This window comes from Fringilla coelebs, assembly GCF_963513975.1.
Source record: "Fringilla coelebs genome assembly, chromosome: 5".
Taxonomy (NCBI): domain Eukaryota; kingdom Metazoa; phylum Chordata; class Aves; order Passeriformes; family Fringillidae; genus Fringilla; species Fringilla coelebs.
The window spans coordinates 19,576,026-19,819,818 of NC_140033.1; the positions used below are offsets into that span (position 1 = coordinate 19,576,026).

The window sequence follows — 243,793 nt, forward strand, 5'->3', positions numbered from 1 at the left end:
AGGTGTAATGGCTTGAAGGTGACTGAATTAAGCCTTTGACATAATATTCTCTTTGTCCACTTAAATTCATGGAAAGTCTAATAGTTCAATTTTATAGTTCAGTAGTTTTAAATTAAAATATACTTCAGGCTTTTGTTCAATAACATTAACATAAAATCCTGGCAGCACTGCAAAATTAGCATCCACAGTAATTGGCAGCTTAAACCAACTAGTTAGAATGCCTCTACACAGCATTACTGCTTCCTCCACATAAGATTATATTTTGAAGATTCTTTACATGAAAAAAGCATGGCAGTCCCACTATCATCTTGCTTCGGTAGCAATGTTATTTCAAATACATTGTCAATACTTTCTTCTCAAGAGAGAAACTGGAACTAATTGTAGTACTGAACCCAGTCGTAAATATCAAATGACCAAACCTGAAGACATTTCTTGGCATTTTGTAAGTACCTATTTTTGAAACTAAATAAAACCCCAAGTATTTGTGGTTAAAAATAATTGATTACTGTTAAACTGTTGACACATTTTCATATTCAGCTGGTAATTTCCATAGGAAGTTTTAATTACATTGGGCAACTTAATAGTTCTAGTTGATTTTGTAAGTCAAATCAGTGAGAATAGGTTTTGCTAATGCTACATGAAAAAGTCCAGAATAAAGGCGACTTCCCCATAGCTTTTACTTTTTATATCCATAAATATTATCTGTCCAGAGGGAAGGGAGGTGTCGCTGGGCCTGGGATTTGTGTCTGTAGTTCTTTTTCCTGAGGGCAATAGATAGGAAGAGATTAACTTCCACAAGTAATTATTGGAGTGCAAAGGATTGTGAGAGCTAAATTTTCATCTTATGACAAGGTCTAGCCTTTTCTCTCTTTAGATTGGAGTTCCACAAGAATTGTGGAATTCATTAATTATCTGAGATGTTTTTAAAAAAGCATAAAAGATTCTTCTAAGTTAAAATTCTTTACAATTTTCACTAAAGAACCTGTAGAAGCACACATGCACACATAAAACAAACAAACAAAACACCTACAGACTGAAAGATCTACACCAAGATTCCTGAAGGTTTTTCAGCCAAGGTCTGCCATAAAGAACATTTTCTTGGTCATGCTAGGATCAACTATAGCTCAACTAGACAGCTGAACTATGGTTTTAAAAGGCTTTAACTGAACTGAGGATGATCCAGACAGAAATAATTTCTGCTCATTAACAATTATATCCATAAATACTTACCTAGGACATAACGCTGGTGGAATCTAATTGTGTGGTTGATATAGACTCTTTCTGGCAAGAGAGTGACAGGAAATGAGAATAGGATCATTTGATGTTATGCAACAAAGTTTCATTGCTGTTCTTAGCAATGAAATGTTCTTAGCAGTTAACAAGAAGTTAATGGTTCCATATGACATGGGTTCAGTTCCCAAGTAAAAAGATGTCATTCCATATCAGAAAGTCCACATCAGCTACAGTCTTGTTAGTTGTATCTCACATATTTTGTTACTCTTTCACACTTTCCATAAGACACAAAAATGACTGGTTTTACTCATAATTCTGTCTCAGCTCTCTTGGTTTATTAGATGTCAGCCTTTATTGTTAAAAGTGTGCTGCAATTGTCACAGAGTCAGCCCAGCATTTCTCAGAGCTGGATGGGAAACATTCATCCTTTCCAGCTCCCAGCTCTGTGGCGGAATGCCAATACAACAGGGTCAGAGAAAGTCAGATGTATAAATCTGTGAGAAATGCTGCCTGGTTCCCTAAAATAGTTCTGAAAAAGCTCTAGAATTTCAAAACTGATTGGCTGCAAAAAAATTCAGGGCTTGGCATGTCAGATTTAGGTCTTAAAGCAATTCTTAAATATAGATGTGTGTGAAAACATCAGTTTCACTTTCCAGGGAGAGCTGCTATATCTTGCTCACTGCTATTGCTCCTACCTGAGGTCAAGGAACTAACAAGCTGCTGTCTAGAAAAATTGCTAGTGTAGTTGAGGCAATATCAATAGAAGAGATATTGAAAAAATTATTGGATCATGCCAATCTGTTAGTATGTGGAAGAAAACCAAAGCTGGACTTAGTCCCACATGACAAACATACCTTCAAAATTCCCTACATTTGGGTCAGAAAAGCACATCACATCTGCTGTGGGCTGATTAGTCTGTGAATTAGAACTTCCAGTAGTGTGTTAGATGCACAAATGTTAGGAGTGAACAGGCAAATGAAAACAAACCCCTATTTTATTTCAGTGAGGGCACAATTCTTTAGGAGATAGTTCACGTGAGAACACAATTGGAGAAACCATGAGCTATGTGTTCTGGTGGCAACCACAAATTATTTCATTTCAGCCAAATTCAGTAGCATCATTAAAGCACTGATTCCAGGCATGAATTACTGCTTTTCATAAAACTGTTGAGATACAATTTACCATGAATTTTAAGGATCATGGCTGCATGCACAAGGAAAAGTATCTCCCTCTGCAAATCTTAGCTGCTCTTTCTTTTCATGGACTCTTCACAAATTCATGAATTTTATCTTTCGTAGCATTTAATTATATTTTACCATCTTTGTGCAACTATAAGTACAGGTTATTTATGAGGCATCGTGGTTTGACATACTCCTGTGTGGCGACTCCACACTTCTTATATATTCCTCCAGAATATGTAAGCTGTTTAAAATGGAAAAGAGATTTTAACTCTTAGGAGTGAGCAATGCAATGCTATGCCAGAAAGGGCCAGGTGGTAATCCATCACCAAAAAGCATAACACATCATTATGCTTTGCTCAAGTAAAGCAATATATTATTCTGAAAATCAAAGGGGAGCTGGTTTCATTTAATATTTGCATCAGCAGGGCTACAAAGGTACAAAGGAATACACAGGTTTAAGGAATACATCTAAACTCTATGTAGAAAACACAGATGTTAAATGTGTGTGCCTGAAAAGACAACATCAAAATGGTTTGGCTTTAAATACACACTGTATGATGTTCTTTGATTAGCCTAAATTTAACTTGAGGAAGCTTTATATTTCTCATCATTTTCTTGCATTAATTTTCTTAAGACAGTGACAGTATTTAATTGTAAGAAACTCAACATTAAAACAAACCCTAAACTATTTGCTGCCTGCCAAAAGTGTTAATGTTTACCTACCTCTTGAGCTTCTATCTAAAATCTGTTCTGGGACTGGTTATGAGTAAATATATTCTATGCTTGCACGAGTGGGGAAAATAGATTGCTTGATCTCTGACTTCTGTGATTAATTGATTCCTTTAGGGAAAGTAAATATATTTATCACCTTTAGACTGCAATACTCCTACAAGAAATTGTCATACCATTATAATGGATCAGAGGATGTACACTTAGTACTCTGTGCTCTGATGTCAAAAAACATCAGGACAAAGCAAGGGAGGGAAGATTAATCTAAGACTATCAGGTAAAGGAAGATGAGCAGCTAGAAATACAGCACACCTACCTGCTCACCTTAGTGGCACACTCTCACCATTCCCTTTTCCCCACAATATTTAGGAGGTTGTACTCTCCACCATTTGGATACCAACAGTGACAGCAAAAAAATCCTCATCTTTTCCAAAATATTTCAGGAAAAATATGAAAATCTAACACAAAAATCTTTGTGTTTTAATAGGAGTTAAATTATAACTGACCAGAAGACAATCTTTCTATATATACTCTTAATTAATGCAGTTAATTTATAGAAATTTCCAGTATTTGGAATTTTACCAACATTTAATATTCAAAAAACACCAAGGAAGAGAAAGCCAGACAGATGTTTCACATACTTATTTAATAAAAAATAATTCCCTTACTTCAACATTGCTAAGCTAATGACCATGTCATGTGCTTGATGTGTGAATGTACATATTGCACAAGTACTCCTCTGACCCTTTTTAGATATCTCAGGAGTGGGTGTCTAAATGCATCACCTTATACCTTGCAATTTCCAGAAAAAAAAAAAAAGTTAAATGTCCCCCACCTCCCCAGGGCAATTTATTACATCTAAAATATTTATCTAAAACAAGTCAGGTGAGTCATCCTCCAAGGATATCCCCATCTCTCCCTTGGTTACAAGAGGAGTGTAGGATGACCCATTAAGGCTTTTCACAGAGCTTTCAACAACGAAAGCCGGCTGAGGTGAAATCCACTCTCAAAGATTTGTACTGTAGACATTTTCCTTACAGCACTGCAGATCTGAGAACAGCCATGCAATGGAATGCATCTACCACGTGCCTGGCAGCCACGCTTCCAGATCTACTTTCCCTGGTCCTGCTCAGCTTCACACAACCAAGCATTTTAACTGCTGAATGGAAAACTGTTAAACTGTTATTTAGTGGAACAGGCTGTGATATAATGTGATCATAAAATGCTTTGCAGAAGGAAAATTCCTTATTTGTCTCTTGAATTTAAACAAATTAAAGAAACACGCAAAACTAATCCTTTGAATTCCATTCGGTATAACGTCCCTATTTGAGAGAATATTTAAACAGATGTTTAATATTAGGTCTGTGCCTAAATCCCATTGAGATCAATGGGGTACAAATGCATGCTTAAATTTAGTCTTGTGCATACAGTCTTCCTGAATAGAAATTGATTCAGCATGTAGTGAAGAGCTTCCCTGAACTGTAGCCTGAGAGATTAACTTAAATATGTTTTCAGCTGCCCAGCTACAGGCACCCTACTGGGAAAATTTAGTCAGAAGCTTTATCTTGGTATAGCTTAATGCATATTGCTTATCACCTTACTGGTCTCACACTGTTCTTCTGGAACTTTATTTTGGGGATCTGCTGGGGTTTATGCTTTCTTTTTAATAACCGTGGTCACTTTTTGCCTTCAGCCAAAGTATAAAAGGAATGACATTTATTCCAAGTGAGGGAAAACTCAACCATTTTCCCAATCACCAGCTTTCCTATTTCACCCAGCTTTCCTATTCTGAATAGAAAACCCTTGCTTTGCTTTTCTCATGCACACTCTGAGGAGGAACACTAACTTTCTCTAGGTAATCTAAGTTACTATTTTGACATGTAGGTTATTAATTTTTTTATTTGATTGTTATCTTATGCATACCACCAGCATTCAATTATTAGCCAATCTGTTGCTATTAATTGCTTGCCCACTTTGCATTCATCATCATGACAAACTCAAAAAATAAGTGTACCTCACCATTTTTGTGTTTTACCCCCTGGATCAAGGACCCTAAATTGTGACATTATTAAAACAGAGCAAAAGAATAGGAAATACACAATTTTCCTATGAGACATATTCCTCCATAAAGAGCAATGCTCTGTCGTCTACAACAACTTTTTCTATTTCAGATACATTTTCTAGAAATCCAGTGAGTTGGGGTTTTTAAATGTTCAATATTGAGAAATAAGCCAGCTTCTGAAATTTGCTGAAAAGAAGACATAAGTACTGTTAGTGTTGTTCTCATCTTAAAAAAATTATTTAAAAAAATGTTAAACATAACATTCTCTATTAAATGAGGATCCTTGGGAGTATTCTGTCACATTTAACTACTTCAGTGACAAGTCTATTTTTTCATCCTAGTTATTCCCATAAGTGACAGTGAAGTACAACCAAACTTATTGCCAAGCAGCATAACCACAACTGCTTACTAAACTTAGAAGACCAGTCAAATTAAATCTATGCCAATTCTTCAAAAGCTTGAGGCTTTGGACATTAACCAATGGTAGCAGAATCTAATTGCAAATATTTATTGAAGATGCCATAGAGTATCACTTGGGATAACTGTGAGTTGTGGTTTAATTTTGGAAAATAAGTTCAGCAAGTGCTTGAATCCAATATAAATTCCTATGATCTGATATAACCCTTTTAAGGATACATTTGAAATATTTTCATTTCTTTGTATCAGAACCTTGGAATTGGATTCAAAGCCAGTCAAGAGCCCTTCCATCCTGGTCTCTGAAGTTTGAATCAGAAATTCAGACTGTGACTTCTAATGGTACTAAACTCTCTAGCATAGTAAAAATCCTGAAAAAATTGAGTATTCAGAAAGGGCTTCACAATTTAAGCTAAGTGCAAGAGGTAGAATCACAGTCTTCATGGAATGATTATGAATCTAGTGAAATAATATATCTCAAGGTTAAGCAGTTTTATTTATAGAGTAATTATCATTTTCAAAGCATCCTGAACCCCCAGGTTGATGCTACACCTTTGAGTAGTCAGTTCATGGTATTTTGCTAGCCTTACTACAGCAGTATGTCCTCTTGCTGCCCTGCTAAAACCCTGGTGTTCAGCAGATCCTTTACATTTTAATTAATATTATAAAAACACTCTATAATATGTCTTCTGAATTATTAACTGGGAATACTGCAATATGCAGGGATCTTAAGTCTTTTAATTGCAATGAAAAAAGAAAATAATATGAAAACACTACAACTATATTTTCCCAGAATATTTCTAGGGCAGGCATAGATGAGGTTTTGTTGTACAGTAATTTAAGTAAATATTACAAGTTAGATATGAAAATTAGTGATATTCCAAGACAACATTACATAGCTAAACTACTAACATATGACTGTCATTTTCATTGCATTTTATGAGCAAAGATTACATCTCTTTTCCTAATCCTTTATGCTGAAAACCTTTACAGAAGTGAAAGAGTGACTGAATTCATGCAGAACATATAGTATCAAGGTGAAGCATAAGATAAAGATACGTGAGCCACATTTTCACTTGATGAGTAGATAGGATTCATGTAATGCAAAATTTAAACTGGTAAAAATCCAGTAATGTAACCGCTGAAGATGATGGAGTTGAAAGCCTGTTCCTTCAGTGACATTTAAACCAAAGCTAAGATGATATAATTCTGCATATTTATCAGGCTACCTGGTATATTTTAAATTTATATCATGCACTGTATTTTTTAAAAAGCAACTGTGAGCAAATCCAAACATAATCTTTTTCTACAAAAATCAAACCAGAAAAAAAAAATTCAAAAATTATTCTATATTCTAATTGCATTGTTCTCAGCAATCATCTTAAATTTCTTCCTGCACAGTTAAAACAAATTAAAACATTATTACCCTCACGGCCTTCTGAGGTGCACTTCTGCTTTTAATTAAGTATGGACAGATAAAGTCTTTTGTTCTTTTTCTGATATGTTTGACACCTGCTGTCTTTGTAATCAGGGAAATTAGTCAGGAAGTTCCAGCAGAGAGGCTTTTAGTCAGAAGCAACACCTGGGTCCCTATCTATGCCTTCATGTCACGTAACATCGTCCTGCATCCCCAGCACAAGAGACAAAAAGCTGAACAAGTGGTGACCTTTCAGCTTCAGATACAAAACAGGCTCAATGAACTTCTGTAGAAATCAATGGTAAAACAAAAGCCATATGCTAACCCCTTCTTTTCCTAAAATGAAGGGAAGACTACCTTCCTTTTATTTCCTCCTTATTTATTTTAGGATGATTTATGAGAGAATGCTTTTGCTATCCAGTTCAAGCAAGAAGGTAGGGCCAAATTTACCAGTTGTTATAGCCAGGTATGTCATCATTCCTTCCAGTGTGATCCTGGACAAAATCACATTTTCTGTGGACTGCCATCACTTCAAAGTTATCTTGAGTTAGTAGTAGTAGTTCCTGTGTCAAGTTCTCTCCATGCAGAAAATGCCTTAGCTCGGTGAGTTCAACATAAGCTCACTCTTCACTGAGGGTATGGGCTAAAACTCATGCAAACATGCCAGATCTTAAAGAGGTTATTTCTGCTTGATTGGTTTTTAGTGAAACCCTACACCCACCATGCAAATTCGGGCTGGCAGCACAAGCCAGTGCCACAGGGCTTGAGGAAATAACCTGTACAGCAAAACAGCATATGGCATCTGAAAAAAAAAGCTGTGGGATTCACCCTGCAGATCTCAGAGGCTACACATACTAGTGCCTGTAGTCCCACTATGAAGGCTGCTGCTATTTCACAATGACACTGTTTTCACTCAGACTGATTTTATTTGAGAGAAATTATTCATTTGTATGCAAATTCAAGCTAACTACAGCAAAGGTGCACCTCACAACTACACTGAATTCCTGCACAAATAAGTGAAAGGGTGATGGTGAGGACAGAGTCCCTTCCAGAATCAGTGACTTTTGTTAGACTTCCATCACGCTTCTGGAAAATTTTGCATTTGTTCACTTTTCCTTTTATTCCTGTCCACCTTGCCTGTACCATGTAAGTAAGTAAGAATTGTCATCATTCTCTCTCACAGAGAGACTGCAGATCTGAGGCTGCAGTAGGCCCTACACTTGTGATAAGGTATCACAAGCTCAAATTAGCCCTCTACCTTTAGCCTCCATCTCAGTTATTCCCATTTTCAGTTCAATCCCACTCCTCCGTAGTGGTCTTTTCCCAGCTTTCAGAGGCTGGCAACAAAGATTTCCTCATCCTCCAGGTGACATCATCTAGCAGCTGGGCAGTTAGTTAGGAGAGTAACAGTAGGCTGAGCTGCTCAGAACTGCTGAGCTCTTTCTAGAAGTGCCTGCCAACATGTTCCTTTTTTCTCTGCAATTGCTACCTGGTTCTGGGCATCCCCAATCAGCTGCTCAGCCGCCAAGAAGCAGACAGGTCATGCAGACAGCAGATCAGAGGACAGGTAGGACTGGAGCTGAGCAGCAGAGATAAAGTTTCTTCACTTATCAAGACCCTGTGTAAAATCCCACAGCTCAGAAAATCTCTATGAGGTGGCACCCATGGCTTCTTCTCACAGGATGGCTGAGGTTTAATTACTGCTTAGAAGGCATTCAGTTCAAATTGTCCTAGGAAAGACACCACTCCACCCAAATGGAGACAGCAGTGCCTAGCCCATGGGTTGCTGTGCTGCCTCCCTGGGTTTGAACCCATGAGTAGTCTCAGACCTTAAAAAACAGTTTTCTCTTGAAAACCAAGTTTTGAGATTTGTGGTATGCTTTCATTCTTATCAGGGCAAAAGAACAGTAAAAAAGACAGGCTGGTGGTGAGATTAAAGAGTCACAGGTCTGCAGTGAGCAGAATGGGGGCTGAGTGCTGCCCTCCAGGAATGTCACCAACCACATACAAGTACTGAGGGACCAGAAAGCAGCTGGTTTGGAGAATGGGTTAACAGTGCTTCCCTTGCAACCCTTATTTGTGAACAACATGATAAATTATTGTTAGCACACAACACTTTCCAACATGTTTGACAGACATTAACTAATCAGTACTTTCAGTATTGAAAGCATTGCAGCACTTTACTTCAGAACTGGAGAGAATGAAGCTGAGGAGGTTAATAACTTGTAGGAAATGACAGTGAAATAATCTGGTAGAATTGCATTTAGAATTATGATGTTTCTACTTCATGCTTCTGTGCCACAATCTACATATCATGATTTTCCTGGTTAAAAAGAAAAAGAAAAAAAAAAGGAAAGAAAAATATTAGTTAGATATAATAAAATTATATTCTTTCTCTTATTTATCTTTTCAGATTTAATGCATTTTTAGACATAAGCCAATGTAATTCCCTTCCTTTTTCCTAAAATTTCTCTCCCAGCCAATATTGCATAAACTTTTCTAAATACTAAGGATCTCCATTAAGAAATTAAGTATTACTGCCTGCTTGGATTTTTCTGCACATTGATTACTCTTTAGATATAACATTTTTTTTATTATTATTATTGGTGATCATTCTTTAAACTTAAATTTTATTCATTATTTTTAGTGATTAAAAGAACCCTTGTCTTATGCATCCTCTTTCAGCTCTAGATGCACATGCATCATTTTTAGAGTGAATTCCACTTTAAAATATATTCTCTGCTTTTCATAGTTTTCTGGATTACCCTGACTGAAATTATGACAACTTTGGAAAACTGCTGTAATGCTACAATGCCACCATCTGGTTACAGTCAAGGATCTGATCTTGCAGGTGCTAAAGGCACGGAACCTCAATGAATTCAGTAAGATACCACCAACAATATAGGCTGAATATTGAACAGATGCATGCACAGAACTGGTCTTGTTTATTGCGGGATTTTGATCAGACAGAGATGGAGAGAGTTTAAAGAGTGAGTGATGCATCTGCTCTTTCTTTCTCTTCATTTGCAGTTCTGCCTAAGAGGCTCTGAATCCTTAATAAATTGTACAGATGATATGTGTCATTGCATGTAGCATGTGATGAGCAGTTTGCATCCCTCTGATGCCCCAAAGTCTTCCTCTGGGAGCCCTGGGGAGCTGGACTGGAGAAGGCTGGGGGCTTTCACCCTTGGTCCTCCCTGCCCATCCCAAGGGCAGAGCCGCATCTGGGCAGGGCAAGCAGAGCCAGCCACAAGCTCCCAAAATACACACCAAAAGCTAAAAACCTTTACTGAGGAAATTCCAAATATTTTAGCAATTCCTTTTGAATTATATCGTGGGAAGCAATGCCACTCTTCTTGGAGCAAACTACACTGCTTTCTTGCTTTCGAAACACCTGAAGAAGTGGGAAAGAGCAGAAGTTGGCATGGGAGCACAAAGTGAAAGAAAACCAAGATAAACACAAAACCACATAATCTCTGAATATCAGTCACAGCCAAAAGAGGTGTCTTTTTCAGTGTCTAAACCTGACTAGACAGAATCTGATTTTACATATGTTGACTGTAAAGCAGCACCATAACATCTTGCTCCATTGTAAAGTGCTACTTGGTGAGGAATGCCAAGAAGACACCTTTTACTTCTTGCAGCAGAGAAAAAAGGCATTCATCTGGTTTGGAAACATGTATTATAACTTGCTTCTGTGCTGATATTCTACATGCTGGCAAAACCATTTGTGGCTGCTGGACTGATTTCTGTTGAATGTAAGTAAAATGTGAAAGAAAATGGAATTAGCAGCAGGAGCAAGTTATAAGTCAAATGGGAACCTCTCTTATTGCAACCTGTTTTCATGGGCTAAATGAAACAGAACAGTAATATTAAGGGTATAAATAGTAATTAAAGTTAACAGTGGTGTCTCAGAAAAATATATTTCTAAAAGTATATTTTGGAAAATTAAGTCATAAAAATATCTGCTCTTCAGAAGCATCAAGGCAGAACTGTTTTCCATGTTATTACTGGAGGCAGAGTCAGTCTAACGACCTGAGTTTGCAGGGCCTGGCATGTGGCATACAGGACCAGGAAATTACATCAAAGGGGAAGGTAAAAGCAGTAGATAAAGGGGGAAGGGGGAAAGAGAGCCTATTTTTCTGTTAAAGTTACCAAAGGACATAGAAGAAGCTTGTTCATGTTCATATCTTAAAAAAACAAAAAACAAACAAATACAAAAGCAAAACAAAAAAACACAACCATTCCACCCCACCCCCCACCAAAAAAAATAAAAACAACAAGAAAATAAAAAAAACCCACACCACTTAGTATTCCTGGGATGTCAGTGAACTTGCTATGATTTGGTGTATAATAAAAAATCAGCAAAATGTAAATTCACAAAGGAAATATTAAACAGCAGATGGCAAATTTGTCCCAGGACCTTTGCTATGTGCACTAGGATTGCAGCAATTGCTAAAATCCTGTACTTAACATAAAGATAGCAGGAAACCCCGCAGTAACCCAGAAGAAAGCATAAAACTGTAGATAGGGATGTTCTTCCGCATGAATTTGAGCAGAACTAATGTTCTAAGCAGAAATAATGTTCTAAGAGTGCAATAATCATTGCTTTGGATCTTATGCAAACATGAGCTGGTTTGTACTGTGTAGATGACAGTACTTGGCCAACAAACTTGGCCATGTCCAAACAGATGTGTTGGACTCCTGTTTGATGCCTTTCCAACAAGTAATCTGTTCAGCTTTTTGACTATTGCAGAGACCATGGTGTTCCCAGTCCATCACAATGGAACCTGCTGTTGTGGGGGCTGTAGATCCAGTGGTTTGCAAGACCACTGGGGAGGTGGTACATCAGCTCAACAGAAATATTTTTGTTTTGGGAAGAAGATCAGCTGGGAAAGAGGTCATCAATTAGCCCTGAAGTCTTTTCTCAATATCCCATTTCTTCTGGGCACTTTGAGAATGGACCCCAATGAAGTGCTCTGGTAAGAGCCCAACTTGGACCTCCCTTTTGACATTGTTTCACCAAATGACCTACACGCTTCCATATACACCTCCAGACCAACACAAGGAATTTAGGTCTCCTGCAGGTCTTATGTGTTAGTGTGTGAATTTGCATTAAGAAACATTTTAATTTTGTTTGAAGAAATATTGTTAGCTTGATTGCTTCCAAATTCAGCATTTCTGACTTACAAATTAGTTATTAGTTACCCCACACAGACACACTGCACCATATAAGATACTGCAACTGCCTTTTCAGAGGGGCACAAGTGTCCCAGAGGTGTTAAATGCATCCAGTCAGCTCCATGGGACTAAGTCATGCTATCTTAATTAGAAACCTATCTTTAGACAATTGAATAAAGCCCTGAATATTTCAGAACAAAAAATCCCCAGTGTTCGACCACAGGCAGGTAATGTATTAGGAAGAGAGAATGGCCTAATTGCTGGGACTTGAATTTTAAAAATAAATAAATAAATAAATTCATCCCAACTAACATTTTTAAGCTGTACTGCATTTTTAGGTTTGGGGAGTTTAATTCTTTTCATGAAGCTTTAATTGGGACAAGAAGCCAAACTGCTGGAGTAGAAGATTCCTTTCACACCCTTCTTGAACCAAATGCAAACGTAGAACAGAAAGAGACAACATCCAACTACTAGCAATAATTGCAAGTGATTACTATTTACAGAGTATTCATCAGCATACACTTCATCAAGACTGTTACCAGAGCTTTCTCTTGGAATAAGAGATTGAATTGTGGTATTTCTTATGACACAAATCCAGTTATGAATCTTTTTCGTGCTGCAAACAAATGCCTTATTTCCTTTTCTACATTCTGCTAAATATATGTTTTATAGGCTAGTTTCTCCTCACATTCATTCAGTCCCACACTATACAGTTCTTCTATATTTCTAGTATCTTTTTCTGCAGATTTCTGCAGATTTCTGCAGGTGTCTCTATTACCTAGATGACACTAGTGTTTGTAATACCTCTCTGGCTGTTACTTTAAGAGTTTTACTGCCAAAACATTTTTTTATCCTGCTTTTATCATTAGCATTTTTCTTAGACAACAGCCTGGATGCAAAAATCCTTCCCAAAAATAATCCTTAAGTGAAGTCTACTATATGCCTACTAAAATCAACTATATGATTAAAAACTCCATGGAGAAACTACATTCTCATTAGACAAAATACCTAGTGCTGACAGCATCTTATCCACTAGACATTCTCCCATCATAAGTCATTGCCATTAATCATTACACACTTTACTTTAAAAAGCTTGAAATAATAAGTAATGTGAAGATGTTCAAATCTCTCTTGATTTCTATTAATGTCGGAAGCAGTGTTTTATGAGATCTTAAATGATTCACTGGAGCCTAAATAATGCAGTTATATTTTTAAATCTAATAAGTCTGTATACTTCCACAAATATTGTGGTACATGTGTTAATGTACTGGTAGTCCTGTCATCCTTCCCAAATAGGATAGGTAGGACTGAGGCACTATTCTAGGGTGTGTTTGCTGAACCAGGGAAAAAATAGCAAACCAGATTTTTCAGCAGAAAAAGCATGTGATTGAGTGTGAGATAGACTCTAGCTACAGTCTGTAATTAGGAAAAAGTAGTCTCAGGAACAATCATTGGAAAGGGAAGCAGGCAGCCAGTAGCTGAATGCAGAACCAATAAAAGTGGAGGTTGAACAGCAAACTTTGGGAAGAGCAAGCAGAGGAAAGTGGCAAATAACACTTATTCGAGGGCTTTTCCAGGCAAAAGGGCCAGGTAAGAGCAGGAGGCCAGAACTGACACTGAGAAGCGGCTGAGTGGTACCTTGAAAATGCCTGATCCCTTTGAGCAGTGACCCTCTTCATGCCTTCCGGGAGCTGTTCTGTGTGGAAGGGCTAAGACAAAAGAAACTGAGATCACCAGATATTCATCTAGCCAGCTCACCCATTAAAGGCTTTACAAAAGTGGTCCAAGAGCAGGAATGAGAAGCCACATGGTTATTGATACTCTTCTGTGCCAGTTCATAAGCTGCCCTCTGTTGTTGAGCTGCTCTCTGATTTTTGATTCTCTTTTTCAGCTCCCCCGTGAAGAGCCTTTCTATACTTCTTCATCTATCTAAGGCAGCTTTTCTCAATTTATAGTTTGCAAACTTAGTTTTCAGGGAGATAGAATAGAAGTCCACAAACAACTAAACTTACTCAGATACCAAGATCATAGGCATGGAAAAATGTAAGTGCACACAGAAACAGAAATCAAATAAAGAAATTATATTTCAAGGCTTAGCCAACTGTTATTTGATAGCAAATGAAAACATCCACAGTAAGTGATTCTGCCTGGGCAATCTACATGTCCTAAAAGTCAACTGAAAAATATTAATCCTTTATAGAAAAAATTAAAGAAAACAGTGCTTCCATTTTGGGTATTGCCCCAAAGAAAAGTTACTAATTTCTTCCTCCTATTTTGAAAGGCTAACTTCTGAAATTGATTATATTTTTATTTTATAAAAAAATGTAAAGATATATTTATTCAAATGTTCTATCCCTGGACAAAGTTCTTATTTATTTATTCAACTATTTTCAGACTGAGCCCCAATTCTTTATTTTGTTTTGTCATGTTAGGCCTCTGCATCACTGCTGAGTAGCATGAATTATTAGTGTCTTATTTGGAGCAAACTTCTCTTCTTCTGTAAAGTCAGAGCAATCTTTTTTTTAAAAAAAAAAAGGACTGTATTGTGGAATAAAAAAATCTTCCAATGCCGTTTAACTACAGCTACATTTTTCCTATTCTGGGAGCACATACTGCTACAGTAGTTAACAGAATTTCTGTCCACTACAATACAATAAAGATAGCAGATGTGGAGTCACAAGACCCAGAGACCTCTACCAATTAAAGGTCAAAATCTGTCTCACTTCACAGAATGCAGCATTTGAGCATGAGGTCTTGTGTATATTTGTCATCTTGTTCAGTCAGAAAGATATGACAACAAATAGCTGGTCAAAAGCTGTCAGGGTCAAACTAAGCTTGATAGAGTGCCCTAGGTCACCTCTGTGATTCCAACAGCAGGAATTGCCCTGCTGTCAGTTTGTATTTTAGTCAAATAGTACGTGGCACACAGTAGAACTGTATTCCACCACTAATTGCTTCTTTGACCTTCTTGTTAACCAAACATTTTGATCAGGAATATGTACCATGTCATCATGTTCCATGGCAATGTAACAGCTGCCTCTTAACAGATCTCTAGTATTGAATGTGCTCTCATCTCACACCCAGAGGATTCACAATTAAGGTAGTATTACAGCTTTTGTTTGAATGAGGTAAAAATGCAAGAAGACAATAAAACATTTCATATAAAGGAGTGCACACTTTGTGTGCACAAAGCTTCACATTGTGTGTCCTTTTGGTGAAACAGGCGCAGAATTATTTTTTGTTATAGTTTTCAAGCTTTCTTGGTTTTGGGGTGTTTTTACACTGATTTGGCCTGATTTGGAAGCTAGGCAAGAACAAAGAGGGATGATCAAGCAAATGTTTCTAGCCAAATTATTATTTCTCATTTCTACAAAAAACTGAAATTCCCCTACACAATTCTCAGCATATGCATAGAAATGAATATTGAATAAAGAAGTCACTTGTACTGCTTTCGAATTCAGAGATGCAATTTATTATTACAATAAGCACGATTCCAGGGAAAGCTTGGACTGATAAAATGTTCTCAACTTATCCAAACAGGCTCAGTAAGCCTAAAAAGGGACCAAAAAACACTAAGTCCTGATCTCCAGCAGACTGGTTCCACAGCAAGTTAGAAACAATCAAAGCTTTCATGCAACTCTATTCCAAATTTTCTGCGTAACAAATCTTTCTTTGTCTCAATTTCTACACACACATCCCATTTACTTTCTTTTTTTTTTCCACTTAATATTTTCTTTTTTTTTCTTTTTATATATCTTTTATCTAAAGCAGAAGCAGACTTCTTTTCATACAATTTATAAGTTTCCATCAACCCATCTCATTGCTTTTGCATTCCCCAGAAAAGCATTAGTCTACTTATAGTATAATAATTTTAAATTAATGACAATTCATTTCTACACTTTTTTTAAACAGGAAAATAAGCCTTTCTCTTTCTGTGCATGCAACAGCAGGCACATGTTGATGCAGAAAACTTTCTTAAAATTTTGTCTTTACTCAACCACTACAAAAAAAAAGAAAAACCAGAAAACATAAATGTTGCAATAATTTCATTAGCAGTTGTGTAAGATTTTCAATTTAAATCAGCTTTTAAATTTCTTCACTTATTAGAGACTGTACTAACAAGAAATAGATTTGAGCAATTGCAATTTGTCACATTCATGCTGTGGAAGCTTTGACAGCCACCAAGTAGAACTAAAGCTCTATTACCCTGAAACATCTCATATTTTTCACATCTTCTTCTGTTATTCCACAGTTTCTCTTTAACATTTATTACCAGATGCATTTGGTGGAGGTGGTCCTATTTTGCTGCACTGTTGTGTATAGTTTCAAAATCAGCTGTTCAAGAGAATATTTCATTTTGTATGTAAAAGAATAATGGGAGAAAATATATTTACACATGGAGTGACAGAAGTAAGAAGCCTGACAGAGATTTTTTCACCTTCAGCCTACATGCAAGTAATGCATTTGGCCTCAGAGATGTAAACCTCCAGCAGTGCATTCCCATGGAAGGATTCTCCAAGTTCCTGTGGTTATAACTATGGCAGAACCCTCATGGGAAAGACTTGGGCCAAGGGCCAGTGGTTCTGCAGACCACCTATCCCCGGGAAGAGGGGAAAAAAGCTCTTAGATGTTGCTGGAAGCAGAACTATTGTGCCATTGTGGTCCAAATGTGCAAGTCTCTGTTTCTATGATGACCCCATTATCCCATGCACAGCAAGGAAAATATTTTAGCAACCCCATTTCAGAACCACTGAACATTTTATTAATTTCCTCTGTGTAAAATGTTTATCTCTGTGCTTTCACCAATTGCTTTCCTGGCCGCAGAAACTTTTGCAATTTTATTGAAGGAGTTCTTTCTATCTATCTATCTATCTATCTATCTATCTATCTATCTATCTATCTATCTATCTATCATCTGTCTATCTTCTTGCATTGTCTTTTTGAAGATCCCAAAGCACAAAAATTAAAAACAGTATAAAAACTCTGATTATTTCCCTTTGCAAAAATGCTTCTGCTATTGCAATGTTCTTTTGATTGTGGTTTTAAAAATTACAAATACTGAAAGTCCAGCTTTGGAAAAGAGCCCTTGCTAAGAGTCCCTGTATATGGGCATGACTCTCATTTTCATAATCCTTATGCTATGACAGGAAAAGATAAAAATTATTTAAATTAAAAAACAAAAACTTGGAGCCAGGCTTTGATTCTGAAAATAGACTTTCAGACCTATTTAACATTACATATCTAATTCATCCCAGAGTAAAATCACACTGAAAGCATTAATTTGGTATAAATATAAATCTGATGTACCTCAATACCATCTCATTGTAGTAAAATAAGCACAAAATCAATCATCTACACTTCTTTTACTTGAGCCTTCTTATTAGATACAAATTATTTCAGCATTTCAGAAATGATGAGTGCAAATAAAAACACTTAGAGCTGTATAAATTTTGTATTGAGTGGGAAAAAATATATAGGTCAATTAGAAAGTAAATTGGCAAATGGAAGAAGGGATTTTCCAGGCCTTCCTTCAACACTAACATGATGAGGTGTGTCCATATACTAAGAATAAGTCTCCCCCTAGGGCACTTCTCAACTTCCACACTGTGAATAAGTAATAGCAATGATTCTAGTGAAGGGAGCACAGGGCAAGAGGGAGCTGGAGGTTCAGGAGCACATACAGGCAAGATCCACTGTGATTAATGAAGGTACATGAAGGCACACAGAAGTGCAGTTAAACTGTAGGCAGCAATCCCAGAGTGGTTTACAGAGGGGAATGGTGATCTAAAGATCTCCTTTGGGTCTCCCAGTCTGCCTGAGCTTGATCCAGAGTAACCAGGCACCCAGGGCCATGTTCTGCATGTGCTGCTTATTCAGCTGACACCGGAATGAATGTAAGGAAAGATGAAGTCACCCGGCCATATGACGACAACACTAGCTGGAAAGATCAATGAGAACTTGGAATATTTGTAGTGTGAGGGTTACCCAGGATTAAAAGATATTTTTATCAATTCAACAGAACCTGGAATCATTATACTGCAAGGTAGATAAGCTCTATGTGGGTTATTTTAACCCTTGCCCAATAACTTTTAGTAACCTGTGATTACTCAAGATAAAATATTAGTGCTAATGTGCCTAAAATTTAAGCAGAGTCATTTGTGCAAATTGCTGGTGAAATTTTACCAAGTTCCTTAATTGGTACTTTTTTACTTCAAAGTTTACTTTTATTTTATTAAAGAAAAGTCACAGAACCTGTCTTGACTAAAGGTCAAGTCTTCTTCATATGAAAAGCATGCAAAAATATTAGATGTAAGAGAGTTCTTTCCTAATGTTGACATGTTATATTGTATTTCAATTCAATTATCAGGATAACTTATATTTTACAACTTGCTGAACTTGAAAAGTTAAAGTCTATTTACAAAAGTAATGTCCTGGAGAAATCACTGTGTCTAAAATTACCACCAGAGGAGATCCAGAGTTGTCTTATTAATACTAAAATGCATTGTGGTGAGAATGATACACTGACAAGTCATTGTTTTAATAGTCTTTAATCCTGTCCATTTGTCAATACCCTGAAATTACTTAATGAACTGTCTTTTTTGAAATACCATTCCAATACAAAATGAACATGCTGTGCATAAAATGAAATTCACTCTTATGTAAATCAAAATAAAATGGACATAACCTTTGACATGCAGCTTGTTAAGAAATTACAGCCCAAAACATGAAATCTCTGAGTTTGCACCATCTTGTTTAAGATAGTGTGGTTTGTAAAAGGTATGTCTGAGAGAACAATAGGATAAGGGAGAGTATCTATTACTCTACAGTGAAATCAAGGATTATCTACGCAAAGCCATTTTGCACATGATTTCTAAGGAATTGAAAAGTATCTTCCCCAGTATTCTTAAAACAGATTAATTCTTGTTCTCTAAAACCACCAAGTCTTTCACTTTATTTGGGTGTAAATTGTCTTAGGTAAGATTCTGCATGACTTCAAAAAGATGACAATAAATTTGCTTGCATTTTTACAATTAAAGAAATGCCTGTGACAAAATAATAAATGCCAAAATAATAATTTCTGTTAAAAACAGAGTAATTGCAACACTGAAGCTGCAATAGGAAACAGGAGGAAATAGTTTTTTATTTGATAATGTTGGCTTCTCAGCCATATTTCCCTGTTCAGTTGTTATTCTCCATTTGCTCTTGTTTTCTAACATCAGTCACGATCCACCGTTTTGCTCCCCAAATAATTTATTCACCATAGTTCTACCATCTCTTTCTCACCTTTCTATACTGGTAGCTGTGCCTGACTATAGACCAAACCAAACTGATGCAGCCCCTAATGCAATCTAGGCAGTAATCCAGGCATTAATAGTCAAGGTGTGTAACCACCTGACTGACTGTGTCCATCCTCTGAAAGGAGGTGTCTCTCTAGCCAGCTGATCCCAACTCAGAAATAAGATACTCATTTTGCATTAATCACATTACATCACTGGGGCATCTCAGTCGAGACAGACATTTTCCTCAATCAAAATCTGACTGCAAAACAATTTTTTTGCAATCACTAGCTTTTAGAAAAAGAATGTATTTTTGTATAGAGGCCAGGTGGTGTACGTTTCCTTAGAAGAGGCAAAAAATTTGCTTGTTAATGCTTAAATAAAATATTTTTAATTAGTTTTTACAGAAGATGAAATTTCTTACCATTATTTTCTGCTTTTATTATTGTCCACAATAATCCATATGCAATGAAGGAACTTACTGCAAGTAAAATTACAACATAAAGTTCTTCTTCCTTGATAATCTGACCAAACATGTTTTATAACAAAAGATGTTGCCCTTACTCCTCCTCATCTGGAGTCTGATGAGACAGAATGGAAACAATTTTTTAAAGGCACATTCAAGCCTGCTCCGTCCACTGCTGCCATTTATCAGATTATCAAAGCTAGAGATAACTGAACTTGAAAAATATTAAACATTGAGAATTAAGAAATTATTCACAGTTTACTAGCAGACTACAGAAGCATCTTCTGATGTACTTTTTCATTAAGAACTATTAATAGTTCACTAAGCAGAGAAACACACCTTGTCAATAAATAGTTCTGTACTGCAGATAAGCAGTGCATTTACAAGATATTTATTGCAATAAAAATAGACTCAAATAACATTCAATTAATTAGTTATTCCATCAGTTATGCTTATTTGTATTTAATGCACACACTAATAATCTGTAAATATGTTCATTCGTTAACATAAGAAACAATTTGGCTTTAATTATAGTACTGAACAGTTTGCTGCTTTACATAGTGTCATTTTATCCCTCTGAAAAATAGATGTTAATTAGTATATGAAAGTATAGGATACCATCACATGGACCTTTAATCTATTTTCAGAAATGAAGATTGGTTCAATGGCAAGATCAGCTGCAGTGAAATTCTTGTAAATCATCTAAACTTGTGAAAAATATCTGTTCATTAATCCTTCCTGACAGGTTAATTTCATTCCATTTCTAAGTTGTCAAGTTAGAACATGGAACAAATAATCAAAAGCCTTTAAATCAAATATACCAAATCAAGACTAATTGAATATGTTTCAAGTATGTCAATAATAGATTCATTTTTCAAAATTTAATAGGAAAGCTTGTTAAACTATAAAAATACATGCCTTGCTAAGTCTGGAAGGACAGGAAAAATGTTAACACAGCAAGTTTATCTTTTTGTTAACTGTATTCCCTGAATATGTGACACAGTTTTCATAAAAGAAATTGATATACATTTTCATATGCACATGTTTTAGCTATGAAAAGTATTGAAGTAAAATGCAATTGTTTCATGAATTAAGAGCTCTTAAATTTCACATTCTGTATAATTACACAGTTTCACAGAAATATGCATTTCTGCCCTGACCATTATTTCATCTAGAATTTGGAATGTCTTTCCAAGGAAATGGACTGACACTGAAGATTAATGACTATTAGTAAATTGAATAGGGCATAAATTCCCAAGTATTCTCCATTCTTAGATCTGGTGTAAAAAAATTTTTTCATCTTTAGCACTGCTGGCAAGAGAAGTTCTAAAAAATTCACTTGAGGGCATGCTAGAGACATTTGCTAAATATTCCTAGCCTTGCTTAATACTATGCCATATTGAATGGTATTGGTGATTATCTCAGTACTATTGTTGGACAGGAGTTGTCAGCCACCGCATTGGGTGGAGCAGTTTGAAATAAAGATTCCCAAAACAAAGAATCTCCACAAGCCACTGTCAGCTGAGATATGGAGCTTTATTCTGCTGCCCATAGTCCTGCAGGCAGTAACTGTGGTACTCAGCCCATACAGTGCAAGTTGCTCAGACCCTTTTAGTTACAAAGAAATCAAGTTAATACAGTTTGGACCCTGTTGTCACCACTGCAGCTCTGCTCGCAGTCTTCAGGACAGCTTCAGTGAGAGCATGGCCAGAGAAGGGTTACCTGTGGCACCTCATTTGTACCTCCTGACAGATCTGCTCTGCTTCTTTTGCTCCTCAATAGATAGTGATATAGAGATATATATACTTTAATTTCATTATTAACTTCATCCCCATAATTTAAATTGATCAGTTTGTGCTGTCAGCAGAAGTATAATTTAACCAGACCAGCACCTGCAGTGGTCCTATTTCATTTGGGCAGGCAAGAAATTCTTGGCTCCTTACAGATTGTGCTCCTTTGTTCACAAATCACATCACAAATTTGAATAGGACAAGGCACTTAGGGTACCCAACCCTGAGTAAGACCAGACCTCAGGGAATGGCAGATATGACATGGGATCTATGAAAAGCTTTCTGGAGCCTTCTGGAGTGGCAAATGGAATCCAAGATAGCCTAAGGGATCCCAACCCACTCTAAATATCCAATTATGGCAGAGAGCAATGTAGCACTTAGTTTCAGCATGACCTGAATCTCTTCTAGCCTCCCTTGATTAGCTAGCCAAAGGCTACAGTGCTCAGATATCCCGTCCCCGTGGCTGTGCCATGCAGACTTCTACTTCTTCATGCCTTCATTTGGAGAAGAGTTTTGCATCTGTTGTACTTGCATTAACACAAAGTAGGAAATACTAAAGCCAAGACAGCAGCCGTCAGTGGCTGTTCCCATTTTGCTCAAGGGGACAAAGTGGACCTGAACTGTAGTCTGTGGAGGTGGAAACCTCTTCAGTTCCATTTGTCTGCTCTCAGTCTCCAGAGACATTCTCATGTGCCCACACAACAGCATTTTAATGAGTTTAAATGAAGCTGCAGACTTTTCTTGGGCTTGATATACAAAAGTCTGTTTTGTGGTAATTAAATAATTAATCAGTGCTACTCTGCAATTAACCGAATAAAATCAGATATTACAGTAAAATTAATGAGCTCATTTCAGATTGTGTTCTCTTTCATGGCAAACTAGACAGTCACATTTTTGCTTCTGTAAGTAGTTATGTTTTTAAATCAAAATAAATTTTCTAAATTATCACTTGTCAAACTGAATTATTCCAGGAAGCTGATTAACTGACTTTTTGATATTACTTTTTTATTCATTACAACTTTAATTTTTATTTACCAAAAGAATGTATTCAATACATCCACTTTAGGCATCTACAAGAACTCTGAAATGCTTCAATGGCAAATTTATTCTTAAAAATAGGGAAACCAATCTATTTCACATAATCCTGAGACAGTGGTACTGGTAGGATGCAGACTGCTTTGATCACACTTCTGGACCTTAAACTACAGGAAAAATACTCCCTTCTAAATCCTGCTCTATAATTAATTCTTTAAAAAATAAGTGGAGTTATTTATATCATAATCTACATTTTAGAGCTGAAAAGATAATTCTGAGTTTACAGAAAAATTTAAATTTGAAATCTAAAAAGAAAAATGGTGAAGTCATTACTGGTTTTCATCTCATTTCTCTGAAAGTTTCACAACTCTATTACAGATAATTTAGTGGAACTTAAAGCATTTACATTTTTTTGTTAAATAATAGTTATCAAAACAAATTGAATGTCCTAATTCAAAAAAAAAAACTCAGTAATATAAGCTTAACACAATTGATTATAAATCTTTCAAACAGAAAATTGCCAGGAATAGTCAGCTGAAAAAGAAGTTCCATTCTTCCTCATGCATTCTTGTTTCTACTAGAAGACACCTCTTGGGGAAATTGCTGCAGTTCTCACTTCCATTTAATTAATACTTTCAGCTATTATCTGGTACCAAAAATATCTGCACATTAAAAGCTATTCTTAGTCCTTAATTCAACTCACATCTTCATAAAGTATGATGATAAAATCTTTTTCCTGAACTGAAAATTTGAGACTTTTAGTTATGATCTCTAGTCTTTAGAGCATAATTACAGCTGAAAACAGAATCATAGAATATCTATGTATCATTTTTGTCTCAAAAAATAAAAATATAAATAACAGATAATATTCCATATTTTGAGTACATAGTTAGACATGGAGCTTACAAGTTATACGTAAGTATTTCTAGGAAAAGGAACAAACAAACCAAGTATGGTTTCAAGTCAAGTCCTGGATTCCCACAATCATAGAATGGGTAAAGTTGGAAGGGACCAAGGTGGATCATCTAGTTCTAGTGTTAATATAGAGAAGTTTAAGCATCTAATAAATCTAGATGTAAAATCATTTTTAAAACTGAAGAACTCATTATACAGTCTTAATAATGTATAAAGCTTCTAATCAGTGCTAGCTAAATGACTAGTACTTGAAAATAATTTTGTACCTTTGTCTTTTAGAAGCACATAAATTTATTTGCATAGTTATGGAAATGGCAGTTGCAAATTGATTACTCGTTTTAAGAAAATGAGCAAAACAATAGCATCATATTTGAATCCTAAATCTAGGAATGCATTAATCAAGAATAGCATGGATTTTCAAGGACTTACATAAACCACATATGATATATCAGATTTCACAGTAATAAAGATACATTTGAAGTGTGCAAGCGGCTCAAGTCAATAATATCCACCTGTGGCCCTGTAAACTGTATTGCTCAAACTCTGGTGACATTCCAGTGGAAACCTGAAACAAGTTTAAAAAAATTTTCTAAAATAAACTAAAATGCCTACCTCTACCCAGTAAATACAACAGAGTTTGTATTTTCACACATGTACTTGCTCAGTGCTGGTGGGAATTCCCACACGCTGTGGGCTGCTGGGTGGGTGTAGGCTATTTCCCAGGCCATGGTGGCTGACTGGGGGCTGTCCATCACACTGGACACAGCAGGCAGCTAAGACTCAGGATGTGTCAGAGGTTTATAAAGTTCTTGTAGGCATAGGTCCTGCTCCCTCCAATGTCATAAAGATGCCTGTTTCCACCTTTCAGATATTTAGATTCCCTGCACTGAATGTCTCAATTTGAATTTCTCTTAATAGTAAGATTTCCTTCTGACATTATTACAGCTTTCTTAGAGTGTTTATACCCTAAAATTTTCAATGTATTATTGTTTTAATGTATTATTGTATTATAGTTTTCAATGAAAATTTAAGACACCTGTACAAGTTGCATCTGGAAATACAACCCACAACATATAAACAAAAAATCTACACAGAAGTGAGCATATGAATAAATGCTTAATAATGTTAGATTCTGGAAACTCCTGTTCTTCAAATGAGAGTTTATCTAACTGAACAGATTTAGGGTTAATGAGAATTCATTTTCATGGCTTCACTTCAAGAGTATCAGGTGTATTACACTACATTCCTGATGGAGTGCGTTATCTTTTCAACTTCTTGCAATTTGCACAGCACAGGGTAGCTTTTGAGTGAAAACTGCATGAAGGCATTCAAGCAAAGAATTTGTCAAATTGAATATCAAAAATGGCATTTTTTCTCCCAAAATGCATGAAGGCATATCACCTGAAATCTGCTGTTGCAGAACCTTTCTGAGTGTAGCAATTCATACTGCAGTGAAATTGAGAAAGTATTTCCCAATTTCGTCCATTCTAAATATATGTATGTACATTTATATGACAATCACCATAAAAAGTCAAAGAAAAGAAACTCACAAAGTTTAGAATTTATAATTGCTAATTAAAAATCTTTTTGATGAAAAAAATAGTTTAATGAACTCATAAGTATATGGCAGTTTTAAACACACATTTAATAGTTGTAAAGATCAGATTTATTTGCCTGAATAAAACTTATATAATTTCTTTAGAGAGAAGTTAATGCTAAATGAGCTCTCATCTCACATATATCATATTAGAAAGATAAAGTTGCCATTTACAAGGAGACAGGACATTTTCACAGTAATATGAATTTTGATATTCATATCTCTATTTTCTCTTTTAAATTTTAAAATCCTTTTGTTTCTTCACCTCTGAAATTGTTAGCCTTGAAAGAAAATGAAACATTCTAGGACCTGTTAGCTGTTTTGTCATAAAAAGGGGTGAAAACCCAAACAGGATCTGTGGATTTTGGATAATCATTTGTAGGTATCAATAGGCAAAATGCTGGAATACCTGCAATCTGCATAATTGTATGGTGTACTTGTGAAGTGATCACCTTACAAGACATCCATGCAACACCAAAGTTACAGATACTAGCACAAAGAAACCAGTTCCATCTCACTGGGCTCTGCTCTGGCTCAACTCAGACTTCAGTGGAATTACTGTTTTTCCCAGTGCTTTAAGATGCCTATACTCTGCATAGCAGTCTAAGCACTCCTGTGCCTCTAATGCAGTGAGCTCTAGTTACTTGATTTGAAAATTTTCAGTAAAACACTTCTGCAAAATCACTGTTATCAGTCCTTGACATGCTGAAGGCAATACTGCATCATAGGGAATTTTACCTGCAAGTACTCTTTAAAGCTGAGTAAACCACAAAACATAATAGGGCTGAAGCCCAACTGCAGAATTATTCCACTAGTCTCTGAGGAAGCAAAGTTTAACTTCCAGTATTTACATGTGAAAAACATAATCCATGGTCACACCACATTCTGTATTCAGAGCATAATACAGGCTGACCAATGGTCTGTAACAGACCATTATTTATAGAGTAAGGACTCATGGTGCACACCCAGAAATGTCAGAAGCAAAGAGCTTTGACAGGTTCTCAAGACACATATTTCATCATCCTGTGTCAAGGCAATGCCTCTACTAAATGGGACTTCAAATAGATCATATTTTAGTTACTAGAGTGAAGTAAGACATTCTGTATGAAAATTATTTAATTTCTAAGCATTCTTGCTTCTTTTCTCAATGAGTGACAGAAGAGAACATCTTCCTACAATATGCTCCATTGTTTGTGTAAATCAATTTTGGTATTATGGGCAAGGGAACTATTTTAAGTTAATTATTTATTCAGCTAATGAAGCTCCTTTTTTGATGAAGTAGCTGATTTTTGCATATCTGATTCACTTAAGTCTTTATACAACGTCCATTATAGTAGTATCAGAGCAAGTCACATTCTTTTAAAACACATTTATTGTCATAACATACTGGTTTAAAAAGCACTACATTTGAAGCGCCTTAATACATGATCAGTATGACTAGGATGTAGTATCCCCAGGGGTGGCCAACAATCCCTGAGCTATTCCTAGTCCTTCCTTCCACCAAACTAACTGGGTGCTAAATTCAGTTATCCAGAGGTAAGAGTATAATTCCATCTAGATGGTCTGTAATTCTTCCTGGCCTCTAGAACCACTCCACAAGAGTGCAGCTTTTCTCATGTGAAATCTGAACATGACTTAAGTGGTTCAAATGGCCACAAGCACCTGTGATCTCATCTACATGTGCTGTAATGGGAGTTTTAGCACCTTGAGAGCCGGAGAGGTCACAGAGCCTCTAAGGGGAGGTTTGTGGCATCTCAGTCATAACCCCCTGCCCAAAGTAGGTTTGGGGCACATTTCCACACACATGTCAATAGCAAATTGATGTCCTTGGTCAGGTGGTGTTTCTTCAACAGTTTTCTTGTGCTTGTTTAAGAAACTGCTGATTTTGTCCAAAAATTAAGCCGTTAAGGGAGTCTAAAAATAGAAACATCCAAAACCAAGCCTTTATGCTCTAACAATGTTATCTCTTACTGAGAAACCAGTTATCTAAGTCAGATTATTTCCACTTGAGGAAATGAAGGCTCTCCCTACTTTCCTTCTTTTCCATTTGTTAAACATATTTTTAGACTGCTAAAGAAATTTTAAAATTTTGTATTGCTGCAATTACAGATACATCTGAAATATCAACATCTGAATTTTTTTTCAATTTAAGGTAATTAGGTAAATAAGTTCTAAAACTAATAGTTTTTGAATCCTTTGCAAAGTCTAAAGTTGGAATTTTTCTCCCAAATCTGTTTTTAGCTGCCCAAGCCTGCCTGAGTGCTAGTAATCATTAGATATCATAAGTCAAATTACAGTAGTTGAAATACAAAGAGTGGAAGAAATTCAGAGGGTTGGACACATTGCAAGACAAAAAAGTAATTTGGAAGTCTCTAAAGTTTTAGGAGGCAAGTCCCACTGAAATCCATGACAAATATCTCATTTCTTCTGAGTTTTCCCTGTCTACCCAAGATTGCAGTCAATAGGCTCCATTTTTTTTTTATTCACAACGTATGCAAAAGTGCAAAATAATCAAAACAAGAAACAAATTTGAGGACTCTGAAGAATATATGTTAGAAAATAATATTCCAGTGAAACACCATGGAGTAAGGAAAACAGAGCTTGAAGTTTTAATAATGAATAACACAGACATAAGAAAATGGAAATTTTTGTATATGCAAGAATCCCGAGCAAAGCATAAGTTCACTTACACTTTTCTATGTGTTTCGATGGAGTTTATGCTTCATTCAATCAATGTTGTGCCCTGTCAACAGGAATGACCTGTCCTTTCTAACTTATTTTAGATGTGGTGATTGAGCCTTGGAAATAAATGTTTCGCCATTTGCAGGACTTGAAGAAGATGTGAGGCATACCCACTGAATCCTGCAGGCCAGAGGTTTTCAAAACCCATCTCCAAAAAAAGGAAGAAATATCTTGGGAAAAAAGTGGAGAAGAGTGTCCTAAATCAGTTTAACTTCACTTCAAAATACATATTCTTCGATTGTTGACAAACAAATCAGTCCAGAAAAGCCAGTCCACTGCTTTTTTGTAGTTAACTTCTAGATTCTATTGTGAATGGCTGTTGTGAATGTCTGCATCTTTTAGGATTTTAACCAGTGAAAAGGAAATAAGGACATTACTAGGAGATAAAATAGTAGAGAAATGTAATATCCTTTGTACAAAGATTCCACTGACAACCATTAGCATTATTATCTGTGCCAACCAGGAAATGACTATCATTTTAGATACTGTTTGACAGCTCTGATTTATTCCTGGAGAACTCAACTTCATTCTCACCAATTAACATAGCAGATCCATAACCAGCCTAAGAAATGCCATGTCTATTCACAGGGGATTAGCAATAAGCCATTTATTCCACATGTCTGTCCATTCAAAGTATCTGTATTTTCTGCAAGATTACAGCCCCTCAACATTATTCCAAAACCAGTCACCAAATACTAAAGCCATTCTCCCCTGCTGAAAACCTTGTAGAAAAGAGAACGATATCATTTATTTAGCAAATGTACCTTTCACCAGCTGCAAACATTTTCTGTACAGCAAATAGTCTCAGATCTCTTCCCTTCTCTTTTTCTCCTTCCCTCTCTGCCTCCCTCCCTCCCTCTCTCTCTCTCCTTTCTCTGTCCCCTCACTCCAGCCCCCAAAATACACACACAGTACTAGCATCCACACACACCCCAGGAGCAGCACCAAAGTAATTTATGGACAGGAACAGAAAAATGTGAACCACTACTATTAAAAATACTGATTGTTATCTACAGCATCTGTCACCCCAAAGAGGTCTATGGCACTATAAAAGTCTATGGTACTTTTTTTATATTAAAGAATTATCTCACCTAACAGGACCTGCTGTGAGATGGTTCTTGGCAGGCACATGACAGGATTCAGTGACATTATTCAACTTTTATCAGACTGAAAGTGGAGAACATGATAGTCCATATCCTTGAAACATTAAGTAGATAGATTTTACATAGTTTCACTGGCATCTGGGAAAGTAATTTTTTAGGATCAAAAGCTATCCAGTGCCCACAGTCCCTGGCTGTTGCATGATAACTCCAAAGCACCTTCAACAATGGTCCTGTACATCCTTGCCCCAGATGATATCCTGCATTGTTCCCTGCACAGCAAACAATTCCTAGCAGTTCAGTTAGAAGTGTTCCACAAAATTTGACAATATTGTTGTTCCTCTGGGCCTCCATAGTTCCTCCTTTGTGTTCATGGAGATGAGCCTTTCTTTTTTAATCACATAATGTAACATACAGGAATGGGGTAATTAATCTTGGTGGATAAAAGTAGCTTTGTTAGAGCTAAGTTTTCGTTAATTTCCAGTTACTGTTATTTTTAAGTAGACCCAAATGTCATTTCAAAGCACATTCTGGTCCTCTGACATGGGAAACCTAAATGCAGTCAGGCTAATTTGCATATACTAAACCCTTGTGGACCCAGAGCTGAGTAAAAACTCTTCATAGAATCCAAGGCAGGGCTAGCAATGATCTCTCTACGTGATTATGTGGGTCATGAACCATTTGGTTCTTCCTACATACCAGACTGTCACACTGTCGTTGCATGCACAATACAGCCAACATTTCTGCCTTGCACATTATTATCACATTATAATCACTAAAGATACACCTGTAGATGTAATATTTTGTTGCAAGGTAGCCATGGGACTCTCTCTATATTCAAATAACTCATATTCTTGCTCTGATATGCTCCTAAATGTGTCTATCATGTGTGCAGGAGGGCCATCATGTGTTTAATTACTGTTTTCACATATCAACAGAGAGTAAAAGGTTATTTACCTATCTGAATCTAATTATTCACAGTGCATTATTATTCATGAGTACATTTTTAGCATGCTACTTTCAAAGTGTGTAAAAGAAGGTGTGGAAAAGAATCACAGCCCTGAGTCCTTTCACATCCACAGGGATGATGGTAGCACACGACTACTGCAGAAAAAAAGGATAGAGGGTTGTTGAAACCATACAGACAGATGACCTCAAAAAGCTGTTTATAAAAAAAGCAAACAACTTCTCTTTGCTCTTCAAGCACTTGCTTTTCTGTTTTGTTCTACTTACTAAAAATGCACTTCTTAAAAGACTGCAGGCATGGGCTCACAGTCTACTTGAGAAATAAATGCATTTATTCCAAATCAAGCACACAAGTCCTAAAACCATCATCATATTTATTAAATGTCCCTATCTCCTTGGTTTGGGCATTTTTATGGACTTTTTTGAAAATATCTGCTTCAATTCCCTTACTGTTTGGAAATGTTAATTTTAGAGCCTATATACATCAAGCTGTTGTGATTGCATGAGATGAGCAAGGTCTGGACACGTCTTTGTTTTGGACTTGATCTGTGTGCTACCACAACATCACTTACAAACATTTTTTAATTTGCAAATGACAAAATCTGTAACCATTCACACTTTTTTCACCATCATACTTGACCACAAATCACCAGTTCACCTTAAAAATTACCTTAAAATATAATCATATGCTGACTTTAATTGCATCAATAAAATCTGTATTAAAAAAAGATTGAGCACTTAAAAAATTTCAGCTTGCAGGGCAACACAGGCACTGCAGGTACTACAGGAAGTTAAGATCGTTTAAGATTGCATCTGAGAATTCTAATTGAGCTCTACAGCTACTTTTGCCTAAATAAAATACATAATAAATCCATTAAAAAATATTTTGTCTTCCTGAAATATTTTAACCATCAATGATACAACACTATATTATAGAAATGGCAAAAGATTATTAAACAACATTGTCCAGTGAAAAATATTGAACCCTTTCTTATGATTCCTTCAAGTCACGCTCTGGAGTAAACAAAATAATCACGTTTGTTTCTAACAGTCTCAGTAAAGCATCAAAATGAAATAATCCTAGTAACCCTTCTAGAAGGAACATCTTATACTCAGCAATAGTAAAAGCTAATATTCTCAAATCATCAAAGAAAATTGTTAATATAACCCATAGAAAGACTCCTAAGTAAATCAAAATGCCGCTCGAAAGAGGAAGGCACATCAGATTGTCACATGAGTATCTCTGTTGTCTTAAATGGGACTACCCAGACACATGGTTCAGAATTACCTGCTTACTAATAATATTATATATGTTATACCTAAATTTTCAGTGACATTTTAAAAATAAATTAAAAATACATCACAAAGATTTCACCAGAATTGAAGTTTGTTCCTTAAGAACATTGATTCTCTTAAGAGTCTTAAAACTACCTTCAGTCAGAGAATTCAGATGATCCTTACAGGTATTGCTGAGGGTTCAGTAACATTCAGCTGGCTAAAATAGATTTCCCACTGCATTCCCACTTCAGGTCTTTTAGTGAATAGTATGGTACAGAGCAACTTTTGATTTGCTCACTTGCCTCTCCTGCTTTGAGTGGCTGGCAGAAAGAAAGATGTCTGTGCACTAGACATAGCCTCTGTTTGTTGTGGCTGTGTGATTAGAGATCATTAATAAGACCACTTGTGCACCAGGGAAGGGAAGAGGACTGACACAACAATGGGATGCTCCACCTATTCACAAGTAACCCTGGGTCACAGTGGAAACTGCACACCCTGACAAGCCTTGGAGCGCTCTCATATATCCCTCTGTGTATTCCAGGGCAGCATTCCTCAAAACAGCTGCCTCACTTCCTGCAGCCACTAGCAGGATTTCAAAGGTGACAGCAAAATAAGGAGTATATACAGCTATGTGGAATCACTTGCACAGAAGCTCAATGAGAACTGAAGAATCTGAGAATCTACATTTCTCTATTGTGTATCTGCATAAACCTCCACTCACAGTTACCCTCGGAGCAGTGATCTTATGAGGCACCATGGCCAAAGAGCCCATTAAAAAAAAATAAATAAAGTAGAAAAACAAAATTACAAAATTTTTTAAAATTGCAAAACTATTTTACCAGTCAGATCATCCAAACTTAAAGCTAAATCAAACATGTAATGGTCTGAAAAGTGTGAATGGAACAGCAGTTGGAGGCAAGTTTTCTGATTCCAGCTGGAGCATGTCCAAATTATGTAGGCAATGCTCCATGAAATCCACCAAAAGTGAGGTTTCATACCTGCAGGTGATGATGCCTTAAGTTTAAGCTTTCATATTTTCCAGATTCTGTACTGCATTACTGAATAACTCTAAACTTCATAAAGTAGTAAAATAAAGCATTAGCAAGTTCTCTTCACAGTTTAGTCAGACAAAACAATCCTTTTCCAGCCTGAGAACCAAGGACACCATTGCAGCTTCAGGCCCAAAAATTATAAACAGCGAACTGAGGAGAGCAAACTGGGAGAATGGGACTTCATAACCTGAAGCTGGACAATTGGACAATTAACCCCAATATGTAAATGGACCAAAACATAATAGTGTGAAAACGTTTGACCCATCATTCATCTTGGGTGGAGCCACGGCCGGGCTCTTGTACTGCCCAAGGCTAAGGCCTCTGAAGGCCTTTCCTTTAATAAATACCTTCTTTATTCCTTTAACACTGTCTAGCCTCTGTTCTAGGTAGCCTTTCAAGGCATCAGTGATATGTAAGAGCCATCATCTATAATATATAACCCAGTTTTCCTGAGTAGCCTGTAGAAATACAAACTCTGCTTTTCAGAAAAAGACCTTAGAAAGGCTTGTTTAATCTTCTGTCCAAGTTCTGACCCTGAGCTCCCTTAGCACTGACTCTATGGATGTTAGAGGAATGTGTGGTTTAGTGAAAGACAAAACTTGTTATTACTTCTTGGACTAAGAGATGTGCAATCAAAGATATAACATTTTTCGCATGGAACAGTTACATTTTGTAACCCTTTGTCGGGTAATGGCTGAAAACACAGGGAGACTCCTCATAATTGAAAAAGTCCTGAGCAGACAGTGCTACCAACTGTTACTAAGTTCAGTGTTTCAGTCTTGGTCCAAGACCCTACAGTGCTGCTGGACCAGAACCTGAGAGTCAGGGCCCCTTAGCTATATCTTATATACTTGTACAGACATTGCTGAGTATGAAAACCTGTGAAATGTTCGTACAGAAATCAAGGAGATTTTTTAAACTACTCTGGTGTCAGGTACATCTGCCTACAAAGGTTCTTCAGGAACTAAAGCTAAGAACAATTACCAAAAACAGAAAATACTGTAAGACAAAAAAAAAACCAAAAGACAGGCAAAATTTCAATTTCCGAGATTAGCATGATTAGGATTTGGTGTTCAAATGACAGAATTTGACAGAAGAGAAAGAATTTCTGGTCATAAATTTGAATTAATTTAATGAAAGAGTTCCTCCCTAAAACAAATGCATTCACAAATGATAAAATTTAACATAATCTTTGAATATAAAATAAAACATTAAGAATGCCTGAGCCAAGAAGTCTACAGCAAGCATATTATTGACTCACAGTTTGGTTAAAATTACAGTTATAATACTAAGATAAATAGAAAATTAGAATTGAGAAATCCAGCAGTAGTTTAGTCCTTGACTTAGTGAGATTGCTTAAACACCCTGCCACGTCTCAAATGCAGAAGTGCTCCAAGAACTGTGACAGCTCAATTCACTTTTCCACTTCAATACTTCACAGAGCAGTGAGAAAATATGAGTAGTATGTGCATTTTTGTAAGCCAAGAATGGCAGAACAATTTAGTGCCTCACAGCAGTCTGAAAACTCTTTCAGAAAAAAAAAATCCATACAGTGCTTATTTGATCAAGTTCTCTATTTATTTTTGCTCTATTCATTATCCACTGTGGCATAATTATACATACCCAGACTGCTTTGATTTGACACTACTGACCACTGTGCTAATAAGATGTGGCAAACAATCTGTTGACTCTCAAACCCATTTTGAGCAAGTTACAGTAATTCAATGTTATAAATCACATTGTAGTGTTCTGAATGCATAAGGCCCATGCACTCCAGAAAGCAGCTTATACTTTATCCAAGTTACAGTTGACTGGCCCAGTATTTATGAAATGGAAATGTACATCACACAGACTATATACAGGTGCATCAGTGCATCTTTTTCTGAGGGAAATACTCCAAAACATGATCACAGACATAAAGTAAATAGTCAGACCTTATAATACCCTTTGACAGGAAACAAGCTAGTTTAATTCTGGGTGGAGAGTAAAGTACACCTGTGGTTGTCTCAGGTAAACACAGACCTGCTCTTTGCAAACATTCATCTGGCTGAACAGAAAGTTTTGACCGGAACGCAAGAAAAAAAAGGAGAATTTATGACCTGTGGAAGAAGGGGCAGGCAACTCAGCCCAACTACAAAGATATGGTGAGGTTATGCAGCGAGCAAATCAAGAAGGCCAAAGTCCAGCTAGAACTTAAACTGGCCACTGCCAAAAAAGACAATAGAACTATTTCTATAAATACACCAGCAACAAAAGGAGGGCTGAGGTGAATCTCCATCCTTTGATGGACACAAGACCTCAATGACATTCTACAATTACCTGAAAGAAGGTTGTGGTGCATCTCTTCTCCCAAGAAACAAGTAATAGCACAAGAGGAAATGGTCTGAAGTTGCACTAGGGGAGAATGGTATCAGAATGGATTTTAGAAAAAATTTCCTCAGGGAAAGGTAGTATTGGAACACATTGCCCAGGGAAATAGTAGAGTCACCATCCCTGAAAGTACAAAAAGGATGTGTAGATGTGGTTTTTAGGGACCTGGTTTTGTAGATAACTTGGAAGTTCTGGGTTAATGGTTTGACTTGATGATCTTAAAGGTGTTCTGCAACATAAATGGTGCTATGATTCTAAAACTCATCAAAATACACTCATCAAAAAAGAAGGCAGCCCAGCAGAACTATTATTTTAAACTATTTAAGCTAGCCTAGTTCATTTTTTCTGGGGGAAAAAAAAAATGGGAGTGCTTATATGAGCAGCATGCAGGCAAATCTGAGGACAATAACCTTTGACAGAAAAACAAGGAGCTGAGGGCAGTAACCTTTACCACCAACAAAGCCAGATGGTTTGTTCATGCCACAAGGCTACAGAAACCTCTAGTGCTCCATGAGTGCAGACCACCTTCAATGAGAAAAAAAATTTGAGCATTCAAGAGAAAAAAAACCAAATACCACCATTGCTACTGACAAGAAGTAGACATAATTCATCCTAGCATCAAAAAGGCAGATGGTTCATCTAACAAGAAAAATCAATGGTATTTGTCATACTTAATGATGACATTTTTTAAACTTCTCTGTATTTGCAGGGCAAAGGCCAGCCAAGCTATGCATATTTCATCTGCTGGAAGAAATGTTGACCTTAATGTCTTGCCCTTTTTCAACTCTGACCTTTTAAGACTACAGGAAGGGGTAATCATCATTAAAGTGGGAATAGATATTCATATGAAGGATAACATAGTTTTTAGTCCAATTTGTTACTTAATTCTTTTGTTTAGGGAGTAGTAATATTTTTTGCTCCCGAAACAATACAGCTACAATACATAAAATACCATATTTTGTTGTATTTGGGGAGTAGAAGGGATTAAAGTCTACTGTAACAGTCCTGTACATATCACTTTGACAGTAACTAAGACCTAACTAGAGCAATGTGCATCTTGAATAGAGACAACATTCTTTGCTATGTATTTTTGCTCTATCTTCAAGCATAGAAACATTTTCTTGCAGTTTGACACAAGTAAATAATCTTGTCTCAAGGGAGTTAAAGAGCCCATTCATATGTATTTAATTTCCATCCTTCCTGTTTTAAATCATCCTAAGTTACTTTCTCTTCACTTCTTCTTTTAGAAAAAATTTCTTATCTGTCTAATCTCTGACTGGAATATGGGTAGGCTAAATCAATTATGTTCCTTTGTTAAGCAAACTAACTTGAAACAAGGAAAGCCATCTCCCTGTTAAGTAGCCTTAAGCAAAAATAAGCCACTCAAGCTGAAAATTTCCTGAAGAAAGCCCTAAAAAGGAGATGAAGACACTAATTATGTATGTAGGAAGCTAAAAGTAACACGAAACCCCCAGAAATTAAAGTGAATAATTTTGTAGGATAAGTCTGGGAAAGGGTAGAAATAAAGTGTCTCATGATTCAGAGCTGCATGTTTGACTCAGGATTTCTGACTAAAAATAATTGCTCACTCTTTATTCCTACTATCTAGCACAAAGAGCTCCATGAGCACTCTTTGTTTGGCAGCATGATTTCACTAAGAAATGCTGGACCCAGAATGTGACCATTACCTTTAAGGGTGGTGTAAAGAAGGTATCCTTGGAAGTTGATTTGCTGCTATCCAAGTGTTCTATCCAAGTGTTCTAGGCCATTATGTTCACATTACATATTGACCAGAAAAGGAGTTTGCTCCAGTCCTCAGTCCTAATTGCATGGGCAGGGAGCTAAGCACTCTGTAGAGAGCCCTACATCCATGCCTTAGTGCATGGCTTCATCTCTTTAGAAGAGAAACTGGTGGGTGTTTGACTATCACACAGTGCTAAGTATGTACACTAGTAATTACCAGATGTGCATTTCACTGCCTTCATATTCATGCTCACCCATTTCTACACGCAGATCTTATGTTGAATTGCTGCAGATTAAATTGCTGGTAGGAGACCTCACTCTATCAACTTCATATGATCAAGTATTTTCCTGTTAAAAAATCAAAAATCTGGCAGACAACCCCAGGGACACTGTGAATCTATGATTCTATAAATATGCTTTCTTACATAGGTGTGTCCTCACTTTCTGCCAGGTTACCAATGCACAGGTGTCCAGGCTGGCAGCAGGTGCTGGGGCAGACATTCTGCTGCAGCTGTGGACAAGACCATGGTGGAGCACGGGTATCCACTGTGCAGCCCATGGAGGACTACAAAGCAGAGAAGGCAGATGTTTGCTGAAGGACTGCAGCCTTTGGAGAGGACCCATGATCAAATAAGGGAAAGTGTGAAAAGGAAGGAACAGCCACAAGGAGCCACCAATTCTGTGACACTCAAGTGGGGAAACAAATTGAGGATTTGGAACAAAGGGGAGGAGTTAATCCTGGGGAAAATATCAGAGAGGGGAGGGAAGGGTTTTATTTGTCACCATCCTAATTTATTTTAAATGGCAATAAATTAAATTTCTTTTCTCCAAGTAATCTCTTTTGCTGTGAGACTGATTGGTAAATGATTTCCTGGTCTCCATTTTGACCCACAAGCTTTTCCATCTGCTTTTCTTCCTCTGTCCTTTAGAAGAAGGGAAATAAGAGGACAGGAAATGAGAGAGCAGAAGCTAGGTGGGCATCTGGCAGCCTGCCAAGGTCCAACCACTACAACCAGGCATTTTCTTAAACTAGAAAAATACCTTGAGAAACCATCTATGTAATTCAAATTAATAATCAGTCTTACACACTCCCTCATACATGAAATGACCATTTGATTTGATTAGAGGCTCCTGTTGCTTTAAATACCTTTTCCCATAAAGAACATTAATAGTTTTTTAATTAACTTAAAACAAAAACAACAAAAGCACAAAAAATATGTTTTTTAAGAACTGTTTCTTTAAGAGCTACTTTCTAAGATGTGCACTGTAATACCTTGATCCTTCCCCTGCCTTTACATATAGCTTAAAACCCCAATTTAGGCAGTAATTACTTCAAATGTCCTTTAGTAATTCTATAATGTATTTTTATAGTTCTAAAACCTTTTTTAGTAGCAGTTACTCTTATCCAATGCCTGATTTCAGAATAACAGAGTACACTTCTCACATTCTGGATACACTTGGTTTCTTAGAAAGCATGCTTCCTCTCAAAATGGACCTGCTGAAGCAGTGGTGGTACTTCAGTTATGAGGAGCAACCCTTGGAGCAAGACCTGTGACCTACTGCTCTTCACCCATACAAGACCTCACTGACAACCAAATAAAAAGCCAGGTGGTCTTTTCCAGCAGCACTCCCTTATTCTCCTGCTTGTCTTCCTGTCCCTGGAATGTTTCCTTCTTTTTTTTCAAATACTTTCTTAGCTCCAAGAAGAAATGTGGACGCTGCAAAATCTGAGAACAGATTGCAGCATGATATTTTGAGTTAATTTCTGAAAGACAGAAGACACTGTCTTTTTGTATGTTTTGAACAAATGTTTTGAACACTTTAGGGCAAAAAGATCAAATATGAGTTTCCTACTTTCTTAATGGGTATTTTGAGGACAAAGTCACTGCATACAAAAGTTCTACCCCACAAGCCATCGGTGGCAAGGTTATGAACCTAAAAAGTCAGAGTTTGGAACTGTATGATTTTTGAAAGAAAATCCTGATCAGCCAAATAACGATACTTTCTGTATATCCAGTTCTAATAAACTGCAATGGAGCAGCTCTTGGTTTTCCAAAGAATGAGGAATTGAAAATATAGAAGGAATTCTCTCTCATAGGCTCCATGGCTTATATAAATGTGCTTGTAGACTTATGCCAACACAAAACTTTGGACTCTTTACAGATGTTTCCATGGACATTTCTCTGCAGAATTACTGACATACCAAGATGCTAGACATATCAAGTACTACAAAAGCTGTTTTGATCTCTACTAATAGAATACTTACTGCTTTGTTCCACATGCCATGCCAAAGTGCAAAATCAGTAAAGCCGCAGCAATGATACTTAAAACTATGATGCCAAGTGAATTTATAACAGCCAGCAAACCACATAGCAATGCTGCTACTACAGACTGCTATATATCCTTCTGGAAAAATACCACTGACATCATTCCACTTTTGAATGCTTTAATTTCATCATGGAATCAAGGAAGTTCCAAAATTAATCTGCCTCTTTTAAAAGATATCAATTTGATGTCTTTTCCAGATTCTGCTTCAATAATGTGGACATTTCTAACCTCTGCATAAGTGAGCAGATGTGTACTGGGCTGGTGCTCAAATACCCTGCAAAGGGAGATCCAAATATATAGTTTTGAAAGCTAATTTATTACTCTTACGTTGTTTCTTTCATTAGGAATGGTACTTCTCCCCCTTCTCCCCCTTTTTCTCCCCAGCAGCAGGATGGAGAGGAGAATTGGAGACAGGCAACTACTCTGTCACTTCTGTCCAGTCCCACAAAGGACAATAAATTGGGAATTCCTTCCTTGCATGCACACACCACACTTCTGTGAATCCACATTCATCTTTCAGCTAGACTGCCACAGCAGGATGTCCAAAGGAGCCTGCAAACAGCTTGTTCTCCTTGAGAAAATCTAATCATTTCCACACAGCTCCGAGACACTTCTTCACAACATAAATTTACCCTCTCTGCCTCACCAGAAACTTGGTAATGGGGGTAAAGGCAACCAAAATATTAATTGTCTTCAGTGAGTTGCTGTTTTGGTGCCTCGGCTTGAAACAATTTATGCCACTTTGCCAGAAACAATCAAATCCTTTCTCTCCACTAGTCTCTACATAGTTTAACATTCTTTCCTCAACCAGTTAATCCATCTGGAATTTATTCAGCTGGGACAACTGGCACTGGAATTCCTCAATCCATAGAGCAGCTCCAAACAACTCAATTTCCAATGGTTGTTCATGTCTGCTCCCCAAAACAAGATCCAATCCTAGGCAGGCCCTATAAGAACAGGGAAGATTCGATATGCACCATGAAATCTAAAATAAAGGAAAACTATCAATCAACCAGAAACCTCGACTGCAGTACACCGCATGCATTTGTTGAAGAAGAAATTAAAAAAAGTGATCAACCTCTTAAAAATAACGTTGGGGTGTGGGAGGGTAGAGGATGGGTATGGGAGAGGAAGGTAGCAGGGGGTAGTTAATTTGCCAGGTACCTTTCCCTTTTACATTTTTGTCTGTTCTGAATCCACTGTATTGAGCAGAACTCATAGGTATAGAAGAATCATTCTGCTGGGTTCTCCTTCCCCCCCCTTCCTTTTCATTTTGGTGATAAAATTCAAAAGCTAATAAAATCAGACAGATTATAGCAGCATTGATGAATGGCCATGTCTGGATTTCCTGTCTGGAGACCAGAGCAGGCACTGTCTGAGAAAGAAGACAAGACAGTCACTGCATAGAAAGAAAAGGAATATCCAGCAGATGGATTATGTCTGGCTGGTCGCATTATTAATACTGATCTGTATCAGGCAGTGATGAATACATAGAAGCACTCAGAAATACTAATAGTTTCACCCTTTAAGTACTAATTTCTATCCTTCTATCCTACTTAACATTAAAAATGCTCTGTGATCTTGTCATTGATGGAAATGGTTATAATGAAGAGGCAGGTCTCTTGGGAAGACTATACCAAATTTAATGAAAAATATTAAAATCAGCTTGAAAGGTAGAGAAGTCATAAACTATAATCAGAGAATATCAGAGAAAACTCTTTCCCCCTAAACTATTTATATTCTTATTTAAATGTAATTTTAAAATCCTAAATCTAAGGATATTTTCAGTTATCAAGACTATGGATTTAATATATTCTAAGGTATTAAAAATAGAAGGAAAACAGGACATCTTAGGTAATGTGTCAACAGTAGCAATCGATTACACAGAATTCATGCTGCCTTGGAGTTAAGCTCAATGTCACAAAATCTCTAAATCTCCATTTTCCTGGATCTGTAACTCTTTCAGAAGCCTCTTCTGAGAAATTAAAGCATGTGAATGCACTGACATACAAACAGGTAAAAAAAAAATCTAAGTCCTGAAAGTGCCTAAATATCCACTAAATCAAACTAGAAACAGCAGTGGGTCACCTGTCTGGAGGAGGCAGCTAAAAAAACACCAACCAGGCTGCAGCCTCCACCAGTATGACTTATTCAGGATGAAGTAGGGGAGATCATTTGGATTGTGAGGGTTTGGATATTGGCTCTCAGACTCACAGTTCCTGTTGACTATTTTGTTGATTATCCTATTCGGAGTATTAATGTGACACAGGACAACAGGATAGGCTCTGGCCTAGCTGAACACACTTTCTTGTGAGCTGCTGCTGCTTGATGAGCAATTTTCTCTTTTGACATGAAAAGAATCAGGGTGACATTTCCTCCTGAAGCGCACCAGGACCTGTGCAATACATATTCAGGTATCAGAACAGGGTTTTAAGATCTACTTGCTGAAAAAGATTTGCTAAAAGTGACTGCAAGCTTGACTTGATGGCTAAGGAGAGTGGGGAAAATTTAAGTAATATAGGTGTTATCTATCAGCCAAGATAGTAACATGCATTAAATACCATAACTGCACAGCATAATTGAGACTGACAACAGAACACTTCCTAGTGCATGATCTGAGGATTGTAGCCACCAAGGTGGCTAAAATCTGTGGGTCTGCATTGTCACTGCCACACCAATATCTGCATCTATCAATATGTGCATTAAACAAGAAGCTTCTCCTGGGATGAACTTTCCTTATGCAATGACCCAGAGACAGATGCATAAGGGGTAATGGGAAAAGAGAGTGCTTTCCTTTGTTCTCCCTCCTCTTTTTCCTGGAAATACAGGTAAGCATTGGTCTAGATCATGCAATAAAGAGGCAGAGCAGAGACTCCCACATCTCCTCAGGTTCCTGCCTACATCACCAAGACAATGTTCCCTGGCTCCTTTTGCTGAGCCTGAGATCCTATCCCTCACCTAAGGGTGTTTATAAACATAGCTGTGGGCTAGGAGAGGACACAAAACTGTGGACGTAGATCACAACTTTATAAACACTGCCAGCTGAAACATTCCTTTCTTTCTAGCCAGCAGATAGCTCTGCTTTACCTTGACTCTTCTTGTTAAGAGAAGCAAGTATTGTCTTATAAATCTATATCTCAAATGCAGGATAATCTTCTAGGCTGCTTTATTCACAAATAGTTGTATGGACTTTTTTATTTAGAGCAAATTTCAGAACACGAGGATTGCTTTGAACACATTGTCACAAATCCAGTGTCCCAAGAAAGCCCTAAGAAAGACTACTTCAATCATAAAACATAATTTTCACATATATTTAGCCTGAAGTGAGACTTCACTCTCTTGAAATATAAACAACATTTATTTTTTCTTCATTCTGTCATTTGCCACATTTAACCTTAGATTTCAATCACACTGGAGAAGCCATGGTTTCATGCCTAAAAACAGACAAGAAATTAATAATTTTAGTTATTTCCATTACTCTGACAGTGCTTTTGTGTGCAGCCCCAGGAAAATCAGTGTCTGCTCTGCGATACTCTCATTTTTCTGTAAAGTAGAGGTACTAACAGACACTTGTGTTTTTCAATGTTTAGTTGGCAGCTTACGTTATATGAGTGTTTGTAAAATGCTTTGACATTTCTGGGAAAAGCATCAAAGTCTATAAATGCCATCTTCATAAATATAGATATTCAAATTAATAATTTTTTCCTTTATTATCTTTTACCACTAAAAATAAAAGTTTTAGTCCTGTTTTGTTAGCAAAGCTTCATTTTTAGACTGGATTCTTTATTATTACACACATGAACTGCCAGAAAAAATATTTGAGAGTTTTAAGAAATATCAAGTCCTTTCCTACAATGCACATAAAAGCTTTGTTAGTTTTCATTTTTGAGATAAAAAGAAAGATTTTCAGTAGGCCTTCAGGACACCCAAAGCTCTTTTCTGTTTTCTGAAGAACAAACATTGCAAACCTTTTTCTCATTTAACAGTCTTCAGTGATGTAAGACGTTCCATGCAATCATTGGAGAAAACTTTGATATTCTTATTAATACTGAGTAACACTTAACTAACAGGTTTCTGCAGAAAATATTAATCAACATAAGATTCTGATCAAGAAAGATTATTAGTGTCAGAACTTTTTATAAAGCCTTTCCAAGCTAATTTATCTGAAAATGTTTTTAAACCTAGACACACAAAATAAAAATCACAGCAAGGCACATCATTACTTACAGAAAAAAACCCACATCAATTCTTGGCATTACATCTCTGTTTTACTTTCTAGTGGACAGTATAATAATGCCAGTGCATACACAGTTTTTATCTTCAGCATTTCATCCTGATTTTAAAAGCACTATAGTTTATGTATCAGTCAATTTAGAACCACTGCATTAGAAAATTTGAGAAAGAAATTAAGTTTTTAAAATAACTTGAATAATTTTATAAAGGAGACCATATTTTTCAAAACATATCACAAGTCACTAGTTAACAAAAGTACTTTAAAAACAGCTCTGCCAATGTGGATGGAATTTGTTCTAATAGCCTTGAAAAGTCCATGATTTATGATCTCTGTCAAAAGACATTATGCATTTTTGCAGTTCCTATTCAAATCAGCGTATTTCTAATTTCACAATGTAGAATGGAAATTAACCTCTTGGATTTCTCCATTTTGCATTTCTATTTGCAGACCAATACATTCCTTTAGGAACACCAAGTTCCATATGTTTCTCTTTTTTATGTCAATGGTAAAGCAAAGCATGTTTGTCTAAAGCCCTTTACAGTTGTCTTCTATTACCAGATGTTACTGTACATTACATAGTCTTTGAATAATGAGGGCTCTAAATAGCTATTTCAGGTGTGTATGCCATTAAAACAATACCTATATTAAATATTCAGAAAGGTCAAGGCAAAAGCTAAACGAGCTTCTGCACAGTTTGTGAGATTCAATTACAAACCAAAATCAAACACTTAAAGGTACTTTTTTCTGCAATTTATCCGGATAGCTCAATAACATCCTTCTTGTTGTAGCTGAAAGCTAGAGCTGAAGGTCCAATTTTTTTCAGGGTAATATCAAGCCTCCTGAAAACTTTACACAGAACTGTAATTGGCAGAACCCACTAATTCCAGCATCTCGGAGAGATCTGATATTTAAATATCCCTAGAGCTAGCTAACCTAGAACAGTCACCCATATATACTTAGCAAGAAGTTTTATGAAGTCATTTTGTAGCTTCTACAAATATTTCAATTTTAGCAGATATTTGCCTGCACACAAATAGACTCACAGATAGTTTCTACAATATGGACCTGCTTATGGCAGTAACATTGGCCTACAATTCATTGCATCCAAGGAAGATCTGGAGAGTGTGTTCTTTGTAAATTGTAAATTCTCTCTGCTCTATCCAGTTGCTCTCATTACTATTTCAGCTGCTCCAATCAGATACAACTCCTGGGGTTTTTTTGAGGACTCCAATGTTTTTATCACTGCTATTGCAGAGCTCACTGCCTCCAAAAAAGCTATGTGACCAGTAGCCATTCTCATACTTCCTGAGAATGTTAAAAGCAAGGAAATAAAGCAAGTATTTTTAACCACAGTTCCTAAAAAATTATTTTAAATTCTGTAAGCTGTACTTTTAATTTCAGATCTCTCATCAAACAGGAATTCCTTGTCCAAGTTTAGAATGCCTCTGCAATACTTTTCTCTGAAAGGCAACTACCCAAGTGGTATGTGAGGAACTCTGGTTTGTCTGTGACAAGGTGAAAGAGGGGAACAAATACAACTAGAATGGAAGCTGAGATCAGAGTTGGTAGAACTGCTTGCTATGAATACCATGGATGAAGAAGGTCTATCCTCACAAGATGGTAACCTTAGCTAAGCACAATATTTACACAGGGTGATAGTGCTGCTGCCATGCTAACAATGGCAAATCCAATTACTTCTATAGAGCTCTTTTTAGGACCTAGGATAATAGAAACAAATGCATGATTTCAGTCTACTTTCACAGAGCCGAGTGTAGTTTAAGTCAGTTCATCAGCCTGAATAATTTGCATGCTCAGTGCAGTAAGCATAGTACTTACCATTTTTCTACGTGACCTTTTTCATTGTGTCAGCCCCAAAGACATCCTTGTTTCTTTCTTCCTTCTTTTCGAGTAAAAAATTCTGACCTTGTTTTTACACCATTAACTCAATTTATAAAAAGATCTTTGAAAAATTAAATTCTCTTTCAAACTCAAAAGTGAAACTCGAGGACATCCACTTAACTAAGGGTGCTGACGTTACCTGTGCCAGAAGTAACAGTGGTACCTAAAACAGCAGATAAGAATCAAGCTAAAAACAAGATGTGGTACCTCACAGCACCATTTCTACCTCAAACTGAGCTGTTCTGTGACCCACAGAAGGCAACTGCTTTTGTCTACATAGCACTTCCAGCACATGCCCACCAATGGAAGAGGTGCAGTAAACAGCTACGTTGTTCTGCTGCTTTAGGTTTTAAAAGCGAGATCACCAACAGGAACTGTGGTAAAATCAGAGAATCTATGTTAACATAACTTTCAAGATATCCTCCTAGGTTTTCATAAGCCAGGAAAAGATAACAAAAAGCTTTCTGAAAATAGTCAAACAGGCAAGCTGAGTTTCGAAGGAAATGGTGGAGAAGAGTTGGATTTCTGCATCATAGAAGCCCCTATCACCTCAGTAAAATAACAAATGCTGTCTCCAAATGGATCCCGCATTGAAAAAAAAAAAACCACAAGGAAAAGCACACTTATCAGAAGGTCAGCTCAATTAGCAGTACGACTGCAAGATAAGGGGCTCCCTGCCTTTCACACCCACAGTGGGAGAACCATACTTCTAAGGTGTAATAGTCCTCTCCCCACTCCATATTAAGTCATAGGGCTCTTCAGCTTTCTGTTGTCTGCTGCAAAGACAGTCTTGTCCCTAGAGATAAGGAACAATAAAGATATTTTTAAAGTAATAAAAAAATATCTTTGATCCATGGATTGTCACCTAGACACATATAGAAAACTTCTGCCCTTCCAAGGAAACAGAGAAGAGGCAAAAGGCAGAAGCAGTTCCAGGTGGCTAAAGGAGGGGGGACCACAATGGGGCAAATTAACAAGACTTCAAAATAAACGCTGTTAATGAAAAAAAAAAAAGATTACATATATGTACCATTACAAATAAAGTAACCATTTCTGGAAAGGGAGCCACAGTAACAGATGTTTGGGGTTGTTTTTTTTTTTCAAGCTAGGATTGCTAGTTTTCAATTAGCCAACATACCTGAAGCTGTAAAAACTTAAGAATAATACAATCATTATGACAAAATATTACCCTTCCTCCCCCCTTCTTCAACAGCTTTAGGGAAGTACAGTACACAGACATAAACAGCTCTACCTGCAGGTTTTTATATTTCATTTGTGCTACCTCTATACACTGGGCCCTTGCTTACAGGATAGTTAGACAGGTTTATTCTGATGAGGTTTTATAGGCAACATAAAATTTTAAGTCTTGCCGGTACTATAAGCCTTGTCTTGAAAATGCAATCTGCATTAACAGCATTTTAGAGTAAAAAACATCTAAATCAATCAGGTGAACTCAAAACCAGGGTTTGGGTATTCACTTTTGGGTAAGTAACTGGAGAGCATGTCAAAGCTTTTTTTGCATGCCAGCCTCTTTTATCTTCAAAGAGATCCACAAATGGATTGTTTATAGATGCAACAGCAGCCCTCTGAGTAAAGCATAAAGGGCAGAGATTACAAAAGATTGATTTCCACAGCTCAGTACTGCCATAAACTTATAGCCCAAGCAGATGCACAGGGGAGAATTCTCTTCCTAAGGTCAGCTGCTTATTTCTGGCATGTGCTTACAAATCCCTGGGGAGGACTTAAAGGACATTCATATATTAGTTTTAAAAAACCAGTAAAGAAATCCTGTTCTTCTAGTTTCCTCTAGTGTTTGCCTCCATTTCATGAATCATGTGGTTAACCCAGAGAAGAGATCCATTTCTACCTGTAAGGTATGCCACATGCGTTCTTGTCTGTGGAAGCACCACCACAAGCCTTCTCTACTGAATTCACAAGCTTGAGGCAAATCAGCAGAAGTGGGTTTCTGTTTACTGCCAATTCAGTTAGGTGAGGAAAATACAGACAGGAGTTTTTTCTTGTCTCATTTCCACCACCAGTGAAAATGTATAACATTAAACATCCATAAATCTAAAATGTAATGGAAGTGTATATGTAATGGAACACCCTTATGATTATATCCATTCAAGTCACCACTTTCATTTTGATGAATTTCTCATCTTTCCTATTTGAAACAGAGCTATAAATACACTTTTGACAAGACAAGTATTCAGTCTATCAGTTTTAATTGATTCAATTTTTCAAACAAGTTCAATTCCTCCCTTTCCCTATTTGTTCCATAGAAGTCAAGAAAGCCAAGAGTAAACAATGGTAAACTATCCTCCCAGTTGTTCATAGGATAATTCTTCTACTGTATCAAAACTAATATCATTAAGAGATCAGACACTTCTGTCAGCTGACGAAAGATATTTCCATTCTCTTTTTAAACTGAATCATTAACAGACTGCTTTGTTCTTGCATTTGCTTCAGTTCCTACAGTCTGCTCAGTTCAGCATAGATCCCAGAATGCATAAGGTACCATTTTCATTCATTGTATTCCATAGGAATAAATCAATACATTCAGGTTTCCTGCTCTGAGCATAACATGCAGTGCCCAAGTGGTACAAGCATTCTGCTACCTTCAGAACCATCACTCTGCAATGCAACAAACACCTCAAACACAACCCACTCAGCAACTTAAGCAATTAAATTGAAAGTTAGTAGATATTCTTCCATCTCCAATTTGAATACAAATCACAGCTTCTAATTTATCAGCTAGGCTCTTGAGACATAGACACAGAGGAAAAGAAAAGGGGAAAAAAGGCCACAATGGCAGCTGCTTTCATTGCCAAAACTGTGCAGCTCACGTTCCTATGGAGAACGTTAAGCCACTATCAGCAGGGCTCTTCTACTTCACACAGAGGCCAGTTCTTAGTCATAAGTGGTTTCAGAGCAAAAACAGCCAGAGTGCTTTACTGAAAATAATTATCTAAGCCCTATTGCATTTTGACCCATATTTCTCCTGCTAAGACAGCTCCTCATTATAATTTCTTGTTTTGTTAATAAAAATTTTTTCGATTCTGAGGGGTAGTAGAGACAGGAAAAGGAGCAAGGGTCTGTGATATTACTCCAGCATGTCCATATGTGACAGCTGTGAATTGAAGTCTCCTCTTAAACTACCAGTAGGCATTCAGCAGATATGGAACTTAAACTGTCCTCAGTCACTCTCTTAACCTAAGATTTCATTACAGCTGCTACAATTAGGAAACATAACTTTAGTAGTTTTATTTAATATAGTGTCTAGATGGCTTTGATCAAAGATTACTTTTTTATTTATTTCATGTGAATAATTGTACTTGGTGAGGAGAGAAACATAACCATTTTCATTTCCATGTCCATATACTAACCTACTAATACATACTAACTAGGTGAAGTTAGCTCCTGGCTGTCCCTAAAATTTAACAGCCAGTTAGTGCATAGTGACATATCAAATTGTGCTTATGGCCCAGATATTTGCAGGCTGTCTGATATTCTTTCCTCCCTGTTGCTCTCTGCTCCTGATGTGTCTTGAGACATACTACTAAAGTCACCTTGAAAAGATAAAAGGAAAAAGGACACTCAAGGCAACATGCAGCTGATCCATCCCTAAGTAATAACTGAGTCTGGAAATTCAAGATATGTACATCAGGAAAGAGACATTATTTTATAAGAAAGTTTGGAGTATCTCATACCAATAAATAGTAAGGCACTGTTCCCAAGTTCTACATCAGTGCTTTCTTTTCTGACAATCCTTATAAAGGCAATATTTTAAAAACAGCATTCTTAGTGTAAGAATTCATTGGGATGAATTGAATTGAATTGAATTGAATTGAATTGAATTGAATTGAATTGAATTGAATTGAATTGAATTGAATTGATAAAAAACACTGGGGTTTTTCTGTAAAAATACCTTCAATTTCATTATTGTAGTTACATTTGGAATTTTTTTTTAAAGGCAAAACTATTGTTAATTATGGACACTCATTTTAACAGGAACTTTTCAAAGACTACTAAATGCATAAGATGGTAAATCAAATCCCTCAAATAATTTCTTCATGCCAGACTTTCTAAATAAGCTCTTGTACAAAGATATAATGTATTTTAATTGCATATAGAAAATATCTGAAATCTAAGCACGGGTATAACATGTTATGCCAGCTTTCAGACTTGGTTTTTGTTGTACCTTGCATATAATTTTGATCACCATTTTAAGAATAAGCTGATATGCAGAAAGAGAATAATTTTTCTTTTAAATTGTTAATTAAAAGATTCATGCACACCTTCAGATCTCCCCTAAGAGCAATGTTCTAATATCTGTGCAGCTTTTAATGAGGTGAGCAAGAAAGGTCCAAAAACTCCTCTTTTCAGTAGTCGTATTTTTAGTGTTCATAATTTAGCATCCAAGTGCTTACCCTCAAAACCTGCTGCAAAGTATCACAGAGAGACTATGTTGAGATATGGAAATATCCTGTTCCAGAATTCCAGAGAAATGGCAGGAAGTCTGGGCTGCTCTGTAGGACATCTCAAGTCTCTCAGAGTAACTCCTTTTCTGAATTCTCAAGTCAGGTACAAGATTGCTACATACTGCTGCCACTCCACACCAGCCCCATATTTTACCATGGGTTTATTGATTCTACAGGGAAATTTGATTTAATATGCAAAATATCCCCTTTGTTTCAAGAGGCATTTGGAAAACCTTATAGACCAAGTATCCCAGCTCACTGCATGTGTAATTTCATATGTCCACTTTCAAAATGCCTAAGCAGCTCAGTGCTTCCAGACTGGGTATGCCAACTCAAAGAGCAATGCAAAACTTGCATCTTTTTTCTTTTTATTTGGGCTTCTCTTTTGAAATGTGTACTCATTTCACAACATCCCCAGGGTCATCTGGCTTCAGGTTGCCTTTTTAGGCATATCTGTCCATCCCTAAAGGATTTGTTGGCTTGAGCTCAGAGCATAGGAAAGCTTACCAATAGAATAAGGCAAATCAGATGTTAGCCAATAGAGAAAGACAAATAAGTTTTTAGATATATTATATTACAGCTCTTACACTCTGTTCACAACTGATACCTTTTCTCTTCACTTCTCTAAGCGGATTTTTTTTATTATTTTAAAAGACAAATTTTAAACTACAGCAAAAACAAAGAAGTCGTTGAACCTCTTTTTTTTTTTCTTTATGCATTGCAATTACAGGAAAAATATAATATCACTTTGGGTCAATCTTCTGTGCTAATTCACAGGGTATTGAATAGCCTTACTTCCCGCATACAGAATTTCAAATTGCGTAAGCAGCAGATGGGAACAAAGGGTCATTTTAACCATGCTAGTGCATGTGGTTTTAAGTGGTTTATTTCTAGTTGTGGAACCTCTAAAATTGAGGCTTTATATAAGAAATTGCATAAAATAGCAGATAGTTAAATTCCCCACAGGAATTAAATTCAAGAAATAAATATGATAATAGGATGATCTAAAACAGCCTGATTTCTTGATTGCAGTCTAAATATTGTTTAGTGCATGGAGAGAAAAGAAGTCAGGATGACAGACAGCAGCAAGCACTCCTGTTGCCTAAGGACTCAGACCACTATTAATGAGCTGTGGACAGCATCTGATTTGCCTAGTCCTGCCCTACACAAAGGAAGAGGACTTAATTTATGACAAATTATCACTTACCTGATAATGCATATGGCTTCTTGCCATACTCTGAAAATTGCTTCTATAATCTTAAACTGCTGTTACTGTTTTGAAAGGTGAGAAGTATATATTGACCAAAAACCCCACAACAAACTAAACAACAACAACCAAAAAAAAATCTTGGTTTTAACCTTATTCCATAGTAGATAACAAAAAATAGCAACACAAACAAAAAAGCTGGCAAATTTTTGTCTGAAATCAGATTTTTTTTTTTTTATTTCAGCTATAGAGACTCCCTTCTTTATGTTGTATGAAATTCTTATTCTGCCACTCAAGCAGTCTGGAGAACTACTAATTAGAGCTATTAGCCTTAAATGTCCTTTGAATTTTGTACATTCAGCCAGCACCTATCCCAAACTGTGCTTTGATCTTTGATGCAAATGTAAGAAGCATCTTCACATTCTCCCTTGAGGAACATAGTGCTGTCACTTTAACTTTATGGCTGATGCTGCCTGGGGTCAACACTGTATTGGTCTCAGACACAATAAGGGAAGGCATCACATTTTGCTGAGAAAAGAAATCAGACTCACAGTTCTTCAATCTTAAATATCTTATCTGGTATTTCAAATATTTTATTTTGCACTGTATTATTAAAAGAAAGTAATACAAATATTTTTGTTGTCCACAGGTACAATGCCATTCTGCCAGAGTCCCTTTTCCTTTAAAAACAGCTGTATGGATGACTTCTTTTTAAACGATTCCTCAGAGAACATTTTGTGAGACAACAATAGTAAATTAAAGCACAGTTATAATTTATATTGAGTCCTACTAGTCTTTTATGGTTTGCCTCTCGATTAGAGCTACTATTAGCAACTCCCTGCAGAGCCTCTTTTTGTAATCAAAATGACAACTCATATCATCACCAGTAAACATTGTCTGAAATGTAATACAACACTTCTTTGAAAGAGGCAGAGGCAATTTTAAATTTACAGCCTAAGACTAGACTGTAAAAGTAAATGGAAAAGTTCATCAAATTCAGAGGCCTTCTGATTAGGACAAGAGTCATGTAAATGAAAAAGTAAACACTTCAAGTGGCATTTTTATGCTAATAAAATCGATCAATTTCTTTGTGGATTTGCTGTGGTAGGGTGTGATCCTGTTTTCCAGTGCTGCTGATGTACCCCTTCAGTAAGTCCTTAACACAGAATGCATAGGCAACACCAGCAGCATCCCTTCTCCTCACTCTCTAACATTCCCACCAGTGTCCATGCTTAGGTTTCAACTTGTTTCTCTTCAGGGTCTCAGCTGATCATTCTGTACCCTTTGTCACAGGTGAAATTGTTCACCCTGCCAGCTTTGACTTACTTGTAGCCTGACACAGGCCATGGAATTCTTTTGTGAAGCAGAAGTCCAGGATTCATGTCTTTTTTAACAAAAGTTATTATTTTAGTCCTAGATTTTCCACTGCTGAAAAAGTACTCTAACAGTTATGCTACTCAGTGTTTCTTTACTCTAAACGGAACTCATCATCTTCAGTATATCATTCATTTGCTTGATAAATCAAGCTCTTCCAAGGACTTATGTATAGTTTACTCACACCTGTCACTATCTCTGGGACACAACAGGCCTTGATTAGGGACTGGGATTTCTGAACAGGGACCTGAGAGCAAGTGAACAGTTCACATGGCAATTTTAGCCCTTAGTTGCTTGTGGATGCCTACTTCATCTCAGTCCCTAATATATTTGCTGCAGTCTGTCTGCACAGATGCCTCTGTATATGTCACACAAGGGCAAAACTGATTAGTCCAAAGATATTGTACATTTGAATTTAATACAATGCATGTGGCTGGCAAGGCATTTTTAATTCTTCCTATAAGTAGCTCGAACACATGCATCTGCAAGAATGTCAATTCTTCCCCAGTGATCTGAAGAAAGTAGTTTCATAGCTCAGTAAAATATAGTAGTGTGCATTCAAAGAGGAAACAATTTTTTTTTAATTAAAAAAAAAGAAAAAAAGAAATAGAGAGCAACAAAGACCACGAGTAAAAAGTCTGTGTTTCTGTGGGGTTTTTTTCCTCCTTTTTTTTTTCTTTTTGAAAGGAGAAAAAAATTTTCATTTTTCTCCTTTTGGAAGTCACCCCTTATTGAACTTCACAATTCTCTTGTTCCTTACAAATAAGGACCTGCAATCAGTGTGATTTTCTTTTTCCAAAAGATAGTGCCTTCAGTTCTAAGGATGATAATTTTATGTATTTATATTGGGAGAATTATTTTAATTTGGGGAACCATTTTTTTAAACACACATTTACTAGAAATGATGAAATGGCAGTATTATTTTATATGGTATCAAGAAAAGGAATTTACTGAAAAGCATTTATACATTTTGTCTCACAATTACATAATTCTTATACTAACCCTGTTGCCTACATCTTCACATTTTCAAGAGGTGTGAATCTGACAGATCAGATGTCAGTTCAGAAAAAGTACACTAAACTTGCAAAAGGTTGGATGCCATTCTGGCTACACTGATTAAAGACTGACACATATTTGGAACATGCTAGCTTAAGACTGAAGATGACAACAAAGGAAAGTATGAAGACATGGAGGTTGTGATTGATGGGTGGTACATTATTCTAAAGTAATACTTAAACTGGGAGCTGACATAATGGAGCAAACCAAAAAATGTTGTATTTTGTCTGATATGCTGCCCTTCACAATAGAATACAGTGGAGGTTCACAGAAAAATACTATGCTGTTTATAGCAAACAGAAAATGCCATCTTAACTCTTTATAAATATCTCCTTTATAACACAAATGGAAATGCCATCTTGATTTTTATGGTTGTGTGCTACCATCTACCCTGTCAGACGCAGCCTTATGAATCTCACCACTTTAGTACCTCTCTAACCTCTGTACAGTTATCCACAACTCAGACACCCCTGTATTTCAAGGTGAAGGATGCCAAACACCAAATACTTCCTTCTCTGCTCTTACATGCATACTCCTTTCATTTAACCCCAGGGTCTCCAAATTCCCTACTAGCAATGTCTGTTCACCTTTACCTCCCAACATCCCTTTCCCCCATCCTCCTTCCTTCAGCTATTTTTAATTTTCTTTCTCCAGTGTGCTAAGACATCAGCACCGGGCTGCCTGACCCATGTTTGTCAAGCAGCTTCTGATGCAGCATTGGGGTGAGATGGGAAGACATCTGTGGGACATTTTCTCATCATCTATTTTTCCTTGCATCTTCAGATCCTTTCCAAGATTTGTTTGGTGGTCTACAACTGTGCAACATTTCTCTTGGATATCTCTCTGCTATGTTCAAGTGCCTCATAGTAGACCCACACTGAGTATCAGCAGTTGGCCATGTCTCATATGTAAAAATCAGCAGGAATCTCATTATTAGCATCTTTGTAAGTCTTTAATTTCTCTCTTTCACATCCTCACTCACTCAAAGAAACTATAAACACCTCCAGTCCCCTAGAACATTTCTATCTGGAACTTCCTGTGACATTTTAAGTTGTGGACTATATTCAGTGTCAGTGTTTTCTTTCTAAAATAGAATAGGTCTCCATAAAATAGTCTAAGGTCTCTTATTCAAGTCTTAAAGAGAAGAACCCAAGGCTTTAGCTCAGAGAATTTGTTAGGACTCATAATTCCTACATCCTGTTTCTCATCTGAGAAATGCATTCATTAGTTCATATTTTTAGACACAAAATTAGTATTAGAAGTAGGAATCAGCTTTTGAATATTAAAACCCAAGTTATGAACTCCAAAATCAGTAGTTTTAAGTTTAAAAAAAATTTTATAGTCCTTTCTCTTGTTAAACAGTCTGTTTCATCATTTCATTATCAATCCTCTTTCCAGTTTAATATCCCTAAAACTTTCAAAGAAAGGAAATACATTTGGTTTAGCCTGCCTGTACAAATGTTAATCAGAAAGCAGTGAGTAAAGTATTTTATGTCTGTTTTTACTAGTACATCACAACAGGGTCAGTGCTAAGGCTACATATTTTCAGTGGAAATACAGAATATTAAAATAACAGAACGTACGTTCTTAATGCAATGCAAAAATGTCAAGGACCCAAACACATAGAGACAGAAAATCTGGTAGACAATTTACCTGTTTTGGTAAGATCTGTTTAATATTTCACTACTATTATCATGCAGGGTAGGACTTTTATGAGGTAATAAAAAAGCAACCATTAGGATGTACTTACACTTCAATGAAGTACAATGTGGATGCCTCCACTTTTACATGTGATTGTTTGAATATCACCTAAGTCCTACAACAGTTTTGGTAATAATTAGGAAGCCAATTATTTCTCTGATGATTACATGTCTCAGAATAAAAGAAATCTGCAAAATTAAGCCACTAGCAGAAATGTAGTTCCACTCTTTGTCTTCCCTAACAGTAGATTTCCTCCTCTTCTTGCCCAAGTACTACTGTCCATGTGTCCACTGAGCCTCCCAATCCAGCTGTGAGCTAACTTCTTTTTTGTTTTTTGTCTTTATTAGTTTTGAGCTAGATTAGCAGTTTGGTTCAACTAACCATAGGCTACCAAAAGGCAATTCCAGGACAAAGGTGGAGGTGAAGGGAAAATATGTTGTCAAGGATGTGGAGGAGGGTCCTGTCACCCCTTTGCCAGATTCATGACCTGAGTATTCAAACAAAACTCATGATATTGCAGGTTAACCACAGGCACACACACAGGGTGCTTCTGGTGTCTGTAGGCACTAGGTATTAACCCCTTCATACAAGAATGTGTATAATAGGTACACTTTTTGAGAAGCTGCCAAGGGTAACAGGTTTCAAAGCCACAAAGGAAATTCCTCAGACTAGCATTCTGCCTGAAAATAAACTGTTGTAAAGCTTCTGCTTTTGGAAGCCGAGCTCTTTCCTGCAGAGTAATCATGGAATGCTGAGTATGCCAGCCCCAACATCAAAAATGGAGAGTTAAAACTCCAAGTGTAACCTGTATTTTAAGCACTGGAAAATGAAAGAATTTCCTCTGTTTGCAAATTCTTTCTTCAAGAATGGGGCATCATCAAAGCAGCTCTTTAGCCCTATAACATACACTACTATCATGGTTCCTATCTATTCTTGACCAATCATCTCACAGAATCACACCATCAGTTAGGTTGAAAAAGATCTTTGAGATCATCAAGTCCTACCCATGACCTAATACCACCTTGTCAACCAGACCATGGCACTGAGTAGCACATCAGTCTTTTCTTGAACACTTCTAGGGATGGTGACTCCACCAGCTACCTGGGCAGCCTATTCTAATGCTGAATAACCCTCTCTGTGAAGAACTTCTTCCTAATGTCCACCCTAAACCTCCCTGTGTGGAGCTTAAGATTGTGTCCTCTTGTCCTGTGACTGGTAGCCTGGGAGAAGAGACCAAGGCTCATCTGGCTACCACCTCCTTTCAGGCAGTTGTAGAGAGTGATAAGGTCTCCCCTGAGCCTCCTTTTCTGCAGGCTAAACAACCCCAGTTCTCTCAGCCATTCCTCATCAGACTTGTACTCCAGACTTGTCACCAGCCTTTTTACCTTTCTCTGATGTGCTCCATCATCTTAACATCCTTCCTAAATTGGGGGGCCCAGAATTGGACACAGTACTCAAGGTCCTGCCTAACAAGTGCTGGGTACAGAGGTAGAATCCCTTCTGTTGGCCACACTATTCCTGATACAGGCCAGGATGCCATTGGGCTTCTTGGCCTGGTGAGCACACACTGACTCATATTCAGCTGCTGTCAATCAGCACCCCCAGGTCCCTCTCTGGTCACCATCCAGTCACTCTCTCCCCAGCCCTGCAGGGGGTTGTTGTGGCCAAAGTGCACAACCCAGCACTTGGTCCTGTTAAAGCTCCTGTTGCTGGATCTGGCCCATCAATCCAGCCTGTCAAGATCCCTCTGCAGAGCCGTCCTACCCTCCAGCAGACCAACACTCCCCCCTCCCTTGGTGTTGTGCAAATTTGCTAATGGTAGACTCGATCCCCTTATCCAGATCATTGATAAAGATATTAAACAGGACTGGGCCCTACACAGATTCCTGAGGATCACCACTAGTGACTGGTCACCAAATGGATGCAGCACCATTCATCACCACTCTCTGTGCCCACCTGTCCAGCAAGTTCATATCTCAGTGGTTATAATTTAAGTAAAATCCCTGTATGTAAGACAAAGACTTTTGCAATACTTTTTTTAGTCATCTCTTCAATCTAATTCTTCCAAGATGTTTTTTCATTCTGTAAGTGACATTTACTGCAATTTTTGATAAACCCCCGAGAATTGGATTCCTTGCTCCTAGAATTGAATAAAAAATGTACACAGCCTGTCAGCAGGTCACATGTATCCTGCCAACCTACATCTAATAGATTTTTCACTTTTCATCAGTGGATTTCAAGACAGTATGTAGTCTGCCAAATTTACTAAAAAGCTTGCTACAGTATCACACTTTCAAAATGTGCAATCTGTCAAAGCCACAGCTCAAAATGTCTGCTACGATGAGAGTCTTTGAAAAATCTGCTATGGTGTTGGCATTCATTCAGAAAATAATGAGTATATCAACAGAGAAGGAGGAGAAAGGAAAAAAGTTGCTGGGGGAAGGGAAAGAAGTGGAGAGAAAAGAAGATTAATCCTAAATGTAATTTTCTGTATCCTGAAGAAACTCCAGGAATTCTTTTTGCAAGTGTAATCCAGTTTCACACAAATTCCTCCAAGATGACAGCATATTAATTGGCAAATAGTCTGAATGCTACATTTAATAACATTGATGAAAAGATAATTTAACATAAACTTGACCACAACTGTTCATAGCAAACCTCAATATTGATTCAAACACTGAATACATTTAGCAAACAGTGGAAGACAGACTTTTACTGAGTATTACATATATGAAGAATATCATAAGAGACAGGTTTGGGAGAGTAGGGATGTTTATTTATTAACTGAAATATGAAGAAAACTGAAGCAATTTCAGGAGACTTGTAAATAAAGGAAAAATTCTGTTTCAAAAGAGACAATAACACTAGCATCAAAATACTCAAGAACTATGAAATACAATTCTGAGAACCCTCCTTGTCTGCTTTCCTTCAACCTGCATTTTAGAAAATTCCCCTTTACATTCAAAGAACATAAAAAAGGGCAAAAATAGGAGGTAAACAGTAAAATATTTTCCTATTAAAAAACAACTTCTTATGCACCTTCTTGAACAACTTACAACACAGGCAAGTGTGCCTGAACATTATGCCAAGCTAGTGAAAGGACTGCAGCAAAATTTTGCATTCAAAGAGCTACAGAAGAGCTGTTTGACTCCATGCCATGTATCTCTGAAAACAGGAGGTTACAGAAAGTTCCCTGGATGTAGGAAGCCAATGCATCCTTAACACCACAGTCTGAATATCACCACTTCTAGAAGGAAGCAAAGCAATTGGTAGTAAGAACATACAGCAACAACAAAAAAAATTTAAAAAAGCAAACAAAAAGAAAAGCCACATACAGAAAAAAAAAACCAAACAAACTTAAAATTTAAAAAAAAAAAAAAGAAAGAAAAAACCCACCACACAAGCCTCTACCCTCTCCAGGGGAAAAAAAAAAAAAAACAAAACAACAAAACAAAACAAAAAAACACAGAAAAACAATAAATAAATAAACACTCTGAAGTGAAAAAAGCTTGTGCAAAGTTTGCTACAGCCAAGAGAAGGCTACTGAACTGATTAACATCAATCACACAAGCTTACAATGGACAGGAGAAAACTGGAATAAACAGGGCTTGTGAAATACCTTCAATTGCCAATTTAATTTTCTCTATTAAAAATTTAAATATTAATTTTGTAATAAAATATGGATAATTTTAAGAGCCTTAGATTTTACTTGGGAATCTCATCGAACATCTCACCTGGGATATATCAAACCAGCTCTGGAAAAGATCTTTACTGAATTCATGATTACCTTGGAATTGTACCTAATTTAGTGAATAAAAGCACTTCAATCCCTTTTTCCTGTAAAAAACCCCAAGTTATTGAATCTTTGAGATTATGGTTTTATATCTAATTGTTATGTCCCTAAAAGCACAACAAAGTGTCCCAGTTAACTCTGGCAACAGCGAAATTCTTTAGTTGTCTTTAGGAAACAAAATTCAGAAATATCTTAAGATTTTATAAAAAAATATTTCATAGAATTCAAAGTATTATGAGGGTTTTTTTAACATCTAAGATTTTGAAGCATAATTCTTTAATCTCTATTTTTCCCCGTCTCGCTTCCATGCAAATATCTTGAACAGAGAAGTCACATCCATAGATTTTGTTTGCATTAGCAAACCATGTGTGGAAAAGTCCAGCACAAACCAAGACTCTGTTCTATAGGCCTCAAGATAGTGATTTCTTCCCAAATATAAGTATGGTAACCTAAAGTAGATCATAAATTATTCTGAGTTGGAAAGGACCCATAAGCACCACCAAGTCCAACCCTGAAGTCCCATAAGTGGATTGAGCCCCTACCCTCAGCTGGATTAGCATCATGCTTTAAGGAGCAGAGCTAATCTTGGGGTCAAGTAAGTCAGCTAGAGTTTATTCTACAGACTATTAAACCAATGCAGCCAGAATACACTAAAGAAATGTATAATTTTAATGCCTTCAGTACAATGGAACATCACAGCCATGCCTCTTAAGGCTCGTACACTTTTATTTTCCAGTAGAGGTATCTATAAGGTCCATTTTCCTCACCTTTCTCCTGCAGAAAAGTTATAAAGTACGTGGCCTTCAATCTTTCATATACATTGCTGTTTTGTTTTGGCAAATTTAGAAATCATGCTTTTATTGGTTTTGCCCTGTGGGATCTTCCAAAGGCAGCTTAGAATTTTGTTAAACTGTGCTTTCAGCATATGTCAAAATTATTTAATAGAAAGAGAAAGATCACTCATCAGCTTAAGGAGATTTATAATTGCATTCCTCTTTCTCTACAGACCATCAAAAACAGTAGCTTTGATGATAGAACTTTGATGATGTCTTCTGCTCCTGGGTTTATACTTTGTTTTATGTCAAAGTTCTTTCATTAATTGCCTCCCACAGCACAATGTAGGTGGAGACTCTGGATGGCAAGTAAGATACTATAGTCTCAAGTGGTGTTCTTGCAAGTGTCAAAATGGTACAGCAGTTCACAAATGAGTCAAAGATGCAAAGACTCAAGCACCTATTGCATGTGAAAAATTGTCAGCACTTTTTGTTGACTTCATTAAGTCATGGGTGTTCACAAGGCTGCAAACAGGTTCAGCAGCTGGAACTTTATATGAGCACATAACTGTTTTAAGATTGACCAGAACAGAGCTTCAAAAGGAATTTCCTAATCATTTCCATTCATAAATCAAACCCCACTTTTAGTCATAGCACAGAGCAGTCTCAAGGTGTCTGGACTCTACCTCCACATAAAATATTTTGCCTGGAATGTTGAGATCTCATAAGCTTCCATATTGATGTGATCACTATGCTCCATCACAGCCTTTCCCACTCTTAAATTGTTTGTTCTCACTTGAGTTTCTCTACTGGTCCAAAGAGAGACTTCTCAATACACTACAAGGTGGCCAACGTGCACATAGATGTTCTTCACAAAACAACCTCTCCATGCTTTATCTATGGAACTCTTGGAAAGGAGGACCAATCTGAGAATCAACTCTTTTGTATGGATGATGGAAATACAATATGGAAAGAGAACTATAAACAATCAGAAACTGAGTAAAACAGGCTTAGGGCCTTGAGGCAACAAGCCTCAAGGAATTCTGGGCTTGCCAGAAGACTGCAGGCTAGATCTGCTCCTTTTCTTTATCCCTGGAGAATACCATTCAAATTAGCTTTTGATGATGTATAACATTATGGGAGAAAAATATACACTTAAGATTATAAAATCACCTCTCTAAAGTGCTCTTTTGTTTCACTGGCGCTCTCCTACTTTTAGTAGAACTATTTGGCTGCATACTCTGGAAGCAGAGAAATGTAGCTGAGCTGGCCCAGTTCCATAATCAGGAGTTAACAGAAGTGGGATTGTTTTTGGGTCCAGATCTGGGAGGGACAGAAGTGCTTTTGTTTCCTTTCAGTGGGATCCTGCAGGAAAGTTAAATAACAGAGGGACCCCAACAGAGAAGTGATAATTCTACATAGGCTATAAATTGTACAATGCACAAAGATATACATAAATAACATGGGAATTATTAACACTCTCCAATTTTCAGCTGCTAATTTCATGAACTGCTCTCAGAGCCATCAGGAAGAGAAAGCCCACACATGCACACACACAGAATGTTATAAGATTAATGTTATTGTATGCATTAGTCTCAACTGATAACTGCATCATTATTAATGAGATATTTCACTAGTGTATTTAGCTAAATTTCCCAAGTGCAAGTACGCTGAAAGCATCTTTGAAACACAGTTTCTGAAACTCATAGGGCAAATAAAAAAACATATTTTCCCTAATTGACTGATGCCCACAAGCAGTGTTTGAAGTAAAATTTTATTTCAGTATAAACACTTTGTCAACTGCTTCCTTTCTCACTTATGTACACAGTCATGAAGTTCATGATGCATTGGCCCATATTAAAACACACATATTTCACAAGACACATGGCCTGTATATTCCCCTAGATATCTGCTCATGGTTACAGCTCTGACACAAGTGTCCATGCAGTGGCTCCATCGGGTACTCTTGCACCCCTGTTCACATCCAGGGCTCAGTGCCAGCAGTCACAGCAAATCCCATCACAGTGAGGAGCCAGGTGGCAGCTACCAGCCCTACTTCCCTAGGGCGAATCCCACAGGACAGGAAGCAGCACCTCTCCCCAGTTCCCAACAAACACTACAAGCAACAACCTCCTTCCCAACCTACAAACCTAACTTCTAGCACTACCAGCTGGATTCACAATATTTTCCCTTCAGGGCACTTTTAGCATTAGATGTGCCAAAAATTTCATTAAAACGCAACATTGACTTAACAGCTCAAGTCTCTGGCGGTTTTCCCCAGGAAAAACTGGCAGGATCAATTCCAGACTGCTCGTCCCATTACACAACACCCCAGTGCTTCCTACACACACCACTGAGTCACAAGGATCCCTTAAACTTGCATTGCTCTTCCTACTCAAACAAGATGTTGGTTTTAACGTCTGGTAATAATACAGCAGTATTTTGATGATTCAGAGTGTGGTGGCTCACAACTCATTTTGTGCTATTGAATTTAATACATATTGCCACAGAGGACAAAAGTCTTATGAATGTGAGCTTTGGCTTGGAAGAAAAGGTCTTCTGGGAAATGTTTCACTTAAGAAAAAGCCTACTAGCTTTTTTTTTTAATTAATATGTTTTTAATAAACATTCCTATTATCCCAGCACCACAAAGGCTGGTGGGTCTTAAAGGGTCAGACACTGGGGGTGGTGAGAGCTCTCCAGGAGATCCATCTGGTCACGGCCTGTCAGCCAGTGCATGTTCCACGCCAGCCAGCAGCTGGGCAGCAGGAGCAGCCCCAGCCCTGGGCATCAGGCAGCTCTCTGGGAATGCAGAGCTGTGGGTGGGCCCTTGTCAGCAGGGCAAGGCTGTGGGGAGCTGGAGACCAGCCCTGCTCCAGAGTCACCAGCATGGGAATGATGGCCCCAGCGGGGCTGGAACAGTGCCCTGCACCATGGGCAGGGTGGTGCATGTCTGGAACTGCTCACAGGAGGAAAAAGGCTGGAAATGCCCCTTCAAAACTACATAGCTTCTCAAACTCCTTTAAGAAATAATAGTCCCACATACCTGACTGCCCAGAGTCTGCATTGTATAAATATCAGAAAACAACTACTACAGACTTTCGAAATACAATGCTACAATGCATGATACACTGAACTTGGAAGCATTGTGCTAGAACCTGTATTTTGCATGCAAAAGCAATATATGCAGATTTGGAGTGACAGTATATGTGCACACATAATTGATCCAGTAGGGGTGGGAGTGTTAGTACACTCAGCAACATTGTACCATACACATTTGTAGCAAGAGTGTCACTGTTTCAAATCACTAAAAATATTGAAGGGAGTTTCCTAATAATAGCTTTTTTCAAATACACCAGAAAGCCTGCTGTGATGGAAGACAATGTTTTCTCAGCTAAGACACATGTTTTGCAGTCTCCCAGCTCTTAGTTTTTGCTGTCTGTCCATGACAAATCCCATGTGATGACAGAAAAATTGAACACTGCCATCAATTAACATTCAGAATGGATGAGCATATGCCCTGGTAAGTACTTTAAATATGAAGAAAATCTTAAAAACAATTACTTTTATTCAGTGGGAAAACATAGATATGAATTCAGACATTTAGAGTTTTAAAGGTTATCTACATAAAAATCATTTTAATAAAAATGGAGTGGTATGTTTCAGGAAGGGTCAATTTTAAACAAAAATACTTTCCCTTCATTCAAAATTTAGTGAACGTTAATATTTATTAAATTATAAACCATAGACTGTAAACTAAAAGAGAGATAAGAAAATACACAAACAATAGGAAATAGAGACTCCTCACAGGTGAGTTTGATCCAGTATGTTATTTGCAAGCCAAATTTATCTATTTGATTTTTCAAATAATTTTCTCTGTTTACAACATAAAAGAGTCATCCTCTTTAGCTAACATCATCTTTTTTTAGTTAACATATTATCACTAGTCTAAAAATTTCCCAACGAATACAAATATTTCTGAGAAGCAGACACAAAGATTCTCTATTAGGAACATTCATTTACCCCAGGAGGGAATCTATGCAGACTAAACCTACAGTTCATCTTAAAGTATTTGGAGAAATTATTGTCAAGATATTCCACAAAATTGTCTCATTTCTTTCAATTCAATCTTCTAAGCTCAATATATATTAAATAATCCATACTAGAATGCCTTCAAAAATGCCATCAATACAAAGCATAAAGAATAAAAGACTAAGCAAATCTCAATGCTGTATTAAAGGAGAAGGAAAAAATGCACTTTCAAACATTTCAGCTTTGACATTCTGGCCTGCAGGTCATTTAGCCTCTAAAGAGTGGTTTTACCCTTCCACGGACTATTCTTTCCTTCAAAAATCAACTGATTCATTATCACAATGAAAAAAACCTATGTTCATTGGCTAGGAGTATTTTTCTTCATGGACACATCAACTTGAGGAAAAAAAGCCAGACAAGCAGACCATTGAAATCCCAAAATCCAATATAAAACTGTAACACCAATTTTAGTTGACTCAATGATGAGTTTGATCTTCAGTTGTTCCTTGATCACAGTTGTAAATACTCTCTCTCATAAAATATTTGGTGGACTTATGCAAGCCAATAGATCTTGGAAACTTCTAAGTGGCATGGCTTTGTGTTTGTACTTTATATTTTCCTTGAAGAGAGTTTAAAAAGTCCATAACCAACAAAATTAAATTATCTTTTAAACAATAAATAAATAAATAGACCAAAATTTATTTCTGTATCAGGTGGACTTCATTAATCAATACCATTTCTTTCAATTAGAAAATACTGTATCTTTAAATCTGACCTGCTGTTTTATAATATACTCAGATATTGCAGGTGGGAAGTTACACATTTATGAAGGAAAACAGATTTTCCCCCTACTACTTGTTTCAGAAATTGTTTTAGGAATCAGCTCTGGTTTTGACAACACTGGATATACAGCAGCTGGAGGAACAGTTGATCCCAGTCCTTTACATAAAATACCTAGAAACAACATAGGTGATTTTTAAAGGGATCCATATAAATATTTTCAATTTCTCAGTTCATTATATAAGATTTTAACTGTGATCAAAGTTTGACTTACTTTTAATACTTTCTTCCTCATTAAATGGTACAGCCACTATGCCAAAAGAATCCTTTCAGCAATTACTTTTTTAGGAGTTGATATATAGGCAGATGTCTCAGTTTAAAATAAGCACAACACTAATAACTGAGAACATATACAGGCAAAGAAAAATACACTAAGAGCTGGTAATTAGCCTTTTGCAAGGAAATAAGAGCAGGTTTGTAGAACTGAACTGAAATGTATGCAGCACCCATACATTCAAGCAGTGTCCCTGTTTATTAGTGACTCTCAGGATTGTGGTTTCAACACTGGACTTTCATCTGATTTGTCCATAAAAGCATCCACAGTAACACTAACTATTCTGTGCAATGAAGCAGACCTCCTCTGTGATAAGAAAGATGCCACTGTCTCCTTCTCTCTATATAAATACCTGGTGTTTATAGCAGTTCAGATGACTGAAGGTTTTGGTGTAAGATATTATAAAAATTTCATTACGAAAAGTGTTGTCAAGCAGTGGAACAGGCTGCCCAGGGAAGTGAACAAGTCACCAACCCTGGAGGTGCTTAAAATTTGTGGATGTGGATCATAGGGACACAGGTTAGTAGTGGACTCGGCAGTGCTGGGTTAGCAGTGTTTTACAACCTAAACGATTCTGTGATTTACAATAGGATGTTGGGCCACAGATGTCCCAGCATATTCTAATATTGTTATGGAACACAAAGGCTGAGGACAGCAAGCTGTATCACAGGTCAGCTAGGGCAAAACTGTGCATTTAAAAGCATTTTCTTACTCAAACCTATTTCCTTGACACTTCAGAACAGAAGCTGTTCACATTCATTCTGACTTCTTGACTGATGAGGGGTTTTCAGGACAGAAAACCTGTTCAGACAGTCTATATGAAGCTTTTTTAAATGACCTTGTGCAGGTCAGATTATTAAAAGCTAGTGAAGTAATACTGCTTAGAGAGATTGCTCTGTGTGGATGTCATCCATTGAGGATAACCAAAAACCATGAGTCAGCCTTAGAGAATGCTGAAAATAAAGAAGCTCCTGCAGGCTGGTTTTGCATTTTTATCCACTAAAGAAGGCTTTTTATAAAGAATGCATTATGATTTTTCAGACTTCTTGGTGGCCAAACAAAAGATAAGCAATAAAAATAAGCTAGAAAAGCAGCTGAGTTTCCCAAAGAACTGCAAAAATAATTTGATTTTTGGCATTTATAGAGAGGAGTGAACTTGCTTAAAAACATACATATATTTAGGTTGCTTTGCAGATGACCACTTCTTAAATCCTTTGTATAACTATGCCAGTGAAATTCTCAGTTAGTTGGATTAAAGACTGAAAACTGTACCTCGTTTAAAGACAGACTGCGCCTTGCAAGTACAGGAACATCATTGTAAACAAAACATTAGTATTTCCACTGGTTCCACACTGGAAGATGATCCTTTCTTTTGAGACCTGTAACACATAGGGTTAATGCAATTCCTGTGAGAAAGAATTTATAAAATTAGACAAAAGCTAAATGCAAACAAAAGATAGTGCCGGTTAAAATTTCCTTCACAATCTCCTCTATAAGAGTTAAGGAAACACAGCAGCAGAAAGAGACTGTTTTTCTGAAGACAGTATCAATGAGACCAGTCCCTCGACCATTTGATCAAGTCCTGAGAGGTGCTGAAATAAAAAGAAAACCCTGATTGCATTCAGCATATTGCAAAGAATTTGGCTACTGGCAAAAAGATTAAAAACTTAAATACAACAAAAAGAAGACAGAAATCAGGCTTATTCTCCCTGTCAGTAAGAGGAGTTACAGATTTTTCTAAATCAATCACTCATTGATGATTCAGAAGTTAAATTCCTTTCTGAATATGTTTGCTCAGTTGCCTTTCTTGATGGGGTCCCAAACAGCTGCCTAGAGCTAGTTCCCCATGTCTTTGTAGTCAGAGTAAAAACAACAAAAGACTCCTTTACTTGCAAAGGTGGGGCACACACTTTCAAATGCTCACTGAATATTGTTGCTCCTTCCCGATGACCACCCCAGTGTTCCATCTTCCCTTTCTCCTGGGATATTTCAAGTCCCACACCCTCTGCCTTGCTGAAGGTGCTGTTACTCCTCATGTCAATAGAAAACTCCATTTGACTTCAATGATTGTAATTCAATGAACATTGGATAGTTTCAGTCATTAAAAAAGACAAACAGTGTTCTTTTATTTGCTATAAATGTGATAGAGAATGACTGAAATCATCAATACTTTACATGTTGAAGTTACATACTTTCAACAAAGCTGGCTGAGGATGGCAATGTCATCAGAAAAAGTGACTGCATAGTTGTGTTTCCCTGGCAATTTAAAGACCAAAGTGAATCTACTTGTTACTTTCAACACTCCTCAAAATTCTACCAACTGTGCAAACAATATGTTTAATGGCACCAGACTAGCAGAGCTTGCTTGAAATAAGATATGTGCTCTGAATATCATTGGAATGCCTGTAACAAAAACTCCCCTGAAACTGCTACACGACATGCAGTATGATACGTCCCCTGCTATCTTCAGTGGAATCAGAGCACCCATGAACCCAGGTCCACAACAGCATCAGCTCCCAGGAACCTGAGCCCAGTTAATATTTTGCAAGAAGTCACAGCCTGTGAGTTAAATCATAACAGAATATCCAGGAACCCTCATTCTGGCTTTATGATATACTATTACCTGAGAGGTAATAGTTCATGTAATTAGAGTCTGAATACTTAGATAAAGACACCAGGCTGTAGAGAAACATTTATTTTCAGCAGGATTGTAACTTGGATTACATTTCTCTATGGAAAAGAAGCATTACTCAGTACTCCAAATGGACTATTTAGGGCATGAAAAGAGCACTCATTTACTCTGATAAAGCACAGATGGGGACACTCTTCATTCTTCAGGGCAGGAAAATAGTGGATTACTGGTAAGGGTAAACTTCAGACAATATGTATCTTGCAGCACTACAGAAAAATATGGAAGATAAATAAATGAGCACAGTATCTACATAAGTGAGTAGGAAAAGTTAATGAATAGGTTGCCACTTCCCCCAAAATTGGAGGGATCTTCCTTGAGCACAGCATGCATGCTGCGTGAAACTGTGTGGACAATCCAACTTTCCTAGAATTTGTATCATTCCCACAAGCAAACAGAAAAGAGCAAGTCAGTTACCCAAAAAAATGGAGCATGGCATTGCAACGGACTCAGGGTTAAAATTTTTCTCTACACTGGAGAAGAGGTGGCCACCTGAAGCTCAGCATCTCAAATTGTTTCTAATAAGATGGCATATGTTTACCAGCTGTGGCTCAGAAATCTACTTGATTGATTGACATATATTGCTGAGTGAGCTATGGTTTTTCTGTACATATCCCAAGCACAAAAACTGGATCCAAGGCATTTCTCAGATGCTTTGCTTTCCCAAGACTATCCTCAAAACCAAGCCTGGATCTACAACAAAGTGAGTAGCACACTCCAACCCTTCTGTTTGAACAGTTTTTCCATAAAGAATAGAATGCATAATTTGTAAGTCCAGAAGAGAACAAAGAGGGCCCTAACAGTACAAACCTGTTGTTTACCTTCTCTAAAAGATCATGGCCATTCCTTCCCTGCAGAGCTGCCTTTGCATGGAATGAGTGCTGGGTAAAGTTGCAGTATCAGCAGCTATCATCTATTGGCTGAGTGTTTTGGAAGGGAATAGCTTAATCACCTTTGAGCATCGGTGGGAATGTAACTGAATCACAAGCCATGAGAAACTTTCCTAATAAAGTCACTAAGGCCAGAGCAGTGCAGCACTAGAAAAGGAAAATTAGGTGCTCTGAAGTCATGGCTGGTGGCAGACATGCTAAGCAAGACATGTTTTCTAAGCAAGACCAGTGACACAGATGTCTCAGGGAAAGAAAAGACTGGAAAAAAACCCAAACTATATCATCGTCCCTTCTGTGCCTGGAGGCTCCAAGTCACTCAAACTGTCCCAGGGTCACAGGTTGAGTTAGGCTGATCTGGTTAGGCTGATCACAAAGAGCCAATGCCAGGGAACACTCTCCTACAAGGTCAGTATTGACATCAAGACACAGTGAAAGTTGTGCCTTGTTTAAAGAAAGTCCAAGGAGATTTAAGAATCCCAGTAGCACAGACTTCTGAGTCAGTTTCAAAACTTCTGAGAAAATTCTGATAAACTTACACTAGTTAGAGAAGTAAAAAAGCCAGGATTCATGATGCTCAGGATATACAGCTAGATGCTGTCATTAGAGAGCAAGTTTGAAAGAATGTAGGTCCCCCTGGTTTTTAATAAAATAATCTGTGTTCCCTAAAAAGATGTGCCTCTCAGAAGGCACACTCTTAAATCTGGCAATAAATCTGTCTTCTCAAAGTAAAACACAAACCATGAGGTTTTATCCATCGTTTAAAATGCCACATAGTTCCAATGATATGCACCCAAAAGAATGAAAACAGCCATGATCACCCATGGTAAAAAGTTCAGTAGGTTAATTATAGGCTCTCTTTCCAACAAGGAATATATTTGGTTATATTGGGCTAAATTTTGAAATGCTTAACATGCTTCTCCAAATATGAAATTCACATTTGCCCATGCTGTGCCTTGGATCTCTATTTGAAAGAGAGAGACAAGAAATATTTACCATGTGCATGTTGTTCCAAAACCTGCAAGGCGAACAAAGAGATTACTCTGAAATTAGATGCACTGCCCTAATCAGTGAGCAAAATAAGTCTGAGAATAATTTCTTTCAGTCTTCTCCTGCCTTTTCAGTTGTTTAAAAATAAGCATTATCTTTCATGATGTCTGCATTTTTAAACTAAAATTTAGTTTAAAAAATTTACACAGCTAAATAACATTCATCTGAGCTGATGTGGAAGAATACTTGCATTTGGGAACTGCCATCATTGTGTTAATAATAACTGAAAACACTGAAGAAGTTGTTCTGCAAGACATAAATCTTTAATCAACCAATTAATAGCTTTCTATACATTAATTCATACTGAAAACAGCATTCCCATGTCAGAACCTCACAAACACAGGAGTACCACCACATGGAAACCATCTGCATATAATCCAAGTTAGAGGTTCCACTTCAACATGCAAGAGCTGCTTCTTTTAATCACGTCCCAGTTCTGTCAGACTGACTTTTTGACATTAAAAAAAAAAGGAACAAGCCTGTGCAGCATAGCTCTTCCAGAATTTTAGACAAAACACTGTGTAAAAGTTATTGTTAAACACACCTGCCCATTCCATTTGCCTATATGCCAGTGCACAGTAAGTCTTTACAGAGCTCCTATTTTGCAAAGCAACTTCAGCACAAGGCATTTTTTGACTAAAAGATTCTGTTTCACATGAAGTTGATAAGATGATAAAGGTAAATGCGTCTTTCCTTTAAGGAAGGCTTGTAGCTACTAAAGCAATGAACAAAGACAATACTTGGTCTGAATTTGCTCAAGATCACATACTGGGTGATAAATAACTGCAAGTCACATTCATGTACAAATGCCCCCATTATTCTTTGTAAGTTTTGAGGTTGTGTTTTTTTCTTTTTTTCCATTTCTCCATTATAATTACTTATCATTCAAAACAGTAAGTATTACTGTCAACTTCACTTGATCTCTCATCAGTCCCTGATGTGAGGGTGCTTCTGACATGCCTGCAGGACCTGTTAAGGCTGAGTGAAATATTACTTTACAACAGCTTGTTCACTCCTGCTTGGTTGATACTACAAGGCTGCGATGGGCAGTTGTGTCTGTTCCCTAAAGGCCTTAGTAGGTGCAGTCTTACATCTTTCAAAATGAGGTTTTACATCTTCCACTCTGGGTCTCTCATAGGTGGACAACCTTGAAAGAAACAAAGAAAGTATTTTGTACTTGCAATAAAAGAGGATGCAGATTCAAGGAAATAAATATTCACCTCTTCCTTATATCACACACACTAACAGTGCAGCTTTAAAGTATTTGACAAATACAGGATATCTGTGTACGGGGATACAATATAAGAAATTAAAGGTAGTATAGAACGTAATCTTATCCCTAAAGAGTTGCAGCTGAGCCAATTATTAGCGATTAGGAACAGGCCAGACTTTAACAGGCCTCAGCTGTAGCCAATAAGAAGAAGAGTGTTATAAAAGAGTGGATTGGTTAGTTGAAAGGCAACTGTAGTTAGTTGGCTACTGCAAGAGGAAGGAAGAGTCAGTGCTTAGAGGAGCTGCCTGTGAGAAACATCAGGGCAGTATGAAACTCTAGCAATATAGAACCTTTGCAATATAATAACAACCTATCTGTTGTTAAGATTATTTGGAAGGATATACGACCCCTCCACCTCCCAGAATCAGACTCACATCCCACCTCCCAGGGAGAGACTAAACTACTTTAAGGTATACTTGTGTGCTGTTCTTAATCACTCCTATTGCAATAGGTCTACTTTACATGAAATAGCTGCCAGGGTAAAGTCAGAAAAATAGGCAAGACAGCAAACTCCCTATCCTTTCCCCACAAAGATTTTAGTATTCTGTGCAATGCTGAACAACGTTAGAAAGAGTACTTGAGAGCAATCCACTCTGGAGTAACACATCCAGTACTGGCTGGTGATCTCTGTTGTGAGATAATGGGTTCAAAATCCTCTTGAATTGCAGAGAGAATTGAATCTGGGTTTCTCACATCTTCCAAAATTACAGTCCAGAATGACTGGGTAGGAAGAAGTAAGAAAAGAGTAGTTTTTATGTCTGGCTCTTTAGTGAACAATGTTTGTCACTTCTCGCTTTTACCACAAATTTGCAAAAATACAGTTGTCAAAGCTTGTCTTTTTCTTTTAGACACAATGTTTTAGTGAATTTAGGACTAAATTTGCTGAGAGTTTTGACAACTAAAATAAAACCCCAAACTTCTTCTGGTTTCATTTATAGCTTAAAAAACCCAGAGCATGCAAGAATTAGAAATCACAAGTTTTACTTCTGTGAAAATATGTGTGAAGGAAACTGAAGCTATGCATTCAAAAAGACTCTCAGCTTGACTCCCCCTCCAGTTCTCCTTGCATCTCTTTCTTACTTTGTGTCTCATGGTTTGGGACCTATTTCACTAGTCACTTTTTTCAAAGACATCCTGCAACACCATAGTGTCCACATGAGTATTTATCCACCCCCAATCTGCTTCATCTCAATGACAAAGCTAAGAGTCATTTTCTAACCCATCACAAGGCAGAGACAGCCTCAGAATGAGTTTATTATGCATAAAGCAGGCTCCAGAGATCCCATAATTTCTCTTTCTGTAAATAGAGTGTGCCCCACCTATCAAGCCCAAATCTAAATAGACTTCACAATAAACAGCTGGGTGCTACCCATCACTGAAGAACAGTTATGGGAAGGAGGAGGACTTTCTTTCAGAATATATTTTATTAACATGTGAAGATTTCCTCTTTCATCAATCAAACTATTACATTCTACAACTTGTTTTTAGTTTGCAGAGTGTTCCCTGCAAGGCACCAAAGTGAAAATTTCTCATGGTGGGCTGAAATTCAACCTCAGTGAGACAACAGTGTCTGTCATCATGATGATCCAGATAAAATCCAGGTCACTTTCCAGAATTCCTTTGCCTTCACTGTCTGGGGATGGGATGGGCTGGGTAGGGAAGGATCCCACACCCAGATCCCCCCACCATGTGCTGGAAAATCAGCCTGTTGGCAAGTACACAAAAACTGACCAGATACTGCTGCCTCTAAGCTCAGGGGGAAATCAATGAAACAGGTTCAGACACTCATTTGCTCTCTTACAGCTCCTTCTGCTGTGTCAGTGGTGCAGGGACCATCCCCACAGACTCACAGAAAGTACTGCAGCCAAGAGATGCAGAGAGGTAGCCTATCTCTTTATACTTAGGAACAGAACAAAGACTGGCACTGAATTGAGAACAAAAAAGTTCATTTTTCTCATGCTTCTCTCTTAAGATTGATGGCAAGCATTTGAGGAGGGAATCACTAGATATAAATAAGTTGCAACTTTGTTAATAATGCTAGAAAACTAAACATAAAAATAGGTAAATATATGACCAAACACAGGGAAAAGCTCCATTGTTTACCTCCATACTAAGCACTCATAACAGATCACAAAATGGTTGTTCTATAATTTTTTTAAGTGTGGATCACTTCAAATCTAGTTGACTGCTAACCATCTTTTTGTTCTGCATGGTAGCCAGAGATATCTTGAGCTTTTATACTCAATAATGTAATATTATGTATAAAATCTGTTCTCCTATTTTGCGTTTCTTTTTTTTCAAGGCAGTGAAAAGGAGACTGCAATAAGATTTAGTACTTATTGTGAGTACTACATGCACTGTGTCAAAAAAACAGGTCTAGCCTGGATTTGTGACTTTCATAATTTCATTTAATTGTTGTTGTCTTTACCAAGTCCCCAAAACAACATAATTTGATTTCATATAATTCAAATTACTTCAAGTGTTACATGGTTGGTACAGATGAACAGTGTCTGAGGAAAAAAATAAGACCAGATTCATGTAAACATAAAGATGATTCATTCTTGGAGTAATTTTGTGTCAATGGAAAATACACCAGGTATAAATTTGGCCCCATGACGCAGAGCTTCCAGGAAACATGAAGCTATTGTAACTAGAGATCTCGGCTGACGTATGAATTGAAAAGCAAAATAGAAATGAGGCAAATTCAGCATGGGCATAAAGGGAGTGACATCAGCCCTATTAATTACTGAACTGAAAGAAAATAAAAGCCTGGATCAAAATAACCTTAAGTACAGAGAGAAAAGGATGAAAACATGAGGCAAGAAGAACAGCATGATGACAGATTTGAGAAGCAGCACATAGCAAATACAATGACTAAAATGGAAAGTGTTTTCCATGACATTCAGCTCAGAAAACAAATCCTTGGCTTCTGAGAAACACAGTTCAGAGAGTGCTCAATGAACTATACACCTTTCGATAAACATCCTTTACGCCCATTAATAACCAGAGTAATAGAGCTTCTGCTAACGCCACACTCATGCATAAAATTGTGAAGAGCTGGCTTTTGATCTGATGAAATTAGGGTAAAGGTAATCTGTTCCTACATAATTGGTATTGACATTTTCATCACTTCACAATGAGCACAAGTACTGGTTTTTCTCAGGAGATGCCCCACACTTTCAACATAAACTCTCACTAGTGTAAAATGTAGGCGGCAGAGTAGGGTGCAAAAGAGAAAAGGTTAATATGTATTTTATTACAAATAAACCTACTGGCACATATTTTTCCTAAATCTGAGAAGAGAATGTCAGAATCACCATTAACCCTGCTGTTCCAATCTTCTGTCTTGGAGGAGCTATGGCAACATTAAATCCTTCTCCCTCCCTGCCTGGGTTTTCTGCCTATGGAGGATGAGGGAAGGGGGCCACCTACAACTTACGCCAGTGTGGTCAGACACAATGAAGACATGCACTTGGTGTCCAGGACTGCCCGCAGCAATCATCCAGTAATGTGCACAGATTCTACTGTGCAAAGAGATAATTCAGGCCAGAGAAGAGTGGAGAAATTTTTCTTGCAGTTCTTTTAAGGAAACTGGCGTATTTTATTACACTAAGGTCCCTCCCAAAGCAGGTAACTTCTTAATGGTGTCACCAAATATACTATAAATCCATATCTGTCCCATGGCAGCTGTGACAAGTCAAACTGTAGATCTGTTTTTCTGATAGCTTACTAAATACAAGACATGGATCATAAAAACTCAGGTTGACAAGTTCTCCAAGAGCAATGAGGAGAGGTTAGGCTCACTTCCAGTCACCTTATTTTTTCTCCTGAGAATTAACCAACAAAAAGGGATGGGAGAATGACAAAGAAAAATAAACCTCAATGGCCTCTCTCATCCTTGTGACAAAGTATATAATTATGGATTGAGAATTTACCTTTGTTAGAACATGAATGTATTCTTTTTGCTGAAAGCTGAGGGAATACAAATGACCTCACTAAGCTGTATCCCTAATAAACTGTACCATGTGATCATGAGTATAACCACTGTATGAACGTCATAAGCACAAAAAGAAATTTCCATGTACAGACAATCCCAAAATGCAACCTAGATGCAATCTGGTTTCTCCATGTTCTCCAGCATGGGACTTACACATCCCATTCTTGATTAATGAGCTTATTACAGTTGTGTTATTTAAATAGTGTCATCAGAGGGAACTTGGTGACACCCCCTGTATCAGACTTATAATAGACATATTTGAGGGGATTTTGCAATGGTAAACTTATTTTTTTTCCAAGTACTTTTTTTCAAAGTACTAGAATTGCAATTACTGTGAGTTAGTTTATAGAGCTGACTTGACAGATAATAGACTTTCTAAAAGATAATGAAAACAGATATACAGAAATGTCTTGCTGCAAGTTACATCATTTCCAACTAAATGTAACTAAATGTTACTAAATGTAACTAAAGTTACAACTATTTCCAACTAAAACAATTAATATTGTTCTTTCTTGGCTTTATTGTCATGACTTATTTATCTGTTATGATAGTCTGAACAACAAAAGAGATTTCTGTGTTTAAGAAATAATGTTTATCTTCTCCTTATCCATTATCACACTAATATTACTTAGTTGTTAAAATACTATTAAGTAAGGAAAAGAATATATTATTCTTGTAAGTCAATCCAAAACCAAGACACTTTTGTTCAACAGGAAAACATGTCTATGTTATTATCTTGGTTGATTTGCTCTCTGTCATGTTTTTTAAGGAAGACTTGTAAACAGGCAGGGATTTAGTAAAAGCCATTTTCTAAATAAATAAAAGTAAATTATTTCTCTGCAGCAACCACCCTGAAGATTACTAAGAGAATCCTACCTAGTTTGATGCTTCTTTTTACATGATAAATTATGACCAGCTGTGTAGGCTACTGAGCACAGATTCTCTTACAAAGTAAGGCAAGGTCAGAAGTTTATGCATCTATCTTTACATGTCTGAGTTGGGAAACAGCACTCTCAATGTTTTACAAGTGCATCCCTGACCCAAAGTGAAAAATTTGGTGCAGGTGATGCTACTTACTTGAATAATATAAGCCAATTTCTCTAACTATTACTTGATCCCGACGTCTATCTTCAAAATTGCCAATGAGATACTTGCCAAGATCTGAACTATTAACTTCAGCAGCAAAGAATTTACACATTGCCCTTGTAAGGATTTCTATGATAGATATGACTAATTAACCTATCCAGGAACTGGACAGGAAAAGAGTTGAGTGACTGAATGATAGACATAAAGTGATAACTTCAGGACAAGAAGGAGTTAGAGAAGCAGTACAGGCACATGTTATCAGAACAGGAAGCAGAGAGAGGAAAGGAATTTCCCATCAACCTCCCTAATCTTACTTCCCTTGTTTGCTTTCCCATTATCATAGAAGAAAGAAGGAGAAGAAGTTTGGAAGAAAAGCTAAGCAGAAGAGAAAGGGGAAAATGGGTTTTTAGTTCCTTCCTATCCATGACAAGCAATACCATAGAAACAATAACTAAAACAGCAGGTGCAAAGGATCGAAGTGGTCTAGAAGAATCAGGAGGGAGGTGTCATGTAGATATGGGAATCACCACATCCCTTGTTATTGGTACACCTTAAGAAACTCCATAGCAACCCAGTCTGCATATGAACATAGGCTCATCCAGGGCAATAACTCCAGCTTCACCACTTCTCCTTACTCAGGGAATTCTAAAAGTACAGACATAATCTTGTTGTTGTTGGCTTGGGGTTGGAGTTTTTTTACACATAACTTGGAGTACAGTGAATTAAACTGTGGTTTTCTCAACTTGCTATGTGGCCATGATCAGAGAAAAATGTCTTATATGATTTGGGTAAAATCCTCTACAGCAAAAAATAAAACCTGATATTTTCTTTTAACAGTTTTATCAGCTTCTGCTATGGATATCAATTAGTCCATTTTATTGATAAGGGCTTGAAGTAGTCAGAGCTGATTGAGAGTCCAGAGGTCTGATTTACCAAAGTAAATCTGCACGGCCTCCTTGTATACTCTCTTCCCCCCCCATCCTCACTCCAACTCACTGTCATTGCTGTATATGTTGAAGGCATTTGCCATGTTCCATGCAGAGAAAATAATTCCTTCCACCATGTCTCACCCACGTCTTAAGCTCAATAATTTTAAATTACATAACTGGGCTATGCTGATCATAGCTGGATCAGAAGGAACAAGAGGATCTGATGAACTATTGCTCTGATTCTAAATAGCACTCTTCATACAGCACTGAACCCTCAGGGATTTGGTGTGCGGTCTCCTTGCTTAGTTACCACATCAAATAACCAAGGACCTCTTGTTCCGGATTAGAGCATGCACCTACAACACAAGATTACAATGGAAACATCTGTCCTACACTATTTACATACCTGACACCTAGCAAAGGTTTCATAGACCACTTGCTCTCTATTATCTAGCTACAACTGCTATGCTACTGTACAGAGGATGTGCTTTCAGAGGCAAAATGCACAGTGAGCAAAAGGTAAGAGAATGGTCACATTAAAATTAATAACAGAAGCACCTCCTAATTATAAAGCAAAAATATCTTCAAACAATTTTATCTCTATTAAAAGTAACTATCAGTCTGTGTAATCAGTATATGAGTAGTATTGCAGATGAAGTTACACAAAGAGCTATTTTTTCTGTATCTTAACTAGTTTATTTTGCCAACAACTAATATTTTTAGTGTATTATTCTGCCAGCATCTGTGGTTTTGTCATCTAAAGAAATGCATGCTACACTAGTTACCTCACCATGGAAAACATAACACACAGAAACTGAGGGAGAAAAGTCAAGGAAAATGTGATGAGAAAGAGTAGGGGTATTGGTAAAAATCACAAAAATTTAAGGATTATTTTCCTTAGAAAGCAGGTTAATACGAGACAATGGGATTTAAAAGTACAAAGAACAAGATTTATTCATTTTCTCTGTGTCAAACCACAGAAGTAAAGATATTCAATCAAAATACAGCATCATCTCACGTGATCTTTACTCAAACTCTGGAACTGCATTTCCAGATGTCACAAGCATCAGGGCAGCAGCATGCTTGAAAAGATTACAAATTCAGAGGTGGCAGCTGAAAATATGGAACAGAGCTAACAGCATTTCTGAGCAGATTAATCTTCATATTTTAGGGTGTAGTGAAAAACTTTTCTGAGGTTTCTGAGCTGACCACTTTCACAGTAAGACTGAATGTCTGATAGGGCCACCAACTAAACTACTATGTTACATTACCTCCCAGACTAGTCTTCACCTGCAGAGTGGAAATATTGAGACTGAGCTAAATTGTCCTTTTTTCCTGTAAAAATCTAGGCATAACCTAAAAATGCATTTGTTTTTCCACCCCAGTGTAGTATCTGCCCACTACCCATACAGTGAAAGATTGCTTTTGACAGATCAAAATCACATGTGTACACATGCAGAAAGAAGACACCTACCCTCACCTTCTGAAATTGGATTCATGTTGTATTCATAACTGCTGTAGGAATCCAAAAAGAGCTACATATGCAAGATATGGGACATAAAATGCAGTGCTGTTCATCTAGATCCATTTAGCCTAAATCACCTATGTCTCACAAAGAGCTGGAGGGACATCTAGTGGACTTGTTGACAAGCAGGAAGGCCTCTGTGCTATCATTTTACTGCACTGCTGCTCCACGTGAGAGGCGTCAATGTTGGTCTTCCCACTAAATAAGTATCTGAAATACCAGAGCAGTACTAAAATGCCTGCCATGCAAAATAGGAAGCCAACTATAAAAACTGTTATCAACTCTAAATCTAGCTCAATACTCATATCCAAACCAAAATACATATCAAAGCAAATCTACAGTTTGCTGTACTTACTATAAGATCAGAACTTGTTCAAAATACAGACCTGAGGCATTTTAACTATAAATATGTAAAGGGCACATTGCACCAGCCTTCAAAAGGTGTATATGGCTTAACACCTACAAAAATTCCTTTACAGGCTGCAAGCAAGAGGTAATTCTAATTTTTTTTAATCTTCTATAAAAGTAAAAGAAAACTATCTTCCAGCTTTACTGCAATCCTATCGGCTTCATTGGAAAGCAGAATGAAACATTCAGCAACATGTATTTTATAGTAACTATTCTTACCCAAGCTATGAATATTTATTTCCACTGGTCTTATTCAATAATAAACCCAAATATTTCCAAGCTTCTTGGGAATGGAGTTACAAGTGTACTTACACAGTCAGAGAACAGGGAAGAGCAGAGCTGTGGAATGCTGTAATTCTGGGGAATAACCTTACTAATTTCAAGTACTTTTGAAAAAAATTCAAGAGATACTATATCGGAGAGTGTAAACATTTTTAGAGCCTGAGTCCAACAGATGCATTCCAAAACAGTACACCAGCCTAAAATCTGTATGTTTAAGACTATCCTTTATTAGTTTTGTAATTCCCACAAATTTTAATTTGAGCTTCTTGACCTGCAAATGTTTTCAACTTTGTTTCAGGCATGGGCAATTAACTTTTTGCTTAAACAAACTCCTGAGGTGCTTTAGTCTAAGAACCAACTTAGGGAGAATGAGGCAAAAGCCATCTTCTTTTCACCAAGGGAAAAGCTAAGTCTCAGCTTTTCTCTTTTCAGTTTTCCCTCTATAGTTCTCTATAGATGACAATACAGAAAAAATCCTCCGAACAGTGATTTTCAGTAACATTTTCAGCTTTTCAAATTTAAAATTTATTTCATTCTATGGTTTGTTTTAATTAATGTGAAATTAGACAACTTCAGGCGGGTTTCCACTTTCCTCATTGGTTTCCTACATACCTAGAGAGTGTCTTTGTTCCTTCAAGGTTTGGAGGAATAACCTGACCCTCCTTCTACTTGTTCTATGTTCCTTTATTACTTTTTTTAGTTAGGAGATCTCATCTACTTCTTCCTGTCTGTAGCAGACACCCACTCTAACACGCATGTTGGTTGCCCACTAACCCTAGCTCATAAGCATTCAGCTGGCTTATCATGCAAAGTTCATCTTCATTTACAAGAAGAAATCAAAACCTTTGGCAGGCTGACTTTATGAAACACAAGTGTGCACAACCCAGAAAAGAAGGATATGCTTCCTGCTGCTTCAACACGGCAACTCTGCAACTTCTGCTGCCTCATATGGACCCCCATTTTACAGGCTGCAAGAATATACAAAGTATGGTCTCATAAGCAGACAGCATTAGTCCACAGCAAGCTCTGAGACACAAAGACAGATTACTAAGCATGACAGTTTCTTTCAATGACATTGTGACTGAGGAATGGGGATTAACACCCCGATGTGTCCAATGCATTTCCTAATTAGATCACATTTTTAATAGATCATATATATTACTGATCATATATACATGTTTCAGGATCTCTCCTGAAAGACAAACATGATCAAAAGTCAGGCCTCTGTATTTACTAGCTACACAGTATTTACAGAAAAGCTACAAAGAGGATTAATAGTTACACAAAGTCTGAAGATGAGATTTGCCTTGAGTAAGGATCTTACACTGTGTAGTTTAACAAAGAGAGGCTGATTGCTATGTTCCAGTTAACCTCAGGGAGCATCCAATGAGCACTGGACTGCAGAGGCAAATGACTGCACCCTGTATTGCTAGATGTTCTAAGTCCATGTTCAGACCTACAGTTCAAAACTTCATTTCTGTGGCACTCAAAATAGATAGTTAAAATTAATTTTTAAAAGTTTATAGTGAGCAAGCCTTCACACACCACTTCAATGGTAAAGGTGGCTTATACCTGCCTGAAGATGACAAATAAACTTATTGCTAATCTCCCTGCTGAAAAAGGCAGCCAGCCAAAACACAAGGTTATTCCAAATGGATTTACAGGCCTGGGGGGAAAAAAAAAAAGTCCCCCTCTCAGGCTTGCAATCCTCTTGACTGAGCAATAATAGAAGTATTCTGTTTACCAGTGCCCCTCCCATCCTCATTCATGTTTTCACCTAGCTTAATTCAACAACAAAAGAGAAAAAAAAAAAAACTATTATCTATTTCAGTCTTTAGCATACACAGAGCAAGGGAACTATTTTCCTCTCCTACTGCCTTTTTCTTCTTTACATTTCTTTAAAAGGAAGACACATGACTGAGGTTGGCAAGGACCTTCAGAGATTATGTGGTGCATCTCTCTGCTCAAAGCACAGTCACCTACAGCAGCTTCATGCACATGATGTTCAGCCACATTTCAAGCATCTACAAGGACAGAAACTTTGCAGGGTGTATCAGCAACACCACCTGTGTTTGGCACCCTCACCGTTCAAACGTTTTCCTTACATTCAAGCAGGATTTCTCATATTTCAGTTTGTGCCAATTCCCTCTTGTTCTTTCACTGGATCTACTTAGCAGGCTCCATCTAATTTAGTGTCCCTGCTCAGATATTTGCACACATTGATAATAACCCTTTGAATTTTCTCTCCTGTAGTCTAAACAGTTCCATCTCTCTCAGCTTATCTTTACACATCAGGATCGGATCTAATTCCCTAATCATCTCAGTGATCCTTTTCAAGGCTCACTCCAGTGTGTCAATGTCCTTCTTGTCCTGGAGAGCCCTGGCCTGCACAGAACACTCCAACTGCAGTCTTGCCAGGGCTGAGCCAAGCTGGAAGTAACATCTCCCTCTATCTGCTGCAGCACCCTGCCCAGTGGAGCCCGGGACGCTGCAGGACACCATTGCCAAAGGATGCATTTCTGGATAATAAATTTTGTTGCATCACCGGTCCTGTTGGCAGTGCTGTCACCCAGCCAGTCAGTCCCCAGCTGTCCAGGCACAGGGGGACCTGCCTGGCCCACAGCACAGACAGTAATTCCACAGCCAGTGCAGGGCCTCGCTTGTGTTCACACTGCCCTCCACTGTCACCACTGAGGCAGACCACTGTAGCTGGCAGACATTGGAAAGCCCCGCATGGAAACTACTTCTGGTTTTTTCAGGAGTGATGCCCTGCCCTCACAGACCGCACGGGCCGCCCCTGGATACTGCCGGCCTGTCCTGTAATGCCAGAACGCCAAGGAAACGCTGCTACTGTTACACAGCTCAGCTTTATTCAACAACCCATAGGAAACCTCACTCCACGACGAGCACCGGGAGGCTGGATAGCAGTTTCTGTTCAGCCGTCCTGGCCGATCGAGGGTATAACCCGCAGGGCGGCACACGCTCAGCCCAGCCCGGCGCCCCTCAGGCCGCCCGCTCCCCCCGCGGGGCAGGGCGGGCCCGGGGCGGCGCCGCCGGCAGGGGGAGCGCGCAGGCCGCGGCGCGGCGGGGCCGGGGCGGAGGCGCTGCCGACAGCACTCACTGCGAGCAGGGCCCTTGCCGGCTGCATCGGGCACCACAGCGGGAGACACTGCGGAAAGGAGTCCCTCCTGCTGAGCCAAAGCCACGTTCTTGCCACAGACAGCGGCGGCTAGGCGGGGAGAGGGACAGGGCAACGAACCTCCTCGGTACGGGGACCTGGTGTTCCTTCTCCTAGGCAAGAGCAGCTGGAATCCCAGCAATGCCATTTTAGACCATTCCCCGATGGCATTGAGCCAGTCGTACCGGGTTGCAGAGGTCGAGGGTCGTCCCAGGGGCGAAACTGCACGCGAATATGTGCGTTTGGGCACAGGGAGTTTCTGTGTTTGGCGGCGCGGGGTTGGGTCTGGGGCGGCGGCTGGCTCAGGAAAAGGGAGTTCCACCCAAGGCTGATGATCTCCAGGAGCATCCTGGGTCCCAGAACTGCACTAATCTTTATTTATATTCTTTCTTTTTTTCCTTGATTTTTGTTTTTGTTTTTGTTTTTGTTTGTTTGGGGTTTTTTTTTGTTTTGTTTTCGGGGTTTTTTTTGGTGTGTGTGGTTGTTTTTTGTTTTTTTTTTAAATTCCTTGGTGTACAAGCAAGAAGTGAATAAACAATTTTGTGTCATTTGTAACAGGCGGTAACAAGCAAAAGAACTGAGTGTCCCGTTCTAGGTCATAAACTAAGTAAGGGCCAGAATTCTGAATCTAGCCTGTCCAACACCAAACACCAGTACCGTACTTCTGCAGCGATTCACACCCTTTCACATCACACTGTTTGATTCTTCTCATTGTACTACTTCACCATAACTTTAATTTCATAGCAAGTCTGGCAAGATATCGATTCTGAAATGTGCCTTGCACTGGGGGAAAAGAGCTATTATCAGCTTGGGATGCTAATTCTCGTGTGCAATCTCAACACATTTCCACAAACAGAGCTAGAACTACGGTTCCATTAAAGCCAGTTCCTGCCATTTCAGCTGCTGCAGGACCATGTCCTCAGTTTATGGACAAGTCACAAGAACACTGTCTTCCCATTTACAGGTGCAGTTTCTGCACTTCCACTTGTAAAAGATAATCTCACTGACATCTGAATGTGTCTTCACCCAGTTATTATCCTATTAAAATAATTATGCCACCATTTTGAGCAGCAAGAATTATTTTCTTTTACCTTTGCATACATAAAGATCTCCTGCTTCCTAGATTGGACACAAATAAGCATTTATTTCATTAGGATCATGTCTTGGTTTTATTAACTGTCCTTTGTATTACAGTTATAATTTCCATATTCTTGGCAATGTGGGCCCCAATGTGTAAATTCTTCAGATGGGTTCTTGGAATAAACAACACAGCTTTCTGAAACAGCCAAAAATAGCTGTTCTGAGTAGAGCCTTGGAATATGTGTGAGAGGCTGGGAGAAGTGGGGGAGACAGCTCAGACTGGCTCCTGATCAGGGTTTTCCAAATCATATGAGCACCTTGTGGTGCCTAAGACATTTCAAAACCTCCCCTATGCGGGAAGGTACAGAAAGAAATTGACACTGAATTGCAAAGCAGGAACTCGCAAGTTTACATTCTTTCTGGGTTGGTTATGAAGTTGACCAGGTAATTTCTAGTCACCATGTAAACAAAAAACTTTAAAAGGCAGTTCCACTGCCACTTAAATTCCTGTACATGAGATAAAACTGCCATTGCTGAAGTTAATCCTCAGTTGCTGGGAGCCCAGCAAAGACAGCCCATTCTGTCTATTGGACTGACAACAGAACAACACTACAAAGCCTTTACCATGGAAAAATTACTGGTCAATAGCTCCTATGAAGGGGATTGTCTTTTGTCATTTGCAGTGGAAAAAGTTGAATTGAGAAGCTGGTTGGTGCATCAGATGTATCTTTTTGCTCTTCTTGTTGCATTATTTTCTTTCAAATTCTTTGTCGAATAAAATACAAACAATTTGATAAATTTGATTTGCCGTCCATTCAGGTGTTGTATCACAGGTGAGAATGGCTTTACTTATCCACTGGCAACTGGCTTGGAGAAAAATAATTTCAAAGACTTTTTCAAGAAAATACAGATCTTCATTTTCAGACATGAGCTGCAAAATACGCTTCAAGAGTACAACAGGCAAACAAGGTAGTGGCTGCTGTGGTTGTCTGAGGTGAGTCACTGTTCTGCTTCCACACTGACAGGGGAGAAACTTGAATTTATCCTGGCAGTGGTATGTTCTAGGGTGGTAATTTGCCTTTGGGTATATTCATGATGTATTTTGTTTTTCTCCTCCCATGTTCCCTTTTCTTACACCCATTTGTACTGTGCATTGCTTATGACTGAGGAAAAGCCTTGTCTCCAAAGCCTGGAGACTTTGGTTTATTGTACTCAATTTAATTTAATTTTCCGACCGTTCTGCATGGAAGTGCCAAACAGTGTGTACCTGTGCTTATTTATGGGGGACCCCAGGGTCTGAGCTTGAACCAGTGACTGAGTCATGCCTTTCTGCCAGTCAGTCCCTAGCAGAAAAGTTACATGAGTGATGATACCAGAGCTACCATGACACTGGGCTGTAAGACAACAATGCCTGTATCAACTCACAAAAGTCATGCACTCTCTGGGGGCTCACACTGCATGATGGGGGCACAAAGGACACCCTGTGCCTGTAACATCTCTGTTCCCTTGCAGAGGAAAACAAGGCTTATGATAATAGGCAGCACAGTCTGAAAAACTCCAGCTATTGTAACAGAAGTTACCTTAAGGGAACATCTCAAAAGTGAAGCCCTTTGAGGGATTTTCTGTTGTGGGCAACACCAAACTCATAATATACAGAGGTGAAGGAGAACAGTAAGTATGGGAATGCTTTGCCAATAATTAAATTCAGAGGCTTCTGTAACTGAAGTGTCATCAGAGATTTATATTTTCTTTTTCAAATGTCTTTTTTTCACTGACACTGCTGTGACATCTCTGATGCTTCGTTTTGTTGCATATGAAAAGAAGTGTAAATATGGTAACAACAGAAAATAGTCCATTAAAAATGAAAAAAAATACTCTTAGATTCACAACTAAGTCCATCTTGACCATCTTCTAAGAGCTCTTCATGCAACCTAAGGTCCTTTTGGAGAGTTTCTAAATAGTTGGAGATTAGCATTGGAGCTTGGCATACCCTCTGCCTCCATCGTGGCCAATAAGAGCACTCACAGAGAAAGCCAAAACTTAGAATTCAAAAGTCAAAACATGGGATACATAAATTTGATGCCACTATTCCTATATGGGAAGTATGGGGAAAATAGTTCTGTGGAAAAACATAACTGATTTTTTTTAGGTTATCCAGGAGTCTCATTCTCTTTCAACAGAGTGGTTTTTTAAGAAATACCTTGTCCAGTAAGTCAGGACTGCTATCATAGCATGATGCAATTTAGAAACAGGCTGCTTCAGTGCTTCTTACATCTCCAGGCAGTAGTCAAAAAGTTGCAATACACAATGTTACATAATGTCTTTCAGACATAAAAAGCTCTCTATAAAGCTGGGTATTTCTGCCTATCACGGTTCTGCTGAAGACAGTTAAGGTAGCAAAGATTAGTAGAGAAGGGATTCATTTATCACAGCAACTATCTAGCTCTAGGCTGATGGGTGATGGGGTGCTTTTCCTTTCACCTCCATTCTGGAACAACAGAATAGGGTACAGAAAGTTTGGGTTGAGTGGAGTGATGGGCTTACCCTCTGATTTTCTAAAATGCTGTAGCCATAAGAAGCTGAGAGCAAGCTTACAGAGATTCCTCCATTGTCCAGGAGACACTGGCAAGGCATTCTTAACTCTGAGGTCTTCAGAAATGAAAACAATAATTACATTTCTTCTTGGTGAATCCTGCAAATAAGTCAAACCTACAGCAAGTACAAAGACAATCCTTGTTATTCAGAATCTATAACTGCTCACTTGTGGTGTTTAAAAATGTGCCTGATTAAGTTATCCCCCAGACTGTTCTAATAACTGCAGCATAAAGTGATCTGATGCCGTATGCATGAGTTCAAAAGCTTCATTACCTCCTGGCATTCAGAAAAGCTCTTTCTGCTTTTCACTTCATTGTCACTGTCTATCATTACTGACACTGATTAACTGCAGAGATGCTACAGACATCATTCACAGGCTTTCTGGGTTGCTTCAAGCTCTGGTGCTGGAGGAGTTTGCAAAGAATGTCTGTGTCTTGGGCAGCAAAATACCTGACAGAAATTTACCCAAGCATGGAAAAATATGAAATGCAAATTAAATATGTTTTGTGCCTGCCTCTGGGTCCTTTTCTGTCTCAGTCTGCAGTTAATATTGGCAAAGGGTTTGACTCCAAAAGGCCTGTTTCTGCTCATTAAAATTACCTAGAATTATATCCTTAGTTCAGTCTGTGTGGTTAAGTTACATTCAGAAAGTGAACCTTGTTCACTTTCCAAACAGTGCCTGTTTCCTTCCAGTAACTCTAATAAGAGAGCAGACAACCAGCTCAGCAGCAGATGTCTACACCTGATCAGATGGAACCCATCATCATCAAAATTGTGGCCCCAGTCCTAGATTAGAGGCTTCTCAATCCCTACAGTTTTCATTGTGAATACATGTTTTCTTTTGAGAACTCTGCATAGTCACACTACTTCATTATGCTGGGTGTATGATGGGAGGTGAAGAGCTTAATATGAATCATTTGGGCTCACTTCAGTAAACCAAAGTGGATTTTTTTGATTGTGGTCTATGATAACATTTCATTTAGATTTTAAAACAGCAGAAAAACATTGAGATTTTTAATTAAAATTTGTGGGAACATCTTGTTTTCTGGAGAACTACATGCTCATGTTTTTTCTTCATGTGTAATAAAAACAATATTGAAACATTAGAACTTTTCTTGGGATTGAAACTGGGCTCTGTTTAACAGCACTAAAATCATACTGAATTCAGCCAATTAGGTCACAAAGTTACATAAGGACATTAAAGCAAAGGAGAATTTTATATTTAACTGCTTTGTTGTGTTTTCCTTTCACATTTGTGTAGCAAACCATGATGTTGATTACAATGAAATACTGGCCACAGCTGGATGACTGGGGTATGTTTTCTGACCATGCAAACGAATGGGATGGCCTGGCTTGCTGACAGCAGCACAGCTGGATCCTTCCCACAGCATGGTCTTCACTACACCTTGTACTCCAGCCAGTCTCTGACCTCCTGTTATTCCTCAAACCACCTTCTGAAGCCATGCTGGTTAAAAAGTCATGTGGCAAAAGAGTGGGCCAGGTGGGGGGCGAGTAAACACCAGACAGTAGGACTGAAGATGTTACTTCTCAAGCCAAGCCTTGGCGCTCTTTAGCTTGCTTGCAGTTTGCCTTTTGTTCACTACGGCTGAGTGGAAGCCTCTAAGCAGTGTAGACTGGCTTGTGGCCACACCGGTAAAGGTTAGCTCCCTTCAGAGCAGGTATCCTTGTGCCTCAGTCATACCTTGGTGCCTCTAAAATGCTGCTACTATATGATCTGCTGCTTTTATCTGCAAGTGTTCAAAATACTGCATTTTGCAGTCCAGCAGGGTGTTCTGATATCGACGGATGTAGAGTGTGTATTGCACACCCAGGGATATGCCATGCAGCAGTGAATGGAGGGCAAAAGTGCTGATGTATTATGGAATGACTGTAGAGGGGAAGGGAGACAGGATAGTTCCATATATTTTGGGGAGCAGAGCCTGGAGTGGACTGTCCCCAGAGCTATGTCTGGGCTGTGTCCTTGCTAAAGCAGATAGGAGAGAGATGAACCAGAGCCATGCAGTGAAGCTACAGCTAAACAGACTGAATGGTCAAAGTCTCTCTCCCTTGCCTTTGTGCATTTAGTAGGAGCAGTACCTTTAGATTGTAATAAAATGTGTCCATCATTGGCTTTGGGAACTCCTCATGGATTGGAGAACTGGAATCTCGTCAAACCATGCATAGCTCAAAAGTTCTCTAAAACCAAAACCTTCCAATGTCTAAATTTCACTTTTAATTTTAGGACAACTGTCATTAAAGGGAATGTACAGTTTCCACAGAAAGAATAACACAAACATTTGCCCATGCAAACTGGAGCATTTTTATGTATGGTTTGTGGCTAGGCTTTGAAGCAGCACTCTGTTGCATGGTAAAAGTCAAAGTGACACTATTGTCTGTTTTGCAGAGATACAATTTTATTACAGTGGTGCCCAGTGACGAGTCCTCTTTAATAAAAGAGTCATAAATGTCTATTTTCAAAAGACCTTATCTGAACCATAAAATTTATCTTCAGGCATAAGCTATATAATAAGGCTGTAGCACTCAAGCCTGATGTTATCTTTTGGCAGCACTGTAGACAGTATGTTTAAATTTGAATTGGTTTGCCCTGATTCAGTCCTTTTTGGTAACTTAAGGGATGCCACAAATTATAACCCATTTTTATATTGCTAGATTTTTAAACAGATTTCATAAAAATCCAAAGGCTATTTTTATGCCTGTAATTTTTATGGACCAATAAATCTGTGAGAAGGAGTGGTTTTTCACAGCCAAATTCCAGCTCTGTGAAAGCATATCATTTTTATTGTCTTTGTAAAAATATTAATTACTATAACTAAGATTCTATACAAAATCCTGTAGATACAGGTTTATCATACTGGAAGACACCCTGAGGAATCATAGTGGTTTTTTTTACATTTTTATGTTTAAAGACTGGCTGGGGACTCCTCGCACAGAACTATGGTTCAGAGCAATTGCAATAAACAATGTAATAAATGTGAAATCATTTCAGATTTGTTTGATAGCATCTTATGTCAATTAAGCCAACTCTCTGTCTAGAAAGCCAACTATTTCCTGGGCTAGATCAAAAGCAGTGTGGCCAGCAGGGTGAGGGAGGGGATTCTACTCCTCTGGTCCACTCTGGTGAGATCCCATGTGCAGTGCTGCATCCAGCTCTGGACATCGACCTGTTGGAGCAGGCCAGAGGAGGCCACCACAATGGTTAGATGGCTGGAGCCCCTCTCCTATGAGGAAAGCCTGGGAGAATTTGGGGTTGTTCAGCCTGGAAAAGAGAAGGCTTCAGAGTGACCTAATTGTGTCCTTCCAGTAAGTTAAGGCAGCCTATAAAAAAGCTGGAGAGGGACTTTTTACAAGAGCATGTAATGACAGGACCAGGGGGAATGGCCTCAAAATGAAAGACAGTAGGGCGAGATTAGGTGTTGGGAAGAAATTCTGTACTGCGATGCTGGTGAAGCACTGGAACAGGTTATGCAGAGAAGTTGTGGATACCCCATCCCTGAAAGTGCTCAAGACCAGATTGGATGGAGCTGTAAACAACCAGGTCTAGTGGAATGTGTCCTGTCCGTGGCAGTAGCATCAGAACTAGATGACCCTTAGGGTCATCAACTCATACCATTTTATGATTCTATGAAGCGTTCTTTTTTCATGCGCAGCAGCACCTAGCCCACTTTTCTGGGCTGGGAGATGGTGAGGCAGGGCCCTACCTGCCAGGCCAGGCAAAAGCAGATACTCACCTCCAGGAGCAAGTCTCTGTATCCTCAGACTGTGTCCCCAGACCCAATGGCTGCACCAGCAGCCTACCTCCAAAATTGCCAGTGTACCAATTCATCACCTTCTCTTATGCATCACCCAAAACCCTTATCTAATCCTTGGCCTTCCTAACACCCACTCCACTCAGAGCCGCAGGCCTCCCATCTGTCGTCAGGTGTCTCAATGCCCAGTCCCATGTGTAGTTCCTCATTGCAAATCCATTATCCGCTGACAGATCTGTGGTGCTCATCTGCAAAGCCATGTGATTGCTAGCTACAGAGCCACAGGGCTTCAGAGCCAAGGGTTGTTGTGCAGAAAGGCCACCCCAGGAGATCCACTGTCCATACATTGGCCATGGTCACTACGCTCCGTAGGGTGAGGTTTCCTTTTCAGTTGGTTTGGCAAAGAAAGCGAGCACCAGAAATAAACCAAAAGAAGCTTCAAATGGGTGCAAGGACCTGATGATATAACCAAAAACCAGCTTGGTAAAATTCATGCTAGGAATTAGGTAACACAAAAGTACTTTTGTTTTTAGGAAGAATGGAAATTGCAAAAATATTTTGATTATGATAAAATGAAGAGTCATACAAATTAGCTTGTTAGTCAAATCATCTACACTACTGAAAAGGAATTGCATCTAAGCATTTTTTGTTGGTATTGCCAGATGGCAAAAATTTACCACCTTCCACAATCCAATCATTAAGACTGGAAAAAACCTGTAAATCACCTCGTCCAACTTTTAACCCAGTGCTGCCATGTTACCACTAAACCATGTCCATGGAAAGGAAGAGAGTAGAAGAAAACAAGTGGAGATATTAGCCTTCTGAGGGAGAAGGAAGAATTTCTATAAAAAACTGTGTCATTTGGTGAGAAGATTCCAGCTGCAGGAGGCAGCTCCTTGCTGGAATTAGCTACAGAGAGAGAGGAACGCAGCACACATTCAGCATGCCAGAAGAGTGAGCAGCTGCCTGAGGATACCCCTTAAAAAGTTTTTGGACAGCATGTGCCTGGTGTTGCCAGAAGGGAATGCTCATAGGGTGACAGACTGGTGATACCTACAATTCAATTCCCAGACCTGTTCCTGAAGTAAAACTCCATGTGCTTCACTGTCATTTCTATCTGCACAAAACCAGCAGGTTGTACTTAGGTCTTAAAAATCCTGGTAATTTCTATGAATTTGCCTTATCCTCTGTTTTTATTTCAAAGTCCCCTGAGGACTTTTAACTGCCTGCATCTACACAGAAATTGTTAAGTTTCTTCTTCTGCTTAGCTGTATTTCCTCCTACAAATAAGAAGCTCATAATAAACTTACTCTTTCCAGTTTAACTCTATGTAAGAAATTAAATTAAGGGACACAGTCCTTTATGAAAGTACCTACTAGCAATCTTTTTGTCTCAGAGAACTCTTGACGAGAACAACTGATCAAAAATACACCCCAAGTGAGCTTTTATGGAGAGAAAGAATCCAATTTTCCCATTCTATACTGGATTTGAATTGCATGTTATAACTGTGATCAAGACTATCATGATTCAAAAGCTGGAAAAGCTTACTGTCATTTCCAGTTTAGCATAAATTTCTCACTGATATTTCAGATAGATCTAATCAGAATGATATGTTTAGAAGTAATTATTTTTCCAAAAAGTCATTACACAGTACATTAGCCAAGGAACAGCATTTTAATACCTGGCACTGCATAATTAATTCAGCCTGAGAAGTTCACCCAAAAAGAGGAAGTAGACATTTCTTATCACCCTTGACTTGCTTACATTCCTGTGGCTTACTGCATATCAGCAATAAATTCCTGCTAAGTATTTCCATAATTCAGATTGGTGTGTCATCATCCAAAAATCTGACAGGAGCTGGCCTGCAAAAGGGCAAGCATCTACAGCAAATGGAGCAGATCTGCCTGTAATCAATCACTCTCTCAACTTGCGTACTTGATATGCCTCTCTAAGAGTGAAAATGGTGGTTCATTCCCACAACACCCTGTGGAGAGGAGTGATTATAAACCACACAGCTTGGAGTGTGCTCATCATGAGTGTCCTCAGATGCCCAGATCCCTGAGACAGCTGGAGCTCTGTGGAAAATGGAATATTACAGCATCTTCTGACTTCTGCAGCTTAAAAGCAGAAACTCCATGTGTGATCCTCTAGCAAACCCCAAATACCCATTTCAAATTCCCAGCAGTGTAAATTGTTAGTGGGTAACCATCAGCTGAACCACTGCAAAGCCTTCCACCTACCTTCTGCAGAAAGTACCCAACTGGAAGGGGTAGTTTCCAGCAGCACAGTACAGACTGCATGTAGATGATGCTGCACTTAAAGCCTCCTCTTCTCCTTACAGATGTTCCAAATACCCAGGGAGTTGGTATACCATATTGCTTTCCCTCCCCTGAAGGTTCCATGTCTTGCTCCCTTCAGGGGACATCATTGGGAAAAATAAAATCTGTAGAGGTCTTTAATGTTTGGTAGGTTTTTAATTTAATGTCATTAATCTTGCAATTTGAGTAGCTGATAACTGGCTAAGAACATGATTGGTTAGCGTGGCAAAAAAAGCCAGTGACTCAGACCTTCCAGACTGAACCTTTGCCCTCCACTGGACAAGTGACTTTTGTTCAGTTTACAACAAACCAGTAAAGATCATTCAGATGAGCATACCCTGAGCAGTGCAGTCCATTGGGGAGCACAGAAAGATCCCAGCCTGCAAAGGCCAGAATTTGGTGTTACCTATGCAAATTTCAAGGGGTTTTCCCAAATGAAATAGCCCATAACCAGCAAAGAAGAGGAAGTCACACTTCCTCACACAGGCACATGAAAAATGATTGACAGTAATGGCATTTGCTGCATTGTGGTAGTTTCTCCCTTTGTCACTCTGTGTTGCTCTGTAGTTCTGTCAGTGGTTCCCAGCACTGACTGGCTTGGTCTTATCATGACAGCCTTAACTGGAAACTGTTGTTCCCACTGTTATTCTTCACAGAATTCAAGAAGTGTTTGTCAAGCGGAAATTCCCAACTTTTAACAAATTTACACAGATTACAGTCTATATTATATTTGCCTAGTTTCCTTATAGGAAACTGGAAACAGGTTGTGCTTTTACAATTGCCTGGTTTACTTTCCCTGAGTTACCATCCCCTGAAAATGAAAAGAAGCTGTGTTGCAACTGGAAAGGATAATCAGTTTTATAACGGGTTGTATGTCTGCTGATAACCTTGGTTATTGCTATTTCTTTAGTGAAACTTAGTTCCCCAACATTGCAGGCAGCCATCAGAGCCAGGAAAGTAACATAATTACCTGGATGCTGCAATCAGCTGCTCCCTGCAATGGCACAGCCACCATGGCACAGGCAGTGATTCCACGAATTTTCTCTCTGAATTCTCTCCTGTAATTCTCTTGTTCATATTATCTGCTGAAAAGAGTATTTGGAATTCACCTGAAAGCTTTCTCATCTGCAATCAGCTAAAGCTAAAAAAAAATAACTCTAGAATGAGAACTAAGATTGAAATGGTTACCATTGATGGTGAAGATCCAGTTAAAAATCAGTCCATGAGTTTAACCTGAAGACAGAAAAGTTTAAGAACTCGAACAATTTTCACGGGAGTCTAGAAAAAAAGGAAAGAGATAATGAAAGAGATAAGAAAATAGGATTGGTTATAGTTTTTAGATTCTTACCTAAAAGGGAAGCAATTCTGGCAACAAGTCAATAAATTAAAATTCACCTGAAAGACAAATACTGATGCTATATACCTTTTCCTCCCCAATGACAGATTATGTCTTCCCACATAAACAGTTGGAGGATGCAAATTACTATTGGAAAGCGGATAACAAATTACTAAGGTAAAATAGCTGAGATAAGAAGAAAACATGAAACCTACATCTGAAGCCAGTTTTTCAGCACAAGGAACATGTAGGGCAAAATAAATATTTTAATATCTGTGGGGAAACAGAGCAGAAAAGAGAGCATATCATCACAATGCAATAGAACAATATTATCTCTGCGGGCTTTTTTGTTGTTTTTTTTTACTAAATGAAAGCTAAGATAAAAGAAGGGCTAGTGAGAATGCAGAGCTGAAAGCGAATCTTGGATCTGCATGGCTGGATTCAAGGATGCTATAAACAAACAGAGATAATTCTTTATGCAATAATGGGAGATGCATTAATATAAACTAGTAAGTAATACCTCTGTAACACAAGAAGCCAGGCTTCACAATCAAGTGATTTCCTCTCCTTAGAAACTATGTCTTATTGTGTGCTTGTGTGGTCCCTGACGACTTGGACCTGCACTTCATTCCTCAGCCATAACCTCATAACAAGGGATAATTTGACAGCAGATATATCCTTTATATATTGTTTCAAAAGGTGTTGCAATAGTCACACCTTGCACATTCCTCTCATGTGCATTCCTCTCATATATATCCTTTCAACCTTCTTCTTCTTTCCCTTTGCATCTTACTGGAATTGAGATTTTTATAGGAAAAAAATTTGCAAACTCCCATTTGCTTCCCATGCTTGCTCTTTCAAAGTGGAAGGACCTCCTGCAAGGTCTGATGTTGCTATATTAATAAAATTAGTCAGAAATCAAGAGTAAGATCTGTGAGGTAAAAAAATGGCAGCACTTGCTGTTTTGAATGCGGTTAAGTGTTTGGTTTGAAAAAATGTTGTTGGAGCCCTGAAGATGAAACAGAAACATCATGAAAAGGAAACTGCTGAGGATAGATAGAGGTGGGTGGGAAATGGGTGTCTGAAGATATGTGAGAAACAAAAGGGATGTGAAAAATTTGCTTAGCTGCTTTGTCAAAAAAAAAAGGAACTGCGGATAACTGTGGATTTCAAGCTTTGCAAAACACAGCCTTATGCCCATTTTTCCTCTGAAAGCTGTACATGGAGTAACACTAGGGAAATCAAAAGAGCCAAATCTTTGGAAGGTCCCACAAAGCCCCCAGCCATCATGGCAATGCCACCAGTGCTTTTCATAAGGAAAATCATCCTCAGGAGCAAATAGCTATAACCACGAAGCAATAGCTATAACAGATTAATCTGTAATTGGCTTTCATTTCCTTTTATGAACCCAGATTTCTTTTCCTGTGAAGCAGCAGGGAAATCACTCCCAGAGTAATCCTTCCACCTCAGGATGAGCAGCTCTCCTCTGGAATGAGCAGCAGCCAAAACAGAGCCACACCTGGGCCACACACCAGCATTGCATGTGCATGTGTTTGTTTTATGAAATGCCTGTTAGAACAGGAGTGAAGAGCATTACATCTACCTATTATATATACTCTTTCCCAAATAAATGCTTCAGAGATGTTTTCCTGGTATACAACTGGTTTTCTCAACCTACAGTCTGGCTCAGACACCAGGTTTTGAAGTCTGTTTCCAGCACACTGGGCCACAATGTTGCATTCCCCGCTTGCCCCAGAGTCACTGCCACAGAGCTGCACTGCTGCCTTTGCAAATACCCCAGCAGAGGCATGTGCTCCAGGGCCAGCTCTGGGGCTCCGACCAAGGAATCCTGCTCCTTCCCATGAGTTACTCACACCAGGCAAAGGCAGCTCAAAGACACTTCACTGTCGGGATGTTGATTGTCACGAGTTTGCACTAAAATTCAGTCTCACCAGTCCCCAGAGGAAGATTCCAACCTTCTTTGTTCTCCTCACTAAAGACCCTGCTTTGCATTTATTATTGCACAGCTGGATGGGAGTCTATCTTCCCTCTCCTCTTTTCTCTCAGATCTGATAGGTAATTTGCATACTTCCCAAACTGTGGAGACAGGACAGTATAAAAAGTCAGTACCAGAGCTAAGACATTGGCAATTACCTGGCTTCACCTCCTACTGACTAAGCTCCTGGTAACTTCTAAACCATCACATCGTAGCTTTCAGTACTCCAGTGCACCAAGAGAGGGAAGGCCTCTGTTTCTTTCTCGCTTCGCCACTTTTAAGAGAAAAAGAAGCTGAATTCCTGCTGAGGAGTCTTGTTGGGCTTTGAAAACACACAGAGCAATGGCATCCAGAAAGTTTTCCAAATGGACCCACTGAAAAATCAGAGATTTGTCAAGAATGCCAAGGAATAAGTAAACAAATGAGAGGAAAAACAAAGCAGATAACTAAGTGTCCTGGATCTTGTGTGGAGAATTTTGTGATGCAGTTTCAGAGGAACTATGCAATTGTGGAAGTACTTTTCAACACAGGTTGAAATTTCCCCATCAGACTCCCAAATGCAGCAAGACTTGAGCTTAGGCCCAATGAGTAGTCTATTCTTTCCTTACCAGTCATTATGGTTTAAAAGCTGTTTTCAGTTTTTCACAATTAATCAAATAAATGCTATACCTACGCAACTGTTAAGAAACACTTGATAAAAATCACAGCTGAGAAAGTGAAGAAGAAAGACTAATCCAAAGCAACCACTGCTTTGCATAAATTAAGAGATAATACAGGGAAATATATCATTCACTACAGCACACTTCCCTTTGGAGCACTCCATGGCTAATTGCCACTCAGTGCAATGCTATTCCACAGTTTTCCCTTTTGTCCCCAGCTGTGCTGTTAACAATCTGTCTGAAGACAATGATGTCTCTAGTGAGAAAAATATGAGGACAAGATAGAGGGCGTGGAAAAGGTATCCAGCAATTAAAGAGATATTGATGTACATTTTTAAATGGGTAAAGAGGAAGTACATGTTGATTTCTCAGCTGTTCAACATGCTTGTAAAATATCCAGCTAATAGTATAAAACATTTGCCAATGAGCCTAAGGTATTCAAGCTGAACATGAAAAATTACAAATGGGTTTTGCAACAGTGAGCAGCTGATGATAAAATGGTAGGTGATTCTCAATGCTGATAAATAAAGTGATGTGTGTGGGAAAAACCAATCCTATCTCTGCAGCTACAGAAAACACCACTGGCACCACCACAACCATCACCATTCCTACCACAAACCTTAATGCAGAATGTGTCCTATGCCAGCTCACAGTGCCTTGGTACACTCATGAAAACCAACCTACCATAATGAGTAAGTTGCAAAACTTTTCTAAAGCTGCCTGTCTTGCAGAAAAAGATTATAGTCTATATCTGATACTATCAGATAGCCTGCTGCTCTAGACAGAAGTGATTTGGACTAGGGGATCAGGACTCTTTTGCCTTCAAATCCAGCTATGTAGAGACTGCAAGGCCAGCCACACCATATATACCATATGTAGCAACCTACATACTGTACAAACATCCCAGTAAAGAGTGGACATCCTGTGCCTGGGTCTTCCCTGCAGATTAGCACAGGGCATATTAACAATTCATGGAAGTGTTACCAGAAACTGTCTAATACAAGGGAAGTCCCTAATGCAGTTGTCTGTTTTTCCTTATGAAATTTCTTAGTTGAAGGGATATTAATAAAGCATCTGTATCTTCTGTCCAGTCTACAAGAAGCAGGACCTGAAGAAAGCATAAAGCTGCATTTTTTGTAATATAGTGCTGTATTGTGTTTAGTCATAAGCACTAAAGATTGAGATCTTGGATTTCTAAGAGTTCCATCCTGTCAGCAGTCCACTACTTAGAATTACCTGTTAAAAACAGGCAGGTAGTTGTCAGCATTATTAGATAGAGAAGAGAGAACAGGACAGAACACCTCTGTGCTGCTGTATAAAATCATACGTTATCATATTTTGAATACTGTATACAGTTCAAGTGGTTGCCATATTAAGAATGACTGATGAGACCTAAATTCTTTAAACTGACAAAAAGATCCAGAGAAGATAACATAGCAGTCAATAAAGAATGTGGGAAAAAAAGTACCAAGAAACAGTTCATTGTTCTTTTTGACATAAACATTAGTGCTCAATGAATGTCACAGTGGCTGGTGACAGGTTTAAAGCGAGGAGAGATACTTCACACATCACCTGCTTAAACTGTGGAGCTTAATGAAATGAGTAATAAAAAATACAAGACTTACATGAGTCCAAAAAAACACTTAGGTAAATTTCTATCAGAAAAACCCTTCCAGATATACTAAACTCATAAGAATAATTCATTCATTAAGTTCTTGAGAAATGCAGATGAACCTGTTGAAGACAGAGTACAAACTAGACAATCATTTGATATGACACAGTACAAACTCTCATATGTCCTTACACAAAGTTAGGGAAGGCCAAGGTGCCTGGATAGCTATGTGAAAAGGTAATGAATGGTTCAGAGAAGCTCTGCTCCTGGCTAGGAGCAGTCTGCAACAGATAGGGAAGGATGGGATTAACAGGGGAAAAGATTTAACTGTCTGTGATTTCCAACTTTCCCCAGACAGTGCTTTTTGTTTCTTCCAGCACCTAACCATCAGTTTTCCCAGATGTCAACTATCTGGGCTCCACTAACAGGTGAGAAAATATATTGTTGTATGGCAAAATGGGAATGTGTGCCTCTGGCTCCAGCCCCACAAGCCTCCCTCAGGATGGACTTGATCTGGAGATGGCATAAAGGGAAGCAGCTTGTCTCATCACGAGATGCAACATGGTCAAAGGAGGAGCAGGATTTTGCCCTGACTAATATCAACAGGGACATAAATTTTAGCTTTTACAGGAACTAACAAGGATGACAGCAAAAGCACAGAAGCTTATAATGTTCTGGTCCAAAGCCAATTAAAATTTGCCTAGTGAGAAATAGATTTGATTCCTCATGCATATGATTTGTTCTCTCTGAAGTAAACCTATAATTACTCACATTTCAAAAGCTTACTGTATGCCTCATAGTGTAAAAACTTGGTTTCCATTTACCTGGAAATGAATCACTGGACTTCACAGAAGAATTAAGAGGTTTTGTGCTTCTGGGAAATGAAACTCAGTAGTGTGCACATATTGCCAAGCAAAAAGTAATACAAAAGAAAAATGGATTCCATATTTGACTGGAGTCTACTACTAATTACTACAGATGGCTTACAGATTCAAGGCATGCTCTCCTAGAGCAGGACAATATCTGTTTTCTTTGTGACAATACTAAGTGAGCAGGGAACAATATTGTTTCTGGCAGGCATAGAAATTGTTGCTGTCAGGCAGTGGTTCACAGGGCAGATGATACTCAAGAGAAAGTTTTTGTCTCCCTTTGTCTGAATTTTTGTCTCCCTTTGTCTGAAGCTTCACATACATGAACAGCACACACCCTTCACAAAAATTCCCAACTATCAGATTAGACATAGGCAGTTGTGGTTATGAATTATATTATAATGAACATTCTTTTAGTGACACTCCCACTTTGCTGTAGTTTTCCAGAATTCCATAAAATTGCCTATTATGCTTAAAAGCCATTTCTTTACAGACCTTAAGAAGTAGATAAGAGAATACTGCTGCCCTGTATGCTGTCATACAAAAATTATCTCCATTAAAATCTTGATTCACTGGTTCTTCATTTCTGTGAGCTGGAAAAAATATATTGGAATATATTCTGGAGAAAGAGAATGGAACCTTGTGAGAATCCAAAATAAATTAACTTGTAGAGTTTGGGTCTTTTAAAATACTGGAAACACACATGGTGCATTCTTCAAACACAATCTCTACTTTTCTCTTGTATGGAAACAGAGCATTGGTAAGCTGGAGTGCAGCAGAGCATCCATTCAGGAATCACAGAATCCTCTTTCATCTGAGGCAGTAACATAACAGCAGCAGGTTTTGTACAATTATTTGTACAAAAATAGTACAAATTTTTGTACAAACTGTGATATCCAATGTCTCTGCACCAAGCAGTAACAAACAGCCCTTACAAATAAATTTATATTATCTTTCTGGTCCTTTTCATGGAATAAATCTTAGTCTGCTTGTGCAGCCTAGGTTATATCTATGCAGCAGCACAGCAACAACTGGTTATTTGGTGAATATTCCCCTGACCATAGAAGCAGATAGAAGTCTGGTCACCTTGGTGCTTACAAAACAATGTCATCTGTAGCATAGCTGTGAAGAGCTAGAAATGGGCCTCGTGAAAGAAGCTTGATGGTCACAAAACACCACGGAAGTGAGCTGCTTGGAAATGTGACAAAGGATTTGAGTCAGGTTTGATATTTATGGCAGTTTTCTGGTCATCATTAACTCACAGCCTCAGCTTGAGTTTCTGAAGGATGGGATGGTGACTGAGGTAGCTCATTTGGCTCAGGTCAGTCTCATACCTTAAGTAAGCCAAGACAAAAAGGGTGAATTTAGGAAACACATCTCAAACAACACTACAGAACATATATCCAGAAAAAAGGCTGTCATTTTGTTTATATAATAAAGCGAGGACAGATACCAGATTGCTGTCTGAGCTCTTGCAGAGCAAGTTATCCTCAGCCTGGAAACCACATTAGTCCTGATCAATTAATCTATCCTGACTTCCAGTAAACCTTTTCAGATTAGCCATATTCACACAGAAATACAGTTAAATGACTTCCTACTCAGCTACACACTCAGCCATCTTAGATCAAAGACAGAAAATGCTTGTACAGTCTAGAAATAGTCTGACATTTTCAGACACTCGTGGTTCATTAGTGTAAACAGTACAGGGCACAGATAAGGAACTGGGTAGACAAAAGAGCACATCAATGGAACAAGCAGAACATTCAAGGGTTTTTATGATATTGGTGTCTGCAGACAGATAGAGAACCATGCCTTTCCAGAATGAGCTGGCAACAGTCCAGTGCAAAGCCTCTCAGCTGGCCAGGGTCTTGCAGAAAAATCTCAGTGAGAGAAAACTACAGATGTAGAAAGACATTCTGGATTTCACAAGGAATGTGAACAGAGACCAAAAGAGGAAGAGACACCTGAAAGGAAGTTGACTATCACAGAAGTCCAGTGCTGTAAGATTCATTATAATATTACCTAACTAAAGTAAAAATTTGCTTCTAAAAAGTTAAGGGAAACTGATGTAATGCAAAAGAAAGAAAAAGAAAAAGCTCTGTAAAGTTTCACTGGTTTTAAGGGAGGAAAATGGTCATGTAAGAACTATCAAGGGCATGTGGCTGTTGTGCACCTTGGTGTTTCTCCCCTTGTTTGCACCACCTTTGCTTTCTCTCACCACTAATAGGATGGTTGTAATTAAAGAAAGAATAAAAATGACAGGCGGTTTCCACAGATCCAGCAAACTCTGGAGTCCCATAGGTAAGAAGCCCACAGACTCACTGAAGAGGACTCCCTGTTATCCAGAGAGGTTCTGCGTCAGTTTGCCTTCCACTCATCCTGGCATTGTGCCCCATGAAGAAGGTGATGAGATAATGTATAACAGGCATGAAGGCGAGAAGCAACTAGGTAGGGAAAATGTATCTATTGGGTGCAGAGCAGCACATCTGTGGTCACTCTCCACTCATTTTCCCATTTTACCCAGAGGTTCTGAGTGAGGAGTAGCTGTGAGTCAGGAATATGAATGACACCCAGGCTGGCCAACTTCACCTCCCCCTTGCCTCTCCCACCTCACAGTCTTTGTCCCCTCCAGCCCATCTCCCCTGCCTCACCTCCAATCACCCCACCCTGATTTCTGCATCATTCTTCATCCTTTATGGGCTTCCTTCTGCAGGCTCCATATACAGCATTTCCTTCTGAAATGCCTGTGCCCATAGATGACTCAAAGTACGTTCTCCCCACCTTTTATCTCTGGGGTAAAAAAAAGTACAATCTCCCCATCTTTTAGCTTGTTCTACCTCTGGGAATTCTTTTTGCTTTTCTTCCTTTCTACTTCTAAACACATGCTGTCAGGAAATCTCTCATGACAAAACTGTCCATCTAGCACAAATCCAGCTTCAGAATGCTCTTGGAAATCTCTGCAGTGTGTGATCAGACAGTAGAACCTGTGAAATATATGAGAATAGTGGCTATCAACTCAAAGAGTTGGTTTATTCTATTAGCTATGATATGAAAAGGTACAAATCCTTAGAGCACTTATGTGGAGACAGCAATGGAGAACACAATCCCATCCACAGCTGATTTTGAAACCTGACTTTTAGAAGTTTGGTAGGAACTTATATAGCTTTAAAAGAGGATGATTTAGGCTTCATTCTTTAGAATGTAGTCAATGACATATAATATAGCTGACAAATTTCACCTATTAAAAAATTGGTCTAGGAATCTGCTTCTCAGTAGACAAGATGTCCTGGTTTTACTGTATCAGCTCTATATACTAAGAAGTTATTTAGATCTGTACTAGATGGACAATTAATCTGTCTGATGGTTCCTAGAAAATAATAATTTCCCGAGTGCTTGTGAATCCAATACCAGAGCTAACCCTCATTCATTTAGATAAAGGTTTTCAAAAATGGCACTTAGTGCCACATGAAAGGGCCTATTTCTGCAAAATATGAGTCAGCAATAATGGCAGTGGCTTGATATGCTTGTCATAGCATATGTCACAGTGGAGATGGCCACGATACACAGAGGATCACCATACAATTTCAGAAAGCTTTCAACAGCCCCATGCAGAGTAACATCATGCCTCATCAGAAGGCTTCAAGGATCTGCCCTTCTTATTCTTTAGCCCAGCCTTTTATTACCCTCATGTTCATGCATTGCACCTGTGTGCCCTCTGTTCCCTTTGGTGGTTGGTCAGTGCCCCTGGGCACTACATGGCTCATTGCTCTCAAATCTGCTCACCTGCTTCTCACAGCTGCACCCACTGGGGATGAGGCTCAGCCACAGCCCCACTCCCAATTACCACGAACTGCATGCCTACAGCTTGAAGTGGTAGAAAACCAGCAGGGGGATGGGAAGAATATCTCCCATCATTGTTACTGGACTTGTTCACTGAACACAGCAGCTTTACATGTTTACACTAAAGGGTTTTCTGGATAAGAGAGAGAAATTGTTTGCTTAATCCAGAAAAGATATTTCAGTGTACAATAAAGAAACTTACAGGGGATAAGAGATATAAGATAAAGTCAACATTCTTTTTAGGCCAGCTGTTACAGGATATGAGTAAGGGGAACTTTTCACACTAAATTGAAGCAAGTACATTTTCTTCTGTTTGTTAAGCACAGGTGTGTTAGACTTCAGGTTGAAGTCTACTGTCATTTGTGACAATTCAGTCAGTCTGCCACCTAAGGACCTAAGGAGCAGAACTGTTTGCACTCCCCTAGAGCTGGGCCACTTCCCTTCTGCTGGCTAACATAGGCATGATTTTGTAGTCCAGGAAGTGAAATCAGCAGTAAAATACAAAAGTACAAAAGTAGTCATCATTTCTCTTCCCATTTATTTCCTTGAAGTAATTTATCAGAAGTCCAAAAGAGAAAGGTCAGGAACAGAGCCTGCAGAGCAGGACTAGTTCTGCTCTAGCTGTTGTTACAGCTTGATGAATACACAGCTACTCTAATGAGGGATGTGGCAATTCAGGCATGGCACTCAACTGTAACTTGCTGATTCCAAGGAAGTGTATGTATTACTGCAAATAAAGAATACTGCAGCAGCACCAGGCTGGTTTCCCACACCAGACCACATGTCAGCATACTAAGAAAATAAGTCCCTAAGTAAGCGGAACAAAATTGTCTTAATTTATGTCTTAACTTTAAATGTTAGTTTCAGGTCTGTGCAATGCACTAGAAATAATGGAAAGTCTTAAAAAGATTACTAAAAAGCATCTTATCAGTCTTTTTTACAATAGCTCAATGATATTCTGATACCTGCTAAGATCTTAGAAGAATTGGGATATTAATGCTCTGTGATAATACTGAGAATGTAGATATTAAATGAAAAACAAATACACGCAGGTTATCTCAAAATAGGGTCCACAATAAGCTTATTGTGGACTGGGCCCACAGTAAGCAAGAACGGAATTTCCTTCAACAAAGGAATAGAGGCTCTAGACAATTAGCCAAATCTATAAGCAACACTTAGGGGATTTTTGCATTTGGCTATTGCTACAACACATTTACTTGTACATTGGTCAATATTGCAAAATTGTTGCATATTTTGGGTGAGAGAAAGAAAACATTTCAATTGTCAGCAGAGTGTGATGAATACTTATAGGGTTAGGAAAGATTTTATTACTACCTTCTTTCAGGACTGACCTACCAGTGTTTAAAATGTCTTGTGAAAAAATTTAAATGCCTTTACTTTTGCAAATATGAAGTCACAAGAACAGAAGAGGCTGTAACTTCTCTAGAAAATACTGTACCTGAGTGGAACTTCTTCCAAATATGTTACATGTGGTGGTCCAGTCACCATCTGGGAGATCAGGAAAGCTGCTCCCAGAGGGTAATATGTTTGGCTGAAGCGAAAGTTTTAGAAAAGGACTCATACAGATCTGCTCTGGAGTCAGTCAGAAAAGCTAGCAGCACTTTTCTCACTACACAAATGCACAGAGGGAGACCTGAGCCCAAGTACAGAAGTACTATTAAGGATTATTTGCAAACATTTGCCATCAGCAGGAATGTTGTAATGGTAAGCATTTAGGTGGAGCTGCCTCGGCTCCCTTTGAAATAAGTTTCCAAGCAAAATGAAATATGCCTGGAAACTAGGCCCCTGTCTCTCTGCAGTGGCCATCATGGGAGCCTAGACTACTGTCTCTGGATAAGCACTTTACTCTCAGCTTAAATGACATCTGCTATGTCCCCTGTCCAAATTTTCCTGTAAAACAGGACCATGCTTTGGTATGGCTGTTTTCTTTGGTATTTTCAGCACTGCAGACAACAAGAGATGATGTACTGCAAGAGAGTCAGCTTCCATACAGCTGAAACAGGACTTTCTCATTGAAAGCACAGGGCTTAGTGCAGCTGTTGCTGCCTCAGGATCTCAGATGAGCTTGTCATTGGAGGTGGTATTTTGCTTTAGCCTTAGAAACACCTGTATAATTTTAATTAATTTTCAGTATGAGGGCATATTCATAAAGTTGATCTGAAGATATCATGGCAATAAAAATCACTCTGTACAAATCAATCTTTCCTGCAGAAAAGACTTTTCCACTGGAAGAAAGAAGAGTTCAGAAGACTGAAGAGAGTAGAGTTATGATGATCTCTTAGCTGGATGGCTGAGTGTCTTGTTCCTGGCTGCAGCCTGAAAGGTATTAGAGGAAAAGCAGGGTAAGTGAGAGCTTCAGGTTCACAAAGAAAGTAACTAAGTGCTCTAGGAATGCTGCCCTGCCACATCTGCTTTTGGAGCTGCAGCACTGCTAGGAATGAGACTAGATCTAATAGATGTGCAGTCTAAACAATAAAGCTTTTTTATCAAAGGAGTCAAGCAGAACTTGACCTCTCTAGGGCGCCTCAAAAATTCTTGTGTTTCAATGCAGTGGATATGTCTCTTACACCATACTGTGTAAAAGTGTCAATGAATGTCTTGAAACAAAACAAAACAAACAATTTTTAAAGCCCCACACATTCAGATGGAAAAGATTTTTTATTGATCAGCTTCTTGTTCCCTTACTCCTCACCCATATTCCTGATTTCACATGATCAATTCCACATGGTCTGAGGATAAGCTATTAATCATCTTTTATTTTACTTTATTCCAATGTTACACAACAGGAAGCATGTTTGAGGACTATTCAGTGAAATAAAGGCCAAATATTTGTTAATCAGTACAGTGTGTAATATTATCTTGAACAATTGAGTATAAATACTGATACAATGGGGAAAAATATTTCCACTATGTCCATTAAACTGTTTCCTTCTAGAACAGATTTCCACAAGACAGTTTTAAATAGCTTTCAAACCAAAGACATGTACCCCCTCAGACAAATAGGAAAATTATCTCCAAGGCAAACACAAATGCAAACACAGAAAGGAATTGTGAGATATACTTAAAGAACATGGTCTGTCATGGTGAGATCATCAGAATGGCATGAGAAAATCAAGACAGGAAATTGCAAAGAAGAATAATGTATCAAAGCTGAGAAAACTTCCTCCAGTATTCATTTCTCAAAAACTTTTGCTTATGGTTTAAAAATGAAAGCTACCAACAAAAAATCTGAAATACTTGTTCTATAGGTACACAAAGTACCATGAAAGTATTCACTTATAGCATGTTTTAGATGGGAAATGTGGACCTGATTTTCTAGGTGATCTAAGACCCTTTTTTTTAAATACTGGGAAATAAGGAATCCTAATCTGAATTTGTCATATTAGAGTAGGCTCAACTTGCTAAATTCTTCACTCATGAAAATAATCTCACAGTAATTGGAAACTACTGTCATTAGAGATGACCAGTTAGACCAGATTTGCAAGTTGCACCAAAATACAATGTTGAGAGGATACTGAGGACCTTGAAAATATGTTGTTAAATTCAATGCAAGGACTCCACACTCTTCATCCTAGGATAAAAACAGAAGAGGAAAGAAGATTGTTGTTATCCAAAGTGTGAAAAAGTTCATTGCTATATAGTTGGTATAAAATAACAAATCTAACCATTTGTCTACAGCTTGTGTACTTGACTGTCACAGTTCAAACAGTGCTTATATGAACAAATAAACAAAACCAGATACTTTATTCTGAGTGGTATCTTCTGACAAGGGAAAAGCCAAAGACTGCCTCAAGGCAAGGATGGCAGCCCCTTCTCAACCACAAGATTTGCAGCATTTTTGCAAGGCTGCATCTTTTCCCCATCTTTGAACAAGACTTTTTCAGACCATCTCTATTTTCTCTGGAGTTCTAGGTATCTCCCAGTCTTCTAGGTTGCCTCTGAAAAGTATCCTTAAAGGAAGAGAATTTTTAAGGGCTCAGGGTCTACCAAATTATACCTCCATGGGCTGCATTATTTACTGGTTTGTCTATGGCCTAGGAGAGGTGTTTTGTAAAGGACTGGGGCAATAAGAAACAGCACTGGAAAGCTGAGCAGACATGTCTAATCAGTGAGAGCACAGAGGGATATGACCTGCGTGCAAACATCAGAGAGAAAGCAGGGGACAGGAGCTAATAATGTGAATATCAGGCACAGCACATCTGAGCTTGTTTCAGGACTCTTGAAGGCTGTGTTGTTACTTTACAAACTTCTCACTGCCACTGGTTATTTGCCTCCCTTTCTCCTCACTTTGGCAGCAAGGCAGCTACCACTCATTCCAGACTAAACTGCAAAGAGAGAAAGCAAGAGAAGAGAGAGCACAGAAGCAGGGAATGTCTTCAGTGGGAAAGGGAGAGCAAAGAACCTGATATTCCTTCTAGCTATATACAAAATTCATTCAAATATTCCTTCTGTGCCTATAACAAGGCCAGTGATATGGTTTCAAGATTAAAAACTCCATCCATTCCCACAGATATTTTGAACTGTAAATTCGATGGATACCTGTGTGTCATGGCTTTTGGTGGGTTTCCATCACTGTATGACTGACCATGAAAACCTGAGGGAACAAGTTCAAATATAGGTTACCATTTTGTTTTCATTATGATTCACATATTTATTCTCAGAGTAACTGATATGGGTTATTGTTTCATACAAAATACATACATTTCTTATTTTATAGGGGAAATAATGTCTCAAAATGCTTGGCTTTATTAAATAGAATCCAGAAAAGTGGTCCAAAGAAATAGAAAATTTGAAAGGAGCACAAAGTATTGCCTCCAAGTCAATGCTATTAATGCAAATTTAAAAAAAAACCACCACATTATTTTCCCATTTCCATCCATTGTAGAGTAAATAACAACAACCCATTGTAATTCCCAAAGTACAGCTTTATAGAAAATATAGAAAAAAATAAGTTACAGCTCTATAGAAAAATGCTAACCATTGTAGAATAATAAATTATACATGCCAGAAAGCTCTTCTTAAAGCCTGGGTAAAGAGCAGCCTTCCTGATGGTTAGACACAATGACTTTTTTATAGTAGGTGTTGTTATGACTGGAATCTTGTTTTTTAATAACATCATGAGTCTTCTGAACACACTAACAGTGCTTGGTATCTTTAACAGTAACACCTAACATGCACATTTCTATTTTGCAAAGATGTGCATAGTATATATTTTCACTATTTCACTGTGCCATTAGAAGATTATTTGTCATTTGCTTTGACATTTTTATGAACCATGTTGTCAAGGATTACAGACAAATCTCAAGGTTAACATTACCTTCACTTTTACATGGATGGCTTTTCTTAATGTCTTAGGCCCAAACAAAATAGCATCCCAGTGTAACAATTATTACCCTTGGTGACTCTTTTGAAAAACTTTTATCACATCCTGATTTTAAAAGGCTAGTGTTTAAGAAATATCTTTGTTATAGAAAATATGCATTTAAGAATACAAGAGCCCTCAGTAGCTTTGCTCTCACTGATACATTCAGAACCTTACACCTGAGAAGCAGCTGGTGGCTTCCAATAAGTCATTAAGAATATTGGAATTATTGCAGTGAGACAGACCAACCGAGTTCAGTGTCCCACTCTGACACTGACTTGTACCATCTTGTTTACAGGGAGATTTTGGGAACACTGATCCACAGATAGAGATTAATTATCTACCAACTAATGTAGATCACATTATCCCAAAACCATAAATTATGTCAGGATCCATGAAGCATGAGGTTATGTACAACAAACACAGTGATCACATATTAAAGTTCTGACATTCTTGATAAGTGCACATTTTTTCCTTTTGTTTCTGAATCTCCACAAATTCCTAACCAGAAGGAAAAAAAAAAACTCAAAAACAACAACAACCAACAAAAACCCCACATAAAAACATACAAGCAAAGCAAAAAACCAAAACAAACAAACAAGCTTGCGAGAAAAAGTTCACTACTTAAATATTTAAATCAAATATTGTGCACATGAAGTTCTTTCATCAGCTTTTGATGGTCTGCTATTTTCATTTACTGCACAGATACATTCTCTCCTACTATGGGGTGCAGGGAAATTCTAAGACTGCCATCTCTAGAGCTTTTAATTATTTTACATACTCTGTATGACAAAATGGAAAATATGAAAAATGAAAATGCATCCACACTGTATGAACCACAACACTGATTATTTAATTTATTCATCTTGAGTGGGCTTGTTACAAGTTTTTCAGTGGAGAAGAAACCTGACCTGGCATTATACAAACGATTACACAAGGAACTACACTCAGACTACAAATTCAAGCTCCCTTCTTTTTATTATCAGGCTTCCAAATATAAAGCTGTAGTTAACTGACAGGTGTTTTTAGACAACAGGGAAAATCTGTTACAGGACTTACTATATTTGCAGTGAACTAGAAGGAGATGGTTGATTGGTTGGTTGGTTGGTTGGTTGTGTGAGTTTGGGGAAGTGTTTTTGGCAATGCTCAGATCGAGGCTTCTCTCAGCATGATTCCTTTTAGACCTTTTAGTTCTAAATTAGTCAATCCACTGCTGTACCATAAACCCCACAGCATCAGTTTGCTCTGAACTCACTAATTTCTACAACACCTTACTTTCATGGTTTGGAGGGTTTAGAATATTCTGGCTCCATACTGTATCTGAGTGTACCTCAAATCACAAAAACAATAATAACAATATCCAGAAGCCAACTTCTCTTTGCTGGGAAATGGAGGGAAATGCTGCTGTCCCATTTGCAGGGGGGGGAACTGGCAGCAAGGCTGTGCTGCAGTCACTACAATGGCAGCAGTGTGTGCCTCTTGCCAAAGTGTGTTTTTAGCTAGTTACCTCATGTACTGACACCAAGGCAAATATAGGTGTGATACACAGAAACTGACACAAGGTGAAAAATTCACCCAGGAAGCAAAGGCAGCAGCCAGCCACACAAGTTGCCCTTGCAGAGCTAATTAACATAGCTCATGAGGTATATGAGTCCACTGTCTATAAAGGACTCTGAGCATATCTAGCTCTCATGCACACATCCCCATTCAGTCAGGTGAATCCCACCTCAGTTTCCCAGTGAAAACACACTTCACCTGAAATGTGCTCTTGTACAGAATCAAGACCCAAGCTTCTTTTGTGAACATGCCTACTTACCACAGTAGGTATCGCAGATCTGCAGTGGAACTGAATAATCTACATCTGTTCTCCAGCCCTTTCAAAAGAAAGAATTGAGGCTTATTCCCCTTTCAGCAGAGCTGTTACTAAGCACTTGTGTTGACAAAACGAAATTGCTTTATTAGTTTACTCAAGTGACTGCATTTTGAATCTGTTTTTAAATATACACATATGGAAATTGCTGGTCTAGTGTATATAAAGTGGGTTGCAATCACTTTTAAGTCTCTAAATGATGGAGTTAATCATAATTTTTGTTGTTATGGTTGTCTGACAGATAACATCTTACTTACAAAATAAATAATTTATGCAGGAAATTATCCGTCTCCCCACCAAATTTCATTTCTCACTAGGGTAAGAACTACTACCCTCATTACTCAGAAGGCTTTTACCAATCTCACTTTCATCTTCCCCTTTCTTCCCAGCAGCAGAAAGTAAAGCTGAGAAGGGCCTTCTAGAGAGCTACTGAAGCCTCAGAGCTCCACTCTCATTTCTTTCAGTGTCTGCTGAGAACATTAACTCCAGAGAGGCATAAACCTATCAGCTTCATGCTCATTTTCTAGGAACAAAATTTCTTAATGAAGTTTAGCTACAGAAATAGTGTGCAGAAATGCAGAAAAGTCAGAAATCATTTGCTCAGTTCTACTTTCCTGAGTGCTAATTCTAGGACACCATGCACTTGCTGTGCTGTTTACTATATGCCTCACCTTTTCTAGCCAATGTCAATTTTTGAAAATTCATCTATTATTTATTTAGATCTTTTGATAGCTTGCAACTTTTTTTTTTTGTGAAGGAACACATAAAGACAGGATTAGCAATATCCTGATGATATCCTTTTATCTGCCACAGACAAAGGAGCAAGATCGCAGAGAGCAACTTTCCAGTTAATTAATGTCATCTCAAAGAAAAGTGGTGGCAGCATACCAAGCTTTAAATAATGCTCATTGCCAACTCAGTTTGCACAGTAATCAGATTTAGCTGGGAGGAGAAAGCAGTGAGAGTACCTGATGGCTTGCTTGGTGTTTTAATGATTTGTTTATTAGTTTATTTTGTACAGGATACCTGGCAAAAAGCAAGATACATACCTGAATGCAAATTGTTGACCCACACATTTCCTGTGACATAGTGATTGAAACAGAATCTCCCTAATGAATAAAAAAAAGAAATTGAAAAACACTAATTTCCATACCCAGAAACAAACAAAACATACTGTATCTCTCCAGTTCTTTGCTTTGCTTTTCAATAATGCTATTAGTGGTCTACCGTGTTAGAAAATTAATGGAAGGTTATTTATTTTCAGAGCTAACCCCAGATCTCAATGACCATAAGCAGCTGGTGTAGTTTTGCCAAGCACAGTGTGGCAGCACAGGAAGAGGGCTAATGTTACTGCATTTTATGGAGCACCACAAGGAGGACACTCTACCCCCACTGTTCGCTTCCTCCCATCATCTTCACTTCTTTTCCCTGGTGTATGAGCTGAAGGAATGACCCTGTCTTTACAGTTCTTCTGGACTTCCCATCCCATTGTATGCAGAGAACAAACTAAGCCTTAGGGTAAAATTGTCCAAAATGACTGGCTTGACATTTAGTATTTGATTGATTATGGTTTGTCCTCAAAATAATGTCTGTTACTCCACCAATGCATCCTACACCACTCTCTTCAGGGTGGCAAACCCCTAAAGTAATTTGGGGGAAATTAGGTGAATATATCCAAGCATGACTGAAGAGGAATTAGTAGTTAGAGGATCAACATTGGTTTCTGGGAACACAGAGTGAGGTCTTGATGAAAACTTTGTGTATACTGCTCATGGTGTTGAGACAGGACCTGTATGTAATTTACATGGGGTCCCATTCTGTCACAGTAGCAGAGGACATAACAGCTCTTTACCAAAGGGAAGAAAACAGCATTTTTAAATGCATCAGGGCCTTCATGAAACACACACTTCAATATCTAGCTGTGATTTACTGGTGCTCCACCATTACCCCTTTCACTTAGCTATTCACACAGGGAGCCTTTAAAACCAGAAAATATAAACTCCACAGATTTCATGCAAAATAGACTGGCTGAAGGGAACCTTCCCTGAGTGTTGACAACTTTTCTACAAGATCTCCATCTCTGCCAGTAATACAGCATTTTCCAGACAGCTTTTCCCTTTAGGATAGGCTTTTGATATTACCACCAATACCCTCTCTGGTCTGTGTTAATTAGGATAGCTGTTTTTTTCCCAGGCCTTTCGCCATGATTATTCAGCTCTGGGAATTCCTAGAGGAGCAAGTTATTATCTTCCATTTTTGCATGTCCTCAGATTGAGCTGAGTGGGAAAACTCTTTTTATCAGCTGTTCTGTTACATGCAGCACCAGAGGTGCAATAACAATCTAAACTGATTCATTAGAAATCAAATTCAGCATTCAGTGTCCAGCCCACCATGCTAAGAAATGCTTGTTCATAACTGCCTGGTATGTAGTTCTTCTCACTAGAAGAATCACAAGTACCTGAAAAAGGCACAGTTGCATTGTGTCCCTGCATAGTGAAAAATAAGTACAGCTGGAATATACCTTACAGAGAGGACAGATGTAGGAGCTGTGCTTGTGTGTCCTAAAGCACATCCCCTACAGCAGAGTGAAGTCAACAAGAATAGCCAGGAGTAACAATTCAAATCATAATATCTAGATTTGTCAAATTTCTCAAAATTCATCATGTGCCAACTCATATACGTGGTCAGTGAACCAGACAGCAGGAGCATATATTTAGCAGTGGACCTGAGAGTACTGAGGAGCTGGCTGCCGAACCAGATGGATGTATTTCAGCATGGTGGTCCTAGTAGCTACTAGGATCTATCCTGCTAATATTCTCCTGTTTGAAAAATAATCCTATGGCCTCTCTTTTGCTCTTTGGCCTCACTTTCTAGATGTGTCTCTCAGCAGATCACAGTTTGGGCCAACAAGGTAACTGATAGGCAGGGTTAAAGGCAAACCACAGTGCTGCACTAAAATGTGTGGGACATAGACCAAGTTGCAAGAGAGGAATGAGGCTCTCATGACTAGCTGCTGCCTGAAACTGAAATCTGACCCTCCCATAATCTTTCCCCACTCTGTCCCTATTTTGTTGGATGAAGCAGTTGTGTAGCCACACAATCAGCTGCCTCAAAAAGATAATTTGGCTGAAAAAGAACCCTTTTTGCGTGTTGAGATTGTATTGGCAGCTGTGATATTTAGAGTTCATCATGGATTGATGCCTCAAGTCTTACATTTCATGATGTGTGATTTGCCAGGTCAGCTATATCAGTGACCCATATATGAAATATTAACAGTAACATTTGCTATATGCATAATACAAATACCCCACTACAAAAATGACATTAAAAGAATATTAAAGTTCCAGTCAATAATCACATCATTTGATGTGACTCATTTGACTTCAGGATCTTTATTTATTTCTTGTTTCAGCGTGAGATCAGATTTAGAACTACATGCTTTTAAAATGTTCCAGTAATTGTTCCAATATGTACGTGGCTTATTAATGGATTCAAGCTGCAGAACAATATATGGAATAATAAATGAATGAAGTTAGGTATGTTCAAAAGCCTTAAAATGTTTAAGAAATAATATATACAAACCACAGAGACTGAATGGTGCATCCCAAGAGATTCACATGAAGCCATCTGCGTCCTGTTACACACAAGCACTGAGAACTGTGCTTTGCTTTGGGATGTGAAGAAAACTTGAATTTGTTCTGCAACTGCAGCAGTCCTCATTTTCCAGGCTGATATTAGGAGAAAATACTTACTTTTAGATGTACAAAGACCATACAGTACATGCTAAACTTTATGCCTAAAATAAAAGCTTTTTGTATTTTTAAGTGTTATCTAATGATATGCAAGCAATTATTTTGATTCCTACAAGTTACTTTTTATACTGATGAACACTAGATCTACTGAGGATACATACAAGTAACAAGCTGTCAAGTCTCTGACTTAGTTTACAATTCACAGTGTTGTTGAACATTTCTCACTTAAGAGACAGCTCATATCTGATTTATATGATTTAAATATTTTCCACAATATAATGCTATGCAAGTTTAAAAATATATATTTACCTGGAAATTCTCCATGAGCAAATGGACATTTAATCCAAGATCCCCGTTTGGTTGTAAACTGAAAGCAGAGAAATCTGTTATGAAAACTGGATTTTCCATTTCAATCTATGGCAAAATATTCAACTACTGATGATCAGGGCATTCCAGAAAGTTGCAGAAGATTAATTCACAGCTTTTCTCCTTAATGGTATCTTACAACCCTGGACTTAAATTAGATCCCCTAATTATTCAGGTATTTATAATCAGGCATATTTTACAGAAATACCCGATTCCATTGACTTAAAAGTAATCTAAAAGAAAATAATAATATGCCTGTATTGGTCTTATTTCGCTTTTTTCCCCTCAACTAGAAGAGTAAGAGATTCTCCATTAAATGTACTGTGTTGATCATTTTATTTTCAAATATTTACTATGAAAAACTTTATATGTTAAGTTTAGCACATTCTTCAGAGTTTGTATTGATCAAAAACATTTTTTTCCTGCTTTTCTCAAACAGACAAAAAAGAAGGGAACAATCTGACCTGCATCCTATCTATCATTGATGTTGCACTTCAAAACAATCACCTTCTAATCTAATCCTTCACTTTTCCTTCATTCTCAGTTCCCATTTATCAGAGCTATGAAACAAAATATTGATCATAAAGAACAACAGCACCTCATTTATTTTAGAGACAGAAGGGCAGTTAATATGTGTTTTACAAAGAAATTTGTTTACCTTCATGCAAAGTCTTGGGTGAGTGTCCACACGAGAATATTTAACCTGCTGGAAGACAGAGCACTCAGCATTAGCTACTTTTATTAACTAGTTTCACAAAATCAACTACTGACATTTTCATGGCTTGATTCCTGTGAAGGCAACTGGTCTGTTCAATTCATAAACACCCCAGGAACTCAATCAGATAATGTGGTTAGAAACAACTGCTGCTTTGGATTACTGAATAGTTTGCTTCTTTTTATCTGCAATATGTAGCATTTTTTATGGTCAGACTGACCCATTAGAGCTAAATTAATTGATTCTATGGTGGCTTGTGCAAAATTCTGATTACAAAGTTAACTTGTTTCAACCCCTTATTTGCCACTCATGAACAACTCAGCAGAACACTTAAACATAGATCCAAAAGTATTCCAGCATCTGTTGAGAAATCTTTGAATTTTCCATACCCATATTTCAGAGCAGTGAAACGTAGGCTGAGTTTTAGAAGTCTACTTAAGCAATCCACAAAATGTTTTTTTCTTGATTAACAGTTGTTTACCCACCAAGGGCCTCACCACAAAGAGCCTTGTCTTATATAAACAATAGCTACACACATTGCTATACACATGATCCTACTTAAATAAACCCTGTTGCTCAAGTGACTGAGCACTCTACACAGCCAAACACTTCCTTCCTGTAACTTCTTTTGAGAACATAACAACAGTGTCCCAGGAGATAGTTCTGTAGGAGTCTGCTCAAACCTGGAGACAGCTTTGTCATCGACAGAGAAAGCCCCAGCCTCAGTTAGGAGTGATGCAGCTTTTGTGCCTAAGTCAGTACATTTGCACAGCATTAGCGTGTGTGGCCTTGTCTGGATTTACAGCGCAGCTGGCCCTATCTGAGGAATCTGCAGTAGTTTCCAGCATACTGCAGAGATGGTTTTCAGGGTTACAGTACAATAAATAGACCAAATTCAATATCAAACTTCTTAGAATTAATGATGAAAAAAGAGAGAATCCATTCTATCTATGAATGTTGATGAGCCTTGTGGGTCCCTTCCAGCTCAGGACACTCTATGGTTCTATGATTAATATTAATGTTCAGTCATTAAATGCAATACAGAAAAATACTCATACTCTGTAATAAATTTAATTTCTGTTCTAGTGACAGATACAACCATTACCAGCCAGACCCCATTTTAGTCTTATTTTCTTTTCCCCCCTTTTTCTCTCCTGCAAGCAATAAATTGTACTTGTTGCCAGCAGATGAATAATCCCACAGGGATCACTCACATCTAGAATTAAATTAATCTGTTTTTTCAAGATCAAAGCTTTGTAAAACTCATAAATGATGAATCTGAACAAACACTAAAGGCTTGGCCAGGAGTTCCTAATCACAAAAGCATTCAACAGTCTTGAGACAGCCCCACCCCCTCCCCAGTCATGTCATCAGAAGAATAATATTAATCCAAAAGTTTCAGAATTAATCTCCTGTGTTTAATTTTTTTTTTGCCTTTTCTGTTGTTACTTTAAGTTTACTGCCTTCTCTCCACAATCAGGCAAGCCTGAAACTTACTTTTCATGTTAAAATGAATAAAAAAGCCAGAGCATTCAGTATCATCAGATTTCAGATTGAAGTGTTAAGCCATTCAAGACATATGCATTTGAAAACCCTTCTCAACTTGAGAAAATAAGTACTGGAAGAACTAAGGGACACAATATTTCAGCACCCACAATTTCAAGACATTGGACCAGGTTGAGGAAGGTACTTCAGAAAGATCTTAATTACAAAACAATTGTGCCCTACCAAAGTACTGTTATGTCTCCAGAAATATGTAAAGAGATTTAGCTTCATCTAATTTATATTTCTGGTGTCTAAACGTTAAATATCTACATCTGATCTAATCACAAGAGACTCTTGTGACAGTAAAAAGAAGGTGGTACTATCAGAGAGAAATCCCTCCAACCTACTATGCCTATCTACAGATGAGAAGAGTTGTCCTCGCAGTGTGCCTGTCTCCCTTACTCTAAAAGGAACCTGACATGAACTATAAATAAAAAGCAGATCCTATTTACCCCAAAGAATTTAGCAAACATTACTAGCTGCTCAGTCATCTCCACTTGTTATTTCTCTATAATGAGTCAGTGACTATTTTGAATAAATCATGTGATTCGTGTGCAGGAACAGACTGTGATTATGATCAGTTTTAAGTATCAGAGAAGAAGAGAGGAATTTGTAACTGCTCTTATTCCAAAGTCTAGCTCTTCAAATTATGCCTTTGGTGATGCCTTTCAACCTCACAGTTTGAATTAATCCACACAGCTCTTACTTTCTGAGAAGAATTTTTGAAAGTTTTTTCTATATCTTCACAATGGTCATTCGACTTGATGAACCTGCATAGGTTAACCATGACAAGGACAGGACAGGCTGGCTCCCAGGCAAGAGTTTGTGTTGATGGGTTATAAACAATATTGTCCCATAGCACCTGTGTATCTGTGCACAAAGAGAGAAGGGAAGCATTATTCAAAATGTCCAGGACAGAATCAACACAGTTTATAAGTCTGGTACCTCTACATGTGCTTTAGACCAAAATCTTGGACTTAACACAATAAAACAGTTTTTAGCCCACACTTTTTTCTATTTGTCTGGTAAAAAATTACTTTCATATGTGTGCAAATAAGACAATTCCTTTTTCTGTTTTGCTGTTTCTTTCTGAGCTGTCATCTCAGACCAATTTCTGATATTGCTGGAATATTTGTGTGAATAATTTCCTGTTAAGCATAGAACTCATATATAGTTAACTTTCTCCTTTTTCAACTCCTTGCTCCCTCCTTTAAGTTGGGTATTGGACACCCTCAAATGTCTCCTTGAAGCCCTCTTCTCACACTATTTCTAAGCTGACCTTTTATTCTTTCTGCCCAGTTTGCGTGCCACTTTAAAAAATGAGGGAAATGACTAGGAAGCTACTTGGTGTTTTTGTTGGCATAAACTTGGTGAATTATTTGGTCTGAAAGTAAGTTATTTCATCTACCCACAGTAAAGCAAACCAATATGATTATTTCCTTGAAGTTTTGCAATACGTTATTTTCAGTGTAGATTAATTTAAACTATGACATACTAATGGGGCTGCTGAAAGTCACTCCTATAAAGAGTAAGCACGCAGTACTTGCCATTTTCAAAGGGGCAGAGTTGTATCCTCCTTGCATCTGGAAGTGCCAGCCAACCCTACAACCAAACGGTGGACATCACTTAAGGCTTGTCAGAGACACACATTTTTAACATTTCAGGTAGAATGTGACAGAAAATTTTCCTGCCAAAGATAAGGATGCTATGTTTGTTAGAAAGCTTTGGAAGTCATTTTTTAAAGAAGTTTTGCACCATTTTTTTATTTTGTTGTTCATCATTAGGGGCATTGAACTAAGGTGATCCCTTCTAAAACTATATTCCTATTTCTAAGTTGTATATTTGGTCCAATTTCATTTAGAAAATCTTCCAGTTTGATTTTCATTAAGTTTCTTACAGTGTCATTACTTTCTAGGGAAATCAAAACATTCAATAATCATAATATAAGATCTCCTGGCCTGGGCAATGGTAAAGGATGCATCCTTAAAATCTGAAGACTTAGACTTAACCCAATCTTCAAGTATATGTGCATGGCTGCTGCTATGCCCTATTTATTTAGATTCATGTGCAAATGTTTCTGTTATTTGGAGTTCCCATCTGTTTGCTCAACAATCCTGTTGCAGAATTTTCTGAGTATACACTGAGAGAAATAAATTTTTTCTAGTGATCTCATATTTTTAGAGTGGAAAGAAAAAATTCCCTAGACAAGAATTTGTGGTTCAGCTTGCCTATTTGGTATGTGATTTTAGTTCCCACAATGTACACAGCTAAGTGTCACTAAAGTGCCCAAATTACTGTCACAGTAGCCTTATGAAGACCTAGCCAGTGTAGCCAGTGGAATCTACAGTGCAGTCCAGCACATCCCAATAGGATAGGCCATCTACCTTTGGACAGCTGAGCAACTGACTGTATTAATTAGATCTCCATTGACTTTAAGAGTTTGTTCACCCGATTCAAATGTAGGTATCAGTATTTGGATATCTACATTTAGGTATCTTAATCTGCAACATAAATCCAACTACAAATTCAGTGAGAAAACCAGGTTAACACAGCATCTTTCTATGTTATCAGGATAATTTTAAATTTGTTTGGGACCTTTTATTCCTTGTATGAAAGACATTCCAAAATCTTACTTCTGAGGTTATTATAAAAATCTGTAACTATCCTGAATATATTAATGGAATGAAGTTTATCCCCATTCATTCTCATTGCAAGAATGGCTTTTGTTTAAAACATATCTTATTTTTCCTTATAAGTGACCCTTCTGGTCTGTACTTACACAGCAAACATAATTTCTCTTTGCATGTGTTTTACCAGGCTAATGGAAACATGGTATTTGAATCTCCTGTGTAAAAGCCTCTTCATTCCCCAATCACTACAATTTTTTATCTGCATCTTTCTTCTGAATTAATCTTTCTTGAATATGGATACAATTATTCCGTACAGTATTTCAAAGAAGGCCTTGCCCATCCTTTCCTGTTAGCTTGGAATAATCTAACTCACTAGACTTTTGTTCATGTTTACATGTTGACATCATGGAAGCAAGTTAGTTAATTACCCTGTGATCAACTGTTTCACCCAGATCTTTTTTCTCCCACTGTTGTTTCTAAATGAGGACTCACATCTTACAGCAAGAATTCTTTTTATCAGAGCAAGTGATCAACTTGCACTTCATACTTTACACTTCATCATCCTTCAATTATGTCACATATGGAGATCTCTAGTCTCTTCCAATCACCCTAACCCTCTTCCATTTTGATTATAGGTCCCAACTGTGTTCTAGGAAATCCCCATGTCATGCATTTTGTCCCCATGACATTGATGAAAACATTTATATGAGAATGACTCTAAGTGTCATCCTTAAATAACTTCCCTACCAGAACAGGCCCATCCAACACTTGCTGAGTTAGCCCTGCAGCCAGGTATTATCTACCACACAAATCTTGCTTTCACTCTCAGTTTCCTCAATTCCTGTTTTAGTCTCTCATGCAATACTATATCAAATGCTGCTGACATTCAGTCAGATTAAGTCTTCTATCTTCTCATTGTTTATAAAAAACCAGTCAAAATAATATTACACAACACATTCCATCAATTATTATAAATTTTGTCCTATTTTCTTCTGATTTCTTTAATTAGAATTTACTTAAAAAAATATCTTCCTTGCATTTAGGAATTTCTAAGGTCAAAAAAAGCCTTAGTCAAAAACTTGGGTCTAGAGCCTTTTTCTTCAGGTTTTTCCTCCTTTCTTAGCACAAATGCCTGATAAAATTTCTTCAATCAGAAACACAAATATATACTAAATTCCAGACTGTATTACCTCAATGCAAAGACAAGGGAGTAGCTGAGAATATTTCAGAGAAACGGATTTAAAAGATTCCTTTCCTTTTATCTGAAATGAAAAAGATGGTCATAAATCCAGGACAGTAAATTTCTTTTAATGAAGCTAAATTACAGATATAGATTAGATATAGATATAGAGGATACAGATATAGATAAATATAGACAGAGATTATATAGATATAGATTGTGTAGGTGATATAGCTATAGATATAGACATAGATGGCATTTCCTGTAGCTATAACCTTAATGAGCATTGCCACCTGCAAGGCAGCCCTCCCCAGTTCCCCAAAGCACCAGCAGTTTAACTCACCACAGCAAGTGCCCCAACATCTTCACAGGTGAACCATTTGTGGCACAGGCGAACATAATAATCTTGATCTCTGGGAAAGTTGGATACATTCACTGTTACAATTTTCCTTGCCCTGTCTAAATTATAATCTAATTTTCCAGCTGAAAAAAATAAAATAAAATCAAGAATGAAATTATTACATCTGTTTCTTTATAACTTTATTATTTCTATTTTATCTATTTATAAAAAGTACAGAATATATTTCATAACTTGATGGAGATGAAAATCAACAGCTATAGAATCTTACCTAAAATATTTGAAATTATTATTACTTTATACCCTAATAATCCTCTCTTTTTTATGATATATAATTTTGATTCAACATTAATTAGCTTAGCACTTGTAATACTTGAGAGGCCAATACACCTACCAATTTTACCTCAACCTTAGTACTTGGAATCTTATGTAGTTTATGTACAAATATATGAATATACACACTAATGCTACTATAAGGGCCGAGCATCCCAAGATGGTAATTTTCTTACATAGAGAATATGTGCAACTATGATAGACAAGTGTAATATGTGGAAGGAATATTTTTTATACATATATTCACAGGTATAGCAGTTTGGCAAATCAATTTCAATCTACTTATGAGGTCTGTCAATTAGACAAAACATAAAACCAGCAATCCAAAGTGCACTAAAAGTCTGCAAATCTATTTCCAAAAGCTTAGAAATCAAATAGAATATCAAAACCTTTACCTCCCATGTAGCATTTTCACAGAAATATATTTCCAGAACATTACCATGTACCATTTCAATAGAAATACATTTCCAGAACATTACCTATCAACTACATGGTAATTATAAGTAGTGGTAGTTGGAAAATTTTTTTTTCTTCCTGCTCATTTAAGTATGAAAACATGTCATTGTATAGGTCACCAGAAATATCTCAGAGCTCTAAGTTGCATAGGAGATCAGCTCACCTGAACAAGCTGGAATATATTTTCCCACATCACTGTTTCTGCAGTCTGGAAGGTAGAAGGCAGAGTCTGTTTCAGAGCTGCTTTATTCATATAACTGTGTAAACAAACTGCCAAATTATCCAGTAGACTCCCAGCAGGAAATCTCTCTCATCCCTCTTTTTAAGGGCAGACTTGCGTACATTTTTAGATAAACAGCAAAAAAGATAAGTACTCTTCCCACACACAGAGATTATATCACAATATACCTTAAGGACCTATCTCCCCTGTCTGGGGTTTCTACTGGGAAGCCTCATCAGCAGTTAAGGCTGCAGTTGAGGATATAGCACCACACTTCTTTACCCAGAACCCAACAATAATTTGAGTAATAATATTAAATTTTGTTACTTTTTCCTCGAAACACAACTCCTGTTGTTTATCAGGCTCGTTTCTCTGTTATCAATAATTCTGGTTTTTTGCTATTCTGACTCTGGCCTTTGAAAGAAACATCCTACCTAGCTCCTAGGGAGCTTACCAGAATTAGAAGCCAGGCAACACTTTCAGAATATCTGGTATTTTTATCTCCAAAACTTAACTCTTAAGAACATTAAAACAACTTCTCATGTGTTGCTTTCAGCCCTCCTTGCATAACACAGTATTGGAGCAGCACTTTACTCTAATTTGCCCACAGAGTCCTTTTCCACCAAGAAATATTTCCTATTTTCATTTGTTCACTCACCCTTGTAATGTGTCTTAAAACTGGGCTGGGAAACCTTGTTTCCTCCCCTCTTTGTTCACAAATTACTTATATATAATTCAACAGTCAATCAGGACTGATAAGAAAATTAAAGGCTTTTTAAGCACAGAAAGGCCTTACTTGTACCCAAGTATCAAACCATACAGCAGGGATGACACTGAGGGGCAAGAGCAAGAACCATCTACCCATGGGCTCTGGAGATGTGAAGGCAGTAAAATCCCAGCCTGGGATTGAACAAGGGGTCTCATGTCATTTTTTTTTGCTTTTTCCTTCTCTGGCCATGCTGTATCTTGGTTGGACCACAGTGGTTGGACCATCTATTTTTGTATGCACATGGCATAATTTGTATAAAATTCATGGGCACTTCACCTCAAAAACATGGAAAAATGCTACCTAACCTTTTCCAGTTACATGTAAACAGGCTATAGAATAGGTATTTAATGAAAGTAAAAATAGATTTCTATAGACTTTGTTATTAAGCTTTCCCCAGCTTCTGAAGCCACCCCTGGGCCACCCCTGCAGAAAAGCAGAAGTTCTGTCTGAGGCACAGAGAACAGACAGGGCTGAACCTGCAGGCAGAGAAAGAGCAGTGCCAATCACCTAAAGGGCAACAGGGAGAAATGCATAGTGTAAATTCAGTTTTCCACATACCTTTAGACATAAACTCTGGGTTTTATATCAAGACCTTTACTTGCTAACAAAAAAAAATCATTGAAACATAAGCTAAGACTGGTCCTGGCATACATGAGCTACCATCAGTTAGGTCAGTGTGTCAGGTCATATCCCAGAATGTGATTTGGATGTGCTTTTGCCTTTGAAGGGTTTTTTTGGTTGGTTGGGTGGTTGGTTGGTTGGTTGGTTTGGGTTTTTATATTTTACGAGATATTTCTTGAAAAGCATCTGATTTAAGATGTTTCCTACCTTCAACATAGTATTGCTGACTCAGCTTGACTTCACAGTAATGTGGTACAGTTTTCATGGTCACATAGATGTGTTGTGCTACATTGACTTCAAGGCAATTGTATTGTACCTGTACCTGTTTAAAACATTGATAAAATTGAGTTTACATATGACTTCCAGATACAGAAAAACCTTTGGTTACGATATTCAAGAAAAAAATATTCTTTGTTCAGATATATTTACATTTAAAAGCAAAATTAAGCAGTCAATAAGGTAGCAGTAGGAATGTAAAAGAAGCAGATACAACTTGATAAAAGGATTTCAAGGAGTATAATTATTTCTTGTTGCTATCACCTTCACTTTTAGAAATCCAAATATCTACAAGATATCAAATAATGCTAAAAGCATAAAAATATCAAAAGCCCCAGTATATATGCATTTTACAAGCACAAACATTTGCAGAATGGAAAAAAAGTCTGGAGTTTTTAAGTCTTAAAAAAGTGTTTAAATATTTAATGGCTACTTAAGAAAATGCATTAATTACAATAACAGTTTATGAAACAGAACATCATTTAAGAAACAAAAGTTGAGGTCCAGTTATAGCAGATCATTCCCTCACTGCTATCAGTTAACTATTAAATTCCTTGCAGGTTTTCATGTTGGATAGTCTCCCATCTGGTAAAAGGCATTTGGAGGGTAAAAGATGTCTTATGTTACCATTTTAGTCAATGAACTGAAACTAGGAAAATTTCATTCAATATGTTTGTTGATTTTTGGCTATAAATTTGCCTTACTTTAAAAACTACTGGTTGCTGACTGGTGGCCCTGCATTGCCCATAGGGATGGATGTTCCATCATCAAGAGACACCAAGTGCAAACTGCAGCTGCAGTTTGGGGGAACTTTGTTCCACACCTGCAATCAGTGTAACATTGTACAAAGCACATGAAGCAACACCTTGTGTACAGGATTAGTAACCATTGTCCACCAGTAACTGCAAAAATTCATGCCTTTCAAACAGTTGGTCAAGGGTGGTTCTTTTTTTTCCTCACTTGCAAATTTTAGCAACAAATACTTCCCCTTAACAGATACTGCCCTTTACAAGGGCTTAGGACAGATGAGCACAAGTGCTTAGGCACCTGTCTGTCTTCTAGATGTGTAAACTCCAGAGATATAGTTTGACTGAAGTAACTTGCACTTAAAATCTCTGTAGCATTGCTCTTCCTAGACACTGGAGTCAGAAAAGCTTCCACACAATTTGGAGGGCACAAAAAGAAAGCTAGCAGGACTGGTATGAAAATTAGGCTCTGCAGAGACAGGTTCCCTTGTCAAAAGGTAAGAAGAAGTACAAAGATGGTGGAAAATTGAATTTATATGTTGTAAAAGGGAATTTTGTTGTGGAGTTTCATTTGGCTATGCTGAAGCATATGTTTCATTGCAGTTTTCCACAAAGTCAATAAGAAAAAAAATAAGAGCGATGCAAAAGATTTTTTTTTTCAAAGCCTTGTAAATGTTTAAATGAAAAATTACTCCATCCAAAAAAAGGAGTTTACCTTCTTTCCATTAAGCATCTTGCTTTTTTTCCTAGTGAATCTCACATTTATGCATTGAGATTGCTGTGTGTCCAGTGAAAAAGAACATATTTCCAGCCCACGGACATTCTCTGAAATGAGTTAGGAACAGATTGCAAGAATATAATTTAAGCATCTTTAAGATCAAAAACATAAATTAAAATACACCATATCATAAGCTTTCCTTCAAAGTGAAAGCACATGTATCTCTGTTAAAAAAGAGACATTATATGTAACTCACACACAGGAGTGAAGCAACTAGGAAATATCTAAATGGTAACATATGAAGCACATGAATGGCAAGGTGATAGTAAAAACAGACTATGCACAGGAAGTTCATGTACTTTCATTTTCTTGCAGTGCAGAACTGTAACTTCAGATGAATAAACGGTTTCTCCTTCTGTAGGGGCAGTCACTCATGTTCAGAGATAGAATTAGTGTGTGTGCCTGCATGGATGTCAGAACAAGAAAGAAAAGGGCAGCTGTGTGCTTGGGACACAGGCAGAGGACAAATTACATGTGTTATATTGGAAGCCAGAATTCATTATCTCAGTTCTCATTCACTTGAGAAGGGTCACAACTTCATCCTAGTAAAATGCTTTCACAAAAATATTTTTCTGAGAACATTACATGAAAACAGCTTGGTCCCAAATATTACAATATGGAACAAATTTTGGTGAACGGCAATAAACAGAAAGTGAACAGAAAGGGCTCAGCAGCAAAGCTGATTCCTACCATCCAGACTCAGTGTTCCTTTAATGTTTAAATGAAGAGAGCATGGGCTTCCTTGGACACATTTCATCACTGTTGAGATCTTCATGCTTTTCAGTACCATAGAAGATAAAGATGCAGGAGCATCATGGCAGAAGCTGTTAAAAATGCCACCTGCAAATGCAAACAAAAGGACAGAGAAAACTCATTGCACGCAGGATGTCTGGGGGAGAGCAAGCACTAGAGGGGAAGTTCCAGCACTCCTGAAATCAGTAAGAAAGTGACCAGCAAAGCCAGTATTTTACCTAAGACTTTCACACAGCAAACATGGCTATGTAGGGGGTTGGAATAAATTTCTGGCCTTAGGGAAATGTTAACCCACAAGAGGAAGTAATCACACTTCTAACTTCTAAGGTTAGCAGAACACACCTAGACTAATACTGGTTTTAATTAATAAAATCTGCTTGATCATGGCTAAACTAATAGTTTATATCAACGTTTTTCAAAACTATTACCTGTATATCATGAGCACTCTCATAATAGTACTTTAATTTTAAGACTTTCTGATGGTCTCCATTGCTGTAAAAATTTCACTTTCACACAAGAGGGCACCATTGCATTCCTAGTCATGGAAGAGTACCTTGTACCTACGGGTTTTCCTTCTGCTTTAGACCAGAACAAGAGCAGAATAAATATTATCCAGGCCTTCTTCAAGGCACAGAACACAGTAATCAATAGGCACAGAACACAGCTACTATATCTTCTTCTATTTCCCTGTGTTCCAAAGCCTTAGGAAATGGGCTTGCAGAGCTGAAACTGTAGGCTTGTATAAAAGGAAAAAAATAGTCTTATGACCCCAAACCTCATCAGTTAGCATATTTCATCTCTTTCTACTTCTCAGTCTGCCCTACACAGAAATCAGTTATTTATTTATTAAATTATATTGGTACAGTGGATTTAATCCCCAATGTATTCCTTGGGTTTCTCTACTTCACATACATTGTTTGCAGTCCCAAAAACTAGTAATTCAAGAAACTATCAGAACAAATAATCAGGGAATTAGGTTTTGTCCCTTGGCCTTGTGGTATGCAATGCAGCACAGCTCTTTTTAGCTGTAACTATGTAACTACTATTTCTTTTAAATATTTTCCAGCCTTCTCCCTTTCATACACAGCATGAAAGTTAAAAACTACCCAAGTAAAAAAAGTGGTTTATTGACCATTCTCCTTCCCCCAGCGAGAGGCTAGAAGAACAAAAACAAAACAAAAGAAACAACAAAAAAAATTGATTCATATCATTCACTTGTTCAAAATGCTCCTAGAAGGACTTCAACAAGTACGGCAAAAGGTATGGAAGTATGAAACAGTGGTGCCACAATACTGTGCTTGCCATAAAATTCAGGATAGCACTCTTAATAGAATCATCAGGAAAGGGCACATCCCTCAATGTCAAGCCAAGAACTGTTGTCAAGTGTGGATGCTCATTGACTCACATGGATTGACATCCACAGTTCTCAGAGAGGAAAGGTATGGTGAAGGAGGAAAGACAAAGCTTATCCTTACTTATTCTTCCAACCCTTCCAGTGAAGGAAAGTGCTCTAACTTCAAAGACTGATGGTGTATTAACCTGAACAGGACTTCTTCCCGTCTTATGAGATCTTCATTTTCCCACTGTCCAGTTGCAGCTGAAGGCCATTGTCAAAGATCAGATACTGATACTGCAGGATGTGAAGACAGGCTGACAAAAATGTAGCACCTTCACTTAAATCTGTTAGGCCTTAAGTGCCCTCACACCTGGTATCAGGAGAAATAAGTCCTGTGTGATACATATCACATACACACAGTCAGAAGAGACAAACCCTTCACACCCAAATCTCCACACTCTTAGCCTGGTTTTGTGTCACTGAGCATATTTTGGAGGCAACAGGACATGCTGATAAGAACCAAGTGGAAAAGCATGGGAAAACAAGGATACTTTATTTCAACTGGCAGTAGGTCAACTCTGAATTATCCAATGAAATACTGACAACTAGCGAAGACAATTTATGCAAACCAATGAAAAAACACAGATCATTCAACATACACACATAAGGCTTTAAAAGCAGTTGGAGTACCTTGACTTTTGAAGAATTTGTAAACATTTCCAGAGATGAGACAGCCCTCAGAAGTACAGCGCACATCAGTTGGATATGAACACTATATTCCATGTTCCAAGAATGGGTGGTGTAATAATCCTGAAGGTATCTCAGGATAGAAAGTTATTGCACAACACTTGATTAATCCACCCACAACAAACTGGAAGTTTATCATATTGCAGAATTACTTGGTAATTATTACTATAATGTGATAAGTGATGATTAGTTTGAGCTCTGTCTCTTTGCTCAAAAATATATTTTCCTGACTGCATGGTATGAGATGCAGTTATGGATACCCAGTGGTATCTGGGAGTAACTGTTTCTGCTTAAGGTTTGGTTATTGGTGCAAATTTCTTGTTCCAGGCTTATAATCTCACCCACTGCCATGTCTGTATAGAAATTATTTAAGGGGAGGGCAATGTTTGTAGACATATGTAGATAGATGGATGGATAGACGGATGGATAGATGGATGGATAGATGGATATTCAGAGTAGACAGGTCTTTACAAAGCATTCTGTTTGGGTGTATTTGACCTTATTTTTTAGGGGGTGGGGGGAGGAAAGTGTCATGACTTAGTTGAATTTTCTCCTTAGCTGTTACAGCCTGACATATGATATCATCAGATGTCCCAAGGTTGGAACTATCTCATGAAAATTCTAAATCAACCTGGGTGCATTACTGACATGGGATCAGCATCAGACAGACGCACAAACACTCTGCTGTCCCATCAACAGAGACACAGTTCTCCTTGATCACAGTTTATACTTTCAAACTGAGAACAAATATGTTATGCACTGAATAACATGAAATTATGCTTCCACTTTGGACTTTTTTCCATTAATTTTATGATAGATTTTGAGAATTGCAAAACATGCTGCAAAACTCATTAGTAATAATTTAAATGGATCATATCATGCATGAGGATACTAGCACTGGATTACAGTAAATGCATGATACAAGGATGACCTGACAGAAAATAATTTTCATTGTATAAATCATCACAGTATGAGACTCATTTCTGACTAATTCTTCAGTAAACTCCTACTTTATTATCTTTTAATCCCCTCTTAAGAGATTTTCTTCTGGAACACACCCCATTTTCCTTTTCACACAAGTAGTTTTATCTATACCGCAGAAGACATAAAGATACATCTTGCTACACAAACCATCTGTTGGGTAAATCTTACCTAAATTTTCTGTTTATGAATAATAGCTGTAATTAGCCCTACATGAGAGAGGGATTGTTGCTTAAATAAAGGGTTCCTTAATTATGGGCACACATAAGCCCAGGCATAAAGAAACCAAGGCTTATTATTCAGCATGTAGACATTTCCTTGTACTTTTGCCATCAGCTCAACCAGCAGATAATTTTTTTAATCTGATGATGCAGCAATCAACCTAGAACTGTCACAACAGCATATCACACCTTATGTACAGTTGGATAATAGAAGCCAGAGCTGAGCAATGGATATGCAAAAGAAATTAATAGATGGATAATTTGAAGCCTCAGGTAAGAAGATGAAATTGGAGAAGAGCATGAAAAAAAAAAAAAGGCAGAGAAAACCAATTAATAACAAGACTGAGACAACACCCAATAGAAAATCCTAACTGTTTTTTTATCTGATATATCTTCCCTACAAGTATTGTAAGAATCTGAGCTACTTAAGGATACTGACAGTGCTAAATCTGTGAGCATCTCTATAGCCTACTAGAATTGCTTCACTGGCACATCAATCAATGAGTATAAATTACAGTAGTTTTTCAAACCTATTTGCATATGATTTACCACAGTATCTGTTGCATCTGTTCATTAGGATGATTCAACAAAATTCGTCAGCAAAGTAGATATGCTGTCCTACAATAACCACGTGGTGCACTTCAGTTAATAAGTACCAAAATTCCCTACTTGTAAGTACTTACAGCAATTATGAAATTGATTAAATTTTAGACTGACAGCCTCTCTTTCACAAGAGATTGCAATGCACAGTAAATTAAAAGGGTTTCATGGTTATGTGTTCAGAAAACATTTCAAACTTTTAGAGATATTGAACAACGCTGTGACATATTGTGCCAAATACATTTTCTGAAAAGGATTTTTTTTTTAAATCATTGATCCTTTGATATCCATGTATGGATACATTACAGTGAATTTCAAATACTACAGTAGTTCTGCAGCTATCTAACAGTCCAGAAGAACAGGAGGAAGAAGGCAGAGTCAAAGTCACACTGCCAAATACTACTGAGGTGGTGGTTGCAGATTTTAGGAAATATCTTTTTGTTGCTGTTAAAAGAAATTACTACTGCAAAAGTCCTCTACTATAAAGTTAAGTTATTTTAAGGTAATTTTATATCAAATAACAAATATTTTAAAAAATAATATAGAAAAGGAAGTATGCAAAGGAGTATACACCCACTGTTGCACAAGTGAATTAGGATGAAGACAAAAAATGTTTTTTCATCACCCCTCTGAGGCTGAGTCATTCTACGTGTTACTTGTGTTGAAGACAGCTGATAAATTATTTTCAGACAACACTGAAAAACCTACAACCAGCTGCATGTATATCATCTTCAAAGATATGGATCTTTAGTTTACAAACCCTTCATCGCCCTTCCAGATGAGTGAAATATCTAGCTTATCTGACATGCGTCATCTGCATGTCCCTGCATCAGGGCTTGGACCAGCTGACTCCCAGAAGCCCCTTTAACTTCAGCCAGGCTGTGCTCTGAGCAACTTCAGCAGTCAACAGAGAGTGACAACCCCCCTTGCCTCTCTCCCAGCATAGAAATCCCCTTGTCCTAAAATGGATGGAATGAATCACCACCTCGTGGTACCTTGGAGTCTCCGCTATCTAGATCTGCGTTTGTGTAACACCCAGCAGAGATTTTAACTCATAACCAACAGAATTACGGCCATTCTTCCCTTTGAGAACAGGTTGAAGGGCTTGATTTTCTCAGCCTGTACTGCTCAAGGGTGTGAAGGCATGCTTCAGCTAGCAAAGCAAGGGTCAACACCCCTGTTTCTTCCTCTACCTTCCACACAGTTTGTGCAACTAGCAGCTCAGCTGCCTAATCCTAACAAGATTCATTTACAATCCCTGAACCAGCCACCAAAGGTTCTGCTGACTGGCAGAAGACGAGATTTTTTCTGGTGGGACTTTTAACTGCATCCTTTCCATACACATATTCTTTCTCTCTATCTCAACACAATCCCATAAATGCCATGCATTCTGAGTAAGGATTAGTGCCAGCTGGCATTCAGATCATGCCCCATCAGCATCTCACATGCCTGAGCTCCGCATTGGATCTTCCCCCTGTCTATGCACTCACTGCCACATGGATTCAGGAAAGGCTCTGTGGACACCAGTAGTGCTCAGAGCTGAGCCTCCAGCTAGGACAGTCCTCTCAAGGGAGACTGACTGTCCTCTGAGTGGGGACTAGGACTGTCCTTTCAGTGGGGACTATGACTGTCTTCTCAGGGGGGACTGTTTGCAGGGCAGCTGCCTTGTACTTCCCTGCAAATGAGTGTGTGCACTGGAGGAATGACTGATGGAGGCTTCAGAGGTCAGGTAATTCAAGTCCCTCTATTGTTACTGTAGGCAATATCAATAATGAGTAGAAGCAATAAAAACATGTAAAATGACTTCGCAAACTCTCTTTCCTTCACTATGGTAAGGAAAACTATAATTGCCATTGTCATTATTAACCTAATAATTGTCATTATTAGCCTAATATTTATCAAAACCTACCAATTTCCAATCTTTTTTATGAAAGAACTGATGGTAAATACCCTGTCATGACAGTGATTTGATGTCACTAGGATAATGGATTTAATATCTTTAATAAATTATCTTTAAAAACAAACATAGTAAAAATGTAAATTATGTATACTCACCAGAAGGTTTGCTTTTACAGTGAATCCCCTGCAAACAGAAACAAAATATTTTAAAATTTGAGGTAATAATAAAAATAAATATTGTTCAATCATGGTACACAAGTAAACATACCTTAAACAGATAAACATATTCATAGTTCACAACAGAAAAAATTTTTAAGATTAAAAAAATTATTTTCCAATACAGTGAAAAAGCACATCAGTGCTGCATATGACAGCCTGATACATATGGGGACACAAGATCAGCATTTTCCTCATTTTCATGTATTTCTACTGAGGTGTGTAATTGTTTTAACAAGTATAAGAGTTCCATCAAATAAAGACATTATTTTATCAGGTACTACCATTCCTACTGACCAAGAATTCATGCATTATTTCATTAAACTCTACAATGGATTTGTTCATACCAGGGCAAAGAAACCCAACGATTTTATAATGGAAGATATCTAGAGCATTATTGAATATAAATTATTTTTAGAAGATCCTAATAGAAAGGAAGCATTATAGCACTTGCAAATGAAATAAGACTTTTTATTTCAGACATGAAGACTGAAAATTAAATTACTCAGCCACAGTACTTATTGTGTTCAAGGGAGAGTGCCTTTGTAAGAGGCAAAGTGAACCTCGCATTGAGATTTTAACATGCTTCCAGCTATCTTTCAGACAGACTACATCCATTTTCTCAGTAAAATAAACATTTAACCACACACTAAAATTTTGTAGAGTACAAAAATAACAAATTTTACTTTGAGTGCTATGCATGACATTCTAAAGAAAGGCTATTCCACAGCCAGCCAATACTGTTTGCTGCTGTTCTGGCATGGTCCTTATACCAGTATTCTTTTGCATACAGAATATATGTTCCCATGTTCTTTCCCTTAAAAGCAGTGTCATGTTGACAGAGATATTTTTATCACACCCACAAAAGTAGCAGGCAGCGCCTTGTCTCCTCTGCTCTCAATTGGGACGGCAGCTCTCAGTGCTTTTAAAACGTTTTAGGATCTTGTCAACAAACCAACAATCTGTTAGGTCTAGAGCCAGCAAAAGTCTTCTGGTGGACATTTAGAAGTTCTTTAATTGAAACACAGAAGCTACACCCGGGCAAGCATTAGCACATCATAAAATAACTATTGCTTGGTTTTCCAGGAGGCCTTCATCCACAGGGAATCCTGTGCTCCTCAGAAATAAAGCTGTGGAGCAAAACCATGTTATTACTGCAGGTGAGAAATGGCAGCATATTTGCTCCCCCGTGGCAGCTCCCTGGGGTACATGAGCAGTGTGTCCTGTCCTTCATGACAGCTTTTTATTTGAGCTAAATAAGCTCCTTAAAGGAGGCAGTTAGAAAACCAGTGACCACTGTCTAACCTGCATCAGTTCCATTCTTCTGTCCTTTTGGCAGTTCTATTTTTTAATAATCACTTTTGGACATAAGTTGTCGTCTTTTACTATTGACAATTTGGCACTATGACTCAAAAAAGTGCAAATGCATAAAAGGTGGTATTTTAAACCTCATTTTATAATAAGACAGACGTGGTCATATACTGTCATACACTAAAGATTGAAAAAATTATTTGTGATATTGTTAAAGATATTGGTTTGGCTGCTTCTATAGTATAATAATTGACACTCAAATTAGGACCTGTTGCAACAGACAAGGGGTAATGGTTTTAAATTAAAAGAGAGTAGATTTAGATCAGATGTAAGTAAGAAAATGTCTTACAGTGAGGGTGGTGGAAACATTCAAGGCCAGGTTGGATGGGGCTCTGAGCACTCTGATCCAGTTGGAGCTATACAGTTAGAGCTCACTGTAGGGGACTAGATGACCTTTAAAGCTCCCTTCCAGCCCAAACCATTTTATGATTCTATAAAGTATACTAAATTTCTTCACATAACTGTTCTAAAACTGGGATACTTCTCCTTCAAAGGTTTTATAATTTCCTCAAATCCCCAGGAAAACTGAAAACAGTAACTGATAAGACCTAATTTCTGCTGTATCATAAAAATACTAGTTATTTATTAATTATTTCTGAAAGGAACTGCTGGATCAACTAATTTCTCAGTCATTACTTACTGGAAGAAATTAACCTTTCATGAGGCTGATCATTCAGCAAATTACTTCCATATTTTTTACTTCCTATTTTTCAGCCAGACTGTTGAAAATATTTTGGTTTAGGTGGCTGGAACGAGTTCCCAATTGCCAGTCAAAATTTCTTAGAACAGCATCTTTAACTTCTCTAATCATTCTTTCTGGTTATAACCTTAGTGCAAAAAATATATTTAAAAAAATCAAGATCACACTGAATTAAAGAACAAAAAATCTCAGAAATATCACAGGATTCAGCCTTTTGGTTAGAGAAGGTCATCCCCCTTTCATGACACCTGAAAACTGAAAACTGAATGTAAAATAATTAAATTACATATATTGCAGGGGGAAAACTAAAACACCCACTTCTGTGGGCTATGGCATGATAAAGAAATTCTCTTATACCTTATTCTCTTATACACCTTTTAGTCTACCCTAATCAATTATTGGTTTTCACTATTGCATAGAGGAATCCTATTATCTGAACTCTTACATTTATTTTCTTGTCCTTTCCACAGGAAAGAAAGAAGCATCCTTCTGAGACTTTTGAACTAGTAGGGAGATGTTTAGTCATTCTTGGGCACTTGGTTGTGTTCTGGGTGAGGAGTTGTTGGGAAGGTTTACATAAATAATCAAATATTTGCACGAACACTTGCCAGTTACAGCAATATTTGTTCACAGCCCAATTTCTTATTTTTTTAAGAAGTGTTTCTTTTTATTGTACAATACCAAGTGGGTGGGGATGGTATTTTCTTTTATAATCACTTTGCAAAACAGTCCAAAGAGACCATTTGTCTGAAAGAATAACTCAAATGAATTAACCAAGTTCCTCTCCCACTTTCTATATCTTTTGTTTTCAGGAATTTTCAGTGATGAGTGCAATAAAAAAACATAACACACTAAAACAGGAATGGAAATTTTCTTCTCCTTTTACAAATGCCTAGGGCATCTTTTATGCAAAACTAAGATCCTGAACTCCTATACAGGGAGAATCTTTGATTCATATCTTCTTTGGCAAAGAGCCTAAGTAAAATATACTTACACAATGAACAAACAGTTAGGGATTTTCCCATTTCTCTGGGGTTTTTCCCATTTGTGGTATTACTCAACTGTAGCTAGAGGTTATCTGAACAGACACCACCAGCATGCAGCATTCTGAATAGAAGATGTGGTGCCAACTTTTTAGCTAGCACAGCAACTTCTCCTCAGTCTAAGACAATTGTAATATCCCATTGTTCTAACAACTGCAGAGAAGAGAGTGAGATCAGCAGAGGAAGACTTGGATTAGGGGCACAGAAAGTGTTTGCATGAATTAAAATTGCCAAGAAAAAGAAACAAAGATCAAATCTGCTTCCCATTTCCTCTCATATCTTCAGGCACTAAATCAAGTGGAGAATTGTGGAAATTCTTCCCTGGATGTTCTGTCATGCAGGAAAGAGTCTGAGGAAAATTTGAGTTCACAGTCTACCTGTTAATTCTCTTGTACTCGTTCATAGAAGAGCTGCTGGCAACTCTTCCACAACTCTATAAGGAATAGTAAGAAGCCTGAAAATTCCTTAAAATGTATTCTTTGCTTGAGACCAGGTTGTCAGACATTTTAACATTCATTCATTAAGACACCTACATTAGTCAGTGAATGTAGAATCCTCCCTTTTGAGCAATGCTTACTGGCAAAGCTATTAGCTACATTTCTATTTTAGGTTCAGTTGCCAGAGAAGGCAGAGAGAAAGGAACATGACCATACTCTGATGTTTCCCTCTATTCCAACAATCTATATTCTTTAACCACCATTAAAAGCAAGCATGGGATTCTATGTACTTTTACAACACAGGGAAACGGTGGGTTTGCAATAATTGATGTTCAAATTGTAGCCAAAAGGCCAATAAAGATGATTAATCTGAACATGTTATTTTTTGATTTCCAATTGAGAGGAGATGCTCTGCAAAATCCATCTTATTCTGCACACAAATACAAAGGATGTCCCAGATCACTGGGTATAGTCCCCTGATAACCACAGGTACCATATAATCTAATCCCTTTCAAAAACTGGTGAAGCATCATTTTAAAATCAGTCAGGCTTTCATGTGCAGTGCTGAGAGAGCCAAGGCTATTCCAGAAGATCTGTTGTCTGCTAGCACCAAACCTTTTCATTTCTTACATGACCACAATGGTTAGATTCCAGTGGCTTCTGATTGCACTCATTATCTTTTCACTTAAATAGATGCTTTCCACCCTGGAATTTACTTTTCATTTATATGCAACAAGTAATATACCTTTTCTCAGCTCTTTTGTGAGACTGTAAAAGCCAAGCTCTTTTACTCCTCTCCTCTAATAAACCAGATTTTCCTTCTTACCATCACCCTTCTTAGCAGCTTCTCCTGCTTTAACATATCTGTTCAAATGGAGTGACCAGAACCACACATAGCTGTGAGAACACTGGGGTTCATTTTGTGCCTTGTAAAGTTTTATTGACCTGTCTCAGTTGGCAACACCACAATCATCCTCCACCACAGAAGGGGAGCTACTTACCCCTGCTGTGTAAACAATCCAGCAGCAGCTTTCCTCTCTTCAGCTGCTCACCCATTCAGTTCACACTGGGAGGAGCCTGCAGAGGCTGGTTCATTAGAGTCCTCAATGATTTCTCATGGCCCCTAGTAAAAAACCTGGCCTGCCAGTGTGATCTCAATCACCTCCATAAGGAAAAGTTCTTTGAGCAGTGGACAGCCACAGTCAGAGTTATATGCATCTCCACCATTCAAGAACATTGGATGGAAACAGAGAAGATTCAGAGCTCTAGCTGTATCAAAAGCTCCACAGACCATCAAGAAATCACTGTAATTCCTTTCAGAGACAGTCAGCCCCAGAAACTATCTAGGGAATACTTCATGGAGGGAAATAACTGAGTGAGTATGTTTTAGCTTTTTCCAGACCTATTTTCATAGATAAAGGCCATAATGCCTTTACAATTTACGCATCATTGATGCTGATGGGGACTGGAACCTCACAGAACTTTTCTCACTATGTTCTTAGAAAGCTCACTGCTGTATTTATCTTACCAAATGTATGGAAACAGAATTCTTTACAGTAAAAGAAAGCACAGTGACAACATAATGATTCCTGTCCCACTGAAAGAAGACTTAACTAAATCATGGTCAAGTATTTATACAAAAAATTGAAAGTGGGTGAAAAGGAAAAATAATAGACCTCCAAAACACACTGAGAAATTGAATTAAATTGTGGTTACATTTACCCAGAACCAGAGAAATTGCAATGATTTATATTCTTAATATGAAAATTTAGAACTATTAAAAATTGGTAGTTAGTACTGCTGATACAATGCCCTCAAAAGACCTTTTCTCTAAAGGAGCATCTGTATTTGTTTTGCCATCAAGTGTAATATTCTCATTGCCAAGGTAAAACTATGTTACTAATGACGGTTTTCAATTTTTGGCAAACCACGAGATTGTTCTTCGGCTTTTACTGACAATGTGGTGATCTGATACATGTGAGCAGCATGCAGGGGGATTAGCTAAGCAGGCATAGATGGAAACATTTGGACTGTTATCCATGCAGAAAAGAAATAGGCACCCAAACTCATAGCAAAGCATTATTTTGGACTATTTTAAACTACAAAAACACCTGGATGCTGCTGGATTGTTTTACAGAACGCTAAAAACAAAACATCTGAGTCACGTCTACACATTATCCAGCTTCAGGTCTTTTCTCTGTGTGTTCCAAGTGGAACGGAAAACATCCCATTACATTAGTGCAGTGCTGAATCTGAAAGAGTAATTGCTACTGAGAAGTGGGATATCAAGCTCAGGCTCAGTACAGTGCTAACGAGGTCCTGCACTTTCTGGATGAGAGCTGGCCTGAGTCCAGCAGAGCAAGGTAACATCAGGCCGTGTTAATGCTCTGTTGATGGGCTCTGAGCTCATCAGTGAAACAGCCATGAACAAACAGGGAAGACACGATTGTGTTTACTGAAGATTACTGGACACTCTACAGTATGACTTCACCGGGATCTCAAGCAGAGACTGTTACCAGTTGTCATTGTGCCAACTTCCATTTCACAAGTAAATGCAAAGGTACAGACCCTGTCTTCCTCTACCTGCTCCTTGTCACAAAGCCAACACCTCCATCACAGCTTAGCAGGATGGAGTGCAGGAGTGCAGGAGCATGTGACTAAGACCTTCAGCCCCCTTAGATTTTCATCCTTCTGTTTACCTGCCATTAGTCAGGTATAACAGAGATTTCTGTTTTCCAGGCAGTATGCATTTCCTCCTGCACTGGCTGATGCAGAAGAATCCTGTTCCTATATTTTAACTGCACTGTTCCATATGTTATCAGTACTGCACGTGGCATATAATATCTTCTGGCCCTTGCAGTGGCTACATGGCTGAATCCTTTTCACAGAGTAGAACAACTGGAAGACTTAGAAGCACTTAGAACTCTTGGCAGTGACATATATTTATCCTATAAGAGAATAGCCAGACAAAACAATATTGCTTTGAGGTCTCTCAACTAGGAAGAATATTCCCTGCTTCTAATTTTTTTAAATTAATTTTATTCAAAAGTAATGTTGAGATGCAAAAAAGGGCCTAAATAGAAACTACTTGCTTTTAAATTTATTGGACCAAAGGGAGCTATGACTGCCTGAAATAAAAGCTGCCTGCTCTATTGTATGTTTCAGCTCCAGGACTAGAAGCAGAATTTACTTGAAGCAACAGTATGCGTTAACTTCTTTCTTTTAGAAATTAAAAGAACCAACCAACCAAAAATAAAATAAAAAATTGTCAATCATTTTGATGTCACGTTTCCTACACTATTAACACAAGTTGTTAACAAAACAGAACAGCGTACAATAGGCACAGTAAAATTAAAATGTACTCTGACTGTCAGACCATCAGCTGGTATAAATCAGCACCATCCCAGACTGTCAAAAATTTCAGACTACTCAGCTACATGAAAGGAGAACTAATCTACCAAATCAGCACTTCTAGTATAATAATGAGACAGGGACACTCTGACAGAGCATTAATTATTTCAATTACTTCTGGAGATCTCATACAGTGGATGATAAAATGGAATCATAGAAATGTAGGGTGGAAGGGGTTTCTGAAGGTCACCAAGTCCAGCCTCCTGCTAGAAGCAGTATTGTCACCACCACCAGATCAAGTCAGCAATTATTTTGGTCATTTCTTGAAAAACGCACATTTCACAAGCCCTCCAGACAATCTTGAGGGTTGCTTTGAGGTTAGGATGTTATAATGATTTTTGTAGCACAAAACAGGCTACAAGAAAAAAAGCTCTCTCAGCAAGACTAACAGAACTGAGACTAGCAGTCTCAGAGGTGACTGGAATCAGTGGGCTGTAAGATTGCTATAAAAAAGAACTGAGAAGAAAGAAAAAAACTAGCAAGAATTCAAGTGAAGATTATGAGAAGATACTCTCCAGTACAGAATTGCTCCTCCTGCTGATGGAGACAATAATTATTTCATTTGGAAATATGTATTTTTATTTTTGCCTGAAGACACTTTTCTATTCCAGTTACTGTCTTCTCATTTATCCTAACACTACTGCTCAGCAAAAAGAGGTGATATACTGCAAGGCCTTGTTTTCCAGTGTTCTGGCATACACAGCAAAGCCCTCATGGTTTTGCTCTAGGCAACTATTCTTTTAATATATGTCTAGAGTCAGTCCCAGGAGCAGTGCTCAGTGCTCAGCTGTACACTGTAAAATTTATAAATGAAAAATGCCACGCTGCTCACATCCAGAAATTGTGGAAGACTTTGGTTGGGTGAGACACATTCCACTGATTTGAAGGAACTTTGATGCACGTGGGAATACATTATTTTGCCTATTTTGGTGGGTTGCCCCTGGCTGGATGCCAGGTGCCCACCATAGTGACAGTGCTTCTTGTCACTCCCTTCCACCACTGGACAGGGAATAAAGAATATAACAAAAGGCTCCTGGTTCGAGATAAGGACGAGGAGAGATCACCCAGCAATTGCCATCACGAGCAAAATAGACTCAGCTTGGGGAAATTAGTTTAATTTATTCCCAATTAAAATCAGAGTAAGTTAATGAGAAAATAAAGAACAAACCTTAAAGAACTTCCTCCCACCCATCCCTTCTTCACAGACTCAACTTCACTCCTGATTTGTCCACCTCCTCCCCCTCAGCAGCTGAGGGGAACAAGGAAGGGGGGCTGCAGTCAGTTCATCACACATCACGTCATCATTGTCTCTGCCCTCCTCCCTTCTCAGGGAGAAGACTCCTTATGCTATTCCCCCTTCCCCTGCTCCAGCAAGGGACCCTCCCACAGGAGACAGACCTTCACAAACTTCTCCAAAATGAGTCCTTCCCATGGGCTGCTGTTCTTCATGAACTTTTCCAGAGTGGATCCCTTCCACAAGATGCAGTCCTTCAGGAACAGACTGCTCCAGTGCAATTTCCCCGCAGGGTGACAAGTGCCAGCAAACCTGCTGCAGTGTGGCTCCTCTCTCCACAGGCACAGGTCCTGCCAAGAGCCTGCTCCAGTATGAGCTTCCCACAGGGTCCCAGTCTCCTTAAGGCATTCACCTGCTCCATCAGGGGATAACAGAAAGCTGATATCCCAGAGGATACCATCATCACTGATGGTCTCGACCTTGGTCAGTGGTAGGTCTGGCTTGGAGCTGGCTGGCAGCTTTTTACAGAAGCCACCTCAGCCCAGCTACCAAAACTTCACAAAGCCCACACACCCATGCAAACATCAGCTTTGCCCACGAGAAATGGGTCACATAATTTCCAAGTAAGGCAATTTCTCTGTGAGGATTTTGCGCTAGTGGGTAGTGAAATAAAGCAAAAGTTTTCAGCCATTTTCAAAAGGATTAAGTCAGCCAAATATAAAAGAGAGCTGAAATATAATTTAAGCAAACTGTGGTAATCTCAGCTCAGGACCATGATCTATAATACCCAATGAATTGCCACACAACACGGGAGGCACTTAAGCTTATTAAACACATCCTTTTCTGATCTGAAATAGCCCTGCATGCATGCAATTTGGTGTTTAGTTTGTGACCAGAACAACACTGAATTGACCTTTAGCTCATAGCAGGCACTCATAGTGAGACACATCCACACCACCAGACATAGCAGGTGGCTGGAGTTTTAACAGTAACAGAGTAAAACTAACAAAGCTCAAGCCTCCTTCAAACTGTAGACATCAGAAGAGGAAAGCAGAATATGGGCATTTTCCACCTTTTATACTTCAGCTTTCAAGTTCTTATCTCAAGGGACCACCAGGTTCAACATCCTCCTGAACAGAAGCAGTTCTGAGCTGCCTGTTTGCCACACTGCCTGGTAAATGAGAGGGTTTCCCAGGCCTCCTGTCAGAGTGTACAGAGGGGAAATAGAAGAATGCTGGTCTGAGAGAAGGGAAGACACAGTGAAAATTTTGAGCTGAATTTTTTTGAGTGCTTTCAACATTCACATGGGAGATCTGTTTCCTACTTATATTTTATTCTAAGCAGTGACCAGAAAACAAACCAGAAACTGAAACTTTGAAAGAGTAGCTCTCAACAGCTGCTCCACAAGAGAGCATCTTCTTTGTGGAAGAGAATTTCCACAAAGAAAATTTCGCTCATAACTCAGGTTTGTGGGCTCTAGAGAGTGGAGATCAGACTCACTGGGGGCTTAGCTCTTTCCCTTACCTTTCCTGATGCAGCACCATGCTAAGTATTCAGGTTTCTCATACTGCCCTGACATGACTCTAATGCCTTCTCATGATCTCCACTGAGTCTGTATTTAATAACCTAAAACCACAAGAACACAGCAGCATCACAAAATGGGTGAATGTTGTAGACACTACCGTGAAATGTTGGAGGTACAGGAACTTAAAAATAAAAAATAATTTTCTAACCCTGCCATCATGGATCACAAACTCAGTAAAATTTAGAATAACATAGCACACTTGGCAAAAATTTCTTATAACAATTCCAAGACTTTAGAGGCCACATTTCAGGGTTGAGACTTTCTTCAAAGCAGGACCACATGTTTCTGGGTTTTGCATCTCTGATTAAAATTATGTTTCTCCCTCTTCTCCTTAAACAGAAGAAAATTTCAAATTTAAATAACCATGGAACTACCCCTGATTATATCTCTTCCAGATGAGAAGTCATTTTTAATGCTGACTTTGGTTTTATTCTAGCCTTAGCTTGTTATGTTGTGTAAGGATGTAAGGCCATACAAATGATCCCACAGGACATGGTAGAAGCCATGGTAGTCTCAGATGACTGTCCTGGGAGGGTTCTGCATTCCTGCCTGGTGCCACAGCATCAGTTAAGGAACTGCTCCTATTAAAGACAATGCTAAACATGCCTGATTGGCTCTAAAGTGCTTGCTTGAGTTACAGAAAAATTCTAGCCACAACAAGATGAGGGAAATCTTAGTACATGAAATTTTTTTCAGCTGTATTCCTGAAAATTTTTGAGAAAGAACTTTTTCCTGGCTATTCATATTTGTATTATGGTGTCTGAAAGTCTGAATCCTGCATCAGAAACCCTATACCAGAATCCCAAAATACATGCTCTTGCTCCCCTATCAAGAGCAAGAACAGCCAAAAACACCTTTCCCTGAAAGAATTAGCTGTGGGAGCACATGAGAAATTCAAAACATTTAAGATTTACTGTGTAGAGAAACCCTACTGAAAATATCTAGTGTGTAGTGTAGCTGACACATTTGCAGTTTGAGATAATTGATAGAGAAGCTAGTTAAATATAAATTTGGTAATTAAAGAGAAATAAATTATATCCAATACAAATTAATTATTTGAAATGTTATTACATATGTCTATTTCTCAAAATTTTTACTAATCATAATTTAATGGGGTTAATCATAATTTTGTGGGAGTATGGGGAAGGGGGAAAAATCTCTGTAATAATCACATAGTTTACCTTTTTATAATGTATACTCCTTGTACTGTAGTTGCTAAATTTAGCACAGGGCAATTAAAGGAGGTCTAAGAGAAGGGCTTCTAAAGAAGTAGAATGCTACCAATTTTACAACAGCTAAATAAACCCATCAGTGTTCACTACTTTCATACGTTGCTTTACACTATGCCTCATTTTTAATGATAGCACTTACTGAAAACTACCTATGCCATACATTTGCTTGAAAACTGTATGTGATTTTTAACCTCTAAGTGGAAGAGAAAATAAGCTACAAAGGCAGACTGAATGGTAACACAGATCTGACCATGCTCTAAAAATTATTCTGTTGTATCCCATATAAATATAGTATGTTGAAAATGAGGGAGGAAAACCCCAAAGAACAGATATTACTTATCAAAACTGAGCATGAAGCATCACACTATAATGGTAACTGCAATTATAAAAAATTGTCACAAACAACATCAAAATACAAAAAGCAATGGAGAAAAATCACTGCAGTCACAGAAAAAAGAACAGCATGTCAGGAAGATGAGAAAGTGGGAAAAAGATGAAGGAAGTTTGCATATGTAGGGATAAAGGGGAAAAATAAAACTGGATACAGAAAAATCTTAACTGTAGTAAATTGTATTTCCTGAAAGTTTTTCCAAGAAAAGACCATGAATGTACATCTAGTACTGTACAGTGTTGTTTATGTGATCTCTGAAAATATGCAGACAAGTAGAGGCAATAGCAAGACAAACAGTTGTCCAGAAATTATTGAAATTTACCCCACTTATTCAAAGCAACTCTGTTGAAACATTTCCTTTCAAGAGAAAGACCCACAGGTAATGTGCAAATTAAAACTAAAGCTCTCTTCATTTTTGCTTAGACACTTCCTGAATAAGATTGCATATCCCATACAGCTTTCATGGTGAGTCCTATATTTTGCATGCTGGAAGGACAAGACATGCCATAAAGCAAAACAGGTCTTAGGCTCTGCTAACTGTTCCAAATTATTAAGTCAGATATTGTTTGAAGGACCATCTGTAGATCCCACAAAAGAGAAGAGGATGAATGAATGAAAGCAGAGATACTTGTCTTAGAAAAAAACTCAGTATGACATCTACTGTACATTTCAGCCCTAGGGAGAAAGACCTTTATCTGAAACATATGAGAGCTACTTTAGACATATCTTGGCTATATTTTCTTAGTGTGTGTGGAAATCTCTATAAGCTCCACAGACAATCTATCCCAGTGCTCAGCATCACTGGTTACTGTGATTTTCCAGTCTGTTCATGACCTTAGAAAATTCTGACCCATTGAATTGCTATGGTAGTGCTGTGATGTGTCTGTATCACTACTGAGTATACATTAATTTATTGGGTTCCATGATCATTCCCAGACAAGTTGTTCAGAGTTGGTTTGAAATTTCCTCAGCAACACTGCAGTTTGGGGTATACTTCCTGGTTTGTATTTTTAAGATGGCAAATAATTTTCTAGTTTTCAAAAAATAGCCAATAAATGTTAATCAGGAAAAAATTATAAGAAAATACATTTTTCTGACAGTATGAATACTAAGAAAACATCTGTAACAGGTTGGTATACAAAACCAGGGACCTCTTTTGGGGATAATGGTAATGAAACTCATAGAACTTCAAACGTGGGATCCTGGTTTGAACAACCACCAAGCCACAACACAGCACAGGGAAACTTATGGCTCCCAGAAATCAAATTATTTTTAGGTAGAGATAGGAGGAAACTCCTTTATTAAGTCCAAATCCATCCATCCATCCCTCCCTCCATCAGCAAAGCCTAGCATTTCAATGCTGAGCCAAAAAGCCTGGAGAGCATCCAAACCTATCCCTAGAAAGAAGTCTTTTAAACCTCTTTTGGTTCTTCTCATTTTTGATCATCCCTGGTGGCTCTCTCCTATGCACAGGCATCCTGGCAGGAGAGGAATAATGAAGTAGTATAAACCAACACAACAATGAAATAGGTACACCACTGCCAGCTCCACAAAAGTACAAATTAAACTATTCCTAGACCTTACTGCAAGAATTCCAGTCACACCATGTGGTCTCGTTAAAGATATTACCACTCCTAGAAAACCTGTCCCACCCAGATTTGATCAAATTACAAGTAATTTTCCAACTGCAAAGCAGTCAGATGGCTGTGGAAAGCACCTACTTCCAAGTCTCAATACCCACTACTTAGTTTTGTGTCCATATGGAGCTGAAGGACAGATCAGATCCCTAAGATTATGGCTGAGAGAGATTTGTAAGCTAAAATTCACTGCCAATAATGAAGGCCAGCTGCTCCCATCTTCTGCTGAGCTTGCTTATCTATTTCTGTTTGGGTTTATCAAATACGTGTCTCCTGCTATTTGCAGATTATATACTGATTGCACATAAGTGATGCTGATGTCTCATGGTGAAGCTTCTAGCGCTGCCTTGTGTTTCAGTTCCAAGACACTTTGTCAGGTACAGTTCCAACACCTGTTAAGTCTGTGCCCTTAACTTTGATGACTTCTTGTATTCTGTGCTTGCTATTCCAGTGGCTAGTCTCTTTCCAGACCTTGCAACCTTCTTCTGGAGTTCCTGAGGAAGAGAGAAGGGAAAAAGCCCAAAAGCTACCATTGCATTTTTTTTGCCAGTTCTGAATTGCAGAGCTTTCTCCATCTCCACCTCTCTTATAGGAGCTGGTGGTACATGCTGTAACACTGAAGAACACTGCAGTAAGTCCCTGTTTGTACCTGTCACTGGCTGTTTCCTTCTCAAGGGGAGAGGAAATGTGACAGCAGACAAACAGTGGCAAAGGACACAACATGAAGCTGTCTTATATCATTGCCAAGCTATTTTTGACTCAAAGGACAAATGTGAAACACAGTGTAAGAGAAAAGCAAAACAAATGTGCTAAATTGCAGCTCTTCTAGCCACCAGCAGATGAGACAAGCAAAGATACCTAAGCAAATGGGTTAATATCACTCTAATACAATGACTCAATATGATTGAGCCCCTTAAGTTTTAACGAATGAGTACTTAACTCATAATTATAGTATTCAAAGCAGTTAATGAAAACATTTAATTAAGACACACCAGAAAGGAAGGTCAGCACTCTTTTGTACTTGTGAAAATCAGAGAAATTATATAACTTGAAGAGAGCCACACAAGTGGATTGACGACAGGCAGAGAAGTAGACCCCAGGCTTTCTGTCTAGGGCATGCTCTCATGGATTGTACTGCATCTCAGCAAATATTAGCAAAGGATATGTTTATATTTTTATGCATCTCCTTCTGTCATCAGATATATCAATGCATTCCCAAAAATGCCTGTGTTGAATTGTATTCCTATGATGAAATTTTATGACGTATCTCTCTTATGCACCCTGAGGAAGCCAGGTCTGATCAGTCTCTTTAACATTTGCCATGTCTAAAATTATGTTTTCAATCAGATTTTAGAGGGCAACTGAATTATGTCACTCACATTGTCATGTCCATTTTCTAGAGGCTTGGGATCACTTTTAAAATACGAATTGCTTAATACTGAACAAAGAATAGCAATTTATGTCAGCTGACTTTGTGGACTAAGGGCTATACTATATCACTGATTTTGCAGTGTGTAGTATTCAGCAAAAATTGACTGATCCACGGTATAAATATCCAGTAAAGAAACACCATGTATTTTGATCATGAATTGCAGGAACAAGCACAGTTATATAGCAAGGATTCACTGCCAACAGCCAATAATTAGAGGGAAATCCCAGATTCAGTTTAGTGTTTCCTTCTTTATCCATAGACTTTGAAACATTACTGCATTAAATGGCAGACAATACAAATAATATTTCATAGTGTTCTGGGGAGTGTTTTTTAAATGCAGTGCTCTTGATCTTTACCAGCTGTTGAATCAAATTTGGCATAAGCCTATTTCTTTGTGTACAGCCTGCAAACAATGTGGATTGTAAAATGAGTAGGGCACAAACCCAATTTCAATTGCAGACTGGGATTCCCCTATGCTTTTACAGGGAAACGTGGTTGATAACTGTGTTTCCTATTGGGTGACGCATGGAGACCATGCCCGTAGCACTTAATCTTTGAATACCAGAATATCACCTGAGCTCTAAAGCCAAGCTATTAAAATAAAGAAGAAGAAATAAATCACAACATGTAATAAAAGCTTAGTTGTTCATTTGTCATCATTCAACCCACAGCTGTATATTTTTCATACTGTTTAAAATTTTATGTAATACTGGCATAAACATCCAATGTCCTTCTTTTTTTTCCTTTCCTGTACTGAACAGATGCACAATTTGTGTTACAGCAATGAAACCTGAATATTGCCTTACACAAAGTAATGCAAGGATATCTTGCTGGATACCCATGGTAAGCTAAGAATAATTCATAAAGTTGTGATAACAGTTCAATGCAGATGTTTTGCAAGTAATATGCCTCAAAATAGTTACATCACTGTTTGCCTCCTAAGTTACAACCAGTGCTTTACTCTGATCAGAAGTACCCATGGAGGTGAAAACTGATCACAAATATCTAGTGGACACAGCCACACTAAAATCTAGTCTACTGGTCAAACTCAACAGTTTCAGTTATTACACCTGCTAAAAAACTTCTGACAATACCAATAGTTTGAAAAACGCAAAAAAATGCAAATTATTGTTTTTCATTTTTCTTGCCTTATAAAGAACCACACAGCTTCAAGTTTGAATGCAAAAGAGAAATTTACAAACTTCTGGGAAAACTCCATAAGAAAAAAAAATTCTATAATATTCACTTGTAACAACAGCAGCTGCAGAAAACTCTGATAGTTTTAAAATGACAGTATCTCCTTATCAAATTAAGGAAATTGCTAGAAATAAGTCATTGATTCTCTACTTTTTGATCTGATGTGCTATAGCAGAAGGGAGCACACAGATATTTCACACAGACAAAGGCCACCTGTAACCCCTGACTAGTGCCCCTATGAAGAACACATCATGGGACAGACTGACTGCTCCCTTTTAGAATACCTCATGAGAGGGATTGAGCCCACAAATCATGGTCAGTTATGCAAAGAAATAATTTCAAATAAAATAATTTCAAAGGAAAAGGAGGAAGAAGTTTCCTCTAATAAGCTAGTCATGAGATTCTAAAGTTCATGTAGCTAAAGTGCTTTGCACTAGATTGAAAATGCTATGCTGGCAGTAATTTATCCTGTTGAGATCATTGTTGTTCCCTCGGAGAAAACATTTTTGTCTTAAAAAGTCATTAATGCATTCAAGATTCTACTGAATACAACTAGCAGAAACAGCACATACAGAACATGAACTGAATCCTGTCCCTAATATCACAAATGATTGATGGACTGATTCTGCTATACTGGAAACAATATATTTTGCCTGTAAATAAGAAAAATAAAACACACCTTTCTCAGTTAATCAATCTTCAGTATTGGAAAAGTGTAAGACACACTCTTGAAGGTAGAGAAAGGGATCCAGTTTGCCAAACCCTAGGGTTGTGTCGAGAGGCAATTAGTGAATCAGTCTTCATAATATACATACCTAAGATTTGACAAAGAAAGACACCCTTTAGGGTCCCCAGAGGTAAAGCCTGTCCCCTAGACTGAAACCCATCAAAAAAGGTTGATATTGATTTTTTTACATGCCGAGTCTGATAGTCCTACACTCTTTGGAGGAATAAATTAGAATGACAAATCATTTCTATTTTAAATTCTCATTGCAGCAGACCAAGGAGCATAAATTATTTAAAATACACGTGTATTTGCATTCATGAATATAAGTACATAAAAATTCTTGAAAAGTATTTGGGTACATCTAGAGATGAATCTCTTATGGCTATATTTTTTTTATTCTAATCTCTTATGGCTATATTTTTTTTATTCTAAAAACATATAAGTAGATAGAGATTACAAAATTTGAATGCAGGAACATTAACTATAGTACATGAATATTTAAATATAGAGAGGGCTTTTTTTGCTCAATCTAGTATTTTCTAAGGATCTTTATTCTTACTGGTTTTCTATGATACATATATTAAATATAAAATAAATTACTTTAACATGAACAAATTAATATCTGGGGAGTACCACCACATTTAAGCAATCTTTAGAATGTCTCACTGGTTGTCCTAAGTACTGACATCTTCAAGCAGAAGTTTATACAGACAGCAAAATTCTTTCATAACATCAATTTCACTTCTCTGTAGCCAGTACACTGTTATCATCCTCTACTAAGACTGAAATTCAGATTGCCTATTATTTAATCCCTTTTTTTTTAATTAATCTTGCAATGTACTCTATTTAAGTTTACAATTTCAGAATGCCAAGAGCAGAGTATCTCCATACTGCCCCTTTGCGGGGATATTTGGAATCGTACAAACCCAAAGCTATTAAAGAGACGGTATGGTTCACATCCCTTTCATGCACATACAGAAGTCATTAAATTTAATACTGGTTACATTCAAACCACAAAATGAAAAACATGCTTTACTCTTTCTCATGCTTAATTCATTTATTCACAGCAAATTCAATGTTTCATATGTTCCTAACATAATTAGCAATTTCTGAAACCTCTCATTCCTCCCTCTCACATCTCTTTGGCACCACTGCTGTTGTAAAAACTGACTCTGGAAAAGTAATGAATATTAACAAAATCTTTTTTTCAAATACAAAAGACAGATTTTAAACTAACAGCAGCAGTTGCAAACAGCATAAAGATGCATTTTCCTACCCCCTTTCAGAGTAATTTTAGCCACTTTGGATACTTAATTCAGAATGACAGGAATATAAAGTGAATGTTCAGGACAGCTGAAATATTTTTCCCTTTTTGCTTTCTTGCTTTTCCTACAATTACTTTGGTAGCATATAACTACTATATTAATAGACAGCAAATTGGAACAAGTAAGAGATTACCTGAGAACATGAAAGTCCACATTCTTCAATCCTGGGAATAATCTGACAATCAGCATTCCAAAACAGAATTATTAGAAGGATCTGAACATAAGTACTTATCATCCTAAACTGAAAAAAAAAAATACAAAAAGCAAAACCTCAGAAGAAACCTTCTACTCTGACAATTCTCCCTCTCGTGCCAAAACTTTAATATGAATTTTAGTCCCTCCCACAGCACCTCTGAGCTCCTCCCTCTAAAACTTTCCAAAGACAGAAAATTGCTAGTTCTGGGAAATATAAAGCATGCTCAACTCATTTCGTATGTTCCAAACTAAAAAATAGGAAACAGTGATTTCTGACAATCACAGTAAAAGCCTCTTCCTTCTGGGTTTCATCACATCAGCATTAGATCAGTTTCAACAGATTTCTTTTCTGTAAATTCCATATATAAATAGGAATTTTGTTTCTAGAGTGATGTACCAGACAAGTTCATGGGTATTCAAATGCAGCCTTATTTTTCTGGTTTTCTAGTGCTTTCAATGAGAAGAAAACCAGCTTTGCCAAGGTGGGTGGTCTTGGAAGACTAGTTTCCTCTTTTTCATCAGCAGGAATACCAGATTCTTTCACTCTAGAAATCTGAGCCTTGAAATTTTTTCCACTATTACCTAATTGTATCAATAAGAGCATCTTGTTCTATAGCCTATCTCCAGCTTTGGAAATGTGCATGTTTTTTCAAAGCTCAACACCACCAACTCTGAAAGCAGGGTAGGAGTGAGTCACAGTACCTCAATACCTGTTAGCATGACAGAATGCCCAGGAATGCCTCTCTGGGTGCTATGTTTCACACAGCCCCACTACCCTTTGTAAAGGAACAAGTATTTCAAAAGCACACTCTCTGGTTGGTGTGGAGACTACATGTGACATGCCTAAGGGGAATAGGGAGTTTTCCTCCACAGAGAGGGCTTGCTCACCACTGAGAGATATCTCTCAGTAGGACAGTGCCAGGGCCCTAGTACTCAGTGCTCTTACAAAACCCTTTCCATCAGTTACAGTGGGGAATATACAGATAACAGCATCTGCTAGGATCTGGCTTTACACGTAAAATACAATGTCTTCTCTGTCAATGTATGTACTCTAGATACTTCATGTGAGTCCAGTTTGCCAATTTTCCAAGAAGACTTTATTTTTAAGATAAGCAGCTTCAATCACCATACGGAACAAAATTTAACTTAAATGTTTTGGTTAAAAAACAACAATTAAATTTTGTCATCTTATAGAAACTTGGACATTAAAGAGTTAATATGTTGCTATGCCTCAAACACTGATGGTCACTCAAGCAGACAAGTTAGAACAGGTGGTGGCTGGAAAGGGGGGCCCTGAGGAGGTAGGGCAGCACCTTTCTGGGCCCACTTCCCTGCTCTGGTCCATGGTGACCACATAAAGCACAGAGGTGAGTAAGGAGCTATTGAGAAAGGGTCAATCCAGAAGAGGCAGATTGAGACCACCAAAATACCTTCAAAGCCCCCTGGCCCACTACCAAATAGGTCCAGAAAAACTTTGATCATGGGCATCAATGAATCCTGAGTACTCACAGAAGTGGGATGTGACACATCTATGCACAAAAATACTCAAGATTAAAAATCTGCCCAGTCAACTCTCCTGTGCCTAAGACCATCAGAGGATGCTTAGAAGAAGTAAGAAAGAAGTTAAATATCCTATTTCCATGGATTATTTTAACATGTATGCTGACAAGTTCCAATGACCTGAATCTTACGGATCCAAAAGCCATGTGTACATCACTGATTTAATAGCTGCTTCTGGAACTTTCTTAAATGTATTTGTAAAGCAACTCTTTGCATCTATTTATCCTTTCATTTTTCAAATCTTCTTGGAGCCATGAATTGTACAATTCACCTATCTTTATTTTCTTTGTTTGGATTTTAAAACTGCTTCCAAATAGTTCTGTTGGGTTCCCCCTTGCTGCTTTAAAAAATACAGAATATTCACTTTCATCTCACCTTTGCAAAATAGTCACAGCTGTACTGTTTTCCAGCATACCTCCCCTATATTTTCTATGGTAAGTACTATACCTTTTCATTTTTACTATACCCTTTTGTAAGATGAGGGTCCTGAGGATAATACTGCAGAATGAGCAGTTCAAGGATGTTTTATTCTCTAGCAAATGCCATTTTGACTCTCCTTAGTGTATCATTTACCTCCAGTTTCCGCAGAAATTAACGGTGTGATTCGCCTTAAGAAATTTTATTCTCTCATTGTTTCTGGTATTTCTTAGTGCACCTCTGTCACATTCTGAATAAAACTGGTCATAGCACAGATCTAGCAATGTACTCTTTCTGTGCAGGAACTGTGTCTCAGTCAAGACAGTTTCTGTGTGGACTGAAGCTGTTAAGTTCAACAGGCAACAACTTTATTGTTATTTTCTTCATTTGAACCTTTTTTTTCAATCATGTCTAAACTAGCTATTTTACTTTTCCTGCATGATTTGTATCCTGGAATTACTATGTTCACCCACTGTTTCTATTACATCAGGTTTGGGAATCCCCATTAAGATTCTCACTTAAAGCTGGGCAATATAATTGATCCATGCCACATTATTTGAGAACTAGTTATGTAGAAGCACTGATGCATTTGAAATTTACAGGGACAATCTCTCTTGGGCTCTCTGCTCAAATAGGACTCTAATTCTTGATCATAATTTTGAAAATAATTTCTTTCTAACAGCAGTCTTTTAGTCCTTGGTAGTTACTATACCTTACCTATATTTTAATCCACATTTGTATTTAGCTTGATGCTTTCATTATTTTATCCCTGAAGAACAAATAATAGCAAAAGATACTGTTCTGTTTCTACCAATGCTCCCTCCATGTTCAGAAAAAAGATTCTAAAAACCCTTAATAGGAAGGGCCTCCTTTTGCACTTTGGTAATACAGATATTTTGCACCCTAAATCTTTATTAGAGCACTGGTCAGGAACACAGAAAAGCCAGAATCTAAACATTTCACAGTCCAAGAAGGTTTGAGTCCAAATCTTGCACATTTTCAATGGTGGCTTGGTGGTTCAGGGTGTTTTTTAATAAAATGCAGAGGACAGCCTTAGAGAACAGAGTGAAATCCAGTATTTTGCATTCTCCATTTTCTCTTGGGTGAAGCTTGATCTCTGGACCATCAGCTCAGGTACTTTTTTTCTTAATTTGAAAATGAAAGTTAGCACATATGTATCACCAGACATACGTAAGCAGCCAGAAATGGAATTTGTGACCTGATGTGTTGGAGTTTAAGCACAGAACTCCAAAGATATTTCTGCTTTGGACACATTACTTTTTGACTTTGTTAAATTAACATCAATGTCTATGCTGGAAGGCATGTCCCTGTCACATCCATGTTGGAGAAGTCCCAGCCTTCTGTGCAGCACAATAGCCACATTCACACTACATTTTGCAAGAGGATCCTGTGACATATCACTGTTCTTCCCAATTTCACCAACACAGGCACACATACAATACTATAACAGTCCCCTGGCTATTATTTTAACTCTGTGTGCAGTTGTATTGCCTGCTCCCAACAACAGACATTGTGCCTCCAGACCACTTACATCAACCATAGGACATTATAACTTTAACAGCTTCTTGTTATGTCGGGCATGCTCTGGAGTGGAACGGTGTGAGGTGCTACAGTCATCACAACAAAATACTCACAAGGGATTCAGAGCTGCTTGGGAACTGCACTTTTCTGGCATTGTGCCTGTATCTCCTGTCCAGAGTGAGCCTGTGCAGCCATGGCAGGCGCGCAGCAGAGGTACTAGCAGGGCACCTATACCCCAGAGAGACACAAGACAGGCTGGTGAAACACAAGCTGCCCAATGCTTCTGTACTCAACAAGTTACTGATTTACATTCTGAAGACAACCACTACTCATTTCATCTGTGTGATTCAAGGGGACCCTCTCACTCTCTCACCCACCATCCCTTTCCTTCAAGAGTCACGAGCATTCAGCAATGACAGCAAACATCACTGTAGGCAGCACCTTAGGTGCACTGATTACAACACAGGCACAACCCATGGAGGCTGAAGACTTTCTTTTCCCAAGATTAGAATCAAACTATCATAAATTGGTTTGGGCTAGAAGGGAATTTTAACGATAATCTTGCTCCAAATTAGGTTGCTGAAAGTCCCATGCATTATTAAAGAAATAAAATAAAGAAAATGTCTTTTTTAATTATTAATAATTTGAAATTGTTAATAAAATTATTACAGAAGAAAATGAAAAACTTGAGAGTTCAAAAAAATCTATTTAGAAAAAAGTAAAAGAATAATAAAAAATAAAGCATACTCACAATTCTCCAAAATTTTTGTGGACAATCTATACTTTTATGAACTTAAAGCTCAGAGAAATTGAAATCATTAGCACATGTAGAGGGGTTGCAACTAAAAGGAAATCATTAATGCACCATGTGCACACAATTTATTTTTTTCAGGAGACGCTTCAGTCTGGTTTTTTTTCATTTTACCCAGCTAAATTTTTTCTTAATTTTACCTAACTATTTTTTTTAAGCTAGGAACCTAACTTGTGGTATAAGCTAAGCAGTTGGCCATGGCATTAATTCTAGTGGTACCCAGCAAAGCAGGAAATGGCACACTTCCAAGCAGAAACCCTTCTAACATGGCACATAGACATTTACCTCACCGGGCTGACCTCATAGAGGAATATGACTTTTGTCCTTTTAACAGGCTTTCTAGCTGTGCTGTGGAAACAGATCATCTACCAGTAGACCCTAATTAAAGCTTCCAGCTAACAAGATTTACTCTGTGTCAAACCTCAATACATAAAGTCCTTTGCTAAAGAAGGGCATATGGGTGGCAGTGTTGTTTTGATTTACAAAAACATTGACACACTGAGTGAGATTTACAGTGAAACTTTCTCTGCCTGAGAAATGCTTTTCATGTCAGAGGCTACAATTAACATTAATTATGATTTTAAAAGCCTGCCTCTTACCTCCATGACTTTTCTTCTTGCAAGGTATGAGAAAATTCAGCCTCCAGAAAGGTATCCATGGTGGGGCTCCTAGTTTACCAGGCATGCAGGGAGAAGTCCTGCACCTGGCAGATTGTCCCGTCTCCGCTGTGCTGAACAGAGCAGGAAGGGAGCCATGGCCAGGCAGGGAGCCCTGGGATGTTCATCTTCACTGGAAAGCAGAATCTATGGCTGGCAGATCTATTAAAACCTCTTTTTTTATTCCCAACTATTCCTCACCCTTGTTAATCTAAGATGACTAAAAATAGATACATTCATATATCTTAACTATTACTCAGGGTCAATCCAAATTTTAACTCAATCATCCCATTTAGCCTATTTAGTTTTTCTCTTTCTTTTTGATGAATGATATTTTCTTCACTTCTTATTAAAACAGTTTAGTTCCCCAAGAGAAATGCAAATATCTCCTATTATATATGCTTTGTTCCTTCATAGTCACTCCTGACAGCAAAAATAATTTTAAAAAAAAGAAAACAGGAGCTGCTTAAAATCCTCTCACTCTTTAAAAGAGAGGACCTCAAGCCATTTGACTCAAAAGGAAGTGCCTTGGTCTGCTTTGTTGGTATAAGCATTTTGTGGAAAGGAAATTCCATCAGCTGTGCAACTTCCCTTAATTTCTTTTCCCACCTAAATCATTCACAAAAGTAATATCTGGTTATATCTAATCTGGATAACTAAAGCCAATCTTCACTTGACAGAAAATATAATCTCTTAAAGATACAGATTCAGTTTTAAAAAGTGTTTTACCACATAAAGTAAAACAAACCATTAATGAAACAGTTACGTTACATTCACACTATTCTACATATTAATATCTTTTACTTTAAAAGAGTCATGAAGAACTTCTACATTGTCTATAGTCTTTTTCCAATTTCATGCACGAGATTTAGAAAGTTAGATGTTTATTTTTAGGTAGAACTATAACTATATCTTTACAACTTTCAAAAAAGTACCATCAACCTAACTTTTCCTACTTGTAAATTTGGTAGGATTGTAAAAGATATACAATTAATTATCTGTTACGTTGAGAGAACGTTCACACAAGTACCACCAGTACAGACACGAAATTTTGCAATGTTTAAGAAACAGCAGCTGCAGCCTGTGGTTGTTGATCTAGTAGTCTGGATCAAAAGCACACCCTATTATTTTTAGGGGGACAGGGAGGTTGCTGTATACATGCTCTTAAAAAGCACTGCTCTAAACTTGAAAGAGTACCCTCTATGTATTTAAATCCCAGAATAACAGTCAGCTTTCCCAAAGTGAAAAGAAACATGCTTGCGTACCTGAAAGGCTCTACACATTACACACCTTTCTCTCTTTCTCCTTCTCAAATGCAAAGTTAAGCTTTGCAGCATGCTCTGAACAAACCACCTGAGTTATTTCAGATTAAAAAAAGAATGAACGTCAAAGTCAATAACCTCCCAGAACCCAACAATAAAACAACAAAAAAAATAACCTCACCACCTTGTCAGCAGCTATCACCCTGGTTACCCCAGAATTCCTATTAACCTGGGAATTCTAATAGAGTTGGAAATCTAGCCAATCATACCCATATTCATATACAAGAAAAGGCCATCTGTGTGGGGGATGTCCCTTGTTTCAGGGCAGCTAAGTTGCATAGGTTTTAAAGATAGTTAGGAAAATAAATAAATGAAAAGTATTATATCTAAATATAAAAAATAAAAAAACCACCTCTTTCAATATCAGCAGTATCTCCTGTTATTTGGCCAGTTGCTTCTGTTTGTTGGATGCTTTAGTTCTGGCTAGCAGCTTATTTGTCCCAGCACTCAGAAAAAGCCTCTCCTCCTTTTAATAGTGCAGAAATTTAAGTTAAATGGGAAAGAGTATTCTCTTGTCACCTCTCAGATTAGAATGTCAATCCACATTCTCAAGGTTCCACATAATAAAGACTTTTATTTATATAAAAGCAATAAGATGCAGAACACTTTACAACTCCTACAAAAGTGAAGTATAAGCAAAAACATCAATTATGACCTGTACTCATAACTTTACAAAAGCATTTATCAGCCACACTGACTGCATAACTGCAGTTATAACAATCTCTTGCAAATATATGAAGCCTACTACATATTGCAATATTTTACTTTGCCATCAGCATAAATCCATGTGACTCATTACATTTCTCTAAAGGTATCTTCTAAACACTAGACTACAGATACCAACAGAAAAGACAGATGTGTTAAAAATATTATCAACAAATTTTAAAATTATTAGAAAGATACATCATTTACTGTGTTATTCCATGGCTCCTACTGCTTCAACTATATTGCTGTTTAAAAATGGAAGTTTTTAAACCTTCATTCAAACAGTTGATTTATTTTATTGGATTTTGCTGTGTTGGCTGCATTTGTAGAATCCAAACTACTGAGCCATCTGCACCACAACTGCTTTCCAAGCTTTATCTTTGTCAAAATCCTTTAAGGTATTATTGGAAACCTAAAAGTAAACAAATTTAAGACAAATGCAAACATGAAAAAATGTTTTGATTAAAAACTGAAGTTCAAGCATATAAATACCTGAGAGAAGCTAGGAGAATGCAAATGTGAGTAGGTACAGCCAGGTAAGCTAATAAAATATTCAATACATTTGTAAATTGTATAGTTTTGTATATTATAGAGCTTATATTTAGGATATATAATATAATGGTGTAAATTGTATAATACTTGAAATATTTGGGTCTAAGAAACTTGGCCAAATTCCTATTTTAAACATGTTACTTAAGACATTTTTTCAAGACTTCTTCTAAAATATGACTGAAAGCCTTTGCACCTAAACCTTAAACCCCAAAGCCAGAAGCAGCCCACTTTGGTGCAACTGAAGCAAGATTTACCTACATACATGCAAGCAAAGTAAGGTCTTGCCTAAGAACACAGACTTCTGAGAAGCCAAAGGGACTTGAAACTTCACCTATAACATTATTCATCTGTTTAAATACTAAAAGTTAAGCAAAAAAGTCTTGCTTTAGCAGAGAAAGTGCTCCTTTTAGCATTTAATTCATGCCTAATTTCTCAGTGACTCACAAACCAGGAATACTTTTGTAAGTAATCTCCAGCAGAGATCTGTTTAGCCATGCCATGACCCATGCTCCAAAACATGACTTGCAGCTTCATCCTTTATACAGAACCTAAGTCCCAGGACACAGATCCAGCAAATAAGCAACCTACACCAAATACCCTCAACAGCCTGAAGAGACATAATTCCAAAGCTTCTACTTTCCATTAGCAGCTGTTTACTGACTTGACTGTTTTCAGTCTCTGCTCCCAGTACTTTCTATCCAGTGCTAGACTGAATCCAGCACTCTCCTTCTAGTGCAGTAAGCATGAGTTACTCTCTGAGAGTCTTTAAGGATACAGGATCTAGCTCTGTACAGTAGAGGAAACCCTAAGGGGTACAGTTCTGTGCCCTATGTCATGCCCAGTTTATCATGTAACCCTGTTATCATCTAATCTATTATCTCTTGATTACAAAATTAAGTTTCATAGAACAGCTTTTAATTGTGGTCTGAATTAAGATCAGAATTTATGACCAAAAAAACAACACCAAAGAGAAGTATTTTAATACAGGTATTTTCAAAAATTTTAGTGGGTATAAATACAAACCTCTGTTGTTCTGTATTCCTGTTTTTTAACCTGTGATGGTGTCCATGCTGAATCTTGTAGCTTCATTTTTGTCTTGTAATTCACACATTGTATTACAGTTCCAATAGTAAGGCATGCCTGAATTAGCAGCATCAACATCAGAAGCAACAGAAGTACATCATAAGATTGCTGAAAATAGACATATGTTGTTAACTACCTGAATAAAATATTTGATAATGTTCCTATCTCTATACTTTAAAAATTCCTATCTAGACTTTTTAAATCAAATTATAATTTTTGGTTTATTTCAGCATAACGTTTCAACCAAAATTTCGGTGCCTGAGTTTGCTAAAAGTTGAAGAGATCTATAGCTTCTAAGAAAATGTTAATTTGTCAAATTATCTTTTCCTTTGGAAAACAGAACAGAATTGAGGAAACTATCCTCTAAAATAGTGTCTTACTGCTGGTTTTGATCTAAGCAATGTCACAGCCAAGCTTCGGCCTGGCCTCGTGCCTTGCTGGCTCTGACCTTGTCCTGCTGACCTCAGTTCCTGGATGACCTTGGATCTGCCTCAGTACTGTGGACTTACCTGGCAATCACTGAATCTGGCTACTATGGCTGGACCTGCCTTCCTTTACTGTTTTTTGGGGTGCTGTAGGACTTTCCAATGAAGTTACCATTCTTTCTCTGTCTTGCTGTTACCTCCTGCTCCATAGTTCATCGTCCTGTGCAGAGCAGCCCACTCTTGTAACCACACACAAAACAGACTGAGAATGTACGAAAAGCTCTACAGGGTCACACCAACTGTCTAGACAGTGTAGTCACCTGTCCTGTCTCCAACATGTGTGACAAGAGAAGCTACTTAAAGAGGGTATGTAAGCTGTCACCATTCCTGAGGTTCAACAACACAGTACACTCCTCCAGAATAAGAACAGGATCACATATTCAGAAGTTGATTTTCCAGTCCCTGAGATATCAATTTAATAAACATTTTCCCTCTTTTCTTCTGAAGTTACAAGACTAGTTAATGACATTGGTCTAACGCCCCTAAGTGGTTCTTTGAACAACATCAGGGATTGGCAAACACTTTGCCAGTAGAGCCCAAGAAAGCTCTTCAGCAATGCACAGGTAACACTTCATAGTGAAATGCTTTAAACTTTGCAAAATTCTTCTTCTCTGTCCAAATCCAGACTTTGAATAAATCCAGGTGTAAGCTTACAATAGAAATAATTGTAAACATCCTAAGAAACAGAAAAATGTACTCTTCAAGGACACCTGCAATCTTTAATTTAAATACTAAAAATTATAAGAGCCCCAAGGACTCAAGCATACTGTATATTGTTTTTACTGCGTCTTTGGAATAAAATCCTAACTTTTTAAAACTACAATGGAGGTAACATACTTTCAATTATATAATAACTCAAACAAGAGTTTATAATGCAGTACTTTGTCTTCATATATTCCCTAATTTGCTACTGCCTTGCTACTGTAACATATAGAAGTTCATTTTTAAATTGCATAAAAACACATACTTTAACAGCAGGTGGATAACTTTTAAAGATGTCAACAACTTGCATGATACTGAAGGATAAGTATGCAGAAGCAGTGAACAACAAAGGAGAGGTAACACTGCTAATGGCAATCAGGACCTCAACCTAAAAAATAAGATAATAAAATTAAAAAATAATCTAAAAAATTAACTCTGGTTTGTGAGTTATGACTCCTTGAAGCATAACAGAGGCTGTAAAACTGTGTAAGATCACACATAAAAGAAAAATACTAAGAGCCATCCACATTTCATGAAGATACAGAAGCAAGCTTTGTATAACCTAAGTTTCCTAGCCAAAACACTGCTGGCTTGTAATTCGTATTTCATTCAATACACATGATGATATTTTTGTTTTATTTTACAAGTGCCTTCCATACGCACATAGAGGAAGTAATACCCAATCTGAAGAGCCAGTAGAGAAACCACCATTTATTCTTCAATTTATATGAAGTAATGAGAATTAAAAACAACCTAAAACAACCAAAATATAGGTTGCAACAACTTGCAACCTAAAATATCTTTTGCAAATAAATCTGAGTGTCCTGAGGCAAATTTACTGCCATACAACAGCAGCAGAGTTTCACTCAAATGTCACTCCTACAGGATTATATTCTGACTTCAGTTGTGGTTATGCCTCATTACTCACTTAAATATGGTCACATGACTATTAATTAGAACAGATATTTTAAGGAGCCTTAACTACCTAGAACATTCAAGGAATAAATGCACTCTACTGAATATTATTAGTTCTTGTTGCTAATCACAAAGATGAAGAATTTGTTTAAAATAGGTTCTAGGTCCAGCACAACCTGGACACCTAATTTTCTTCTTTCAGAAGCCACAACTGATAATGAAAGACAAAGGGAACTTCATCTCAGGAGCTTGAAAGCAGTTCCTGGCATACCATATGAGGCATGTCATTTTTCTATAGTAGTATCTCTTCCCAAGGAATCACTACAAAATAGCCAAAAAACAAAACAGAACAAAACAAACAAATAAAAAACCAAACAAACAAACAAGCAAACTCTTCAAATTCTTTTCTAGAACTGATGAAATTAGGCCTCCAAAGGACCTACCCGGGTTCTTTTAAGGGATACCAGCTAACACTCCTGCTACATACTTGACACATTTTGTAGTAGCAGCTAAAAACAAGTGAGCAAGTGATTAGTGCCCACTATCAGACAGAGTTTCTTAGTGTTATGCTGTTCTAATTAAAAAGTCCAAGAATTTTACACACTTACCAGACATTTACTTGGATATTCAGCAGCTACATGACTTGCAATAGCACTTGGAAAGCACTAAACAAAAGAGTGAAACAAAGTATTTATTTGACTTGAAAATTACAAAAATTGTAATTGAGTTACAGTAATTCCCACTATTCACAGCTTTTTTCTTTTGTGAATTTTGAATGCTGAAAAGCTTGTTTATGAACTTTTTCCACTTCATGCAAAGGGATTTTACAGACACATATATAAACCTAGTGGTCATTGTCTTCTTTCCCAATCAGTTCCTTCGTGGCAAGCAGGGTGGCACAACATCCTTTATGAGTCCACTGCTCCTGCGTACCAGCTGTTATTAGGGATAAGGGTTACCAGTCATAGTCTCAGACTTTTAAAGAGAGATTAAATAAGATATTCTAAGGATTCTACCATGCTAAAACTAAACTAAACTTTTTCTTTTGCAGCCTGAAATATTCTAAAACCTATAACTTTGAACATTGACAGAACACCTCCCTTCAAATACCCTTATTTTAACACTCATTTCCGTTTTACTGAATTGAGGACTGAGAATGTATCAGAACAATTTACTGAAGTATTGCAAACCAAAACAGATCAAAAATATTGCATATATATTAAATATATTGAAGATCTAATTCATTTGCTAAGCAGCAATTCCCGAACAGTATTAGAGCCAAATAAATATTCTAGTGGAGAGGAGAAAAATTAAAAAAAAAAAAAAAAGCCACTGTTTTAAAAGAGTAGCTACTATTTGCACTACTTACAGCAACTAAGATCCAAAAGAATGTTACTGAGAGGTATGGACCTGAGACTAGAACATCCATATTCAAAGCAATTATTCCACCAAATACTGATGAAATTCCAATAATCACCTCAATTACCTAAAACAAATAAGAGCACACAAATTATTAATAACGTATTTGAACACAAAAGTTCCTACTTGCATATAGAAAGGACCTCACTGGAAAGAATAAAATGCATTTATGCTATTAGCTAGGCATAAAGTCTATGTTTTCCATATCTAAAATATGGCAAAACACTAGCTAGCTTAAGTGAAAATAAGATCAGCTTCATTATACATATTTACACTTTCATTTATTAGCTCCCCCAAACAATAGTTCAGGTTACACTACTTATCCTTAAGTCATTAAGTAGTCTCCTTCCCACAATAAAGAGCAATTGGGATTTATCTTGCAATCTTCTAAAAGGAAATATTTTACTATATATCTCTCGTTTTTGTCTTTATTCTTTCAGTTCTTAACTACAGTGATCTCTTCCTGGCTTTAAAGAACCTTAGCACTGACAAAGATGAAGTAATAAATTGATTCAATGAAACAATGCTTTTCTTACTGAGTATGACTTCAGAATTCGAGCAGGAAAGCTGACATTGCTCAAAACAATGCCACTGTCATGTGCAGCATTCTAAAGGAATAAAAAAAATCATTATAAAAATATACAAAGCAATCAATTTCTTTCTAGTATCTTATACAAACTCTTACAGGTCCTAAAGGTGGTATTTAACATCTGGTTGGCCCAGAAGAGGTGACAGTGACACATCACAGTGTTTTCCAGAGTCAGACAACAGCAATTACATTAAAACCAAATTATTTAGTACCAGATTAGCTGTTCTACAGCCACCATTTCAATAATGAAATATTTTCATCTTGTCTCCCTTTTCTACCTTCAAAGAATATACTTTCTTCCTGAGCCTTCAGATTTTACAGATGTGGATCAGCAGGAGCCAAAGGAGGACAGGGCACTACACAGCTTTATCAACCAGTATGGCATATCATGTTTGCTTCATTCTAAAGGAAGTACTGTTGTAGAAAAATGAGGGTGGGGTTTGGGAAAGCACTAGTGAATAAAGAAAATTTTATCAATAGCCCCAAATTCTGAAGCCAAGAGTCATCATGCAGATACCACCAAACTGGAATACAAGAAAAATACTTTCTCTACATCAGGATTCAAAAAGTTATTGCTTGCATACATACAAGTTATAGTAACCTAGTGTTTCAAACATCAAGTTTTATTCTACAAAACAGAAATAAAACTTTTGCCATGCCCATTCATGAGATATTCAAAGAACTCTGTGCAGTATAATTTTCAACAGGTAATTTTGCAGAGGAGTCATTGCACTTTTAAAATATAAAAGAAGAAATAACTGTTTAGTATGGTACTTTTATTTGTAGTTCAAATATAGCTTTAGCATGCAAAGTTATATACTGGTGTTACCAATAAATTTTTGGCATATGTAATACACAAAAATGGGAAATTTTTTAACATGCACAACCCTTAAGGGTACCTACTTTCTTTCTTGTACAGCAGTCTTCAGTAGACCTAGCTGAAATGATCACAGTAGTTGCCATGAAGATTTCCAGCAGAATAAGTAGAATCAAGTTGAAATTTATCTGTCAGTAAAATTCCAGACATAAATTAGTTATGTCTTCCATATTAAAAATAAAGGAAGGGGCTGAGTCTACCATGATTATGCAGGTTGTCTAGTTTCTGTCAGATTTAGACACATCTACTGATTACATACTTAGTTATCTATTTCCTTGGCTCTTGACAAACTTCAAGAACATTATTCTCAGAATGCCTAACCTAAGAAAAAAACATTTACTTCATTTATGGAAATATTCTGCCTGAAGATTTTATCACTGTCTTCCAGAAGAGGAGCTTATGATAAGGGAGTGTTTGCTGGGTATATTTGCTTTTTGCAGGCCTCTCTATGTGAGCCCAGAACACTGCAGCAACTAATGGAAGATTCTCAGGGGAAGGAGAGCCACAGGTCAAACTCCTAGGTTGCAATCCCAAACAGTGTGCTACCATATTGGATGCTGAATGAAAACACAAACCAAAGAACTGCACCAAGGATCCCAGCTCTGTGCCCTGCTTAGTGCTGGTAAAGCATTCACAAACACTCTTCAAGGGTTCACGACACTTGCAGTCTACATTGCAAAAACATGGATGCTGCCATTGCTCATATTCAAGAGACAAATAAGTGAATGCAATACTTAATGTTGCTCTTTTGTTCCTCATTATTCTCATGAAAAGAGGTAGATACCTACACAGCATGGACTAAATAATTTCCTAGAGGCACACAAGTTAGGAAGAGTGGATCTCCCGTTCTTGTCTTCAAAAGCACCATGTTTTTCCATCAGCAGCCAAAAAAACATCTGATAGTCAGTCAGGCCATTGGGGCCAAGTACCAAAAGTCTAGGAAGAACTGACACCATTCCAAACCTATACAATTACAGCAAACCATTGTTCAACAACTTAGAACAGAATTATGCTGTTTCCTCATGTCAGACCTGCTTTGTTGATGATGAAATCTCCATCTTTCTCTGACATGTATCTTGCAGCACATGTTTTTTTATTTTTTTAAAAAGAAGTAAATGGCAGATTTAGGAGGCTTTTTTGGATGCTGAAATTCACTTTTGCTTAGGAAATGATAATTGAAACTATGTGCTTTGCTGTACCCAACAGACTGTACAGTTGTACTAACTCTGCAAACAGCGATACATGTCATTGAGGTAAACTTCTAGAAAATGTGCTACAATGACAAATACAGGAATTGTTAGGCAAAAGGAGAAGTTCAACTGTGCGGCCTGCAGAACAATTTAATCCAGATTAAAAATTCCTATGATTTAGACATGTTTTGACACAGCACTAATACTGATATGAGCTGGCAAGGCCACACATCACACTTGGCAGTTCAGTGCCAAGTAGATGCACAAGTTTGAGTCCAGAAGCACTGTAACTAAACTGACGAACTATCTCACTTAGTCCTAGGTACAAGAAGTAAATAACAAAAACTGAAAAAGTAAGAGTAAATAAATTAGATTCTTGTGAATATTACTGCAGGTAACTAACACTGGGCAAAGAGAAAAAAGTTAGTGCTGTATGATCTCTCCTCACAGACCCAGCAGGAATACTGGGATATTGTCAGCAAAGTAATGACATGTGATCTCCAGCCACCTAATGTCCTCCCTGCCTTGTTTTTTAACAAAGATAAATGTATCACAATTAGTAATTGTTTTAGTAACTTACATTTATAGCTGATGGATTGAGGACAAGTTTGCATCCAAACCAAATTAAACACGTTGTTGTAACAGCAAATGTGGAGACAAAGAGAATCTGAAAATTTGGTATCTGAAAAACAGTTTCAGAATGGGTTTCTCTCTTATTTTAAACACAGGCGGAATATGAACACACATACAGATTTATAGAGATAGATTATATAGATAGATATAGATAGATAGAGAGATACATAAAATTGACAATAAAGTTTCATACTCACCACATTAATTTTATTCCTTGCTATAGCAAAGCTCACAACTGCTGAAGGAATACACTGGGAAAATTAAAAGAAAAGACTAGTGGGATCTTCTGCACCATGAATTTTATATATACTTCTATAGATGCATTTTATGTGTCTGAATTCACATTCAGTACACTCAGACAAACAGAAGATCAGAAACTCTGTGAAGAAAAAGTTTCACTTGACTGAACTCATTAATCACAGTCAGTGTCTGAGAATTACAAGAAGTTTAAACATACTTTCCATATCCCTCAGTTTTGACTAACTACCCAGCATAATGTGATGAGTAAAAGAAAGAAAGTCTTTCATGAGGTATTTCATGCCTTCATTAGTTTAAATTAACTCTAGAAGGCCTGAGATCCTTGAGCAGGAGAAAACAGTGCTACTCCCAAACTGGGCCTGCACATTCTTTAAACAGACATCATCCTCGCTGAGTACGTTAAAATTTGCCCAATCTCAAATCTGCTGAGTCAAGACACACTTGGAGAATTGTGCCTGGGATGTCCATTTGGCTCACTGGCAACTATGTTTCCCTTCTTGAGGACAAAGATAAATGGAAAAGTCATGCACAAATTAAAAGTCTCACAAAGTAATTTCTCTGTTCCTTTGCTGTTCCCCACCACAACAGACATGGCTCCATTACAGATCTAACTCTATTTTACACAAATGACTACTAAAATTATAATAAAAGTGTTCTTATGTTAAATAATGAATCATGCAATAAATGCCCCATTTCTAATTCTCTTCCCACATGCCTGAACACTAATGGCTTAACAATGGAACACTCTAAAGGGATTAATACTGATATGTAAAATTCTTGGCAGCACTTCCTCAACACCTAAATGACCTTTACTGAACATAATTAAAACATTCTTCTATGTCCTGGATATACAGGAGTTCCTTGAACACTACAGGATTATGCTTAGGCAACTGAATGCAAGTAGTAGTCCAGATGGGTGAAAGTCTAGAGAGCAACTCAGGTTCAGGCTAAATGAGACACTTGGTGGCAAGCTGGCTCCACATCTCTCTAGGCTCTTCTGACTGCACCAATGTCACCATCTGCATCCTCACATACAGACACCAAATATACACACCTCCAAACCCAATGTGATAACCTGCTGCAGCCAAAGATCTACCAGGTCTCTGGAAATTTTCAAACATGAAGTTCAAAGAGTCAAGATCAGGGGCAGAGAAAGAGACAGCTCAGCAACTAAACCAATGTTGCAGAGATAAGGTATCCGTGAGGATACTGACTTTAACTCCTCCAACATTAACACCTTTAGTGGAAACCCAAGTGATAACTCACTCACAGAGCAACTCCTGCTACTTGTTTGTTTCAAGTAAAGTTTGTTTTATGTAAAATAATCTTGGACCTAACTTAAAAACAAATATATAAATCAACTTGAGAAAATAATGACAGAATACTGCCACAAACAAAGCAAGTGCATGAGACTTAATAATATCTAAAGCACAAACTAAGCATATATAATACAGTAAACATGTATATGCGCCCCTCAAAGTACAGAAAAAAATATTGGGTTCTGGAAAATGTCAGCCATCTTTAATACATATTATTTTACTTTAATGCATTATTTTACTAATAAAATAATAATATTCAAGAGAACTTTATTCTGCTTTGGTACTTGGATATTATGGCAAAATAAACTGAAAAATTAACACTTTGAGATATAATATGAAATACATTTTGATAGCATATAGCCAGAAAACTTTCCAAACACATAGCAACAAAAATTTTCTTAAAATCAAGCACAGAAAAACTGCTCAGCAGATTAATCTTGAATGCCAATGGTGAGCTGATTAACAAAAATGGTAACACAAACCCAGCTGTTTTTATGACGACAAGTTATTCCTTTAACCATGCAACGAAAATCCATTTAATGAACTGTTAAATATAATTAAATCTTCCATGAAGAAAAGCAGTAGAAAAAGACAGAATAAAAGACATAAACCTACAAAAATTGTTTACTATTGCATTTGCTGTCAAACAGCCACAGCAAATAATTAAGAATGCTTACTGAACCTGCTGCACAACGTAAATAATCCATTTCAGATGGAAAAATATTTCCCAGATATAGTGAAAATCCAGAAGTAATAAGGAGGCAAGTCTGCAAAGGAACAAATAAAAAAAAATATGATATGAATAAAACTGGGTTAAAAGAAAAAAAACTAGTCAGACATAAATCAGTAATCAATCCCTTTCAAATTGAGCTACTTTTAAGAATGCAGCTTTTGTGTGAATAAATTTGAAGAAAAATATCAAAATATGCTAACTTCTGAAGATATTTTGCTGGTTACCAAGACCTAATAATAAACAATGTTCATGTTTAAATCAAGAATTTTGTCCTGACCTGGCAAATACCTCAATCTAAGTCAAAAGGTAACTGAAGTGTTTAGTGGTAAAAATGTTTCAGAAACCTCAGCTATGTCTCTACTTTGCATTCCCTGCTTGAGTCCACCAACATTCATTATGCGTATGGGCAGCTGCGCAATTGCCAAGTAGAACACAGCAGTAAAAATAGCATTGGGATACATTAATGGAGTTTCTTCCACTATATTCCTACATTCCTCAAATTCTCTTCCTGCTTTCATTCAGCGGCACATTCAAAAATGTTCAACTGCTCCTCTTACCTTAATAAGTCTTCTGTTTATTTCATAACTACCACAGTTACACACTCAGCAATAAGCGATTAGTGTCTTTTACTAACATTATTTTGGTTTTCCTTGTCATTCCTCTGAGTAGGCATTTCTTTGAAGGGGCTGGGAAAGGTATGAGAATGGTCCTTTTGTTTTATTTGGGTATTTTTTTCATGTTAGAAAATTATCAGGGGTCTTTAAAGAGTCCTTGTCAAAAAAAGACAGAAAATAGGGAAAGCATATGCGCATGTATAAACACACACACACAGAATTTTGGCAGGCTGGTAGAACAGTGTATGGAACCACGAGTTGAAATTGTGCTTGATGCTCATCAAATTGTTTCTGCACCAAACCAGCCCATCAGTCACTTTGATGTCACTCTACAGTTGGCAACTGCTCCCTGAAGTAGATGGTTCTGTTCGCTGTGACTTACATTGCTCAGCATAGACTTTCTCTTCTGGACGCTGTCTTTCAGAGGGGTTGATAAGAGACTAAACACTTGGAAGTAAAATCTAATTGGAATTTAATCTAAGAGTTTATTAATAAAATTGCATTTTCATTTTTCCATGAAATTCATTCTTCTTGATAATATGACTTCAGCAAATGATCATTAAACATTATTATCTCCAAAAATTTACAACTACTCAGTAAATTACAGACAGTTGTCCTTTTGGACAATTAAGTGTGAGAAAATTTAATGCAAACAAAGCCAGAACTTCTGCTCTCTTTTCATGTGACAGTACATCTGAAAGGAAATACAAGCCTTGCAGTTTGTCAGAAAATAAAAAATGCTCAGCTGTTTCCACAAAAATAAGGCAATACTTTTATTCACAGTGCATAAACAAGCAATTACCAGATTAACAGTGAGACAATCTTAGTTCTTAATAAAAAATACGCTTCAAAACACACAAGCTGACAGAAAAAGAAAAGATCAAATTCTAATTGCTATAATGAAGTTTAATTAACTTGGCTCAGAACATGGGGAAGCACTTGATGTACATGCAAGATGAGTATCCTGTGATTCTAGCAGTGAACACAAAAATTCAAATCACTGTTTTGTAAGAAACACAAGTACATACCTCACTACATTAATGATTACACCAAATAATTATGTGGCTATTGAACCCTGATAGATGAATGTGGCAATCAAGTACCACCTATCTTTTTAATGCCAAAATGCTATTATGGCAGCCAGAGTACATTTAATAGTTAGAAGTATTTTTAAAAGAATGCATATGGTCCGCATACTTTATATACTTTACCAAAAGGCACTGCTTATACATACACATGGGCTGATATTTACCACTACCACACTTATTCTCTTCTTATATGATCAATATTACTGATAAAAATAAGCCTTCATATAACACCTATGATTAGTAAAAAAATAGTCAAAGAATACCAGCAGTCTACATTCCAAATTTGCTAAATACGTTTCTATTTTTACAAAGGTTTCTTTTCAATACTATCAGTGATCAAATTCTTAGTCTTCAAATTATGTCAAACAGAACAGATCGCTGGACACTAAGGCCTCACCTGTATTTTTAAATTTGCTATAATTTAAAGTACTTACTCCCATCAGCAAAGAAAATATCCATGTTTTGTAACTAAAGCAAGGATGCAGCCTCTTTGACAGCTGAAGGTCACTGGATTTGATATCTGGTATATAATTTCCATTCTCTTGTTTTCCCCGCTCCAAAGTTGGCATCCTGTCATAGCTAAATTCTTCTCTGTAACCTTCTTCCCTGGTCATAACACTTCACAAAGGCAATTAAATAATAATAATGCAAGTTACAAAAAAAGAAAAAATATATAATTTAGATCCTTCACATACCAAAATCAGTGCTCAACTAGGTTTTTTTGTATTCAAGACAAAATAAATAAACACAATGTTTAGCTACTGGATGCATTTACATCTCAAAATATGTAAACTTTTTAACAACTTTCTTGCACACCTTAACTAAATTTCATCCTACAGCCATACTTCATAATGACATAATAAAAGTACCAACATATTTAAAGTTTGAGTATCTATGATAACTCAGTACATTTTTATTTCAAGATCTAAGAACCAGTTTTAGAGGTGGTTAGTTAGTGCATACCTCTATAACCAAAGCTTTTTTCTTTTTCAACTCTAGGACAGCAAAGAAAATCAAATAGGTTTCAATATAAATTCCATTTGATTTCAGCACTTTTAATCAGCTATCTAAAATGACAGACTTTCCTATGAGTCCCATGAACACACATACCACAATAACTCAGCTACAGCAAACTGTTTCTAATTTACCCAGTATCAACCATTTCTCTTGTTCACTTCATCCTGTTTTGTTCCCCTCACTGCTTGCCAATCTCTTAAAATACCACGAGGAGCATCTTATATAGAATTAAGTTACTGTAGATTTTGCAACAGTTAAAAACCTTGGTGCTTACCTTCCACTGAAAAGTTAACTGTCAGTTTAAAACAGCCCTGTGAACACAGCTGCCTGTACACTTAGTGATATTCTCACCGTTCAGTGAGTCATGCCGGCTTTGAAAAGTTCTCCCTTACACTTTGGCTTTCAACAACATCTATTCAGATATGGAACAAAAGCACAGCAAGAACTTCAGTTAAGCCAGGGAACAGGAAAATGCCTCCTGAATTTTAATTAAGAGAACACACTAGAAAATGACTGTACTACATCTCGCAGGGCTGCTTCCAAATCAGACCAACAAATTAAAAGTTTCATGTCTCCTTTTTATTTGAGTACTACCCCTTACTTAGCATCTTAAATAAAAGCTTCCTCACTTTTCCACTTTTGGCTATCATAATACCCATAGATCACAATATCTAACAAACGAGCTCTTGTTTCAAAAGAGCAAAATGTACTTTCAATGCAACATTCTCCTAGAAAAAAAACTTTAGATAAAAGTTCAAGTATTACAGTATCACAACAAGATGGGAAGCTCACAAGTTAAAGGTCAGATATCTATCAAGATTATTATTTTCACTGTAGAACATTTCTGTCTTTTTCCACTATCCCCAGTTTTCTGGAGTGCTCAGACCAACCTGGCACATTTCAATCACGCGTCATTCCCACTTGCAGAGCACCCAGATGACTAAACAACATATTTTCAGCCTAGCAGGCAGCAGTGACATGCAATGGCCAGCGTACATTGGATCCAGTCCTCCTGCTTATTAAGCAATGAAAAGGGAGGAAAAAAGGACGTTTTTATCTTGAAGATGTTGGCACCTTGACAGCTACAGCAATGACAGGGTCTTTTGTCTAAACTTTAAACACTCTTGTAACCAAGACACAATTAAATCTTCAGTATTCTGAAGGGCATCACCTTCAAAGTATGCTAGAAAAACTTCTGAACACACAACTTCTCAGTTTGTACAGACTGTAGATTTTCCTTTTTTCATAATGTCAGCCAATACTGAAAGAATATTAAAATGCTACAGTTGATTTAATATATTCAAACAGGGGAATTAGTACACCATACACAGCAATAGACACATCTGTAAACTGTGCTAGAAAAGAGGGAGAAAAAAGATTGTAAATCAAGCAGAACTTTCTGAAGTAATTAAGCCCTACTGTTCCTCTGCTCATAGAAGAAACACTGCACAACTATTTTCATTATCTGTAACCTTCCAAAGGCCATGGTTTAATAGAAAATGGGTATTGCTTACCTCACAGCTTTTTCAGTGAATACTGAAAACTGATTAACACAAATTACCATACACACAAAACACAATCATATTTTAACCCTTTTGATCAGTTTAGAGAGAAGGTTTGTGGGGTCTTTTTTTGGTTTTGTTTAGTTTTTACACAAAATGAGTGAGATAGTCAGGTATTTACTTGATCAAATCTCTTGGAATAAAAATAATTTATAAAGTTCTGCACCACCGACCCGAGCAGGGTTCAAACCCTAGAAGAACTTGTTCACAGTTCCAAGTGTTTCAGGCAGTATTGTACCTGAAAGTTCCCTCTCTCAAGCATGGTTACACAGCGTTTTCTCAAGTTATAGTGAAATTCCTCCTACCCCCTTTCCTGTGTACTTCTCAGTATTTCCCATTTCTCTTTTGCACAGAAGTTCATTGCATAATTAATGCATCCTCTGCACTTGGAATCAGCATGAACAAAAAACGCTTAAACTTCAAAGTTCAGTCTCTACTCTAAAATTTTTCTGGGGCCTTTTTTTAGGCTCCCTTCATCTCATGTTCCTGATTGCAGAAAAAGTCTTTTTTTTGTGCAAGACCAGAACCCAAGTCGTTGACTAAGACCTTCTAATGCTAGATAAGGTACAAATGTGATGCACAAAGAGATTCTTCCTAATTCTAAAGGATGCATAGGAATTTTACACAAAGACTGCAGCAAGTATAACAATTCAAACATACCATCAGACGTTTCTGAAAAGGATTTACAAATTAAGTGTTTTGATTTTAAGATATCAAGGGATGCCAATTAAATCAAACCATGAGCAGCTATGAATAACTACATACTTCCACCACAGGACTGACCACTGAACAAATTCAGCTGCCTGAAGCAGCTGTAACAGATACTTGGTCATTTGTCACAGGCTGTGTGCAATGCAAGCATCCCCCACAGTAATGCCAAAAGATAAAAAACAGATTACCAGTTATAATTGAAGTGCCAAGGCATAGTGTGACAAAAAAGTACATAAACTTGTCAGAGTCCTACTTTTACTATGAAGGACTAAGGAAAAAGCATTCTGTCCTGGACCACATTCCGCAGCTCTGAATGAAGGTTCACACACACATTCCAAAATCTAAATGAAAACCACACCTGAAGCTCTGTTGAAGTTTACATTTAGCATCCTGACCAGCTCTTCCATTTTCTGATGAGTTAATAGCTGCACTACACTTGTGTTTTTTCACACAATACTTAATCATGCTACTTTAGCTCATTACCTGTATTCCTTGTTGAGTATTTTCACCTCTTTTAAAACCAGCTCTTTGACCTACCTTGTTTCTCTGAAGCTGATTCCTCAGTCCATGTTTCCTAGCTCACATCTTGGGGCATGTACTGAACCAAGATGAAAATGTAGATCAAATAGCTTCAAACTGATGCCTTGCTCCCCTAGAATAACATTTGCTTCCCCAGTATAATACAAACTTCTTCAGACTTGTCCTTCATGTAAACCATCATCTTTTCCAGAAATACAATCTCTTCATCCAACACATTTTTGCCAATTAAATCCCCTGTCAGCACTCCCACAGGAAACTCAGTGAAAGAAAACAGTTGTTAAAATTCCTTAAATCAATGTATCCAAAAGAGGCCAACGCTCTCTCAGCACTCTTCCAAAAACAGCAGTGACTACAGACACTCACGTTTCTCCTTCCAATGGCATTATCTCCGTTACTTCAGACTGAGACACTGGAACCTGTGTGCAGTTACTGACAACCAGAATTCATTCTGCTCTAGTAACTGTACAGAACTCTGTATCAGTGTAAAACCATCTGAAATGCATTCCTAGCCCTCCTTTTCCTAAATAATGCTGAGTGAACCATACAGCCAGAAACTAAGAAGTTGACAAAGACAACTGCTGTCCTAGTCACACAACTTAGGCAGTGTATTTTGTGATTTCTACAAAAAATTACACACTGCTCTGCTCAACCTCCTGAAAGCACCTCCTCTAACAGCTTTATATGGCAGTTCCTATTTAAAATACTGGAATGCTGAGCTCGTCAACTCAAAAAACTTTGCTTTGTGAAACATTATTTGTTGAACAAAATGCAAAGAGGCCTTATACAAGACATCTGAACTGCACTATGTGAAGAGAAGTGGTAAAAAATACAGAGATAGTAACTACAAGGATAGCAAGTACAGAACTACAGAGATAGCAACTCTCTAGACCTACTGAGATAGTTCAGTAGAACTATAGAGAGTAAACAAGTCAGTAAAATTGTATTTCCTCAGGCACTACAGCAGCTCCTTCATCAATGATATTAAGTTAAAAACACCTTTTTTTTCCTGTTAGCAAGTTTACCATGTTCTAGAGCTTATCCTATCATTTTGAAACTGGCTGCTACTGAGACCATCACAATCCACCAATGTGCCATGGTGATAATCTTCCAAACCCAGTGTTTCACTAGACTGGAGGGACTCCGTGCCCGGCTTATTCCCAGAGCCACGGAGAGCTCGCAGCCCAGGGGAGGTCACTGCCAGTCCGTGGGTTCTCCCTGCTTCGGGCGTCGCATCCCGGAAACGCTGTCATACACTACGACCACAATTTGAGACAGCACCACCAGCAAGCAACAAGCTGCACACACTCTCTTCCTTTACAGTCTCCCGTGGTAGCCTCGTGCGACTCCACCTTTACCGTGCCCTCAAGCGCCGCCGGCTGATCCCCGGCAGAGGGCAGCTCCCCACCCGGCCGTTCGCTCGCTGAGGGCGGCCCTGAGGGCTCTTCCCGGCGCTGGGGCAGCCCCTGCGCGGGCCCGCGGGCGCCCCCGAGGCGCGTGGTACCGCCGCGTGGCGCCTCCGCGTGACCCGGAGCGAGCAGTGCCATTGGCCGCGGCGGCGCGGACTCGAGGCGCCTGCAGGGAGCCGTCGCGCCTCGGCTGGGCCTGCCGTGCGGCTCTGAGGCTTTTTGAGACCGTCCTGGGGCTCCGGCTCTTCGCTAAGGCTCTCCGGGATGCTCTCTCTCCTTTCTAAGGCGGTCTCCTACATCTGGAGACGCGCAGATGGTGAAGATGAGAGATGGGCGACCTCTGGTAGGAATTGCGGGTCGGTTGTGGGTTTGTGGTGCAGCTTCTGAGCCGCGAGGCGTACTGGTCCCCTACGTGACTGGAGCTGAGTGCAGGCCTGTTTCCTTATGAAAAGGATGCAAGGAGGGGATTGAGATGATAAGGCATAATTTTGACTTTAGAGCATGTGGAAGTTTTCTCGGAAGTGCTTTTCTTGCCGTTTCCTGGGTAGGACAGGTTACAATTGCTGCTGAGAGTATGGAGTGAGGAGTAGGAGCAGTGCCCTGGCAGCCAGGAGAGCCAGTCATGTCCTGGGGTGCATCAGGCACAGCGTCGTTGGTGGGTGAGGGGGATATTGTCCTGCTCTGCTCTGCACTGGCACAGCCTCACAGTCCTGTGTGCAGTTTCAGATGCCTCAATGCAAGACCTGCATCAACCCATTATAGTGAGCCTAGTGGAGGCTGAGCCTAGGTGAAGGGTTTCGGGGGTGTGACCTAGGAGGAGCAGCTGAGGTCACTCGGCTTGTTCAGCTTGCAGAAAAGAAAGCTGAGTTGTGACCTCATCACAGTCAACACCTTCAGACGGGGTGCTGATCTCTCTCGGAGTACCAGTGACAGGACACAAGGACATGGAAGGAAGCTGCAGCAGGGGAAGTTTAAATTGGACAGTGGGAAAAGGCTCCTCACTGAGAGGGTGGTAGTCTCTGGAACAGGCTTCTCAGGGAAGGCACCAAGTCTGTCAGAGTTCAAGGGGCATCTGGATGATGTGCTGAGTCATACTGTTTAGTTTTAGGTAGTCCTGTGAGGAGCAGAGAGTTAGACCCCTGTGATCCTTACGGGTCTCTTTCAGTGTGAGATATTCTATTAATTTATTTGTTTTAATGGAGCTTAAAGCATGTTGGTTTTAAACTCTTTGTATTTACTAGCTTTCTTAACTGGTTGTAACCATAAATTGCCATACGATTCAAGACTTAATTATGAAAATAATTAGTTGGCAGCTGCTGCTATTTCCAGTTGGCCTTTTGATAGAATGGATGTCCCTTTTAGTAGCCTTCATAACTTTTTGCATAGTCCTATAAACAAGTGATTTGGGTTTATCTCAACACTTTTCCTTTTGATGCAGGTGAAAAAGCATTGAAAAGGGTACAAGGAGTAGTCACAAGACTTTGCCATGATTATGGGATGATAGATGACACGATAGTCTTCACAAAGGATGTTGTTACAAAAAACATGTTGCTGGCTGTTGGACAAGAAGTTATTGCCACTGTAGAAGAGGATAAAACATCAGGCGGCCTGAAGGCTGTCAGGGTAAGAGGTGAAGATAAATAGTAGTCTCACTTACTCCATAAGTACCTTAAGGCTTTGTTTTGGAAGTTACTGTAGTTTTAGCCTCACAAATTCTACAAAATAGGAGAAATTGCAAGCTGTTCACCTAGAGGGGATAAGCTGGGGTTTGTGGGTCATTTTATTGTTTCACTCCATTGCCTTTCAAATTATGTTTAATACTGATTCTCTGAATACAGGTGTAGATGTAGTGGATAAGAAGCTATTAGTTGAGATAATTGCATCAGAAATTTAGTCATAACTACTCTAGATCTCTATAGCTTTTCTGAGTTTCAGTCAATTTTATGTTATTGTTATATGAATGGATAAGAACATCAAAGCAGTTTGATCTTGTTTAAAGTTTGCTCTTTTTGCACAGGAGTAACTTATGTTCTTGTGACTAAGAACAGAAATTTTAAAACTTCTTGTTGTATGAATTAGTTACTTGATGTTATAGACAATTACAAAAATTAAGATCTTGCTATGTTTTTTGCTTAACACTTCATTTGCATACCTGTTTCAAGCTTGTTTATACCTTGTCACGAATTTAGAGGGGGGTTTTTCTTAGCAAATCATGTTGAAACCAAATGTAGTTTCCTTGATTAAATGAAACCAAAGAAAGACTTAATGGGGAGACAGTTTTATTCTGTGACCCAAAATTAACCATAGTAGGAAAGTAAACAGGAAGTCTTGTGTCAAAAGTATTACCAGCTCTGGTGCTATCAAAAACCTGGTGTCTTGTAAGATAACCTTATATCTCTTCTTTCTTCCTTTTATTTCTCCTTTTTAAATTTAAATTACTTTCTTGCATAAAAACTAAGTATTGTTTGTCAAACAAGCAATATCAGTGCTGTTTGTTAAAATAGTACTCACACACAGTCAGAAAATTGAGTAATTTAAAGTCTTACTTTTTTCTTCCTTGTTTTTCTTCTGACTGACAGCTTTCACCATACTGTTGAAATACTGTCATTGCTCCAAAATACATAAACCTAGTAACTGAAAAAGTGCATATGGATATACAAGGCAACTAGAATACTGTAGCAGTTGTGGCATGTTTTACTGTGTATTATAGATAATGGCATTTTCAAAAGTGTGATGATTTCCCTTATTCCTGTTTGTGAGCTATAATCCTGCAGGCATCTTGGGCTGTTGGCAGTGTAGTTTGTGGCTAGTGAAAAGCTTTGAGACAGGTTCATTTCAAAAGCTGACTATACTCCATAGAAAGTCAAAGTCCACCAGCAGTCTTGATTCAATAAGCAAGAAGATAAAGCTAATTTCTTCAAAGTCTGTTCTAAGAACATAAATAAAAACCTAAATCATTCTGTACTTTGTGATGTATTGCCTTACTTTCCATATAGTAGCACAAACTTGAGATACTCTGAACATTTGATAAGACCAGACAACATTTGAATTGTAGTTGTATTTGCATTTGTAGTTGTTTTGCATGGTGAAGAACTAAGTTCCCTTTCAAACCCTTAGTTAGAGGGGAAAATTTCACTTCCTGACAAGCATAATTTATAACTACTATACAAAAAGATGCTTGAATACCAGTACCATCTTCTTCCAAATAATTGAGATATTACTACTCAGTTTTGGGGTTTAAGTGATCTAAAAGGTACTCCTCTAATTGCAGACAGAAGCTCTGAAGCCTGGACACTGCCAGCGCAGTTGGGGGCAGAATCTGGAAGGCGCAGTTCAAGCTTTGGTGGTGTCAGTGTGTTTATGTTACTTGCTGTAAGGAAGAGCATGGTCAGCCTTGGGTGGCTCTCTGCTCAGTGTACTGTTTCAGCTGCTGTTTGGAGCTACTGGCTGGCCATGTGGTTTGGAAAGATTGTGGCTCAAAAGTTTGGAAATTAAACTCTAATTAAACTCTGCATGGAATGATTATTGGTTCTGTAGCAGGCTTTAAGTACAGGCTGCTACCAGAGGTAGTAGGAAGGCCATTTTAACCTAGTATGAGAAAGAATTTTAGTTTTATTGGTAGAGAAAAATTGAGAAGTATTAAAAGAAAATGTGTGTTGGGAGTTTTAAGGTGTGTTCATGTCTTAAAAGCATTTCTTTAGGTCTACAAATTGCTTTCAAGTGTAACTGCATGTGTAGTCTGCATGAAATGTAAATTTACTAGTCTTCTGAGGAACAGTTTGCTTATTCAATTTCTATCCATATGAAGCCATAAAAAACTTTACAGAAAGTTTGATATTCTCAGATCTTCCTGGTGAATGGGAAGATATGTCTGTAAGACTGGAAAAAAGTATGGATTTTTCTTTAATTTTTTTTTTACAGTGAGTTTTCATGTTGTCCAAGAAATATGTAATAGTAATTCTTTTAATGCAACAAAATAGTATTGGCTAAAAAATAAATAGCTATTTATAGTCAACTAGTGTCTGCAAACCTCTGAAGTATAGGTAGACTTATGCTATGGTAGCCATTATGTTCAACAAAATAAATCATATAAAATTTAGTCTGATAGTATGCTTCAGATTGGATCAGACTTCAGTAAACTTACATGTGAGGTGGTGATACAAAGAGTCTGTTAGAAGCAGCTCTAGGGGTTTTCTTAGTCAAATTACTAAAAAGTGAGTCAGTCTATATATAAATACATGTGTTTATAAATACCATCTCGAAAATATCATTTTTTGCTTTCTGAAATAGTAATTTTCTACTTCCAGTTTTGTACAGACAGATTGCTGGATGTGGGGTTCCTGTCAATTGAAGAAAAATCTTAAGTAGACCTAGAGGAAGGGATGTATGAGAAAGTTTTGAAAAATCAGCATGTAATTATAGCAGGTGTCGGCACTGCAAGCGTACAGGACTCTTTAAAAGAGAAGTTTTAAAGTTTCTCTTTAAAAGAGAAGTTACTGTTTATTACTTACTCTTTTTGTGTCCAAAAAGTAACAGCTGCAGTAAGTGATTGTCTAATAAGAAGCTTTGTCTCCATAAGCAATTGAAATTTTGTATATTTATTGTAGGAATATGTATTTAATTCTAAGTGTCAATTGTTTAAATGTTTGGGTTATTTTTGTATTAATAGGTAGACACCATCCAGAGTACGCAAGAAGACTCCAGTCCTACTTGTGATGCCTCTGAACTAAATAAGAAAACATTAATTGGCAGTATTACCTCTCTCTCTGTGGATGGTGGCTATATTAATCAGAATACGTACTTTGCAATGCAAGACGTCTGGGAAGGTGTGTAGGGACTTCTTGTTTCCTCTTTCTTAATATTTTTGTGTATACAGTAGAACTATCTTCTGATAAACTTGCAGTTGTCATCCCAAATAAATTCTAATAGACTACGCAGTGAAACATAGTGAAACAGCCAGACATGGATGGAGAAAGCTGCCCATTCCTTCTCACTGAGCATGACCTGCATTTAAGCATAAGTTACATGCAAGCAGGTGTATTTTTCAATTAGCATCTCCTCTGTAGTTTGCCATAACCTGCAAAGCAAAGGACTGCAAAGTCTTCTTTTTGAACTCAGGGGGTCTGAATAATGCATTGTTCTGGCTTTTATTTAACTTACACTAGTTCTGTAGGGGAGTAATGTAAATGCTATCATTAGTAATTAACCTTGAGAAATGTTCTCTTTTGTATAGATTTCAAACCTTGTGAAGGTGACTGGGTGCAAGCAAAATATTATGTTAACTTGACAACATGGAAGACTGAAGCAGTTGCTGTAAGGCCTTTGAGGTATAAACAAGTAAACAAGGTAAATGTTCTGCACATTATTTTTGATAGGAATCCTAGGTGAATGAGGTTTTAACTTGGTTTCAGTTACAAATATTGGTAGATCTTCTATAACACATCTTTAATTAAAAGATAAAACATACTAATTCATCAGTTTAGGGCATGTTTGTAAAATAATAAGGCATTTTGAAAATGCATACATATTTTCATTGAACAGAAAGAGTAACTAACTTATGAATTGCTGACTTGAATTCTTGCTAGTTATAATGAGGATGTGTCATGATTGGAGAATTTATTAAGTTTAATTTATTCAAGTGTTTCAGCTTAAAAACAACCACAGTCCTTTTTATTTTAATGAAAACATTTGTTTGCTCTAGTAATGCATATGCCATTCTAGGTTTATGGTTTATTGTCTTTGTTTTAACCCTATATATTGAATATTTGTACATCAAGCGTGGGAAGAAAATTTGCCTCATTACTGCTAGTATGGAAGTATAAATTAGCTAAGTTGATCTGTCACAAGAGCGGTATCATGGTTAAGTCTAGTGTGCATATTGTAGTATGCACTTTAGTGGAACTTAATGCTTATGTGAAGTACTTGTGTTTCTTTTCTGTTCTAAATCTGAAGACAGGCACAATGATTTTGGTTTAGGGCTCTCTGTTTACCTCCTATGAAAAATTGAAATTTCAGAATGCATTTTTATTAATGCTAGAAGGGCTGCTTCATGTGAAAATATAGTATGTCTGTTAGTTTATAAAGATAATATCAAGTAACAGTAAATACAAACTATTACAGGTTCGCATTTCCAGCATCTGTGGAAGAACTGGGACAATAGATGACAGTATATTTTTCACTTTGGATTCACTGAGACTTCCTGATGGTTACTTACCTCGTAGACATGATCTAGTGAACACAATTGTGGTGGAGAGCAGTCAGTCCTGTTACATTTGGAGAGCTCTCTGCTTGGTGCCAGTCAGCCAGGATGGGTAACATTTTTTTGTTCTCTTTTTAGCAGTTAGAGACATGGTGTAGTTATGCAGCTGACATTCTGTTGCATCTGTTAAGCAAGAAATACTGTGAGTATTTCCCTAGTTGACTAGGAGGTATAATAGACCATTGGATAAATCAGATCATGATATGATTTGGCCCTTGCTTGGCTTTTTTTCTCCTTCCAGAAGGTGGGAATATGAGTGCTACTAGAGAAGCAAAACTAGTAGCAGCTGCTCTCAGGGATATTGCTAGGCAGGGAAGGAGTTTTGCATGCATGTTAGTAAAATGCCGAGTTCATTGTGTTCCTTTAGTCAGGACTTCACTGTTTGAAAACAAATCACAGCAAAATTCATGTAAAATACATGTTTCTTTAGCTGTCTGTCTTAAGTTACAGTGTTTGTTCAGATGTCTGTTTTAAAAGGAAAAGTTTCATGGTCTTGATAATAGATTCATTCAACCTGCAAATATTGAACTGAGAGGTTCTGCAGGGACTTTAGATGTTAAATGTGGTATGAGGAGGATCTGGATACACTGCAGAAGAGGCTGAGAAAAGTAGATGATCTTCATTATGGAGAAGAAGCAAAACTTAGAGAAATAATCAACTACACAAAAGTAAAATGGGCAACAGACCTCAGCAAAGATCTGGAATTTGACTTTTGAGTTTAGGTGTCTGTACTGTGAACACACAATTACCACCTGAATAAATAGATATTTCAACTGTAAAATCTATCACTGTCCATGCTGAGGTCTTGGCAGGATTATGTAGTCTTAAGTCTGCAGGCCAAAAATAAATTGTCAATTGGAAAGTCCAAAGGGAGAGCAAAAGGACATTCTGATATCTTTCAGACATCGTCTTTGGGAGATCTCCAGGAAATTTACCCAAGGCCATATGGCCATATATGTCTCTTCGAAGGATCTACAAATAACTATATAAGCTGTTTTTTTCTAGAGATAATAGATATAAGAAATTGTACCTAAATGAAACTTGAGGTGTTTACATCATTTTACAAAACAGTACAAATTGTTCACATCTTTTTCTCAGTTGCACCTATTCTTAATGATGGATTTTATATAGAAAATTATTACTAAAGCCAAATTACAAAAGTAGATCTTAGGGTTGATTTCTCAGGTTAAGTGTACATCTACCATATCAAAAACTGCAGCTTAGGCTGCAGTGGGAGACATCTAGTGGGCTTGGCTAGTAAACTGATATAGCTAATGAAAATCAGCTGCACTCATTTTCTGCTTCACCATGTCAGATAACTCAGGAATACTGAGAATGTGTAAATATTAGTGAGATTGTTAAAATATTTCTAAATTATTTCCATGCCACTTTATCTAAATGAATAGTTACTTAATTACACAACAGAAACCATGTGAAAATTTGTTTTTACAGGTAGAAAACACCAAGAGTTTAGGCCTGTGCTCAGTGTTTCAGACAGTAAAGAGCATATGCCTGGTTTCATAGGCATTTTTCATTAGTCGTATATGATAAAAGTTTTCAAGGGTAGTTTTTTGTTTTCAACTAGTTTTTAATTTTGTCCTCAACTTGATGATTTCAGATAGGAACAGTAAGCAGAAGACACAGTGGATAGGTTGAAACACTTCCAGTCATTTAATCTCTTAGCTGCGCTGCTAATCATGACTCTTGCTGAGGAGCTGCTCTTTGTTGTGTCTTTGCTCAGCTCCCAAAGAGAGCCATGAAAATGAAATTACTTCACTCACCATTTGATTTAGCTCTTCAGCAGGGATTCATTAACTCCTCAATCATTTTAGTCTTGCATCCAAAGTTTTATGCTGGTTTATTGTGCTGCTGATGAAAGACTTGTTGCTGCTTAAATTAGTTAATCTAATTGTCTTGGAAGTATAAATGGCTGAGAAAAAAATGAACTATCTCACCTGCTTGTTTCTAAATATTGTGAGTGTGCCTTGGTATAGTGTTTCTTAAAGTTATGCTGAATCAAAGATATTTGCTGAGCCTATTAGTGTTAAAAACTGCTACCTAAAATTATTTTTGCAGACAATCTCACTCTAATGAAGATAATGTGGATGAGCCTTATGAGGACATAACGAGAGACAAAGGAGAGTTGAAAGTATCAAGAATGACTGACTTTGGAACTCTGAAGCAGGGGGAATCTAAAAGAATGATGGTCTGGATAGAGTAAGCCTATCCGATTGTTTTAAGATTTCTTTATTTCTATCACTCTGTCTGCTAACCTGTTTTACATTCATAAGTCTCTTCTTGTTAAGCCTTGTGGTTTGTGATGTTCAAGTAACCTCCAAATACTATGGAATTAAAATCACACTGAATTTAATGTCTGTAGGATATTAAGGATATTAATGCTCAATATCAAACATCTGTAGGATGTTTGATAATGAGCATTTATCTTGCAGATAGTGCTTTGAGACTCCCCAATCCTGTATCTCTTTTCAATCCTAGTAAAATCCTTCTGAGAACAAGGATTGAAGCAAAAGCTTGTACTTGTGTGTTTAACTTAAGCTGCAGATACTCTGCCATCTTCAAAATCTTAGAACAAGAGGACTGTTGCATATTTGTGTGTTAAAAGCAGACCAGAATTTTTTTACTGTTTTTTTTTTTTCTTTTTTTGTGAACTTGGATGCTGAAGAACTGTGTTGGTGTATCCTTATGAGGGTTTTGTTTTGGTGGTGGGGGTTTTTTGGGGGTTGGTTGGTTGGGGTTGTTTGTGGGGTTTTTTTCATATCTGGGCATCAAGGCTTAGATGAAGACACACCTGCAAATCCATTCTTTGTTATTCTGTGTTCTTTCCTAAGAGTTGGTTACCCAATTATGAACTTTAAGCTCCCATTGTTTATATTATACATGGTATTTTTATATGCTTTATATGATAGTTGATGCGACCTAGAAATATTAACATAAAGCAGAGGTTCTTGTCCTCATTAGTTAGAAGCAGCAGTGCAATTTCTTTCTGATAGGAATTATGAAATAAGGGGAACTAACCTGCTGCAGAAAATTGTGTTTGACTTCAGGTAGAAATAAACTTCAAGAGCATTCACCATGCACTTAATTATGTAACTAATCACATAACTACTTCTAGGAATAAAGGGCGCGTACCACAGTCCTTAATCAGCTGCAGATTAGCTGGATGGGTGAAAGACAAGCAATTCAGTGTTGAGATTCCTCAAAACTGTGAGAACAGTCTATCTTTTCCAATAAATCAAGAAAACCTCTCAAAAGCTGCAGTTAATTCATTTAACAACAGTGGAGGAACAACATGTGAGTCGTTGAACCATACATCCATTATGAAGAATGAAGTCTTTACAGGTATAGTGAAATGAGTGTTTGAATGCTGAATGTTAAACCTCCTGGTCCTTCTGAGGAGCTGTTTGAGAATACTTGCCTATGTTAGCAATAGAAATTGTGATAACAAAGTTTATTGTTATACATTTACTACAGAAGGAATTAATTTTCAAGATTCAAATGTATCAAGGACGAAGGAAAAAAATTCCTCAGTGAATGATGAAAATATGCAAAATGGAGAAAATGAGCAAAAAGACAATGTGGAGCAACCAACTAAGCACAGCAATATTACTCCAGAAATTGTGATACCACCAGGTGAAAAAATATCCATAGTGATTATATGCACAGCTGTGTAAGTATTTCTTTCCATTATTTCTAACCAATACAAAGCCAAGAAGTAATGAAAATAGACTTAAAAGTTTTGTTTCTGAGCACAATTCTCTTCTTGGCATGTTGTGCTTTAACCTCAGCTGGCAACTAATTAATCCTCATTCAGCTGCTTGCTCACTCCTTCCAGTGGGACGGTGGGGACAATGGGAAGAGCAAAAGTGAGAAAACTCATATGTTGATATAAAGACAGTTGAAAATGTAAAGCAAAAGCCACTAACAGAAGCAAAGTGAAAAAAAAAGGCATTCATTCACTTCCTGTAGGCAGACAGGTGTTCAGCCTTCCCTAGGACAGCTGGGCTCCATCACACATGATGGTGACTTGGGAAGACAAATGCCATCACTCAGAATGTCCTCCCTTCTTCCTTCCCCCAGCTTTATGTACTGAGCATGATGCCTTATGATGTGGACTATCCCTTAGGGCAGTTGGTGTCAGCTGTCCTAGCTGTGTCCCCTTCCAACTCCTTGTGCACTCCTGGACTCCTCACTGGTAGGACAATATGAGAAGAGGAAAAGGCCTTGACTCTGCAAGCCCTTTTCAACACTGTAAAAACATCCCTATGCTATCAACACTTTTCAGCACAGATGCAAGCCAGAGCCCCATACTAGCTGCTATGAAGAAAATTAGCTCTATCCCAGTCAAAACAGGCGCATGGTGTAGTGCAAAGTAAGCCAGTACATATTAGCAGAGCATCTGGAAATCTATGTGACTTTGAAAGTAGATACCATTTCAGTGCTTGATTCTGAATTTTTATTGAAAGAAGATTGTAGTAGCTAATGAAGCAATATGAGTGCGAGTAGGTTACATCTCTAAAAGGACACAGTGAGGTGAAGATAATGCTTGCAGATGGATATATTCTTAGTAGTAAATCCATTGCTCCATGAGCACTGGAGCTAATGCAGATTTCCTGGGAATTGTTGTGTTGCCTGATGTGTTTCTTCTAGTCTTTAGTATCCTGTATTGCTACATGCCCCGATCTCAAGTTTTCCTGTTCTGTGATGGGAAATTCAAGTTACGTATGCTGAAATAGGAAAGAAGAAGCTTTCTTTACTGAAAGTGTAATTCACAGAGGAAGTGGTTTGCAAATCTTAGAAAACCCTTGGAAAAAAAAATCCTCAGCTATACAAAATACTTTATTCATTTAGTTAAGAATGGCAAGTGTCTTTGTGGGAGCTTTTGTATTCAAGTAGGAACCTTACACGGCGAAGCTTACATTTGTGCAACTTTCACTTGGTTCCAGCTGTAGCGCTGCAGACTTTGTGTTCCACAACCATTGATTCCTAGGATGGTAAAGGAAAAGTTGGACAGAGGAAAACAAGATTTCATTCATTGAAATAATGCTGCAATAATATTCACACTATTTCTCTTATCATTTTAAATAGTGAAGTACGGGGTAAAAAATTTCTTAGGGGGATGATTTAGCTCTAGTATGAAGGATAGAGCTGCAGGCATGGCTTGCCTCCATGGAGATAGACATGTAGAAAGAAGGATTTACATTTCACTGCAAATGCAGGAAAGCCACAAATCTTGGAATCTTCTAATAATACAGAATTAACCACACAAAGCTTCATGGGAGGCTGCAGCCTGAAGTTAACAAGTGTTTGCTGGCCACTTAAGAGACCATAGAGACTGCAGACATAGACCATAAATTTGGACAGTTCAGTGTCTGTTTTGAGTTTTTATATCAGAGAAAACCAGGATATAGTTTTAACCTGAGCAGGTGATCTTAGTTTTCCTGCCAAAGAGAAGGAAAGCTGGAATTCTTCTGGGATGCATTTGTTTCAGACACGTGGTAGCAGTGTTGGACCATGTAGTTAAAGAATTGCACTCTAGTGCTTGAGTTTTGTAGAAACCAATCTGAACAAACCTCCTGGTTTTTTCCCATGTGTCACTGCCCAAGCAACACTTGCACATATAAAGTATGTTTTTTTTTGAATTAAAGGATTTTTCCTACTTTCTCCATTCATGTGTTTACAGTTAGGATTCAGTTCTGAGTAGCCTTTCACAAGGCGCTGCAAAGTACTTACTGCAGACAGTGAAGAGATTTGCTTCAGGTTCCTCTGATGAACCTGCTTGGCTCTTCTTTTGCAGTAGCAGTAATTCCAAGATGTTCCTTGTAACAGAAGTATTAATTCTGTGCCCTAGTACATTGAGTGGAGGGATTTTGCATTTTACCCAAGATTTTGATGAAATTGTGGGGTTGAGATATTTGCTGTGGTTTTGAGTTGGTATTTTTTTGCATGAGTGGGTTGGGTGGGTTTCTTAAATATTTGGGATACCTGGATTGAACTTGAGGTGGGGAGTGTTGAGGAATTACCCTAAATTAGCAATTCTCATATGTAACTGAAATGAGAATGTATCTCATGGCTGGGGAAAATGAAGCGTGACTAATTTGATTTTAAGAAGATAACTTCTGTTTACTTGAAGGATTCATGGACACAGCAAAGAGCTCCTGTTGCTTGGCTTTTCTGATTTTACTGTTGGCCGCTATATTGAAGCCACTGTAACAAATGAAGAAGAATTACTTATAGCACCTGTAAAACCTTATTCTCCAGGAAAGCCTAAAAATATTCCAGATTCTCAGCTAAGAAAGACAACAGTGGCTGCCCCTAAACACAAAAGGTACTGTCACTTTGAGCATAAAATAATACTTACCTAACACTGCTCTGTATATCTGTTCTGTAGTGCTGAGAAAGAAAATGTGAAACTGGGAGAATCTCTACATGTTTTTATATATGCATATATATGTTGTAAACAAGATGATTGTGGACATTTCTGGTAGAAGAGGTTGTTTTAGTAATTACTGCTTGATTTCTTTGTAGGTTTTTCAAACACACTCTCTAATGTATAGTGTGGTAATAAGATAAAAAACTGTTCCTTAGTTATCTATTTAGTAACAATTGTGTTATTAAGAAAAAAAATGGGAAACTGAGAATAGTTTTCTGCGGTAATAAGCTTCTTAATTCTTTACATAACTTTAATGTCTACATCTGACTAATGTCTCCCATCTTTAATTCAAAACTTTTGTTGGTAGTTGTCCATCTTTCTAATTGGTGTAGGTCTCTCTTCAGCACTGCTCTGCATCTGAGGGAGTCCTCAACTCCTCCCAATTTAGTGTCATCAGCAGACTTACTCAGTATACCTTCAAATCTGGCTTCCAAGTCATCTGAGAGGATGTTGAAGAAAACTAGCCCGAAGATGGAGCCCTGTGAAACCCCACTAGGGACAGGTCACCAGTCAGATGTCACCCCCTTCACTGTAACCCATTGTGCCCAAGCTGTGAGCCAGTTGCTCACCGTCACAGGATGTATTTATCCACTTTGGGCTGGATATTTTGTCCTGAAGGATCCTCTGAGATCAGTATCAAAAGCTTTATTGTCCTTTGATGACATCAGGTCAGGTCCTTGAGTATTCAGATGAATACCATCAGGTCCCATAGACTTATAGCAATCCAGCAGGAGCAGCAAATCCTGCAGAAGTTCAGGTTCAACTTGGAGTTTGTCATTTCTCAGTCATGCACTGGCACTCCCTTAGCCCCTCATTGATGTTGAAGACAGAGGCAAAGAAAGCATTAAATGTCTCTGCCTTGTCTGCGTCCCTGTGTGTGAGGTGACCATCCTCATCCTGTAATGGGCTGATGTTGTTTCTGCAGTGCTTTTTGCTATTGGCATATTGACAACTTTTTGTTGTCCCCTGCAGTACTGGACAGCTTCACCTTCAATTGAGCTTTGGCCACATGATTTTTTTTCCCTACAGTGTCAAGGAGCATCTTTGTAAGATCTCTTACCTTTTTCCCCAGTAAAACGAACTTCTCAGTTGTCCCTTTGAAGGAGTCATTAGTCTGTTGTGTGTGTGTGTCTGTGTTTTGAATTTATAGTCTTGGTGATGTGGCATGTTAATCAGCTGGTTTTTATGTACATTATTTAAGCAAGCTAAATGTTATGTTGTACATTTTCATTTTAGAAATAAGAGAAGGTGGTGTTCAAACTTTCTCCCACATTTTACCATACCAGACGAGTTAAGAAAATGTGTGGAACAGCAGTTAGACATACTGACTTTTCAGCCCCTCCTAGCAGAGGTATGTAAGTGTAGGTCTTATATAAAAAATATTCTTTAATGCGGTGTTTTTGTTCAAGCATTCAGGAAGAATGTATCGTGTATATCCTTAGTGTAAGAGAAGATGACATAACACTTGTCAGGTAGACTTAAACTTCAGTTTGGATCCTATAACTTCATGGGTTTCAGTATGTTACAAAATCCAAGCTTACAAAACCGCAAAAGCATAAATGGGAAAATCTGAAAAGAGAGTTGTAGTGTATTGGGAGTGGACATCACAGAAGCTGAACAAAGATTTCTCTGTATTCTCACTTTTTAGGCATCACTGGAAGGGGTTTTTTGAGGTGTTAGGAAAGTTATTTCATAGAAAATCACAATCTCTTAAATTATTGCAATAACAGAGGATTCTTTTCTGGTTGTTCAAAATTAGTTTTGTAAACATCTTCAGATGTAATTCACTAAATCTTGTTCAAATTCTTCCCACAAGTATCACAGTTTCAGAATACATATGAAACACCCCCCAAAAAAAGCTATAAAGTCTTAACAGGAATACTGCAATGATTCCTTCTCTAAAACTTTTTCTGATTTCTGGTGGAATATGGCTACAACTCACTTGTTTTCGTAAATTTTAAGTACTTATAAACTGGAGCTGACACTTTTTTGAAATGTAAGAGGCTATATTGTCTGCTGACTAAGCATCTCACATTAAACTTGGTATCAGAGCATTAAGTTAGTAGGTTAGACATCCTTCCTCTGTAGTGCTTATAGTGATTTTACACTGAAGGCCTGCTATTAATGTGGTTTTTTAACCACACCCTTACCTTAGATAGAAGTTGGTACTGTTGGAGAATACCTCTGCAGTAAGATTCGTTAAGCTGTGAGGGAGAAAATTCAGGTTCTTTCAGCTTGCCGTAGATTGCATGATCATCAGCCAGGGCCAAGACTGACATGACTCTCTCTTTTCAGCTGTCTCTGTCCATGTATTTAGATTTTTTTGCTTTCTGGGCATAAACTGAGCATAGAACTCAGTCTGTAGACTGCCCCTGAATTCAGATGGTGAAACTGCTGCTGTAGTAGGGAGAGACTCAGTTAGTTCTTTAGCTGAGGGGCTATTTTATTTGAGCTCAAGGACTATACTAATCTCACTTTGGCTGTTAAGAAGGTTTAAAATACTATCTAGTGCATGGATGCATGTATTTAGGTATCTTATTTGGCAACCCAGTTGCTGTGCAGTCTGTCTCAAGAAGTGTTTTGTTTAATGTTAGCAATAGTGGGTTCTATATCTTAGTGTACAACAATAATGTATACTGGGTTTTTTTTTTTCAGCGTCTTAATCTAGATAATTATAAAGCAAACTTTTCTACTCTTTTATGGCTTGAAGAGATCCAAGCAGAAATGGATTTAAAAGATTACTATATGAGTGGGGTTACTTTAAAAAGGAATGGGAACTTGTTAGTGCTGGAAGTGCCAGGAGTAGAAGAGGGCAGACCTCGCCTGATTCCAGGTAGGAATGAATGTGAGATAAAGTCAAGTGGCATGTTGGTCTGTATTTTCACAATGTGAACTATATTGTTTATTCATTTGTTTAAAGAAGTCTTTCAGATATTTGAGCACAATGTTATTCATTTAGGCTACTAGACAGGGGACTAGGGACAGGGGACACAGGGACACTGTTAGTGTCTCAGTCTTACAGTGGCTGCTGTCTAAGCACCATTGCATGTGTCTGTTCTTATGGAGGGTTCAATACTTTAGGATTTTTCTTTTACAATAATCAGTGGGGCTTTCAGCAAAAATAAACTGCAATGTAGTAATAGCTTAAAAAGTAATAAGTATAGCGAAAAGGCTGGGAAAGCAGCTAAAATTAAATTCAGAATTTCAAATAATATAATATACAAAATAGTGTTTTCAAGAGGCACTGTTTGATGGCATAAATACTAGATGCCTTTTATAATATACAACTACATATGACATTTCAAAACAGTACTGATGGATGCAGCAACTTTGCTGAAGTTAGCCTCTTCCAAATTCCTAGTTTAAACGTGCAGAAGGGAAGGAGAAATTACATGCTGCAGTGAAAATGTTACTATTCCTTGTAACAGTATTTTGCCTTTTAACTTTGTTTACAATTAGGTGATAAGGTGATACTGAAAAGTCAGGTCTACACAGATCATATAATAGAGTACATTGCCTATGTTGCTGAGGTAAGCAAAGTATTTCTCCTCTTGAAAATATCATGGTCCACAGGTTTTATAAGGGAAGCTTGCAATTCCTGGAGTTACAGACTATTTTAACATGACTTCTGAGAAGATAGGTTTACTTTATCTATATTTTGAATAGTGATTTTGTATTTTTGTTGTATTTTTGATGACTCTGGCTTCCCTATTCTTTTGAAAGAGCTTTTGACATAATCTAGATATGGAATGTGTTGTTAGTAGGTAAATCTAGATTTACTTTTTGGATTTAGGTTGGGGTTAAGTGCTTTCAGAGGTGCTTCTTTATGTTTAAAGTACTAAATCTTCATCAGTATTGTGACTTTTTTTTATCTTTGTAACAGATATGTGAGGAAGATGTTACTCTTAAGGTTAATGCCGACTTTGAACGTGCTTACAACTTGGAGCCCATGGATGTGGAATTTGTTCATTGCAGGTGTTTTTATAAGCTTCCAGAAAGCTGTGTTTAATGATTCCTCTAGTAGAATGACTTTTAAAATATGACCATCAACTGTTTATTTTAGTGGACAAAGAGAAAGACATACTTTAAATCTTGCCAATTTTTTCACTTCTTTTTCTCAACACACCTTTACCACCATATTCATGGTTTAAAGACTGTAACTGTAAAGCGTTCAAAGAGTTGCTATCTTAATCATTTCTAGATAGCCACACTGATGTCAGACAGTGAAATGGGGAGGAGTGAGGTGGAGTGTTTGGGTTTGGGTTTTTTTTTTTTAGTTTTTTGGGTTTGTTTTTTGTTTTTTTTAAATGTACTAATATGGCTGCAAATCTATGCAGGAAGTAAAAATAGCAGGTGATAACCTCCCATTCTTTTATACTTTTGTTTTATTCATGGGATGTTGTTACCTGTTTGGAGTTACATAATCTTCTCTGTAAATTCAGCTTTGCAAAGAAGTTCCTTGAATGTGTTGAACACCAGGCCATCTTTGTATCACTGAAAAGCTAGAGACTATGTGTGTGAATATTACTCATAGCTAAGCTGTTTATACTTCTGCAGCATATTGCTCAATAGATTCTTTTTTTTAAAAATACACATTTTATATGACTTTTTTTTGATACACACTAAAAAATACCAGGTAACTTATAGGAGTGTGCTGTCATAGTATTTGTAAATGTAAGCTTTTACATTAATTACACATCTGTATTCTGGTTCCAGTATTCCCAGCAGGCGATGCCAGTTGGCCATTCAGCAAGCTGTGTACCTGGGTGAAAAAGGTACATTTCATTTGATTATTAAGCTGTTTAGAGGAGTTTCTTTGTGAGGAGTCTAGTGGGTTTTATTGCTTTCACATCAGGGCATACTGGAAGAATGCATTGTAATTTGTTCTTATGGGAGTTTTCCATGCCTTAGGGGCTTTTTGGTTTGGTTTGGTTTTTAAGAAGAAAAAACAATGCTGAAGTATAGAAGGTTTTGTCAAAATTATTTCATCTGTTGGCCATCACAGACAGGAGAGGAAGCAAGCTTTGTGAACTGTTAGAGCCAACAAGTAACTGTTAGAGCCAACAAGAATCATGCATACTGCTATAATAATAGCCAGTGAAATGGCCATGCTTTGTGTTGCCTCAGAATTTATTGAAAACCACTGATTTCCTGTTCCATGAGTTGAACAATGCATGTGAACTTCACATATTACCACCTTAGTTCTGATAAACCAGTTTTGGCGGCTCAGACTAAGCTGATGTATCAACAGTAAAATTAATCAGTGAAACATGCAAAGTGTTTGTTTGAAATTTCTCTACTTTCTTTTTCTCTGCCAAATTTAGTGTTGTTTCCAGAAAGGCTTGTGTTGCAATCACCACAAGCTATCAAGACCCAGAATACTACAGAGTATTGTGCTGTTGATGATGGTCCTAAACAACCTTCACAGCAGGAAAGTAAGGTAACTATTCTGTAAGTGTTCTTTAAAATGTTCCTTCATTTAGATTGGTACCAGAAACTTAGTGTACAGCTATTGCCAGAAGGGAATTGTATAATGGAGTATCAAAGAATCAAAGTTGTATTCTGCTGCATTCTAATGACAGAACTTTTTGTTTGCTACCTGGAGATGGGAGATTTTATGACAGCTGATACTATAAAGCTTACAAAACGGAAAGTGCATGTTAAAAAAGTGCATGATTGTGATGGAAATTGTCAGATTTGCCTTAGACTAATTTTCATAGCTATTGTTGAGTAGATATGTAAGTCCAGTCAATGTGGCAGGAAATAATTTTGTAGGAGAAGATAATCATCCTGTTCTGAGTAGATTTACCCAGGCTTAACTGCCACTTATGATATATTAATAAAATGTAGAAAGGACTTTTGGAGGCTGCCTAATTCTCTTTCCTTTTTGAAGCAAGACTGTCACCAACACTAAATCAAGTCAGCTTGGGGGCGTGTGGCAGCATTTCTTTCTTTGTCTAAGAGTTTTCACAGTGTCTACATAACCTGTGCTTCACCACCTTTACATTCAAGATTTCTTCCTAATTCCCTAATTATTTCACCTGGAGTTTGTGCTTTACAACAAGGAGTAATCAAGCAATCTGGTTTGGAATCAGTATTTTTAAGATGATTGAGGCATGAGGTACAGAGCCTTGCCAACACCACATTCCCTACAAGCAGTTTTCTCCTGTGCTGCAATCTGAAGGGACATGTCCACCGAGGAAGATATATCTATCTTTCAAAGTGGTCTGGAATTTGACTATTTGCTTTTGTGGAAGCAAACAAGTTATGTAATCATGGCTTCAAAATCCTCATCTGAGCCTGCAGAGTATTTGTGAAATAAATGTCTAATGTTAACAGAGCCAAAGTATTAGAAATCTTAAACTTAACATGGAAATTCCTGGCACCTTCTCCTACTACTCTTACCTTTCTGTCTTAATGGTTGATACTCTAGTTAATGGGAAAAAAATTAAAGCTTAGCAACTTCAAAAGTATCAGGGAAGATAGTTGCCTGTCTTCTTAAAGTTATAAATGCATTTATCTTCACCTTCTCTTTTCAGGTCAAAAAAAAGCAGAACAAGCAGACAAAAGGTATGACATCAAGGGAGATGAACACAACAGAGGTGATGAGAGTAACTCTGCAAACAAGCCAACTTGGTATATTTTCTGGGCTTTAATAATAAGTATCATATCAGTAAATCAGAGCTAAGTAAGATAGCTTTAAGATGTCCTTGTGCTCTGCCTTAAAGACAAATTCTAGAAATACTAGCAGGAAGTTTCTATGGAGGCTTTTGGTGCATTACTTAAACATCTATAATTTGCAGAATCTAGAATGATTTGGGTTGGAAAGGACCTTAAAAATCATCTAGTTCCAACCCCTCTGCAATGGCCAGGAACACCTTCCACTAGACCAGGTTGCCCAGATTTCATCCAGGCTGGGTTTGAACACTTTACTTTGGGGGAAGGGGAAGCAAGCATCTGATGATTTATTTTGTAATGAATAAATAGTTATTTCCCGGTCATTTACTCAAAACTTTTTGATCATATTCAGAGTTTTCAATTTGTTATTGGGATGCTGTCTCTCATCTTTGGGAAGGCTTTGCTAAAGATGCTAAAACTTTTTCAAGTATCCCAGATTATTCCTATGCTTTTTTTTTTGAAAGTATGACTTTAAATATCAGTGTAGCGAAATGCCTAAGAGGAGCGTGATCGTGTCATTTTTTATCAAAAGTATGCTAAAGAATTACTGAGAAATTACCTAGACTGCATTTCTGTCCAAAGGTTAATAAGATTCTACTGTGGAAAGCTAAAGCTAAACTAATTCAGACAGGATTAACAAAAAAAAAAATTCTTGCATTTGTAGCAGAAGGCTGGTTATGTAGTACTGGTACCATTCCCAAAGTGCCAGTTACTGGAAGTTCTCAGGTTTTGCTGTTCTAGGACAAGAAAGTGAACTTGATTCTAAAATTACTGAATAGAGTTTTTATTGATTGTTTGGTTATGTAATCATGCTCCTTTTCTGCCTTTCAATAAAGAGCCAGTACACTTTGGAAATATTAATGGCTTAATTTCTACTTGGTATTCAGTGAAAATGGAATTTTAAAGAAATTCATTGGTTGTTACCACAAAAGGAAAACAAAAAATGTGCAGAAGTATATTGTGAATTGGAATTGCATTAATCTACATACGTTAAAAATATATGTGGGGTTCTGAGATATGCTTGTCTTGATTATAGTTGGTGAAACTATGGCACTTAAACAGAGAGATGGTGAATTTTTCAATCCTATGCTGAATGTGCAACAGAAACTGGCAGTGAAAAGGATACTGAGTGGTGAATGTCGCCCAACACCTTATCTTCTCTTTGGACCACCAGGAACTGGAAAAACAGTAACAGTAATTGAAGCTATTTTACAGGTAGTAGTAAATAACAAATCAGTCGTCTCTAGTCTTTTCCATGTTGGAATGTTTATAGTATTTCTGCAAGTGCCATCATAATTTTTTTCCAAAGGAGTTTTCAAAATACTCTTTTAAAATTATTTTCCTCAGCTCCATAAAAGGAGGAAAATCCATCTTCATATGGATTTAACAGAATTATGAATGGTTTATTTTCAGGCCTTTTTGTCTTTAAAACTTCATTGAACAGTGTCTGCCTTGTGATTCTAGTAGTGCATAATGTATTCATGAAGCACAGGTATACATTAATATGATACTCATTTATTAGTTATGTTATGGATACACTCAGTTTGAGACTACTTAGTCATGACTGTTGGCAGGAGTGTTACGTAACTGCAAAAGAATGAGTGGAAATCACACATGTGCAAAACTCTTCTGGGTTCTGTATTTGGTGAAATAAAAGGGGAATGTTTGCACTACTGCTGCTTCTTAAATAACCTTTTTTATTTTTTTAATATCTGTCTTCTTTAATGTAGATACACTTTACTCTGCCAGACAGTCGGATTTTGGTATGTGCACCATCAAATGCTGCAACAGATCTGATTTGCTTGCGGCTGCATCAAAGCAGTCTCTTAAAACCAGGAACTATGGTTCGAGTTAATGCTGCCTTCAGGTCAGCAGAGGTAATTATTACAGATACCTGCCACTTAAGATTTCCATTTTAATATTTTTACTTTAAAATCCTGATTTAGTATTTTAACTCTCAGTGGTTATGAGGCTGCTTAGGTTTGCTTTGCTTCCAGAGTATTATATTGCTTCAGCTTTTCCAGAAGGTTAACTGGAAAGTTGATCATAATGCTTAATTTGATTGTATGAGCATAGGATCTTCACCTTTTTTTTGCTGTGCATAACTCTACAAACAGCAAATAGGCATTGGTGGGGATTTTTGATTTCGTTTAGATTTTTTTTGTTATCAGTCCAGGTTAAGACTGTTTACACAGAAAGTAAGCAAGTAGGATTGTCATCTCTATGCAGGACACCCACCTTATGGATTCCTTTAATATATACGTATATGTTTATACATATGTATATGTATTTACATGTAAGTGCCTATATATACAGATATACATTTGTGTATATATATGTGTGTGTGTTTGTATGCATATATGTACATATATGTGTGTGTGTATAGATGAGTATATAAAATAGCCAAATGTTCCCTTTTGATCCTTACAATAAAGCAGAGATGTCTTGCATATGTACCATTTTGCATAGGCCAATTAATTAATTCATTTTGGTGTATGAATGTGTGTTAGTCTGTGTGTTTTGCTCAGCTTTTAAAATAGTTTTCAGAGAGCTTTTCTATTCAAATGTTAAAGTTCTGTTTTAGGCTGGCAAGTTGTTTTACCTTTTTGTCTCTGCAGCAGATTGATGACATGGTGAAACCTTACTGCAAAGATGGTGATGATATTCAGAAGGCATTGTGGTCCAGGATTGTAATTACAACATGCAGTAGTGCAGGATTGTTTTATCAAACAGATACACGGTACACTACCATAGATAGGAGTATCACAATGGGAAGTGGCTGGATGACACAAACCCCAGAGCTTTTACAGACTGATCTGTAACTTGGGCTGTTTTAATAGTTTATTGCATGAACCTGTATTGTGTAAGAGAGCAAAGCACTTGGTTTTAGTAATGTTTAAGCAGAAATCTTCCCCGTGGTAAATTTAAGAATCATCTTGAGAAATGCTTAAAATTTTTGAAACAATAATGTCTCCTTTGCCACCAGTGGGAATTACATTCCTCTTGACAATCACTTTGGCTCAAAATGATTGCCGCACAAAAATTAAAAATGTATTTGGTTTTTATCCAGTCACCTTTACTAACTGTAAACAACTATCATATCAAGTTCTTTTAACCAAAGTTGTCTCTGATTTGGATTTTAACTTCGGAAAAGCACAGTCTGAAGCCTCACTATCTCGAGTTGTTTGGCAGAAACAAAGCTTGGGGATTGTCTTTGCTACACCAAGTGCATTGTTTAATTGAATATCTTAAGGAAACTGAGAATAAGGGAAGCTTTTCTAAGTATCTTAACATTGCTACAATGCTTTAATAAAGTTTGTGTGTATCAGACTGTGTAAGTGAAATCAAAGATGAAGAATGAAAGTTGGGGGGTTGTTTTTTCTATATTTCCTTCTGGAAAGAGCCAGCTTTGTTCTGTGTCTTTGGGGTTGCCTGGCACACTTGACAAGGATGTTAAACACAATTGCTGAGGTCAACCACAGGGTGGCAGAATGAACTAATTTGAAAACAGCCCTGTTTCAGGTTAATGTTACTTAATTATAGGCTTGGACATTTCACTCATGTGATTCTGGATGAGGCAGGTCAAGCAAGTGAACCGGAGAGTCTCATTCCTATTGGATTGATTTCAGAAGCTGATGGACAGGTAGTTCTATTAACATCATTTACTGAAAGGGAAAAAGTTTGTTTATTATTTTCATATTTTGTGGATTATGTAGAGTGCAAGTAGCCATTTTCTGGTAATGAGTTTTTTAATAGAGATTATTCATGCATTATATCAATTCTCAACGCTTAAGTTTCTTTACATCTAGCACAAGTCTGTGTTGGGAAGACTGGGTCTGTGTGGGAGATATCAAAATAAAAGATGTGTTTTGTTTAAGACAACAACGTACTTCTGTCCTCTGCAAACAAATGTTTGAAGGGAAGCAGAATACTTTATATGAATTGATCTCTGAATTCTGAAACATGTGTGTCATTATAAAATGAAGTTTCAGTAACAATTGTTTTAATCTAAAATGGATGTTCTTAAATTTCGTATACAGATAATTCTCGTTGGAGATCCGAAGCAGTTAGGGCCAGTAATAAAATCTAAACTTGCACAGTCTTTTGGATTAAGTATGTCCTTGCTAGAAAGACTGTCATCAAGAGAGCTATACCTGAGAGATGAGGATGCTTTTGGTGCCTGTGGAGCATACAATCCTTTGTTGGTGAGTTAAACTTTCCATCAGCCTTTTTCAGCTCAATCAAAAAAGAAGTTCTAGTTTCTTACCACCATTTTGCTCCTTGATGTTTAATAAGTCTAGCTTGAGCATGAATTCTGTAGAAATGCTTGATTAGCTGGCATATGTAGTCTGAATAGTAAAGATGCTGAGTCCTCCAGCATGTTAAAACTTTTCTTTGAAGGGATCCTCTATTCTTAAGTATCATGAGTCAAATATGGTGCACAAAGCACAGTTGTAAATAATAGCTTAAAATTCCCTTTCATCTTCATAGTCCAGGTTTACCATAACGTCATTTTCCACAGATGAAAAAGTACAATATCTGCTTTTAACATAAAAAGACAGAGTCTCTTCTTTGAAGATTAATTTAAGATTAATCAAACATCAGGTTTCACAAAGGGAAGAAGAGAAATTGTTCTTATTTCTGCATTGTGTCTTGCTTTGAAGGATAGCTTCCCCAGATTCCTGTATGGGCAAGTACCTAAAATCTATGTTAAGTGGCAGAGGTAGCATAGTATTTAAACATGTACAGATGTTTGAGCTGAATCCGAAACATAGGGCTGATGGTAAGCTACCTAAGATGCCTTCCTATTTTCATGGTAACATACTTCAGAAGACTAAACTGAGAGCAAAAGGTGACTAGATGACCATGGAAGTAAAGAAGGGAGGAAATCTAATCTGATGGCATATTTAAGGGTGAAAGTGAGGGTATTTGGACCTGGGCTTTAGATCAAGTTCAGCCTGCTGAAAAACCTGTGACACTTCCTCCTAAAATCGCTTAGTGCAAGCTCTGGTCATTGTGTTCCTTACACAGTGCTTAAAGAGAATTGGCATAGTGAGAGATTGGGAAATGGGAGGGCTTTAAGGATAGGTCTTGACTGGAATATCCTATGTCATCCCTTTTACAGGACTGGTTTTTTTTGAGCTGGTTATTACTTTCTGGAATGCTTCCTTAAGATTATTCTTTCATTTAAAGACAAATACATTTTAGATATTTTAAGGCCAGCTACTGTCAGCTGTTCTGATGCTTCCCATTTGCTTGCCAAGACTTCTTCAAAAGAAGACATTTCATCCATTGAAACTCAATGGAAATAATCTGGCTCTTAAAAAAAGGAGAATGTGTCTATACATGAAATGTTTCAAGAAACTGGAGAATGACCCATTCGTCTACCATGTACATTCAATTCTCTGTTTCTCCTTTGGAGGGGAAGCAGATGGTCCTTCAAAAAACTGCTTTGGTGTACTTCTTACTTACAGAAGACCACAACTGCAGTTTTAGCCTTGAATGCAGTTCTTTGGCAGCCTTAGAAATGCTAAATGCTACGAGATGGTAAGGTAGTAGCTGTGTTCTGAGAAGTCTGATGAACAATTACCTGTTTCAGTAACAGATTTTGGATTTTGTCTTTGCAGATCACTAAACTCACAAAGAACTACAGGTCTCATTCTGCGTTGCTTGCTTTGCCATCTAAATTGTTTTATCATAAGGAGCTAGAAGTTTGTGCAGATACCTCAGTAGTGACTTCTTTCTTGAATTGGGAGAAATTGCCCAGGAAGGGATTTCCATTAATTTTTCATGGAATAAGGGTATGTAAAATGTTCATACAGTGAACTAACTGCATAGGCTTGTTAGCAGCTTGCTGATTTCTTTCAAATAAATTCTAGCAAGCATATGAAGAAAGCTTAATATGCCTGTCACAGGTAATGGGACTTCCTGACCATCTGGTTTTAAAAACAAATACTGAAGTCAAATATTTGCTAGGAACTTGAACAGTTGCCTCTTGAAGTGCACTGTGGAGACATTTTCATAGAAGTTTAAATTCATAGCAGATGACCAGGCTGGAGTTACTAGTAGCTGCTCTAGATTGCTTTTGATGAAGAGTTTCCTACATTCAGATGGATACAAGCCTCTAAAACTAAAGAATCATTAGAGCTTAACTTGGTAGAGGAAAAAGTAGTACCTTGGGGGAAAAAAAATTTCTTTAATCTAATTAAAATTTCTTTACTTTTTTAATCCAAGGAGTTAGTAAGAAGTGGTGATATCTGCTGCTTGGAGAGGCTTGGTTTAGAACTCCTCCGCCTTGAAAAAAGCAAGATGCCAGCTTATTAACATATGTTATTCAGAGTTGAGATACAACTCCTTTGCTGCATACTTAAAATACTTTTGTTATATCACTTATATTTATAAATGTATAAAAAATATATATAAAATATAGAGAAGAAGAGAAATTATATATAATATTACATCACTTTTTTTGCATTCAGGAGGTATAAGAATAAAGTGTTAATAAGTACATAGTCATTTCTGCACCTGATCTCCATGATCTCATTTCCTTTCCCCCAATACAGGGCAGTGAAACACGTGAAGGTCGCAGTCCTTCATGGTTTAATCCAGCTGAAGCAGTTCAAGTAATGATGTACTGTTGCCAACTGGCTAGAAGTGAATACTCTGCAGTACCAGTGACAGATATTGGAGTGATTGCACCATACCGTAAACAGGTATAATGTTTAACAGGTCTGATGTCTTCAGAGCCTCAAAGTTGCTGTATTTCATCTCATGTGTTTATATGATGGCCGTGGTTTGTTAAAGCAGGGGGGTGTATCTTAAAATTTCACTGTGGTGTATCCTGATACACAGTGTATTATCAATCATTGCAGTGCTGCCGGTGAAGTCTAAAATAATGACAGCAATAGTGGCATTCTACTGGTTTTTCAGTTTTAAAAATCAAGCAATTAAAGAGACCAATTTGGAAACAGAAGCAGATTTTTCAGTTGTTGGAAGTAATGAGTGCAAATCAAGAATTCATTATCCAACAGCTGGAACAGCAATCTGCTTCTGTCACTCTCTGCACTGAAGACTGGAACAAAAGGGAATTATTATGAAGTAGATGGCATGACACCTTGTTGTGGTCTTGAGGAGACTAGAGGAAACAATTTACTGTGACTTCTTAGCTGTCCTATAGGTAGACTTGAAGTTTGTAATTCTGTTTAAACCTCTAGAGAATGCTGAACATGAACTTCAAATGCTGTGCTTTATTTTTAAATGTATTTATATCCAAGTGTGTTAAGTATGTGATGTTTACTTTCATTTTAAAGATAAACTTAATCCCCTTTCACTTGCAGAGGAGATTTTGGACAATGCACGTAATTCTTCTTGGTTTTCACATCTCAGTATTCATAACCTTGCACATGTGGCTTGGGCAAAACACTGTGGTGTATGAAAAAGACCAAGCCCTTGTGAAGAAATCTCACTTGCAAATTAAAGCTTTGCTTTTATCGATCCAACTGGTCAGGTGCGTGCACCTGCCTGTGTTTACACTTATTATTTGCTTTTTCAAATATGTATTCATACTGTTGATGTGACTGAATTTCTTGCACTCCATAAACAGTGATTTCAAATGATTTAATGTGATGTTGTCCTTCATCTGCCTATAATACAAGGCATATGATAGTAATGTCCACATTAAAAAAGTCACTTCGTATTGGAGGAACACTGATTAGAAAGTAGTCTTTGACTGTAATCTTCAGCTTAGTCAGGCAGGATTTCTTAAATCTTTTGGAGCACTTCAGTTATAATCTCTGAACAACTTATAGCAGATGGCAGTACAGTAATCCCATATGTACCAGGATTCCAGTCCCTGAGACTCCTTGTTCTCTTTCTCTTTTGGTGGGTACTTAAAACCATATCTCACTTTTGCCTTTCACTCTGCATGATGCACCTGGCAAGCAAAGGTGAAATCTTTGTAGTCTTCTTGAAGGGCTAAGGGAAACTGCTTGCCCTGCCGAATCTGTCGTATGCATGGTTTTGGATATGATGCATGTTGGAAAAAGAGGGTTTAAGGATCTGAGTTATTCTTATCTTTAAAATCTGGACTACTAAAAATCTCTTGCCTTCTGTTCAATTTATGGTAGAGAGTACTCCTTCACCTTCTAAGTTGTGTATTAGCTGTGATACTTTCTTGTAGGAAAAGTTACTGTTTTATTTGACAGTCTTACTAGTGAATGATGGCTAAGCTTGGTGTAGTCATTCCTTTTGACATTGCTATGCTAAAACACATACATTTATTTGTGATACAGTTTTGGTTTTAAAGCAGTCCATTCTCAAATGTAACACTAAATTCCCTCAACCACTTTTTTTTTTTTTTTTTTTGATAGGTGGAAAAAATTAGATTTCTTCTCAGAAGTATTGATTTGGAAGACATAAAGGTTGGCACAGTTGAAGAGTTTCAAGGGCAGGAGTACATGGTTATCATCTTATCAACAGTGCGTAAATTTACTGTGATACTATTGAGAATTTTTATGTATCTAATTCTCTGTGTTTCATTTTTTATATAGGCCTTTAAAAAATTTAGAAACTATATTTTTGTCCGTCTATCACAGGATTTGAAAGCAGAACTTATTAAGTGCATGCTTGTAGAATTACTCTTCTCTTTAAAATATGGATTATTAAAAATCTGTTGCTTTCTGATTAAATTATTAAAACTTCACATTTGCAGCTTGGAGGAAGAGTCCATGATTTTCTCACTTTTTTTTTTTTCTTCCTGAGGGCAGTGGTACTGTGCTTACTTTCACAAGTGGTATGATGTTCAACGTCATACCATAGCTTTTCAATCCACTATTAGAACTCCCTTAAAGTAGTTCTAGGTACATACTGCACTCTTATTTATAAGGACTCATTATTTAGGTTATGAAAATTTTCTTTTTTTAAAGATAGGTTCAAATATGGATTAAATATGGATAAAAAAATAATGAGTCATGGTTTTAGCACACTACTTTAGCTGGTTTTCCTATGCTAAAACAAAGCACACTGATGAGGCTACTGAAGAAGGCTGAAATACTGAAAGACTCATTGTGAATTGTCATTCAACTGAAAATATTTTTGCAGTAAGGAAATATTATGTTAAGGTTACACTGTGGTATGTTGTGTTCTCATCATTTTATTTCTAAAACTATGCTTAATTAATTTTAGGTGCGATCTCAGAAAGTCGTAATTGATGATGAGAAACACTCTTTGGGCTTTCTCTGTAACCCAAAGAGATTTAACGTAGCAATTACTAGAGCAAAAGCTTTGCTGATTGTCGTGGGAAATCCTCACGTTCTTGTGAAAGTAAGTTTTGAGTTTATATCTTTGAATTGCACATGTTATTTGCCACAGCATTTGAATAATTTTGTGGTTCTTTGATGTGAAGAAGCATCAAAACATGTTAGGAACTTGTACGTTGTCCTCAGTCTGCGTTTGGGAATATCTGATCTCCATGGGTTCCATACGAACAGACACACACGCAGTAGATTTCCAAGCGCAAGGGAGGAAATTGTGCTCTGTGCATACAGACTCCTAGCTCCTTTTTGTCTCCGGCATGGAGGCTCTGACATCCTCTGAAGTTCTCCAGCATTATGCAAGTCCAGTAAGCATGTTCTGAATAACCTCACTCACTTCAAATGGAGGGTGGCAGAAGTGATTGTTCCCAATTAATGCAACGAATGCCAGGGAAGAGGACTCCTTTTGGACTCATGCATGGTCCTTGCACAGGAGTAAGTTGAGCTTGTCTTAATATCTCATTTTATGTCTGACTTCATGAACAACAAAGAAGACAGTATTCCAGAAATGGTCTGAATGAAAATTTAGTTCCCCCACACCTAACATGTAACTATATGTAATTGGGAGCAGCTATAGGTACCTTCCTCACATGTTGCACCATACTTGGACAACTTGTAGAGTTCTGTTTCTGGAAGAGGTCCTATTAAATCTCTTACATTCATGCACCATGTTAATTTGTTTGAAAATTCACTTTACTGAGCACCACAATTACAGTTATATATTAATTTTCTCTTGTAGGATCCCTGTTTTTGTGCACTGTTAGAATACAGTTTAATGAACAGAGTTTATATAGGTTGTGACCTGCCCACAGAGATGGAACACCTGCAGAAGTAAGTGTCTGATCTTCACTTTAACCTTGCTAGATATTGATCAGTTTACAGTATTTTTAGAGCTAGTGTCATTTGAAGGATTGATCAGTGCCACAACGTGTGTTATCACAGTAGGATTGGATTTTGCATTCCTAAGTAAGCATTATGTAAACATAATGATATAATGTAACCCTATTTTCTCCAACCCCATAAGAGAGTCTGACCATTAATTACTAAATAAGAGCTGTTGTTGACTTTGGTATCTTATGTATCCCCAAATGTTAATGGCATATTTGATGATCATTAAGGTGGAGAGTACAGCAGAAGTATTTAAGGTGATTTCACTGTAGTTAAAAACAAAGTGCTTGAAATTTGATTTAAATATGTTCCTTCTGATAACGTAATAAATACAGTGTTCAATGGGTATTATATACTAGATAATACTGTTTTTTTAATCAAAACTGTTGTTTATGGGAAAGGTAAGGAAGATTTTTACTCCCTTTAATTGACAGGTGTGACTAGTTTTTTGATGTTCAAGATGCATTCAAGAGTTTGGTATTCATCTGTTTTGAAATGAAAAACACTTAAGAGAAATTCAGTCCTGAGCAGATAAAGCACTTTTTGTCCTCAGGGAGCGTCACATGTTCTGAAAGGGATAGAAGTTTCTGCAACCAAGATTTTTTTTTTTTTAAGAAGTGAAAAAGTTGAAATTAATAGTGTAAAGTAGTAGTGGCACCTTATTAGCTTTTCTGTTTAAAATGTGTATTACTGTGCCTCTGCAAAGAACAGTATGCCTGAATCCTCCAAGCTTCAGGAGAAAAGTATCGAAGGACTCCTATATCAGTTTTTCCATATTTTATTATTGTTTCAGCTTCTCATTTTTCTCAGATTTGTGTAGTGCCACCTAAACTGGACTGTCCCAAGAACATAAATGTGTGTCATCGTTGTGGGAGCTTTACAGTAATGTATATCTATGATGTGAACTGGAGTCACACATTAAGTATTTGTACTCAACTAATACTGATACTTAACCTTAACCAAAACCCTACTTCCAATTTTTAAGGCCCTTGTATATACAGCTGAGATCACACAAAGTGTTCTTGGTTTCCACTGTAGTTTAGCTAGCTGCTGTGGTGTATGTCAGAGCAATGCCTTAAGTGGTGGGTTATAGAAAAAGAGAAAATTAAAACTGTTTTGCCTTCCTGTAAATGTGCTGTAGAATAAAGTATTGTGTTTTATTTTGCCAGAATTAAAACAAAATTATAGGTTAGCAGTATTTCTGCTCTTGGCTTAATGTGGTACTGTGCTTTACCATTAAACAGTATTTTTCTCTCTTCCTTGTCCTTTCCTTGGTGATTAAGTCTTGCCGCACAGCACTTCAGGAGTAGCTTGACAATTAGACACCGTGTTTAAAAATTGCCAGTACAACAAGATGGATTTCTGTATCAAACAGAAATGTTTTAGATAGCAGTATAAGCTACAGAGAAACAAATGAAGCAGGGGTAAAAGATAGGAAGCTTCTGTTTGTCTTATTTACAGTCCTTTAATGTCACTTCCATTCCTGGTATGCACTGGGCTTCTTTCCCTTGATATGCAGATACTGTAACTTAAGTGCACTCTTCTTAAGGAAAGGTAGCAGTATTGAATCTGCACATGGCTGCCTAAAGGTGCTGTTCTAGCTGGTGGCTGAGGGAGCTGGGTGGTGCTTTGTGGCTTCTCAGTTCTTTCATAAAACCTCACAGGTTATGCAGAAGGGAGGTCCATGAAACATACCCTGTGTGTCAGGTCCTAACATGCTTGGGCATGTCTTTATTAGCACACAGTAAAGCTAGAGCCCCCATAATGATTTTGTTTCAATAAAAGCTGAGGAATTTGTGCTGTTTGTGAACAGAGAGAGCTCTCTGTTGATGTGCCTTTTGGTGCAATGATGCTTAGCAGAAGTGTGTGTTTTCATAAGAGAGCCATGTATTCTTAACAATATATCACTTCCACATCTCTGGAAGTGTCCAAGGCCAGGCTGGATGGAGCTCTGAGCAAGCTGGTGTACTGCAAGGTGTTCCTGTCCACAAAAGGGGTCATAGAACTAGATGATCTTTAAGGTCACTTCCAACCCAGGCTATCCAATATTCTGTGATGCTCTGTCTGTCAAAAAACAAAACATGTCTTTGTATGAGTGTGGGAAATGATATCTGTATTGTCTCACCCTTCACATGAGACTGAAAATAGAATAAAAGTTTTTAAAACACCTCTCATTTGCCCCATCTCTGGATCAGAAAAGGGCTTAATCTCACATATGAGTACCAGAGAGATGATGCCAGTCATTGACAGCTTGGAAGGTGATGGATATCACAATATATGCGTGTGTTTAGCAGCCAAAAGAGCAGTGAAGCTACTGTAAGGGGAAAGGGGACACAGCGTTGTGCCTCATAGTGAGACTTTTTAAGCAACAGCATACCATGTTGGCACAAAGACAAAATTGTGCTCCAAAGGACAAGTACTAAGGGTGCAAATTTGTTATTTGAATTGGTCCTTGACAGCAGCGTGGCCCTGGGGCAAGGGAGAGTGGCAGGGCCTGCAGCATGACCTGGCAGAGCAGCCCAACCAGAGCAAGGTGCAGTTCCTGCTGCACTGGAAGGCCTGCCCTTGGCACAGAGCAGGTGGCCAGGCCAGCTGGGACAGAGTGCTGAGCCAAACCTATACACAGCCCTGGCAGCAGGGAGCACAGAGGGCAGAAGCATGAAAATATGCATATTGTCAGCTCTTGGCAACTTGCTGAAAACAGCTTTTGGGAAGTCAAGGGCCTTTGGTGGTTTCTGTTCTGTTTTTAAGAGCTGTGCCCTGGGGCAGTGAAGAGGATGAGGTAGTGAGAGCAGAAGGGTAGTGAAAGTCTCCCTTTTGGGTTCCCTTAAATTAATGAGCAAACTGCCCAGATGGCATAAGTGAGGCAGAAGAAGAAATCCAACATAAACAATTTGTTTAGACTGCCTAAAATGAAGACATTCTTTGTGTGGAATAGAATAGTGACCAAAAGGCATTTTCACCATGCGTCACACTGTTTGGGGAAGAGTTCTCTGCAGAGTGTTCAGGTCTTGCTGTGGAAAAAAACTATGCCTGTAGCACTCCTGATGTGTATTTCCATCCTTGAAGTAGCATGCTTGTTTCCATAGGCTCCGTACCTCTGCCACCAGTCCAGCAGCTTGTGCAGAAAGGGCAGGTGCTGGCATGGTCAGAGCCAGTCAAATTCAGCATGTGCTGTGCTGTCATTTTTCTGGCAGGTGATGCGATTTCTTCTATCCAAATTTCTGTAGTCTTGAGGTTGTGCTGGATTTTCCTCTTGGAAGACTTGACATTTATCAGATGTGGTGATTTTTAACTTTAGACCCAAGGAATTGCTGGCAATAAGGTAGAAAATAGCTGCAGTTAACTTTCTCAGAATGGTCATTTATTTTACTTAAGCCATCACCCATTTTTAAAAACAATTTGTTTGCCAGTCTTCTGTCAGATTTCTTCATCTGAATAATACAATCAAGGGGTTTTTTAAGTGTGTTATACTAGGTACTGCTAGCCAGACAATAAGTCATTCCATATACATTCTGTCCTGTTTACACTGAAAATGGTAACAGTAATATTATCCCTTTTTTACTTTATTATATCCAGAATGTAAGTGTTAAAAATTATTTTGTGCTGCAAGCATGTGTGGCCTCTATGGTAGTGCCCTGTACATGAGCCTCATTTGTGTATAGAGACATTGCTACCACCACAGAAAAGTCTAGCAAGAGAAAACTTCAAAAAGAGATTTAAAAAAAAAAAAGTGACTCACAGCAGATACACGTGGAAAGAAGCATGTAACAAAAAAAAAAAAAAGCATAATTATTTTTTACTGAATTCGTTAAAAGCACCTTAATGCTATGTTTTATATTGCTGTGTAATCTTTATCCAGATTAAACTGCACATCTGCCTGGAGTTGAAGTTAACAAGAATTGGTCTGGATTTGAAAGCCAATCTGTGTTGTCCTGCTGCCTGCTTGTAGAGATACCCTAAAATAAGTTCCTGTTGTTTCCTCACCATGAGAAATGTGAACAGTTCCGCATAATTTTCCCTCTGTTTCTCATGTCCTAGAGTTTGTGTCACTCTTTGTACATCCAGGCAAGAGCAGAGTGCTGCCTTTAGTCATAGGCTGCTAAGGAGTAACACTTGATAAGAATCAGCCTTGCATGTACCAACTTGACGAAACAGTACCTCAGGTCTGGTGACAGTGGTTTGAACCGCATGTTAATGTTCCAAACTTGTTTCTTCTATAAATGATGTTTCAGAGAGTTTTAAGAGTAAATTTTCCAGTGAACCACGTGGAAAAATAAATTCTTACCTCACAACACTATAGGTACATTTTTTAAAAATCTCTTGAATGCAGTTAAGGGCTTTAAAATTGCATTCTCTCTCTTCTGTTTGTCCCCAGTGCATGAAACTCCTCATTATTTCCTACAAAATAAAATTACGTTTGCAGTCCAGGAGCAACTTGTGTTCCAAAAATATCTATTTTAGTAATTCCTTGTGCTCTTACTGTACAATGAATTTGCCATTTCTTTTTTTTTTTTTTTATGCATGGAGTTTTTGCACTGCACTTGAGGCTGGAAACCCATAGCACATCGGACCTTGCAATTCACAAGCCTAAGGCTGCAGAAATCTGTATTGAAACAAAACTCCAGATAAAATTTGTATTAGCAAGCCTTCTGCTGAATGATAAATCCACTCTTCAGGAACTTACCTCATGCAGTGTGAAGATAAGGCCTAGATACAAAGAAGTGAATCACTTTTCTCAGCAGTGCCATTGAAATTCAGACATTTTCCTAGAGGGCTGAGTACTCCATGCCCAAAGGGGAATATAATTTATATTTCTGTCCACCTTGTGGACTTTACAGAGTTTTTGAAGCTGTAGATCTGTTTAAGAGTTTCAACTCTTTTTTTTTTTTCTCCTGTCTGTTTTTTGTGCAGTAGGTAGGTAGGTAGGTATGTATGCAGAAAGTCCCACACATGTGAGGAGGAGGTTAATGCAGTACCCTGAGTGGGTGTATGTAAACAAAGACAACTAATACATGTTAAAAGTGTGAATAAACCCACCATTTCCATGCAGCCAGGCCTGTGGAGTTGTGGATTTACTTGCCTCATGTTAAAGACTGGGAAATGCAACAATGTTTAAGAACATGAGGAATGAAACCATCCCAGTTTCTCTTTAAAGGTTATCCCAAACATTAGCTTCTAAAAAATATCTGTGTGCTGTTTGCCCCCGGAAAATTAACTTCTTTCTTACTGAGTATTTTTGATACTTTGAAATGCATCTGCTTTATGCAGTGCAGATACAGGCTCAGTGTAAAGACATTCTCCACTCTTCACTGACTGCAAAGCTAAAAATCCCATTAAAAGCCCAGGAAGTAATATGATTTTTTTTAAAATGTTCGCGAAGTGCACTGTCTCTACATCAGTGTGTATTTGCATGCATGGGCCTGAAAACCTTTAAATTACGACTTTCATTCAGGTACACATTGAATCTCTTTCTCCCCTTTTACAATATTACAGTTTCAGTGTGAATTTCTGAGCAACTGCTGCCTATTTTGTGGTACATGCATGCAGTGTCTTGATCCATTAACACCTCAGTGGTTCCATTAGCACAGATAGAATGAGACAGGTACCTCAGCAATTATTCCACCTCACTGACATCTTCTGCATCAGCAGCGCCTGGGGAGGCACATACCTCCCTGTCCCTGGCAGAGCAAAGAATTACTGCACAGCCTCTGCAGAGCCACAAAAGCATTGTGTTTAAAGAAACCCCGTAGCCTGATCCAGCTCCTGCTACCAGCAGTTCCATGCCATGTATTTCAGATTTTGGTAGAGTCACTCCTGCTTTCCATTATGTGATACAGAGCAAGTTTTAAATGGCACTTTGTTTCTTTCTTCAGAAAATAGGCTTTTGCAAGTTTTACTAGTTGACATTCCTTTAACACTATTTTCTAGTTTTATTTCTTTTTCTAATCAAAAATGTGTATTTGTCTTACATTCACTTAAGAATATCTAATTAGATCCCTATCTGGGATCTAATATCATAAAGACTAATTTTGCATTTGTGGCTTTAGAGTCATGATGAACAGCTACAGCCCACAAACAGCTGAATGCCCAGGGGCAGCATTATATTTTCTGCAGATATTACCTGTGTTGCTTGACTTGACTGTTATTTTTTTAATTTACTTTTTCTTGTTATGTGAAAATGTCATTATATCCAAATATAATTCTGCTCCAGCAGAAGCTTTATTTAATAATATATGCATCTAACCTTTCTTCATCAAATATCTTTGTTGTTATTGTCATTTATTTAGCAGCTTGTGGATAAGCAGGAAAGTTATTCATATGCTGTAATTTTCTGTATCAAAAAACTAACAAATACATATTTAATATGTATTAAATATCTTAGAAAAGCCTTCAAAAGAATCTAGTATATCAAATAATTATTTCTGAGTATATCAACCAAATTTGTCATTTTGTCCAAGTGTATTTGATACAGTTGGCTTTGGATGTGGCTTTCTAGGTTCCTGGTATAAGTCCTGCTCTTCTCTCTGGTTTCTACTAAAATTCATCAGTTACAAGAAGCTTTCCAGCATGGCGAAGAGCTGGAAAGCTTTCAGTTCTTGCCAGCAGAAAACATGACATGATCTGATACTAGCAGGGTTAGGAAGAAGGCACATCCATTCCACAGCCTTCATACCAAGGGGTGTCTGCCATTACCTTGTTGGGTGGCATTAGCTGTGACACTCACACAGTGTGACCTCTACAGTTTGTCTTCAGGGCAGACTACATGGCCCATAGTTACCCATGTAAAATGGGGGGAGGGAGGGATGTGTTCCATCTTTAATAGAACTTCAGGGTTCAAGCAATTAAGTTGAAAATAGTCGAGATTACTTTTTAATTAACTCCTTAATAAACAATCAATTTGCAGACTAGCTGTTTCCTTTAATTGGGGGGTGGGGGGTTCACGTGGATATTTTTGAATAAGCTCTAGTAGATAATGATGGAATATAAAAGTATCTCCCCTTAATGCAATACATTGATTTGATCTTCTGCTGCTTTGCAAAAAAAAAAAAAAAAAGAAAAAGAAAAAAAAAAAAAAGCTAATTTAGTGTAACTTTATTTTCTGCATCATAACTGCCAACTTTACCATCCCTGCCCACTGTCTACCCTGTCCAGCTCTCAGTTCCATCTGTTCCAAGTTTGTATAAGGAACTTTACTCTTGTTTCTGTCTGGACAGACAAAATAGATTTGATCCATAACTTCAGCTTATAGCCTTAGGCATGCTCTAGCAATAGGGGCTTGTGTCCAAATTAGTATTTCATACTATAAATTCAGAATAGTGAGAAATGATGCAACCACTGATAGTTACTAGTCAGAGGTAAGTAGTTCACCCAGGATACTCCTGGAGATCTCCACATTACTACACCTGAATTACAGAGCATCCAGCAAGAGCCCATTTGCTAAGCCATGCACAAGTGCAGACCATTTACACACACATGTGCAGTGCTTTAGCTTTACTATTGAGAGTATTTCCACTTCTTGAAGTGTGGCTGGCTGTGTAGGGCAATAAAATTAAGAAAGAACATTGGGTTATATAAGCAAGGAGGTAACCATCAGCACCTGCAGGTTTGCCAAAAATCACAAAACACTACATCAATTTAAAAAGTTTTGCCCAAGGCTTCACTCATAGGATTACAAGAAAAACCTGTTAAGTTGATCGATGAGAATCCAGCTCTTCATTGCATGCGTTGCGTGTAATCTCACCCCAATAGCTCTTAGGGGGAGCTTCCCTTACCAAGCTCAATGTTTGCAGCCAGGAATGGAGGGACATGATTTGCAGCTCTTGTACAGCACTTATACTTTGGGGATGTAGTGTGGATATTTTCTTTCTGGGTTTGGGCATCTTTCCAGATGTAAAGACAGACCTGAAATGCTACCTGTGTAGCATAAAGCCACAGAAGAGGTTTAGTATGGAAGAGACCTTTGGAGATCACCTAGTTCATCCCCCCTGTTCTGAGCCTGTCCAACAGGATCTGGTTGCTCAGGGCCATGTACAGTTGGATTTTTAGTAGTTCTGATATTGCTCAGTGCTTTTGAGAATTTACTCTTTCTAACATATATTGAGTTCTAATTTTTTTGAGAAATGCTGCAAGAATTTTTCCTTTCTCTGTTCTTTACTTCAGTCACTTCTAATCTCTGAGCTGAAACTAAGCCCAAATATTCTTGTGTAAGCAATAGTCAAAGGGAAAAGATGATTATGAGTTCTTGAATAGTAAAACCAGATATTTTAACTCTTTCTCATTGTTGCTGTATTATTATTCAAAACTGCTGTATTATAAACTTAGCAAAGCACTGGTTTTATTGGGAGTTTTTGTCTAATATTGTTGGACATGTGTATTTTGACACCTGTGAGAAAATCTGGAAATTAATGCCAGGAAATTTCCATTTGTACATGGCCATTTGCAAACATCAGACAGCAGCAGCCACTGAAGATTGTATTTTGGTTCTGCATTACCTTTTCTGGGATGTAAAATGAGGGATGTCGCCAGTTGAAGTTCCTGGACACTAAGTCCTTCTGATAGCATGTTCAATTTACACTGGAACATGTCTCATGGGTAGGCCAATGCCTGAATTCATATGCAGCAAGCATCTGCAAGAAGATGTGACAAAGACTGTCTGACCTCCACAACTCAATATACAAAAAATAATTGACCTTATGAGGTAGGTAGATGTTGGCAACTATCCACACATCTGCACATGTGAATGCCAAGCTTGAGACAAGTAAATTACCTTGGCACCATGCATGCTGTCATGCCTGACAGGGTCCTGGCAGCAGCTCTCAGTGGTCATGCTATGCCTGACAGTCTTGTGGCCGTTGCAAGGAGCAAATCCATCCTCCTCCATGGGAATGCAGAACTGCTCCCAGGAGGACACCTCCCTGTGGTACATTGTGAGACTTGGTTTTTTGTAGCAGGCTCAACAGCAAAAGTTTGTTGGGCTGCCAAGGCATATGGTTTTACAGTCCCTGCACACTGGTTGTGTTTATTGGCATCTGTGGTTTGGGACAGTGGATCAGAGGGACAGTTCATCATTATGTGAATTCACTGAGTAGGGAGACTGAAGAACACAGAGCATACAATAAATCTGGCAAACAAGGCAAATGCTGCATTCTCATCCATCAACACTTCAGGAACAGTGGAACAAGACACGGCCTGGTAGGTGGGACAGTACTGCCTTGCTGACATGGGATGACCAGTAAAGGCTCCGCAGTGTCTGGAGGATGGTGTGGCTGCAAGGGAGGTACTCCAGCCTTTCAGGGCCATGGAACATGACTGACAAAGTCCATTCAAGTACTGAAACAGGCTCTCAGCTATTGTACTTCACAATCCAGTACATTTAGAAGATTCAGGGTGGGGCTGGCCTGTACATGTGGAGTACAAAAAACAAAATGGTACTGGCTTGAAAATCACCTGGATGTTAACACTGTACATACAGCCATGACTTCGTTTTGTCATTCTGTAACTGCAAAACTGGACATGTTTTACTGGTAACTTACAGATTTTTTATGTTCTTCTGCCTTTTGGCATTTTTTTTATTTGAGCACTCCTGGGATGAGGGCACTGTTAATCTTTATAGAGTATTTCGCGCTTAATTAATTGTAAGGACTTAGGTAGCTGAGGGCTTTTATTTTTCTTTACAGAGTAAGATATCAATTAAAATGTAAATCTTTACAATTGCTTTCTTTGGGACATGGGGATCCCTATAATTGAGCTGTGTAGATTATTCACTGTTTTCAAGTGATTCATTAATAATAATGTGTTGGCACAGCCGCTCCTTCTTAATTCCTTACAATTAAATGGACAATGCTAAGTGTTAAAAACAAGTAATGACTTGTATGCATTTTGTCAATGTATGCAAAGGGGGTTAAAATAGTTGTGTCGTTAGATCAGCTGTTTGCTAATAACATTTAACTGTCCCTATCAAAAAGACTACAATCTGTATGAACAAAAAGTGATGAAAAATGGAGAAGCTTCACTTACTTTCTCATCCCTTCTCATTTCCTTCCATTTTACATCTTTACTTGAATATGTGGTGCTGGGATGGCTAGAGGCTGCCTGGATGAGACTTGTTTCTCCCCTTCATTTGCTTGAGCTGTCCTCCCTGGAATTGCCTCCATACTGCAGTAGCAAAAACATAAAGGCCAGATTAACTCCCTGTTAAGCATCTACACAAGAATGTTTACAGTGAAAAGCATCTGCCTGTCGCCATGAGGTAGAGAGGTCAGACCCCCACTGCAGGCAGAAGGGACCTGTGTACTCACAACTCTGTTTATGAGTTCCTCATAACAGGATCACAGACCCACAAGAAAAGTCTCCTTCACAAACCTGTGTTTAGTTCTCTTCTGTTTGTCCTGCTTTTCTCTTCCTCCTGGAACACAGCCTCTCTCTTTTGTCTCTGCGGCAGAATGTTCCACAGCTCTCCTCCTAAGCCCACACCCGGGTAGCAGCAGGATGCTCAGCCTTCTGGCAGCACAGCTCATTGTGCAGATCTGAGAGCTCCCTTCAGAACCCACCACACTAGAATTCCTTAATAAACGAGGAAGAGAAGGAATCTTTCCAATAATACTTCTGTATGTCAAGATGTAGGGTTACAACCTTCCTTCCTCTTAATATACCATTTATTTGAATGTTAAAGAACAGAAATAGCAGGGTAATAATTGATCATAACAGAACACTCTGAGCAACTCTAAAATTACATTAGCATTTTCCTTTATTTTTCATTGAAAATTCTGAAATCCAGTAGCAGAGGAGACAGTGTGATATCCCAGGGATTTTTCACTTATCCTTGGAAGTGCAAAATCTGAGCCCTCTTCAGCCTGAAGAATTTGACTATGTAGTTCTCAATAAAATGCCTTATCATGCTATGAAATAGGCTACAGCAATGTTCTCCGTCTGCCTTGTTGAAGCAGAGCCAGAGTGCAGCACAGTGCAAGATTAATGGGACCAGGGAGAGGTGACAAGCTATAGGGGACCTATGTGTAGTACAGCAAGATGAGGACTCCCAGCAGTTTTATGAATTCTGGAGAGTTTTGTTCCTTAGCTCCAGATTACATTTCTGTGTTTTAGCTTGTGATGCTCAAAAAAGCAGGACTTAGAGCAGATATGAGGGCTCTTATCTCTTCGCTTAAGGCTTAACAAAAAGAACTATCATCATCTCATCTGTGCTTCTTTCTTCATTTGCATTACAAGTTTACTTCTACTTTAAACATCCCTTGCTACAGTGAACTGGAATTATGACTGTCTTCCATGTGATACTGTTCCAGATTGCAAGGCAAGATGTATTCTATTGCCATCTGTTTGGCAGTTGTCTGGTGTCAAGTGGGCAATTCTCCTTATCTCTCTTCCTGAGTGATCATAATCAAGGTCCCTCAGGGAACATCTGCTGATAAGGGGCTATTGAATGTCACCACATGACTGATAAGAACTATAACATCCCATGGTGAGATGCTCCACCCAGAGGGAGGAGCCAAGCATTCCTACCCAAGTATAACCTGGAAGATTCTGACACACCGCACAGCTTTTTTTCCACTGGACTCCCCAGAGGAGCAGCAGCTGCTTCTACTTCCACGGATCTGCAGAGGAAGAATACACCCCTTTTCTACAGGACCCCCCTGCTCCAACAGAACCACCCCTGACACTCCAGGAGGACTGCAGCTCTTTTCCAACTGGACTGCTACCAACACCCTGACCAACAGGGTGTCAAGTTGAGTTCTGACTCTGACAGTGTTGTTCTAGTGTATTGCATTGTTTTTTATCCTTTTATCTTTTTTCCCCTTCCCTGTTAAAGAACTGTTATTTCCTGCTCCCATATTTTTGCCTGAGAGCCCCTTATTTAAAATTCATAGCAATTCGGAGGGGTGGGGAGGGTTTGCATTCTCCATTTCAGGGGAGGCTCCTGTCTCCTTTAGCAGGCACCTGTCTTTCCAAACCAAGACAGATACTCAATACCACCGTCTGGCAGAACGAAGCCTTTCCTTTGCAAGCTTCAGAGTTTGAAAGAATGTTGCTGATTGCAGTCTGTACTGAGAGCAAAGCGTTCAGTGTGTGCTTTGCTTTCTTTTCTCATAATTTAAAATTTTGAAGCAAGAGACTAAAGCAAGCTCTTCTCTGTCAGCAGAAAGATACAAGTATAAAGACCGCCCTTAAGTCAACATTGTCATGGTTTAACCCCAAGTGGCAGCTGATCCCCCCACAGCCACTTACTCACTCCCCCAGTGGGATGAGGGGAACAGTTGGAAGAGTCACAGTGAGAAAACTCACAGGTTGAGATAAAGACAGTTTAAAAAGTAAAGCAACAGCCATGCACACCAGCAAAGCAAAGCAAGACATTAATTCGCTACTTGCCATGGGCGGGCAGGCAGGCGTTCAGGCATCCCCAGGAGGGCAGGGCCTCATCACATATAACAGTGCCTTGGGAAGACAAACACACTCCATCACTCCAAATGACCTCATCTTCCTCCTCCTTCCCCGAGCTCTATATACTGAGCATGATGCCATATGACCAGCTATATCCTTTGGGTCAGTTGGGGTCAGCTGCCCCAGCTGTATCCCCTCCCAGCCTCCTTTCTGGTGGGGCAGTGTTAGAAGGGGAAAAGGCTTCGTCTGTGTAAGCACTGCTCAGCAACAGCTAAAATATCCCAGTGTTAACAACACTGTTTTCAGCAGAGATCCTAATCAGAGCACCATACTAGATACTGTGAAGATAGTTCACTCTATGCCGGCCAAAACCAGCACAAATACACAATATATTTATGGCTTTAGTCTCATCTGAAGTAATACAAATTGCCAAAATTAAATTCAAATAAATTTTTAAGATGCTGTTTTCTTGGGGTATTTTTTTCCCTTGGTATTTATGAGTTTCTGTGTTTTCAGTGAGCTCTTGTTTGAATGTCTCTTCAGTCTCCCAATTGGTGATTCCATCTCCAAGTCCCATGCACTACCATGCCAACTGTGCACATTTCTGGCCACAAGCAATCTTGCAGCTTCAGTCTCTGCTACTGAAGTGTTTCAGCCCTGTGTCTTCAGCTGCAGTAATGAGCCCACTCAAAACTTTGTGCTTGCACCACTGCAAACTGTCTTGGTGATCAATGATCACCAAGCAATGATCAATGTTATAATGACATTAGGAAAAAAGTATTAAGCCAATGCTGAAAAAGCCCCACATCACAGGACAAAAAGTACTGCCCATTTCATTTTCTTCATTGTTGTGGATAACTAGAAACTCTTGGGAAAATTAAATGGTTTTCGATTTTTGCATATAAAATAGCTTTTAAAATAATGATCGTGGTATCTTATGTGTCTGACTTTGCTCCTTTAGACTGGAGACCTGATAACATAACTAATACTAAAAATGTCCATTGATTAATGTACACACCTGTAAGAGACTGATACCACCTTAACTGGCTAATGAATAAATGTCTGATATGAGCAGGACTCACTCACAACTGTATCACTACAAGACAACAGTTTGCCTATTACTAGTACTGCTAATTCACAACTGCTATGCAAGCTCCATCGTGCCACAATTCCCTTCCCTTTTCCACTTACTCTTAGGGCACAAGCCTGTCCCTTCTCATCCCACCTTTGCACACCAAGTCTTTTGGACACAGGCCTGATGAGAGTGCAGGAGGTTGTTGTCTTAGGAGTGTCCTCTGCCATCCTGGGAGACCTGAAGTCACAGAACAGCTTTACCACTGGAGGTGTTCACACTTCTAGAACCAGAATATCTCATCTCTCTTTGTTCTCCACAAGAATATTCCTAATGCCTGTCTTTTAAAATTATTTCCTGGGATTTTTTTCCTATTTAATTAATTCCTAGTGGTTATTTTCCTGAACCTACCTTGTCACCAACCCTGCACCTCTTTTTCTCTGCCTAGGGTCCTCCCAGACAAATAGGACCTGTTTAATGACTTGCTTCTGATTATTTTTTCCTTACTGGTCCCAATTCTGCTATATCCACATCCAAATTTGGTGTTTCTAACACTGTTATCCAGGCACCTTTGATACAATATGGTATTGCTCATACTGCTATCTAGATAGTCCCAAAACTCACTTCAGACTCTCGTTCAAGCTGGTTACATTTCCTCTATACCATATGCTTTTTGAACAGAAATACGTTATCTTAGTTCAGCCTTGACTTCCCTACTAGCTATTTAAGCCAAGCAGTTACTTGATTTATGCAGATACAGCTTGCATACCAGAGCAACAGAATAACCTATTTTGTGCTTATGCAATCTCTTTGCCCTTGAGTAGCTTCAGTTACCCTCCAGGTTCCCATGGTGACATTAGTTGGTTTTGAAGCCCAATGTTTGAGTCTCTGGCTCACAGTAAGGATGTAAGGAATGTCCTCTGAGGAGCAGTTGAGTACTTCAGGCCTGTCTGTTTTGGAGAAAAGGTTGAAAGGTGACCTCATTGCTACTGAGGAGGGTAGGTGGAGGAGGAGACTCTGATCCCTTCTCCATGGTATCTAGTGATAAAGTCCCATAAGAATGGTTCAGAGCTGTCCTGGGGGAGGTTTTGACTGGACATAAGGAAGTATTTCTTTATTGAGAGGGTGGAAAAACACTGGCACAGGCTTCCTAGAGAGGTGATGGATGCCCCCAGCCTGTCAGTGTTTTAGGGGTGTTAATTAACAATCTGCTTTAACTTTTGGTCAGCCCTAAAATGGTCAGGCAGTTGGACTAGATGTTCACTGAATCTGAAATGGTCTATTCTACTCTAAACAACCCCGGAAGAGACCCACTAGCAAGGAGATGTGCACTGCAGCAAAAAATAATTGATTCCAGTAACCATATCACATCTTGTTGTTAAGAGTCACTTTGTCTTACCAGGGAACACAGAGCCTCCTGTTACTGCCAAAATGCCAGGCTGCATTGCCAGTTGCTCCTTTCCACCATCATCTGGCATTTCACCTCACTTTACCACCAAAACCATCACCTCTGAGCTAAGACCCAGTCACAGCTCCCTGCCATCTGCCAGTTGCCATTTCCAGCCCTACACAGTCTTGTCTCACTGGGAGCATTCTGCAGAGGCATGGCTGCACTCACCAAAGCTGTGTCTGCTGCTCACACAGACAGCACCTGCACAGCCATGGCAGCACTGACTGCAAACCTGCACTGGTGACAGCATCCCTGCCAGCACAGGAGTAGCTGGTCTGTGCAGGGCCACACCACCCCCAGGCTGAGTGATGTGATTCCCAAGGTGGGCTGATGGGATGAAAACCCTGTGGATTTCAGTCACAGCCCTGGCTGAAGGTAAGAAGAGCTCCACAAGTGCTTCCTAGTCCTTCTGCTCCTTGACAGTATTAACAGGGAAGCTGCATCCTTTCCATAAATTTGGCATGAGGAACTGCATGAAAGATTCATGGTAGCAGGACCAATTTTAAAACCTCCAGATTAAAAGGCAGCAGTTCTCACATTACTGGGAACTGATAAGGACAAGGACAGCACACAGGCACCCTTGGGGAAATGGCTAAGCTAAAACAAGCTGTAATATAAGAGACAGTGAGTGGGATTCATGTGTAAACTCTGGACACCCATAATGTGTAAATGATTCATCTCATTTGGAAGAGAACATGTACGTTTGGTCACATGAACTGCACTGTTACATTTAGCTCTTTCTCCTCCTACATGGTTCAGGAATAGTGCTCTGCAATATCTCACTCAAGCGCCTTCATATTTGGATAGATAAATTTCACATCACATGTAGAGGTAGTATCCCTCTGCTTAGAAGGTAAATTCCAGGTGCTAGAAGTGTCCCTGTCAGAATTTGAAATCAATCTCAGTTTTTCTCATTTGCTTTTGAATTTCTGAATGCTCAGAACTGCAGAAAACAAGACTTTAAAAAGACACGCACTTTACCTTCAGTAATCAGTATTTTCTTTGTGATAACAAGTGATTTATTCAAACTAAAAAAAAATACTTCTTTTTTGATCTTTTGTTAGAACTAATTAGAATTCCTTCACATGACTTTCCACTTTGATCTTTCAATCAATTTCTGACCCTACCAGCAATTTGTGAAATATTTATTAGCACAGGAATATTATCACAGCATGATTATTGTCTATATCACCCAGCAGCATACATGCCAGGATGTTTTTACTGAGAAACTTGGCTGTGGTGTTTATCTGCAAATTGTGACAGTAACATTCCATGTCCCTCCCTCTGCCTTACTACGGGCTTTTGTTTACTCATGTTCTGGTCTGACATACCATTCCATCTTCCCTGTCTCTTTGGCTTGCTGTACAGACATAATCTTGAAAAGCAGGATTACTAAATCAATATTATTAAATCAAATAATGGCATTATAATGAAGCAAGCTTCATAAGAGAAGTTTTAATCACTCGTGGATGTCACATTTATTTTAAAAGCAAAGTGTCTGATTTATGGTTAGTCTTCTATGCCTTGGATATTAAATGTGGAACTAGATATAATTTAAGGGGAAGATACAGTAGATGTCTACAGAAATATATGTGTCATGGAAAAGATGGGTAGGGATTGATCCAGATACACTTCCATAGGGTCCTGTCTAATTTGATGATTTGATTACATTTGAAGCAAACAGAACAAGGTAGGTTGGCTACAACAGGTTGTAGGCCTTTGGAATTCCTTAATAAAGAGGCTGTGAATGCCAGAAATTTACACAGTCACAACAGGAGACCACAAAAAATACCCTGAAATCTTCTGGGAGTTATCAAACTATCACAAGCTCAGGAAATTCCTTCAACATTGTTGGAAGCTGGGACAGTTAGGGAAAGGCATCAACACAGGCTACCTCATTTTAACACTTCCTTGACCAGTTGCAGCCACATTTGGAGATGTAGGGGACTAGATGGCTGCTCCTAAGTTCATAAAGTTTGTAGATGTTTAGACCAAGATTCCTCAGAAATGGTTACTAGAGCAGGCATTATTTCTTCATGGAAAAACATGAGCATCTAGAGTCAGCATCTAGATGGCAGATGAGTGCTAAGGGCTTAGGTAGGGGACGATAGGAGAAATACCACAGGCAGTTTCTGAAAACAAAAAACAAGCTGATTGTTTTGAATTAAGTAAGTGGATGGGTGAAAGAGGATTCAAAAAGAAGATGACATAGTGAGAATTAGAAAAGTGGTCTTTCAGCTACAGTCTCAAGGAGCAGGACAAAATTGTCAACAGCAGACAAATCATGGGGAAACAATTACAGTGTTGAAAATCTGAGCAAAAGTTTTGCACATCAGCTGTGCTGCCTCAGGCTCTCAGTGCCATGCTCAGTACCATTCCTCTGGCAGCAGTAACAACATAAGGTATTTTGGGTCTTTGTTGCTGGAATGGAAAGCTCTTTAATAGAGGCTGATAAAATACAATTCTAGTCCAAATGCAGCTAGAGCAAGAGAAATTGATGCCTCTATCCCTCATCACAAATAGCTAGGATTATTGAGGCTTGAAACCCAAGCCAGAAACTGTCCCCTCTTTTCCTCAGCTGTGAGAGCAACACAGGCTGTACTCTGTTCCCAAGTTCACCACACCAGGATCCTCACTGCTCTGCCTCCTACCTTGCCCTGCCTGGGGTACAGCTGGTGACCAAGAACTCTCTGCTGCACTACGTCACAAGTGCCCACTGTACCTGGACAAGGGGGTGAGAAAGGGGAACCTCTCCTCCCTGCCTCCTGCTTGTGAGACAGATACTGTGTGTCAGTCCTCACAGAAAACCAACAGAGGCTTTTAATCCTTAATGGAGGATTAAAAGCAGGGAAAATGAAACGAGTGATGGTTACAGGTTCAGGTTTAGGCTCTATTGCCTTCTGATCTTCAATACTCTTCAGGAGCATGTGGCACCGAGAGCTTTGTGTCTGCTGCCTGGGATCCTTGCTCAGTCACCATCAGGACATCCCGCTTGCCTTGCTCATCATCTCCCTGCCTGGATGAAGGACCCCTGCCAAGAAGTATCATTTAAAGCTTGCACTTAATATTTAAACTTGAATAATAAACACAACCATCATACTGTTCACAGTGACCAAGAAAATGAAAATTTCAAGACAAAGATAAAAATCCCTGCCTTACTCATGTGAGTTGCAGATGACAACTGCAAATCTTTGACAGAAATATCAGCAATATTTGTTTAAGTTTATCTCTGGTTTTGATCTAAGTACTGTTAAATATAAAATCCATAAACAAGAAGCAGGATCTGTGACCTGGAGCTTTTGTCTTCTACACCATGGCTGCAGGCTATGATGCAGCACATATGGCCTCCTTTGATGCTGTGTGGTGTAGCTTTTTCCCAGCGTGTTAATGCATGCTCTGTTCCCAGCCTGTTCCACACGACAGCAAGGTGTGGCCATCTCTGTGCAGACACAGGTCTGGACAGCATGAGAGGCTGTGGGTGAAAGCTGGCCTCTGCATGTTCGGCAAGTCCTCTGCTCCTAGGCTGTTTTACCAGGTGTGGCCGACCCCACATCTGCTTTAGAAAGACAGCATCTGGAAGGGCTTTCTACTGGCAGCACTTAAATCCTGACGTGCCCGTAGATCCAAGACCTTCAGGGCCCGCTTGGGTGAGGGCTTCCCTTTCCCTCATCACTGCCCTCTCTATCCCTCAGCCGCGGGAGCTCCCGCGTACCGAGTCTGAGCTGCCCTGTGCGGGCTCCGGGCAGGAGAAGGGAGGGAGCCCGCGCCCCGTCCTGCCGGGACCACCCGTCCCGGTGCAGCCCCTGTCCCTCCGGGCCGTGCCCGAGACCTTCCCGGGGCCGCCGCTGCCCGCCGTGCTCCCCGCGCCGCCCGGCGCATGCGCGGTGCCGCCGCCGCGCGGTGGCTCCTGCGGGGACGCGGGCGCCGGGGCCGCCGCCGCGACGTGTTGCGCTCGGAGCCCCGCATGGGCTGTGCCGCACCGGCTGCTGCGGCCGCGCCGCTCCCGGCCGCCCTGCTGCGGCCGCGCCCGGCTCCGCAGGCTCCAGCTGTTCGCTGGGATGCCTTAAAGAACCCCTGCGCTCCCGCAGTTCATTCCGGGCTGCTCTTGCCTCCTTCTCCCCACGGCTGCGAGCCCCTTCTTGAACTGCTCCGCACGCTATCGCTGCTCGGTACAGGCGGGCATTTCCATGCGAGCGCCAGCCGCCCGCTGCTGTAACGTGCATCAGCACATCAGCCACCTCCCGCTCCGAGCCCGGAGCGATTTCATTACTTGTCGTGGTGCAGGGACCATTTTTTCGGCAGGAAGGTCCAGTGTAAGTTTATTTTCGGCTTCCGCTTTTCTGTACCGGCCATCGGTTTTGTTCACCATCCCCCGGGATCCGAGGGAACCGAAGTTGCCAGGTAAATGCCCCCTTCCTTGTCTGCAGCACTTGGGGAGGCGGCTCCGGTCTGCCTGGTTGCATGGCTGCTGCGCCGCTGTTGTACAGCACGGGTTGCGAGGCAGAGGCAGCGCTTAGTGGCACAGCTGTCACCGGGCATCTCGTGTCGCCGCCCGCCTCTCGTGATATGGCTCCGCACGGCTGCGGGGAGCGGGAGGCTGCCGTGCGCCGCACAGCCGCTGCTGCTGCCGGTGCCGCCGGGGTCGCGGCGGGGCCGGGGGAGCGCACGGTGCCGCTGCGGCAGCGCGGCCCGGCCGCGGCCCCGCCGTCACCGCTGTCGGTGTTATCCCCGCAGGCCGGGCGGGCGCCGCCCGTCCCCGGGGAAGCCCGGCGGCGTGAGGCCGCCCGCCGCCGCTGCTTATGCAACACATCATCGATAACCACCCCGACATGGCCACGGCGCTGCTGGCGGGCGAGAAGCTGAAGGAGCTCATCCTGCCGGGGCAGCAGGATGACAAGGCGGGCGCGCTGGCGGCTCTGCTGCTCCAGCTGAAGCTGGAGCTGCCCTTCGACCGCGTGGTCACCATCGGGACCGTCCTCATCCCCATCCTCCTCGTCACCCTCGTCTTCACCAAGAACTTTGCCGGTAAGGGCGGCAGGACGGGCAGGGTCGTGTCCCAGTACGTGCTAAACGAGACCGCTGGTGCTGGGAGATGTCAGCCAGCCCTCGCCTTGGCGGGTGGGGACAGCGGCAGGGTGGCAGTGGCCGCTGCCTGAGAGCCGCTTGTGCTCTGGAGGCGGCCACTGTCCCTCGTGGTGGCGGGCAGGACAGTGGTGTTGCCTTGCTGGGCAGGGTCGTGGTGTCGCCGTCCAGGGCGGTCCCGAACGGGGACAGCTGCTGCCTCTTGCTTTGGCCGGCAGGCGAGTGGTGCTGGTGCTGCCCAGCAGCAGGTGGAGCTGGCGTGGGTGACAGAGCAGGTTAATGCTTGAGGTAGGTCCTGGACCGGTCCTGAGCTGGACCCTGGCTGATGTCAAGCATTGTCCTGATGTTACTTCTACAGCATGAGTGTTAACTGGCCTACCGGGGAGAGGCTGATGCTTTCATGGAGACTGATACTATATATGGAGCCCCATGCAGTGTGCTTTGCTGGATTGTGACAGTGGAAATCACTGGTGTCTGTTTCTGATGAGGGTCATCTTGCACAAACTGGTAACAGTTTAAAAAGCCTGGTTTGAATGCCCATCACCACCAGTCTCAGAAGGTCAAGTTTTGGTGAGCCTTGAAAATTACTGGTCCAGTAAACTGTTATGACACCTTTTGGGCCACTAGCACATGTGTAAACATTGTTTTGCTGTGTGGATTGTAGGCTTGATGAGTGTAGCTGCCAGTGCATGACTGCTTTTAATGTCCCTTGAAGGTTCATACTGAAAATCCATGGGAAATTATTAGTGCTTTAATATGCAGGACTGACCTGGCAGTCTGTAGCTTGTGAGGTTGGTGAGAATTGGCTGTACTTAACCAGTTTAAACATACCAGAATCAGGCTCTTGCTTTGCATGCTGCTTTGGGATTGACTTCCAGTCCTTAATACTTGTTTTCATTATGAGGTGAATTAAATCACCTAGAAGTATAACTGCTTACAGATGGAGTCTGGAGATTTTTCTTAATTATAGTTAAAACTTTTTCAATCTACCTCAGTTTTTTAAAAAATAGTTTTATAGCTCAAGATCTTCAGCCACAGTTAGTAAGACCCTCATCTTTTGGATGCTCTTCTGGAGGTATGTTGGAGAAACCATGTTTACAGGGTACATGAAAACTAGCTCTTCATAGCAACTGAAAGACTGGTTTCAAGGTCATCTGTGGCATGCAAAAGTTTTGTGATCGCGTCCTCTGCAGAGAACTAAGCTAATAAAAAGGCAGTCCTACAGCAGGTCACAAGAGTGCATGCTTACATATATGTTTTCATATTGTTTGAGATGCACAGATTTGAGCCCCAGAAGGCCTAAAGACACCCTTGGATAGAGGCAAGGTCATGCCCCCTTCATGTGTGTTCCTTGACCTAGGGCAAGATTGCTAGCAGAAGCCCCCACTGCTTGGTCAGTCAGCAGTAGCTTGCTCCATGTGAAGAAGTCATCTGAGGCCGCAGATCATAGAGAAGTATCAAGTCTGAGACTCAGATTTATACAGTGGATGTCCCTCTGCAAGGCTAAACTGTAGTCCACACACATACAGAAGAAAGAGTGCCTGTTGAATTTGCTCCATCTGCCTATACTTCTGCTGTTGAGTTTACTTTGTGCTGTGGAAGACTATTATCTAGGTTCACCATCTAGTTGTGTTCCAGATTTGTTTTTCAGAAGGACTAAAAGTAATGTCACTTATGTCTACTTATGGGCTGTGTATGCTGATTGGACCCAGTAAGATAGAGAGCAGTAGCCTATTGTGCTCTGCCAGGACAAAACTTACAAGGTAACACAGAAAACACCCTTACATCTCTTGCAAAGTGTGGGATAACTTTCTTCTCTCATATCATGTCATGTTTGTTCAGATGGTCTGCAGTTAGAAAAATACTATGGGAAAAGGAAAAAATTTTGCAAGAGAATGTAATAGAAAAGGTCTAAGGATCTAATAAAACTAGATACTTTTTTAAACTTAAGTCGAAGAGTTTCAGGTTAGTGAATTCAGTTCTGCTTCCACAGAGTTCAAGAGCAAAGCCTACATTAATTTTAATGTGATCTTAATCAGATGTTGTTCTTTTAATTAAATGGTATTTACTCAGACTTCTTTGCTAAGTCATGCATGTCCAGAGATTCTGACCCTGGTAATAACAATAGTTCAGCTGGATTCATGCTTACTACTAATTCTACAGTTTGTGTTGTTTCACCCATACTATCACCGATCTTGAAAAAAATCTAACTTTGTTTGCTTTGGACACTGCTCCTTCTTTGCAATTTAAATAGTAGCTATGCAAGTACAAACTTTGCTGATGAAATTGAGTAAGGTACCTACTGCCTTTTGGTTGTGAATATCATAATAGCTTCCCAAACTTTGCTTTGGGCCCTTGTGTGCTCATCTGATACTTGCCATTATTTCTCATTCTGTTAATGATGTCCAGTGCAAGCTATGTGAAGATACCATCATGCCACTAAACTGAAAACAACTCCCTTTTCTGGCTCTATACCATCTTACTTAATCAGTAGTGGTAAAGCTTTTGAAACAATGGTGTGTGCACTCAAGACACGAAAATGTAGTTGTCTAAAAGCAGTGGTTTCTCAAAACTTTCTTTGCTGAGGATTGGAAGAACCCTCATGATCATGGGTAGAGGAGATCAGAGCCTCTTATCTAGTTTATGTGTGTGCAAAGTGTAGCTGAAAGTCAAGACCAATTGTACAGTCTGTCCAACAAGTCTGGTGAGAATTGGTCCGGCGGGGTGGGTGTCCTGCCCTGGGGGTGTGCAGAAGGCACCCCATCATCCTGGGAAGCTGGGAGTCCCCAGGCAGCAGTAAGTCTGCTGGGGCCAGAGGCTGCAAGGAAGCATGAACGAAAGCAAGGTTCAGCCCGACATCAGAGGACAAAGAAATATCATGGTGTTTATTTAAAAGATTGTAATTGACAACCTTAAAAATCATTATGCCTGTAGTATAATATAATGTATTCTCTATTTTGCCTGTGGCTGCAGATGCTACCTAGTTAATTACGTTGTTTTAGTGCCATGGCAAAGTCATTGTTTAGGTAAACACATGTGCTCTTCATGTAAGTGATTTGTTTGCCCTTGAGTTGCAGTGTTCTGATCTTTACATTTCTTTTGAGAAATTTAATGACAAATTACTGTTCTGGTAGCATAAGAGGCAAGACCTAATTGTTTAGCAGATACTATGCCAATATTGTGAAAAAAAATCACAATTCATCTGAACTTAATGTGTTACAAAGGACTTTAAATTAGATATTGTGCTTTTCTTCTATTACATGTATCATAAAGTCATAGAATGGTCTGGGTCATAAGGTAATTTAAAGATTATATAGTCCAACTCCCTGCCATGGACATGGATGCCTTCCATTAGAGCAGGCTGCTCAAAGCCCTGTCCAGCCTGGCCTTTAACAGTTTCTTGAAGAGATGGGACATCCACAACTTCTCTGGACAATCTGTTCCAGTGCCTCACCATCCTCACAGTAAAGAACTTCTTCCTTGTGTTCAGTCCAAAGCTACCCTTTTCCAGTTTGAAACCATTGTTCTGAGATACAGGCCCTGCTAAAAGTCTGTCCCCATCATTCTCAAAAGTCTCCTTTAAGTACTGAAAGGCCTCAGTAAGGTCTTCCTGGAATCTTCTCTTTTCCAGGCTGGACAGCCCCAATTCTCTCAGCCCGCCATAGAAGTTCTCCATCCCTCTGATCGTTTTCATGGTCCCTCTGGTCTCACTCAGGCAGGTGTTTCCTGTGCAGGGGTTCCAGAGCTGGGTGCAGTCCTGCATCTGGAGTCTCATGAGAACAGAGTGGAGGGCTCTCAACCTGGATGCTTGGTGTCCTTAGTCTGGCTCCGGGTGGAAAGAGGGGTTGTCATCCTCCGTGTGCTTTTGCTATATAAATGAAACTGTAACATAGCTAAAATGTATTGGGACATAAGGTTTTGTTTCCATGCTTCACTACTAGATGGCAGTGCATTTGGGGTGAAATTGAGCTCTCTGCAGGAGGAAGGCAAAGGGCAGACACACTGCTAGGATGTGCTCCTGAAGGTTAAATGCAGGCTGCAAAGGAGTCAGTAAGAGCCTGACCATTGATTCAGTGGGGACAAGAGTTCACTCTGATGGCTGAAGTAAGATATGATTCTTGCACTGGCCCCCACTTCCTAAAGTTTTTTCAAAGATGGAAAGAAAGTCATGTGGCTAACCTCCTGCAGTGTCATTTCTGAGTCTCCTAATTCTCCTCTGTTTTTCAAGCAAACCAGTGTGATTCCAGAAAGGACACCCCTAGAAAGTTAATTAAAATAAATCTATGAGCCATATTTTTACTGAGTGTAAGATCATCATAAAGTCATCTAGGAGCAATATTCGGCTACCCAACACAAAGAAAGCCTACATGAGCACTCACAAAAGAAGAAAGAATATTATTTCCCATTCTATAACTCAACCATGAATGGACTTCATATAAAACTAGCATATCCTCTATTTAGAGGCCAATGTATGATGACCTGGAGGACAATAAAGAAAGTTTTTGAGGCATTTTTCTCTCACCTAGTGGATGGAATCTGTATTTAACTATGAGTTTTCTGGTTTCCTGGAGTCAGAGGGCTCTCAGAAGGCAGCATAGGCTAAAGGATATCTCTCCAATAGCAGTGTCCTTGTTGAGGTAACAGTGGGTGGTCCCCAAGGGAACTTTCGTTTGTTCTGCCTTTGTTTGAAAATCACTGCTTTAAAGAGATCAACTATTTTTTTAATTTAAATATGAGAGCAAATGTGTTTGAAATTCTTGTCAGAACAGTGACATAACCCCCATCACACTCTGTATAGTCTTAGGCATCTTCTGGAGCAGCCGTGCAGATGTGTATGCAATGCTTTGCAGAGACCCATGCTTGTATTTGACTCTCTGGAGGTTTGATTTCTCATACCAAGCTTTTTATTTCCTAGCAGTTAGTTATTCCTGTGCAAACTAGAAGTAAAATACAACCAGTATGAACAGAGAGTTCAGATTTGATAGTACTGCACTCTCCCAGTGTATGAATAGGTGACTATACCTGGTGCTTCCTGGTGGTAAAGCAAATTTCATGTCTATTAGTATAGGTTGTCATTTTTGTCTTTCTATTTTAGCTGCATTGAAGCCTCCTGGATTGTTGCCTTTCCTATGATAAAGGTTTGGGGATTCTTTTTATTGGAAGTGTTTCTTTGTTAACCTAAGTCAGCCTTTGGTTAATATTTAGTGAAAGAAATGGTAATACACCAAATTTAATTAAATTTTAAAGGGTAAGGATTTAAGGTACATAGTCTTAGTCCAGCTGTAGTCTGTGTTGGTTTTCAGAACTGGTTTTAAGTTATAAAGTTTCAGTATCTCTTGTCAAGGCATGGTCAGTCTGGAGTGATATGGATATAAATAAACAAGACCAGTCTGTCAGCCTTTCCATTTTCACTTCCTTTCCAAAATGAACAGAATGTGGAGTATTAGACTGCCAGTTTGAGGTGGGTCTGTTTGATGTTCCATATGTTTTTTATCCTTTACTCTCCCTGGTTTTGCCATGGCATCAGTACACACAAGTTGCAGCCACAGGTAGGATGCTGCCGGGTCAGCATGCGCTGTGTCCTCTCCTCCATGACTGGCAATGGTGCTGCAGCAGCAGGTGGCACAGCAGCCTTTGGTGTTGAGTGTCTCATGGCATTTGCTGAACCTCCAGGACACTGTTCTGTAGTCCAGTAGATTGAGAGACACTTGGCTTTCATGATGTGCTGCTTAGTTCTTTTGTATCACTTCATGTTTTTAGTGAGTGGTTTAAATACTCCAGTGTTGTACTGGGTTGAGACGCATCCCCATCAATAACATCTGTGGGAAGTTCTCTCTGTAAGGGACCAGAGAGTGGTGCATTCCAAAGGAGATTACATTGCTGGGTTTGTTGTGTTATCTTCACAATATTGAAATATTTTGGTTTCCAAACTGATGTTGTAATGGTATTGCTAAGTCATATCCCTCTTGTACAGTGCCTCACACTTTCTATTTACAGGGAATTATTCTTTCCATATTGCAGTCCTGTTTGCTTTTCCCACCCAAGCTGTTAAATGCCAGTACTTTATTAAAATAAAGCAAAGCATTCAGCCAGTTGATTTTTATACTTTAGTCAAAAGCCAAGCTTTGGCATTGGTTTTCATGCTAGGTTCTTAAAACAGTACCTACAAAATACAAAAGAGGTTGCTCAAAAATACTGTATTTCTGTGTGTGTTAGCAGTTGTATAGTTCAGCCCTCTACCATCCTTCTGCTAGAAAATTTTCATAAGAAAGCAATGGAAGGAAACAGTGTTTAATGACTGAAGTATCAGTTCAAGGTTTTATGTTATATTTTCTGATTTGTAATCATTTGCATAAACAATGCTTACATTATTGTGTAATACAGTATGTGCATGAGTTCAATGTCTTTTCCACTTTTCACCCTGCAGTATGTTTGAAATAGTATATGTCATATTTTTATATTATGAGATAGAGTTTTAGTTTGTATTTCTGGTCGCTTTTCTAATTTGTATTTGTTTTGAATTGTGTCAGGATAATTACATGTGCTTATTTAGGTGACTTACCTAATAGATGGCTTTTGATCTTATTTTCCATTTTTTTCTTTCCAACTGCACTTGAAGAAAGTGAAGATGGCATTTTCCTAAGTGACTTTGTTAGTGCTAAGAGTACAGAGCTGGATTGTTTAGTGTATGACAAACTGATGACACCACTGCAGAAATTGTTCTGAGGTGATATTAGCAGAGAAAAGAGAATTTAGGGAGCGTAACAGCACCACTTAAGTGCTTTCTTAGCCCATATTTTTGAAAAGGGCTGAAATGATGCAAGCACCCACAGGCTGGCTGCAGTTTGGCTGCTGGCTGTTTGCATTGCTGATGGAATTTTTCCCAAAGGATAAGGGCCCTTTACACACACACAAACTCGAGGTGTGCACAAGATACACTAGCTGGGACTCGTGAGTTTTGACCATTTAAAGATTTGCAGTTACAAATCTTCACAGGTGAAAAACAAATAGCATGGTATTCTTGAGGAAATGCATGAGCCATACACTCCACTGCAGTTCCTAGGGACTGCAGATATTTCTTATGTCATAAATTCCATTTCTCAGACTTCATCAACACACATACATCATCATTTTTTAATCATGTCTCTAATGACTTGTTTGCATTATTAACCCCTTCATTTTTTCAAGTGTCATAGGTGGGAAGAGGTCCAAAATACGGATGAATTTTAGCTTACTACATGCTTTCAGTTAACCAACAGATTTGAACAGATGGCCAAAAATATTTCTGTTCAAGAGCTACTTAATTTATTCACCTTTGACAAAAGGAAACCTTGTGAATGAATAAAGAGTAAGGTCAAGATTGTTTTTCAAACCTACCCTGAAGTACTTGAGGCTCTTTGTTGTCTCTAAACTAGATAGAAATCATGCATCCATGATGTAGAGAAAATTTCAGCCTGTGTGGTTTCTTACATCTATAGAAGTCTTCAGGAAGAATCTGCATCATCACTGAGCTCCTTGGGTCCTCCTGCAGTATTTTTAATACTGCAGTATTAAAATAAAATAAAATTTAAAAATACTGCAGTATTTAATACTGCAGGATTAAAAATAGCTGCGGTGGACACCCTCAGTATGCGTATATGTTTAATTACAAAAGCTGAATAATTTCACAGTAGACCAGCATAATTCTTGTAGATTCCTTCTTTTTCACATGATACAGGATTTATTCTAAGAAGAACATTGAAATCAGGACGCATATTTCCATCATTGGGGATTTTGTCCCAGGCATGTGTTATACTCTTGCATTTGAATGGGGAAGTGCAGCTGTTCACTATGATAGCAGGCATAGTTAGCGAGCTTTGGGGATTTGTTTGCTTTTCTTCAGTGGCACCAAGCCTATCATGCAGGCTCAAAGTTCATGGAGTAGTGCTGCAGCCCGGTGCTGAGATGTGCGGTGTGCTTTTTGCAGCTCAGAGCCCAGTGACTATTTCTGGAGTTTTAGTTTAATTTTATTTTTATGATAAAGTAATTATTTCACATTTTGAGGTTGAGGTACCTTATCTTCTGTGAGAGCCATGTTTTCCTCAAGAGGTCAGGAGACCTCCACACTGGAAGTGGCAGAGCCCTTGGGAGCCTCGGGTGGCAGATTGTTCTCTCTCTTCTGTGATGAATCAAAACAGTTCTGATGCTTCACAAAACACAATTTCTCTACACATGGAGGAACCAGTTTCCCAAAAGCAGTAGACCAGCCATCTCTGCCCTCTAAATACTATGTTATTAAAATAATGTTATTACCTGATGAGCTAACTGTTGGTCCTTTTCTTCTTTTTCAATATGAACTTTTCCGGGTGCTATGTTTATGCCAAGAGGTACTTAATACAAGCCATCTTTTTAATTTCTAGTCATTAAATAATAATAATGCAATAGACCAAACATACTGTTTCCTGTTGCTTCCTGTAGTTGTATTTTGTACTTGACCCTTGATTTAAGAAGCCACCATGGTTCATGTATCATCAGTTTCACTGGATTTTCATGATTCATTTCATTTCAGCATTTATTCTTGCAGTTTCCTTCAGGTGTTACTGCAGTCCACGTTATCATGCTGTCTGAGTGCATGTAGTTGCTTTGGGGTTCCATCTCTAGCAGGCAATTTTTGACCTCTGCAGAGCATTAAAATATTATTTTCACACCTTACTGCTTCTCCTATGCAGAAGATCTGTACATCACTGAAATTCCACTCACCTCCTCATGCAAGCACTAAATTTAGAAGTAAATGTTATTCAGATCTCTTTTGTAGGACTGACTGCATGGCTGAATTTTGTTAATTATATTTAGATTAATACATTCCTTTAAATTCAGATCTAACCTTCCCTCAAATCTTGGCACCAATAGTCAGTCACTATAAATAAGCTCTCTTTTCAGTGACTTTACCACCAGGCTGCATGGCCACTACATGGTAGAGGGCAGCTCATTATTGAGGACACATTCCTCTATAGGAGCAGCCTAAGGGATTTCATCCAAGTGTTTCTGCACCTTCCTCATAACTGTTGCTATTTCCAACACACCAGACAAGCAGGAGTAGGTGTCTGTTTTTCCTGACTAACCTGGGCAGGTGTACAAAGCCTGAAGCCTCAGATTTCCAGTAAGGGTGAGCACACCAGCTACTCTTAGAAGAGCCAGAGTCTATTACATACAGGGAATAGGGTTCTGTAAATTTATATGTACACTAGGAAAATGCAGTGTTAGTTCATTGATCCTACAGATCCAAAATAGATGCAGTTCAAGCAGCACTCCTGCAAGGCAAAAAGACCCAAACTGGAAATACAGGGAGATCTGCTGCTACCCTTGCACTTCAGTTACCCTTGTGGGTGAGCCATTGCCAATCAGTCTTTGAAATTGCTTATCTCCATCTCACTCTTTATGACTAATCCTTACAGAGTATAGGCCAATCAAACATAATAGCAGCAGTGGTTTCCTGTCTCATTTTTTTAGGGACTTTCTTTTCAAGATTTTTTTCTTAAACAGGACAAGTGGTTTCAGAGATTGGGCAAAAAAGGCTTTGCTGATCATGGAGAAATTTGTACCTTAGGAAGATTTCATGGGCATGGAACCTGTATTCAGACTGGAAAGACTATCCCCTAAGAAAGGTAAAGGTATTGCCTCTTTATTTCAGTAAAACTAGTAATTCTTCATAATTAGCTTGCTAAGTTAAGGCTTAGTTGGATGGATGTTTTCTCATTCATGTGAGTAAACTCACTGTATGACACACAAAATTAATTTCAGCAATCCATCCTTACCTTGTACTAATTTCTAGCCTTTAAATATCCTTTAAATAAAGTAGTTGAAATAAACTGGTTAAATTAAGTGAGTTTTTCCCTTTGCTCACAGTTAATTTGGGTATTAGCTAGCATTTGTTAAAATAATTCAAAAAACAGAAGCAGAATTTCATATTCCTTAGGGACTGTATGACTGGGATGGAAGACATGTATAATGTTTAGATAATAATTTACTTTCTTAGACTACATTTTCAACCTCAGTAACATAAATGTTCTTTATTCATTTTTTCCAGAGAGAAGAGGATCCAGGACATTTCTTTTCCATTTAAAAATTGCTGAAAAAGTACTAAATAAATTATTTCTGTTTCTAAAAATAAACAGTTTGCTACCTGCTTTCTTGTGCAATCCTTTTAGTACCCAAGATGAATGAGGCATGTATGCAGATTGCTTACATGTATGTGCCACAAAGCAGTATGATAAGGAATACTCATGTTAAATACTGGCATCTATTGCTGAATTCAGGGAGTTTCTAATTTATTTTGTCTATTAGAAATGTGGGTTCTGGGAAGTGATGGGCAGGGAGATTCAGAGATTCTACCTAAATGGTGAATTTCTCCTTGGAGAGGACTGCACAAGGAGTGCTTCAGAGATCTTGACTGGATTGCCAGCTTATCTTCAGAGGCAGGTTGGGCACAGGAGTGAGGATGCTGTGGAGCTCTCTTCAAGAGGGCAGAGTGCCAGTTTCTAGGAAGCACTGGGCTAGCATGAGTCTGCAGTGTTTAACTCAGTAACTATAGGTACCACTATACTTACTTGTCCAGGGGCTGGGAGGTGCAGCCCGTTCAGCAGCACCTAATCACCAGTTCTGCTGCCTACACCCGTGTGGGATAGTGTCAGTCATGCTGAATGTTAACTAGATCCTTGAAGAAGTCTTCACACAAGAGCTATACTTACCTTTGCCTTGAATTGAATTCTTGCCTTGCATGAATTTTTTTTTTTTTTTACATTTTTGTATTATATTTTCTCAAAGTGTTCCATTTTTTCTGTCTGCTGTTGGAAAATTTTACTGTTTCTTTTGCTTTACTCAATAACTGCATTGGAATGCTAAATAATGCATTTCAGTGGGAAGATTAATGAAGTGTGATTTCTTTTTCTAGAGTAAATTCTAAAAGCTGGACGTCACAGGAAGTATTTACAATTTTTTATCATGGTTTATATTTTGGCAAATATACTTTTTTCCACTGGGAATGCATTAGGTATAAAAAATCATTTTCCCTTTTATGTAGGAGCATATATTGTTTATTATTAATATTTTCTTTTTTACGTAATGCCTACCAAAGCACCCTAAATGTGTTGTCCACATTTATTTAAATAACTTTTGTTCATAATAATATTTTAGAAGCTTTGTAACTACAGCATCATTTCTTCAAAGACAGATGCATATGCCAGATTTTATGCACTGTTAGTAATCACATTGACTTAAGGGAAATGCCCAATGCCTGCAGTTGTTTAAGCATTTTCAGGAGCAGATCTGAATTTTACAGCATTGAATGCTAAGAGATTGTCACCTTTCTTTTTAAGTGGTGAGTGTGTTAGATGCAATTCACTCACTTCCCCAGAAAGACTTGTAAAATCCTAACTTTGAATAAACAATGGAGGGTGATGCATATCTACAGTTTCACCATATCTTCTTGACAGTGTCATTTTAGGCCACATTTCTTGCAAAGTGTTTCTTGTTATAGATGGGCAGATAAATGCACACGTATATGCACACACACACACACACAGCTCTGCCACAGCCTCCTTGGTGAGCTGTGCTTCTGGCACCTCTTCCCTCTGTTGAGATGCAATCCTGAGGCCTGAGCTCCAGCCACATGCATGTCTGTGTCAGCCTTCTAGCTGTATTTTACTGGATGTGTTCTTAATGCAACTGGCCATTGCATTCGTTTTTTGAAATGGCTGTTTCTCAAAAATGAAAGAAATGCTGCTGCATGGATCAGCCTTTCTTGCTGGACATGACCTAAAGAAGATGACAATTCACTTTGAGGACAATCAAGCGTTGTCCCTGCCTGAGCAGGATGCAGAGGCAGGTTGAGTAGCTTTTGAAGGTTTTCAGACTGACAAAGCCCTAATCAAGCTGGTCTGAAATCAATCCTGACTCTGCTTTGAGTGGGATGTGGGACTCAGCATTTCTGTGATTTTGCATTGGGGTATAATTTCAGGAAATGGTCTAGGAACAGCAGTCATCAGATTTTTCCTCTGGTAACTCCATTTCCACATCTGAGATTCATTTCTGTAGTGGGAAGTTTTACAAGGGTTCCAACCCCAAACCTCAGCATTCTGGCTCCTTTCCTGAGGAATCCAGAACCTGGAGTATTATAACTCCAGTTTAAAATTTAGCAGATTTATTTTTCTAACTTATTTTCATGCCCAGCACTTGCAGCCTGAAAAAATGGTGTTTAATTCAGGGCCTCTCAAAGAGGACAGCTGAATGTATATTAAAGTAAATGAGGTTGGGGAACCACGGAAAGGAGGTGGCTGACCTTGGATTGGGGGCAGTAGGAGTGGGGGTGTGTGCCTGCAGGAAGCCCACAAGCATTTCTGCCAGCCTGTTCTAAAAGCAGCAGATTTGACACCTCCTAGCTTCAGTACTCTGACTTTGCTCTTTTCCATACTGTCTGGATTCTTTCTGAAGAGTTTTTTTTGAGCACAACCCCTTCCATTATCCCTCTCTCTACCTTGAGTGTCTTCTGCAGCCATGCACTTCCATTCCCCTGAGGTACAACTTCTGTGCCACAGTACCTCCCTCAAGTCACTTCTCTCCCTTTCAGAAATGCTTAAAGTGAGATGTTGCAGAATAAAGCATGTGAAAAAACTTGTCTGCCAAGGGATTTTAATTTCTCAAGTGGCATAACACAATCAGTTGTATTACACAACTAAGTAATTCTGTGTTGTTTATTTCATCTTGATTGCATGTCTGAAAAATGCAGTCAGATCTCTCTCATACCTCATCCTAGAGGACAGTTCTGCAGATTCCTAGAAGCTACTTATGTGAATAGTGAGCAGGATAAAATGTATTTATGTACAATTGTTGAAAACATCTGACATATTGAAAAAAGGGAAATGAAGCTTCTTAGCGTGCATTTTTTAGGCTTAAGTTAGTCTGAAAAAAACATCACATATTACCATCAAAGCCTTTTTTTTTCCAATGTAGTAATTATTAGGAATATATCTTTCAAGGAGCAGAGAGACATGTCATTTTTATGGGTGTTAGACTAGACAACATTGAGAGGATGACCAATCCACTCAGCCATAATAATGCTCCCTAAGCTTTTAAAAAAATTTCTTTACAATACTTTACTTCATTGCTGTATGCAATTAAACTGTGGCATCTCAGGAAAAAGCTGTGTTTCATGGTGGCTGGAATGGCTGTATGAAAAAGGACCTTCATAAACTGCATAAGGATTTTCAGCATGAAATAAGAGTATCAGTAGAAACTTCTTATATTTATGAATATAAAGTTTAAAGCAAATGTATTTTGTATATGGCATGATGCAACATCAGGGCTATGATTTTAGCACCGTTGCAATCTTTTTTTAATGCATACTTACCTATCAGGAGAACATTGTAAAACAAAAAAAAAAAAATCTGCTGTGTCTTCTTCAAAGTGCATTAAGCAGAGGTCTCACAGCTAAGTGAGTTATATGTGTGAGAACAGCTTGTTCCTCTGCTGTCCTCATCAGATCTGCATGTTAATATCCAGCTATACATCATTGCCAACTTTCAACAGGATTAGTTATTGACATGGTGCTTTTCTCTTTCATTAACTAATGATGGATACAGGCTGCAGTAGAGAAGAAGCAGTCCCATCCCCTACTATACCTGGATCAAACACCTTCAGGGTGTTTGTTAAATGCCAGGTTAAATGGTGCCACTGTCTAAGAAGTAACATTCACAAAAACTAACTCAAAACTGGTGTGGATCCTGCTTGGCAGCCTTTTGTCAGTGCAGAGAGACAGGTTCTTTGTCCAGGTGACAGCTGAATGAGTCTTTTGCTTTGAATCACTTCAGAAGGGAATTCCTCTCTTCTCAGTTCTCTGGACCATTTTCTAGGGTAATTAGCTTCCAGGTTTGATGCAATGCTTTGTGAGTCAAGTGCTGTGATGAGAGGGTTAAGCTAAATATCCCTGTGGAATAACTGTACTAAAATTTATGACATTCTCTAACAGTAAATATAGCTCGAAGATAATGCTAAGAGAGGTTGTGGCAGCTCCATCCCTGGAAGTGTTCAAGGCAAGGCTGGATGGGGTTTTGAGTGGCCTGGTCTAGTGGAAGGTGTCCCTGCCCATGGCAGGGGAGCTGGGACTAGATATCTTTAGGATCCCTTCTAGCCAAAACCAATCTGTGATTCTATGATTCTATATTAGAAAATACTATTTGAATAAAATAGTCTTGGAACCCCACTGCTCTCAATTCAGTCAGTTATCAGAAGTCCCAGTGGCTCCACAGAGGATTTGTTTTTGTCTAAAGGGTCATGGGATTTACATGTTATACAGTGAAAATCATGCCAATTTTGCAAATATGCAAAGGAAATACTAGACTAGTAGCAACAAGGTACAAAACATTGAGTAAGAGTGGGACACCATTTTCAGCTGACCAAATAAATCAGAGATCTTTTACAACCTCACAGACAATTGGGTCAGATAAAAACAAGCTTAACAAAGGAAAAGAGAACAAATTCCTCTCAAGTGACATTTGCTTTTCCTACTGTTTGGGACAGCCTCATTTTGTAGCCTGTAATGCAGCTGGTCTGTCCAAACTCAAGTTCTGAAGCTCTTTAGACTTTTTTCACTAAAGCAGTGGCAATGGATGGAGTGCAGTTAGTCTCTCAGTGATCTGTCCAATGTAAATGTAAAATGTTAAGATATTTACATTTGTTTCTTTTTTTTCATTTATAAAGGAAAAAGATATTGCATTGTTGTTGTATATATATATACAACTTTGGCAAAAGTCACCCTAGCTTTTGGGTCTCAGTGAAGAGAACTGAAAGAACTAATCAGTTTATTTTATAGTAGTAACTGATGCAGGAATCAAAAATGAATCCTTATGGCTGATTTGTAGGAATACTTGCTGCTGTGTTCCCAAGTATTTGTGATGTTGAGACCTAGGAGAAATGAACTCATGTATGCCACAGAAAACTTGGTTTCATATTGGAAAGTTCTACTGGGCCTAGGGACACCCAATTTAAAAAATTTCTGCTTATGAGAAACATAGCATTCTGCTTTGCCTTTTTTTACCCTATGGGAACATTTTTACACAGGAATCTGTTTGGTCTCCTGGGGAATTCTACAGTAAGTCACTGATAGTAGGAGATTAAATTTTTTGTATGGGTAGGGTTGGGAGGCTGCATAATTATGAAATCAAGGGAGTCAATGAGCATTTTTCTTGTTGCAGATATCTGTAAGTACACAAAAATAGTCTAAATGGAAGTGCTTTTAAGCTATCCTCTGAGGCTGAAGTTAGATAATTTTAAAATAGTCTTCAAAAACGATATTAAAGTCTTTGCAGGGCATGCTCACTTTACATGCTGTGTTGAGTAGCAGCATTTATTCTGTCAGCTCTGTTTTAGTTGGTAGTACTGATTCTCTCTAGGTCACAGAAGAGGTTTGTACTTCCACACCAAAGAACTAACTTGTGCTTTGCTCACATGTGAAAAGTAAGTGGTCAAGTAGGAGTCATTTGTTAAGCCAGAAAGATTAGTGGGAGCTGCCTGTTGATTGAGTTTTAATATTCTATTTGTTGTTATCAATATGATTTTTTTAAAATTTTTATTATAAAGAGAACAGTGCCACCATGCTCTTCCAGGGAGCTGTTCTTGATCTGAATTGTAGACCACATTCAGAGCCAGAGCAGGCTTGGTGCTTTTGAGCGATTCTCAAGTCAAGAGAGCATGCCTCCTCCTATGGGTCTCATTCTGGGAAGTTTTTCAAAGGTGTACCAGAACACTGTAAAATATATTTTCTTTGTTCTACCTGCCAAAACATGAAAACATGGTCTTCCTCTTTAAAAGGATGTCTTCATAATGGTCATTGTTCTTTGGGAAATTAATGCTGCTTTAGCTTTCACAAGTTTTTCTCTCTTTCTTTCATGTATTGATAGAAAAAAATTATCATGTAAGAACATAATTTATCTACTGGGTCAGGACCTTTATGTCAACATTCTGATGATGATGGTAAAATACAAAAGTTTAGAAGGAGTGTTAAAATAGACAAGTATATGGTGTAATTTCCTTTGACAAACCCTTCCACCCTCCAGCAGAATATGACTGAAACATTTCCTGAGACAAAAATTGCATCAATGTGAATTTAATAATCCTTGCTATACTTTCTCTCCTATTACTTTGTCTTATTTCTTTCTTAATCCACAGTATTTGTTTCTTCCATAATACTGTCTGAGGGCGAGTTGCACATTTAATTACACATTGTGTAAAAATCCCAAAGTTACAGTTTCAAATGCAGAATTAACTTTTCATACTGATAAATAGTTAACACACCAGATTCTGTCCTGGTCAGTCACACTTTTATTCAAGAATATTAGCTGAGAGGGATACAGTTGACTTAATCCTTGTATGTCTCGAGTTTCATTTTTTCTATGATATCAAATGAGTTGACTTTGTTAATAATTATTAAAAACATTGCCTTAAGCTACATCTAACTTTTTTCTGTCTAGAAGAATGGTTAGCTGGGATGAACCTTAAATTTCATATAATTTTCAGCATTTGCTTGGAACGTCCTCAGCTACTGGCTTTGTAGTGAATATCAGGTCTTTTATCTTTACAGAGTTCACGTCACAGTTGCTTAGGATATTGTTTTCAGAGAGGTCATTAAACCAAAAATGTATTTCTTGCTGACATTTCTAACTCAGGCTTGTTTTAAAACTTTCAGGTAAATAGTTTTGCCGTAGGGTTTGTGAGGATGTGTGCAGTCTGAGCTGGCTAATAGATGTGGAGGGCTTAATGGTCATGAGAAGATACAGTAAAATAAAATTGATATAATTTGAAATGTTTATTTTCCAGAGCCCCTTTTGTAGGTTAAATGCACAGCAGTGACTTTTCTCTCTGTTATACAGAGGAGCCAATATACTGTTACACACCACACAACTTCACCCGCGATCAAGCCTTGTATGCCAGAGGATATTGTTGGACAGAATTAAAAGATGCCTTGCCAGGAGTTGATGCCAGCCACTGGCCCTCCTTGTTTGAGCATAAGTTCCTACCTTATGCACTGCTGGCTTTTGCTGGGATAATGTACATTCCAGCTCTGGGCTGGGAATTTCTGGCCTCCACCCGACTGACTTCGGAGCTTAATTTTTTGCTTCAGGAGATCGATAACTGCTACCACCGTGCAGCTGAAGGGCGGGCACCGAAAATAGAGAAACAGATTCAGTCCAAAGGCCCAGGGATAACCGAGAGAGAGAAAAGAGAAATCATTGAGAATGCAGAAAAGGAAAAAAGCCCTGAGCAGAACTTGTTTGAGAAATATCTGGAAAGAAGAGGACGAAGTAACTTTTTAGCTAAGCTTTATCTTGCAAGACATCTGTTCATCATCTTTTTAAGCATCATTCCAATCACATACTTATCCACCTACTATGCTACACAGAAGCAAAATGAATTTACGTGTGCACTAGGTGAGCCTCCAGACAAAACGAGCAGCTCCAAATTGCACATCAGAGTGAACTGTAAACTGCCATCCGTCCAGCTCCAGCGGATTATCGCTGGTGTAGATATCGTTCTCCTCTGCTTCATGAACTTGATAATCCTCATCAACTTGATTCACCTCTTCATATTTCGCAAGTCTAACTTCATATTTGATAAACTGAACAAAGTCGGAATAAAGACCAAGAAACAGTGGCAGAAGTCCCAGTTTTGTGATATTAATATTTTGGCCATGTTTTGTAATGAAAATAGGGACCACATAAAATCATTGAACCGTCTGGATTTTATTACAAATGAGAGTGATCTGATGTACGACAACGTGGTACGCCAGCTGCTCGCGGCACTGGCCCAGTCCAACCACGATGCCACTCCAACCATGCGGGATTCAGGGATCCAGACCATAGACCCAAGTGTTGATCCAGCAGACATTGATGCTAATGAACAGCTCATCATTAAGAGGCCAAGGAAGAAGATGAAATGGATCCCGACTACCAATCCCCTTCCCCAGCCATTCAAGGAGCAGTTAGCCATTATGAAGGTTGAGAACCATAAGCCTGATAAGCCGAAGCCTGTGCGGAGAAAAACAGCGACAGACAGCCTTATAGCTCCTTTGTTGGAGTCTGCTGCAAAGACCTCACAGCAATCCTCTGCTCACAAGAGCGAGCCAAACGCCATCCCAAGCACAAGCAGTGAAAAAAAGCACACACGGCACTTTTCCTTGGATGTTCATCCGTATATACTCAGTAGCAAAAAACCCAAGCCAGAGGTTCAAGCCATGCCCTCGATGCCTACATCAAAAAGCCAAGAGGGTGGATTCTTAAACCAGGAAGAGAATGTTGTAGTGCATGTCACCTCCTCTCTCAAAGGTACAGTATGCCATAATGCCCATACCACCTTCACAGGCCATAATTTACATAGCAATCTTAAGGAACTCAGAGTTTATTGAAACTGTTTGACCTACCTTGCTAGATTTGGGGATAGCTAGTAATCTCAAGGTTTGCAGGTCTCAGAAATAGAGGTTGTGTCTCATAAACAACTGTATGGAGGGTAAGGATAATTACAAGTAGAGCTGTACAAAACAGGCTTCAGGCTGTTGGTGTGGGTGATGTTTCAATTGTAAGCAGGTTTTCAGTTTTCACAACTACAAATGTGGTCATGCCTTGCCAAGGAAATGAGGAGCGTTTGGCTTCCATGATACCCTTCCTGCTACACCAGCACCTGGCACGTTTCAAACCTGCCTTATTTTCAAGTCATATGGAAACTGCCATGGTAGATGACCAGTACCCAGAGCAGTAATAGCCCCTTAGAGGTGTGTGGGACTACTAATGGCAGTTAAAGCTGCCTGTGGAAAAAAGATCTCTTAGACTACCAACTCTCAGGGGCTGTCATATGTTTGTCACCTAGGAAATCGAAACTCGGCTTGTTGACATTGTTCTTCATGCACACTTTAAATTGCCCTGTGTCTTATGTGGACCAGAGGATGGATGCTCTGAAGTGTGGGTGCTGGTCAGGGATTCAGGATTTCTGCCATTCCTTTCCCGTGTTGCCTCACAGGAGATGCTCTTTCTGTGCCTCGGTTCCCTGTGGGTCCTGTAAAGCCTGTTCCTTTCTTAACTCAAGGGAGTGTTTCACATAAATCAGTAATTGCTATGAGCTGGCATGATGAGGAAAGCCATTTGAACGTTAAGAAAAGTGATAGATCAGTAAATAAACTGATAGACAGATATCTTCTTGTTTATTTTTGTAAGCTACTGACATAAGAAAGAAGCACTATGCAGTTGAAGTTACAGAAAAATCTGTACGTACTTAAAGCAATGGCTCTCATCTCATTACAAGCTAAGACCTCCCTCTGGGCTTCGACAGACTGACCTCTACCGTCACCCCACTGCCCAGCAAAGAAGTGATTTGAGGTATAAAAGTTTCTGTCACTTCCAAATCCCTATGCTCCTTAGAGTCCTCCAACTCCCCAATGTGCATGTAAGCTATTCTACAGCATTCTTTATCCAGTCACCTGCTCTGATTTCAACTCCTCAAAACTGCTGGGGTTTTCTGGTTCAATTACATTAATCTAAATTAGTGCTTGAATATTTTAAGGGCAAAAAATAATTACTGGAGTTTTGGGGCTCTGTGACTCCCTATTCACATTAAAAATTTTCAACTTTGTTTTTGAGTTAGACGTACATTGCAGTCCATCAGGTAAGGCAGACTTATAAATTCTTGAGAGACTTCAGTTTATGACAAATTGCTGAGTTCTTTCTAAGACAAGTGGCTTACAATGTGTAACCACTGGTTTTTCCCATTGAAATTATCAATGTTTTTTGTATTCCATCCTGTAGATTTCAATAGTCATTGTATTTGTCAAAACATTAAATCATACTGTCTAAAAAACACTGGCCAGGCTAGGAGGGGAATAAATATACTTTTCAGTTGTTTGGGTTTTTTTTTTTTTCCCTTCATTTTACAAAAATACCATTCACATAAGGAAGCATGAGCATGCATAAAAAAGAGTGAGATTTAGAAACCCCACTTCTTGTTTGTCCTGTTTCCCTGAGCTTACAGCCCCGTTGTTTTCAAACAGTCCTATTTGGATTTCTGAAAGGGTCCCAAGAAAATTCCTTTTGGGATCCTCTTCTGGTCCCTCTGAAATCAGTGGCGAGACTGCCAATGACTTTTATTGGTTCGGGACACTCCTCGCTGATGGACTGGAATGGTGAGAGACTACCTGTCCTTTATCTGCCTGTTTTGTTCTCTTGTAGACACCCCTCATCCTGCAAAAGAGATCCTGTACTCATCCGAGACATGCAGAACTGTGCCTGCTGCTGCGGCTTTTGTCACGTGTAACCACAACCACATAGCCACCACTGCTGCTGCCACCAGTATGGCTCTGAACCAGGTCAAGCCAGAGCCCACGCCTGCTCTGAGCTGCAACCCAGCCCACCCTTTGCTGCACATCAACACGCTGTACGAGGACCACGAGGAGGAGGTGTCCGGCATGATGGACAATGGGATTCACTCGCCGGCGGAACCCGGGGAGATGCTCTCCCTCCCCACGCCCAAGCAGATCAGGCTGGCGACGTTTGACGAGCCCCTGGCCATGGTGAGCTCGGTGGAGTACTGAGGGCCCGGCCCAGGAGCACGGCGGGCTGGCCACGGTCCCTCCCCCAGCAATGCAACTCACTGCATGAGCATGGAGAGTTTTCTCACGGACTATCGCTTCTGGTAATAACACCAAACGGGTTTTCAGGATCACATCATAAGCACTGTCAGTCATTTGCAAAATAGAGTCAAGAAAATCTGGTGGAAATAGACCTTTAACACTAAGACAACCATTAGCTCTAACTCTAAACTATAGCTTCCTGATTGAAATGGGAATTAGCACAATTTATGAACGTTAAGAGTCTAATGGCATGCCACAGCAATTTTAGTGAG

General features: G+C 38.3%; 4 protein-coding genes across 4 annotated transcripts; 2 read left to right on the forward strand and 2 right to left on the reverse strand.

The window, feature by feature from the left end:
* Positions 1-104,225: 104,225 nt before the first annotated feature.
* Positions 104,226-148,853, reverse strand: IL17REL (interleukin 17 receptor E like). The gene is made up of 18 exons (XM_084206206.1): positions 148,523-148,853; positions 130,608-130,635; positions 124,605-124,754; positions 123,852-123,961; positions 122,322-122,436; positions 120,668-120,712; positions 119,701-119,840; positions 119,368-119,439; positions 117,095-117,149; positions 116,254-116,417; positions 113,946-113,993; positions 113,231-113,288; positions 112,752-112,897; positions 110,219-110,278; positions 109,116-109,173; positions 106,477-106,531; positions 105,460-105,508; positions 104,226-104,253 (listed from the first exon to the last, which is right to left on the reverse strand). The coding sequence occupies exons 1-17, from the start codon at positions 148,622-148,624 to the stop codon at positions 105,481-105,483; spliced, it is 1,434 nt and encodes a 477-aa protein (XP_084062332.1). The 5' UTR covers positions 148,625-148,853; the 3' UTR covers positions 104,226-104,253; positions 105,460-105,480.
* A 7,081-nt stretch (positions 148,854-155,934) lies between these two features.
* On the reverse strand, positions 155,935-168,668 carry MLC1 (modulator of VRAC current 1; the record flags this gene model as incomplete). Its single annotated transcript, XM_084205872.1, has 11 exons — positions 155,935-156,009; positions 157,173-157,340; positions 158,685-158,807; positions 159,943-159,999; positions 160,704-160,820; positions 161,290-161,361; positions 162,246-162,347; positions 163,990-164,091; positions 164,240-164,293; positions 166,297-166,386; positions 168,489-168,668. The coding sequence occupies 11 exons, from the start codon at positions 168,666-168,668 to the stop codon at positions 155,935-155,937; spliced, it is 1,140 nt and encodes a 379-aa protein (XP_084061998.1).
* A 4,935-nt stretch (positions 168,669-173,603) lies between these two features.
* MOV10L1 (Mov10 like RNA helicase 1) lies at positions 173,604-221,398 on the forward strand (the record flags this gene model as incomplete). Its single annotated transcript, XM_084205429.1, has 23 exons — positions 173,604-173,646; positions 174,729-174,913; positions 177,960-178,116; positions 178,524-178,636; positions 179,411-179,601; positions 181,626-181,766; positions 185,701-185,895; positions 186,333-186,531; positions 188,656-188,833; positions 189,460-189,530; positions 189,884-189,975; positions 190,717-190,775; positions 191,325-191,435; positions 192,540-192,611; positions 193,715-193,893; positions 194,409-194,555; positions 195,297-195,418; positions 196,222-196,321; positions 196,719-196,883; positions 199,242-199,391; positions 201,048-201,155; positions 201,862-201,999; positions 221,318-221,398. 23 exons carry the CDS (start codon positions 173,604-173,606, stop codon positions 221,396-221,398), a joined length of 2,997 nt encoding a protein of 998 aa, XP_084061555.1.
* Positions 221,399-222,594: 1,196 nt separating this feature from the next.
* Positions 222,595-243,482, forward strand: PANX2 (pannexin 2; the record flags this gene model as incomplete). The annotated part of the gene is made up of 3 exons (XM_084205525.1): positions 222,595-222,820; positions 239,779-241,230; positions 243,121-243,482. 3 exons carry the CDS (start codon positions 222,595-222,597, stop codon positions 243,480-243,482), a joined length of 2,040 nt encoding a protein of 679 aa, XP_084061651.1.
* Positions 243,483-243,793: the final 311 nt, after the last annotated feature.

Bases quoted from the DNA above. Each gene is read 5' to 3' on its own strand.
- IL17REL (XM_084206206.1), bottom strand. From the start codon at position 148,624: ATGATAAGTACTTATGTTCAGATCCTTCTAATAATTCTGTTTTGGAAT. The intron at 119,440-119,700 runs GTGAGTTAAACT...TTTTCATTTCAG, and splicing joins ATGTTGGGGCACTTGCTGTG to ATAAAAGGAAAGGAATCTTT. The intron at 106,532-109,115 runs GTAAGTAGGCAT...TTGTTCCCTCAG, and splicing joins GATCTGCGATACCTACTGTG to GTTTTCATGGTCAGTCATAC.